Consider the following 288358-nt stretch of genomic DNA (forward strand, 5'->3'; position numbering starts at 1 on the left):
CGTCCTTCAGACTCCGCTCTCGGTCTGCGGTTACCCCTGTGACGCTCACGTCCTTCAGACTCCGCTCTCGGTCTGCGGTTACCCCTGTGACGCTCACGTCCGTCAGACTCCGCTCTCGGCCTGCGGTGACCCCTGTGACGCTCACGTCCTTCAGACTCCGCTCTCGGTCTGCTGTGACCCCTGTGACGCTCACGTCCTTCAGACTCCGCTCTCGGCCTGCTGTGACCCCTGTGACGCTCACGTCCTTCAGACTCCGCTCTCGGTCTGCGGTGACCCCTGTGACGCTCACGTCCTTCAGACTCCGCTCTCGGTCTGCGGTGACCCCTGTGACGCTCACGTCCTTCAGACTCCGCTCTCGGTCTGCGGTGACCCCTGTGACGCTCACGTCCTTCAGACTCCGCTCTTGGTCTGCGGTGACCCCTGTGACGCTCACATCCTTCAGTCTCCGCTCTCGCTCTGCGGCGGGAACACAGTCTGTGCTCTGTTATTGTAGATTGTATAGAAAGCAGCAGTATTTAGCAGGACAGACCACGTTCACCTCGCCCAGTGAACACACTTCATGCATGCTTGAGTTTCACGTTCTGGGCATTTTCCTTCTGTTTGTTTTGCATCACAAGTTTTTCTTCATTCTATCCACTCCCCTCGAGCTCAAACGCCTTCTCTGGAGTGATGAATAAACGCTCGGGCGAATGTGAACAGATTGTGTGCTGGACTTGGAGTCCAGTCTATGTATATATCTAGAGCACATGAAGATAGATGTCATCATATACGGTTTCTAAATGTGCTTCAGTCTCTCCTCCTCAGGCCACAGAGTGGAATTTGATAATGACTGGCTCTCTTAGCCTGTACTTTTTTATATATTACAATTTAGATACAATGTTGAATGTGCAATACATAAAAAATAATTAAATAAAAACAGGAAGATGAAGAGTATACTAAGCTGGAGTTTAGAACAATAAAATTAAGTGTTTTAAAAAACATCACGCTGTATTTGTTTCTCACCTCTGGCCTGTTGATTAACTAAAAGTTTGTAATAATTGAGACATTTTTTATGTTTTTGAAAGAAAAAAACAAACAAATAAAAAAACGGTAATATTGTGAAATATTACAATTTCAAAAAAAACTTTTCATTTGAAGATTTTTTAAAATGTAATTTATTTCAGTGATCAAAGCTGTATTTTCAGCATCATTACTCCAGTCTTCAGTGTCACATGATCCTTCAGAAATCACTCTAATATGATGATTTGCTGATATATACTATACTGTATATTATACTTTATTATATTGTCTTATTGTATTATACATATGTCTGTCTGTCTGTCTTTGCATTCATTACACAATTACAGTCTTCATTGAACTAGTAAATGTGTTTCCTCTCAGTGCTCTTCTTTTCTCAGATGAAATGATTGTGGTGCACAGACGTGTTTTGACCTGAGACGTGTAATGCTGTTGTCATCAGGGGAAATGTGCCGTAAAGAGGGATGTGTGCGGTACGGTATCTTTCTGCTGGAAGCCAGTAAAGCCTCAGTCTGACAGCTCGAGACACTTCTGCTGTAGTGGAAATGGCAACAAGTCAAACCCATTTAGATAGAGTTGGACACCGTGTTCTAGTTAAAGAACAAAGAAATCTCTCTCTCTCTCTCTCTCTCTCTCTCTCTCTCTCTCTCTCTCTCTCTCTCTCTCTCTCTCTCTCTCTCTCTCTCTCTCTCTCTCTCTCTCTCTCTCTCTCTCTCTCTCTCTCTCTCTCTCTCTCTCTCTCTCTCTCTCTCTCTCTCTCTCTCTCTCTCTCTCTCTCTCTCTCTCTCTCTCTCTCTCTCTCGCACGCTTCAAAACGTCAGTTTTAGCCGTCGTACCTGTTGCCCTCTGCACTCTCATGGCAGACTGTGAGACTGATTTCACTAGAAACATTTGATAAACTGCCAAGACAGAAAAGAACCGGCCAATTATTTCAGACCGACTGTTCTGCTGTATCCCAGAATGCATCTGTGTCCATCTGATATGTGTTTACTCCCGTTATATCTGAGGCTGTATTTAGGGTGTCTTCTCCCTGGAGTGGGCCGCTCTGCTCTCTCGGCTCTCACACACGCTGTGTGTGTGTGTGTGTGTGTGTGTGTGTGAATGTGAAGAGCTGTGCCGCCTCACTGCACTGCATCAATGGCTCTGTCGCATAGAGACTCGCTCGAGTCTCTCCCACAGTCTACGACCCCGGGGTCACACTGTTCACATCCTTATGTCCCCCTTGTATAATGGATAAAATATTAAACTTGTAATATGTAGGAATGTACAATATATTGTTGCCATATCTTATATCAGTTGATGTTGGATATTTACTTATATTCACATTGAAAACAGTTGGCATTAATTACAATGTCACATTGAAAACAGTTGGCAAAGGATCACTGGTTTTTAATAAGATGCATATTCGAAATGAAAATACTGAAATGTTTGCGAGCCGCTTTGGAGATTTTGTGTGGTAGGTTCACATATAGCAAGTCTTACATTTTAATAATGCAGAGCAGAATTAGAAAACAAACCACAGGCTTGCAAACAGCAACATTTCCGATAAAGATTGTGATGGCCGTTTTTTTCATGAATGTGTTTACTGTCAGAAACATGAATGTGGATTATGCTATAATAATCATTCATTTTGAGCTGGAACTCAATAAGCGCTGTGAACTCAGACATGATTGCATGTGAATGAGGAATTAAGGTTAAACAGCAGTAGATCCTGGAGTGGCCTACATTCTGTCAGGAAAACCACACACTTTCTCTCAGAGAGAGAGAGCCACACACTTTCTCTCAGAGAGAGAGAGAGAGAGAGAGAGAGAGAGAGAGAGAGAGAGAGAGAGAGAGAGAGAGAGAGATAGAGATGTGTGTGCGGCTGGTTCCTGCATAATGCAAGACTGTCCATACACAGTCAAATCCACTAAATATTTGTGTCTTCCTCCTTCATTGGTTTGCATGCTCTTGTTACACTGCTCTCATTGGGTGTAATATGAATTGCAGAAAGATCACTACACACATTTGCAATCAGCATTTTCAAAATAATAATAAATAATTATTTCAAAATAATTATAATAATGTTTGATGCCTGCAGAAAATCTGGATTCTGTAAAACAAAAAAGCCACATAGACAGAATGACTTGCTCTTGATAATATCCATGGCCATAACAGAAAAAAAAAAAAAAAAAAAAATATATATATATATATATATACACATACACAGTGGGGAGAACAAGTATTTGATACACTGCCGATTTTGCAGGTTTTCCCACTTACAAAGCATGTAGAAGTCTGTAATTTTTATCATAGGTACTCTTAGTGACGGAATCTAAAACAAAAATCATACAATGTGATTTTCTGGATTTTTAAGTAATTCATTTGCATTGTATTGCATGACATAAGTATTTGATCACCTACCAACCAGTAAGAATTCCGGCTCTCACAGACTTGTTAGTTTCTCTTTAAGAAGCCCTCCTGTTCTCCACTCATTACCTGTATTAACTGGACCTGTTTGAACCCGTTACCTGTATAAAAGACACCTGTCCACACACTCAATCAAACAGACTCCAACCTCTCCACAATGGCCAAGACCAGAGAGCTGTGTAAGGACATCAGATAAAATTGTAGACCTGCACAAGGCTGGGATGGGCTACAGGACAATAGGCAAGCAGCTTGGTGAGGAGGTAACAAGAGTTGGCGCAATCATTTGAAAATGGAAGAAGTTCAAGATGACGGTCAATCTCCCTCGGTCTGGGGCTCCATGCAAGATCTCACCTCGTGGGGCATCAATAATCATGAGGAAGGTGAGGGATCAGCCCAGAACTACATGGCAGGACCTGGTCAATGACCTGAAGAGAGCTGGGACCACAGTCTCAAAGAAAAACATTAGTAACACACTATGCTGTCAAGGATTGAAATCCTGCAGCGTCCCCCTGCTCAAGCCAGTGCATGCCCAGGCCCGTCTGAAGTTTGCCAATGACCATCTGGGTGATCCAGAGGAGGAATGGGAGAAGGTCATGTGGTCTGATGAGACAAAAATAGAGCTTTTTGGTCTAAATTCCACTTGCCGTGTTTGGAGGAAGAAGGATGAGTACAACCCCAAGAACACCATCCCAACCGTGAAGCATGGAGGTGGAAACATCATTCTTTGGGGATGCTTTTCTGCAAAGGGGACAGGATGACTGCACTGTTTTGAGGGAAGGATGGATGGGGCCATGTATCGCGAGATCTTGGCCAACAACCTCCTTCCCTCAGTAAAAGCATTGAAGATGGGTCATGGCTGGGTCTTTCAGCATGACAACGACACGAAACACACAGCCAGGGCAATTAAGGAGTGGCTCCGCAAGAAGCATCTCAAGGTCCTGGAGTGGTCTAGCCAGTCTCCAGACCTGAACCCAATAGAAAATCTTTGGAGGGAGCTGAAAGTCCATATTGCCCATCGACAGCCCCGAAACCTGAAGGATCTGGACAAGGTCTGTATGGAGGAGTGTCAGGGCTCTACAGTGCGACCATTTTGCTCTCATATGCCCCTAAAAATCGATACGTGCGAACGGGAAAAATGATTTACGAGCACAATGTGCGAGTAACTGCCAACCTACCATAATCGAAAACGAGACGATAACTAAATAAAAACTAGTTTTGAATCACAAAAACTATGATGAAAATCTATTGACATTTTCGTCAAGGAATAAAAACTAGACAAAAATGTTAGATACTGACGATTTGGGAAGCGATCCAGTCAGAACTTGTGTCCTAGGTGTGTGGTAGATGCGCACATTTGTACTGTAATGCGCTGATCTACCCAGCGGCACACGGGTTGACATGCGCTGCATCTCATAAAACGTTAAAAACATTTGTACTGTAATGCGCTGATCTACCCAGCGGCACACGGGTTGACATGCGCTGCATCTCATAAAACGTTAAAAAATGTAAACGTCTGGGAGAATTAGTAGAGCAGACATATAGATCTGAATAAGAGTGACGATGCAAATAAAGAGCTCTATTCGGTACGGTTTTCTGTGCGCACACACCCGACCCGAACCGTGCAGCCATGCACACGCGCGAGGACTGAATTAAGCTCTCTTTCGTGTCTGAATGGACAAATACACAACATTATGTCGAAATGTCAATTTTGGAGAGTATTCAGGGAAATTATGTTGGTTATGTCTTAAACAGTTTGGAGTGTATTGGATGTGCATCAGTGCAATTGGATCCGCATGTCATTGGACATGATCCGATGTCTTAAAGTGACCGTGGGTAATAAACCTAATGTGTTATCAAGCAACAAAAGAAAAAGAATAACATTCACTGCTCGTTAATAGCTTTAATAAGGATTCATTATATGTAATTCATACAAATAAAGATGTCTGCTGCTTGAAAGAATAAAGAATGATGTATGCAAGTAGTTATAAAGAATGCATATCATTCATTGAAAAGAAGACTATTCTACTTTAGGAAAAGTGGTTTTATTTAATTTTAAGATATTTTTTAAGATGTTTTCTCCGGGAGTATAATTATGGGTTTGGAAGTTTTTGAGAAATTCTATATTAATGCATTACATTACAATTGAACTAAACCCAATATATTTTAGTCATCTGAATTGTTTTAGTTTTAGTCGACTAAATCTACAGTAGATACTAATACTGGTAAATACTAATACACTCATTTAAACTAGTTTCTCCATGTTGTGGAAAGAGCCTCTGCAGTGGAAAGATGCAGATGTCCACTGCACAGGTGTGCCAATGTGCTCCTAGCCTCATCCTGAGAGTAACACGTTCCCCTATTTATAAAGTGATTGTAAAGTGTGATTTATACGTCTGCATCAAATCGACGGTTTCACACCATAGTTGAACACAAAGAGAAGGAGCACACACGTAGTGTATATATATAATAAATAGTTTGTTAAACTGTTACTTGAAAAATTTTCACTGCGCTCCAAAATTTCTTTGTGTGCTCTTACATTTTTCATTTAGGAGCACATGTGCTCCTTGGGAAAAACCTTAGCGCAGAACCCTGAGTGGGCCAAAATCCCTGCTGCAGTGTGTGCAAACCTGGTCAAGAACTACAGGAAACGTATGAACTCTGTAATTGCAAACAAAGGTTTCTGTACCAAATATTAAGGTCTGCTTTTCCGATGTATCAAATACTTATGTTGTGCAATAAAATGCTAATTAATTACTTAAAAATCATACAATGCGATTTTCTGGATTTTCGTTTTAGATTCCGTCACTTGTTTTAGATTCCGGTACTTGAAGAGTACCTATGATAACAATTACAGACTTCTACATGTTTTGTAAGTGGGAAAACCTGCAGTATCAAATACTTGTTCTTCCCACTGTAGGTATATATGTGTGTGTATATATACACTCACCGGCCACTTTATTAGGTACACCTGTCCAACTGCTCGTTAACACTTAATTTCTAAGCAGCCAATCACATGGCGGCAACTCAGTGCATTTAGGCATGTAGACATGGTCAAGACAATCTCCTGCAGTTCAAACCGAGCATCAGCATGGGGAAGAAAGGTGATTTGAGTGACTTTGAACGTGGCATGATTGTTGGTGCCAGAAGGGCTGGTCTGAGTATTTCAGAAACTGCTAATCTACTGGGATTTTCACGCACAACCATCTCTAGGGTTTACAGAGAATGGTCCGAAAAAGAAAAAACATCCAGTGAGCGGCAGTTCTGTGGGCGGAAATGCCTTGTTGATGCCAGAGGTCAGAGGAGAATGGCCAGACTGGTTCGAGCTGATAGAAGGGCAACAGTGACTGAAATAACCACTCGTTACAACCGAGGTATGCAGCAAAGCATTTGTGAAGCCACAACACGCACAACCTTGAGGCGGATGGGCTACAACAGCAGAAGACTCCACCGGGTACCACTCATCTCCACTACAAATAGGAAAAAGAGGCTACAATTTGCAAGAGCTCACCAAAATTGAACAGTTGAAGACTGGAAAAATGTTGCCTGGTCTGATGAGTCTCGATTTCTGTTGAGACATTCAGATGTTAGAGTCAGAATTTGGCGTAAACAGAATGAGAACATGGAACCATCATGCCTTGTTACCACTGTGCAGGCTGGTGGTGGTGGTGTAATGGTGTGGGGGATGTTTTCCTGGCACACTTTAGGCCCCTTAGTGCCAATTGGGCATCGTTTAAATGCCACGGCCTACCTGAGCATTGTTTCTGACCATGTCCATCCCTTTATGGCCACCATGTACCCATCCTCTGATGGCTACTTCCACCATGTCACAAAGCTCTAATCATTTCAAATTGGTTTCTTGAACATGACAATGAGTTCACTGTACTAAAATGGCCTCCACAGTCACCAGATCTCAACCCAATAGAGCATCTTTGGGATGTGGTGGAACGGGAGATTCGCATCATGGATGTGCAGCCGACAAATCTGCGGCAACTGTGTGATGCCATCATGTCAATATGGACCAAACTCCCTGAGGAATGCTTCCAGCACCTTGTTGAATCTATGCCACGAAGAATTGAGGCAGTTCTGAAGGCAAAAGGGGGTCCAACCCGTTACTAGCATGGGGTACCTAATAAAGTGGCCGGTGAGTGTATATATATATATATATATATATATATATATATATATATATATATATATATATATATATATATATATATATATATATATGTATATATATATATATATACATATATATTCTGTATATATATATATATATATGTATATATATATATATATATATATATATATATTCTGTATATATATATACTGTATATATATATATCATATTGGCCAAAAGCCCTACATTGGTGCTGTAATTTTAGTTTTTGTCCATTTGTGATTCATTTCATTATAAAGATATAGTTTAGAGTTTTGGAAAGGGAAAGATTAACCAAGTCCCCCATAAAATGCTACCGGCGGTAGTGAAAGTTTATGCTTTAATGATTTACAGGCTGTGTGAAGCTCCCTCAGGGACGTGAACATGACAGGTGGAGACTTGTCCTCAGACGTCTAATTTCAGGAGGGAAATGTGAACACTTAGTCTGTTCTCAGTGATTGCGGAATTAACAATGGAGGGTTTTAGCATCATATATATTTGTGTAATTATATTAGTCCGTTTTCATTTGTCACAGTTAAGTGAACATGGGGTGAATTTTCACTTTTTTGGTTGAAGCAGATGTTGCTATTTTAAGTTCTATCTTATCCCCCCCCCCCCCCTCCCTCCCTCCCCTTTCTTTAATTAAAATGTCACATTGTTGGAAACAATTTGCAAAGGATCATTTGAATTGCTGAAATTTTTGTTTGTTTGTTTGGTTAGTTAGATTTTTTTTTGTTTTCATTTATTTATTTTGCAATATCAACAGGTTGTTGTAAGGGAAAGTGTATAATTTAGGTCCTGTAATTGGTTACCTTTTCTTTCAAATTTGGTAAATGCTATAACTACACCATCTGGATGAAAAATATATTATTATATGACATACACTCACCTAAATGATTATTAGGAACACCTGTTCAATTTCTCATTAATGCAATTATCTAAACAACCAATCACATGGCAGTTGCTTCAATGCATTTAGGGGTGTGGTCCTGGTCAAGACAATCTCCTGAACTCCAAACTGATGGTCAGAATGGGAAAGAAAGGTGATTTAAGCAATTTTGAGCGTGGCATGGTTGTTGGTGCCAGACGGGCCAGTCTGAGTATTTCACAATCTGCTCAGTTACTGGGATTTTCACGCACAACCATTTCTAGGGTTTACAAAGAATGGTAAACCCTAACCCTAACCCTCTAACCCCCACAACCTTGATGCGGATGGGCTACAACAGCAGAAGACCCCACCGGGTACCACTCATCTCCACTACAAATAGGCAAGAGCTCACCAAAATTGGACAGTTGTAGACTAGAAAAATGTTGCCTGATCTGATGAGTCTCGATTTCTGTTGAGACATTCAGATGGTAGAGTCAGAATTTGGCATAAACAGAATGAGAACATGGATCCATCATGCCTTGTCACCACTGTTCAGGCTGGTGGTGGTGGTGTAATGGTGTGGGGGATGTTTTCTTGGCACACTTTAGGCCCCTTAGTGCCAATTGGGCATCGTTTAAATGCTACGGCCGACCTGAGCATTGTTTCTGACCATGTCCATCCCTTTATGGCCACCATGTACCCATCCTCTGATGGCTACTTCCAGCAGGATAATGCACCATGTCACAAAGCTCGAATCATTTCAAATTGGTTTCTTGAACATGACAATGAGTTCACTGTACTAAAATGGCCCCCACAGTCACCAGATCTCAACCCAATAGAACATCTTTGGGATGTGGTGGAACGGGAGCTTCGTGCCCTGGATGTGCATCCCACAAATCTCCATCAACTGCAAGATGCTATCCTATCAATATGGGCCAACATTTCTAAAGAATGCTTTCAGCACCTTGTTGAATCAATGCCACGTAGAATTAAGGCAGTTCTGAAGGCGAAAGGGGGTCAAACACAGTATTAGTATGGTGTTCCTAATAATCCTTTAGGTGAGTGTATTATACCATAATAAACAACCTTTCATTAAAATGTAAAACTTTGTTCTACTTGCATGTTGTCTTTACTATTTTGCTGATGTTAGGCTGTGCAAGTTATTGTTTTGTTAACCAATAGCCAAACAGCAATTTAGATTATTGTAGGTAATAAAGCTTTTCTACAATCTTGCCAGTAGTTAAAGCAGTTGAAGCAAAAGTGTAATGACTTCAAACATTTGTCTGTAAATGGACGTAAATATTTTTTATATTAATATTAGAAAGATAAACATTTTGAACAGTTAGAAAATGTTTTAAAACTATATAAAAAAGGAAAGAAAAATATTAAATCTGATTCATTAGTGATATTCATCAAAGTATCTTTTAACCTTTAAACTCTGGTCAGTAAGTGAGCATAAACCGATTTGTCACCTTGAGGTTGCTTATTTATTTATTTACATTGGTCGACATGGGATATGGAATACTTGCCAATATTGGACATTGAGTTGTATTGGATATTTATTATGCAATTACTTATGGAATTTCATTGTTTTTATTATTTCTGAATGATGCTTGTTAGTTTAGTCTCTGGTGTTATCCAGAGCATTTATGTTCATATTATATCTTACATCATCAGTAATGTGAAATGATAAAATTGTTTACAGGCTTGGGCCCAAGGGGCTCAGTCGGGCTTAGCACAAAACGAATAATACATTAATAATTATGTGGCGCCCTTCCTCTTGTGGGGACTAGTGCATTGAACAAAGGGTGGCAGACAAATAGGGGGCCGATGCAGACGGGTCCTTAGTTGTGGAAACATGGAAGGGGACCTCTGGTGGGGACGGACTCGGAGTTGGTGCAAGAGGTTGAGCGAAACCAACTAGATATAGGGTTGGACTCTCTCCTTCACTGCAGTTGCTCAGGGTGTGAAGTCCTTGACTCATCACCTTGGTTTTGAAGTTTAACCCGGTGGACAACAGGTTCTCCTCAAAGCGACTTCATGTTGCGGAGTGCCGGATTCTGACTGTGCTTTGCTCACGCGGCAAACGGGAGTTCAGAGTATCCAGCCTTCTTGAAGACCCTGCTTGTGGCTCTGGAAGGGGTACCACCTGGGGAATCTAGTACTTTTTGCAACTGTAAGTACCATGTTGGGGACAACGTAGAGACCTGGAAGAGAGCGATTGGTAGGAACGCCTGTGGACTGTGTTGTTGGACTTCTGTGCTCATCATGGAATAATCATATAACAAACACAATAGCCCCTTTCACACAGCAATCCCGGTAAATTACCGTAAAATTGCCATAACAACACTGCACATACACTGGTAATTTACTGGTAATGTTACAACTTCCTTTACTGGTTAATTGCCGGAACAAATTTACAGGTATATTTGAAAAGGTCCTGTTCACACATGATCTGTTACCTGTAATTTACCAGTAAAGACTGTATGTGTGAAAGAGGCTAATGTTTAAACATACAGTTATAACATAGTTATAGTTAACAGTTGTACCTGATTCCAGACTAATTTAGACAAAAGTTCAATGATTGACTTTGTTGTTGGATCTGTGGCCATATGTTTTTGAACACATGCTAAAGAGAGGAGCAAAGCTGTCAACTGATTGCCAATTGGTGGTGAGTTGGATAATCGTGAGGGTGAACTGGAAACATTTGGGAGAGAATCTTGCCTTGAAGATCTTTAACTCCTATTCCCAAATAAGCTATTCTGTCATCCTAAGGAGACATGGAATCCAAGTGAGATCTGTTCAAAGCCTCCATGACGGAAGAGGCTGCTTTGAGCTGTGGCTGAAAGGTTGTTTTTGGCAAACCATTAGATGGCTTATATTGGAGAAGCTTGGGTTGGTCCAGGCTGTTGTAAGCCAGGACGGGAACTTGCTGACCTTGCCTGGTGATATTGGAATGATTGAAATTTGGAATTCCACTTCCAAATCTGAAGCCATCGTTCACAGCTGGAAAACGGTTCTCCCACATCATATTGGGGGTGCTTCTGAATTCTTATTTGCACATCCTCGTTTCCTTTCCTCGCTTCTCAGCTCCACTCCCTGTAGGATGCGAGGGAAGGCTGCAAGGAAAGAAATGAGGACGGAGGTGTCGAAGGAAAGCTTATTTATATTTTGGAATATTCTTGATTACTCGAGCGTCACTTTGCTCGTTGTTTTTTTAAGCCCCCAACGGAGCCTTCGAGGCAGCGCTGCATGGAAGGCGCTCCCCGCCCCCTACCGCGTTTCAGCCAATCGCAACAATGGTGCTCGCATTCAACTTTGAGAACCAACGAGCGATCGATCTTGACTCCACTCAACTTGGTACGGTAAGTTGCATAGAGCAATATTCCAAGATCTGAATTCATATTGAAATGTTTTATTATTTTAAAAAAATTACCATGCTTTGAAATATAGCCAACACTAGCTGCTAGGGATTTTCTTTGCCGCTGGCCAGACACGCTTAGCTATCTAGCTAACTGTAAACAGAGTGCAATGGTAGATTTTTCAGTGATTGGCTGAAACGTGGCAGGGGGCGGGGAGCGCCTTCCATGCAGCGCTGCCTTGAAGGATCCATTGGGGGCTTAAAACACCAACGGGCCGTCACTTCACTGCGTCATCAGCTGCGCTCAAAGGATCTGCCCTTATCTTGTTAAAGTTTGGTTATTAAAGAAATTAATAAATAATAAAGATAAAGCAAGATGCCCTGTTGGTATATTTGTGATATGATTTATTTAAACTGCAAAGGTAAAGCATACATTAAAATTATTGTGACAGATGTGAAGGGGGAGGAGAATTTATACGTGCGTCAAGTTTCTCGACAAGAAAGACCTCCGCATAGGATACACCTGTGCATCCTCGCTCATGACTCCTCTGGAAGCATCCTCACTCGCCTCCTTACGGTGCAATTAGAGAATTGAGATGTCCTTCAAGATGGCTGAGCTCGATCGGTTTCCAGGTCATAGGATGGAGGACGGAGGAGCGAGGTAACGAGGAGGGATATTGAGAAGTACCCAGGGAGTGAGTTGCTTCTCCAAATGGAGTTCAAATGTCTTGGTGTCTTGTTCACAAGTGAAGGCAGTTCAAAGCTTGAGATTGATAGTCAGATAGATGCAGCAGTGGCAGTAATCCGGTTGTGGTACCGGACCTTCGTGGTGAAGCAAAGGTATTATAAGAGAGTGTAAGAGGACAAGTTGCATCAAAATGGGCTGTGATGGAGCCTTCTCCTTGTTCAACCTTTCCTGGAGGACTGCTAGTTGCCAGTTGCCAGTTGCTTACTAAACCTACCTCAGCATCCATCACGGGAGGTTCCAGTGGTGTTAAAGGAACACTCTGACTTTTTGGGACTTTAGCCTATTCACCTTATCCCCCAGAGTTAGATAAGTCCATACATACCTTTCTCATCTCCGTGCGTGCTATAAGTCTGTTTGACGCACCCACCGCTAGCCTAGCTTAGCACAAAGACTGGATGTAAATGGTTGCAGCTAGCATACTAATCCAAAGAAGTGACAAAATAACGCAAACATTTTCCTATTTACATGTTGTGATTTGTATAGTCACAGAGTGTACAAAAAACAAAGTCACATGAGACACAGACATATTTTAACCGTATAAATACTGGGAACTATATTCTCTGAAGGCGAAGCACTGCTACTTGGGTGGAGTGATAACCGCAGCACCTGAGACGCGCCGTGGTGAGGAGCAGAGAGCGCGTCTCGGGTGCTGCGGTTATCACTCCGCCCAAGTAGCAGTGCTTCGCCTTCAGAGAATATAGTTCCCAGTATTTATACGGTTAAAATATGTCTGTGTCTCATGTGACTTTGTTTTTTGTACACTCTGTGACTATACAAATCACAACATGTAAATAGGAAAATGTTTGCGTTATTTTGTCACTTCTTTGGATTAGTATGCTAGCTGCAACCATTTACATCCAGTCTTTGTGCTAAGCTAGGCTAGCGGTGGGTGCGTCAAACAGACTTATAGCACGCACGGAGATGAGAAAGGTATGTATGGACTTATCTAACTCTGGGGGATAAGGTGAATAGGCTAAAGTCCCAAAAAGTCGGAGTGTTCCTTTAAAGAACGAAACGGACCATGACATTATCATTCCGGCAAGAATGTGATTTGCGCGCTTACGCTCAAGTTTACTGGTTGATCTATTTTCTGCCCCCCCCCCCATCTATGGTCATGCACTTTGGGTAATGACAGAAAGAATGAGATTGCGGGTACAAGCAACTAAAATGAGTTTTATTAGGAGGGTGTCTGGGATAACTCTGAGAGATCGGGTGAGAAGCTAAAACATAGGAGACATTAAGGAGAGACTCCCCTTCAAAATTAGCCAGTTCAAGTGGTTTGGGCATCTGGTCAGGATTCCTCTGGGACACCTACCAGTGGAGGTGTTCCTGGCATGTCCGACTGGGAAGAGACCTAGGACACGCTGGAGGGATTATATCTCTCAGTTGGCCTGGGAACCCCTTGGGATCCTTCAGGAGGAGCTGGGGGAAGTTGCCAGGGCTAAGGATGTTTGGACTTACCGCTCTGCCACCATAACCTGGTCCTGGATAAACTGTTTTTTATGTTGTATGCCTCTCTTCTGTAGAACATGAAAGGTGTATTTTTTTGAAGAATGTCCTGTCCATTCTTTTCCATATACTGAATGGATCATTCAGACCTGCAAATATTCCCCCCCAAGCCTCAAATCAGACATTGCTACTTAGAACAGATGTAGAGATTAGTGTATGATGGCACACATTTCAGTCTGTTCGTTATTTATTATGTCACCCATTATAGAACTGTGAAATGAATTATGTGATGATGTTCTGGTTTGAAACACAAACAATACAGATCTTACAGACTTTCTCTAACCCATCCTCTGCTCTTGTGTCTATCACCCACATATCTCTCTGTCTCTCTCTCTCTCTCTCTCTTTCTGTCTCACTCTCTTGTGCAACACAGGATAGATCCAGTATCAAACACACACAATACTCTCTCTGTGCCTCTGTCAGTGAATTGTGCTCTGAACAAAAGCGTTCTCTCACAGTCAGAGCGAAGGCTCAGCCTCTGCTGTCAGGTGCACACACAGAAAATGACATCAGTGTCTCTTTTTAGTGGTGTTTTTTTAGAAACCAAGCATCACTTCTACTGCTGGTTGGTGATTTTAAACAAACCCATAAAGTATTAACTTAGTGTGCTACAGACATTAATGATACCTCAAATCGTGCCGCTTGTTAAAGGTTCGAAGTTACTTTTCTGAGTGATCAGACTGACACTCAGATGAATTTCTTTTAGGTGGTTTGTATTTTTTACTAATACAAAACTAGTTGAACAATACATTGAAGTACATGTAATGTTGAATATAATACTGTGTTTTTTCCATAGTAATGGGGTGAATATCAATACAGCCTAAAATTCAGATATTTTGCGTGAGGATATTGTATCAATACATCAAGTATATTTTCAGGGCCTGAATTTCGGTTTGCGATTGCCAGTATTGTGCATAATTTTACCGTAAGCTCCACATTTATAATGCAGGTAATAATAATAATTTGAAATATTTCTTTCAGACTGTAGTTTCACAAACAGCGCATCTCCTTCTCTCTTGCTCTTTCTCATGCGCACCAGTAAGCTGTGTGTTACGTATGGTCAGTGATACTGGTTACACCTACTCTTTTGAAATAATACTGTCTTGCGTTATTATACAGGCTATTTCACAGCGAAAATAAGTTGTACGCTGTTAATGGGAAATTTGAGCATTTTCCTATTACAGTGTATTTTCCATGGAACTGAACGCGTGTTTCACGTTTTGAAATCAATAAAATTGTGAAGCACGTGAAATCGACATTGTGTAGCTAGAAACAAGTGTGTATTGGATCTTCGTTTTCCTTTATCTTGCTGATTGTGAGGATGTTTAGGTCAAATTGACATTTAATTTTCATTTAATTTGTAGACATTTTATTCTGTGCAGTGACACCCAGTGATTATAGGCTTATTTTAGACGACTAATTTGCACTTAATCAGCACATCAGGAGGTTCTCATTGTTATTCAGCGTCTGAATGGGCATGTTATTTTTGTACATGTCTCTCTCTGTCACAGGATTCGTCCTCAGCTGGCTAAAGAAAAGATTGAAGGATGCCACATCTGTACGTTTGTGACCCCTGGCGAACCCCAGGTGGTTCTGGGAAAGGACAAGGCCTTCACGTACGACTATGTGTTTGACATGGACTCGACACAGGACACCATCTATGCCAACTGCACTGAGAAACTCATCGAAGGATGTTTTGAGGGTTATAATGCCACTATATTTGCCTATGGACAGGTTTGTGTTTCTTTCACTTAATCTTAGATTCTATATAATATAATCCCGTCTTTCTCAGGGAACCGAGGCTACTGACGCAACGTCGAGTGAACCATTATTTAAAGGGAATGTTTTAACTGAATGTTTAAAGGGGTCATGAACTGCATTTTTTTCATTATTTTATAATGTTACCTGAGGTGGACTCAGTCACGCGCTGTGTGATTGACAGCTCCAGTGATTATAAAAGGAGGGTTCTTTGATCGTTTTCTGTATATAGTTTAATCACAATTTAAATAACAGATACTTTTCATGCTACTAAGAGAAACAATGTGAAGTTTAGTTTAGTCACTGGTTTGATTTAGTCAAAGAACATCTGACTGTACATGAATCATTACATATCAGAAATCACTGATCACAGATCAGGCATTAGAGTTAACACGGTTATTTACATGTTGTGGCATTACTGTCGGGTCCATATCTTACAGTAAAAGACTGTTTGCAAAGCCTGCGCCGAAATTGCGACTGATTGACCAAATAATTCACAGTGAAATGGACCGAACAAACAAATAATGCTCAACTGAGACATTCACATAGTTGAAAATAAATAACCACATTCCTTTGAAATGTAAAGTTATTGGTAACACTTTACAATAAGGTTTGTTAGAATAATGCTGTATACATGCAGTTCATTATTAATTCATGTTAATTTCAACATTTACTAATACTTTATTACAAACATTAGTTAATGCAATGTGAACTAACATAATAAAAATACAGCTTATCATTGTTTGTTCAACTAACAATTAGGGGTCGACCGATATGTGATTTTCAGGGCCGATGCCGATACCGATTATTACAGGTCAAATAGACCGATTACCGATATTTTGAACCGATATATATGTATATATATATATATATTATAGCTATGTCTGGTGTAAAACTGTAAATTAATGTCAAAATTAAAGGGTCACTTCACCCATTTGCATTAAGGTTTGTATTGTTAGAAACCCAGTCATATATTATAATGATGGTGGAATTTTGCTTGTTTTTTTTCTGAGATGGGAGAAAAAAGGATTTAAGTGTTTTACTTCCGTCCTATCGTGACGTAAATATCGTCATTTTGCGTCACGATAGGACGGAAGATAAATTTCATTGCATATTAAGAAAACTACAGCCTTTAGCTCATTATTATTCAAGGGCGTGGGACCCACTCACCCCACCGGCCTATTACAGATCAGTGGGTGGGACTAAACCTGAAGAAACTAAACTATTAATCCGCCATCTTGCTTGGAAGACAGATTAGCTTAGATTTACCATAATGCCTGAATTTACGACACACGATATGGAAGACGAGGATTTTGAAAATCTTTTGCTCGAAACTGATGTTCGTGGCTATTTATACGAGCCACAATATAGTGAAGAGCAGCTGAGGCTGATGGAGGAACAGGAGGCAGACGAGGAGCCCGGACTGGCTCGAGCTGAGCGGACTGCTGGTGCCTGTGCTCTCGCTGTGCGCTACGGACACAGATAGAGTCCGTCTGCTGTAGAGAATTTCAACGATAGCAATTTCTCTCTGATTAGACGAGCACACGGACGTTTGTGTTGTGATGTGAACCATCCTCGTGTCGCACCGCATGTTCTGACTGAACCAGGTATCATGCAATAATTCACCATATAGAAAGAAATACAAACGAGGAGTAATTCGCTAATGAGTTTGCCAATGTAATGGGGTTCGTTGTTGTGGGAAGAATGAGGCGGGAACCGGCAAACATTTAAACATTTTAATAGTAAAATAAACAAATACAAAACAAAAGTATAAGCCAGCAGCCCCTCACTGTTGGCCACACACAACAGAAACAAAACACAACATAAAATCAGGCCTGTTCCTCTCTCGATCTGCCCTGTCGCTCCTCGTTTTATGCGTCCGCTCCTCGGTGAGAGACGCGAGAGAGACCGGTGCGTCTCACCGGTGTCGTTCATTATCACTCACGCCACCGGCCTCGCGCAGTCATCTCACGTGCCTCGGCTCGCCCTCGTCTTGCTCGCCACAGCCAACTAACTATAAATTTTGTGTGAAATGAATTTCTAACTCTGGTGGCAGCTAACGTTAGCCTTGTATACGGAAGAGTGATTTGTGATGTTTGCGCTGCTGTTCTGGATTAGTGGGAGTGGCTTGCGGAGCTGTGCAATGTGGGAGTTGTTGTCTTACATACAAATGCGCCCAAAAGTTATTTTCTGTCTTTTCTCGGTCAAGAGGGCACCAAATTCAAAATTTCTTTTACATTTCGACTACATATATGACCCACTTTCAATAAAGATTAATGTTGAAATGGGTGAAGTGCTCCTTTAAGAATAACAAAGGGTTTTGACAAATACTTTCTTTAAATGATTTTAAACATACCTTTGAATCTGAGAACTGTTATTAATAATAATAATAATAACTTGTAAAAAGTGCAGGGAGCACCCAGCAGCATTCTGTAAACATTTTGTAAAACTTAAAGACTCTATTTTAATTTTTAAATAAAATTGTAGTAATCAAAAAGCATTTCTAATTAATTAAAATCAAACTTATTCAATTTATTTACACTTTAACAAAAATGTAATTTTTAGGGCCTTGTGAAAAACCGAACTTTTATCTTGACGGGTTGCCGTGGAGATCTTTGAGTTTCTGTGTGTTTATGATATGTCGATAACTTTTCTCAGTTGAAGCATTAAAAAGCTCATGAAGTGACTAAGCGGCTCTGGATATGATGTGTATCCAATCATGTCCTCATATAATGATGCGGCTGAGGCTGAAAACAGCGCAAGCGTCACGCGTGCTCCAATGTGTGTGTGTGTGTGTGTGTGTGTGTGTGTGTGTGGTAACTGAAATCACGCGTCTCTGCGCCATTCATTTAACGTTAGACACACGCAGGATTCATATTTAAATAGTCTTTTTGCGGTTTGATTTGTACTGACCTGCTTTTCATTAATTCATCAAAAAGTTGACAAATTCGGTGATATTCCGCTTTATACAGTAAATTCCGTTTTTATGACTGGATTCCGCGACTCCGTCTGTTCTGCATCGCGGAAATCACAGGGCTCTATTATATTGAGGTATTTTGCAACTTCAGTGTAGTAATCTATTGCTTCTTCAGCAAATTCTGCTGCTGCCTTAACTTTGAGAGACAACTGAAGCGTGATGAAGCAGCTCTAGTCAGCGAGTGCTCTCTCGGTGTGAGAGTGCAACACTTTCAGTGCCTCAGCTTTCCGCGCTGATTGGCCGGACTCGTGACTCCCAACAAATCAGATGTGCGGGGACATTAGTCTAGTCTACAGAGTGGTGAGTTCCGACAAAGGTGGCTGCGTCAGAGCCAAATATAGCGCATTTCAAAATAAAATTATTTTATCGGCAAATCGGTTTTGAAAATGGCCGATACCGATAACCATAAAAATGCTTAATATTGGCCCGATAATCGGCCAGGCCGATAATCGGTCGACCCCTACTAACAATAACAAAGATTAACAAATACAGTAATAATTGGATTGCTCATGGTTAGTTCATGTTAGTTAATACATTAACAAATGTTAACTAATGAACCTTATTGTAAAGTGTTACCAAGTTATTTGTAGTCCATAATCCGAAATGCAGTAGTTGTCATTTAGGAATAAGATCACATGGGTGTTTGAATCAAGATCGCCATCTTTTAATGATTGAACGTGCAGCTTTAAGTCTAGGGCATTTTCACACCCGTGTCATTTGGATTTGTTCAGTTCATGTAGGCATGTATAAACATGGCAGTCGTGATCGGAATCATACAAAAACTATCTGTCTGAGATTGCCTGACCAAGGTGGTCTCAGTCTGATTGAAAACGAACTCTGCAGTTTAGCATTAACATGTAATGGCTTTGCCTTTGAAATGTCTCATCAAGACCTCTTATTTTTCCTCCAATCATGTGGAGAGACCATCCAATCAATCCCAGCCTTAAAGGAGTAGTTCACTTTTTAAAAAACTTTTGCTGATAATTTACTCACCCCCATGTCATCCAAGATGTCCATGTCTTTCTTTCTTCAGTCGAAAAGAAATTAATGTTTTTGATGAAAACATTCCAGGATTTTTCTCCATATAATGCACTTTACTGGGCACCAAACGGTTCAAGGTCCAAATGACCATTTCAGTTCAGCTTCAAAGGGCTTTAAACGATACCAGACGATGAATAAGGGTCTTATCTAGAGAAACGATCGCTCATTTAAAAAAATAAATAAAAAAGTTAAAGTGTTATAGGCACAAATGCTCGCCTTGCGAACTCTCCTGTTCGAACTCGTTCATCAAAATGAACTAATCTTTTTTCGAGTCATTGACTCGTTCATCAAAATGAACTAATCTTTTTTCGAGTCATTGACTCGAAAAGATTCATTCATTTTGATGAACGAGTTCGAACAGGAGAGTTCGCAAGGCGAGCATTTGTGCCTATAAAACTTTAACTTTCTTATTTATTTTTTTAAATGAGTGATCGTTTCTCTAGATAAGACCCTTATTCATCGTCTGGTATCGTTTAAAGCCCTTTGAAGCTGCACTGAAACGGTCATTTAGACCTTGAACCGTTTGGTGCCCAGTAAAGTGCATTATATGGAGAAAAATCCTGGAATGTTTTCATCAAAAACATTAATTTCTTTTCGACTGAAGAAAGAAAGACATGGACATCTTGGATGACATGGGGGTGAGTAAATTATCAGCAAAAGTTTTTTAAAAAGTGAACTAATCCTTTAAAGGAATAGTTCACCCTAAAATTAAATTTGTCATCATTTTCCAAAATTATTTATTTTATGTTTCACAGAATAAAGTAAGTATAGTTTTGGAATGACATGAGGAAGAGTAAATTTTATTTTTGGATGAACCTTCCCTTTCATTTGACCAATTTCATTTTGACTTTAAGATGCTTCTGGTAATTTATCGTCTCACAGATGAGGGATATTTATACACCCAGCATCATTTATGATTACAGGTTAAAGGAGTTTATTTGGCCTGGTATTTATTTGTACAAGCTCTGTATTTTCCATGTTCTCTCTATATGGCGAGCGTTGCCCGTGACCTGCATTTCATGGCTGACTTCCCCCAAACACCAGCACACAGCTCTGATGTCTGTCTCTCTCTCTGGCACTGTGTCAATCCAGATTTATCAACAGTCTCACTCATCTGCCAGACAGACACATCTCCAGTCATCCTGTAGACAAAAAACTAGATCAGTCTATGTGATGACTTATTATTTAAATACAATCACATAATTTTGCAACGCAACTTTAATAGGGTTCAACGTGCACAATTTGTATAATGGAAACTTATAAAAATGTATTTTAGAGTTGAATATGTTTTGATGTGAGATTTGATGTTGTATCTCAGACAGGGTCAGGGAAGACGTATACGATGGGAACGGGCTTTGACATGTCCATACTGGACGAGGAGCTGGGCATCATCCCGCGGGCGGTCGGTCACCTCTTTAAAGGCGTCGAGCAGAGACGCCAGGCGGCTGCAGATCAGGGCCGACCCGTCCCGGAGTTCAAGATCAGCGCACAGTTTCTGGAGGTACTGTGCTTTTGGATGATGCTCCACGGTTCATTTTAATGTTCCTTTTGTGTGACAGATACTCCTCACCAGCTGCCATTGGTCAGAAAAAAAGCCCAAACTCACGCCATTGGTTGAGCCAGAAGTGGGCGTGTTTGGCTGCTCAAACAAACAGAACAGTTTATGATTTCCACGAAGACATCTTCAATGCAATGTTGTTTTTGTTAACTAAGGGCCCTATCATACATCCGGTGCAATGCAGCGCCAGGCGAGTGTTTTCTGCTAGTTTCAGCCCGACGCAGTTTAATTTTCACGTCCTGCGCCACGTTGTTTAAATAGCTAATGCATTTGCACCCATGTGCACCCATGACACCCGCTCTGAAACCGAGGTGTGTTCAGGCGCATTGTTGGCGCGTTGCTATTTTGAGGAATTGGAATAGTCATTGACCAACTGAAACCTGGTCTAAAGTCAATGGTGCAAATTTTTTTTTGTTATTTAAAGAGCGTGTTAGTAATGTGCGCCTATAAGCAGGTCCACAACGTGCGTACACTCTGTCCCGTAGATGGTCTGCTTGAGCTTTAACCTCACACACACACACTCACAGCTTTAACCTCGCGCATGAGCAGATCCGATTCATCTCTAGAGAAGCGTTCAGTTTTTCCGCTTGTAAATCCCACCATGTGCGCAACTGGCTTTTAAAGGGAATGGGAGATGAGACTCTGATTGGTTTATTGCATGTTACGCCCAAAACACACCCATTACTCATTAAGAGAATAGGGACGACCCTTTTAGACCATGCGCCGGGAGCGCCGACCATTTTTCCCGTCGTTGAACTAGCAAAAGTGGATTTGGACGCCCTCAGTGCACTTGTGCTGTGCGCTTTAGACCATGAGCTTACATCGTTTAAACAGAGTCCTAAAACTACAACTATTAAAAATGGTTTTCGGTATTTGAAAAAAAAAAAGCTGTAAAAAGAAAATATAATAGTAAATATAATATTAGATAAAAATGTAAAGTAAAAAAATTATTAAAACTAAAACTGAAGTAAAAATAAATGTAAGCTAGATAGAAATAATAAAAAAACTAAAATTAATAAAAATGACAAATTTACTTAAAGTAAAAACAAAATATAAAAATAAAAGAATATCAATACTATTGTAGTATATAACAATACAAAAATAATAGACTGTTGGAAAAGCTGAGATTATGATAGTGATTGTTTATTTAAGGAAGATTACAAACAAAAAAAACAGTTTAATGATATAAATTGTATTATAAATATTGTATGGTCGGTCTTCTCTCTCCATGTGTATCTTCAGCTGTATAATGAGGAGGTGTTGGATCTTTTCGACACCACGCGTGACATGGAGATGAGAAAGCAGAAATCTCATATTAAAATCCACGAGGACGCCAGCGGCAGCATCTACACTGTAGGCGTGACGACGCGCAACGTCTCCTCAGAGGCAGAAGTGAGCCTCGTTGATTATTTTCTGAGATATTCTGTCCATATATTCTGCATAATATGAGTGTGATATCCTGCTTTACCCGCGTGCTGTAGATGATCCAGTGTCTGAAGCTGGGCGCTCTCTCCCGCACCACTGCCAGCACTCAGATGAATGTACAGAGCTCTCGATCTCACGCCATCTTCACCATTCACATCTGCCAAGTGCGTGTTTGTGCACCCGCGGAAAACGTAAGTACCACCTCGAGTGAAAAGGCCATTTTTTTATTTTATCAAATTTTCATAAAATGTGTATTTTGTGATATTTTTTTTTTTTTTTTTTTTTTTTTACTTTTTATTTATTTATATATATATATATATATATTTTGTTTTAAATAAAATAATATCATGCAAGTTATTGCTTCTATCACCCACGCTTAGAAAATAGATGGATTATATTTCAGGCTATTTATTTCCTTATTTACTAAATGATTAGCTAGTGCGTTTGTGGCATAAATGCAGAAGTTCCAGTCGTCTGACATCTGAATTTGGTGGAGTTTGTTTTTTGGATGAGCGAGGAGGATTTTTCTTAAAACCCTCTCAAACAACATGTGGTGATGTACGGGTTGTTAGATTAGTTTTTTTTGGCTTTCTGATCCCAAGACTCAACTAATCTCTGCAATTCTCCATCTGTGATCCTTGTAGAGTCTTTGGCCACTCCAACTCCTCCTCACCGTGCATTAAGACCATAGACACTCGTCCTCTTCCTGGCAGATTCGTGAAATATTTAGTTGATTGGAACTTGTTAATTATTGATCCCACCTGATGGTGGAAATGGGGATTTTCTTACAGACACTTTCTATTTTGTGAAGCTGAACACTCTTTTGCTGCACATCAGACTTATATTCTTTGGTTTAACTCATTGTGATGAATGATCAAGGAAGTTTGGCCTTTGTGTTTCCTCATATTTAAACTCATGTGAAACAGGAAGTTATGGCTGGACAATTTCATGATCCTGGTGTGCTAAAAGTCACGCTTCCAACTATCAGCCAATATATTGGTCTTGGCGATATATCAGACGAACACTACTCTACTTGAATAGGGGAAAACAAAATCCAGACTTTTTAGCAAAATGATGTTTCAATAACATGTCCAATCAACAATCAAATCTAGCATAAATGTAGCTTCTTCCGGAAAAAGATCAGGCTCTTTTATCTAAATGACGGCTTACATTCCCACAGCCGCCATATTGAGTAGAAAAATGCCGTTTTTGAATAAATTCCATCTATAGTCTATGTTGATGTCTTTATTCACTTTTGTTTTTCAGCCCCCAGAGCAGGACAATGAGACAGACAATCGACTGGCCAACAGCTCGTCTGAGATGGAGGAGTTTGAAACTCTCACAGCCAAGTTTCACTTCGTGGATCTGGCCGGGTCGGAGCGACTCAAGAGGACGGGGGCCACCGGGGACCGAGCCAAAGAGGGCATCTCCATTAACTGTGGATTGGTCAGAACGAGTAATATTATTCAATAATAAAAACAGATCTTCCACAGATATCTTCAGACTAGAAGTATTTAACATAAGGTGAGCTATAATATTTCTCTCTGCTCTTTCCTTGCTGTGATGTAGCTGGCGTTGGGGAACGTCATCAGTGCTTTAGGAGACCGAAGCAAACGATCGACGCATGTGCCTTACCGAGACTCCAAACTCACTCGCCTTCTGCAGGATTCACTGGGTGGAAACAGGTCGGTGTCAACATTTCTGGACTTAACACAAATTTTATTCAATTCTGTCATTTTTTTTCTCTCACCCTCATTTGGTTTCAAACCATAATGCCTTTTTTGTTTATTTTAAAGCACTAAGAGTAATTTTAAAGAAATTATTTTTTATACAGTGATCATTTGTAGTGAAAAGTAGTCCGTGTCCCCTGTAGGCACTGTAGTATTTTCTAAATCTACTGAAGTCATACAATAGCTTTGTGTGAGAAGCAGACTTAAAATTGAAAGGATAAATCACTGATAATCTTGCCTGTGGATGTCACTTTCAAATCAAAGATGTAGCCTTTCAACAGATTGGACATCAAGGACATCATCAAAATTTGTTCTTGCATGTCTAGAACCTAAACCATAGGTCGGCAACCCGCGGCTCTAGAGCCGCATGCGGTAAGCTGGTGTGTGGTGGGCGTTCTGGCGCACTATGGCTGCCGTCGCATCATCCAGGTGGATGCTGCACACTGGTGGTGGTTGAGGAGATTCCCCCTTCCATGTGAAGCGCTTTGAGTGCCTAGAAAAGCACTATATAAATGTAATGAATTATTATTATTATTATTAAGCGCCGCCCTAGTGGCTCCCTGGAGCTTTTTCAAAAATTTGAAAATTAAAAAAATATTTTTTGTTTTAATATAATTTCTGTAGGAGGAAATAGTTTTTCAACGTTGTAAAAATGTGTATAATAAATATTTAATTTCAACATTTCTGTCAACGAAGAATTTACGTCATATTTGTTGGCTGACAAACAAACAAACAAACAAACCGGCGGGTGTGTCATGGGTCGTGGATCCCAAGGGGAAAAAGAGAAAGATAGCTGAGCACTCCCAACGCAATAGAGTGCGGCGCGGGACTAGATTTGATGGCTGAGCGCGGGCGCGGGCGCATGTGGTAATGCACTCACTCTACTAAAACAAAATAGAAACGATTTACAGGCCAGAATTTCTATTCATAACATGGTTACAGCGTTGAGCGATATAGCCAATCACAGACATATGTGTTGATTTCTTGAACGCAATGGCCAATCAGAAGCATTTAAGATAGACTCCCCTCACCGCTCAAAAATTCAGTGCTAAATTCTGTATGCTGGCAAATCCTCTAATTATAACGAACAAAGTGTGGATATTATGAAAGATTCATTGTGCAGTCAGCTTCATTGATAATAACAGAGATGTGTGAGATCGCGATGAACTGTCAGCTTTTTAGGAATTATTAAGAGAGCGCACTTTGCGCGCATTCAGTCATGCCAAACCATGCACGCATAGTAAACTGCTTGCTTTTATGTTAAATTAACAGTGATTTGTGTTTTAATGCTTTAATAACAAATAATTTATCAGGAGGATGTATGGTGGCGACACGTAGGCCAACTTGAAAGTATTTGGAGGTACAGAAAAAAGTTTTATTTGCGGGCGGGAGCGGGACCAAACATAAATGTTGGGGGCGGGAGAGTTGAGAACGTCAGTTATAACGACCCACACATTAAAAAATGGTCGGGTTAAAATCGGGCTCGGTCTCATAATTACGTTTAATGTGTCGGGCCGGGCCGGGCTTGATTTTTTTGGGCCCGATCTGAGCTAATTTGTAGCCTACTTATCATTTTGATACTAATAAAGCTGATATAACACTTACAGCATGTGTTGCCTTCATTATAAGGCTTATATAAAGCTTTTAATTTTTTGCGGCTCCAGACAGATTTTTTTTTGGGGGGGGGGGGGGGGGGTCCAATATGGCTCTTTCAACATTTTGGGTTGCCGACCCCTGACCTAAACAAACTGGCACCATATTTGATTTCAGTGAATATTTCAATACATCACTGAATAACAACTTCAGTCAAAGGAATTCTATGACTTGAAATAAAGTACATTTTTATATTTTTTTGAAAAAATTCAGTTAAAATTCTTTAAACACTAGCCGCGTTTCCACTGTCGGGCCAGGGCTTTAAACGGGCCGTGCCGGGCTAATAGCCTCGGGCCAGTAGCACCTGGCCTGCGTTTCCACTGTCGGGCCAGAAGCTCCACAGCGCGTCACTAAAACACGCCCGCAACACGCCTCTCTGGAACAACGTCACACTAACCCATCATTTCACCAACAAATGGAAGTTTTATCAGAAAACTAATCAGAAAGAAATCACTGGAAACAGCGTGCATCGCAAAACAAACATGATAAAAGCGGCCGTTTGCTGGCATTTTTGTTGTTTACTTGAATATTTAAAACCCAAGCATCGATGTTTTACCACAGGTTTACAATAAAAAGTGATACATTGATCATAATGAATTAATTTATGTCAAAATTGCACATTAGTCACACAGAAATAAATGACCGTTAACGTTAGGTCTATTTCACAAAAGAAAGAGGACACACTTACATTATTCAGTCAAGGCTGTTTCTGTTTATTGGTAGTTACAGGACATATATCACATTTAGAAACAATGATAATTTCTACAAATAATGTTATATGCCACCAAAAATACGACCTGAGGAGCGCTACCACAGTCTCGACTCCCAGTAGCTACAGATATATTTTCAGTCAGAGAAATAGGAAGCTCCCGAAAAAAAAGTAGATAGTCCGGTATAAAGAGACTACTATGTAGTATATGTAGGCTACTGACAGATAAAATAAAAACATGATTGTGATAGCCTTTATGATTGGTCTGACTTCAAGCGTTCACCATGTTTTTTTACTATGCGTATTCAAGCGTTTACTATGGTAATGGTTAGCGCGCATAGTCTTTTGCATCGCGTATAAATATTTCTACCTTATACGGTGATCAGAATCCACAGCGGATCACAAACAGAAGGCATTAAAACATGAAAGTGAGTTAAATTATTTTAAAAGTCTTTAATGCTGACAGAATCATTCGGCGCTCCTGTCTCTCGACTCAGGTAATCCCCGCCTCTGTTCGTAACCACTCCTCTAGCCCGAGCTGGCCCGCTTTGGCCCAAGGTATTCGACGGGCCAGAAATCCTGGCCGTTGGCCCCGAGTAAGCCCCGATCTAGCCCCGGAAGTGACAGTGGAAACGCGACTGGCCCTGGCACGCACTAGCACGGCCCGGCCCTGGCCCGGCAGTGGAAACGCGGCTACTGATATGAAGCCCTTTGGTTTGCACTAATTCACAGTATTTCTCATGAACAGCATACAAATGTGTAGTAACAGCATAATAACTAGATAATAACATAAATATAACAGGATAATAGCAATATGTCAACAACAAAGCATTTACATTAGAATTGATCCATATCCAGATTGAAAGCTTTATTTGGCACTGTAGCGTTAGGCAGTGTGAGGAAATGAATAAAGATGAAGATTTTCTCTGGTCTCTCAGTCGAACGATGATGATCGCCTGCATCAGCCCATCGGATCAGGACTTCATGGAGACACTGAACACGCTGAAGTACGCCAATAGAGCTCGCAACATCAAGAACAGGGTGGTGGTGAACCAAGACAAGGCCAGCCAGCAGATCAGTGCTCTCAGGACGGAGATCGCCCGGCTGCAGATGGAGCTCATGGAGTACAGAACGGTGAGGCTGTTTCTCAATCAACACTGCTTCTGATAGGGGGAGATGTTAGGCCTGAGAAAGGTTTCCGTGAGTTGGACTTCAATTCTGGCGTGTTGTCTTCAGAGTATTCCCAAAATAAAGGTGGTTAAAGATCTGACCTACTAACACAGAGTTTTCATGTTCAGTTCAAAGTACGGGTGACCCAGATACTGTAGAGTTACTGAGATTGGACTATCAGAGGTATATCACACTCAAAAATGGAAATAAGTTTCCAAATTCACAAGCGATCTGATTGGCTGGCTTCAGGGTGATCAGGTTTATTTCAGTTCTTTGCAAAACAAATGTGTGTTTATAGGTTACCATACTACTGCAAACAGCACTTTTGAGGAATGACTAGTTACAGGAGCCCAACAAAATACCCCTGAAATAATTGGGATTTTTGATAGATGGATTTTTTTTTTTATCTTCAGATTTACTCACCACTTAATGTCACTTGAAGAGGCAACTCTTTGTTGTGTTATTGGCAAAAACATGTTTTTGCATTAATATGAGACATGAGCAATAGAATGAAAAACAATGCAAGGTCTTACATTATTTTTATATATGTCTTTTAAAAAAAAAATTTAAAGTCTCTTCTTCTCATCAAGGCTGCATTTATATTGAAAATACAGTAAAAAACTGTAATATTATGAAATATGTGAATATATTTTAAATTGTAATTTATTCCTGTCATCAAAGCTGAATTTTCAGCATCATTACTCCAGTCTTCAGTGTCACATGATCCTTCAGAAATCATTCTAATATGATGATTTGCTGCTCAGTTATTATTGGTACTCAGTTATTAATAATGTATATTAAGCAGCAAACGTATCGTTTGTGTGTATGTTTGGTAAATGAAGTAAAGCTGTGTCTGTTTCTCAGGGGAAGCGTATGGTTGGAGAGGATGGGCTGGAGAGCATCAATGACATGTTCCACGAGAACTCGATGTTGCAGATCGAGAACAATAATCTGCGCATGCGTGTGAAGGCCATGCAGGAGGCCATCGACGCTCAGGGCGCTCGACTCACGCAGATGCTCAGCGAACGGGCCAATCAGGTGCTCTCCAGAGCAGGTACATCACTGTATCAGTGCTGCTCATGTCAGGTTACATTAATCAATGGACCTTGGAAGATGATTGACAGAATATTGACTATTTATTTCAGGTGAAGGCAGTGAGGAGATTGGAAATATGATTCAGAATTACATCAAGGAGATAGAGGATCTGAGGTAAAACAACCTTTGATGAAATATTTGTCTGATACAGTAGCTACTAGCTAGTATTTTTATATTTTTGCTGATATCCTATATGAGACTGATTTTAAAAATCAATTTTTTTGCTTGTTTTTCACACTTAATAATGTAAAATAGTGCAAGAGTCTGGTTCCAGAAGTAAAAACTCCATTCATTTTCTCCAAATGGAAACTGATTTTTAATGATAATTTTTATAATTTAATGATAAATCTTTAAAAGCAGATCTACTGTGAGCTACGAGGTTGTTAATCGATGGTATTTGTTTCTGTTGAAGCCGTGACCCGCATTATTTTTTTAAAACAATCGTGTTTAACATTGGATTTTGTGTTTAAAAACAAAATTACCACCAATGATGCTGTACAGAAAATTACTCCAATCAGAGTCGAAAAAAGCAAAATAGCTCTTTAGATCAGGCCTCCTTTTCATTTTATCTTGGGAATGGCAGATACAAGTCCTTCACAGAAGCCAGAGGGATTTTGAGCTGTTCCTCTTCCAGAACAGTGGTCACTCTGTAATGCTGGTGTCTGCGCAGTAGTGAACTCGGGACCCGATTCTGCGCAGTAGTGAACGCGGCGGGACACGATTCTGCGCAGTAGTGAACGTGGCGGGACACGATTCTGCGCAGTAGTGAACGCGGCGGGACACGATTCTGCGCAGTAGTGAACGCGGGACCGATTCTGCGCAGTAGTAAACTTGGGACACGATTCTGCGCAGTAGTGAACGCGGCGGGACACGATTCTGCGCAGTAGTGAACGTGGCGGGACACGATTCTGCGCAGTAGTGAACGCGGCGGGACACGATTCTGCGCAGTAGTGAACGCGGGACCGATTCTGCGCAGTAGTGAACGCGGGACCCGAGTCTGCGCAGTAGTGAACGCGGCGGGACACGATTCTGCGCAGTAATGAACTCGGGACACGATTCTGCGCAGTAGTGAACGCGGCGGGACACGATTCTGCGCAGTAGTGAACGCAGGACCCGAGTCTGCGCAGTAGTGAACGCGGCGGGACACGATTCTGCGCAGTAGTGAACGCAGGACCCGAGTCTGTGCAGTAGTGAACGCGGCGGGACACGAGTCTGCGAAGTAGTGAACGCGGCGGGACCCGAGTCTGCGCAGTAGTGAACGCGGCGGGACCCGAGTCTGCGCAGTAGTGAACGCGGCGGGACCCGATTCTGCGCAGTAGTGAACGCGGCGGGACACGATTCTGCGCAGTAATGAATGCAGGATCCGATTCTGCGCAGTAGTGAACGCGGGACCCGAGTCTGCGCAGTAGTGAACGCAGCGGGACACGATTCTGCGCAGTAGTGAACGCGGGACCCGAGTCTGCGCAGTAGTGAACGCGGGACACGATTCTGCGCAGTAGTGAACGCGGCGGGACACGATTCTGCGCAGTAGTGAACGCGGCGGGACACGATTCTGCGCAGTAGTGAACGCAGCGGGACACGATTCTGCGCAGTAGTGAACGCGGCGGGACACGATTCTGCGCAGTAGTGAACGCGGGACCCGATTCTGCGCAGTAGTGAACGCGGGACCCGATTCTGCGCAGTAGTGAACGCGGCGGGACACGATTCTGTGCAGTAGTGAACACGGGACCCGATTCTGCGCAGTAATGAATGCAGGATCCGATTCTGCGCAGTAGTGAACGCGGCGGGACCCGATTCTGCGCAGTAGTGAACGCGGCGGGACACGATTCTGCGCAGTAATGAATGCTGGATCCGATTCTGCGCAGCAGTGAACGCGGCGGGACCCGAGTCTGCGCAGTAGTGAACGCGGCGGGACACGATTCTGTGCAGTAGTGAACACGGGACCCGATTCTGCGCAGTAATGAATGCAGGATCCGATTCTGCGCAGTAGTGAACGCGGCGGGACCCGATTCTGCGCAGTAGTGAACGCGGCGGGACACGATTCTGCGCAGTAATGAATGCTGGATCCGATTCTGCGCAGCAGTGAACGCGGCGGGACCCGAGTCTGCGCAGTAGTGAATGCAGGATCCAATTCTGAGCAGTAGTGAATGCGGCGGGACCCGAGTCTGCGCAGTAGTGAACCCAGGATCCGATTCTGCGCAGTAGTGAACCCAGGATCCGATTCTGCGCAGTAGTGAATGCAGGATCCGATTCTGCGCAGTAGTGAACGCGGCGGGACCCGAGTCTGAGCAGTAGTGAATGCAGGATCCGATTCTGCGCAGTAGTGAACACGGCGGGACCCGAGTCTGCGCAGTAGTGAACGCGGCGGGACCCGAGTCTGCGCAGTAGTGAACGCGGCGGGACCCGAGTCTGCGCAGTAGTGAATGCGGGACCCGAGTCTGCGCAGTAGTGAATGCGGGACCCGAGTCTGCGCAGTAGTGAACGCAGGACCTGATTCTGCGCAGTAGTGAATGCGGGACCCGAGTCTGCGCAGTAGTGAATGCGGGACCTGATTCTGCGCAGTAGTGAACGCGGCGGGACCCGAGTCTGCGCAATAGTGAACGCAGCGGGACCCGAGTCTGCGCAGTAGTGAACGCGGCGGGACCCGAGTCTGCGCAGTAGTGAACGCGGCGGGACCCGAGTCTGCGCAGTAGTGAACGCGGCGGGACCCGAGTCTGCGCAGTAGTGAACGCGGCGGGACCCGAGTCTGCGCAGTAGTGAACGCAGGACCTGATTCTGCGCAGTAGTGAATGCGGGACCCGAGTCTGCGCAGTAGTGAATGCGGGACCCGATTCTGCGCAGTAGTGAATGCGGCGGGACCCGAGTCAGCGCAGTAGTGAACGCGGCGGGACCCGAGTCTGAGCAGTAGTGAATGCGGCGGGACCCGAGTCTGCGCAGTAGTGAACGCGGCGGGACCCGAGTCTGAGCAGTAGTGAATGCAGGATCCGATTCTGCGCAGTAGTGAACGCGGCGGGACCCGAGTCTGAGCAGTAGTGAATGCAGGATCCGATTCTGCGCAGTAGTGAACGCGGCGGGACCCGAGTCTACGCAGTAGTGAAGGCAGGATCCGATTCTGCGCAGTAGTGAACGCGGCGGGACCCGAGTCTGCGCAGTAGTGAATGCGGCGGGACCCGAGTCTGCGCAGTAGTGAACGTGGCGGGACCCGAGTCTGCGCAGTAGTGAACGCGGCGGGACCCGATTCTGCGCAGTAGTGAATGCAGGACCCGAGTCTGCGCAGTAGTGAACGCGGGACCCGAGTCTGCGCAGTAGTGAACGCGGGACCCGAGTCTGCGCAGTAGTGAACGCGGCGGGACCCGATTCTGCGCAGTAGTGAATGCAGGACCCGAGTCTGCGCAGTAGTGAACGCGGGACCCGAGTCTGCGCAGTAGTGAACGCGGCGGGACACGATTCTGCGCCCTAGTGAACGCGGGACCCGATTCTGCACAGTAGTGAACGCGGCGGGACACGATTCTGTGCAGTAGTGAACACGGGACCCGATTCTGCGCAGTAGTGAACGCGGCGGGACCCGATTCTGCGCACTAGTGGACGCGGGACCCGATTCTGCGCAGTAGTGAATGCGGCGGGACCCGATTCTGCGCACTAGTGAACGCGGGACCCGATTCTGTAAAGTAAAGCCGCGATATCAAGGTCCCGCCCTCACTCCCGCAGAAACGGTTAGTACAAAGTTTACTGATTGAAATAAAGCGTTATGGACATGTAGAAATTAAAGCTGAAGCTTCAATCTCCTTCCCGTCACATTCCCGTTTTTATAGCATCAAAAAACGAACACTTAAACTTAAATTTTATTTGAAGTGTAATTTGATTTAGTTCATTTGACATTGGCACGAGTGACCAAAGGTTTGTCCATAGCAGCCCGACCATGAATGTTGATTCTGGAGCTCTTGACAAACGGTTTTGGTGGAAACAGGAGGATTCAGTTCTGCAGTGAGTTGGGCGGCTGTTTCACTGCATACAATCCGGGTTACATTCCTTTCAGTCAGCTTCCTCTTGCTTCGACAGTTTCTCCCGTTGGATGTGGTTTATGGTTGTACGCCAACATTACCATGGATACTGTAGCTCTCAATACACCACAAAGACTTGCTGTCCTGGTCACAGATGAGTCAGCGAGACGCGCACCAACAATTTGTCCTCCTTTGAACTCTGATATGTCTCCTATTATGTTGTGTGGATTGCAATATTTGATGTACAGCTGTGTTATTGCATTCACATTCACACTCTGCTCTTACTGATGGAATGTAAAATCAGTGAATATGCATATATCGCCGTGAAACCTCCAACACTATATTTGCCAGTCTTTCAGTTTCAGCGCCAACCCCTGCATATTGTTTTTTAAATATTTAATTAACATTTTTAAATTAGTGTTTAAAACAGGGATAAAAAGTACCCCATGCCCACGGTTAAACATCCTGCTGGATCTTTAATGTTGTGTGCCTATTTTTTAGCTGGACGTTCAGATATTCTTTTGCTTTTATATATAACTCTGTAATTTTATGATTCACCTCATAGCTGGTTGTTTTGTTTCATGGCTTATAGTGCTTTAACAAAAAGTTTTCACAAATCCCTATGGGAAAAATTAATTGCTAAAAACACCAACCAGAGCACCATTGCAATTGCATAGCAACGTCCTGGCTAGATAAAAAGAGAACTAGTTTTTCTATAAAATAAGTATTCTAAATGTTTGTGTGTATTTCAGAGCCAAACTTCTGGAGAGCGAAGCGGTGAATGAGAACCTGAGGCGTAACCTCACGCGAGTGTCCAGCCGTCCTCAGTTTTACGGACCTTCTGGATCATTCTCTCCCGCCCTGCTGGGGGCCGACCCGAGCCAGGAGACCACCGACATCATTGAGATCGCCAAGAAAGATCTGGAGAAACTCAAGAGGAAGGAGAAGAAGAAAAAAAAGAGGTAATAAAAGGGTGAGAGCGATCTTAGCGTGAGGTGGTATCTGGAGGGGCTGTTGCCGTGGTAACTGACGGAAAGGGAGTGTGTCATGAATAATTGCCCCTCGACTCTAGATGAGTGAAACAAAAACATTGTGGGATTTGTCTGGTTTCATGGTGAGCTGTATTGTTCTTTCAGCGGAGTAATTACTACGTCAGGCATTATCGTACAGACTGTAATCGGGGTTATTTTACCACACCTGCTAATGGCAGATAGAAATGGATGTTTCTGTTGTTGTTTTTTGCATGAGTTCCTTTCAAGACATATATAAATATATACACAGGGCTGGGTGAATTTTCAGCAGTGGCTTGTAAAGCAGTCACTACGACTTGCCATTTTGTCAGGTTGAATTTTATATATAATATATACATTTTTCAATTGTAGTCTTTTAAAAAGCCATCTGAAATAATAAACCAAAAAGTGCAATATACACTCACCGGCCACTTTATTAGGTACCCCATGCTAGTAACGGGTTGGACCCCCTTTTGCCTTCAGAACTGCCTCAATTCTTCGTGGCATAGATTCAACAAGGTGCTGGAAGCATTCCTCAGGGAGTTTGGTCCATATTGACATGATGGCATCACACAGTTGCCGCAGATTTGTCGGCTGCACATCCATGATGCGAATCTCCCGTTCCACCACATCCCAAAGATGCTCTATTGGGTTGAGATCTGGTGACTGTGGAGGCCATTTTAGTACAGTGAACTCATTGTCATGTTCAAGAAACCAATTTGAAATGATTAGAGCTTTGTGACATGGTGGAAGTAGCCATCAGAGGATGGGTACATGGTGGCCATAAAGGGATGGACATGGTCAGAAACAATGCTCAGGTAGGCCGTGGCATTTAAACGATGCCCAATTGGCACTAAGGGGCCTAAAGTGTGCCAGGAAAACATCCCCCACACCATTACACCACCACCACCAGCCTGCACAGTGGTAACAAGGCATGATGGTTCCATGTTCTCATTCTGTTTACGCCAAATTCTGACTCTAACATCTGAATGTCTCAACAGAAATCGAGACTCATCAGACCAGGCAACATTTTTCCAGTCTTCAACTGTTCAATTTTGGTGAGCTCTTGCAAATTGTAGCCTCTTTTTCCTATTTGTAGTGGAGATGAGTGGTACCCGGTGGAGTCTTCTGCTGTTGTAGCCCATCCGCCTCAAGGTTGTGCGTGTTGTGGCTTCACAAATGCTTTGCTGCATACCTCGGTTGTAACGAGTGGTTATTTCAGTCACTGTTGCCCTTCTATCAGCTCGAACCAGTCTGGCCATTCTCCTCTGACCTCTGGCATCAACAAGGCATTTCCGCCCACAGAACTGCCGCTCACTGGATGTTTTTTCTTTTTCGGACCATTCTCTGTAAACCCTAGAGATGGTTGTGCGTGAAAATCCCAGTAGATTAGCAGTTTCTGAAATACTCAGACCAGCCCTTCTGGCACCAACAATCATGCCACGTTCAAAGTCACTCAAATCACCTTTCTTCCCCATACTGATGCTCGGTTTGAACTGCAGGAGATTGTCTTGACCATGGCCGTTTCTCAATATGCGTTCTTGTCTGTACTTGTGTTCTTGTGGACTTGTGAAACGTCATCAGTCACTGCCCAAGTACTGTTCCAATTCAAAGTTCACATCTAGCCAAGTCCAGTTCAAATCCCCGGATGTGTTCTTGATCCGCCCCGTTTACCGAGGATGCACCGAGAGGTGACTTGTGCGGACTTGAGACAGCCAGGTATCCCAGAATGCATCTCGCACCAACCAGCAAGCGTCAATAGTAGAGGAGAAAACCCGCGTAATATCAAAATACTACTGTTAATGTGTCATGAAATGTAATTTTAAGAGTGTTTCAGGCGAGAATGTGGTTGTTTAAAACTCAAATCTGTGGTTTATTTATAAAGATAGCGCCTATTTGAAAAATGTCTCTGTTCAACGCTCATCAACCCCGACTGGAACAGCTTTTCCTCGGCTAGTGCGTCTGACGTTTGCCGCTGGCTCTGATGTCTCTAGTCTAGTGGATAAACTTGACGTATAATTCGTCTTGTGTATAAGTCGATCTTTGGTCTCATTAAACTATTGTTTGTTCCTTGGCAAAAAATCGTTTTAGCTGAGGGCAAAGTGAAGTTTCATAACTTTATATGTTTAGGCTATTTAACTTGATTTTTGTAGCCTATTAGAGAGCTTACTTATGTTTGAATTGTTTGCCTTATTTATCATTGTAGATATTATTGATCATTAAAACTGACATTTAACAAAAAGAGACAGGGTTGTGTAATTTTATTTTATATACTTTAAAATATATATATTTTTAGATTTATTTTAACATTCTCTTCACAATGTACAATAAAATAAAATGACACAACCTTGTCTCTGTTTGTTAAATGTCAATAAAAATAAATAATGTTTCACATTTTTAAAATGAAAACAAAAAGATCATGTTCATGTTGTTATAAATATATGCAGTGAAGATATTACGCGTTGCCTGAACCACATGGCCATTAGGCTACTATGTTTAAGATTTTTAAATGAAAAGAGGCAGGGTGGTGTTTTATAACATATTTCGTTTTATTGTTGACGAAAAGAGGCAGAGTTGTAGCATTTCGTTTTATTGTTGCCTAAAATATACATAAAGATAACCGGAGTAGCCAGAGCGTGCTGAGTGACGCGATCAAGAACGCACTGTTCCATTTGCAGAATAACTGGACTCGCGTCCTCTCGTCCTCGGGAGTTCGTTCTTCTGAGTCGAACTTGGCAAGTCCGAACTGCCAAGGACGCAAGTCCAAAGTTTGCGTACTTGGTATTGAGAAACGGCCCATGTCTACATGCCTAAATGCACTGAGTTGCCGCCATGTGATTGGCTGCTTAGAAATTAAGTGTTAACGAGCAGTTGGACAGGTGTACCTAATAAAGTGGCCGGTGAGTGTATATATGTCAAAATCTCATTTGATTCTTCAATTTATGACCCCTTAAAAGTGACATCAGCCTAATATACCTGCTGCCACATTATGAGATAATATTAATATTTGTGACAAGTATAAAAAATAATTGTGGCTAGTAACTTTAGAAAACCACTAGCCACAGTGACTGTTGAGCAAAAAGGTTAATGTCAAGCACTGTGTATATACATAATATTATTTTTCTATTTCAAATAAATGCTGTTCAAAGGTTTACAGAAGACTAAACTTAAAACTAGGGGGGAGGGGGACAGTGAACAAAATAAACCTAGAGAGATATTATATCAGTCATGATATCCTTGACATAGTGCGTTCTTATCCACAATGAACCAACAACGTCTTTACTAATGTCTGTACCGTACCCTCCTTATCTGTCTCTCTCTATGCTCCCCGTTTCTTCTCTTTAACCCTTCACCTCTGACCTCTGACCGCTGAAGACTCCAGCAGCTGCTGGGTGACAAGAGAGAGGAGGATGAGGAGGAAGAGGTGGAGGAAGACAGGTTTGTCCCTGTGTCTCTCTTTCCCCTCTAGAATTAACCATAACCCCCTGTGTTTCGTCTCTGCTTGCAACCTTTCAATTCTGATTGTCTTTCAGGCAGGTAGTTTCCAGTCGTGGAGAACAGCCCAGAAAATGTTTATACTTCATTCATGTACTTAAAACTGAATTTGGGTTAAAAAATAAAAATCATTCAAAGTAATGGGTGAATCTCACGAAACCTGTTAAGAGCATGTCCAGGTGACATTTCAACATTTCCATGACGTTTTCTTCATTCTTTCACCATAAACACTGAGAATTTAGTTTTTTTTAATCATTTTCCACCTTCTGTCTGAACCTTACAACAGACATTGTGCTGCTGTACCTGTATGTAAATGTCCTCTGTTTTGATTGACTGTTACTTTAGTATTATTTTTATAGTATAGTTTTTATTACTATTTTGAAGTGTTTTTTTTTATATATATATTTTTAAGTTTTGGTTTTAATTTTATTTTTAGTAATTTTGTTAAGATTTAATTTATTTTATATTAAAGGTGCTGTATGTAATTTTCTTGACTGTACTAAAGCATAAAAATACCTTAAAATATTCTCCAATATTTGGAAATTGGACCGCAGTACCAAATTCAACCTCTAGCTGTCAATATTACATACTGCACCTTTAAGTTTTAGTAATTTTAGAACTTCAATTTAAAGGGTTTGTTCACCCAAAAATTTAAATTCTGGGTAACACTTTACTTGAAGGGGTGTACATAAGACTGACATGACACCTTCATAACCATGAAATGACATATGTCATGAATATGAAGTAGGGTTTTATGCATGTTTGTGACAACTGTCATTAAGTGTCTTTCGCTCAATAATGACATTTTGAATGCAAATATGACATTGTTTGAGATGTCTTTGTTATGACACCTTGACATAAACCAATACATCATAACCTGTCAGTGTCTTTGTCATGACAACTTGTCATAAACATGACATAGCAGTTTAATTATCAAACTTAAGAAACCACCTAGCTTTATTGGTTAACATTACATTAAACTGTCATGTGGTTGGTTTTGACATTGGCTGTCATGAGGCCATTATAACTGTTTAATGACAAATTCAATTTGTACCACTGTAGTTGAGGTCACGAAAAATATTCATGACACAGTTATAATGGCCTTATGACAGCCAATGTCAAAACCAGCCACCTGACAGTTTAACTTAATTTAATGTCAAGTTGTCATGACAAACACACTGACAGGTTATTATGTTATGGTTTATGTCAAGGTGTCATAACAAAGACATCTTAAACAATGTCATATTTGCATTCAAAATGTCATTATTGAGCGAAAGACACTTAATGACAGTTGTCATAAACATGCATAAACCCTACTTCATATTCATGACATATGTCATGTCATGGTTATGAAGGTGTCATGTCAGTCTTATGTACACCCCTTCAAGTAAAGTGTTACCAAATTCGGTCATTATTGACTCGCCTTCATGTCGTTCCAAACCCATACGAATCTTCGGAATACAAATGATGTATTCGCATGTTCGCTTGACTTGCGAGAACCAATGAGGTTCATTTATGGCTGAGCCGGTCTCCAACAGTCGCAATTTTTTCAACCCTGTTTGATGTTATCGCCACATGATCTTGTAGTGTGTGCACTGCAATGACAAGGTGGAACTAACCCAGCCAATCACAGAGCAGACGCTATAAACGGAAAAACCTCATCACTTGCGTGAATTTCTCTCAAGCATTTATACGAGAAAACATTTATTTTGCTGTTGGTCGGGAGTCGGGACTGCCTCTATGAGCTGCAAGATGACGAGCATCACAGCGGTTCAGTCTTACAGTCCTGTAGTGTGAATTTGCCCTTAAGTTTTCATTTAATATCCTTATTATATTGTAGCTTTTATTTCAATAAGCAAAAGTGCTTTTTAATAGTTTTCACTAATAGTTCACAGTGTTGTTCATCAGGGCGGGTCAATTTTCTGAGTAAGTGTTGAAATGTGAATGTGGACGGGCATATGCAAATTAGCTCATGCTGTCAGTGTGACGTCATACCATGAAGATTTCTGAATCAGATGTTTTAATAGTCTGGGTGAACTAGAGAGGAAGTTATGAATTGCCAATGTTTTCAAAAGAGCAAATCCGCTTTCATAATATAGCAACCATTTAACTTTTCCGTTGCATCATCTCCATCATAATACCATGTTTTCTTTCCTTCCCCCCTAATTGTCTGTTTTCTGTTTTGTTTCAGATAATCTATGCTGCATATTTTGAAAAAAGGTGTTTTTACTAAATAGATTTTTAATTTCTAGTTTTGATTTCCCCCTGCAGTGCCAACAAAGATGAAACGCTTGACGGCGAACAGAAGATTAGCGAGAGAGAGCAGTTGGAATCGACCAATCAGGAGCCAGAGATGGTATGATTGACAGGCCACTATCAGAACATGTTTTACGGCTGGAGCTCATCGTTCAGTCTTTGATATGAAATTATTTCCCATAGGAGGCCAGTGACCGTGAGGAGGGGGATGGCGAGGAAGATGAGGAGGAAGTTGAGGAAGAGGAAATGGATGCTGAGGAAAGCTCTGATGAGTCTGACTCTGAACTGGATGAGAAGGGTACTGATGTTTACTGTAAAACAATTCACTGTTTTTAAAACAGCCTTAAAGCGTCATAATACCAATATTAGGACACAAACAGTATTTCAGTACGCCAATTCTATTCGTTTTAAAGTAATGACGTTCAAATAAAATATTGGTATTTTGTTTAAATAATATAATATAGCACATATATAATATTTCATGTAAAGATATTGTCTGTTTAATGATGACCTGTATGTAAACATATTACATTTTTGTATTCATTATTGTTGTGTTGACCAGAGGACTTCCAGGCGGATCTGGCCAACATCACCTGTGAGATCGCCATCAAGCAGAAGCTGATCGACGAGCTGGAGAACAGTCAGAGACGTCTGCACACACTCAAGCAACAGTACGAACAGAAACTCATGATGCTGCAGTGCAAAATCAGAGACACACAGGTGGAGCGAGACCGCGTGCTGCAGAACATGGGTACGCTGGAAAATACCTTTTCAGTTATTAAAGGGTTAGTTCACCCAAAAATGAAAATTCTGTCAATATTTACTCACCCTCATGTTGTTCCAACCCTGTAAGACCTTCGTTCATCTTCGGAACACGAATTAAGATATTTTTGATGAAATCTGAGAGCTGGATCACTCCTCCATAGGCTTCTTCAGGGATTGAACTTGCCAGCCTCGAAAAGTTATGAAAGACATCGTTAAAATAGTCCAAGTGACTACAGTGGCTCAATCTTAAGTTTATCAAGCGACGAGAATACTTTTTGTGCGCAAAAACAAACAAAAATAACGACTTTATTTCAACTATTCATGTCCATCTCTTTGGGCCTGGAGTCAGTTCACTAGTGTATCAGCGCAGCGCTTCTGTTGTTGTACGTCACACGCATCACGCACATGACCAGTGTCGGCCAATAGTGAGCCTACGTGTGACGTAGCTCTATGGAATCACACTACGTTAACTGACTCGAGGCCCAAAGAGAAGGAAATGAATAGTTGAAATAAAGTCGTTATTTTTGTTTGTTTTTGCGCACAAAAAGTATTCTCGTCGCTTGATAAACTTAAGATTGAGCCACTGTAGTCACTTGGACTATTTTAACGATGTCTTTAATAACTTTTCGAGGCCGACAAGTTCAATCCCTGAAGAAGCCTATGGACTAGTATGGAGGAGTGATCCAGCTGTCAGATTTCATCAAAAATATTTTACTTCGTGTTCCGAAGATGAACGAAGGTCTTACGGGGTTGGAACGACATGAGGGTGAGTAAATATTGACAGAATTTTCATTTTTGGGTGAACTAACCCTTTAAAGTTTAATCATGACAGATTATGAAACATGGAACCTGCATTGAGTCATTCACAATAAGGCCAGACACATGCATCTAAGGGGCTATATGTATAATTCAGAAACCCTTGATATTAGCGACACCGGTGGCCATTAAGTGAACTGCAGTCAGCAACTTATTGCTCGTAACGTACGAGAGACTGAGGTGATTCTCCGATATACTGACCGCGAAGTTCTTTTTCGTTCTTCGCTTAGAAGTAAAAATAAGTTGGAAATACCTTTGCTGCGATGTTCTGTTAAACCTCTCAAGTGTCGCGCCCCCTTTTTTGAATAAACATGAAAATGCACAATCCGAACTTAAATGGTTGTAATTCAAGAATGCTTTGGAATGTAGATGTATGATTGGTCTTGTTTTAAAGAAGACATTTGGCAGATTTTTGTTGAAGTTAAATAAATTAAGAAAGTGAAACAGAAAAAAAGTTATAGAAGTTTGAGTTTATGAAAATGTAAAAATTTAATTATTCATATTTTATATAAAATATACTTTTTTCAAAACCTGGTGGACTTTAAAACTGCAAGAAAATCAAAGCCAAAGCTCTGAACAAGTTGTTGCAAATTTTAGGTTGATATCTCAGTAAATGAGCTTTCAGTGAGTGTGTTTAGGCGCAGTACCGAACGCTTCCACTAGAGCACAACCAGACTCCATTACTGCCCATATAAGGGCGCCTCCATTTCCATATGTGTTTTGAGTGATCTGAACCATTATTTCCACAATTTTCATACAATTTATGAAGTAGGCCTCGTATTCAGAAGTAGTAATGGAAGTTTGGCATATTTTGATATGAATTCAACCTCAATAATCACATAAAAATAACACGCATGTGCGTTATAGCTCGCTGCCACATCACAAATGGTGAATCTATAATTACTTTCTTTATATTTAAAACATTTTCAGACCTTTTTTTCAAACAAAAATGTATGGATGTTATCTTTTAAACTATTGTCATGAAAACAAACTGAGGTTTCTACCATTCTTTCATGATTTTCATGTTCATCACCATTTCAAAATAAAGGTCTTAACACGCCTTAGGAGTATGAAAAAATTATTGTTGCAAATTGATAGATTACGGCTCTTCTGTAATTTATTGTGAAAATCAATCACCATATGTGAAAACTACAGATGGTAAGCTTTCAAATGATATATAGTTTGTCAATATTAGTTTAGGATATTACTGTTTTAAATACGTAACCGCTATGGTTTTGTTTGTTGGTCTTAGGCTCTGTGGAGTCGTGCTCTGAGGACAAGAGCAAACGGATCAAAGCAGAATACGAGAAGAAACTCGGTGTGATGAACAAAGAGCTGCAGAAACTACAGGCGGCTCAGAAAGAACACGCTCGTCTGCTGAAGAACCAGTCGCAGTATGAGAAACAACTGAAGAAACTGCAGCTGGATCTGGCTGAAATGAAGAAAACCAAAGTAAGTGTCACCATGGAGACCGCACAGACATATGCTGAATCACTGAGAAACGCTGAATCACCATTACAACTCAAAATATTGCATAATAAACAGCGCCTCCCAGTGGTCAACAGACCCTTCTGCAACATACTGCAAAAAATGAAGTTGTTTATAGATGACTATACAAATAAATATTGACATATTGAACTTATTGCATTTTTATATTAATTATGAGCAATTTCCATAGTCCAAATGAAATTACATTATTTTTGTAAAGGTTTTTCTACTGCTAAATACGATGGCAATTCTAGATGTAATGTCAGCTCCAAAATTATTACCACCCTTCATTAAAATGAGCAAATATGAATTTATCAAATATATGGTAACTTTATTTTGATGGTCCCCTTTAGACATTCTGATGACTATAAGTTACTTTGCAAGTGCATGTCAACTTATTCCACTAACCCTAACAGTCTACTAATACTAAAACTAATGAGAGTGAGTCAGTCTACTAATACTAAAACTAATGAGAGTGAGTCAGTCTACTAATACTAAAACTAAAGAGAGTTAGTCAGTCTACTAATACTAAAACTCTAATGAGAGTTAGTCAGTCTACTAATACTAAAACTAATGAGAGTTAGTCAGTCTACTAATACTAAAACTCTAATGAGAGTTAGTCAGTCTACTAATACTAAAACTCTAATGAGAGTGAGTCAGTCTACTAATACTAAAACTAATGAGAGTGAGTCAGTCTACTAATACTAAAACTAAAGAGAGTTAGTCAGTCTACTAATACTAAAACTCTAATGAGAGTGAGTCAGTCTACTAATACTAAAACTAATGAGAGTGAGTCAGTCTACTAATACTAAAACTCTAATGAGAGTTAGTCAGTCTACTAATACTAAAACTCTAATGAGAGTGAGTCAGTCTACTAATACTAAAACTAATGAGAGTTAGTCAGTCTACTAATACTAAAACTCTAATGAGAGTTAGTCAGCCTACTAATACTAAAACTCTAATGAGAGTGAGTCAGTCTACTAATACTAAAACTCTAATGAGAGTGAGTCAGTCTACTAATACTAAAACTCTAATGAGAGTGAGTCAGTCTACTAATACTAAAACTAATGAGAGTGAGTCAGTCTACTAATACTAAAACTCTAATGAGAGTTAGTCAGTCTACTAATACTAAAACTCTAATGAGAGTGAGTCAGTCTACTAATACTAAAACTAATGAGAGTGAGTCAGTCTACTAATACTAAAACTCTAATGAGAGTTAGTCAGTCTACTAATACTAAAACTAATGAGAGTGAGTCAGTCTACTAATACTAAAACTCTAATGAGAGTGAGTCAGTCTACTAATACTAAAACTCTAATGAGAGTTAGTCAGTCTACTAATACTAAAACTAATGAGAGTGAGTCAGTCTACTATTCTAAAACTCTAATGAGAGTTAGTCAGTCTACTAATACTAAAACTCTAATGAGAGTGAGTCAGTCTACTAATACTAAAACTCTAATGAGAGTGAGTCAGTCTACTAATACTAAAACTCTAATGAGAGTTAGTCAGTCTACTAATACTAAAACTAATGAGAGTTAGTCAGTCTACTAATACTAAAACTCTAATGAGAGTTAGTCAGTCTACTAATACTAAAACTAATGAGAGTGAGTCAGTCTACTAATACTAAAACTAATGAGAGTGAGTCAGTCTACTAATACTAAAACTCTAATGAGAGTGAGTCAGTCTACTAATACTAAAACTCTAATGAGAGTGAGTCAGTCTACTAATACTAAAACTCTAATGAGAGTGAGTCAGTCTACTAATACTAAAACTAATGAGAGTGAGTCAGTCTACTAATACTAAAACTCTAATGAGAGTTAGTCAGTCTACTAATACTAAAACTCTAATGAGAGTGAGTCAGTCTACTAATACTAAAACTAATGAGAGTGAGTCAGTCTACTAATACTAAAACTCTAATGAGAGTTAGTCAGTCTACTAATACTAAAACTAATGAGAGTGAGTCAGTCTACTAATACTAAAACTCTAATGAGAGTGAGTCAGTCTACTAATACTAAAACTCTAATGAGAGTGAGTCAGTCTACTAATACTAAAACTCTAATGAGAGTTAGTCAGTCTACTAATACTAAAACTAATGAGAGTTAGTCAGTCTACTAATACTAAAACTCTAATGAGAGTTAGTCAGTCTACTAATACTAAAACTAATGAGAGTGAGTCAGTCTACTAATACTAAAACTAATGAGAGTGAGTCAGTCTACTAATACTAAAACTCTAATGAGAGTGAGTCAGTCTACTAATACTAAAACTAATGAGAGTGAGTCAGTCTACTAATACTAAAACTCTAATGAGAGTGAGTCAGTCTACTAATACTAAAACTAATGAGAGTGAGTCAGTCTACTAATACTAAAACTAATGAGAGTGAGTCAGTCTACTAATACTAAAACTCTAATGAGAGTGAGTCAGTCTACTAATACTAAAACTAATGAGAGTGAGTCAGTCTACTAATACTAAAACTCTAATGAGAGTGAGTCAGTCTACTAATACTAAAACTCTAATGAGAGTGAGTCAGTCTACTAATACTAAAACTCTAATGAGAGTGAGTCAGTCTACTAATACTAAAACTCTAATGAGAGTGAGTCAGTCTACTAATACTAAAACTCTAATGAGAGTGAGTCAGTCTACTAATACTAAAACTAATGAGAGTTAGTCAGTCTACTAATACTAAAACTAATGAGAGTGAGTCAGTCTACTAATACTAAAACTCTAATGAGAGTTAGTCAGTCTACTAATACTAAAACTAATGAGAGTGAGTCAGTCTACTAATACTAAAACTCTAATGAGAGTGAGTCAGTCTACTAATACTAAAACTAATGAGAGTGAGTCAGTCTACTAATACTAAAACTCTAATGAGAGTGAGTCAGTCTACTAATACTAAAACTCTAATGAGAGTTAGTCAGTCTACTAATACTAAAACTCTAATGAGAGTGAGTCAGTCTACTAATACTAAAACTCTAATGAGAGTGAGTCAGTCTACTAATACTAAAACTCTAATGAGAGTGAGTCAGTCTACTAATACTAAAACTCTAATGAGAGTGAGTCAGTCTACTAATACTAAAACTCTAATGAGAGTGAGTCAGTCTACTAATACTAAAACTCTAATGAGAGTTAGTCAGTCTACTAATACTAAAACTCTGATGAGAGTGAGTCAGTCTACTAATACTAAAACTAATGAGAGTGAGTCAGTCTACTAATACTAAAACTCTAATGAGAGTTAGTCAGTCTACTAATACTAAAACTCTAATGAGAGTGAGTCAGTCTACTAATACTAAAACTAATGAGAGTGAGTCAGTCTACTAATACTAAAACTCTAATGAGAGTTAGTCAGTCTACTAATACTAAAACTAATGAGAGTGAGTCAGTCTACTAATACTAAAACTCTAATGAGAGTGAGTCAGTCTACTAATACTAAAACTCTAATGAGAGTGAGTCAGTCTACTAATACTAAAACTCTAATGAGAGTTAGTCAGTCTACTAATACTAAAACTAATGAGAGTTAGTCAGTCTACTAATACTAAAACTCTAATGAGAGTTAGTCAGTCTACTAATACTAAAACTAATGAGAGTGAGTCAGTCTACTAATACTAAAACTAATGAGAGTGAGTCAGTCTACTAATACTAAAACTCTAATGAGAGTGAGTCAGTCTACTAATACTAAAACTAATGAGAGTGAGTCAGTCTACTAATACTAAAACTCTAATGAGAGTGAGTCAGTCTACTAATACTAAAACTAATGAGAGTGAGTCAGTCTACTAATACTAAAACTAATGAGAGTGAGTCAGTCTACTAATACTAAAACTCTAATGAGAGTGAGTCAGTCTACTAATACTAAAACTAATGAGAGTGAGTCAGTCTACTAATACTAAAACTCTAATGAGAGTGAGTCAGTCTACTAATACTAAAACTCTAATGAGAGTGAGTCAGTCTACTAATACTAAAACTCTAATGAGAGTGAGTCAGTCTACTAATACTAAAACTCTAATGAGAGTGAGTCAGTCTACTAATACTAAAACTAATGAGAGTTAGTCAGTCTACTAATACTAAAACTAATGAGAGTGAGTCAGTCTACTAATACTAAAACTCTAATGAGAGTTAGTCAGTCTACTAATACTAAAACTAATGAGAGTGAGTCAGTCTACTAATACTAAAACTCTAATGAGAGTGAGTCAGTCTACTAATACTAAAACTAATGAGAGTGAGTCAGTCTACTAATACTAAAACTCTAATGAGAGTTAGTCAGTCTACTAATACTAAAACTCTAATGAGAGTGAGTCAGTCTACTAATACTAAAACTCTAATGAGAGTTAGTCAGTCTACTAATACTAAAACTCTAATGAGAGTGAGTCAGTCTACTAATACTAAAACTCTAATGAGAGTGAGTCAGTCTACTAATACTAAAACTCTAATGAGAGTGAGTCAGTCTACTAATACTAAAACTCTAATGAGAGTTAGTCAGTCTACTAATACTAAAACTCTGATGAGAGTGAGTCAGTCTACTAATACTAAAACTCTAATGAGAGTGAGTCAGTCTACTAATACTAAAACTAATGAGAGTGAGTCAGTCTACTAATACTAAAACTAATGAGAGTGAGTCAGTCTACTAATACTAAAACTAATGAGAGTGAGTCAGTCTACTAATACTAAAACTCTAATGAGAGTGAGTCAGTCTACTAATACTAAAACTCTAATGAGAGTGAGTCAGTCTACTAATACTAAAACTAATGAGAGTGAGTCAGTCTACTAATACTAAAACTAATGAGAGTGAGTCAGTCTACTAATACTAAAACTCTAATGAGAGTGAGTCAGTCTACTAATACTAAAACTAATGAGAGTGAGTCAGTCTACTAATACTAAAACTCTAATGAGAGTGAGTCAGTCTACTAATACTAAAACTAATGAGAGTTAGTCAGTCTACTAATACTAAAACTAATGAGAGTGAGTCAGTCTACTAATACTAAAACTCTAATGAGAGTTAGTCAGTCTACTAATACTAAAACTCTAATGAGAGTGAGTCAGTCTACTAATACTAAAACTCTAATGAGAGTGAGTCAGTCTACTAATACTAAAACTAATGAGAGTGAGTCAGTCTACTAATACTAAAACTAATGAGAGTGAGTCAGTCTACTAATACTAAAACTCTAATGAGAGTGAGTCAGTCTACTAATACTAAAACTAATGAGAGTGAGTCAGTCTACTAATACTAAAACTAATGAGAGTTAGTCAGTCTACTAATACTAAAACTCTAATGAGAGTGAGTCAGTCTACTAATACTAAAACTAATGAGAGTGAGTCAGTCTACTAATACTAAAACTCTAATGAGAGTTAGTCAGTCTACTAATACTAAAACTCTAATGAGAGTGAGTCAGTCTACTAATACTAAAACTCTAATGAGAGTGAGTCAGTCTACTAATACTAAAACTAATGAGAGTGAGTCAGTCTACTAATACTAAAACTCTAATGAGAGTGAGTCAGTCTACTAATACTAAAACTCTAATGAGAGTGAGTCAGTCTACTAATACTAAAACTAATGAGAGTGAGTCAGTCTACTAATACTAAAACTAATGAGAGTTAGTCAGTCTACTAATACTAAAACTCTAATGAGAGTGAGTCAGTCTACTAATACTAAAACTAATGAGAGTGAGTCAGTCTACTAATACTAAAACTCTAATGAGAGTTAGTCAGTCTACTAATACTAAAACTCTAATGAGAGTGAGTCAGTCTACTAATACTAAAACTAATGAGAGTGAGTCAGTCTACTAATACTAAAACTCTAATGAGAGTGAGTCAGTCTACTAATACTAAAACTCTAATGAGAGTGAGTCAGTCTACTAATACTAAAACTAATGAGAGTGAGTCAGTCTACTAATACTAAAACTCTAATGAGAGTGAGTCAGTCTACTAATACTAAAACTAATGAGAGTGAGTCAGTCTACTAATACTAAAACTAATGAGAGTGAGTCAGTCTACTAATACTAAAACTCTAATGAGAGTGAGTCAGTCTACTAATACTAAAACTCTAATGAGAGTGAGTCAGTCTACTAATACTAAAACTCTAATGAGAGTTAGTCAGTCTACTAATACTAAAACTAATGAGAGTGAGTCAGTCTACTAATACTAAAACTCTAATGAGAGTGAGTCAGTCTACTAATACTAAAACTCTAATGAGAGTGAGTCAGTCTACTAATACTAAAACTAATGAGAGTGAGTCAGTCTACTAATACTAAAACTCTAATGAGAGTGAGTCAGTCTACTAATACTAAAACTCTAATGAGAGTTAGTCAGTCTACTAATACTAAAACTCTAATGAGAGTGAGTCAGTCTACTAATACTAAAACTCTAATGAGAGTGAGTCAGTCTACTAATACTAAAACTCTAATGAGAGTGAGTCAGTCTACTAATACTAAAACTCTAATGAGAGTTAGTCAGTCTACTAATACTAAAACTCTAATGAGAGTGAGTCGACATGTAGGTTAGATTAACAGAATGTCTAAAGGGGACCATCAAAATAAAGTGTAACCAAATATATAAGCTAAAATTAGGACTGTCGGCCAAAATCAAATTAATAACATACAGTATGGCAGTTTATGTACTTGAATTCGTCATAGTTACTCAATTAGTTTTCTCTCATAATCAATGAGATAATTAAATGAGACAATTAAGATGAGAATGAAGATTTCTATTTTACGCTTAAATTCCGACTGTAATTCTGGATCTTGTTTCCTGCCTTAATTCAAATTGGAATTAATTTCTGAATGACACACAGCTGTTACTCACGTTACATTGTTGCATGAGTTTAATGTTACACTTAGAAGTTAACAGTCAAGGCGAATGCCAAGCGTTGTAGGAACAGCATCTCATGTAGTTTGCTATGTTCTTATGTATAGAGTAAATGTCCATCCTGTCCACAGTACACATATGAGCAGTATAGTAGCTATTCTAAACCGCTCCATACTCTTCACAGTGACAGGAGAAATCGCTCTAATTGTCACTATCCACTTTCTGTAGCACAAACCCTCCAGCTAAACTAGTGTTGTCTGTTGTCAGGTGCGTCTGATGAAGCAGATGAAGGAGCAGCAGGAGAAGAACCGAATGGCCGAATCCCGCAGGAACCGAGAGATCGCCACACTGAAGAAGGACCAGCGGAAACAGGAGGTGCATGATGGGAAAATAACACTGGCACAGCATGAAACTGACAGTGAAATATGTTCAATGTGATGTTCTTTCCTCTTGTACAGCACCAGATGAAACTGCTTGAAGCTCAAAAGAGACAACAGGAACTCATTCTGCGCAGGAAAACCGAGGAGGTACGGTTTCCAGATGAACTGTTTCTACAAAGTGTGACACTAATCGCACAATAAAATAATGTTTAAAATATTTATTGTTTAAACTTTTATTATTAGAATCCTAGTGTTTTACATTTTGTTTCCTTAAACATGCATTTACCCTGAAAATAAATAACTTTTTATAAATTCTTTGTTATGAAATGCATCAATCAATCAATCAATCAATCAATCAATCAAAATAAAGACCGGCTTGTCTAATGGGCAGAGGAAGATCACTCCACAGTTTAGGAGCTGACGCAGAAAAGCACGATCCCTCTGATCTTACGCGTATGCACTTCAGTGTTGTTATTGTTGATTAAACCTTTAAAAGGAATTATTGTTAATTAGAATACAAATTAGATGAAACTAGGGATGTCCGAGTAGATCTCAAGGATAGTTTTTTTTTCACTTATTGGTATCGGCTATACTTAGGTGTTTTCCAACCGTCATTAAAAGGTAAAGAAGTTTAAATGTGTGTGTGTGTGTGTGTGTGATGCACGAGAACCAATGAGTTCTGTTCTAGCGCGTCACACGCACACGTTCAAGCTTCTGTGTTTAGCATATTTGATGCACACTTTTGTAACGAATCATTTGAAAGTAAATTATTTACGGTTTATTTGAAGAGTTTGGTTCCAAAACGCAATAAATCCATTTAGATTAATTTGAGTAAAAATGTGTTTTCTTTACCAAGAAAGTGGAAAGATGAAAACCACTATTTTCTGTTTCAAACGTTCACATAGCATTTGTAGGTCATAATAACAAAACAAAATTAAAATCCAGGTTTTGATTTTCAAAGATGTATTATAAAAACAGATTATTTTTTTCCCCAAAATGCAATAAATCCATTTAAAAAAATAAATAAAAATGCAATTAATCCATTGAATCAATATAAAAGTTTGTTTTTTTCATATTGAAACTGTTGAAAATACACAACAACGTAAGTTTATTAGTATAATATTTTTATTAAGAACTGTAAAGAAGATTGAAAACATTTGTCCTCCTCCCGAGTGCCTCGTCTTCTTAATCTCCTCACGTAAATGATTCGATTTCGATGCCTTACGTTTCTTACCCAACCACAGGTTCATCAATGCCGTCAAAATTATTCATTTTTTTGTTTGTTTGTTGATCGAAAAGTACAAAATAGATGAGAAAAACTAGGAAGCCGGGTGTATTTGAGGCGCTGCCGTTACTGTTTACATTGCGTGGAATGGTGCGTTGTGATTGGTTGAGAGTGGAATGGTGCGTTGTGATTGGTTTAGAGCGGATATATCGCATTCTGCAGAGAAGGGAGACTGGCGTTTGTCGCGGTTTGGAAAGAAAGGGAGAAAACATGACAGAATAACACGGCGGATATCGCATTTTACTTAATTAAAACTGAAATTATAAAATTAATAGCTAATTCAAAATATTCAATTGATACAATATTAGTATATAAATAATAGTAAAATAGCAATGCTGAACTTGTATACTATAATACTTTTTAAGTGCCCAGATTCTTTTGGGGCCACTATGGTTTTATATTTATTATCTAAATACTTTTAGGTAATACATTTGAATATCATATAGATTTAATTTTAAGTGAGTGGAAAAGGATCATATAAATGTTCATGCTTTAATTTAGCCCTGCAGATAACAACTATTTTGATTGTCAATTCATCTGTTGATTATAATTTTTTTTTTATTTGCCTATTCATTTAGTCAATATCAGATTTTGAAAGGTTTCCAGTAGTGATTACTGCTGTGTCTCTCAGGTAACCGCTCTAAGGAGACAGGTACGGCCTATATCAGGAAAGGTCACACGAAAGGTCAATCTCGAGTCAAACCAGGACTTCTCTCACAGACCTCCCGCGGGTCGGACTTACTCGGGCTCAGGAGCACCTAACGGAACCAGGTGCATTATACAGGCCTCGTGCAAATGTGTTCATATGACTTTATTATGCCTGTGACTGACAATTGTTTGCTTTAGATTATACTATCGCAGGCCGGCTGGGATATACTCCACTCGAATGGCTCGTGGGAAATGGCAGAGTCTGGAACGCCGTATCTCCGATATTATCATGCAGCGCGTTACAATTTCCAACATGGAGACTGACATGAATCGTCTTCTAAAGGTACAAATCAACCCGTTATCCTGAGAAACACCTACTTTACAATGTCAAATCTGCCTTAATGCTAATACTGTAGATACAAACTGATCATATTTAGTAAAAAAACCTTTTATATGATACTTTTTTGAAATGTAACTGCATTTATATTCCTAAAATAAAAGCTCTGTACAAACTTGTTTAGCTTCTCATTGTTTGAAATCCCGCCCACAGCAACGTGAAGAGCTGACCCGCCGGCGGGATAAGATCAACCGGAAGAGAGAGAGACTGCTGGCGGAAGAACCGGAGGTAGAAAAAGATGTTCAGTCTCTGAACGAGGAGCTGGAGTCTCTGCTGGCCAACATCGACTACATCAACGACAGCATCTCTGACTGCCAGGCCAACATCATGCAGATGGAGGAAGCAAAGGTGAGGCAGCTCCCACTGCTCCCGAAGCCCTGAGTCTCTGTTCAAGTTCCTCTGACAAAATGCGTTACGCCCATGCAACTTTGTGTACATTAAAGGGATGGTTTAAAGGGATAGTTCACTTTGAAATTAATTTTTGGTATGTTTTAGCGTACCTCAAGGGCATCCAAGATGTAGGTGTCTTTGTTTCCGCAGTATTTTCAATTTTGATATTTTTAGGCCAAACCGTTCTTGTCTGTCAGTCATATAATGCAGGTCTATGGTCACCACCTCAAAGAGCATGCACAGAGAAGTCCAAATTAAACATGATTTAATGACTCGTAAATGTAAGTACACATTGATGGCCTACGACACGAAACGAGCGGTTTGTGTGAGAAAACGAACAGTATTTATATCGTTTTTACCTCTTGTAACTACAGCCACGTCCAAGTGATCTGAGGGCGCCGGCGCTTCGGTCTTTTCCGGAAAGCGCCGGAAGTGATCTCTCGCGCGTGTACGTCACTCATACAATTGTTTTATTTTTTTTATTGTTTTCTTTTACGACGGTTTAAACATCCCGGATAAGCGCAAATTAGTACCATTTTAATTAGCCGTCTTACCTACAATCTCTGTACTGTGTAAACAATGAGTGACGTACACGCGCGAGAGATCACTTCCGGCGCTTTCCGGAAAAGACCGAAGCGCCCGCGCCGTCAGATCACTTGGACGTGGCTGTGTTTATAAGAGGTAAAAACGATATAAATACTGTTCGTTTTCTCACACAAACCGCTCGTTTCGTGTCTTAGGCCATCAATGTGTACTTACATTTACGAGTCATTAAATCATGTTTAATTTGGACTTCTCTGTGCATGCTCTTTGAGGTGGTGACCATAGACCTGCATTATATGACTGACAGACAAGAACGGTTTGACCTAAAAATATCAAAATTGAAACTACTGCGGAAACAAAGACACCTACATCTTGGATGCCCTTGAGGTAAGCTAAAACATACCAAAAATTAATTTCAAAGTGAACTATCCCTTTAATGCCCTTTTCACAAGATGTAAAATAAGTCTCCGATGTCCCCAGAGTGTGTATGTGAATTTTTAGCTCAAAATGGCCCACAGATATTTTTATAAAACATGTTAAAATTGTCACTTTTTGAGGGAAAGCAAAAACGCACCGTTTTTTGTCTGTCCCTTTAAATGCAAATGAGCTACTGCTCTCGACGCAGGGGGCGGAGCTTCAACAGCTTGTGTCCTGAAAATTTCAAAACTTTTAGCCTTTTATGTTCAAACCGGAGTCAGACAATGATGGAGAGATTCAGTGAGAAAAAGTGACAACATGTAGACAACTTATGGTTAGTTGACGAATTTATGTACAGGGTTCCCGCGGATCCTTAAAAAGTCTTAAAAAGTCTTGAATTAGATTTTTTAAATTTAAGACCATAAAAAGTCTTATAAAGTCTTATTTTTACTTATGAAAGGTCTTAAATTTTAGATGACACTTTGACTTAGACATATCTAAAAGCTTTCCAAATTAAAACTATCTAATTAGCGTACGTATTTTTATTTATTTATTATTCTATCTTTGTGGAGTTGCTAGTTCACGTGACATTTCGCGTCACTCGCGAGTCGCGGCAGCATAACTGTCTCCTGCACGCGAGAGGAGAGGAGAGGAGAAGAAAGGTCGTAAATGTCAGTTCAGTTGTAAGTTCATTCTTTATGTGCGTATGGTGTGCGATGTGTATTGCCTATTATGATATTGTAATCATTGTTTTAACAATGTACGAGGCACTGCGAGCTGACATCGCATTTGTCTCGTGCTTTCACTGCGTGATGTGTGTAGTGTAACTGTTATGTCCCCAAATTAGTTTTTGTCTTATATTTATATCATATTATGTTATTATATTGGAATATCACATCAGAAAGAGTGCCGTTTTCCCGTGCACGATTCCAAGTGTGATATTTATGTTATACAACTGTTAAATTAACAATAAGTTAACATTGAAACTACTTTTTAGACACAATATTGTCAATATTGTTTGTTTTCCCTTTATTTCGCCGACTATAATTTCAAAATGAAACCGTAGCAGAGTCTCAATGCAACCGACAGCGATGATTTCTTGACTGAAATCCGCGTTTTGAACGAATCACTTGCTTCTTTCCCGAATGAATCAGCCGTTTGAACGAATCGGTTGAATGAATGACTCCCTCAACTCACTTATTAAGACAGTGATTTGCCGCTGTGGTTTCATATTTAAAGTACCCTTTAAATAAAATGTTAAAATTATAAATCATTTCATTTTTAAATATTGAATATTGATTTTAAAATATATATCTCATAGCTTTATTTATGCAGTTGTAAATGGAGTGTAAATATATTAATGCCACTTCTGATGCCGCTTCTGTGTCACCTCTGCACTGCAAAGATGGATTTTGATTGAATGATATAATTTGACTGGTAACAGTGGTACTGTATGATTATTATATAATTAAGTATTATTGTATAATAATTACTGTATAATTTAATTTGAATGATAGCATTTGACATTAAAGGTGATGCATAACTCTAAATAAATTTAGAAAAAATGTCCATATATAGGTGAAAATGCCCCTGAAAAAATCAATTTAAGGTGGCAAATATTGCCCCTTAATCAAAATATTAATTTCTGCCACTGCTGTGAACCGACCACTGCATAGAATATGAAAAATATGAATATCTTCGTGAGTCAGCAAGACACCAGCACAAAAACACAATCAGTAAAATATCATCTAATTATTATCAACAAAACGTTGAAAATATCAAGATATATTTTGTCAATACTGCACAGCCCTAATGTACGGTATTAATTTTGATTTCTTAAGGTCTTAAAAAGGTCTTAAAAAGCCTTAAATTTGACTTTCAAAAGTGTGCAGGAACCCTGTATGTAGCTTATGTGTAGTTATCTTCTAGTCATTGATTAGCATATTCCGTCATGATAATCTATAAATCTTGTTCCGGGGCGGGGTTTATGTAAATATTGGGGTTGGTGATGTCACTAACCCGGGAGGAATGTTGTGTAGTCCCTTCCAGACGTTTGTTGTAGTCCTTAAAATGCTGTTTCTTTATAAGAAAATGTCTTTCTTTGCTGTGAACTTTGAGTGTCGTGACTTTACTGATGTTGTTTATCCTCAAACAGCAACATTACACCCTAACTAAAGTTAGAAAAGTGAAAGCGCTAAGATGAGTGATAATTATCTGTTGCGATGTTTAATGTGAAAATAAACATCATTTGGTTAGATTAGATGTATATTTTATCTCATTCAAACGTAATCATGATCACTGTAACTGTGAACAACCCACAAACAACTGTATACAAACCACTCCTCAATAATAGCAGTGGAGCCTCAGCTACGTTTTACTGCCTTTATTTAATTCAGATTTCTGGAAGTGCAGGAGTGATGCGCAAGGGCTGGTGGGTAAAGTGATTCCTGTGAAGTGATGTATCGGTGTACTCTTATTCCCTTTGCCCTTTGAACTGAACATGTTCTCTTCTTTCGATTTGTAAATTCTCTTAAGATGGTGGAATACCCTGTGAACTACTCTTTGCAGGGCACTTGCAGTCGAATGAAACACTCCTTCTATGATCTGAATCAAAGGTGTAAACATTGGGCCTTCAAGCACCATCCAAACATTGAGAGCAATCCACTCAGATCTGTCAGTCTCTTCGTTGCATGGGAAAAGCCATTCGGCGTCGGTTACAGAAGTTCAAGACAAAATTCACTGCATTTAGACCTTCAAAGCAAACAGGGCCTTGCGATGTCACATGCTTCAGTGGATGCTTCAATACCACACAGCTTCATCATTACTCGTTCAGAGAGACAAACTTACCAATTTACAAAGTATACTTGGATGTTTCCAGTGTAGACAGCCTAGAACTGGAGCTGGGAGCGGTGAAAGGTAAAGAGCCCGTCACTCATGATGACTTTGCCAACAACCTCCAGCGGCTAAAACAATGTCGCCGGTAATCCAACCAAAAAACATGAGCTATGCTAGCCACTATATTTCTGTATCCTATTGTTACCTGCATTGTTGCTTGCGGCAGAAGCATGCTAATATATATGTCTTCTGTCTTGTTGTGTACCTGTTGTATGTGCCATCTGTGTACTGCATCGTACTGTGTAATGCTGGATATTTTCATCTTACAAAGACCTCTTATATGTCAAAAGATAAAGGAACATTTCTTATGTCATGACCCCTTTAAAGCTGCAGTCCATAACTTTTTTGGGTTAAAAATTATCCAAAATAAATTTGAGCAAGTACATAACCAGCCAGTGTTCAAAACTCTCTGCTTGCCTTCGCTCGATTCAAAGCAGTAAGCTTGTAATAATGTTTTTAATTCCAGTGGTACTGGTGGATTTCAGCGGGAGATTCGAGCATGTCTTTGCATCATTACGTCACATCTGTACACATAAAGAAGAGTCCCGGCTAGTAGGCTATATTGCGTGTGAGGATGTTAGAGGTGGAGATTTATAGCCTTTTCTCACAGCACTTCGAACAGAGATGGCGACAAAGAGGAAAAACTACGGACTGCAGCTTTAAATCAAACCACTGGAATATTGCTTTTAAACTCGAATGAATTCACTCAAATTACTCTAAATCAAACCACTAGTATTGAAAAAATTATATACCGTTTTTTTTTTCATGCGTAGGAAGAGGGTGATGTTATTGATGTCTCGTCTGTGATTGGTTCCTGCACTCTGGCTGAATCTCGATTCCTACTGGACCATTTCATGTCCATGGCCATCAACAAGGTATCCAATCACAAAACTGTTACTCTGCTTTGGTCTTCTCTGTTACATGCTATAATGTTAAAAGTTCAATTCTCATAAATAGATTCATTCATTTTTAAAACATTAGTACATTTGGTGTTCATCCTGGCCACATGCTTTCAGGGTCTACAGGCAGCTGTGAAGGAATCTCAGATAAAGGTGATGGAGGGGCGGCTCAAGCAAACTGAGATCAACAGTGCCACTCAAAACCAGCTGCTCTTCCACATGCTGAAAGAGAAGGCAGAGTTTAACCCGGAACTGGATGCGCTGTTGGGGAATGCTCTGCAAGGTAGGGACATCCCTCCTGAAACTTATCGGTTAGCTCTTTGACCCCAGGCCCTAAGACCCCAACAGTGACCTTAGCGGTACTGCTCAGCCCTGCTAGCGTGCCAGAATACCCATTATTGTTTTGTGATTCTGCAAATACTAGAATATTCACAAAATGTGGTCTAAAGGGGCCAGATGTCTGACAGACAGTTACTATTTTCCAAATCTGAGGTAAAGTGCAATTGTGGACTATGGAGAAGGGGTGGCCAAGCCTGCTTCTGGAGAGCTACTATCTTAGCTTAGCTTCAGTTCTAATCAAACATGCATGAACCAGCTAATCAAGGTCTTCAGGATCACTTGAAAATATCAAGCAGGTGTGTTGGAGCAGGTTTGGAAATGAAGTCTGCAGGAAGGTAGCCCTCTAGATCCACTTTTCCACTGGGGCTGGTGCTGGAGCCGGTGCCCAATCTGGAAGCAGGGTGTGCTTTTCCACACAAAAAACCCTGGATAGTGCCCAAATCTTGGGCAAGCGCCCGCTGGGCAAGCACTGGCTCCAGCAACTGCACCAGCCCCAGTGGAAAAGTGGTATAGTAGCAGTATTTGCTACTCCTGGTCTAGGGGTTGCACTAAGTAGTCGATTAATTCTGCCACTAGTTGATGTGCTGAGTTTTTGAGTTTTGAGTCACGGAGTAGCACAAGCCAAAATTCTTGAAACCCACCCTTAAACAATTCAAGTATTGCCCAGAACCTGACAGAAACTATAACTATGTGTAGTTTTTTATGCAGTATTTATGACGAAGTGATGAAGATATGCACTTTCATTTGTAGTGATGTAAGCCTGAATATTATATAAAACAGGCTAATGGCTGAAACACAGATCATGTTCAAAGTCCCGTGTGCTCATGGCTAACTGGAAGAGCAGGCCAGAGTGCCCTTTGCAGCTCTATGAGTATTGTTTGACACAAGTCTGTCTGGAGTCTGAGTCTTGTCATGGGTTTGGAAGCACTTGGACTTGGTCTTGACTCAAACTCGACCCTCTTCGGGTCTCGGTCTTGACTCTGACTCAACCCTCTTCAGGTCTCGGTCTTGACTCTGACTCGACCCTCCATGGGCCTCGGTCTTGACTCTGACTCAACCCTCTTCAGGTGTCGGTCTTGACTCTGACTCGACCCTCCATGGGCCTCGGTCTTGACTCTGACTCGACCCTCCATGGGCCTCGGTCTTGACTCTGACTCAACCCTCTTCAGGTGTCGGTCTTGACTCTGACTCGACCCTCCAAGGGCCTCGGTCTTGACTCTGACTCGACCCTCCATGGGTCTCGGTCTTGACTCTGACTCAACCCTCTTCAGGTCTCGGTCTTGACTCTGACTCGACCCTCCATGGGCCTCGGTCTTGACTCTGACTCGACCCTCTTCAGGTGTCGGTCTTGACTCTGACTCGACCCTCCATGGGCCTCGGTCTTGACTCTGACTCGACCCTCCATGGGCCTCGGTCTTGACTCTGACTCGACCCTCTTCAGGTCTCGGTCTTGACTCTGACCTTACCTTCTCAGGTCTCGGCCTGGACTTGGACTAACATGAGCTGGTGTCGACGACAGCACTAAACTCTGTTGTGTTGAGTTTGTGGTCTCAGCATCAGCATTAAGTGTGGTCCACATTGCAGCTTATTTTGCCCAAGAACCACCTTTTTTAGACAGGAAGAGATTGTCTAAATGACATGTCTGACCAGAATTTATTTTTTGATACCTTAAATTTTGTGTGTCTGGTCCTGCTTCTGGAGGGCCAACGTCCTGCGAAGTTTAGCTCCAACCTGTTCAAGCACACCTGCTTGAAGGTTTCTAGCAGATGACCTGCAGATCTTGATAGGCTGGTTCGGGTGTGTTTAAATATGGTTGGAGTTAAACTCTGCAGGAGATTGGCCCTTCAGGAGCCGGATTGGACACCTCTGATACCACATTAATGGACCTACATATAACAAAGTTGCACTTCATTCAAATAATCAATCAGTCCCCATGAAAGGTTGTACGGTGTCCCCATGTACAGGCTTTCCACAGTCGTTAAACACCTTAAAAATCAGGGAATTTTAAAATTGTGATACACAGGCCTGGAAAATCATGGGAAAGTCATAGAAATGGGTTGGTTAAAAAGTGTGGAAACCCTTGAAATATCTTTTCCATATTCACATTGTATTGTGGTATATCCATGAATACCATCATACCATATAACTTCATCTTTTCTGTTCCCCTGTTGCCTGATTTAAACAGAACTAGGTAACATGCCCTTGGGTGAGTACCAATAGCCACACTCTCTCTGTAATGAGCGCATGGGTCTACCTCCTTGGACTAACCACAGGCTAGCGGTCCCGTCCGCAGGTGCATGAGGCTTCTGTCCATCTGTCCACACCTCCTCTACTGGTTCTTACCATTTTAAACCATCAATCCCCAGCTAGCAACATACTACTTATCACCAATAGCATAGGCTACGTCGCAGTCCAGCAGCAGGAAAACAAGCAATTCTTCCAGACCATGTACAACTAATTTTTTTCCTTCCTTTTTGAATGATTTACCATTTGTGTTCCCTCATCCTTCTTCTCCACAACTTTTTTGCACTAACTTTGACGATAGCCTCTTTCTGGTCACAGCTGATATCAGAAAACGGTTTGGATCAGCGTTCACGGCAACTAAAGAAACTAGCATGGTAGCGCTGTGCATAATTTATCCTCATTTGCTTTGTATTACTACCACACTCTCGAAAGTCTTTTAAACATCACAGATAACAGTGTCGGCGTGTTTTTGCTTTAATTCAAGTATCTTGCAAGTTCTTCCAATTCTTCTGGTGCAAGTTAGACACCCATTTGTGGTTGCTTGAATATCCACTCTCATTTCTTTTTCCTCGTTAGAAAATGGAGACGACAGTAGTAGCGACGAGTCGACCCCAAGTCCTGCAGTGGAAGGAAAGTAAGTTAATCTGCCAATGGCATATATGTTTGTTTTCATTACTGTGCTTTTATGATTGAACAAACCGAAGTCAATATCTTTTCCCATAATTCAGCACCCTGGCCTCTGACCTCATGAAGTTATGTGGCGAGACTAAATCTAGGACTAAGGTATGGGACAAATTACCTGAATCTTACCTTACCGAAAGCTTGGTAACCAAGAGATTTTATGTGCAAACCATTCAAAAGTTGATCCATGAGCTATGATCACCTTAATCAAGGCACCTAATCTCAGTTGGACTGAACCTAATAAGTGACTCTGGATAACACCCATTTCCTTGCGTATTTGTTTTCGCAATAATTGTAAAGGCCCGAAGGAGGACAACTACTCAGATGGAGTTACTCTACGTAAACAACGGTGACTCTGGCCCGGACACACCGACAAGAGACTTCATCCCTTTACACCCAATGACTGAGACACCCGAGGGAGCGGGAGATCTGGAGTCGGCTGGAAACGCAGTCAGAGATCGGGACTACATGCTCCCCCCTGCCGGATTGTCCTCTAGAATGGGTAGCATGTAAGTGTAAAGTAACCTTGCTAACTAAAATCTTCACTTACTTACTGCTCCATCTCACATCATGCATGAACTAACTACTCCTGCTTTGTTTACTTTAAAATGTCCTTTTTTTCCGCCAAATGTTGTGCCTTGTTAAAGAAAGATGCTTTGATGTCACACTAATATTTTTTTCCCGCTATACTGTTAAGACTGATCTCATCTGGTTAATTTCAGCTTAGTCAAAAGTTTACAAAACTTCAAAAATGGTTTTCTCTTAACACTTTTATTCAATTGACTTGCATTACTGTTCCATGTGAGTGGCTAACAACACTAAACAACCAAGCTATAGTCTAGAGTCAGATTTGGCAATACTCAAAAGATTTCAGACCATTATAGTAAATAGTTATTTACAATGACTACTGATAGCTAGATAACAGCATGTGTGAGTTGTGGGGACTACTTTGTAGTGGGAAGAACTGTACACTTCTGGCAACTATTTGTGGTTTACCAGAAATTTACTTCAAGTTTGACCAGAAACAGTTTTTGCAAAGGATCGTGTTCAAGAATAACATCAACTGTGATGATCTACATCAAGAGGTTAAGACGGGTGTTATTCACAATAACACATGGTTTACGTTCATGTTCTTTTAACTAAATCACAATCTGACATCTGTTTGAACTCCTTTTTTCACAAACATTCCAATCTTATAAAGTTATTTGAAAGTTTTTAGTTTTTTTGTTCACAAGTTCAATAATCATTTCACTTCAGTGAAAAGTTTAACAGCTGTGAGGAATTTTTGTATAGTTGCCACAGGTTTGCCGCCAGCCTTGGCGAATATTTTCTAAATAACTGTTTGCCAGTAGAGGCAGATATTTCTGTGATTCGCCACAGAATTGGTTGCCAGTAGGTTTGCATTGTTGCCAATGTTTTTTTTTAAACCAGCAAATAAAGTTTTTGCTGTAGTAACTTGAGTTTAATTCGCTTTTTTAGCTTAAAAATACAGACAATGTTAAGTTTATTTGTGTGTTTTTTTTATGCATGCTGCCCACATTATGTTTGTGTTTCTTTTTTTTTTTCAGTCCTTGTGTTTTATTTTTATGTTTCTGTCTTTCACATTGCAAATGGATCTTAAAGTAGCAGCTCTGGCAACAGACTTCCAGCAGGTGGGCAAAAGAGATTACCGGAACCATCCCCTCTTTCTCGCAGGAAGACTTATGACAAGGGACAAGCCGTGGCTGACAAGGCCAAAGCCAAAGATATCACACAGTAAGAGCCAGCACCCCCCAGCGGCAGCAAGTTACTACTCCAATTTATGGAGGTTTCTGCCTTCTGCCTGTTTGTGTTGGATTTAAGACAGTATACTTTCACAATAGTAAATCCTGCAAACAATAAATCCTACGAATCCTGCAAACAGGATTTGTATGTAGAAAAATTGGCATATAAGATAAAAAAAAACAGTTTTGAAGAAGCATGCTCTCTGACTCTTACCCCAAAGTGTAAAACACTAGCTACTTTACATTGACTGCAATAATCATACTTCTCGCTTTATTAAAGAAGAATCCCTCTCATATCCTCGTTCACATGCACATTAACGAAATTCCAACTTAGATTTATGACATTAATCCAGAAAATGGTATTTACATGGCATTTTCAAATTCAGAATATGGGTTATAGTCCACATAAAAAGTGGCCACAAAATGCCGAATTGGCTTGGATTGGCTTAGTTCTAGATTTTGCCCTGCAGAACTCGCGTGTGGGAGTAAATAAACTCTAGCCTAAAACAAAAACTGTTCTTCAAAATGAAATGTCGCTAAGGGGTTGTCGGGGCCAATGTGTTTCCCGCCACACGACCGCAGCGAAAACCCTTCTGTTCTCCTCGGGCAGGAACATACCGGTGGCCGTGAGAAGTTCTTGCCTTACAAATGCTGACTACTCTGATTATTTGCATCTGAAGTGTTTTTGGTTTTTAATTTGAACTTAAATTTAGTTTTTCATAAGTTAATGGAAGAACACATTTCTGTGAGTGTTTGTGAATACGTGGATGTTCCTGCATTTATAGTGGTTTCAGTAGTTCTGGGAGGATGGGCCGGACCAGCATGACTGATTATCAGTAAATCAGACGGTTTTATTGTTAGTGTGCTTCAAGGCTCTCCACCCTATTTTACTTTCTGATTCCTTTTATTGTATTTATTTTGATTTTGCATCATGAGTGTTTGTTTCACTGCGTGTGGATGAATTTCTGGACCGCATTCATTGGCACACACATATTTTGCTTCACAAACTATTTTGGCAAAATCATACAGTGCCATGAAAAATGACTTGCATTCATGATCTCTGTCATTGTTAATGCCGAGAACTCAATGACAAACTTGGGTGTTTTTAGACAGTTTTTCTGGAATCTTTTCTGGAATCTTGACTCCAGTTTCCGGAGTCAACATTTGATTATATGAAACGTGGAGATAAATATGCAGTGAAAGGGAATCAGGAATGGGGAAAGTACTTTATGGCGCTGTATCTGCAGCAATGTGTGTATGGAAGACAATGATGAGTCGATACACGAGTTTTGACGGAGGAATCTCCTGATTGTTGGTTTGTTGATGTGCGTCAGAGGTGTGATCAACCCTGTTCCTGTGTCGAAGAGCGGTCGCGCCGGCTCTCTGCAGTGTGTTCATATAGCCGAGGGTCACAGTAAAGCTGTTCTGTGTGTCGACTCCACAGACGACCTCCTCTTCACCGGGTCAAAAGGTCAGAGCACATGATATGCTTTAGTCTTTCCCTGCATGTATGCTAGAAGGATTCAGTTGTGCTCACTCAACCCGTTTCACAAAAATACAATGATTTTGGATTTTTAGTTTGGAGAATAATACCATGTTATTTTATGAACGTTTATGTACCATTATAGTATTTAAAAATTTGAATTAGCTTTTATTTTTTACATTTTTAAGTTTTTTATTTTCATTTTAGTTTAAGTGATTATGTGCTTTCACATTTCTATTTAGCTTAAATTTTTATTTCATTTTTAAACAAACTTTTTTTATATCAGTTAGTTGCCAATGCAACATTTCTAATTTTCATTAAGTTTTTCAATAAATATTAATATTTGATTGTATTTCAGCTTTCATTTTTAGTAAAAAAAATAACCACGGATTGTAAAGAATTTAAAAATTCCAGTTCCTTCGTCTTTTTTTATTTTATTACTTACTAATAAGAATAATTGGTCCAACCAGTTTTGTATAACCTGGCCCTGTTTCCTTCTGCCAGACCGGACCTGTAAAGTGTGGAACCTGGTGACGGGACAGGAGATCATGTCTCTAGGAGGCCACCCCAACAATGTGGTGTCGGTGCGTTACAGCTCCAGTCTGGTGTTCACCGTCTCCACCTCCTACATCAAAGTCTGGGACATCCGAGACTCGGCCAAGTGCATCCGCACACTCACGTGAGTTCCTGTACATATCAGACATGCATTCAGAAACCACAAGCACAAACATTTCATTCTTCAAAATGAAGCCGCAAGCGACGACCTTTGGGGTCCAAGCATACATGGCCCGTGTGGATGATAGTTCGGGATGGATGAAGCAGGTTAGCCAGGTTAGCGATACATGCTGGTGTCAAAAGGGACAACTGACTTTCAGAGGAAATCACTTATTTCAGCCTGCAAAAATATTTTAATCATATAATGCAAGAGTTTTCGGGAAGGTCTCTTTACGCGCAAATCACTCGCATATTTACTCGTATATTTACGAATGTTTCATGAATGAGACCCATTGTCTTGTCATCCGTGTGTATGAAGTTATGTGAAATTTGGATTCAAACATCTAATCTGATTAGATTTCAGAAGAAAAAAAAGTCTTAATATGTGGACAACAGCACAGCGTGCTGAAGTCTGTCGGCCAGTTTGAGTTACAGAACGCTTCAATGACAGACAGAAATCTCCTAAACTACTTGACTGATTCACACAACATTTTCCATGCATCATCTATAGACAATAGTATATTTCAAATATATATATATATCCTGCTTCCTAAAGTCGATCACCAACTCCTTAGTTTTACTGTCATTAAGAGACAGGCTGTAGTTCTGACACCATCATCCCAAGAGCCTCAGCTTCACCTTCTCATCGTTGGTGATCAGACCCACAATGTTGGTTTGGTCAGCAAACTTAATAATGATATTAAAGCTGTGAACGGCCACACAATCATGTGTAAACCAGGAATACAGCACCGGGCTCAACACACACTGGGGACTGTCGGGGAGAAAACCCAAGATCTAACTGCACAATGTGGCTCTCAGTCCGGGATTTAGCAGCTTGTAGATCAGCTTGGTTGGGACGACGTATTAAACGCAGAGCTATAATCCACAAATAATAGCCTCACGTAGCAGTTTTTCTTGTCCAGCGGACTCTTGTGACGGTATAGTGATCTATAGTATCTGGGATGATGTTCTGTATGCGTTGCAGCACCAGCCTCTCAAAGCATTTCATTACAATATGAGTTAATGCCACAGAGCGATAGTCATTAAGACAGCTCACCTTTGGTACAGGAATAATAATGGCACTTCTAAAGCATGTTGGTACAGTTGAGATGTTAAAGAGTTCTGTAAACACAGCAGCTTTGCAAGTGTTGACACGGTTACAAGTGTCTCACTTCTGCCTCAGAGACGGTAAAACAGGAGTCATTCAATACTGGAAAATATATGTATTTTTTTCATTATTTTCCTGTTATCTCTGTAAAGCTGCTTTGAAACGCTCTGTATTGTAAAAAGCGCTATATAAATAAATGTGACTTGACTTGACTGTGGCACATTTGGGTCAGATGATCTTGAGTCCATGTTGGTAAAAATGTATTAAAGGTGCATTGCGCACCTCTCTGAGTTTTTGCAGAACTATGCCCCCCTCTGGCGACAAGCGAAACTGCCTTACTGTCTTTGTCTTGCGTGGAGTTTGCGTTGGGGTTCATGAACTACAAGTCGGTCTCTTTGAATCCATCTTCTACTTTTGTCGAAAGTTGACTGAAGTTTTGTCGCTCGAGTTGTCTTCGCTAATATGGAGAATGGCGGCGAATACACAAACCTGCCAGACATAGCCAGGGGAGCGTGAACGCGCATGACGTTACGCCCAGTCTCACGCTCCGGCCCGAATCCCTCTTATTTATTTCACTGTACAGGATTATAGAGGCAATCGCAGTGATCAGAGAAGGGCTCATTCAGCCCATCAGGCAATTGTTTAAGCATGTATGGGTTAGAAAAACGGGTATTTTAACATGAAATGTTGCGCAATGCACCTTTAAAAGCTTTCCGGTACCAGCCTGGACACTCCTGTATTGAAGTAATTGCAAATGTATTGAATGATCAAAATGGCCATTGAGTGTCCTGGTATTGAAAACCTCTCCCTCTGTGATTTGTGTGTTTCCACCTCCAGATCGTCAGGTCTGGTGAACGCTGGTGACCCGTGTGCAGCCAGTACGAACCGCACTGTGACCATCCCGGCCGGGGAAAACCAGATCAACCAGATCTTTCTGAACCCGTCCGGAACCGTCCTCTACGCTGCCGCGGGGAACTCTGTCCGCGTATGGGACCTGAGACGGTAGGCGTCCTTTACTTCACACACTCTGTCTGACAGCTATACATCATTTGCTGCATCAGATATCTGACAGTTTCAGTTGTTTTCCACCTGTTTTCGTCAGGTTTGTGTCTACAGGAAAATTAACCGGCCATCTCGGTCCAGTCATGTGCTTGACTGTTGATCAGACTGGCAACGGACAGGATCTGGTTATCACAGGCTCTAAGGATCACTACATCAAGGTTTGTATATCTATCTGTAATGGTGATTTGGTTGACGTTAGCTGGCGTTAGACCCTGACAAAATAGACCCTGACTATCTTTTTTTTTTTTTTTTTTTTTTTTTACATTAGTTAATGTATTAACTAACATGAACTAAACAAGAGCAATACATTTGTTACTGTATTTGTCAATCTTTGTTATAACGTTAGTTAATATAAATACAGCTGTTCATTGTTTGTTCATGTTAGTTTACAGTGCATTAACTAATGTTTACAAGATTTTAATAAAGTATTAGAAAATGTTGCAATTAACATTAACAAAGATTAATAAATGCTGTATATGTGCAGTTTATTATTAGTTCATGCTTACTAATGTTAACTAACAAACTTTATTGTAAAGTGTTACCAATAGCTTAGACACTGAAAAATAGTCTAGCATGTGTTTCTTAGTAATTAGTAGAGATTAGTATTAGTATTAGTATTAGTAGAGAGATGCTGCCAGGTAGAATTAATTCACAGGCTCTCTCTCTCTCTCTCTCTCTCTCTCTCTCTCTCTCTCTCTCTCTCTCTCTCTCTCTCTCTCTCTCTCTCTCTCTCTCTCTCTCTCTCTCTCTCTCTCTCTCTCTCTCTCTCTCTCTCTCTCTCTCTCTCTCTCTCTCTCTCTCTCTCACATTAATGCATTTATATAAATGTAATCTTCACTGTGGTGCTTATCTGTTTCTGATCTAGAACGAGCAGAAATCTGTGAGAAATATAACGACCCAAAGAAAAAAGAAGTGATAAAAATAAGCTGTTATGTAGGAGCCTATATCTGTAGGATATCTGTACACAAGGCAACCTGCGTTTGAGGCTCGGCTCGAGGTTCAGGCTTATCTGTTCATTAATGGCGTCATTAGCGACTAATCGATGTTAACTTGACTTTAATCACATAAATGTTGACTGAAAAGTCCTTTAACCCCTACCAAATACGATGTGATTTGTTTCTGCAGATGTTCGATGTGACCGAGGGTGCTGTGGGTAGCATCAGCCCCACTCATAACTTCGAGCCGCCCCACTATGACGGCATCGAGTCCCTGGTGGTTCAGGGGGATTGTTTGTTTAGCGGCTCCAGAGACAACGGCATTAAGAAATGGGACTTGACCCGCAAGGACCTACTCCAGGTATAACCAGCTATATTAACAACATTATACATGATTAAACTAAATATATATATATATTTATTAGGGCTGCGTATCGACCACAAAGCCACAGATACATTATTGACAGAGACTGCAGAAAGTCTATTAGGCTGCTGTCACTTTAAGACCGAATGCACTGATCTAATATACTGACACGGATGCAGTGCTTGCCAAGACAGGCATTTTGAGATGTTTGTGTGTGTAATCGACCGTTAAGGCACGCATCCGAAGTTCAAAGTAGCCTAGACTTTACTCGTTTGTGTTTTAGAAATCTGCCTGGGAAACAGCTTGAGATCTCTTTTAATAACTCTTTTGTAATATCAAGCACGTCCCGCAATAGACTTCATAGTACGACAGTCACATTACATGGTTTGACTAATTTGGATGTTAAGTTTGGGCTTTTAAAGAGGGGTGAAAGTGCACCGCTTTGAGGTAAAGGAACAGAATGTGGCACCATTATCGATTTTTCTCGACTATCATTTTCATGATCGTTGGAAGGCGAAATCGAAACTAAAATTCAATTAATCTCACAGCCCTATTATTTATATCCTGTTTATTAATTTCAGAATCCTTGCACTTTTCAATTCCTTTTGTTTTTCAAATGAATGATTATGTGATACACCGTTGTATCGATATTTTGAACACAGCCCTAAATTTCAATCATGGCAACTCTCTGAATAATTTAGCATGTTAATAGATATGATAATGTTAATGTATTCAGTTTTGGCGGAATAGATCTGCTACACACACTGTTGCTGCTGGACTCGCTACTGCCAATAGACACACAGACACACTTCTGTGAGCATGTAAGATATGCTGTTGCTGCATGAGTAGACATACATATATCCAGTAGCAGATCTAGGCAGGTGGAGCTGGGGGAGGTGGAGGGGTTCAGAGGAACAATGACCAGCTTGTAACGAACACTGAACCACATTATTCAAATGTTGAGAAAACAATCTCAGTGGCTGCAGAATTTCATGACTGATATATATATATATATATATATATATATATATATATATATATACACTCACCTAAAGGATTATTAGGAACACCTGTTCAATTTCTCATTAATGCAATTATCTAATCAACCAATCACATGGCAGTTGCTTCAATGCATTTAGGGGTGTGGTCCTGGTCAAGACAATCTCCTGAACTCCAAACTGAATGTCAGAATGGGAAAGAAAGGTGATTTAAGCAATTTTGAGCGTGGCATGGTTGTTGGTGCCAGACGGGCCGGTCTGAGTATTTCACAATCTGCTCAGTTACTGGGATTTTAACGCACAACCATTTCTAGGGTTTACAAAGAATGGTGTGAAAAGGGAAAAACATCCAGTATGCGGCAGTCCTGTGGGCGAAAATGCCTTGTTGATGCTAGAGGTCAGAGGAGAATGGGCCGACTGATTCAAGCTGATAGAAGAGCAACTTTGACTGAAATAACCACTCGTTACAACCGAGGTATGCAGCAAAGCATTTGTGAAGCCACAACACGCACAACCTTGAGGCGGATGGGCTACAACAGCAGAAGACTCCACCGGGTACCACTCATCTCCACTACAAATAGGAAAAAGAGGCTACAATTTGCAAGAGCTCACCAAAATTGGACAGTTGTAGACTAGAAAAATGTTGCCTGATCTGATGAGTCTCGATTTCTGTTGAGACATTCAGATGGTAGAGTCAGAATTTGGCGTAAACAGAATGAGAACATGGATCCATCATGCCTTGTTACCACTGTGCAGGCTGGTGGTGGTGGTGTAATGGTGTGGGGGATGTTTTCTTGGCACACTTTAGGCCCCTTAGTGCCAATTGGGCATCGTTTAAATGTCACGGCCTACCTGAGCCTTGTTTCTGACCATGTCCATCCCTTTATGGCCACCATGTACCCATCCTCTGATGGCTACTCCCAGCAGGGTAATGCACCATGTCACAAAGCTCGAATCATTTCAAATTGGTTTCTTGAACATGACAATGAGTTCACTGTACTAAAATGGCCCCCTCAGTCACCAGATCTCAACCCAATAGAGCATCTTTGGGATGTGGTGGAACGGGAGCTTCGTGCCCTGGATGTGCATCCCACAAATCTCCATCAACTGCAAGATGCTATCCTATCAATATGGGCTAACATTTCTAAAGAATGCTTTCAGCACCTTGTTGAATCAATGCCACGTAGAATTAAGGCAGTTCTGAAGGCGAAAGGGGGTCAAACACAGTATTAGTATGGTGTTCCTAATAATCCTTTAGGTGAGTGTATATATATAGATCACATTCATTCTAAAGTGTCACTTAAGTTTCGAAATACTTTTTGGCTTCACTCTGGCAACATTATAATGCAAGTTTAGTAGCTTCCACAAGGACAATTAGCCAATCAGTTGATTAATCCGTACTGAGGATGAAATCAGGAAGAGGCTAATTTCCTCATCAGGACGTGAATCAATCAGGGCTCAAACTGTGTTTGTCCTGGGTCTGATGAGTTGACATGTTGTTTGCCCTACAGCAGGTACCCAACGCTCATCGTGACTGGGTCTGTGCTCTGGGAGTCGTGCCGGCGTCTCCTATCCTGCTGAGCGGCTGTAGGGGAGGAGTGCTCAAACTCTGGCACACGGACACCCTGAGTCCGCTGGGAGAGCTCAGAGGCCATGACAGTCCCATCAACAGCATCTCGACCAACAGCAGTCTCCTGTTTACCGCCTCAGAGTGAGTATAACACACGCTGAACACTCGAGAACTGCTTCTCATTCAGAACCCAAGTGGAGTAAAACTGGGTCATTTGCTCTGAAATCAAAGGAGCCTAAATAAAAACCCTAGCCGTTGTTGCAGAGTAGATTCAAAGAAAGAAGTAGAATGCATTAAAAGTCGTCATTCATTGACCTTAAACATGGCTTATCTTTTGAAACAGTAGCCTAACATTAGGCAGTTTACGTGGCCGCTCGCTCTAACGTTAACCTAGATAAATGTGTGCTATTGTTAGGCGCATATCCAAGTGTTTGTGTGGAATTAGTAATGCTCTTATTACATGAAACTACTCTATTGGCGCATCCTCTTATCCTGCGGAGATGACGAGTCAAGACTGTCAACTTCATCTTTGCAGCCGACACTGACTCCTGAAAGTGTATTAATAAGTTATTAAAATGTTCAGACAGTCTCCTTTCTTTTTTTATGCATTTTTTAAGCTTTATGCATGTACTTTAGCACTTGACTCTTTCCCCCTGCCATTGGTGGAAATTTCCATAATTTATGAGACAACACTTTCCCGCCATTGACGGAAATTTCCTGCTTTCCGTGTTTTCACTGTTGTACGGTAGGGTGTAGAGATGCGCGGATGGGCTTTTATTTCATCCGCAACCGCATCACAAAACTCATCATCCGTCCGCAATCCATCCGCACCAACGTTTTTGACCAATTTTCAAAACCGCACCCGCCCGCCATCCGCTGATTGGGCGATTCAAGGCGCTGCTGATGACATCCGAGAGACTAGAAAGCTCTCAGAATATCAGCAGTGACCTCGTCTCCGATCGGCGCGCAGGGACAAAAATAAATAAATAGCCTAAATTAAACGCACTTCGGCAAACCTGACCTTATCTGATAGGCTACTGTACAATATGTTCATTGTAGCCTAATTGAAAACGCATTTTGGCACATAATTTCAACATGCTGATATTGTATGGGGCGCCAACAATGTTACGAGACAGTTCTCCATTACGGACGCGAACACTCAGAAAGCGGCACTAAAAGACTTTCAAACTTTCACAGAGGCCTCAAAAAAGCACAAAGCCTTTCTATAAAGCGAATTTCGTTTTGTATTAATTGTATCTTCATTTTAATCCATGTTTCATTAACCAATTCCTGGATTTAATAAATAGGCTAAAAAGTAAATAGTCTATCTTGATTGTAGGCTATTTTTCATTATAAAATATTAGGCTGTGTATACCGACATGGATCAATTATTAATATTAGATTGCATCTGTCTTTTGTTGGCATAGCTGATGGCGCACCAATGAAAAAGCCTAGGGTGTCACTTCGGCGTTTCTTTAATATCGAGGCTCTATAGTTTATTATATGATTGTTAGGCCTGTTGATGGTATAAAATGAATTGCACTGTGCCTGAAAAAGACGCGCTCTCCGCTCCCTTTCCGTGCATTCAAAATTAACGGGAGTCTTCAGAACAGGCTCGTCCAGCGTCAACAGCACCGAACTTAGCTCCAATGTCAATCAATGTCTGGGCCACTTGGTGGAATCCTTTACCAGAAACAATATCGAACGGGTGCATATCAAGAGAGCGCACAACTTATTCCAGGCAACACTTTTCTGACCTTCTATTTCCTTTGTTTTTAATTCTCCTTTTTTGAGTTTGTCACGTACCTCCTTCGCCGGCCGGCGTTGCCATCTCTGATAACAACAAGCAGTCTCTGCATAGACTCGAGCTGATGGAAGTGTGCTCGATTTTTTTTTTTTTTTTTGGATGTAGGTATAGTCAGATAACAATATTTAACAATGTATATTTTTCATTTGATTGGTTCAACCACCCGCCACCCGCCCGAATTTAATTAAAATATTTTTTTCCGTCCCGTCATCCGCCCGATCCGCGGTTTATCCTCGGAGTCCGCGGCTGTAACCGCCAACCGCGCATCTCTAGTAGGGGGCGCTGTTACGCATCTTCTGAATAAGTACTGAATCTCCTGATCATAACAGGCGAAGAAGCAGAAACAAGCGATAGCACATGTTAGCATACATATATAAAATAACGCGATCATCAACATTAAAGGATTAGTTCACGTTTAAAAAAACTTTTGCTGATAATTTACTCACCCCCATGTCATCCAAGATGTCCATGTCTTTCTTTCTTCAGTCGAAAAGAAATTAAGGTTTTTGATGAAAACATTCCAGGATTTTTCTCCATATAATGCACTTTACTGGGCAGCAAAATGAACAAATCTTTTTCCGAGTCAATTCGTTCATTTCGGTCGTTAAATGAATCAAATGACTCGAAAAAGATTTGTTCATTTTGATGAACGAGTTCGAACAGGAGAGTCACACAGAACAGAGCAAGGCGGGCATTTGAGCTTATAAAACTTAAACTTTGTTATTTATTTTTGAAATGAGCGATCGTTTCGCTTGATAAGACCCTTATTCATCGTCTGGTGTCGTTTAAAGCCCTTTGAACAGTTTGCACTGAAACTGTCTTTTGGACCTTGAACCGTTTGCTGCCCAGTAAAGTGCATTATATGGAGAAAAATCCTGGAATGTTTTCATCAAAAACCTTAATTTCTTTTCGACTGAAGAAAGAAAGACATGGACATCTTGGATGACATGGGGGTGAGTAAATTATCAGCAAAAGTTTTTTTAAAAGTGAACTACTCCTTTAAGTATAAATCATAACTGCCTAACATAATGACATGTCGACCCAGGACAGTGAAGCTCCGGGGTGTTGATGGACTCGATCTACTCCGTCTGTGTTTTGATCATCGTTCTGAATCCCATCCGGACGTAGTTTTTGACCAAAACTCAATTGTCTCAGCTTTTTGCTTAAAATGTTGCTTTTATTATGAAACTTATCCACAATCAAATGTTGATTAAAAAAAAAGAATGCATTAACGTACATTTTTTTTTTTTTTTTTTGTTATAACTGTGTCAGTTTTTTTCTTTTGATATATTGCATGTTCAGAAATTCATACAACAAAATATTTTGGGGGGCATGAAAATTTAGTGAAAATGGTCAAAAATGCTGGCGGTGGCTGGCAATTGTTTTTTAAAAAGCTGGCAGGTAAAGAGTTAATTAAAGGCTCATTATTATGATTTAGTATTCGTCTGTAATGTATAAATATCTTAGCAATGTTACATATAATCAGTTTCATACTCTTCAGACATGAAGGATAGCAAAACTAACTGATGATGGGAGATTCAGGAGGCAAATAAAAAGTGCACTAAAATCATTTTGAAATTCATAATGTTGCTTCGTTTTTTCTTAACAGGAAGCAAACTTGTATATCATCAATATTCAAAATATCAAAAACTGGTATATTATATTAGTATAATATTTTCACAAAGTTCCATTACTGGTTCTTGAACATCTATGGAATATTTCTCAAACAACAACCAAAATACAGCATGGCATTAAAGTGATTTTTACTTAAAGATATATAATGACTATATTTAGTTTAGTTGTAATAAATCGTGCTCAGTAATTAATAAATATAAGAAATATATATATATTTGGGCTTTTAAAGAGGGGCGAAAGTGCACCACTTTAAAGGAAAGGAACAGAATGTGACACAATAATCGTTTTTTCTCGACTATCATTTTCATGATCGTTGGCCCAATACAAAATACAAAGGTGTGTGTGTGTGAGAGTGTGATTAGCACCCATTATTTGAAGGGGGTTTCCTCCTCAGAAGTACTAGAACACATCGTTAGGATCCAGGATTATTACATAAAACTGTAATCAGACGCAGAATCATATTCCTTAAGTCCCCATCTCTACCCTTCCCTTCACCACCCCTCTCCTCTCGCCCGCAGTGACCGGACGGTGAAGATCTGGCGTGCGAGAGGAAGTCTGGAGGTCACAGATGTGGCCGACATGATAGACGAGGGCGTCAGTAACTGATGACTCCTTCCACGCCAGCGCCACTGCAGTGTTACTACGGTAACGCAGCTGCCAAAGACATTTGCACTTTGACCCCACCAATAACTCTTTGGCATCCGACACACACACACCCTGACAGAATCTACCCGAATCGGAATCTTCTCACTATGGTTCCTTTGGACGTTTCCCAGAGTTCATTGCGTCTTTAGTGATGCCCCACAATTAGGTCAACGTCACATGTTAAAAAAAGCTCTTTGTCCTGAAATGTCAGCTTGGTTAATTCTAACAATCATGAAGACGAGGAGTTCTGTTGGGCTTTGAGGAAGAGGAACCGGATCTTCTGTAGCTGGCTTCAGCGTTCCGGTTCTGGGAATCCAGCAGAACACGGAGGAGCGATGGAGAACTGGGGGAATCTCACTCCAACGGGAAAAAAGAAGTCATGTTTTGCATAAAGAAAATTAAGGCTGGTTTAAGTTCACTACGAATTTTGTGAAATTTATTTTGCATTATAGACAATTAGACACATTTCCCCATAATTATTATTACTATAATGGAAATAAATCGCATTCTCATTATCTCTCTCTCTCTCTCTCTCTCTCTCTCTCTCTCTCTCTCTCTCTCTCTCTCTCTCTCTCTCTCTCTCTCTCTCTCTCTCTCTCTCTCTCTCTCTCTCTCTATATATATATATATATATATATATATATATATATATATATATATATATATATATATATATATATATATATATATATATATATATATTAATGCTGATTGAATATAATCTAAATATACTGATTGTGTGTGTATATATATATATATATATATATATATATATATATATATATATATACACACACACACACACTTAATTGTATAATGATTGTATAATGATTCAATTATATAATTATATATTATGTATCATTAATAGTAATATATTTGCTATAATACTGTACAAGAACTAAATATTATGTATTGGTACTGTATAAGAATTACTATTAAGAATGAGAATTGCAAAAAAACTTGAAACGCTGAAACTTCCTGTCGCAAAAAAGAAAAAGTGAGCTTAAAAATTGCTTCGTTTTTGCATATAATTTCTTTTCTCTGAAGCTTTTCTCCTTTTTTATGGGTTGATTTATGACCCTGATTATTCTTTCTTTTCACCCAACTGGAATCACCATGACCTTAAATGAACTGGTGTGTTTGGTGTCAATGTGGCCACCTTTAAATCATTCAAAGTGTGAACCCATCTTTCTGCTAATATCACATATAATAATATTCTAGATCAGTGTAGAGCATAGAAACTGTCACATACCACTCTCCTCACTCTCAGCCTGTGTTGTCATCAGTCTATGAACCTCTTTCCTCTGCCGTCTACGCCTGTCGGGTCTGTGTAGCGCTCAGATAAACACACTAGATACTGTATATATACTGTATTCAGACGAGAGGAGGATTACTTGTGCCTGTGCCACTTCTCCAGAGCTTTACTCCCGGACTCGCACACTGCGCTTCACTAAGTGTAGTTTACATGTCAGACTGTCTCACTGCATTGTGCTAGATGAAATAAACATATGAAGACTTGACTTGAAAGCTTTTGTAACAATTGTTTAATGCTCTTAGTTTTCCAGCAGCCACGCTTTGGCTTTGTCCATGTATGACGTCTCAGATTTACTCTGGAGGTTTAGTTGTCAACACAAGGGGGCCGGTAGTGATCTGAATTGCAGATGTCAATTGAATTAAATGTCATCTGTCAAAAACTACTCTTGAAGTGCTGCTGTGTTCATTAAATGGGAAATTATTATCATTATATTCATAATTATAGCGGAGTCTGACAAGAGCTGTCCAACTCCAAAAAGTTTCATAAAAGTAGTCCATACAATTTCCTATATGAAAATGGACAACTGTGATGGTTATGTATATAAACATGCAAACTGGATGGCGACTATGGCTTAAAAAATTTAGATTTGTGTTTTATTGAAATAATATATATCACACACACATTAATTATGGACATACAATTTGGATTTGGACTGCAACTATGTAAGCAAATATGAATTTGTTATTTGATTTTATTAGCATGGCAACATTTTCATGCAGCCTGTATTTTATAAGGAATGCTAATATCATGCTTGTGTAGGTTTATATTAGGCGCTGTCACCATCCACTTTCATTGTATGAAAAAATAGCTTCAATATAACTCTTTGTGTTGTATAATCAGAGGAAATGTTAATTTAATGATTTATTTTTGAGTGTACTGTCTCTTTAAAGAAAAGCATCACTAAAACAGGCCACTAGGGCGCAGCATAAAGACGTTTTACAAAGCTAGCGTTCATCATAGACGCTGTAATTCTAGTAAGCAAAGTAAATAATTCTGTGCTTGTTTTTATGAAAATCATGATTAGGTAAAGTTAACGCTGGCTCAGTGTGTGTTTCTGAGATCCATCCTTTCTATTATTTAGGTTGACATGTTCTTTTGTCATCCATGATGTTTTAATCTGTGTAATCCATCAGTGTGTCCGTGTGCGCGCCTGTCCTACACACCACTGAATCTCATGAAGTTTCCACACCTGGCCTCTCAATGCCGGCACCGTCGACCAGAATAGCTGCAACAGAATGACTGCGGCTTCCTGTTTTCTGACACGGGCCTCTTAATAGAAGCATGACAACCTTAGTCAAATATTTATCATCTCTGGTCGTCTCTGTCAAATATTCTCTTTAAAAAGAAACTGTGTTTTATGTATGGCCGCAAATGCCAGAATACAGACAGAAACGCAACATCGTTCCATTGTCATCATTACTCAGAGGAACGCATCAATTATGAATGGCAAAAGTCTAAAACGCTTGACATATGAAATGCCACAGCGTGTGATCCTGCAGCGCGACACGCTCTTTTCCAAAACAGGTCTAAACAGAATTTATAAAAAAAATATCCATCATAATATTATTTTATTAAAATTACACAAAGTTTTTATTATCTCATATTGTTTAAGAGACTTGTTAGGAATTGTTTATTTCTGGCATAGAATATTTATAGGAATATATTAATAATTAAATTGTTTAAACGTATACTGTTTAAAAGTTTGGGATCGGTAAGATTTTTTTAAAGTCCCCCTGTGGTGAAGATCAAACTTTTAATGTTTATATGTGTATGTGGTGTTTTTAATATGCTTTAAGACAAACCATGTGTAAATTCATAAGTCGACAGCATTGCTGAGCATTTTCTGCTTAAAACTGCAGTGAACCAAAGACAGTCTCAAAAACACGGTGTGAAATCGCTGGTGTTTCTGACGTCACAAACGACCTTGTAACCAATCAGATCAACGTGTGATCGTCAACCAGTGGATCGCTGAGTGAGTGAGTGGAGGCGGGGCTCATTTGCATATTCATAGAACTGCATATACTAAATGAATCAAGGGTGTAGAGTTACATTCAAATTATTTTAAGGCATGAACACTCTAAAAAATGCTGGGTTGTTTTAGCCCAACTTTTGGTCAAATATGGACAAACCCAGCCGTTGGGTGAAATGTTTACATTACATTTTTAACCCAAACATTTGGGTTTGTCCATATTTGACCCAAAATTGGGTTAAACAACCCAGCATTTTTTAGAGTGAAGAATTTTTTTTTTCAAGATTTTTTTTCTTTAAATATTTTGGCGAGTGATCAAAGGTGAGTTTTTAGGGATACATTATTGACTAAGTCTCTTCTGCTTACCAAGGCTGCAGTTATTTTAGCAAACACTACGTTCAGAGTTTTCGTCCAGCGAGACCGTAACGACTACAGCACGTCCCGAGTCTCATGCCAGAGAGACGAGCGGATTGACCAAGAAGACAGAGACATTAGCAACAAAGTTAAGCTCAGGAGAGGAAACCTTCACTTCCAGGTACCTTCATCTGCGTGTTACAGATGTTAGGACCCTTTGGTGCTCCAGGAGATGTGCATCCCACAGATATTCGTGTTCAAGGCTGTCGAAACGGATTCCGGCTCCTTTCCCCACGGCATTGTCACGCAGCACAACGGAAGACATCACGGTCATCGGACTACTCACTCAACCACGTATAACGTACATATCACTTTACCAAACCTCTTTCCAGAGACCTTGGCATTGTATATTACCAGTATACGAGTTTCTAATTTACATTAGAGGTAGTTTATTTGTTTGATGCATAAGGTTCTTCGCCTTACTAGTTTCAGAGAAACAACAGTTTATCTTTCTATAAGATAACTTAACTCTTCCGGAGGCACACTCAACTTAATCACTTGTATTTTATGTGTCTTATGCACTTTATTCCTTTATCATTCATAGTATTCATTTAGTAGTAAAATTGTGTCTTTCTTGTGCTGATAATACAGCAGCGGCAGAAGTTAACGATATCCCACCAATCATTTAGATAAATCAGCTGACCAACTCCCTCCACTTTACATCAATCCTGAATGATTGAACAGCCTCCTGTTGGGAGTGTTCTCATACTGCCACGGTAAAAGACCTTGATGGGGTCCTGAAGTAAGAGGAAGGAAGTGGGCATATGATGTACTCACACCTTAAGTGACATGTGATCCAAAAATCACAAAATCAGTGCTGACGTGAGTACCAATCACTACAGGAGTGACACCGGAGAGAGTGAGGATCAAGGCAGAGCCGGAGGAAAGAGGAGCCTGGTGGAGCCGAAAGGATGGAGGGTAGAGGCGCAGCTGGAGTCCTGATTCTGTGGTGAAACCAGGACGACGAGACACAGAGGAGGAACCGGAGGGACGAGGGAGCCCGGTGGAGCCTGAGTGATGGCTGACCACAGCAGAGCCAAGGTGGAGCCGAAGGGCTGACAGGCTGAGGTGGAGCCAGGGTGAAGCCATCATACTGGTGGTGAAGTGGCCTAAGGCCTTGTAATGGTGCTTGCAATGTGAATCAATTCAGATCTTTATAACAATATAGCAAACTACTTCCATAAAATGCAATAATGTCTTAAGCCCTATTTGCACTGGATAAGTATTACCTGGTGACCTCTAGTCATTTGTATTAATTGTGAAGGTTGTCTGTGATCTTAATCACGTGCAAATTGGCTTTGTCTGTAATTTGTAAAGTAAAAATTTCCCTGCAAATGACCTACCATATTTTGGAGAACACCGAATCTTCATCTCTGTGATTTGGCCAGGATTTGGTGGGGTCACATATTATTTTTTCAAGGTTTTTGTTTCCTCTGCGCCTTTTTATCCATCTTTCGCAAAAAAATTGAGTGTTTTGATAGTATTTTGGGTGGGTGGTCATATCGCTATACACTATACAACTATACAATTTGCAGAAAGAGAAAGCTGAAAACCATCAGAAGAGTGAAAACAAAAAGAATGGAGATGGACATGTATAGCAGCATGCGGTAAGGAACATTCTTCTGTTTATGATATATCATACAGCTAGACCTATAACGACAAAACATTTCCAAGCAATAGCCTATCCAAAATAGTGCACAATCAAGCCAGGGGGTTCACATCATAATTCGAGGTTAATGTGTTACAAATAAATCAAGCGTAAAGCTTGAGCTGTTAGATTTTAACCTGGTGAAATGTAAATGACACAGGGCACGAAACTATATTTGTTTCTCTTTTTTTTAATCCATCTAACCGGACCATAGAACGGGACTCTCAATGTTACGCAAAGCCATGACATCCGGGAGATAAGTCAGTAAATTCGAGTAAAATCACAGGCTTTGCTTATCCTGAGCGAATGCGCCAAACGAAATTCAGATCTTAATCACACGAGGTCCCCAGATAATACTAATCCTCTGCGAATAGGGCTTTAGGAAGATGATATTTAAATGCTTACTTTTATGATCAAAGCTCTGTAGTTTTAAAACATAATGCAATGCAATACAATGATGATTGAGAGATTCAAAAAAACATTCCTCAAAAGCCTGATGGACATTTTAACATTTATGTTTTTTAGATATATATATATTACTAACAATATAACGGTTATACTTACATTTAGTAAATATGATACAGTTGGCTTTATAGGGTTAAAGCCAATAAACTTTTGTCAAATGTTTTGCTTTTGTGCATATCTTTTTTTTTAATGACACTTGTTTTAATGTAATGCAATGGCACTGTAAGTAATGTTCATGAAGTGTTTTTACAAACAGTAAGTATTAATGTTTTTCACAGAAGTACACTGATGGATTGCTCTGGTGAATGCTGTTGGTGGGAGTGTAAGAGGTTTAGTGCACTAGACTGTGCTCTGTGTGTCTCTGTTGGCAGTAAAGCACACTTGAGTGTGAACAGGTGCTCTGAGGTATGACACATATACCAAACACAGTTTAATGTCAGTCCAGGCAAGAATGAATCCACAGCATCTGTGTGACACCTGTGGTGATATCACCTGAACATGAGAGTGACTAATAATAGCTACAGTGGGAGTGGGACTCTGCCCTCACATTTCTGGTGTTATGTGAGAAAACATGACCTCATTTCAATTTAATCAGACAAATCAATATGTTTGTGTGCCGCAGCAACATTTAAAAAGTATTTGTGGGGTTCAAAATGCATCACAGTGATCAGAGAGGGAAGTTTGCAGTGGACACATAGAGTGTTATGTGAGGTTTATAAGATGACTCATCACATTCTCATTTTACACATGCACTATAGCTGGACGCACATTTTTCTTTTCTGGCATAGAGTTAGAACAGATCTAGTTATAGATATAGGGTTCAACTAACTTTTTGAAGGAACACCCTTAAAAGAATGATTCATCCAAAAATGAAAATTGTGTCGTCATTTCCGTTGTGACACTAGTATACTTTTAAAAAGAGTAAAGCCGTGGCCAAAAGTAACAAATTTTGTGTTTCGTATTTCAGTTTTTCTATATATATTATTTTCACGTTTCTATGGTATACTGGAATTTCATTTCATAAGTTTTAATGGTTTTAATTGGCAAAAACATCGAATATATGCAAATAGTCAATATTTATAGTGTTGACCATTTTTCATGACTTCTGTAATTCGCTCTGTCATGCTGGATAGCCACGTCTTGGCCAAATCCAGCCTGATGGCGATCCATTCTTGCTAATAAGTGCTTAGATTTGATCACAATTTGTGAACTTCGGTTTGTCCTCTCGCCTTTTGAGGATTGGCCACATGTTCTCTTTGTGATTAAGATCCAGGGAGTTGCCTGTCCACGGATCCAAAATGTCAATGTAATGATCTCCGAGCCACTTGATTATCACACTTGCCTTGTACCTTGGTGCTCCATCATGCTGGAAAATGCACAGATCATCACCAGATTGCTCTTGGATCGTTGGGAGAAGTTGCTCTTGCAGGATGTTTTGATACCATTCTTTATTCCTGGCAGTGTTTTTGTTGGCCAGAATTGTGAGAGAACCCACTTACTTGGACAAAAAGCAACCCCACACATGGATGGTCTCATGATGCTTCACTGTTGGTACGACACAGGACTCATGTCAGCGTTCAACTTTTCCTTCTTCGGACAATAGATTGTCCCAAACAGTCGGAGGGGGCTTCATCAGAGAAATCAACTTTGCACCAGTCTTCTGCTGTCCAATCCTTATACTGCAGAATTTCAGTCTGTCCCTGATGGTTTTCTTTGAGAGAAGTGGCTTCTTTGCTGCCCTTCTTGACACCAGGCTGTTGACACCCAGCTCTGCACTGATGAGACACGATTATGTAGCAGTGACTCAGGAGAAGACAGTCCTCTCTCCTTGAAGTTCTTGATGATCCGGTAAATTATATATTCTTTGCAGCAATTTCCTTGCATGTGAGGCCATTTTGATACAAAGCGATAATGGCTGCACATCTTTCTTTGGAGTTTACCATTGCGAACACAAAAACACAATGATTGGAAGCACTTCCCTCTTTTTATAGGAATCAGTCTGCTCTTATAATCCAATGAGAATGATTTCTCCACACTGAGGTGTCGAGATAGTGGAAAAAGCCATTCTCCTCCTGCATATCTAATCACATAGTCCATCATTATTCTTCGATTGTGGGGCTTAAGGAGAATGGCTATGGGATGATTCCAATGGTTGAAGAGACTTTGGCTGCTTATCTCTCCCCTGACGCTGCGTCGTTCCTGAAAGCCCTGACAGTGCTCACCAAGCCATGCCGTACTACTACTTCGCTGGTGGTGCTTCAGGGCAAAAACGATTTCCGACGAACCCAAACCTCATTGTCCCCCTGAAAACGCTGCGGTCATGGGGGGTTTATCCTCCTCAAAGAGGCCTGTAGAAACATCAGTTCGGGTTTTCCCTGCAGTACATTCGCTTGAAGGGAACTGAGTTTTAATTTCCTTAATTATTAAGGCTTATTCCTCTAGTAGACTTTATGGCAGCCTGGAGAGCTATACCAAATGTGTCTCAGTGGGTCCTACGTACACTACAGAAAGGATATAGAATCCAGTTTTGGCGTCAGCCACCCAGGTTCAATGGGGTACTGATCATGATAATAGGCTCAGAGCATGCTCTGGTTATGGAAAAGGAGGTGCTTTATCTTCTGGCAAAGGGGGCCATAGAACGTATCCCTTCACCAGAGAGGAATACCGGGTTCTACAGCCGGTACTTCATAGATTCTGAAAAAGATGGGGGATTGCGTCCCATTATAGATCTGAGGCATTTGAACCGGTCTCTGAGGAGATACAGGTTTAGGGTACAGGTTTACAGGTTTATTGTGTATCAAATCAGGTCACGATTTATCTGAAAGATGCATACTTCCTCATTTCCATCCTTCAACTACACTGGAAGTTCCTGAGGTTCACTTTCGGGGGCAAAGCATACCAATATCGTGATCTTCCGTTCGGCCTAGGGTTATCTCCTCACACATTCACGAAGTGTATGGACGCAACTCTGCCTCCTCTGAGACTCCAGGGCATCAGTTTAACTGTATAGACGACTGGTTAATATTAGCCCAGTCTTAGGAGATGTCGTGCTCGACCACATCAAACAATTGGGTCAGCTCTCCTAGACGGTCTCCCTTGGGAGATTCCAGTCAGGAGGGACCTTCTATCACAGGCCGGGGGCATAATATTTCACCCCCGGCAGGAGATGTGGAAACATTGGGTCTGGCCTCTGAAGGGGATCAGTTCCTAAAAGCAGGTTTCTCCATCAAATAGAGACCATTCTCAATTCTTGAGCTTCCTTCACAAGAAAACTTTATATTTTAAAGTGGAGAGTATTCACTTTATGGTCTAGTGGACAGTTTGGACCCAGTTAACTGCCCAGTGGCTTCAGTGCTGGAGTTTCTGCAAGAATGCTTTCTGCCGGTCATTCCCCGTCCACAGTTTTTGTGTGGCGGCCATTGCAGCCTTCCACGCACATGTGGGTGGTGGATCTTTGGGGAAGCACCATTTGGTGTCTCATTTCATTCGTGGTACATTGAGGATGAGACCGATGGCTCAGGTTAGAGTCCCATCCTGGGATCTAGCCATCACATTGGAAGGGTTGTCCTTGACACCCTTCGAGCCTTTGGAATTGGCAGCGAATATGTGCATTGATCTAAAGATGGCGTTTCTATTAGCAATTACATCACTTAAGAGGGTAGGAGATCTCCTCCTGCATTGAGTTTTGCCCTGTGTAGGGTGAAGATTATTCTCCACCCGAAGCCGGGTTAGGTACCTAACCCTCTGGGGTCTGAGGTGTTTTTGGGGCCATTTGGATGTTCTGTGATGCCCTTACATTTGTGCTTTTTTCAGTTATTTATAAACATGTTAATGGCAAAGGTGTAAATTCACTCTATATAGCACAAACAGGGCTACCATAATCTGTGAGCAACTTGTATGTACATTGTTTGTATTTTTAAGAGAATATTGTTTATGCGTGGTTATTGAAAAAAATTAAAATGAAAGCTGCTGAAATAAGACCACAAAACAAATACTAAATATGTGTCCACAAGACTTTTGACAAATGGATGTTGACGCTTCGAGTTCTGGCTTCAAAATGATCTGAAAATCATCCTTCCTAATCATTCACATAAACCAATAGATTGTTTTAAATTGTGAAAAACATTTTTTTGTTTGCCAAGGCAATATGCAGATGGGCGGAACGGCCCAACCCCTATCATGAATATTAAGTGGTTCTCAGACAGTGACCCTACATAATAATGAGCCTTTCATTCAGGGGTGTCACACAAGAAATAATGCAAGGACAATATATATATATATATATATATATTGTCATTGCATTCTTTCTTGTATATATATAGCCTAAATATATATATATATATATATATATATATATATATATATACACACACACACACACACATATATATATATATATATATATATATATATATATATACAAACAATCAAAATATAAATGAAAGCCAAAAGCACATTTTTAGTCATACCTGGAAACAAATTCTAGTCAAATGCTATATGGGCCATTCTACAGAATCTTGAAAAGAAAATAGTCTTTTTCCATAAATGTCTTATAAAGTATTATTTTTTAAAGTAGACCAATACAATAAAAATAAACCAGTCGCATTTCAAAGTCGTTCGCGAAATGACCGCCAGGTGGCGCAAAGGGACATTTATCAAAACGTAAGTGGGGCTAATGTCAATTAACAGTAAGGATGAAATTCTACAAGTTATGGTAATTTGCAAATAAGCCTACAACAAACATTTATTTTTAAACAAATATTTTTAAATATGCAACATGCACGTTTAAACAACAAACAATACAATCTGAACCAGCGCTTCTGCTCCTGTATTGAGACATGCAGCGCGTTGCAGTTACGATCCGGGTTCCAGTGGCCTTAATACATTCACGGCTTTTTAAAATGTCACAAAGCGTTTTGAGATGGTTTTGAATGAAATATTGAAGTTTATAATTAGGGTATTTTGGCACACCACGCCGAGTGGCTATGCATTATTCTAAAATCTGGCTTTATTCTGGCATGTTGAATTAGAGTTTGACAAACGCGGCGGCGCGTTCATTTGAATTTATTTTTCTCATAACAGCTAAAAGAACTTACTGCGTAATTGTTGGTCATACAGATAAGATATCATCTTTTAAAACTGTAAAAGGTCTACTTTTATTCATGTAGGCTAAAGTAGGCCTACACTCACAGGCTAACGACAAAACGTTTTCTCGCTCATGACAAACAAACGTTTGGGCATTTCTCAGTGAGAAAATTCATAGCAGAGCGGTAGAACTTACGGTTCGATCATCAAGATGACACGGGTTCAAATCCCGAACAAACATGGTCTATTGTAAATTTTATATTTATTAATGTAGAGAGATTTGTGTAGCTCTAAAACTCTGGTACACCATACAGTTTTTTGCTTATATTTATAAAATAAAATTACCATGCATTTCCATTTTACACTAAGGAACAATAGTATCCAACAGAACGACTTTGCATCTGTACCAATCGTATGAGGCCAATCGTAATTTCAAAAGCAGTTCTGTAAAAAAAGTAATTTTATATATATAGCCAATATATATATATATATATTTTATTAGGCCTATTATTATTATTTTTTTGATTCCCTACAACCTAGAGTTTTTAAAAACATGGTTTTAAGTAAAGTGTGATTTGCCAGGGGGACGGGGATTTCCTTCTGGTCTAAACATCCCTGCTTCTGCTGAATTATTTGAATCCCCACACCCCTCCCTCCACAGTAATCAATGCTATAGGCTACTTCACCAATAGACCATATCAAATATAAAATAGAGATATGCAACAGAACAAGCACGTTTAAACAACGATAAACAATAAAATCAAAACCAGCGTTTCAGTTGTCCATAGTTCAAGTGGCCTTAATGCATGCACGGCTTTTCAAAATTTCACAAAGCGTTTTGAGATTATTTTGAATGAAATATTGAAGTTTATAATTAAGTGTTTTGGCAGACCACGCCGAGTGACCCTATGCATTTTTCTAAAATCGGGTTTTATTCGAACTTTTGCTAACGACAAAAGTTTATCTGTCGTCTCTGTCTCCGGGAACTGCGCGTCACAAAAATGAACCGAAAGCCACTTCAGCTCAGTCACTATAAGAAATCGGCTCTGTCTAATGCCTTTAAATGTCTAAATATTCAGGCTAATAAATGTTATCTGATTATGTAATCCATATGAAAACGAGAGGTACAGAGGATCTACTCAAACATGTAGCCTATGTAAGCGCTTCCCAATGAGAAAATGACAAGGGTGAAAATCTCGCTCTAATGAAATGTAGCAGGCTAAATCGCCCTGAATTAAAATGTAAAAACAGATCAAATAATGTATTTGTCGAAATGTTGCGATATTGTTTCATTTAAGTTCATAATTATTCTATAGGCCTACATGTTATTTAATTTAGCAGCATTACCACGAAGCACCGTGGTTCGATATTTATTTGAATAATAAAAAAAATAATAAAAACTTAATTCACAAATTGCATGCCTGGTTGAAAGGATCCAAAGATCCCTGTAGAATTTAATATTAAGTTGAACATTTTGTTCATGACAACAAATGAACATGCGTTTTTTCAGATTATATTTAGTTTTGCTTGGAAAAAGCTGGCCCAAACCAGTTTTATTTCATCAATTATTGAAATAATGAAATATTTAGTAATAAACTTTTATGACAGAAAATTCACTAGGCTACATGTAACTTAAATCATTTAATTCCTTCATTATCAACACTGTCTAGAATAGCGATTTAAGTGTGAATTACGACTTCTCTTTGTGTTAAATCAGCCTCAGACTCCGATAGCCTGTGGGGGGTTGGGGGACAGTTCAGTGCTGTGCGCGCAGGACAATAGGCCTAGGTGTTAATGTTCCTCTTTCATATGGAGAGCGAGGGAGACTAAATAAACTTGTTAAAAAGAGATTCAGCGCGAGAGAGGCAAAGAAAAACGCATGTTTTAATTTAATTATGTTGCTTTGGACAATTTTCGTTTTGTAGGCCTACTGTTTTAATTGTTTAATGTCATTTATTTGGCAATACAAATTTAAAATGTCGCAAGAATAATATTAGCCTAGTGTTTCTTATTTTGCATCGCAAAAGAAATAAACTCTAAACCCGATGCAACCCTGTTTTAAATAAAAAAAAACACTTTATTTAAACCTTGAAATGTTCGAACTTGGTTTCAAACTTAAGTAATTTTAGTGTTCTTTTACATTACACAATAATTTAGCAGACTAAAGACGAGCTTCTTCATTTTCATTTTCTGATGCAATCGGCTGACAATCTTCCTTCATCAGTTTGTGTCCTTTGTGCAGCGGCTGCGGTTCTACTGGAATGTAGCAAATTTATGTTGTAATGATAATTAAACAAAACTCTTGACTTTAAATAAGTAAACAGTTATAAACAGTTAGCTATTTAAGCATCAAGAAGGTAAAATATAAACGCTGTTGGCCAACATCGGTTAACAACATGTATGCCACATTGAGATTCGATCTCGGGTCGATTGAAGCTCCCTGAAGCTCGTGTTGATGCGTTGATCACTGAGCCACCGTTTGTACGCTGTTAGAGTTAAAGTCTTATGCTTTTGTAAAGCTTCATTGATGTAGCCTAAATGTTTTTATTGCAATGTTTTATGTTTTCATTATTTATTCAATTTCATTTCAGTATTTCAGCCTAATTTCAGTATTGTGGTAATGAATTATTTTAACTACGTTTCACTTGTTGAATTCATCTGCTACCAGCTTTCAATCGCTCTGAATGAGCAGCAGATTACGCATTAGAGAGAATAAACGAACACTTTTCAGAGTCTATGATTGTAGCGCCTCTTAGCGGTAAAAGGTAGCAAATACACCCCACATTTTACCGCCGCGGTGGAACGGCTGATGTGGGCGTTGTCATGGCTTTCCTCTACATTTGCGTTTGAATAGCGCGCGTTCTCCGTGGGCGTGTCAGATTAACGCGTAATGAAGTGTAATGAGCTGGGGAAAAAAATTCTGACAGCACTCTCTTTTCATACAGATTACATAAACTGAGAATATTTGTTTTTTATATAAATTACTTCATTGAAAAGAAGAGAATTCAAGCTTCATAAAGAAAAATCTCTCGTGCCTGTGTGACAAGTATTTGCAGAGTTAGAGTTAATTTTTCGGACGCGTTTCAGAATGGACTGCACTGACAGAGAGAAGGCAAAACTCGCATCATGTTTATTTTTCTTCATTTGACAAAAAGCACAACACTTTGTTTTTATTGTGAGTATACAGAAAAATAATATACACTAAACAGGATCGACTGATGTATAACACTTACATGTAAGATTAAAATCAACAGAGTATTTTGAGTCTCTTTTGCACTGATAAGAAAAAAAGTCTGCCTATCGCGCCGGCGCGATAGCCGACCCCAGGGGGCTAAGGTACCCACCAATGATCAAAAACAGCAATTAAATGGCACTGTGACCGACACTGACCATACAACTTAAGGTTTCCCGGAACATACAATGACGTCACTAAATAGGGACGGCACAACTGTAAGAGAATCCTTCACAAGTTTCTGCAAGGCCTAACTACAGCCTTGTGTATTATTCTGTCACGTATATAGCTACGTTGAGACCAAAAATCTTTCAGTTAATCAGTGATATTCTCTCACAGACAATGTCATTGCCCTTTCCACTACATCGATTTCTGATTCTGACTGATCTAACTCCCGTTGCTCGTGTCTCCGGCTATCCTGATTATTATTAGCAGTTCCATCTTCGGGATCTCTTTTGATCAGAAACACTACCAGCTTTATTCGTGGATATGAAAAATTGAAAAATGCTTGACTGTCTTTTTGACATTTTGGCGATAAGATCTTCTAATAAATGTATATTAGAATAGTTCATCAGGTAGGCTACACTCTCTCTAAACATGATGCTACTCTCCAAATGTTTCGCTTTACTGCGTGCAAAACAATAAGCAGTAAGCACGAGTGATAGTGATTTTGAACTTAGGAAAGCTGATAAAAAATATATTTGCTGAGGGCCAATAGCAAAACATAACCTTCAAATAGATTTGCTTTAACCCGTGCTCGCTCTGTCTCTCACGATGCGTGTACCCTGGCGCCAAAGCGAGCGTTTTCAATTAATTCCTATGGAAGCTGAGCTTTACGCTCAAGCACGAGAACTGAACTGAAAACGTTTGCTTCATGCCAGTGTGCACACACCATCAACATGTAATACACTTGTTTATGCCGGATCGTTTAAAAACAATGCCGCAATGCAAAAATCCAATATTGGACATTTTCCAGAACAAATTAAGCACTGGTGCACGGCCACTAAACAGACAATCAGCAGGTAGATTGTGGAAGCTATTTTTATGGCTTATGAGGTGCGCGGTCTGCCTTCACCTCTTCAAGTCAGGGCACATTCCAGTATAAGCGTTGCTTCTACCAGAGCATTGTTGTCAGGGGCATCCTTGCAGGAAGTTTGTGATGTAGCGGGGTAGTCCTCCCCACACACATTTATAAGGTTTTATAGGCTGCACCTGGGTCCCAGGTTCTTTTGTCCTGACTTGTGCCTGGACAGCTTCAAACCAGGACAGGCATTTGTCAGCATGGTGATGTGGGTATTTCGTTCCCCAAAGCGTCAGCTGGTGCTTGTTCCCCTCTCAGGGAACCATGGTTCATGCGTAACCTGAGACATTCCCTTTCGAGGGAACCCGTTCTGCGTCCTCTTGCCATACTTCCTGCATGCCCGAGAGCTGCTTGCTTCAGCCTATCAAAAGCTGATGCTGTTATGTTACCGGCTTCCGCCTTACGCCGGCACACGTCACAAGGTGACGAAGCACCAATCAACATCGGACTAGTTGCACACATGCTTCAGTCGAAGTCACGCTGAGGGTGTTCCCCAAAGCATCCGATGGGACGCAGCGTCTCGTTCCCCTCTCAGGGAACCATGGTTACATTTGTAGGCTGAGACATTTCCCCTGTGTGTGGGGTAAACGGCCAACTTTGCCACCTCATACATTTATACGATTTTTAAACAAACATTTTAAACAAACATTTTTTTTTCACACAAAATCTGTTTCTCCATCAATGTTCCAAAAAAATGAAGTTTTTTCTGCAATCATACACTATGTGAGTAATGAAAAGCACTTTTTTTAAGGTGTGCCTTTAGCCCCGTTGTAACCATGTACACTACAGTAGCAAATACAGTTTAATAATGTATATGCTATGAATCCACAGTGCATAAAGTGTTATAGCCTACATGTATGATGCACATCAGACAGCTCTCTGTTCTTCAGTATTGCATAATGGCATCCATGAAGCGTTTTTCACAATTTTTTTTCTATTTCACTTCCTTTAGACCTCGGAATTTAAATCGGATCCTTTGTTCCAAGCACACAATAGACGTGGTGCATTGATATGTAAAAACACTATATAATAACTAGAGTAGGGCTATTCAGTCTGTTGACCTGTCATTATACAGTATAGGCTATATGTCATCACTATTTAACATCATTAAAATATGAATTTAGGCCAGGCGTAAATATTTAAAACTATGATAAGAAAAAAGAGTGCAATAATGAACCATTTCAATATTTATTGTGTGAAATGTAATGTTTATGTGCCAAACTAGAATGAGAAGTTTATTTTTTAACGTTCTAAAAGCCTATAGATGTGATAAAAATTGATATATCTATCGATAGTTCAGTGAATACACAGTATACGCGCTGATGATTGTACTATTTGAGCGGATGGTTCACGCATCTTGCTGGTGCGCGTGACTGGCAGGAATTCTCTCGCGCGTGGACTGACCGCGCGCCTGTGACGTCGCGTGTGAAGCGGTGTGACTCCCTTACACACGCACCCACTCCAGATCCACGGAGTGAAGGATGCTCGCAGTGTCTTTCCCTAGCACTCCCCCAGCAGCACCATGTCCACAGTGATGAGCGGGTTGGTGAATATGGCGAGTCTCGCGGATTTCGAGCCGCTCGCGGGAGTGATCCCCGCCACTAAAGTTGAGATCACCGTGTCGTGCAGGTGAGTGACGCGCGTGCCTCTGTCAGGAATGCACGCGATGCTTCTGGGAATCAAAAGACTCAAATGCGATGGCTGAAAATTTGAGGGCTGTATCAGCATTTTTTCATATTGCATATTGTCAATTAGTTGACAGTCTTTTTTAAATGTCCTCGTAGTAATGTGTTTGCAAGGCTCTGCGTTTATAAAGTTCATTATTTAGTGTTTTATTTGTTGTATGCGTGCATCGTTTGATTGCAAAATAATCAGCTCGTGCTTAGGCTATTATAACAAATCATAATTGTGCGTAAGTCCTGAAGGGTCATTGAGTGATGTTTCTATGAAGCATGTATACACAACACAATGCATTATAAAGGTATCTTATAGATATTATGATTATTCATAATACAATTTTTCAAGTGCACTGCATCACAATATTTAGCACTTGGTGTTGTCCATGTGTGGTAATGCATTACATTCTTCTAGAAGTATTATTACAGTATAAGTATGTGGCTCTTATGCACAATAACGTGCAGCTGACTATATAAAGTAAGTGTGCAATGAATCCACAGTGCATAACGTGTTTATAGATGTATGATGCACATCAGACACAGCTCTCTGTTCTTCAGTATTGCATAATAGTGGCATCCGTGAAGCGTTGATGTCTTGAGAAGCAGCGATTTCTTTTCTATTTAACTTCCTTTAGACCTCGGAATTTAAATCAGATGCTTTGTTCACAACACACAATGGACGTGCATTGATATGTAAAAACTCTATAATAACTAGAGTAATTCAGTCTATTCACCTTTTATTATTAAAATGCAACAGTATCCACACCTGAGATGAGAGAGCAGGGCTCTCTGTGTGTGTCGTTTTCAGGGAGGAGAAATGTAAATTTATATTTATCACATGAAAAATCAGCTTTTGCTCAAGGTTTATTAGTAGTCATTCAGGAAATGTATTAAGTTCTGATTTGCCTGACCTTCTTGAATTTTGTACCTTTGTAAACATCAAAAAATGTGAAATGTTTTAGTAAAAACCGTTACTGTTGCTGTTGTTGCCAGAATTTACTGTAAAATACAGTAATGATATTTCAGGCATTACATGATGGTATTTTGGTAACTGTATTTCTTCATATTTTTAAAAACATATTTTTTAATCTACATTTTACCATAAAAAAAGATGTCTTGTTAAAATATACATTTTCAACCAAAAAAAAAATTTAATAAAAATACGGTACTTCATTTTTTTTTCTCTATAAAGTTAATTTTTTACAATATTTTACAGTGAAATTATATAGAAAAAAAAAAGAATGTTTTTTTTTTTTTAATTACGAAATGGCAGTGTAACCCAGTAGGTTATAACTGTGTTGTTAATAAGTTACTTCAATTTATTAGCTTGTATTTGTTTAATTAAGAGAGAAAATGTGAATTAACCATTCATCTTTGTTTGTGATCATACGTGTATTTGTGCCTTTAAGAGCGCGCGTGCATGAGATACAAGTTTGATAGAGGTGTACTTGTGGAAAACGTGGCTTTAACCATCAAGTTAGGTGTTTGATTAGTTATTGGTTTATGTGAATTAAGTCCCGCCCTCACTGGTGTTTTGTGTAATGTGAGTGGTTGTTCGGGACATGAGAGTTTTTGTTGACAAGCGCGAGGGAGAGAGGGAGAGAGACGGAGATTGAGAGAGACGCATTTGCGGGTACAGAGTGATTTGATTGACGATTTTATAAGTTAAACAACCTTTAACTGTAATGTAGATCCAAGATGAATTGCTTGTGTGTGCGTCTTTGACTTTGTAGCCAGTGTTTTTATAGTTTTGTTTTGTGTGGCTAACCTGCCGTGTGGGAGCGAATCCGAGTGTTTTCGTTTAGTTATCACTGCGCATATCTGCGCATCTGAACTGATTACAGCGACAGTTAAACAACCGACTAAAGACTGTTTAACCTGGTTGTTGCCCTTCACAACGAGGGAGACCTTGAGGACCAGATAGCGCCCCAAATACCCGCGTTATTTGGGGTTCCTCTGGCGGCGTGGGAGGTGCATTTCGTCGGCTGACGAGGGAGAGAGAGGACGAGGAGCTGCGTGACGCCTGCTGCAGGATTCCGGAGTTGCGGTATCATTGCACGTGGAATTGAGGTATCTTTGTTTGAATTGTTTTGTGCTCAGGAGAGTGAAGGGGCCATTTGTCAGTTTCCCGGCCACCACGAACACGAGCCACGTTTCAGGCCTGCAACGGGGTGGGGTTGAGTCAATGACTGGTGTGTGTGTGTGTGTGGGCCCACCGCATTAAATATTGGTACATTCTAGTATTATTCAGTGCACTGAACATGTAATTGTTTATATTCAGAGTATATTTGGTATAATTTGTGAGTTATTGTATACATTTATCCCATTGAGGTCATTGGTTTAAGATATACTGATTCTATTGGACCTGTATACTAATTTCAGTAGGTCGGGCATCTGAGAAATTGTCCTTCGAGGATTAAATTGTGTCCCATTTAATGTGAATGTGATTGTGGGAACACTTCACATTCTGAAACTCATTGTTTGAGCCAGTTAACATTTGATCATTCTATTACAATTAAATCCTTTATTTGTTTTGTACTTTTACCAGTGTGTTATTCTTTCAGAAGTGTTTGTTGACTTCATCAGTTTGGGGGCGTAGAGATTTAATTCTGAGTAACTTCGTAAAAGGAAAGTATAGATTATTATTCTAATTTTCTAAAAGAGAATTAATTCATTTAGTGACACCAGAGGGGCCTAACTTCAACATCTGTAGGCATATAGTTAATGAATCTGGAGCGCTGTCCTACTTAATTACAAGAAAGACAGGTAGGGGGCGCTACATAAAGTGGGGGCTCGTCCGGGATCTCCCTCTGTGAGTCACACAATAGTTGATGCTGAAAGAAGAAAAAGAGGAATTAAGCTCAACACACCCCTGTAATTACATCATAATTAACTGAAAAGTGCATAAAGTGTCATCATGGCTCTATCAAAAGACCCCAGTCTCCAAGCAGAGTTGGCCAACTGGTGCAAAGATGCTAGCATTGAAGAGACTCATGCTTTAATGCTGTTAAACGTACCCGTTCACACCGAAGTGGCCGAAATTGAAGAGGCGATGGAAGCTGTAAAAGCTCTAGGGAGAGTTCGTGTAAGGGACACGAGAGAAGGACCCACTTCACATTACCTGCTGGTGTTGTGTGAGTGCAGACAAGCCATCGACCCAAAGCGCATACCTCCTGAAGTGTCACGGGGAGACAAGAAAGAGCCATGGCCAGTCATAGTAATCCAGACAAAGGCATCGGCTGCTGACACCGCTTCTGCAGGTTTTACAGAAAAGTTTGCGAAGTTCCTGATGGAAGAAGGAAAGTCTCTTAGCGATGTACATGCTTTGATTTCTCCACACAGTGCCACCGACAGTTCCCCTGAGTCAATTATACGCGCCATGGGTGAGGTCCTGGAAAAGACAGTAAAGCACTCGAGTGACAGCAACACCTACCGACGCCTGCGCACCTTTTCAGCCGTAGTTCCAACCCCCATGGGTGAGGAGAATATGGAAAATTGGATTGATCAAGCCAGGCTGCTGATAACTGAGTGTGACTGCTCCGAAAAAGAAAAACGACGCAGAATTGTGGAAAGCCTCAAGGGACCTGCAATGGACATTGTAAGAGCTGTTAGATTCTCTGATCCTGAAGCTAGTGCCTCACAGTATCTGGAAGCGTTGGAGAGCACCTTTGGATCATCTGAGTCTGGTGAGGATTTATACTTCAAGTTTCGTCTTATGCGCCAGGGAACAGGGGAGGCCTTGTCTGAATTCCTGAGACGGATGGAGAAGACCCTCAGCAAAGTAGTGGAAAGAGATGGACTGACTCACAGTCTGGTCGATAAAGTACGAGTGGAACAGCTGATTAGAGGGGCTGTGAATTCTGACATGATGTTGCTCCAACTGAGGCTGAGAGAAAGAAAAAATCACCCACCTTCTTTCCTGAGTCTGCTGAAGGAAATCCGTGAGGCGGAGGAGAGTGAATCGGCTCGCCACAGAATGTCTGCAAAAGCTAAGGCCATACATTTCCATGAAGAGGAAAGAGCCAGCACGTCTGTTATCCAGGAACTCAAGGCCGAGCTTCAAGAATTGAGAACCCAAATAAGGGGAGTTGAGCCAAAAGCCATGTCTACTTCATCATTAGTGATTGAAACTAAAGAAAAACCATTCAAGAAGACTGAAAAAACTGATGATTCAGAAGTACAAGAGTTAAAGAAACAGGTCCAACACTTACAGCAGCAGTTGGCAGTTCTGAGTGTCAGTTCTACTCAATACTCACCTCATGTTCCAGAGCAGCGGCCAAAACCATCCCAGTCTGTTTCCACGTCGTTAAGATACCAGTCAGCCCGAACAAGAGATGACTACTTCTGCTACAAGTGTGGAGAAGATGGCCATATTGCCACAAAGTGTCAAGCGCCACCAAATTCTGATCAAGTGATTCAGAAGCTGATTCGTTCTTTGAGGCAGGTAAAGGGTGGAAAGCCTGAGACGGCTGACAATAGAACTACTCAAAACCAAGCCTGTTTCTCCAAAAAGAGCCAGACCACCATCCATGAATCCAGCCGTCTTCCTAAAGGACTAGTAGGACCGGCATCCACTGTAAAAGTGAAGCTTAATGATCGTGTATGTCAAGCACTGTTAGACAGCGGATCACAAGTGACGATTGTGTTTGAAAGCTGGTATTCCAAGAATCTGCCTGATGTGCCCATTCACCCGTTGACTGGATTATCCATATGGGGCCTCAGTTCTTCCAGTTACCCGTACAAGGGATATATCATCGTGGATGTCACATTTCCTGCCTCTGTCACTGGTGTGGAGGAGCCGTTGTCCATCCTGGCTCTTGTATGTCCTGAACCCCAGGGTCCTTCCCAATTGCCAGTCATTATTGGTACCAATGCCAGTTTCTTCACCCGCCTTGCGACCCTTAGCCATGATACAGAAGGATCCAGTGTTGCACGTGCTTTGAGAATCCAGACTCGACACCCTGCAATCCATCTGTCACCGCCGAAAAAACCGGACCCTCTTCCTGATTCACCTGAAGGAGAAGTTCGATGGATAGGACCTGGCGATTGCGTAGTTCCCCCGAGGGGAGAAGTGTGTGCTGTCTGTAAACTGGAGACTGACAAGCCGTTAAGAAAAGAGATTTTTGTGGTGGACACGCCTGAGGACGCTAGTCTTCCAGCTGGAACATTCATAACCCCAGTGGTACTACCATCATCCGCCGTAGAAGGACAACGCATCCAGGTGATGATCCATAATGTAACATCAAAAAATATCTCCATTCCGGTGGGAACAGTAATTGCCAATGTATATCCAACTGACACACTCACTGCCAGGACTGAAGAACAGAGCTCCCAAGCAATAGACCCAAGTTTGTTTAAGTTTGGTGAGTCGTCCATTTCTGAGGCCTGGGAACGGAGACTGCGCCACAAGTTGGCCACCAGAGGTGATGTGTTTTCTGTTGAAGAATGGGATGTTGGATTAGCTCGTGGAGTGGAGCATCCCATCAGACTGAAAGACCCAAAACCGTTCCGCGAACGCTCCAGACGCATCGCTCCTGCAGACATCGAGGATGTACGACGTCACATCAAAGACTTGTTAGCAGCGGGAATAATTACAGAGTCAAGGAGTCCGTATGCATCGCCCATTGTGGTAGCACGGAAGAAGAGTGGGGCAATCAGAATGTGCATCGATTATCGCACTCTAAATGCTCGTACTATCCCTGATCAGTACACTACTCCCAGGATCGACGATGCCTTGGACAGTTTGGCTGGTAGTAAATGGTTTTCCGTGCTGGACCTCCGCAGTGGGTACTATCAGATAGCCATGGCGGAGGAAGATAAAGAAAAGACAGCGTTTATCTGTCCCCTGGGATTCTTCCAGTTTGAACGGATGCCTCAAGGGATCACTGGAGCTCCAGCCACCTTCCAGCGGCTCATGGAGAAAGCTGTTGGTGACATGCATCTCCTCCAAGTAATAGTATACCTGGATGACATCATTGTGTTCGGACGCACCCTTGAAGAACACGAAGAGAGGCTGTTAAAAGTCCTGGACCGTCTGAGAGAATGTGGCCTGAAAGTGTCAATAGATAAGTGCCAGTTCTGCCAGCCTCAAGTTCGGTATGTGGGCCACATTGTATCAGCTGCTGGAGTATCACCAGACCCAGCCAAGGTTGAAGCCGTAACACGCTGGAAAAGGCCCACTGACCTAAAGACATTGAGGTCGTTCCTGGGGTTTTGTGGATTTTACCGGAGGTTCATAAAGGATTACTCCGCCATTGTAAGGCCTTTAACAGAGCTCACTAAAGGTTACCCGCCAACATCTGGGCAAAAAAGCAAGTCAAGTGATGGGAAGATTTACTTCAGAGTATCGGAACCCTTTGGAGAGCGTTGGGACGACACTTGTACAGCAGCGTTCCATAAAATCATTTACTGTCTCACCCATGCCCCAGTACTTGCTTTCGCGGATCCTGCCAAGCCTTATGTACTGCATGTAGACGCTAGTCTGAGTGGACTGGGGGCCGTTTTGAATCAGGAGCATTCTGGAGGAATGAGGCCCGTGGCCTACGCAAGCCGGAAACTGAGTGCATCAGAACAACGGTACCCCATACATCAGCTAGAGTTCTTGGCACTCAAGTGGGCGGTAGTGGATAAGTTTCACGACTACCTATATGGAGCCCAGTTCGTGGTAAAGACCGACAACAATCCCCTGACCTATGTGTTGTCAAGTGCCAAGCTGAGTGCGACGGGTCATCGTTGGTTAGCTGCCTTAGCTACCTATAACTTCAGCTTGCAATACAAACCAGGAAGTGCCAACATCGATGCGGATGTATTGTCTCGCTACCCCTGTGAATCAACTGCTTGCTCTGAATGGAAGGAGATACCCAAGTCAGGAGTAAGAGCCATCTGTCAGTTAGCAGTGGTTGCTGAAAGTGGAAGCTCATCATCCAGACTGGTGGATCCGTTGGGTGTGTTACCTGAGGGTATTCCTGAAGCTTTCTCTTGTCCCACAGCTTTGGGGCTTAGTCAAATGGAACAGTTGAGCACTACTGAGTTGAGGAAAGCTCAAGAGGAAGACCAGGTAGTTGGTGTAGTAAAGCGAGAAGTGGAGTCAGGAAGGATTCTTACTGGTACTAGGAGTTCTGATGCTACCATTGCTCTGTTACAGCGGCAGGGAGACAAGTTAAAGATAAAGAGTCAACTTCTGTACAGAGTCACCAAAAGTTCCTGTGGTAGAGACAAGACACAACTCGTCTTACCCGAGAAGTACTGGGCTACTGTGTTACAATCATTGCACGACGACTCTGGTCACTTGGGAGTAGAAAAAACTACGGAACTTGTGAAAGACCGTTTCTATTGGCCTAGAATGTCTGCATACATAGAGCAGTATGTCAAGGATTGTGGCCGGTGTGTAATGAGAAAGACGTTACCCAAGAGAGTGGCCCCACTGAATCACATACACAGCAGTGGGCCATTCGACTTAGTGTGCATCGACTTTCTGTCAATTGAACCGGACTCAAAAGGTATTGGTAATGTTCTCGTCGTAACAGACCACTTCACACGCTACGCTCAAGCGTTCACCACCAAAGACCAGAAAGCTCTGACTGTGGCTAAGATACTGTGTGACAAATTCTTCGTTCACTATGGCTTACCCTCTCGCATCCATTCTGATCAGGGTCGAGATTTTGAGAGTGGTCTCATAAAAGAGCTTCTAAGCATGTTGGGAATCCGAAAGTCCAGAACGACTCCCTATCATCCTCAAGGAGACCCACAGCCAGAACGGTTCAACAGAACGCTCCTTTCCATGCTTGGTACCCTGAATCCAGCCGAAAAGAACCGATGGAGTCAGCACATTAACAGTTTAGTACACGCTTACAACTGTACTAAGAACGAAGCCACTGGGTTTTCCCCTTACTATCTTCTGTTCGGAAGAGAGGCTCGTTTGCCAGTGGATGTGTGTTTCGGGACTTCGCCTGATGGAAAGGGAGCAGGAAGCCATCGACAGTATGTGGAAAGAATGAAATTAGACTTACAGAGAGCATATCAGTTAGCCACCGAAACTGCCCAGAAAAGTCAGCGAAGGAACAAACAGTTGTACGACAAGCGAGTGAAACACCAGAGTCTGACTGTGGGAGATCGTGTGCTGATAAGAAATCTGGCATTGACTGGAAAGAACAAACTCTGCAACAAGTGGAATTCTGTTCCTTACCTGGTGGTGGAAAAGCTAGAGAACTTACCAGTGTATCGCCTGAAACCTGAGTCCGGAATGGGAAGTGTAAGAACATTACACCGAGACCATCTCTTGCCAGTTGGGGATCATGTGAGGTTGACAGATGCTGGAGAACCTACAAGAGTTGTTGCTCCGGCGGAGACCAGGACAAGATCTAGGGAGAGAAAACGGAGAAGAGGATTAGGAGAAAGAAATGTAGTGCCGACAGGGTGTGAGTTGAGAAACTCCTCTGAAAGTGAAGAGGATGACGTGTGTTATTACTACTCGGATAGAGTGGAGAGACAGCACAGTCCAGAGTGTGTTACACTGGAGGACTCTACAGTGGAGGATGAACCGGTTAACTGTGGATGGGAGGTGGATAGACCTTTTGACGACATGGCAGAGCCGATGATCATGGAAGAAGGCCCTGGAGAGTTTCCCGATCGAAGTTCAGAGACTAGGGGAGATCCTGGTTTAGAAGGGGGAGAGATGGAAAGAATTAACGCTACTAAAGAGGTAGTAGAGACAGTTCATTCCCGCCCAAAAAGGGAGATACGACCCGTAGTCAAGTTGAGCTATGATTCTCTGGGACAGCCCACTAACAGACCCTTAACTCTGATTCATAGAGGGATGGTCATAAATGTAGAGGGTGGGGAAGGTTCAGAAAGGAAACCCTGTAACACCATGTGGTGTCACCCTATGGCACAATGTGTTCGTTGTACTCAGTTAAACCCTTCTACTGAGCCTAAAGTCACCATTAAGGTGTTGAGAAGTAATCTCATGGGGTCATGAGATGTTTAGAAGGGGGAGCATGTAACCCAGTAGGTTATAACTGTGTTGTTAATAAGTTACTTCAATTTATTAGCTTGTATTTGTTTAATTAAGAGAGAAAATGTGAATTAACCATTCATCTTTGTTTGTGATCATACGTGTATTTGTGCCTTTAAGAGCGCGCGTGCATGAGATACAAGTTTGATAGAGGTGTACTTGTGGAAAACGTGGCTTTAACCATCAAGTTAGGTGTTTGATTAGTTATTGGTTTATGTGAATTAAGTCCCGCCCTCACTGGTGTTTTGTGTAATGTGAGTGGTTGTTCGGGACATGAGAGTTTTTGTTGACAAGCGCGAGGGAGAGAGGGAGAGAGACGGAGATTGAGAGAGACGCATTTGCGGGTACAGAGTGATTTGATTGACGATTTTATAAGTTAAACAACCTTTAACTGTAATGTAGATCCAAGATGAATTGCTTGTGTGTGCGTCTTTGACTTTGTAGCCAGTGTTTTTATAGTTTTGTTTTGTGTGGCTAACCTGCCGTGTGGGAGCGAATCCGAGTGTTTTCGTTTAGTTATCACTGCGCATATCTGCGCATCTGAACTGATTACAGCGACAGTTAAACAACCGACTAAAGACTGTTTAACCTGGTTGTTGCCCTTCACAACGAGGGAGACCTTGAGGACCAGATAGCGCCCCAAATACCCGCGTTATTTGGGGTTCCTCTGGCGGCGTGGGAGGTGCATTTCGTCGGCTGACGAGGGAGAGAGAGGACGAGGAGCTGCGTGACGCCTGCTGCAGGATTCCGGAGTTGCGGTATCATTGCACGTGGAATTGAGGTATCTTTGTTTGAATTGTTTTGTGCTCAGGAGAGTGAAGGGGCCATTTGTCAGTTTCCCGGCCACCACGAACACGAGCCACGTTTCAGGCCTGCAACGGGGTGGGGTTGAGTCAATGACTGGTGTGTGTGTGTGTGTGGGCCCACCGCATTAAATATTGGTACATTCTAGTATTATTCAGTGCACTGAACATGTAATTGTTTATATTCAGAGTATATTTGGTATAATTTGTGAGTTATTGTATACATTTATCCCATTGAGGTCATTGGTTTAAGATATACTGATTCTATTGGACCTGTATACTAATTTCAGTAGGTCGGGCATCTGAGAAATTGTCCTTCGAGGATTAAATTGTGTCCCATTTAATGTGAATGTGATTGTGGGAACACTTCACATTCTGAAACTCATTGTTTGAGCCAGTTAACATTTGATCATTCTATTACAATTAAATCCTTTATTTGTTTTGTACTTTTACCAGTGTGTTATTCTTTCAGAAGTGTTTGTTGACTTCATCAGTTTGGGGGCGTAGAGATTTAATTCTGAGTAACTTCGTAAAAGGAAAGTATAGATTATTATTCTAATTTTCTAAAAGAGAATTAATTCATTTAGTGACACCAGAGGGGCCTAACTTCAACATCTGTAGGCATATAGTTAATGAATCTGGAGCGCTGTCCTACTTAATTACAAGAAAGACAGGTAGGGGGCGCTACAGCAGTTTTATAAAGCATCATACTGTATTGTTTTGTTATTCTTATTAAGAACATTATTCATTTAAACAATACAATAAATAGCAAAACGTAATACAGGCTAAGCGTACAGTATATGCATTTTTAATAATGAAATATAACAGTATTATAAAAAATTATATTTTAACTTGCAGATTTTCACTTACGGTTAACCAATTGACAGTTTTTCTTTAACATTTTTTACATTCCTTTTCTGTTATGATGATTAACAGGTATTGTGTATGCAATGTGTCATCAATGTGTGTGAGGTGAGCTTTTTTTTCACCATTAACCATAAACATTTGATCTTTATTGTTCAATTTTCAAAGAAAAGAGAAAGTTTCAGTGTGCAGATGTATAGGATAGGCATCAATAGTTGTGAAGGAGAGAACAGAAGCTATTTTGGGGTTGAGTGAAGAGGGCTGGTATCGACTGATTGACCCGCTCCGTCTGAGCGTATTGAAGCGGGACCCTCCGTGTCGGAGGACGTGTCAATACAAAGAGGCGAAGGAGAACAAGCAGGACAAGACTCTTAAAAAGTACAGTTGTGATTGATTTCGGTTCATCCCACACACATGCAGTGTTAGCATCATCTTACGGCACTCATAAACCGTTCAAGACGTGTGTTTGTTTATTGAACATTAATCAGGCAGGATATGTGAACTGGACGTGTCCTGCCTCATTCAAACTCAATACATGATCATGAAAAATGCTAAATAGTAACTGTGTTTTCAGTAGAAAGCTACTGTAAAAACTGTTAGTTGCTCAACTGTAAATAAAAAATTATTAAAAAAGACGAAACTAGTTTTAGTCCAGTCTAAAACATTTTATATTTATTTCAAAATAACTAATTTTTACAATTTAATTTCTTTATTTGTTGAAAATCAATAGTTTTTTTTTTAAAGTTGTTCAAATTATAATGTAATTAAATTTAGTGGTTTCAATTGTTATTGTTGTTTAACACTGAACGACTGACAAAATATGTCATTTTCCTGTTATCTCTGTAAAGCTGCTTTGAAACAATCTGTACTGTATACAGCGCTATAGAAATAAAGGTGACTTGAAGAAAAAGTCAGCAAAAACTCATCCTCTAATGCCTAAAACATTATCGTTATAGAAATATGCCAAAATGCCTAAAACATTATCACAGATTTTTTTTTTAAAGATTTTTTTTACTACAAGAACTTTATTTATTGAAACTGTTTTGGAAATACATAATGAAATTGGTTATTAAACAACATAATTAAAAAAAACATAATATTAATTCTGTACGTATTTTTTTTTTTGATCAATGTAACTATTTTTGCTTCCCTAATGCAACATACAGTATCTTTTAATTATGTATTAAGTATCAGTATCATTATTATATAATTTCTAATAATGTCCATTAAGAACGTTTGGTCACTAGATTAGGGTCCAATTCTCACTATTAACTACGACTTTTGCCTCAATAAACTCCTAATTACTGCTTATTAATAGTTAATAAGGAAGTTAAGTTAAGGTATTGGGTAGGATTAGGGATGTAGAATAAAGTCATGCAGAATAAGGCAATAATATGTGATTTATAAGTAATAATAATAATCAGCCAGTATATGCTAGTAAAATGCATGCTAATGAGCGACTTAGTTATAATAAATAGTGAGAATTGGATCCTAAACTAAAGTCTTTCCGAATGTTTCCTCCACTCCTGACTTTATCAAACATATTTAAAAGCTATACTTTCACAATCCTGCAATTTGGGATCAATGTAGATGTCATGTGTTATTAATACTGTTATAATGTCAGTCTTGATGCGCTCGTCAATTCGGTGATCTTTACCGAGTGCGAGTTTTGACGGGGACTTTACATATTAAAGTCCCTCAGGATCCGCGTCCTCATTAGTGCCACTGCAATTACATTCCTCATGAATTATTCCTCGGTGTCGTGCCACCATGCTCTAAATATGAATGCGGAAGAGGACCAGGGATAAACATTGATTAAAGTCATAAGAGGAGCAGGAGTGTCAGTGGACGTGATTGGCAGCCGGTGTGTTTGTGATGGAGAGCGTTCGATGTGTGCTGGGATTTGAAATGGGAATGTGCTGTTTTGTGGGGGAACGGCCGTGTAAATGTTTGATGAGGATATTCTGGTTTTGGAGTGTTTCCTGTCCTCCAGCTACCGGTGATGGCTGGGTCTGCCTTCTTCAGGGGACACATCTATGGCGTAGAGAGGGGAGACTCGTGCTTAGTCTTCAAATATAAACCATAAATGCTCAAAGGGCCTTTCTGGGAGGCCAGCACACTGTCTCATAAAGTATATATACACAAAAGAGCAGTATATGGCGTATGTGCAGATCCTCTGAGTATTTCTGTGAGCTAGCTTTAAGTCGGTTGTCAGGGCGGTGGGAGTGAAGGGTGGTTGATGACATCAGCTGGACGGTGTCAGCTGCACAATAACTTAAACTCTTACCTAACATACATTCTGTGTACAGTGAGGCAAGGCAAGCGCTTCAGTTGTGTGAATAGTGTTGCTCGTGCGTAAGAGCTTCTGTCTGCGAGTGCCTGAACATCACTAAACGCTGAGCATAGAATCAGTTCATGTATTCAATTGCAAGAGGTTTTTATTTGTTAAGATTAGGTTTGTTTTCATTTGCGGAACGGGTAATATACATTTGGGGTAATGGGATATTTAGTTATGTATTCATTTGGGCAGTTAGAGTTATGGGTTATATATTCATTGGGGTTATGGGTGTGGACTCTTATTTTGACATTCTGTTCTGTTTCCTTTAGTTCCTGTTTCCCAGGGGCCGGTTTCACAAAGATCGACTTTGACTATGGCTTAGATATAGTAGATAGTCAGACTTCAGATAGACATCTAAATCAGGCCGTTGCACAAAGCACTTCAGACTCTGACTATCTTAAGTAGGACTACACTGCAATGCATTCTGGGTAAATAAGACACTTTTCAAAACAATAAACATGGCGGATCGAGTGAGCGCATTCAACCGCTCGGTGCAGTTTACCCCAGCGGGAGATATGTGTGTGTTGGAGGAGTGTAACAGAATGTAGTAACGAGAAGAGATGTTTAATTTGGACAAAGATTGCTACGACATACAGCGTTAATCCGACCGTTGAGCGGAGCGCTAAAGACGTACAGAAAAGATACAAAAACACGGTACAAGATGCCAAAAAAGAAATATTTAAGAGGAAATATCCAAAAACGGGAGGAGGACCCCAAGAGAAACTTAAAGACACTGAAATGGTGATGAATATATGGTGGACAGTCGCCTGTGTTTTCGTTTGGCTGTTTGTAATGTAACTGATTGTTACTGGTGGTTGCCAAGGTGACAGAGTCTTAGACCTGAGTTAGACTGGGGGAAAGGCCTCTAATTGTTTTGGTCTAAATTAAGTCAGTCTTTATTTTTGTGAAACAGTCTAACTTGCATTAGACTACCTATGAGCAAATCTTTGACTTGTCTAACACTATAGACCGGTCTAAAATAGCTTTGTGAAACCGGCCCCAGCTCTGTTTAGTTTCGGGTTGCTTGGTTACTGATTATTTGTTTCTACAGTTTCATATTAGTCTCAGCCGTGTCTTTATGGATTTAAGACTATGTCCATATGAGTTGTGCATGTTGGATTGCTGCCACATCTGAGGTCATGGGTTATATATTTAATTTTGGGTCATTGTTTATTGGTTATAATTCATTTGGACCTGCTATTGTTATAGGTTGTGATTTTGGGTGTTGGCTTATATATGGGCTCTTATATAATTGGTTAATTATTCAGTTGCAGTTTTACGCTGTTGATTATTCAGTTTAGCCCAAGGCTAATGGTTATATACTCATTTGTACCCTTTGGTCAATGGCTATATACTGTATGCAGTTGGAGTTAGGTGGTGTTATATATTGAGTTATATATTGAGTTGGGCTCCTGGTCGATTGGTTATACAGTATTCTGTTGGAGTTAAGGCTATTGGTTTTAAATCCAGTAGTGTCTATGGCTAACTGTATATATTCATTTGGGATAATAAGTATTTTGGATGCATTTGGGGTTATGGGTTATATTTAGTTAAAGTCCCCCTGTAGTCATTAATTGTATCCCTTAAAACTCATCTTTGATCACCAAAATGACATATTTAAGCATTTTTTCCTTGAAAAAAATGTCTCCATGCCTTAAAATAGGTTGAATGTAACTCTACACCCTTACCTCATTTAGAATACACTGTTCTATGAATATGCAAATGAGCCCCGCCTCCACTCACTCACTCAGCTCAGAGATCGGTTCCTCTGCCTGCGACGTCACTTGCACTCGACACAAATAAACCGGAAATGCGTTTCCAGCAGTTAATTCGCATTGTATTGACGCTTTAAAGTACTTGCGTGCTAAAACACCACCAAAAGTAATTTTTTTGCAGCTTGTGTTCATCGAAATATTATGTTTTATTTTTTATTTAGAATTCAAGTCAAAGATATATAATATAACAGCAAAGCTATGATCATCAATGATACAAGGTCTACACAATAAAAAAAAACCATTAAGCTGATGCAAGTTTTTTTAGTTTTTATTGTAAATATGTCAATAATCTATTAACAATTGTTATTACTGAGTAACATGTACAAATACACTATACGAATAGTACAATATACAAAGATAAACCGGTACCACTTTATTTTACAGTGACCTTGTTACATATGTAACATGTACTTACCATAGTAATAACAGTAAATTATGCATAATTACATGCAACTATACAACATTTAAGTTGTTATATAGTGTTTTTCTCAGCACAAATAGTTTCAGGGCAGTACTTTCTAATGTTTATTTGAAGGAAAAATATCTATGAATAATGAATGTGTTTGTGTCCATGGCTATTAGCCAGCTACAATTACTGTAAAATAGTGTAATGCACCTAGCTTGGAAAAACTCTACTTTTTTAAAATGACCTTCCCACTGTTGCTTTATTTATTTATTTATTACATGTTGTATTTTACAATGCGTTTCACAAGACGTATTTTGCTAATAACAATGTTTTCACCCCAAAAAATAAAACAGGGACGGTAAACTATACAGTGGTTTCAATGTGTACGCCATGGTAAGACAGTATAGGCCTATATAAGGCAGTTTACACTGTCAAATAGTTTAGTTTATGTGTTCAAGACAGTGAGTGGTTTCATGGCTATAGTTATAGCTAATGTTAAGCCGAATACAAAGAGTGAGCTGTGCATAAGTAACTTAGATAAACATCATTTCGTATATCATAGATTTACAAAAAACAAGGAACTCCTGCACACTATCCGTACTTGCAAATGAGTATCAACATTTTTATAAGCAACGTTTCGGTCTCACGACCTTCATCAGGCATTTACAAACATTCAAACTCTTTAAAATAATCACATGACCAATCAATGTAAAGATCCATTTGCAACCAATTAGGTTCAGTGATTGAATACATAACTAACGCCACATCATCATCGTAGACAGATACAGACAATTTTAAATATCAAAGTAAAAAAAAACATAGATTATCATATATTAAAATTCTTATAAATTAACGTATAACATCATATTGACAGATATATGATATATATATATTTCATGTAATGTATATAATTTACAGTCTTAAAGCATATTAAAAACACCACATGACACATAAACAACATTAAAAACTTGATTTTCACCACATGGATAATTGGTGATATATTCATTCAGGCGTATGGGTTAATGGTTATGTATTGTATGCAGTTGGGCTTATGTGATATATATTCAGTGTATGGGATGCCTTTGGGTTATTGGCTATATATTCTGTTGGGTTTATGGGTTATTAGTTATAATATATTCAGTTATTTATGAGTTAAATATTCAGTTGTTATTGATTATATTCATTTACGTTTATATACAGTGTATTCAGTTTGTGTATGTATTATGGGTTATACTATATTTAGTTAGGGTTATAGCCTAAAGAACGTAATTCGTTTACATTTACATATTTTTATATTGGTTACGTATATATAATTTGTGAGTTCAAATCATGTTATGAATAAATTTGGTGTGTATCATATAAAAATAAAGTGAGTGTGAGAGAACAGTTGACAAGTGAGAACACTATTGAGAAGTATATGTGTGTCCAGTGTTTTTGCCATGGCATCCTCAGACTTTTTTTTTTTTTTACTGTGAGAGATGTAATGATTCACTTTGCGCTGTCAGAAGAGATCAGTGTGTGTGTGTGTGTGTGTGTGTGTGCGCGTGAGATTTCCTTCAGTGATTCACTGCCTGATACTATGCTATATCACATTTCTTTCTCTCACAGTGTAGCATTGATACTTCATGTCCTGGATTGCTGTTTTGTATTTATTTATTTGTTGATTCATATAATTCCTGCAGTTAATGAAGAACTCATCTAAATTAGACAAACCTCTGAAAGCAAAATTTCTCCGCCAGAGCTGCTTCTCAGATCGAGAGTTATATCACAGATTCACTTTCTAGTCTCTCTTGTGCGTTTGGCACAGTTTCAATCACGACTCGATTATGACACGGTGAGGCATTGCCATGCATTGAATCACAATGATGTATTTTTCATCTTGGGATATTTGGCAAACCCTGCCTTACTTAATGGCTAAAGAGTTCAACACCACTGAACATAGGATGAAACCCACTGACATACTTCCACGACTTGATGCCGAGTATCAAAACTTTGTGTATAATTGTATTTAAATGAATTTTAGCATATGCTAATTAACATTATTCATTCAGGGCTCGTCGTGTTTAATGTTGTATTTCGAGTATGGAGAGCTTGATTTTCTTTAAAACCCTTTAAAGTGGACTTTATTAACTCCTGTTTCTTCCTTTCTTTCTTTCTACCACAGAAACCTCTTGGACAGAGACACCTTCTCAAAGTCGGATCCAAGTAAGCCTTCGGTTTCACACGTCACATTTTAAGAAGCTTGTCCGTTTATTCTAGTACGCAGTGAAACGTCGTGGGTACAGAGATCGGTTTATCTGAAAGCTCACGTACCACTAGCACAACCGACTGAAATCACATTACTAGACAAATGCAGTCAACACACTCATCAGCAGAGCTCTGATCCCCGTAGGGAGCGTGATTAGTGTGTGTGAAATCTCACCTGCCTGCCTTAATGTTTACGCTGTGTTATTAGAAAGCTTGAGCATGAAACAGAAGTACAAATGGGAATAATACTCTGCTGCGTATAAAAGAAGATGCACATGCAGCCATACAGCAGATACAGCAGTTTCTTTCACATGCAGGAGAGTATTATTCGCATTTGTATGTGTGTGTGTGGTTTTGTTTTGATTGCATATTCACGTGTTGTATGTTCATGTGGGTTGCAACTGTATTGTGTAATCCAGATGTTGTGTTCAGCTATTCACAGCTTTAATGAACATACAGATGCGTTTGACTGCAGGCTTGCATTGTTCATTCTGCTGTATGGCTGATTACACTGACTGTTTCTGACACACACACACACACACACACACACGCACACACACACACACACACACACACACACACACGTACGCTCACATGCACATTATATGCTCTAAAAGGTTTTGTTTCGATTTGTTTTTTCTGCTAAGAAAATTCTATTTTCATCTTGAAATTGGGCCAATTATTAGACTGTTTGCAAAGTACATAACTTTCCTTCCTTCCTTTAAAGGAGTCACACCTTTGCAACATTATACCTCTGGAAGTCAATATATAATATTATTTTTTTGTGTATTAACAACTGACTTAATTTTTTTTTTTCATGGCCATTTTCCATTCTCTCTCTGACTATTCATATTAAACAGACTGTGTTTTTTCTTCTGTGCCTTTAAGACTTCTATATTCAAATGAGCTCTCTTTTGATTGGCTAAGCCCCATGTGTGGATAAGCTCTAGGTGTACTGAGGTCTTTGAAGTTTTGGGAACATTAAGCACAAAGTATACTTTAAATTTGACGTGAAAGCCAAACACTTTGCCTTTCAAAGTTCATAAAGTGTGGTTTAACACATTGTCATGCGTTGGCTGTAATAATGAATCACACGACGATGGAGAATACACTGGAACAGACTTTAATGATAAATACTAGGAGATCACGGAGGAACACAACCAAACGCATTCATAAACGAAGGCGAACAGAGACCACGGGAGAACTCATAAATGCATAGATTAAACAAAGGGAACTACAGTAATGAGAATTAAAAAAAACACCAGGTGAACTGAATACAACAAGCAAATGAACAAACTAGAAACTGGGTCAAATGACAAGACAGACACACACATGCAATAGAAAGTTGGATTTTTCACTTTGCAGACGTTTTGACCAATACAAATGCCTTTGTAGTCGCAGGTAGGCCCTACTGTATGTATCTACTGTATCTACTGTATCTATAGTCTATTGTTGTTTTGGTCTCCAGTGGTTTTGTGTTGTTACTCTCTTCCGTTTCTTTTTCGAATGAGAAACAGTGGGCCAGGCCGGTGTGGCCACCTTGTGGTCTAACCAATTATTTAAGAAAAAATGGACCTCTGTCTACATTTTTGCATAACTCCAAAAACATACTGTAATATACATACATTTCAACTGCTGTTTCCAGCCTAAAATAACACCAGGAGTTACAACATCTTGGCTTTTCTGACTCGCTTGGCTCATCTGATACAGTATTGCACTTGAGGTGTGGGTTGATTGTTTTAAAAAGTGATATTTTTCCCTATTATTTACAACATGACCAAGTTTTCAAGTTTAAATGAAAGATTTTTGTTATAAGATACAATAAAAACAACTTTGTGCATCAAAACCACTCCTTTCCTGGTAAAGAAATGAACTTGACTTTCAAAAGTCAACGCATTTGCGACAGCTGAATATTACATTTTTGTGTTTCTGAGTACTAACATGTAATTTATTTAAGCCATGAAATAAACATTTCGAACGCCTTCAGCACGTTTTACAATGACCCAAAAATAAAACATAGTTCACCCCTTACGCATGTTTTCAAGTCCGTCAAAAACTTGTGCTGGCTGTCGGTTGGAATATTAGAAATGAAAACATTGACATAACTCACTCATGGGCATCCATCACTTCACTAAATACTTGCTGGCTAAGAAATAAACAATTATTAGCTTACGATCCATCCATCTGTTTTCAAAACTACTTCATTTGAATATCACAACATCGATGTCTGTCAAAAAATAACATGCTCAATACTGGGACACGCATTTCCTGGAAAACCCAAACTACTGGATGATTTTACTCCATCGTCGCTTTCCGAGAAGAGGGAGAAAATGGCGGCCTGATCAGCTTCAACATGCTGTCAGAGACGATAATGTACAAAATACATAACACACGTTGAGTATGCAGACATCCACCTCTCCCAAAAGGTCTGGGAGTCTCCCGCATATTGATAACGGCTCCCTGACGCCTGCAAATTATATTCAATTTCCCAGAAATCGAGCGAGTGAGAGAGAACCTGGAACCTGTTTACACCTGGTATAAGATGCGTTTTCAGTGAACCGATCACAAGTGGTCAGCCAAGATTGCATTACCATTACTAGGGCTGGACCGGTGGACCCACATATTTGAATATTCGTTCGGTGGGTTGGTTTTCGATTTTCAATTTTGGGATTCGAATATTAGTTTTTTTGTTGTTGTTTTTTTCGCACACCTGGCATCCCCCTCGAAACGGTTCTCACTCGCGCTTCAATATGTTTACACTATAAAATCTGGCGACAGACTTTTGATTTGAGCTCGGTGACTTCTAAGGGCCCCCGCCCTGCGACTTCTAAGGGCCCCGCCCCCCTTCCTCGGGCCCTGGGTATCCCTTTATCCCCCCAGTACCACGCCCCTGCCCACACCTGTGGTCTCAATGTTGAGATAAATAAAATAAGCTAATTTAATTACAATTTGACATTATTTCAAATGGAATTGTTTAATATACAGATTCATTTACAGCACCTTAAAATTCTTTGTATTATTTACTGATCATTTTTATGATTTTTTTTAACTAAATGTGCCTTTCCCACACTTTTGAGTCCTTACCGCAACAATAAAAAAAAAAGCTTTTATTATGAAGTTTTATCGAACCCAAACCAGTCTAGTTTCTATGGAAACAGAAATTATCACTTGAGCACATTGCTGACAGACTGGGCCACCACACTACCTCACTCACAAGATACCAAAAAAATAAGGTAAACATCATCTTTTCTGCTCTAGTATTTATTGTGCGTCCTTACCATTCAGCTTAATTTTTGAACTACATTTTTTTGAACTACATTTTAAAAATAAATGTATATTACTGTTGAATTCATGTTTATTAAGATGCTAAGAGTCAAAACTAATGTGGTAGGCCTTGCTAGCTGCCAATTAGCTAAAATATTAGCAAAAATGTCATTTCCGCAACATGTCTTTACCGCAGCAAATTTAGGTGTTGCGGTAAAGACCTTGTGTTGCGGTAGAGACAAATTTAAGGTTTACTGTATATTAAATTACTAATATTCAGTATATTATTAGTACTGAAGCATATATTAGTATATATATTAGTATATATATAAACATGAATCATCAACTTTAGGAGACAATATTTTTGAAGCAGTTAAAAGAGTAAGAGTTAATTAAAATAGTTATTTACTGCAAAACTGCTACTATCTTTTACACATGCAATACCTTTAGTTCTCTTACGAGAGGTTCTCTCGTATTGCGTAAGTTTAGCTTACGCTACGGGAAAGATTCATCTTCTCGAGATATTGAAGCCAAAAAATTATCCTTAATTTTGTATTCATTGTCAACGCAGTGCAGCAGCTAGCAGACCTAGAGCAGGCAGTCTTGCGTGCTCATTGGCTGCCCTGCGGGCATCTGCTTCAGCCTACCAGTGAGCCCCGCGTGACGTCACGCCCAATGAAGGGCGCTCGCGCCTTCATAGCGTCACAGCCTGCCAGAATGGGCGTGGCTTAGCGTATAAAAGAAGGGGCTGTAGGCTGACTTCCCTGATTTTTCGACTCTTCAGCGAGCTCTCCGCATCGCTGGATCAGAGAGAAGCCACCGCCGCCGTCGAACAGCGAACAGCCAGCTTAGGACAGCGCTGAGGAAGCCGGCCGTCTTCGCCACCTTCAGCCATCCGTGCGAGCTACGCTATCCGGCGACGTATCCTTTTTACTCTGTTGTATTCTCTTCTAGCTTACTCCTAAAAGAGCGCGAGTGTCTTTTTAAAGATGCCTCGCATTTCCTGCGGCTCGTGTAGGCCCCTGGAGACAGCCGGAACCTGTGGCCACAGCGACGCGCTCGCCGGAAAGCCTCCCTCGAGCCTCGCTTTTCACCTTCCCCGCCTCCCTTCACCGACGCGCAGCTGCCGCTCACGAGCCTCACTGCCGTCGCGTCTGAGGATGAGGTCGAGGGACACGCTATGGACTGCTGTTCTAACCGCGGCTAGCTTCCTTTACGTTACAAGGAAGCTGCCGCGCGCGCTCTTATCTGCTCGCGCTACTTAAGCTTTCGTAGTTTCCCCCATGGCTCAGTGGCTAAACTCAAAGCTTTCGCGCCAGAGACCCGTGTTCGATCCCGGCTCTCGCAGCAAAAAAAAAACAAAAAAAAAAAACAATTATGCAGCTACGTACAGAGAGCGAGCGCGCGCCCCCGAGCGCATGCGTCACCGGCGAAAGAAGGAGAGAGTGTGGTTTTTTGTCCCGCCGAGGCCTGACAAACCCCCTCTTTTTTCTCAAACATTTTCCAGCTCCTCCTAGTTCGAGCGGCTGGTAATGTCTATACTGCAGTAGAGAGCCTGTTATAACACGCACGCCTGCAGACAATGCCGACACGCACACGAAAACTGTGATGACGCTCTCTCTTTTATCTGATCGCGCCAACTAAAGCTTATGTTGTTTCCCCTGTGGCTCAGGGGCTAAACCTTAAGCTTTTGCCCCGGAGACCCATGTTCGATTCCGGCTCCCGCAGCAGATACAATTTATGCGGCTCTCCTCAGCGAGTCGCCGTATTCAAGTTTATTTCCCTGTCAGTCCCCTTCAATCAGGCTACTGCAGTGGTCCATTTAGCAGCCAACGAGCCGGCTCATTTGCCCTCTCGCCTGCACACATACGCCGTTTTCACGGCGACCCAGAGAAAATCTCAAAAGAGTATAATGTCTGGTCCGGCTCACGCCGTTGGTGTTTTAAGTGTCGTGAAAGTGCCCACGCCCCAGTGTTCACCCCTACACACAAGCACATCAAATTTTGTGTCACTCACAGAGCACACTCTCATAAAGCGCAGAAAGGCCGCTCGAGTGTTGAATATAAGGAATGTGTCCACAGGTCTGTGCCCACTATCTGCCCGCTCTGTTACACGGTCAATAAAACAGGTTATGAACGTAAGTCTCGTGCCCGCCGGAGAGCGTTCACGCTTACTGACACACACCTCCCCCCGGGCGCCGCCCGCGCGTTTAAATGTTATCACAAAACGCAGGGCATTGATAAGACGCTCCCCATCCGTTATGATCGGGGCGTCAAATACACTTGTAAGTCTCGTGCCCACGCACAGGCGCTCACGCTTACAGAAAGCTTTTCCACCCAAAGCGCTGCTTGCGCGTCAAAAAGTGAGAATAAAATGCTCCCATCCCTTATGATTGGGACACCTCACATAAATCAGACGTTCTTGGCTTTCAGCGAGAAGCCATTGCCCAGAACCGAGAGCGCGCGCGCCGCGCTTTCGGCTCCGGCTCAGTTTCACAAGCCCGCAAATGGCGGCGATCTGAACCCGGAGGCCATTCGCCCCCTAGCGGCTCACATAGCTGCGTGGGAAACTATCCCAGGGATTTCAGAATGGGTTCTGAGCACAATAAGCAGGGCTATACACTTCAATTCATTCGCCGTCCCCAGCGCTTTCGAGCCCGGACCGCGACGATAGTGAATGCGGAAGTAGCACACCTACTTCACGCAGAAATAGCAAAGCTGCTGTGCAAAGGGGCTATAGAAAAGGTGCCGCCTTCTCTGAGCGAGTCAGGCTTTTACAGCTGTTATTTTCTCGTACCCAAGAAGGACGGAGCCTTCAGACCTATCCTAGATCTGAGACATTTGAACAAAGTGCTTGTGAAAAGACTGTTCAAAATGCTTACGACCAGGAAAAACCTCGCGCACGTTCGCCCGAGGGACTGGTTTATTTCTCTAGATCTGAAGGATGCCTATTTTCAGATTCAGATAATACCCCGTCACAGGCAATTTTTGAGATTCGCCTTCGACGGTCAGGTATATCAATACACCGTCCTGCCGTTCGGCCTGTCTCTAGCACCCCGTGCATTTACGAAGTGCATGGACGCGGCGCTCGCCCCCCTGAGAAGTCAGGGGCTGCGAATAATGAACTATCTGGACGATTGGCACAGTCAGAGACAGAGCTGCTATCTCACAGAACAGTGCTTCTAAGTCACCTGGAAAGCTTGGGTCTCACGGTCAACTGGACCAAGAGCTCATTACTACCCAGCCAGTCAATTTCCTTTTTAGGAATAGAACTGGACTCGGTGACCATGTCGGCTCGTCTATCGGCACAGCGCGCGCTCCGTGTTCGCCACCTAGCCGCGTCTTTCCAGAAGGACAGCTTTCTCCCTTTGAAAACATTTTAAAGGATGCTGGGCTGTATGGCATCAGCTGCAGCGGTGCTCCAGCTGGGCCTACTGCGCATGCGCCCGCTCCAACGCTGGTTGAATGCTCGCCCGTCCCGCCGAGCTTGGGTTTCTGGCGGTCAGAAAATCAGAGTGACTCAGACCTGCATAGCGGCTCTGCAGCCCTGGTTAGTGGCCGACTGGTACCAGCTGGGAGTGATAATGGGAACCATCTCTTATCGGAAAGTCATTTCGACAGACGCGTCCAACTGGGGTTGGGGCGCGCTGTTCGAGGGCAGACCGGTCTTCGGCCAGTGGTCAGACAAAGAGAGGTGTTTTCACATAAACTGTCTGGAGATGATAGCGGTCGAGAATGCGCTGAAGCGCTTCCTCCCGTTCATACAGGACCAACATGTTCTTGTCCGCTCGGACAACATGTCTGTGGTATCCTATGTAAACCGTCAGGGATCCAGAAATCTCTGCAATCTGAGTGAACGCCTCCTTATTTGGTCTCAGATGCACCTGCGCTCGCTGAGGGCGGCGCATGTGCCTGGCCATTTGAACGAAGGCCCAGACAAACTGTCCAGGGACAACGTTCCCCCAGGGGAATGGTCCCTGGGCCCCCAAACGGTCCAGAAACTGTGGCGCCTATTCGGCAGGGCGGAAGTCGACCTATTTGCGTCAAAAGACAACGCTCAATGCCCGACGTTCTTCTCGAAGGACGAGGATGCGCTGGCCCAGGTTTGGCCCAGCCTCCGGCTATATGCTTTCCCTTCGGTCTCTCTGTTACCACAGGTGATCAAGAGAATCAGGGAAACGCGCCACTCGGTGCTCCTCATAGCCCCGCGTTGGGAGAATCAGATTTGGTTCCCGGAGCTAGCACGGCTGTCACATACAGCTCCGTGGCCGATTCCGGTGAGGGCAGATCTCCTCTCTCAGGCTCGCAGGATCAGGATCTGGCATCCCCATCCAGAGCGCTGGTCTCTGCACGCATGGTTGATCAACGGGTACTCGTTGCCCTGCCAGAAGGAGTAATGAACACGATCGCGCAGTCTAGAGCCCCTTCCACGAGAAGGCTCTACGCGTCTAAATGGTCGGTGTTCTCTGGATGGTGCACCGACAGAGGTCTGGACCCGCGGGCATGCGGGGTGGCGCATCTGCTCTCCTTCCTACAAGAGCTGTTGGATAAGGGAAGGTCCCCATCCACACTCAAAGTATACGTGGCGGCCGTGGCAGCGTTCGCAGAATCGACGCACGGCCAGTCATTAGGAAGACATGAGTTGGTCATCCGCTTCCTTAGAGGAGCTAGGAGGATGAACCCGCCGCGCCCCCCGTCGGTTCCCATGTGGGATCTTTCACTGGTCCTAGAGGCCCTGAAAGCTTTTCCCTTCGAACCACTAAAGTCCGTGGGGTTGAAATATCTATCACTGAAAACCGTCTTTCTGACTGCACTGTCGTCAGTGAAACGTGTGGGGGACCTGCATGCGCTGTCTGTCAGCGCATCGTGTCTTGAGTTCGGGCCGTATGACTCTAAAGTCATCCTCAGACCTAGACATGGCTACGTTCCTAAAGTGATGGGCACTCCGTTCAGAGCGCAAGTTATCTCGTTGTCAGCTCTGCCAGCATCTGACAGCGAAAGTGATGTGAACCTCCTCTGCCCTGTCAGAGTGCTGAGGTTTTACATTACACGCTCCGCCTTATTAAGGCGTTCGGAACAGCTGTTTTTTTCGTTCGGTGGGCGCACCAAGGGTCTCGCCTCCTCGAAACAGAGCCTGTCCAGATGGATAGTGGACGCTATAGCAGCCGCTTACGCGTCAAAAGGTCTGCAATGCCCTCTGGGCATCAGGGCTCATTCCACGAGAGGCGTGGCCTCTTCGTGGGCATGGTCCAGTGGAATTTCTATCCATGACATATGTGTAGCGGCGGGCTGGAGCTCCCCGTCTACCTCTCTCAGGTTTTATAACCTAGAAGTTCCTGCCTTGCAGGCTAAACTGTTGTCAGTTAAAAGAGAGGTGTATTCTGCCCAGACCTCCTGCTCAGATCACTCTCACATGACTCAGCTCTCCTGGTTGAGCTGCACTAAGTAGGGTATGTGCCATGTGCCTATACAGACCGGCGCGCTGCTCTGTATTCCCTATGTGTGCGTATGTACAAGTGATGGCCCGCGTGGCTGGCCACCTTATTCTCCACCTTACAGGGTTCCCCTGAAAGTTCGGGGTCTCATGGTGGATGCTTGGCGCGCAGGGCGTTGACAAAGTGTTCCCGTAGCGTATTAAGCTAAACTTACGCAATACGAGAGAACCGCTCGTAAGAGAACGATACTCGGTTACTAACGTAACCTCGGTTCTCTCTAGAGAGGGAACGAGTATTGCGTAACCGGCCGTGCTCGCGCCACGAGCGACTTCGCTTCAGTTGTCGAAAAACCAGGGAAGTCAGCCTACAGCCCCTTTTTTTATACGCTAAGCCACGCCCATTCTGGCGGGCTGTGACGCTATGAAGGCGCGAGCGCCCTTCATTGGGCGTGACGTCACGCGGGGCTCACTGGTAGGCTGCAGCAGATGCCCGCAGGGCAGCCAATGAGCACGCAAGACTGCCTGCTCTAGGTCTGCTAGCTGCTGCACTGCGTTGACAATGAATACAAAATTAAGGATAATTTTTTGGCTTCAATATCTCGAGAAGAAGAATCTTTCCCGTAGCGTAAGCTAAACTTACGCAATACTCGTACCCTCTCTAGAGAGAACCGAGGTTACGTTAGTAACCGAGTATCGTTTTCTGTAGCATGTTTCTTTTTTTTTTTTTTTTTTTTTTTTTTTTTTTACAGTAGCCTGTTTTTGATTTCGTGGCAGTTTAACATTGTGTCCTTACCGACACAAGATGTCATTACCGCAGCACTGCTCTATTTTCTTTCTATTTTTCACATTTTCATTTGCAAAAAATATTTTTACACTTAAGCTGAGATGATTAACACATTGAAATTGCAACATCTGTCATAAAAAGTGTGTACTTTTGTGTGTACGGAAACAATTGACATCTAAGGTTACTGTACATTTTTTACATGGTATAGATAAAAACATGAAATTCCCTATTTTGTATATTATTTTATTATATCAGTATTTACAAAACTGTATCAAATTTGAAAAAGCTATTTAAAATATAATTTTTTTATAGAAATTACTAAAGAAAAATGTATAAAATGAACGTTATTGTAAAGTTGCGGTAAGGACACTTTTTAAGAAGATGACCCGAAAAACATAAAAAATAAACATGACTACATTCTATTTTGTGTACATTTTTATGTCTATTACAGACTGTGATGGTTAAAATTGAAATTCATAGAGGTTGATTTTTTTTAAATTGGGATAGTCAAAAGTGCCCGTAGTTGCAGAAACACCCATATATATTTGCTTCTTCTTAGCCTACTAAAGTGTTCCCAGCAACTGGAGTGTCTCTGTCTGGAGCGCACAGAAGCGCATGCCTGATCTTGTGTTTTGGGTTAAGCATTGTTGAAACATTGTGGAAAATAGAATAATAGAAACAAAATTTATTTAGCCCTTTTATATTATCAATCTAAATCTATATCTATCAATCTAAGCTTGTTAAAACTCAAATGTGAGATTTTACTAGGACGTCACGTTTATTGAAATATGAGCTGCGCTAAATGTGCTAGCAAGCCTAACAATACCTTGTTCTATTTAGCCTATTATTTGTTTTATTCTATATAAGGAAATTCATTTTATTTTATTTTAACTTAAACCTCCATTTTGTAACAGACGCGGGTGTTTATTTTAGCACTTCCATCAGTGAAACACCACACTACAGCCTGTAAAACATTGAAATAAATATCAGTACATTTTGGTAACCTAAATAATATAACAAAGTTACATATTATTTAAAAAGCATTTGTTTTATATTTCCCGGTAAAGATGTGTCATGTGTTGAGAGGGATATCGGGACACGAGCAGGAAAGACAGTCATTCTCTTTTCTAATATCTTCATGTTTTCTCCTGATGTTTCAAGCAACTGACACTTATTATAAAAGGCCTGAAGAGCAAATGTTGTATTGACAGTGTCGAGACATTTAGGCTGTTTGATTTTTGTGCTGCCAGCGAAATCCCAAGCGTGTGTGAAATGCGCTATAAAAGATGGTATATTTTTACATGATTTGTTACATTTGATTCCCCCTTAGCAGATTTTGATAGTATCAGGGTTATATTTCATTGTGTTTTAGTTCAGTGTCAGTTTTCCCAGTGTGTCTGATTATTTATCCCATTCTCATGTTGTCTCATTAATAACCTCACTATCTCCTGTGTATTTACACTCCCTGTTCTGTTCTGTGTCTCGTCTCGTAAACGCTTTGTGGTTGTTTTTCCTGTGTTTCTTGTACCGTGAGTTCTGAATTAAAGACTTTAGTGATATATCTTCATCTTCATGCACTTCTATTGTGCAGCCGCTCATGACAGACAGAAGCTATAAAGCTCAGGTGCTTGTAGAAGTAAGCTTTAACGGCATGGTTGCTTCAGCAAATGTGTTTTTACTTCATGTTTGCTTTGTTAACACTATTGGTTAGGTTTACGGTAGAGTTTAGTTTAGGTGCTTTTTTCAAACACGAGCATTAAACTTTTAGCACCACTCACCAGACATTTCATTTCCAAAACATTCATCTGTTTAGGATAAAACCGAACAAGCTTTTAGTGTCACTCACTGGAAACAAGAAGCAACATGATGTAATTTTGGCACAGGCACGTTTTCCCAATAAGCCTGGATTGGAGGTGTCAGAAGTTCAGGGGAATTTTTGGTGACACTTTACTTGAGGGGGTGTGCATAAGACTGACATGACACCTTCATAATCATGACAGGACACATTGGTTTATTGGTATTGGTTTATGTCAAGTTGTCATAAAAAAGACATCTCAAACAATGTCATATTTGCATTAAAAATGTCATAATTGAGCGAATGACACTTAATGACAATTGTCATAAACATGCATGAACCCTCCTTCATATTCATGATGTGTCATGTCATGATTATGAAGGTGTCATGTCAGTCTTATGCACACCCCTTCAAGTAAAGTGTTACCGAATTTTTTAGATTGGAACATTAAGCTCAAAGTATATTTCACTCTTGACGCAAACTCTTAGCGTTTAGCGCTGTGTTTCTCTGGTGGGGATGAAGAAACAACAACAACATGTTTTTTGGGGGTTTTTTTTGGAATCTAGAAAGACTTTTATTTTGAAAGACATGCATGAAAGATATTGACTCTTTCTGTCAGACTTATGTTAAAGTCCCCATGAATTCAAAATTGACCTTACTTACTTTGTTTGCCTAAATTGATCGTTTTGTGGTGAACAATTCATCCATGCAAGTCAATCCACACAAACATTTTTTTTGGCTTCGTAATCTTTAATCAAAATCTGAAATTTCCCCTCCCCTCTGCGTTGGAGGACCTTCCCTGATGACGTAGGTTTAACGGTTTGGGCGTCTTCTTAACATCCGTAACCACGCCCCTCCAACTGACAGTAGACAGGCTGCATGAAAACACCTACTTTTCTAGATCCAATCAGGTGCTAGTTGGGAAAAAAGCCACGCCCACTATTTTGCCTCATTTGGTATTCCGTTTCTCTCGGAAGTACTTCACAATACTGGAGAAAAGTCGTTTGCAACTACTGGTTCACGGGGACTTTAATATCCCAGGTATTTCTTCTGCACAGCAGTGGCTGTGTTTGCATGTACATATTTCAATTAATATCCATATTTAACCCTTTAAGTGTCACCCCCCTTTTTTTGAATATACATGAAAATGCACATTTCGAACTTAAATGGTTGTAATTCAAGAACGCTTTGGAATATAGACGTAAGATTGGTCTTGTTTTAAAGAAGACATTTGGCAGATTTTTGTAGAAGTGAAATAAATTAACAAAGTGAAACAGAAAAAAAGTTATAGAAGTTTGAGTTTATGAAAATGTACAATGTAAAAAATTTAATTATTCATATTTTATATAAAATATATGTTTTTAAAACCTGGGCGACTCTAAAACTGCAAAAAAATCAAAGCCAAAAATCTGAACAAGTTGTGTTTCAAATTTTAGGTTGATATCTCAAAAAATGAGCTTTCAGTAAGATTTTGTTTGGGCGCAGTACCAAACTTTTTCACTAGATGACAATCAGACTCCATTACTGCCCATATAAGGGCGCCTCCATTTCCATATGTGCTTTGAGTGATATGAACCATTATTTCCACAATTTTCATACAATTTATGAAGTAGACATCCTATTCAGAAGTAATATGAGAAGTTTGGCAGATTTTGATATGATTTCAACCTCTAAGAAACATAAAAAGAACACGCATGTGCGTTTTAGCTTCCTGCCACATCATATAATTTTTTTCTTTATATAAAAAAAAAAATTCAGACCTTTTTTTTTAAATAATTGAATGGATGCTATCTTTTGAACTCTTGGCATGAAAACAAACTGAGGTTTCTACCCTTCTTTCATGATTTTTCATGTTCATCACTATTTCAAAATAAAGGTCTAAGAGTATGAAAATATTATTGTTGCAAATTGATAAATTACAGCTCCTCTGTAATTTATTTTGAAAATCAATCACCAAATATGGAAACTAGAGATTGTAAGCTTTCAAATGATATATAGTTTGTCAAGATTAGTTTAGGTTTAGTATAGGATATTACTGTTTTAAAAATGTAAAGGATTTGGGCCCACCGGTGGGCCCATGACACTCAAGGGGTTAAGCCTTTATTCTAAAAATGAGGTTATAGATATCCTAGAAGGTCCTCCAATGCAGAGGGGAGGGGCATTTTTAAATTTTGATTAAAGATTACGAAGCCAAAAAAAATTTTTGTGTGGATTGACTTGCATGGATGAATTGTTCACCACAAAACGATCAATTTAGGCAAACAAAGTAAGTATGGTCAATTTTTATTTCATGCATGGGGACTTTAAAGAGACCTTATTTGAGATCCTAATGCAAATGGGACTTATTATTATGAAAAGCATATGACACAAGTAAGCTTGAATTAAGACATCAATACAACAAGAAATGGTCCTTCCCCTAAACACACAAATTATACTGCCTGCAATATGACATCAAGCGCCATGGATGGCCACACACACACACACTGGCAGTGAGCAATGAGGCTATATTTAGCCGTCTGGAGTCCCGGATTCCAGTGTCTTTTGGCCGGTGTGTGTTGGGAGGAGTTGTAGCGCTGCGTGACTGGCCCCATCACGTCAGCACAGCTCAGACTCAGCACATATAAGACGGCTCTCCTACAGTTCTTCTGCTCATCATCATGATGGTGATGATGAAGGCCCTGTTCTTACCCCCAACAAATTCATCCATGTTGCTTGAAAAACTCATTATAATTTTGAGAGGGGATGGTGTTCCAGTTCAAGTTGGTTAGATTTTTTAGGAAAATGAAAGGGATTTCTATATTTGATTCTCTCAATAGTCTACGAAAGCGATCCGAGTTCAGTATATAATAAAAATGCAGCGGAGTAGTCTACGCTTGGTTGCGCAATATCGACTTTTGTGATTGGCCATAATAAATGCAGGTTGCAGCCAATGGACACGCTTCTCTATCTCTATCATTGCGGGACGTCCTGATTTTGTCGAGTTAGACACGTTCATGGGTCCACATATTTTGTTGATCCTGGAACAACATTCCTGTCCAAAAATCCCAACCCCTAAACCTAACCCAGAACTTATCCCTAAACTCAGACAGGTGAATAACACTGATGTAGAAGCACCCAAACCTGGGTTTAAGCCTAAACTTCACATAAACTGTAAACTTGTCCCTCACATCTGATTGGTTGATTGGAACGTTTTGCACTTGGTGGAATCAGGTTTGCATCAGCGCACGTCCTCTCACTGATCATCAGAGCAAACCACTTCAGGTAAATTGGGATGATCCGAGATTTCGGCCCAAAACCTGAACAGAAACTGTTAGTTTAATAGATGTGATAACAGAAAATTTGATGTGGATAAAACCGCGTTTACATATCTGAAATTGCCCATGTTTAACCGGATTTAATATAAACTCTGTCTAATGATGATGTCTAGCCTGAAAGGAGACGGTGTTTCTGTTAATGAGATATATATTGTATATTTTAGAGCTGCGAGATTAATTTCAGGACCGGCCCAGGCTCTATTGGTGCCCTAGGCAAGATTTTAAATAGTGCCCCGTACTGAAACTGCAATGCCTGCTATTCATGAATGCTTTTACATTCGGTCTGCGCTTGCGCAGACCGAAGCGCCGGCGCCGTCAGATCACTTGGACGTGGCTGTGGTTACAAGAGGTAAAAACGATATAAATACTGTTCGTTTTCTCACACAAACCGCTCGTTTCGTGTCTTAGGCCATCAATGTGTACTTACATTTACGAGTCATTAAATCATGTTTAATTTGGACTTCTCTGTGCATGCTCTTTGAGGTGGTGACCATAGACCTGCATTATATGACTGACAGACAAGAACGGTTTGACCTAAAAATATCAAAATTGAAACTACTGCGGAAACAAAGACACTACATCTTGATGCCCTTGAGGTAAGCTAAAACATACCAAAAATTAATTTCAAAGTGAACTATCCCTTTAAGTGCAAAGATTAACCATCATAGAGCAAAAGTTTACTCACAAGTGTAATTCACAGTTACATTTTCTTCCGTGTCTATTTGTGCTTAAATGGACACATTCTCACAAAATGATGTCATAATGCCCGTCTCGGTGAGTGTCCTAAACACAGTCGCTTACGTGAAGGGAAACATTTGAGAAAGAAAAGTCTCATTGTATTATGCGTGTCATTATATGGTTTTGTGCATTCGGTCTTAAAGTGACAGCAGCCTCCTAATGACTCCTGTCTGAGTCATTAGTGTTAATCAAACAACAACATACATGGAGAAAATCACTTTTGTAGCTTTAACAAAGATTCATTATATTTCATTTATACAGTGAAGACTATGCAGTGTTATTTTACATTTGATTATTCAATTTCTGTACCTGAATCTTGAAAACATAAATCACTGTTTATTTCATCTTAGTTTGTTCTATTGTATTTATCTATGCTTATAATGTGTTTATTATTTTCTATGCAGATGCACTCTCCTTCAAAATCACCCCAATCTTTCCAGAATGATTTATTCTTTCTAAATATTCAAGTCAGAATATATATCGCAATATATATTGCAGAAAAAATAAATATCGCAGTGTCAGTTTTTCCCAATATCGTACAGCCCCGCTTGAATGGTCTTGGGGCCAGAAATGACCCAGAGGCTGGATGTTCCCAACTTCTAATGCGAAGGAGGTTTCTATGACAACAAAGAATAGATCTATGACAGTGCTCTCATCTATAGTCCTATATGTAAATTTCAGTGCATGTGTGTGTATTTTTGGAAACGGTCCAGGTCGCCATATGTGTATAAACACCCAGCTGACAGAATGAAAGTTAGAAGAGTTCCTGAATGCATTTAGACAGCTGAGGCAGATTTCTCTCTCTCTTTCACACACACACACACACACACACACACACACACACACACACACACACACACACACACACACACACACACACACACACACACACACACACACACACACACACACACACACACACACACGCACGCGTGCTCACAAGTCTCGCCAACTCATTTCGCAAGCAACGGCAGGCGGCTGAAATAATTCTGTTTCTGAGCATCTGTTTGTCTGCCCGGGAGCCTTCCTCTAAACACGAGCCAATACCTGCCGTCAGACTGTCTAAAAATATGCCTAATTAAAAAAAGACCATCATCGTCTGCCGAGCGTGCATAATCTCCACCTTTGTATTGGGTTTGGACCCTAGAGCCTTGTAGAGTTTATAGAGTGTACCTTTATGACCACCTGTACTCATATCTCTCCTGGGAGACGGATGTGTGTGTGTGTGTGTGTGTATCTGGTATTCCCTATGTTATGGGGACCAAACAAAAAGGACAGCAAAAAAGCTTATAAATCATATGAAGTTTTTTGAAAATGCAAAAATGCAGAAAGTTTTCTGCGATGGGTAGATTTAGGGTTATGTGATATAATATACAGTTTGTACAGTATAAAAATCATTATGTCAATGGAAAGTTCCCATAAAACATCGAAACATCTCTCTCTCTCTCTCTGTGTGTGTGTGTGTGTGTGTGTGCTAATGACACCGCTCTATTGCATACATGACAAATGAGCCAATAATGTGTCAAGAGCTCCACACATCTTTTGTTGCCTTTTGTGCATATTGGCTGCTATTTGCACTCTTCTCTCTAACAAGGTTGGATTTTAATGCATCATGGCAATTTTCATATCTCTTTTCTTTGAACTTTGTTTCTGTGCAGTTTGCGTGCTGTACACTCAGACGGTGGCGAACAGGGAGTGGAGAGAGGTATCGTATTTTCAGACCTGTATTTTTTAACATGCATGACGTTTTATTCATGCTGGTCATGTGATGCTGTTTGCTGTTCTCTTGTTTAGTTTGGCAGGACAGAAGTCATCGATAACACACTGAATCCAGACTTTGTGCACAAGTTCATCCTAGATTACTTCTTCGAAGAGAGACAAAATTTACGCTTTGACCTGTGAGTATAATCAGCAATGCAAATGTGTTTGAGATTATATGTTTGGGTAAATTATGCATTTTTGACATGATTAATGTTCATTGCCCAAAATGATAAAGAGAATACATTTCTAGTTTAAGAACAATGTTCCAAATTCATTAAAATTAGATTTTTTTTGTTATCGCTGGGCTATATTTATAGATATTTATATATATATTTTTAAATATGTTAAAAAAAATGTATGTCTCTAAATGTCAAATGGTGTAACCTCCGACTTAAATGTAATAATTTTGTTCCTTACATCTTGATATGTAAATGTAAACGTCTTAATTATTATTATTTTTAAATTTGTTGTGAAAATAATGAAGATTAAACAAACCTTTCTCATTACAAAAAAAAAAAAAATCTGATACACTGACACAGTCATGAGGGACTACAGGAGTCTTTGATTTAATTCCCTGTTTTATGGGCACATGACAGCCAAAATGTATTTTAATTCAGAAATTGCAAATCTGTCCATGATAGAAGGGGTGTAAAAGACCATTGTGTTTTTATATTTTTTTTTTATATATTTTTTTATGAATCCATGCAGATTTAAAACACTGAGTAACACGTAATTGAGTCGTGTGTCAATATTTGAAACCATGAGCACACAGATTTGCATGTTTAATGATCTCCATGTTCACTGTAAACAATTAGACAGCCAGAGACATTTAAAAACCGTTGCTAGTAACATAGGAGACCTTTTAATTCAGTTTTGTATGATCACACACACACACACACACACACACACACACACACACACACTGCCTGCAGGGTTTTGGCTTGCTTCCGCTCAGTGAAGCACATTTTATACAGCCGTATCCCAGAAATTACATTTATGCATTATTCACCTCCCTCACACACACACACACACATGCACGTGGTCAAAACACTCCGCAGATCCTTCTTTAGAGCATCCACACAGAATTAAAACAGCCGTTCCATACGTACAGTACATTACCTTTACAAATCATCCAGAGACGCATGATGCCCATAATACATGATGCTGAATAGAACAGCAGTGACGTTTGTGTGTATATATACACACATAGAGCCCCAGATCTCAGAAGAGGGACCAGGTGTAAAACTGTCAGGTGTACACACACTCAAACACTGATGGATGTGACACATCCATTAAAATGTCACTTCCTGAATATGATAATATCAGGACAGGGGGATGGTTACATGACTGACCAACTACACACACACACACACACACAACTATATAGTTGAGGGAGCTCTGACAGCCAAAGGTGAAGGCTGACCAGAGACCTCATAGGCAAGAGAGATGGCCTCGACTATCCACTTGCTTAATGACTGCTTGGATGCTGGAATTTTCTTAGGCGATCCAAAGCAAACACACAGTTGACCAGTTTTCCTCCAGAGGGCAGCTCTGTGGACGTATGCATCCAGTTCTCTAACTGGACACAGCTTCTCCTGGTCCTGATCTCTGAAACGAGGAGGGCAAAAGGCTTGAAAGATTATAGGCCGTGGCACATTGGTAGGAACCTTATGGACAAAGGGTATAAGAATGCCTAATCCATCCCCAGTGCAAACTCAAGGCCCGTAGGGGATACCAACAGGGTCTGGAGGTCTCCTACTCTTATACAAGACGTGATGGCTAGAAGGAACACTGTTTTTAGAGTCAGAAACTTTTCTGGAACAGTCTCAATAGGCTCAAAGGGAGCCGTGAATAGACCTTCAAGCACAATGGCCAGGTCCCAGGCCGGTACTGTAGTGCGGCTTGCAGACCTCAGCCTCAAGGGACAATGGAGGAAACGTGGCATCAACAGGTTTCTCCCCAGGGATACACCTCCCAAAGGGACATGGTAGGCAGCTATGGCTGCCACGTACACCTTTAGTGTGGAAGTGGATAACCCTGCGAGAAAAAAACAACTTTAGAAACTCCAGCACTATACCAACCGGGTGGTTAACTGGGTCCCACTGTCGAATAAAAAAACCTCCACTTCAATGTGTACAATTTCCTTGTGGAGCTGTGGCAAATTATCTCAAAGGGGAAATATTAAGAATTGATCATAACTTGTTATAATTAATTGTGAATATTTGGATCAGTTAATAAGATTAACTTGATCTAGCTGAATTAATATTACAATCAATTAATCAGTTCATCCAGCAAACACTCAGTATTGATTATTTATTAATTTTAAGAAATGTTAATTTCCAGGGTACTGTACTGTACTCGGAGCATGTAGCAAGTTCAGGAATCGTTTAAGTGACATTAATCGTCAGTCAGAGTCAGAAACAGGGAACTCATGTGTATTGTACACAAAGTTTTATTAACTAAATCACAAACCCATAACTACTCTAACTAACACATACACACAAATCACGCATACACTGGAATTGGGAAAATTAAAGTGAATGAACAGAACAGAGGGGTGAAGCTATGAAAAGAGTCATTTAACCATCTGAAAAGAACCATCAGTTTCTTAGTTTAAAAACACCATTGTTAACAAAGGGGTTCACAGGCTACTAAACCTCTGTTTAGTCCGTTAACTGTACGATACTTGCATTGCCTTAGCCTTGGAACGAGCATCCGGATATGCAGTCTCAGGAAAAAAGTCTTGATGGTTCGGTCCGATGGTACTGAAGTTGCAATCGATTTCTTCCGCGTTGAAAGAAGAAAACTAGCCTGGGAAAACCCCGACAACTTCCGGCAAATTTAGATTTGCTCTGAAAGTTAGTCTGGCAAAGAGCTCATTCAAGCCCATTTCCAATCCGTCGAAATCGCGGCACCAATCAGAAACGTTGGGGCGGGCTTTACACGATGACGACAGCGCTGGGATTTTGAAGCAGATTTTGTAGCCTACATTACAAAGATGGATGCCGCCGTCGAACATCACTCGTTCGAATCAGCTATCGCGTCTGTTTTAAGCGATTTGAACGTTTCCTTTTTGTTAAAAACCGAGCAAAGAACAACACTCGGAGATGTGTCTCCGCCGCTCTGCATACGTCATCTCCTTCATCGCTCTGATTGGGTTTAGGTCTATCCGCGACGTCCGTTGGTGACGCCCCTCTGGAAATGATTTGTCTATGACGCTTTGCCAGACCATAACTCAGTTACAACTGAGAATGGTCTGGTGTTAACCAGGCTAGAAGAAAACATGACTTCCGCTGTTAGTTTGACTCTGTTATGGTCGAGGAAGTTGCATATGGCTTGATGTGTTGAGGCCTGCCGGCCCGCAACCTCGCTGTTGGACCGGGTTTCTGGTCCCGCACGCACAGGAGCCAGGAGAAGACCGAAAAGAGGGAAGGAACTTTGTGTTGGCTTTTAGGTTCCACAGAGGTCACACCTCTTGAGTTTTGGCTTGACCAATGGGAAAGGGGCAATTTCCAAATGGGAAAATTCCTCTGTTGGGAGGTTTTATGACCCTTTGACTGGAGCATGGTTAGAATGGGTCTGGTCATTTGTGTCCATTTATACTCTGATTAATACAATACAACAGACAATATACAAAACAGTAGTAATACACACAATGTCCTGGGGACATTATGCTGGTTTATGCTGGTTATTTCATATACCGGACCGTCTATGAATTAACAGAGAAAGTCCTTTTTATAGAAAATCTGCAGACATAAGGTCCCTCCTGATCAGAATCTCTAGGGGAGAGCCTTTGAGGAGGGACACAAGGTCCGAGAACCATACTCGGGCCGGCCAGAACAGCGCTACTAGTAGTAGACTTATCCCATCCCGGCGGACTCTCTCCAGAACTCCGGGGAGCAGAGCAATCAGGGGAAAAGCGTACAGACGTAGCCTCGGCCATGTCTGTACCATGGCATCCAACCATGAGGGACGACCAGAGTGTACAGTGTGTCGTATCCTGAGACGCAAACAAGTCCACTTCTGCCTCACTGAACACCCTCCATATGAGCTCCATCACCTCGGGGTGAAGTCTCCATTCCCCTGGCCTCAACCTCGACAGGATGCCTGCCCTCAAATGTTGGTACCCTGGAATGTTGCTTTCCCTGATCAACAGGAGGATCTGATGTGCCACCACCGATGTGTTGTCTGTCTGGATAAGCACATGATGGCTCCTTAGGTCTGGAAGGAAATGCTTCAACGCCAGGAAGACAGCCATCATTTCCAGGGTCTACCACTGTGAACAGAACCCTGTTGAACCGGGGATAGAAGTGCTAGGCTCAATTAACAACGCATAAATCGTGTGTATCCCCACCCATAACAAAGCGAGGGCAGGGCCATAATAACTTGTCTAGTGATTCTGTTACAATATCGGGACAGTCAACACTAAATAAGACTGACAGTTTTCAACACAGAGCGCTTGCTGAGGCATTCCAGTTGTCCACATGCCCGTGACGTCCAGTTTCGCCATTGGACTGATTTCACATACATGCTTCAGACACAATCACACAGAGGGGTTTCCAAAGTGTCAATACTATGACGCAGTGCGAGTTCCCTCGAAAGGGAAATGCCACGTCACAATATTGAAAATATTTCCATTTTAAACCATGAAGGCGAGCCAGTGGATATCACACAAGCAATGTGCAAACTCTGCGCTAGAGTTATGCTGGCAAAGAAATCTCAAACCCCAGGCAATTATTCACTACAGAAAGTTAAAGTAAAAACTGACCGAGCTTATGGCATCTTACACTGCATTAACGGTGCATATACTCTTAGAGACGATGAGAGATTAATCTAATTATATTTCTCTTGTGGCCCATAGTGAAAAAATTAGAAGAGAAGTATTTCGTGTTAAACAAGTTGTGTTTGAAATGAAGATCATGCTAATCTAATTTATCTTTTATTATCCTTGCAGACTGTCGGTTATGTGGTGATGCCATATACAATTATTGTGGGGCAAATGAAATGTAATATTAATTTAATAATAAAAGTAGTCTAATAATAATGTATTAGGCCCTGCGTGCCTGTCCGCTACGCCACAGTAAAGGGCTAAATCACGTCCACCAGGCACGGCATCAAAGCGAATAACTGTTTTATCCAAATCCACATGAATGGTCCTTTCAGTATTCAGTAGTCTACTGCAATGTCCGAGAGTCTCTCCTGTCTCATGGTGTTTCTCATGTATGTTTTCTGTCAGCGCTAGAAAGAAAAATGTATTTTTAGTTCATCGGCACTGTCAAGATTAACTTTAGACTGTGGACTAGCTTTGACTCTCTGAACAGTGAGTTTTTCTTGCTCGTGGCATAAATATGGGGGGCTCCCTTGGCCCCACCAATGTCGCCCATGTGTGTCTCTCAACCCCCCCCCCGAGCTTTTATATGGACCAATTATCAGCGCAATTTGACTGAAGTCCAGTTTATTGTGCATTCGTGGCGCGCGAATCACAGTACCGTGATTGTGTTAACCAGCGCGCTCCAAGTTTTGCGCGAGCTGTCCATTGTCCACTATGCCCTTGTTTAGTACACTTGTTGGTGACAAATCATTCAGTGTACTTGGCATTGATAATATCCATAGCAATAGCCAGCACAAGCCAAAAACTAAACTCCTGCAGACTGTGTTGAGTATGTGTGTGTGGTAGATTCTTGACATAAAGTTAGCACACATACAACATCACAGCACAGCTAAAGTAAAACACGTAGTATACCGACATGACAGGAGACAGGAGATTTAAACATGAATGTTTGGTCAGGTAAAAGCATGTCTCGATCTCAGTGGTCTCTCCTGGAAATATCCGCACATGTGCTGACGCTGCTCATTTAGCACAGCGGGAGGAAGAATAAGACAGACAGACAAAGAGAGAGACAGCCAAGAGTGTAGATTCACGCTGAGAGGAAAATAACATGTATCCCAACATGACAGGTTTTTCCTCAAACATGTAGGCTTGCCCCCCACTGAGGCTTCATTTAAGCTGCCGGTGAACAACAGGCTCGTGTTCATTCAGAATGTCACGAGAAAACAGAGGCAGTGTCATACAGAAAACAACCAGTAAAAAACATGACTTAAAGGTAAAGTGTGCAGTTCTTGGAATGAATACCAATGAGATTCTCCACCAATTCGACAAAGCATTGAATTGCCATGAGAGTGTGTTGGAATCACCCATATTATCCATATTTGAGGTGATGACATTTCTATGGACCAGTTTTCTTCCGAAAAAAATAATCTAGTTATTTTTGCAATATAGTGCTGCAGGGATGACATATTTTGTAGGCCAACTCACAAGTTAGCAGCAGCCTGGTTCCCTCAACAAAACATCCAATAGGATTTTACCACTGGCTTTGGTTTATTGCAGACAGGGCCGGATTAATGCATAGGCATTTTTTCCCATAAATCATTACTATTGGTCACCCTCTACATCAGTCTGACGGTTTTGCAAGTATTTAACGAATGAAACATATTAAAAAGAGCTTGTGACTAAATCTCGTAACTCCATTGGATCCTCAATCTGTCAATCAAACCTCATCTCCGCTCCGTCTCAATCGTGAAAGAAGTGCGGTTTGGAGTTGCACCGTCTCTGCTTGTTTGCAATGTAAGGGTAAATAAACAACTGGTTCTTTTATACAGCGTTTTCTTTACTCAAGAAACACTGTATAAAGGCTAATGTTTTATGTATTTGAGGAGCGGAGAAGCGTGTCTTAGTCTAGCTTTTGTCTTCGAGTCACAGCCAGTGCCGTCTTGCGTAGCACTTCATATTTAATAACATGAGATTTTGGCCAAATGACAGAAAAAATGGAGCGCCCATACAGCTACAGTAAACTTTATAATCTGTAAGTTCATGAAAGCGTAATGCAATGCACTTACTTCCTAAGATCCAACCGTTCTAATGACAGAAAAAACACAAAAACTTTGTAACTTCATTTGAACTTGGAAAAATGTTAATAATATAATGACACCTGCAAGTATATGATCATTTATAAAGGCACAATATCCATTTTGACAACACAGTGTTTAGTTATTTAAATGGTATTTATATTTCCGGAAAACTAGCCGTTTTGGTCATACATACAACTGCCAGAAGTTAAAGGTGCTGAATGTAAGTTTTTGACCGTAGTAAAGCATAAGAATGCCATAATATGTTTGCAGATATTTAGGAAACATTCTGAGTTCGCATACTCGTTTCTCTGAAAAACACTTCTAAAGCCAGTTATTTTACTTTTGAAATGTGCGTTCGGTGTCGGAATGTCTGTTTTTGTTTTGGTCTGTGCGATACCGCAAGTTGCCAATTTACCCAATAGTATTTCGCCGCCACAGGTTGCCAGCTGGCGGAAAACAGCATATTTTAGGCATGGAAGCCAGCAAACAAACTGGGTCAGAGGTCGCAGATTCTACCCGACCTAAAAATGCTTCGGTATCATCTAAAAATCTCTATGAACGAGAGCAAAAATACAATGCGAAATCAACTTATCATAAATTAAAGCTGCCGTCGGCAACATTTTTTTGATCATATTCAGTGAAATCGACACTATAATCCGACAGAATAACATAAATAAAGTGGTTTTAGAAAAAAACCCGAGCTTCTAACTCCACCTGGAGCGTGTTATTTGTTTTGCAAAAATCCACATCGGGTCCAATCAGCGCAGGGGTGTGTGAGATCTGACTGTCAATCACAGATCGGGCACACGCCACCCCTCGCGCACGTTACAATCACATGCACACGCCTGAAGTTTGCGCAGTAACGAAGAGTGATGGCGGATGTATCTCGCTTTCAAAACACTAACAAATCAAGTAAGCTCATTTAGAGTATAAATGACGTTAGCAATTGCAATCTATGGGTAGATTAGCCAGGGCAGCATACCTCCAAATACTCCACGGTGTTGATGGATGCTGATGAGACGGGCGCGTTCACTGATAACCTGGTGCACACGCACTGACGAGCACGAACTCGGTGGGAGGGTATCCGTTGATAGTGGGGGAGGGGCATGAGAATTGTAAACATTCAAAATTTTGCCAAAGTCCACTCAATCTGCCAGACTTGCCGACTGGAGCTTTAATAAATCAACTCATCAACTTCAGTTTCCTCGCATTCCATTTGCAATTGCGCTCGTTCCTGTTGTGTATCCTCAATCTGGCTAAACTACACCAGGGTCGCATGACTTCAACATCACCATCATTAAGCTTCCGACACTACGAGTTGGAAAATGTGAGTTAGAATAGTTTGCATGAGTATAATACAACGGAAAAGTATAAAGCAGACTAGTGAGTAGAGGAGTTTACCTGTTCTGCTGATGACGTGTAATGAAAGCAGAAAGATATGCTAAATATGGAAATATTTTGAAATTGTGTTAAACACAGACCTTATTTAAGGCATTTAACCAAAAATCCACAAAAAAAAAAAAAAAACCTTTGGCTTTGGGATGAAGGTACCGGAAGTGTAAAAATTCTAACTCATCTTTGGACTTAAGGACTCATTCCATCTGTTGAGTGCCACAGAAATGACACATTTAATCTCTACAAGTGTTTCATTCAGCGTTTTTCCTTTTTTTCTAGGTATGACCTTGACTCAAAGAGTGAAAACCTGTCCAAACATGTAAGTGTTTGCTTGTAGTTTGTTTGTGTGGCTGTTTGTGCGTTGGTTGAATTTAAAAACTTGTTATATTTTGTTCTTGTGTTACGTGTGTTTATGTGTGTGGTGGTCCTATAGACCGCTTGTTTGACCCTCATCATGGGGGTTTTATCGTGATTTATTCAAGCATTTTCTGGGGTCAGAACCACGGGTCACACTATATCCCAGAGTGCACCTGTGGGATTGATGTTCAGACATGCTGGGCACAGACATTCAAATCAGCTCTCAGGAGAACGTCTGCCTTTCCATCTGCAAAACCTTCCTGCCGCAACCTTTGCCCACACGCAGCCTGTCATGAGCTAATCTAAAAGAAGATCATATTTTCATCCATATACTTGGTTTTTAGGCACTTTTATGTTGATTAGTATTGAAACATATGTATTCTTTTTCTTTATGTCCCCACATTAGTCAAATTAAAACTGTCTCCGTATTTTTTTTTCTTGACATTTTTTCATTTACTTTTATTAATTTTAAAATGCCTTGCTTATGTACACACACACACACACACACACACACACACACACACACACACAAAAAAGTATAATGTAAAAATATATAGTGGTGTAATTTGCTTCGGGTCAAAATTTAGTACACAGGTAGTTATTGAAATGTGTGTAAACTTATGATGTTAACTAATATGCAAACAAAAAGTAAAGACTTTATTTAATTATGTCTATTTAGGATTGAATACATTGAAATATTATTTTTAAAATGTTCGCATGGTAAATCTGTATAGAGAGAAGGTACATAAAGGGCACCTTGGACTCAAATGGCCCAAAATCATGAAATGATCATTTAGCTCCCATTCCTACCGTGTGTGTGTTTGTGTGTGTTTGCAGGACTTCCTGGGCCAGATGTACTGTACTCTGGGAGAGATGGTGGGATCTCAGGGAAGTCGTATGGAAAGGCCACTCATGTAAGTCCTGCATTCGAGCTTCACACTTCTCTGAAACACAACATGTTCAAATATGATTTTAATTCTCACCTAACACTGCTATCTCAGTTCATTTTACCGTCCTCATTTTCATATTAATTGTTTCTGCATATATATTGTGTCTCCTGGCTAAACTGCAAAAAAAAAAAAATCTAATCTGAATCTGTTTTCAAAAATGTCCCGCTCTGAATTTACATATTAAACTAAACACATTGCACATCCAGTTGCTTTTCAATTATGTGAGGACGTTTTTAGAAAGGAGCTCCATTATATAGAATCAAATCACAAATTTGCTGAATTTACTACTGAATGTTGTTGGGGATCCTTTAAAATGTTTTTAATCAGGATTCCAGCTTGTATGCTTCGAGAAGAGAGAGTTTCCCCTGTTAATAAGAGCAGGAATGGTGCGGTTTATTATTAAACTTGTAACGCGTATGTGGATTTACTTCTGTGTTCATTCAATCAGTCCTGCGGTGTGACGCCTCCACAAAAGAAAGATTTTCAGCATTAATGAGCGTTAAATAAGCTTTGCTTATTTGACTGGAACTGATTGTGTCAAAATAGCTGAATAAATATCAAAATCTAAACAGCACATTTCAAATGACATACAAAATACCTTTTTTTCATGGACTCAGATTAATTGAGAGACGACACAGAGTGTTTTCCACAGCGTAATACTTTTTAAAATGAACTTGTGAAGGCAAAACTCACATCTAAAATATACTTTCCCATGTACACACATACTATGTATAAAAAAATTACATTAACATTCAAATCTTGATGTTGATGTCCAAGTCCATTTGTCCGTATGCAAATTGCCCTGAAGTATGTTTATTTTTCCCCGTATATAATGTGTGTGTGTGTGTGTGTGTGTGCTGTTTGGCGACAATATAAGATGATGTTGATCTGAGAGTATTATATAAGCAGAGCTGCCTGCACTATATATATAGTTATAGTGGAGTTGTAAATGCATTTAAATGTGTTTACAGTCATAAGCTACACTGAATTACTCATGCAACTCTGAATTCATTTCATTCTTGGTCATACATGTTAAAGGGTTAATTCACCAAAAAATGACATTCATTCATTCATTCATCTTCGGAACACAAATGAAGATCTTTTTAATGAAATCTGAGAGATTTCTGTCCCTCCATTGACAGATACGCAACTACCACTTTCAAGCCCCAGAAAGGCAGTACAGACATAATTAAAGTAATCCATGTGACTCCACTTTTCTGTAAAAATATACCTCAGATTTCTTGTCCCGTTTCACACTGAAATGCTGCCGCTCGTTCTCTTTGCCACTCGGAGGGCGTAACTTACATGATATAATTATTGATGATGTATTATTTGCTATACGTCTCTCCTGAAAGGAAATGTCTCGAAGCCATACATGAGCGATCAGGTTCATTAAAAAAGTTGCCTGATTGTAGTTTGAACTGGTTCTAAATCTGATTAGCTTGTGGCTAAAACAGCGCTATACACGGGTAGCTTTCTGTCTCTCTCTTTCTCTTTCAATATCATTGCAAGTAATTCCTGATACCGGCTGCACATTTCAGGTTAATTTAGGAGAGTGCCTCAGAGGACGTCTGTAGATTCAGAGCAGATTAAAGACATGTCTTCAGTTAGCGTGGATCTGCTTCTCTAACCTCTGTAACAGAACCCAGAACTACTTAGTGGAATTGAAACAAGCACTCAAGGCAACGCTGCCAACGCATAAGTAAGGGAGAAGTTTGTTCTCTCATCAAATTATCTTCAAAATCTTTCATCGTTCTTCTTTGTCAGGCACTTGTACAGGACGTTGAAGTGTAGGGTCCATACAATTTAAATTCAATTCCGGCTTGTGCTTCTTGAGTGTAGTCTTATATAAGAGCACAGAAAACACTCGCGCATTTGCCTGTCTGCTTCTACAAACACTCATTTATTTATGAAGCAGAGATACATGCGTTCATAACCGTAGACTGGCTTCGAGCTCTTATTAACGTTCACTCATTCACACAGCATGGGTTGTACATCCCCATTCGTTCAACACTCAGCATACAGTATTCACTAATTACTCCTTTATTACACACTAACATCCAAAGCAAGGTTTTGTGTTTTGGGATCAGTCCTCCTGGATTAAGCTGTAAGGTTGAGTGTCAACGTCCCTTTGTAGGATTTGAACCTTGTTCAGAATTGGTCAGTTGTGTGCTTGGATTGGTCAGTTGTCTGCTTGGATTGGTCAGTTGTGTGCTTGGATTGGTCAGTTGTGTGCTTGGATTGGTCAGTTGTGTGCTTGGATTGGTCAGTTGTCTGCTTGGATTGGTCAGTTGTGTGCTTGGATTGGTCTTTTGTCTGCTTGGATTGGTCAGTTGTCTGCTTGGATTGGTCAGTTGTGTGCTTGGATTGGTCAGTTGTGTGCTTGGATTGGTCAGTTTTGTGCTTGGATTGGTCTTTTGTCTGCTTGGATTGGTCAGTTGTGTGCTTGGATTGGTCAGTTGTCTGCTTGGATTGGTCAGTTGTGTGCTTGGATTGGTCAGTTGTGTGCTTGGATTGGTCAGTTGTGTGCTTGGATTGGTCAGTTGTGTGCTTGGATTGGTCAGTTGTGTGCTTGGATTGGTCTTTTGTCTGCTTGGATTGGTCAGTTGTGTGCTTGGATTGGTCAGTTGTGTGCTTGGATTGGTCAGTTGTGTGCTTGGATTGGTCAGTTTTGTGCTTGGATTGGTCAGTTGTGTGCTTGGATTGGTCAGTTGTGTGCTTGGATTGGTCAGTCGTGTGCTTGGATTGGTCAGTTGTGTGCTTGGATTATCAGTTGTGTGGTTGGATTGGTCAGTTGTGTGCTTGGATCGGTCAGTTGTCTGCTTGGATTGGTCAGTCGTGTGCTTGGATTGGTCAGTTGTCTGCTTGGATTGGTCAGTTGTGTGCTTGGATTGGTCAGTCGTGTGCTTGGATTGGTCAGTTGTGTGCTTGGATTATCAGTTGTGTGGTTGGATTGGTCAGTTGTGTGCTTGGATCGGTCAGTTGTCTGCTTGGATTGGTCAGTTGTGTGCTTGGATTATCAGTTGTGTGGTTGGATTGGTCAGTTGTGTGCTTGGATCGGTCAGTTGTCTGCTTGGATTGGTCTTTTGTCTGCTTGGATTGGTCAGTTGTCTGCTTGGATTGGTCAGTTGTGTGCTTGGATTATCAGTTGTGTGGTTGGATTGGTCAGTTGTGTGCTTGGATTGGTCAGTTGTGTGGTTGGATTGGTCAGTTGTGTGCTTGGATTGGTCAGTTGTCTGCTTGGATTGGTCAGTCGTGTGCTTGGATTGGTCAGTTGTCTGCTTGGATTGGTCAGTTGTGTGCTTGGATTGGTCAGTTGTCTGCTTGGATTGGTCAGTTGTGTGCTTGGATTGGTCAGTCGTGTGCTTGGATTGGTCAGTTGTCTGCTTGGATTGGTCAGTTGTGTGCTTGGATCGGTCAGTTGTCTGCTTGGATTGGTCAGTTGTGTGCTTGGATTGGTCAGTCGTGTGCTTGGATTATCAGTTGTGTGGTTGGATTGGTCAGTTGTGTGCTTGGATTGGTCAGTTGTGTGCTTGGATTGGTCAGTTGTCTGCTTGGATTGGTCAGTTGTGTGCTTGGATTATCAGTTGTGTGGTTGGATTGGTCAGTTGTGTGCTTGGATCGGTCAGTTGTCTGCTTGGATTGGTCAGTCGTGTGCTTGGATTGGTCAGTTGTGTGCTTGGATTGGTCAGTTTTGTGCTTGGATTGGTCTTTTGTCTGCTTGGATTGGTCAGTTGTGTGCTTGGATTGGTCAGTTGTCTGCTTGGATTGGTCAGTTGTGTGCTTGGATTGGTCAGTTGTGTGCTTGGATTGGTCAGTTGTGTGCTTGGATTGGTCAGTTGTGTGCTTGGATTGGTCAGTTGTGTGCTTGGATTGGTCTTTTGTCTGCTTGGATTGGTCAGTTGTGTGCTTGGATTGGTCAGTTGTGTGCTTGGATTGGTCAGTTGTGTGCTTGGATTGGTCAGTTTTGTGCTTGGATTGGTCAGTTGTGTGCTTGGATTGGTCAGTTGTGTGCTTGGATTGGTCAGTCGTGTGCTTGGATTGGTCAGTTGTGTGCTTGGATTATCAGTTGTGTGGTTGGATTGGTCAGTTGTGTGCTTGGATCGGTCAGTTGTCTGCTTGGATTGGTCAGTCGTGTGCTTGGATTGGTCAGTTGTCTGCTTGGATTGGTCAGTTGTGTGCTTGGATTGGTCAGTCGTGTGCTTGGATTGGTCAGTTGTGTGCTTGGATTATCAGTTGTGTGGTTGGATTGGTCAGTTGTGTGCTTGGATCGGTCAGTTGTCTGCTTGGATTGGTCAGTTGTGTGCTTGGATTATCAGTTGTGTGGTTGGATTGGTCAGTTGTGTGCTTGGATCGGTCAGTTGTCTGCTTGGATTGGTCTTTTGTCTGCTTGGATTGGTCAGTTGTCTGCTTGGATTGGTCAGTTGTGTGCTTGGATTATCAGTTGTGTGGTTGGATTGGTCAGTTGTGTGCTTGGATTGGTCAGTTGTGTGGTTGGATTGGTCAGTTGTGTGCTTGGATTGGTCAGTTGTCTGCTTGGATTGGTCAGTCGTGTGCTTGGATTGGTCAGTTGTCTGCTTGGATTGGTCAGTTGTGTGCTTGGATTGGTCAGTTGTCTGCTTGGATTGGTCAGTTGTGTGCTTGGATTGGTCAGTCGTGTGCTTGGATTGGTCAGTTGTCTGCTTGGATTGGTCAGTTGTGTGCTTGGATCGGTCAGTTGTCTGCTTGGATTGGTCAGTTGTGTGCTTGGATTGGTCAGTCGTGTGCTTGGATTATCAGTTGTGTGGTTGGATTGGTCAGTTGTGTGCTTGGATTGGTCAGTTGTGTGCTTGGATTGGTCAGTTGTCTGCTTGGATTGGTCAGTTGTGTGCTTGGATTATCAGTTGTGTGGTTGGATTGGTCAGTTGTGTGCTTGGATCGGTCAGTTGTCTGCTTGGATTGGTCAGTCGTGTGCTTGGATTGGTCAGTTGTCTGCTTGGATTGGTCAGTTGTCTGCTTGGATTGGTCAGTTGTCTGCTTGGATTGGTCAGTTGTGTGCTTGGATTGGTCAGTTGTGTGCTTGGATTGGTCAGTTGTCTGCTTGGATTGGTCAGTTGTGTGCTTGGATTATCAGTTGTCTGCTTGGATTGGTCAGTTGTCTGCTTGGATTGGTCAGTTGTCTGCTTGGATTGGTCAGTTGTCTGCTTGGATTGGTCAGTTGTGTGCTTGGATCGGTCAGTTGTCTGCTTGGATCGGTCAGTTGTGTGCTTGGATTGGTCAGTTGTCTGCTTGGTTTGGTCAGTTGTGTGCTTGGATTATCAGTTGTGTGGTTGGATTGGTCAGTTGTGTGCTTGGATCGGTCAGTTGTCTGCTTGGATTGGTCAGTCGTGTGCTTGGATTGGTCAGTTGTGTGCTTGGATTATCAGTTGTGTGGTTGGATTGGTCAGTTGTGTGCTTGGATTGGTCAGTTGTGTGCTTGGATTGGTCAGTTGTCTGCTTGGATTGGTCAGTTGTGTGCTTGCATTATCAGTTGTGTGGTTGGATTGGTCAGTTGTGTGCTTGGATCGGTCAGTTGTCTGCTTGGATTGGTCAGTCGTGTGCTTGGATTGGTCAGTTGTCTGCTTGGATTGGTCAGTTGTCTGCTTGGATTGGTCAGTTGTGTGCTTGGATTGGTCAGTTGTCTGCTTGGATTGGTCAGTTGTGTGCTTGGATTGGTCAGTTGTCTGCTTGGATTGGTCAGTTGTGTGCTTGGATTATCAGTTGTGTGGTTGGATTGGTCAGTTGTCTGCTTGGATTGGTCAGTTGTCTGCTTGGATTGGTCAGTTGTGTGCTTGGATTGGTCAGTTGTGTGCTTGGATTGGTCAGTTGTGTGCTTGGATTGGTCAGTTGTGTGCTTGGATTGGTCAGTTGTGTGCTTGGATTGGTCAGTTGTCTGCTTGGATTATCAGTTGTGTGCTTGGATTGGTCAGTTGTGTGCTTGGATTGGTCAGTTGTCTGCTTGGATTGGTCAGTTGTCTGCTTGGATTGGTCAGTTGTGTGCTTGGATTGGTCAGTTGTGTGCTTGGATTGGTCAGTTGTGTGCTTGGATTGGTCAGTTGTCTGCTTGGATTGGTCAGTTGTGTGCTTGGATTATCAGTTGTGTGGTTGGATTGGTCAGTTGTCTGCTTGGATTGGTCAGTTGTCTGCTTGGATTGGTCAGTTGTCTGCTTGGAATGGTCAGTTGTGTGCTTGGATCGGTCAGTTGTCTGCTTGGATTGGTCAGTTGTGTGCTTGGATTGGTCAGTTGTCTGCTTGGTTTGGTCAGTTGTGTGCTTGGATTATCAGTTGTGTGGTTGGATTGGTCAGTTGTGTGCTTGGATTGGTCAGTTGTGTGCTTGGATTGGTCAGTTGTGTGCTTGGATTGGTCAGTTGTGTGCTTGGATTGGTCAGTTGTGTGCTTGGATTGGTCAGTTGTGTGCTTCTTAAGTCGTAATTGTCAAGATCAATGTTGTCATTTTTCCTTCTGACTTTAGAGGCATTCCTGGGAAGAACTGTGGAAGTATTCTTGTGAAAGCTGAAGAACTTGGAAATTGTAGGGTACGTCATTCTGAGTTTGAATGTCTTTTCGTCTTATCTCGTCTTTTTCTCTTCTCTCCAATAGTCTCATCTCGTCTCTTTCTTGTCCCTTTTCATCTCATATCTTCTCTTTTCTCTTCTTGTCTCATTTGTTTGGTTTCCTCTCATATTGTTTCCTCTTTTCTCAATTTCTCATGTCTTCCTGTCTCGTTTTATCTCTTATAGTCTTTTTTGTCTCTTGTCTTTTTGTCTCTTGCCTTATTTCTTGTCTCATTTGTCTCGTTTCTTCTTGTCTCATTCATTCTCTCCTCTTCATGTCTTGCATTGTCTCATTTATTCTCATCAAGCCTTTTTGTCTTCTTTTCTTTCTCATTTTTCCGTGATCTATGTGTCTCTGCCTGTGCCGTTTGTCCTGATCTAGTCTTGCCTATTTTGAGTCTTTTCTTTTTTCCTTGATTTGTCTCATCTCTTATTATTTCATCTCATTGCTTCTTGTCTTGTTTCTTATCTGTTCTCATCCTCATTTCTTCTCAACTCTTTTCTCCTCTTTTTTCATTTGTCATATTCTCTTCTTTTCTTGTTTTCCTTTTTCAACTTGTCTCGTATCTTCTTGTCTGGTCACTTGTCTTCTTTTCTAATCTCTTTTTGCCTCTTCTCTTTGCAAATATTCACTGAACAGAGTCATGCAGTTTGTGCTTCTTTGTGGTTTTTGTTTTTTGAAAAGTTGCTCAATATTCTCAGTACATATCAGCTGTATGCCACCATTAGTTGCTAATGTGTTTTTTGTTGATCAGGAGTCAGTACTGATGCAGTTTTGTGGCAACAAACTGGACAAGAAAGATTTCTTTGGAAAGTCAGACCCTTTCCTGGTCTTTTACCGTAGCAATGGAGATGGAACGTAAGTTTTTCATTGTTCTCCTCATTTTCCCATTACACACAGTTCATAAAATACAGACAATCGAATGTGTTTATTTATATCAGCACTTACATCCAGTGCTTAATTAGTACATTCGGATGTCCCGGAACAAAGGGGGGCGGGGGGTAACATATCCGGCATGTCACTGGGTCAGTGAAAGGTACAGTAACTGAACAGTCGGGTTTCCATCCAACTATTTTGATATGCATTTTCAAAGTGCTGAATGAAACCGGTTGACATGGGAGTAAACTCTCAGAATTAACATAAAAATATATTGCACTAGACGCAGATTCTCTTGAGTTTTGTGTTAGTTAAGATGCACATTAAGCAGTTTACTCGCATACTGATGAACATTTGTGCATGTAAAACACCATGGCATTATGTATTAAGCCCAACAACAGGTCTGACCTCGGCACACAGTTCTTCCAACATGACCCTCGACATTCGTACAGTATTCGTAAGTTTAAACTCTAGCCATATCATTTTGTGCGCCGGCGCTTCCATGTCTTTACCGAAGCTGCCAGCGGATGGGCGTAGCACTGTTTAAGCCATACGAGATATTTCATAAATTCATTTAATAAACCGATGCCCAACCATACTAATATCTCTCCGAAACAATGGACTTTATCACGACAAGGCCGGTTCCCTCGAGATATAGAGCGCATCATGTAGTGGATCCATGCGCAATGACTCACCTTTTCTTCAGTGGATTATTCAGAAAAGAGCACATACAAAATGTAAAACATTTTATTCAGTCTCACATACTTTTTAATGCGCATCTTATATTCCTAATAAATTCACGAGACGTTTCTTCTGTAAATGTATTTCCATCACAGTTCATGCGCATTTCTTTTTGTCAAATAATAAAATGATCCACCTAAAGCGAGCTTTATCCACATTTTGGAGATTTTCTTCTGTTGTGGCAAAAATTCATCTCAAACAAACATCACTGCGTAAGAGACACTCAGAGTCAAATTATATAAAATAGAAGTATTTATTCTTGCAAGAATAGGAGCAGTCTAATACACAGTTGTTACCCTGTGCAGAAGAGTGACACCCCCCCAGACAGACTGAACTAGCTTTTATCTTAGTTTCAAGGCCTTCTTCCCCCCAGAGCCTTCCTCCCAGTAGTTTTCCATAGACTAGTTGGCCCAATAAGCCCCCCTGCACCAAAATGGCCTTCTGACATCTAGGTCAGAGTTCCTTGTTCGTCTGTTCTCTGGAGTGTCCCCCTCTTCTGCCTCCCCAGGTACATAAACAGAATCTTCTCTCACTACAAGTGAGAGACACACATGTGACATTCTTTGAATCATCTATATTTGTCTAAAGATCAATGAATATCATTAAAATTTCCACTACAACTCCTCACTTTTTATCATTCTGATTACCCATAATCACAATAATAAACAATAAAACAAATTTTAAGTCATATCATCCCACTTCTGACACCAAAACTGTTGTGGCAAAAATTCATCTCAAACAAACATCACTGCGTAAGAGACACTCAGAGTCAAATTATATAAAATAGAAGTATTTATTCTTGCAAGAATAGGGTCACTCTTCTGCACAGGGTAACAACTGTGTATTAGACTGCTCCTATTCTTGCAAGAATAAATACTTCTATTTTATATAATTTGACTCTGAGTGTCTCTTACGCAGTGATGTTTGTTTGAGATGAATTTTTGCCACAACACTTCACATCTTGCTCAGCTAGAACTTGAAAAGGACGGCTCTGCACGCAAAGATTTAAAGAGGAATAAAATGTATGAATGCAAATCGCTGTGGATATTTTCACATTTCAGTAAACCAGTGGCATCGAAGTTTATGTAGGCCTATATTCTCTATACGCTGCTTATCATCCGTTGGAAAGGCGAATAGCAGTCAAATCCAATAGATCGTCGCCAAACCGTGGCATGGCACACTTTGTAGCTGCATTTCTTCTACTTCTTAATAATTTTTTATACATTTCACATGGATATAGCAAGTTATTAACATGATTATCATTATTATAGTTAATCTTCCTGAACAAATGTACACAGTACAATGAAAATATCGTTCAGTGGTGTGTGAGATGGGGGATCGGACTTCAGAGGTTCCAGATCCAGCTTGTTCCAGAACAGATTAAGCCCTGCTTATATCAGATGTATTTCAATACTACATTCGATTTTTTTAAGTCTAATATTGTGGTTATGTTTGATGCCCCATTTAATATCTTGTCTTTGAACCTGGTCTCGGTCTTCTATGACACTTTTTGACTCGCAGTAAATGATGCATATGTGATATGACCCGTTTAAGAGCCCTATTCACACTGACAGTTTCTCATCCCCAATGTTGTGCTTCCTCCTCTTTGACGTGTTTGTTTGTCAGATTTACCATCTGTCATAAGACGGAGGTGGTGAAAAACACACTGGACCCTGTATGGCAGGCTTTCAAGATCCCAGTCAGAGCGCTGTGTAACGGGGATTATGACAGGTGGGTCCGATGGTTTACTTCTGAGCGTCAACTTGGTGGGAATGAGAGGACTCAGAAACACAGTTTCTTTCATTTCTTCACACTGTAGTAGCAAATGTGCACATTTTGATGAAAAACTAAAATAAATAAATGCACACCTGTATTATAGCCATTCAAAAAAACTGTAAAAGTGTAATGTAAATGTCTTTACTGTCACTTTTGATCAATTGAATGCACCCTCGCTCAATAAAAGTATTAAAGTCGGCATGAAACAGAAATAACACTTTATTTTGCTTTGTTTGCAGAGCAATAAAAATCGAGGTGTATGACTGGGACAGAGATGGAGGGTAAGAAAACAAACAACCATTCTATAAATACTGAAATAAGACGCATCTCGAGATATTGAAGGAGACTGTGTGTGTTTCAGTCATGACTACATTGGAGAGTTCAGCACCAGCTACAGGGAGCTCTCCAAAGGCCACTCTCAGTTTACTGTGTGGGAGGTGAGCCACTTTCATCTTCCCCATGTATTTTTCACACCCGTCTGCCTAAAATAGCATAAATGTCTTCTTGAACTATCCAAGACGTTAATGCAGACATTTACATTACTTCATGAGTGTGTGGTTGAGGCTTAAAGGGATAGTTCACTTTGAAATTAATTTTTGGTATGTTTAGAAGTCCAAATTAAACATGATTTAATGACTCGTAAATGTAAGTACACATTGATGGCCTAAGACACGAAATGAGCGGTTTGTGTGAGAAAACGAACAGTATTTATATCGTTTTTACCTCTTGTAAACACAGCCACGTCCAAGTGATCTGAGGGCGCCGGCGCTTCGGTCTTTTCCGGAAAGCGCCGGAAGTGATCTCTCGCGCGTGTACGTCACTCATTGTTTACACAGAACAGAGATTGTAGGTAAGACGGCTTATTAAAATGGTACTAATTTGCGCTTATCCGGGATGTTTAAACCGTCGTAAAAAAAAAAAACAATTACGTATGCACGCACGAACTCATCCGGGAGTGGTGAGTTTTCACTTCCGGCGCTTTCCGGCGCTTGCGCAGACCGAAGCGCCGGCGCCCTCAGATCACTTGGACGTGGCTGTAGTTACAAGAGATAAAAACGATATAAATACTGTTCGTTTTCTCACACAAACCGCTCGTTTCGTGTCTTAGGCCATCAATGTGTACTTACATTTACGAGTCATTAAATCATGTTTAATTTGGACTTCTCTGTGCATGCTCTTTGAGGTGGTGACCATAGACCTGCATTATATGACTGACAGACAAGAACGGTTTGACCTAAAAATATCAAAATTGAAACTACTGCGGACACAAAGACACCTACATCTTGGATGCCCTTGAGGTAAGCTAAAACATACCAAAAATTAATTTCAAAGTGAACTATCCCTTTAAGGAAGTAACTAAAAGTAGAGGCTACTTATTTCCTGTGTAGCATTGGAAAATCTGATTAAAAAGAAGCGATAAAAAAAAATATTCAAACCTTGTTTTTTTTTAACTGTTTACCTGTTTGGTAACACTTTATAATAACTACACGCTAATAATCATTAGTTAAGCATGAGTAAACAGTTAATTCATCATTCATAAAGCATTAATAGACATTAATAAGCAGTTTATAAATACAGCTATAAATACTTTCTTCTTGATTTACAAGCATATCTATAATTTATTTAATAATTGTATTTTCATCCTTCATTAATGATCAATTTATTATTTCTAAATGAATAATTGCATTTTTTTTATAAACCAGTTATGTAAGAGTTTTCAGTGGTTCATAAGATTACTTAGAACGTGTAAGTAAATGATTAATAAACTATTTAAATGTACATCCATACATCTTATTATTCAGACATATAGTGATGGTTACTTATTGTGTTAATAAATGCTTTATTAACATGTATTTAAGCTGTAATTCAGGGTTAATTCGGGTAGTTATAAAGCATTTAGTAGTGGTCAGTTAACTATGTTTGTGAGCTCATCTAAAGTGAGGACTATTCATGCCTTGTAAAGCATTTATAAAGGAGATTTAAAGGCTGTTAAATATTTCTATGTTCTGTATCACTGTGTTGTGTTTGTTACATTTTACTGTTTAGAAGATTGATGCGCCTTCAAATCTCCTTTATAAATGCTTTACAAGGCATGAATAGTCCTCACTTTAGATTAGCTCACAAAATAGTTAACTGACCACTACTAAATGCTTTATAACTACCTGTATTTACTACATTTACTTACACCTAAGTGATCTTATGAATGACTGACAACTCTTGTTTGTAAATAATGCTATACTTCATTTAGAAATTAATGAAAGTATGAAAATACAATTATTAAACGCATTATAGATATGCTTATAAATCAAGAAAAAAAGCATTTATAGCTGTATTTATAAACTGCTTATTAATGTCTATTAATGCTTTATAAATGATGAATTAACTGTTTACTCATGCTTGACAAATGATTAATAGCATGCAGTTATTATAAAGTGTTACCAAATGTTTTCGTAAGCTACCTGAATATACTGTATACATATACTGATTTGATATGATATTAAGGTCCAGATTTACTAACAGCTTGCACCAGCGCAAACACTCTTTTGGTGTTAAAAAACTGCTGTCAGGATTTACTAAAGACACGCAGTGAAGAATTAGCGCTGAAAAGTCGAGGACAGGGTTATTTATTATTTATAAGTATTTATATCTTATTGGATATGCATTTGTAGGAGTTTCCCTTTCAGAAGCAAAATTTATGGGAGGAGAATATTTAAATGAATCATGCAAGGTGATTTACTAAGGTTTATGCTAGTCAAGTACTGGTGTTTGCGCCACTATTTAACGCTCAAAAAATGTTTTAAACCACAGTCGCGCTGCTCTTGGTAGATCGTGTTGGTCATTATGGAAATGATCCGGCAGCGTTTGTGTTCTTTAATGTGTGTGTGTCGTCAGTAGATCATGTGCAGAACTTTACACTCCCATCGAAGCTTTTTTGGTATTGCGCTCTTACGCTAATTTGCCCTATTCAGTAAATCTGGCCCTAAATGCACTGATATACAGTGACTCTTTTGCCCTCTTGAGAACTGTGTCTGCGCTTACTTATTACCATCCCTTTGAAATCTCATCTTTTTTCGTCTTTTGTATGACCTCAACATCACTGAAGCATAAATCATGCCCATGACAAGAACACTTAAAGTGGCCACTGCACAAGAACCTTAGACAACAGCGAGAGGTCTAGCAAACGTCTCCAAACCTTCATCTCCACCAAGAGCTTCTGATGATCTAGTTTTTCACACAATCTTTATCCATCATCACTGTCCAGAAACTCCTCACAGTGCATGAATTTCTTTCCACGTAATTCTTGAATTCTTAGTGTGCCTATATTCACATATTGTGGCAAAAGTGAGAAAATGCTGGATATGCTTCAGAGATAAATATATTTTGTAATAATTTTACATAAATCTTACATTTTGGGTAACCATTTTTTGAGATTCAACAACATTTCAATAACTTTCTGTGTCTGATTTTGCTGCCTTTCTGTAGGTGCTGAACCCCAAGAAAAAGAAAAAGAAGAAGAAATATCTAAACTCAGGAACCGTGAGTGCATTTTTAACTCGATCTTCCCGTTTAATTAGCGAAGAAAAAAAAGTACTAAAAGTACTAAAAAACAGCAATACCTGTTTGTTCTAACAAACAAACATCCTTATTGGTAAGACTTCTTATAGAAGGTCCTACATTATATCTTCATAAGCAATGCACAATGCGTTCATAAGCTGTGCATATAAATATTCATAAATGTTGATGTAGCTCATCATTGGTCTCTGAGGCTGTGACTCTAGAGAGTTACATCATCACCCTGAGCATGAATATTGATATGACATTTATGATTAAAGTATGCATTGCTTATCGAAAGTGTGATGATGCCCTTTAGGACTCTACATAGGAAGTGTTACCAAACTTTCATGTCGACAGGTCACTCTGCTGTCCTGCTTCATTGATGTTGAGGTCACGTTCCTGGACTACATCAAAGGAGGGTGAGTATTTGTGTGTGTGTGTGTGTGTGTGTGTGTGTGTGTTCAGTACAACTATAAATACATTTTATACCATATGAAAGGTATAAATATGATATGTAAATATATAGGCATTTGAAAGATTTTATTCTGTGGTGAAAACTTCCATAATGCATATTTTACTGTTAATTATATATTTTTACAGTACAATACAGTTAATATATATATATATTTTTTTACTTTTTGTGTATATGAAATACTATGCAAAAATACATGTTTTAAACAGTAGTATGCATGTCCTTTTTACTCCAATGAGCAAATCAACGGAATTTTATTACCGTAAAACCATGTTTAATTTGAAAAGTTGCATCTAGTTATACAATTAATAGATACGTTGTTCTAGAAATTGTGGAATTCTGCATCTCACATATTTAGCAAATGTGACGTCATCCGGGTATTCCATGCATACAGAAGTATGGTACGAACATACTCAAGCTCATCTACTGAGACTGGAAACACATTGCTGTGCCTCACCATCCATTAATAATCCCCTCTTCCTTCCCTTCGCCTTTCTCCACGTCAAACACACACACACACACACACACATTCACAGGGAGTGCACTGCATTATGATGCTGTAATAAACTGAGCTATAAATAGTCCGCTCTATTCTGAGAGACACAGAGACCCCAGGCACATGACCTGGCCTTCAAACAGTTGAGCAAACACAGGAAATATCGGCTGAATAATTCGAAGGATCTGCAAAAAGACTACTGTGGAAAATTCTTACAGACACTTTGCGAATATCGCTGTATATGCATTCTGTTTAACAGACAGAAAAACCAGGAAGCGGCAGAGAGAATATTAGATAAACAAAAAGATGCTCTCAGGGAATAATTTCCTTCATTTCTGCCCACAGATTAAATTGAGCTGAGACATAGTTTCACACAGTCAGCTCACTGGAGATTTCACTGAGGAGCTTTATTATGCTATGATAAGCATCATATATTTTATGTTATAATACATATGTGCTCACTCTAGTGTTTTTGCTCTGTTCACTTGCAGCACGCAAATTAATTTCACGGTGGCGATTGATTTTACTGCGTCAAACGGTGAGCTTACATTACTGAAAAATTGCATTTCAAATAAAGAAAACATCATGTACATGTTTTGATAATGGCTTATTTTTATCTGTGTGTATGCAAATTTAATCTTTATGTATATATTTATTTATTTATGTGTACTTCTAAAAATGAAAGCTTTATTACTTCTGAACTTACAAGAGATCATTATTTTCCCACCCTAGACCAAAGTACCAATTATAAATTTGTAACCTTCCAAAGATCTAACAGTTGTGTTAAAAGTGCACAGAATTTGTACAGATACTGTGTCAAAAATGTCTCAATTAAAAGTCACAGATAGGATCCCATTTAATTATACTCAAGTATTCAAAAGTTCAAATTAAACACATCAAAAACAAGAGGTGGTAGAGAATGTCTCACAATTTTCTCATTGTTCTGACTATGTAAAACATTAGGACAGCGGATGTTAAACTGAAAGCAATATCTTCAAGTCTGTTACCTGAATATTTTTAATTACAAGTCACATTCAATTACCAGTCATATTTCTTTTTCAAGACATGTTATGAGTTGAATATTACAGTGTTAGAATGGCTAGCAAATATCATTTAATCATACATTATTATTAACAGTAAAACCAAAAATAATCACAGATTATTTACCCATAATGTTGAACTATTCAGCTTAAAAGAGCTAACTTAATGGCACACATAAAATGAATTACTGCTAAATACCCTTAGTTGTAAGTGGTCAAAATACACTCTTAAGATAATGGAAGATAGATCATTTATTTTTAAAAGGGGAAATTTCACTGCATAACAAGGTTGAAAAGAAACGTCTCAGGTTACACATGTAACCCAGTTCCCTGAGAGGGGAATGAGACGCTGTGTCAGGTTGTTGACGCTATGAGAACAACACTATAGTACATTACCGAAACCATAAATAGATACCTGAACAGTGTGTCGTCAGGTTCTAATTGTCTGAAGATGCACAGGCATAACCAGGGAGTGGCAACATGACAAGGCGTCTCGTTCTTCACTCAAGGAACCTGGTTACATATGAGACCTGAGATGTTCCCTTTCGAGTGGGACTCAATGCAGCATCATGGCGTTGACGCTATGGGATCTTCAATACCAACGCCGCCACGCAGTGGGATAGTGCCTGCCCAACAAGACTGTATATGTGCACAGACAGTTGTTGAGCGCAGGCTGAATCCAGATCTACCCATAAGGACTTGAGACCCTGGGGCTAAATCTGCATCCAGACTATAAAACCTGATGAATGTGTATGGAGAGGACCATCCTGCCGCAGCACAGACATCTTGTAAGGATGCACCCCTGGAAAGAGCTTTGGAACACTCCTAGTGGAGTGGGCCCTAACCCTTAAAGGCAAAGCCATATTGCATGCCTTGTTGGAGAGAGAGATTGCATCAGTGAACCTTTGCAAGATAAACTACTTGGTGACGCATTCCCTCTATTGTGGCCACCAAAGAAGACCAGAAGCTGAGAGTATTTACGCCACTGGCATGAGGGGTGAACATAGATCCTCAGAGCATGGACCGGATATAACAGGTGCAGACTTTCTTGCTTTTGCATCTCATGAACCAGAGGCAAGGAAGCCTGCAAGACCACTGGCTGACCAGCTAATATATAATGAACTTTTGGAATATAGTCTGGTCTCGGATGCAGTATATCTCTGACATCACCTGAAGCAAAGTCTAAGCAGGAGTTTCCAGATTTCCAGCTCTACAGCTTGGGGTGGTAGATCATCCCCTGCACTTGAGATTCTCCCATGGAATGCCCTCTAGTAGAGATATTAGGACCAAGAATCATACTTTGGCCATCCAGAACAGAGCCACTAGGAGAAGGTGGACTTGGTCCTGGCAAACCCTTGTTAGAACCCCCGGGACCAGAGCTGTCGAAGGAAAGGCGTACAGTCTCAGCCCACGTCTGTACCATGGCATCCAGCCCCAGAAGAGCTGGAGGTGTGAGGGCGTACCAGATGAGACAGTGGGTCATCTCCTCTGAGGCGAACAGTTTCACTTCAGCTTCACCATACCTCTGCCATATGGACTCCAGCACTTGATGGTGGAGTTGCCATGATGGAGTTGCAGATCCTGCTCTCCCCAGAGCAGGATCTGCTGCGCCTGCCTGAAAAAGGGACGCAACCGCAGCCCGTACTGGTGATTTATGTAAGAGACTACCAATGTGTCTGTGTGGACTAACACATGATAGCCCCTCAGGTGTGGGAGGAAGTGTTTCAATACTAGAAATACTGTCCTTATTTCAAGGCAATTTATGTGCCATTAAAGATGAGGGTCCCCCCAAAGTCCACTGGCCCAGCCAGTGAGGGAGGTGTCCGTCATCAAAGATTTGCGATGGCAACATGCTCCAAGAGCCTGGCCCTTGTTGAGGAACCAGGCACATAGCCTGTGGCATGTGATCCTTACGACCCTGGAGGGATGATTCAAAGCATGAAAACCTTTGCTTTTTTTGTGCCAGAACTGGAATGGTCTTGTGTGCAGTAAGCTTAGTGAAATGACGTTGGCCGCTACCACCATGAGACCACTAACAGTCTCTGAACCTGTAAGACTCAAAGCTCCTGGCCTATCCTGAAATCTTTCATAGCAGTTAGGATCGATTCTACACATGCAGGAGACAGATGTGCCTGCATCGTGGTTGAATCCCATACCACCCCCAGAAAAGTGGTTCTCTGACCTGGAGAAAGTACACTCTTCTTGGACTTCAATTTCAGCCCCAACTTCATGTGGGCGAGCACAACATCTCGATGCCACCAATTTCTTTGATTGAGCTAATATCCGCTAATCGTCTATGTAATTTAGTACACAGATGCCCTGGAGTCTCAAATGAGCCAGAGCAGCATGCACATGATGAATGTGAGTGGGGATAAGGCTACGCTGAACTTGATATTGGTACGCTTCGCCCTTGAATGCAAACCTGAGAATTGTCCTGTCCAGGGTCCATGGTTGTCAGGGCTTCTTCTTAGCCGCCCTAGAGGAAGTAACAACTAAGATCCTGTCTCCCCCTGGATGACTGTGCCTGTGAGCACTTCTCTGTCCCCTTGTCTTTTAAGGGGGAACACTGGCCACCACACTGTCCTTTTGTTCTTCTCTCCTACCACTGGGCCCTGGCCTGGAGCGGCTGGTGGATGGAGCTGGCTCCTGGAGTCTGCGGGGTATCAGTTCTCTGCATACCGGCAATTGTTTATTGGCCTCCTGGTACCTGTCGACAATGGTGTTGACTGCGTCTCGGATTAAGCCAGAAGGCGAAATCGGGGCATCCAGAAGGAAAGCCTTGTTTCTTTCTTTTTTCCCCCTTGAGGTTGAGCCACTGATGCCACTCCTTTACGACCACAACAGCCACTTAACGACCAATGGGTAACTAATATGATTAAATCCCTCACCATAATCCAACTCTTTAAGCAGATCACCCCTGTAGGCCTGCAAGAACTCCATGGTGTGCTAGAGAGACACGCCAGCCTGATGTGCTGCTGTGTATGCCTAACCCACAAGGGCAGATGTTGCCCTACAAATCTTTGTGGGTAAGGCATGTTTCCTCGGCGACGATGCGCTTGAGGTGGGGAGATAGCCTGCACGGCATTTTACACCGTCGGCATTGCCTCTTACCCGTGCTTGCACATACCGTTCACTGTGAAGTATGTTGAGGTGGCCTGATTATGCACTCGCACCGAGTAAGGATTCCTCCAAAACCTCAACACCTCATCAGACCAATCTAGATTTAATTTGGCCATGGCCCGAGGCACTACCTCAAGCAGTTATTCGAATGCGACAGATTGAGAGGACTGCTCTGCCAAAGCACCCACCTGTCTGTTTGCATCCAACTCTTTAGAGTCAGACACAGCCAGCATGAGTTCCTTGTCTGAAGCACCCATGCAAGTCACCCATTATAAAATGTGGGCACTGTATCACACATCTCCTAAATCTTAGACCTGACATTTTGAATCTAACACCTGGTCTAAAGACAGTACAATGCACACACAAACAGCAAACATGCTCAAACATATGGCTTCTGAAGACAAAGAAGTAGACAATGCATTGTTCAGGCATCTGTTTATGGTATTTACTTTTCTGTGCCATACTATGTTACATCACTACGTTATCCCAATCACCCAATCAGGAATTGCTGTGTGTAGACAAGTGCTTCAGACACCGGCGTCAACGCTATGATGCGGCGTTGAGTTCCACTCGAAAGTGAACTGCAGTGACATCAAATTATCAAATACTGTGTGTAGATCATCATTGGTACACAAGTTACAAAGATGGCACTATTATATTAGAATTGCCCAAACTTCTAAATCATTACTGGTACAGCATAAATTCTCACATTCCAGTTTACATTTATATTTAAATACTTTATTGATTCATGTATTTTTTGCTCTATTTATCACAGGCAACCCTTCCCAGCCTACCTCTCTACACTACATGAGCCCGTATCATCTGAATGCGTATGCACTGGCACTCAGAGCCGTGGGGGAGATTATTCAGGACTATGACAGTGATAAGCTGTTCCCTGCACTAGGGTTTGGTGCAAAACTACCACCCGATGGCCACGTGTCTCATGAATTTCCCCTGGTGAGGACAATTATTTTCCAATCTATTATTAAGATTATTAAGAAAGTACATGCTTGCATTTTATTTGTTCTCAAATGTACGCATGTTTTTGTTTGAGTATCTCAGGTGTCTATTTGTCAGTGGGAGTATAACCTGCCCAGTCTTGCTTTACATGCTGTCTGCTTGCAATCTGATCGTACTACATGGCACTTACTGATCGGCCTCTGCTGTATGTATAGTTAGTGACCTTCCTTGCTCAACATTGAAATATTCTGGTTCAGTGTTTGCATTCCTGCGGTGTGCTATCAGAGTTCCTCTGCTATGGAGGATATTATGTATGTCTATATATGCAGTAGCAGCAATGTGTCCAACATGCTCACAGCAGCATGTCTCTGTATGTCTTGGCAGTAGCAGTCCCTGTACTTTCTCTGCAGCAACAATAAGAAAAGGAGCAGTGGTAGCTGCAGTTACAGTGTGCGTAGCAGGTCTAGTCCACTAAGAACAAGTACATTAACATTGTCATACTCTTTAGCTGTAACGACTGAAATATTCTAAATGGTGTTTTTTTTATATTGGGGTAAGAATAATGTTATAAAAAAAATCAAATCAATTTACCCATTACCCATAGCTATGCTTTGTATGTAAATGATTTTAGAACCATTTTGTCAACATATTTATGCATGTGCATGTGTCCTGTGTGTGGCTTTTTATGCGTTCACACAACGACTTAAAAAAAAATGTTTTAAGTGCCATTTTAATAAGGTGAATCATTGTCAGCATTTCATTGCACATATAAACACACTTTGTCTGTTTTTGAGGGCCCCCTGAAGTCCTGAACATTTTAGGTGTCTCATTTACCTTACAAACCCAGTTGAATCAAGTGTGTGGAGAGATTTAAATTCTACAATCCTTGGGCCCAAAGAAGATACAATGAGAAACAGTGGGCTATGGCAGGGGTTGCACCATCGGTATGCTTTTAGTAGGGTATGGCACCTACCCAGGTCCCTGTCAAACACCAACCATAGACTATACACATCTAGCTGGGCTACCTGGTATTGGTGTACCCCTCTATCTACAGCTCTTTCAGATCCACTTCTGAACCTGTTCTCCAGCAGGACCCTTAGAGCCCGCACTTAACGACTAGGTGCAACTTTTATTCCTGTGTTGTTGACCTATTTCATATTGGTTAGGATGTATTGAGTGTGATTCTCTTTTATTCAATAGGCAGTTAACCCTGTCTTTTCAGTTACTGTACCTTGGACAAGCACAATAAAGTGCTAAATAAAGGGCAAAAATAATTTCCTTTCTAATCAATTGATGATTAGGGAAGGAATTAAAGTAGGAATATTAGCCGTAAAGAGACTGTCAATTTTAAATGCGATCATCTATTAATGTTATTTTTGTCAACTTTTTTGGAGTACATATAAGCATACAGATGAGCTAACAAACATGAACCGAAAGCCAAAAAGCTGAAATTTGGATTTCACACACCCCCTAGACAACCACACCACTGGTATCCAAATATGGGCTCTTGAGGGGTGACTAACTGATAAATATGGATGAGACAGTTTATAAAGGAGATTGAAAAGGACTGATAGACATTAGCAAATGGAGATTACCCACAGCTGTCTCACATTTCTAAAGAGGACAGAATTTATTTTCTTTTCTATTTTTCCCCCCGTTCCACACCCACGAAACCGTCACAGAGAATCTATCACATAATCCCATATACAGTGAGACACAGATCCTTTTTATTGGACCAAACAGATGCACTGCCTGCGGCCGCAGCTGCCCACACACGGCTAAAACACACACACTTTTCCTCAGGGCTGAGCACAGGAGACTCCATATGCACTCAGCAGAGCATTAAAGCTTTACTTGAATGAATAGCTGTAACGATCACCAGTGAGAGTGCCCGGGATAACCATCAGAGGGCACTCCAACCCGGACAATCACCACACATCCACAAACTACATTTCCCATAATCCTTTGCCCAGACTAATCAGCCATGATCACATTCACCTGTATGTCATTACCTTGTTTAGCTCACCCCATATAAGTCTGGTTTTCACATTCATTCCCTGCAAAGTCTTGTTTAGTGTTTGTACTGCAATTCTGAGACACGAAGGTTGAGGATCCAAATGCAGTTTTATTGAAAAGAGTATAATCCAAAAACGTAATCCAGAAAACAGGCAATAGGTCAAACACACTGGGTAATCAATCCAAACAATAACAGGGTTTTAACCTTTAACCTTTTAAAAGTATTGTCTTTAAAAAATGGTTGTAAAGTGTACTGCCAAATATACTGACAAGCATTTATGGTAATGGTAATGCAATTTAGTACATTTAAAATATAATAACTGTAAATGTAATATTGAGTAACACACTACAATTGAAAAATGTCAGTCAACACATCAAAAAAATTACTTTAAAGCACGACAAAAGATTATTAAAATGTAATGATTTAAAATGTACTTTACTAACTTTGGTAACACTTAATTTTACAGTGTCCTTGTTACACGTTACAATAGTAATAACTATAAATGATGCATAACTACATGCAACTAACCCTAAACCAAACTCCAATCCTGACCCTATAGTAAGTATGTGGTAACACTTTGAAACTATTGAAACACATATTTCAATAGTCCACTTTAGATATTCTACTAAAAATGAAATTAAATGAAATACACTTTTTTATCCTCAAGGGTAAATTTGTTTTGGACTCAAGGTGCATTTACATTGACAATTTGTTGGATCCATAAACAATAAATGCAACAATACATAATAACAATTAGGGGTGTAACGGTACACAAAAATCACGGTTCGGTACGTACCTCGGTTTTAAAGTCACGGTTCGGTACGTTTTCGATACAGCAAAAAGTAAGAAATGCCAGAGAATTTCCTATTTGTTAAAAGAAAAAATATTTTTTAAATAAGTGTGAGTTTTCCTACATCTTGAAACTTTCAGGTCTATAAATGGGGGTAATCTTTGAAGGATGAACAAATAATGTTTTGGTCATCACATTAAAAATAACATTTAAATATATGAAGAGTTCAGATGCAAAAGCCATTTGAAATTTTCTTCTAGAATGATCATTTTTTATCAAGCTTGTATATTTAAGTTCAGTAATTTCACTTAAATGGCAATGAAGATTACCTATTAATTGTCATTTGAGTGAAATTACTGAACTTAAATATACAAGCTTCATAAAAATGATCATTCTAGAAGAAAATTTCAAATGGCATTTAGAGGCTTTTGCATCTGAACTCTTCATATATTTATTTATATAATATTTGAGTTTTGAAGTGCTGGAAAAAGATGTGTGAAGTACTTGAAAGCATTTCACTATTCCAGCCACACTGGTTACCATTTAGTGTTACTATATTAAATCCATGGTGAATGTTGCTGGTCTGTGGACGTAAAGTATTACTAGTTCATTCACGGCACAATGTTTCTCCTGGTGTCCACGTCAGCGCTGTTTGATCTAATAGAGATCTACGGTTAATAACGGAGAAATGTGAATGCTTCTCACTAGATCTCGCAGTGATGTTATTACTTCAGTGGCGAATTCAAATGTTTTCTTCACTGGATCTCTGAGCGCTGTGTAGTAACAGTGTCGCTTGATCGAGATCGGCTCGCGCTGCACAGATGTTGCTGGTCCGAACTTATAAACGGTCCGTGAAGCACAATATAATGAGTAGCGCAGTTTCGTTCCGCTTTCATTCTTGCCATTTGATGTTGCGCAACGCTGTGGTGGTCGCGCCAGCGCGAATTTTGTCGGCAGGAAAAATGGTCCAAGGAATCGTTCGGTTTGTATGCGCACCGAACCGGAAGCCTCGAACCGAAACGGTTCAATACGAATACATGTACCGTTACACCCCTAATAACAATACATAATAATAAAAACACTTGATAATGTACTAACTATACGTAACTTTGCAAGTACATGTCATCTAACTCTCAATAGATTATCAGTTCACTGTCTGCTTAATATCTGCTCACTCTATTTTGATGGACCCTGAACATACATTCTACTGACTAGAAGTAACCTTGGAAGTACATGTCAAATTATTCTACTAACCCGAACCACAGTCCTACTCAACTCAACTCAACTTTATTTATATAGCACCACTAAAAACAACAGTAGTTGACCAAGGTGCTGTACACTATATCAGACATCAGTCCTAATCCAGGGGCACAACTTACACGTCTAACAGCTCTTGAACCATAGAACACCAACACGGGTTGCCAAAGGTGACAAAAGTGTTATCAATTGGGTGAACAACAGAAATCATACATCGATAGCTTTGCTAGTGAGAATGTTGAAAAGAGTTTTGAAGAACAAGCCTTTCCTAATGTGGAAATTTACATGCCCATGATCAATTTCAGTTGGCAGTAGGAAAGGCTAATATGAAGGAAGTTGAATGGACATATCAAGACACCCGGAAAGGAAATGTAGACCCTTTCTTTTGGCCAATTCCAGACAGAGGCAGCCCGGGTCTATTGGACCCAAGAAACAGGGGAAGTGATGTGGACACATTGTAATGGATGGGGATGGGGCAAGAAAAGTCTTAAGAGGAATTGGACCTCAACAATCTTAAAATGGTGGGTCTAATAGATAGTTTTAGTTGGAAACGCACACCTAGGACTGGCAGGCCGCCTTGGAAGAGGGCGTCTAATGTTTTATGAGCCTGAGGTAAATACCAAAGAGGTTTAATTAAAAAAAAAGTAAGATATCTCTCCCAAATGGAGTCTTATTTGGGATATTATACATAGCAATTGTTTTCGCCTAATTCGATAATAATCGTATACCTGAATATATACTGAATCCTAAAGCTTAACCTTAACTTAAGGGACATAACCCAGGGATGTGTGCTGGAACCAAACACTAAACCTATCCCATACAGGGCATTGCGGCTTAATTTAACCCCAGGCGGAGTAACCCTGTTCCACAACTGACCCTGTATCTGAACTGTGCCCTACCCTCTCATGGAGATTGAGACTCAATTAAACCCTAATAGGCTGGACCTTTTTTTTTTTTAAAGGGGGGAGGGGAGGTAAAATCAGTGGAGGTAGTGGATCAGCACCATCAAAAACACGCTCGGGTCAGTACAAGTTACTTATTGTTAGTAAAATATCTAAAGTGGACTATCAAAATAAAGTGGTACCATACAGGTAATTAATTAATGCTCAGTAAATGTATAGTTACACTGTAACAAGGACAGCTTAAAATGAAGTGTAACCAACATTTTAATTTGACATTATACAGTCATGAAAGTGTACTCTTCAAGAACACATTATTTCATTATTATTAAATCATATGCAAGTTTTATTAAAATATACTTAATAGATTTGAGGTATTAAGTGCACATTTAATATAATTAAGCAAACCTTTTCACAAGGCTCATACTCACTTGGCTTACATCCTTCACTGGGATGCTAGTATTATAAACTTATGCATATGTATACATGTGTATATTTATATGTGTACTTACAGAATGGGAACCCAGATAACCCATACTGCAGCGGGATAGAGGGCGTTCTAGAAGCGTATTACCAGAGTCTGAAGTTTGTTCGTCTCTATGGACCAACATACTTCTCCCCTGTCATTAATCATGTAGCAAGGTGAGGCCAATTTTATTTAAACATTCTTAAACACTATCACACTTGCTATTATTGTAAAGCATTGTTCATGGATGCGAAGGAGAGAATCTATGGGAGGCAAGAAGCTAAGAACCCATGTGCAGCTTTATTCCAAATGAACATGAACCAATAAACAAAGACTTGGCTTGGCTTGACAAGATACATAACCATAAACAGACATGACAGAATCGAAGCAAGAATCTATAAAATAAACTCCTAATTGAAACAACCAAGCATAAAACATGAATATAAAAAAACACAGGATAATGATCAACTAAACAAGAAACAGGTGAGCCCAATCTGTAACCAAGGAAAACAAACAGGAAAACAGATACTAAATAACAAAACTAACTCACAGAGTCCCAGCAACATAATATGTACTCTACACATTTGACAATTACAGCCATACACTGTAAAATATCCCATTAAAGTTACAGTAATTAAAACAGCAGCTATTGCCTGAAATTCATTGTAAAACTGGTAACGCTTCCTTCCTACAGTACAGTACTTACGTGTACTTACAGTGTACTTACCTAGAAAGTACTGGCTAATGTAAGGTAAGTACATGGGTTAGGGGTAGGTTCATGGTTAGTACCTAGTTATTACCCAGTAATTGTAATTACTATAATAAGTACCTAGTAAGTACATGGGTAACAGGACTGTAAAAGGAAGCGTTACCGTAAAACTATTGTGACAAAGTTTCAGGTTTAATGGGATGGAATTTTGGAGCTTTATATTTTACAACATATAACTTTATTTCATTAAGTGATATTTCAAAATATGCTTTGTATATACCAATATGTATTGACCATGATAATAAAGGTGGTACAATAGAAAACCAGATAATAAAGGTGGTACAATAGAAAACCAGATAATAAAGGTGGTACAATAGAAAACCAATCATGTTGACAGTAAAATAATGCAACAAACATTGACTTAGGAAATTCCCCTAATATATATTACTAATCATAAAACGAAGTAAACTATATGATGTGCCACACAGGGACATCTGGAAATGTACTTTTACTCATTGTAAATTATATGGTAATTTATTATTTTTGCCTTCAAAAAACATACATCTGACAGTGTTTTACATTAAAAGATTTCAGACACCTTTATTTTTTTCCACATTTTGATATACTGCAGTATTAGGCTACAAATCTTTACTAAAATGTTATGTTATTGCATCTCATTAGTTATTCTCATTAGAGAACCAATTGTAGACAAAAAGTGCATACTTGGAAAATTACCACAAATAGTATACCATCCAGGTACTTTTGACTTTTTTTTTATGTACTTTTCTTTGTGACACCAGGATGGATTAGATTTTAATGGTGATTCAGCCCTGTGTCTGTTACAGGGATATGAAGTAATCAGCTTTCTTTTTTGCAGATATGCATCATTAGTAAAGGATGGTTCAGAATACTTCATCCTCCTCATCATCTCTGATGGGGTCATCTCCGACATGGCGCAAACTAAAGAATCTATCGTAAACGTAAGTTCAAAAACACAGTTCTTGGAAACATTACACCATTCAGAAAAACAAATGAAAAGACAAGTGTGGCATATTTCTAAAAATGACAATGAACAGCTGACACCAACTTTTACGGTATTACTTTATTTTTCTAAACAGCAAGATTTGTACATAATGACCCAACGTGTCCCGAAGGCTACGTTCACATTGTCAGTCCAATTCCAATTATTTGTGTATCCAATTGGGATCTGATCTAAAAGTATTGACCGTCCACATTGTGTAACGCATCTGTTCAGATCCGACTTGTGTGTCCCGTAGCGCTCTGTTGTTTTTCGGAATATCTGCATTGCTATGGGAATTATGCTGCGTTTGGTAGCTATACACCAAAAACAACAACAACCGCAACATGGAGGGGTTTGCATTACAGACGTCATCTTGTCTTATTTACAACATGACACCGCCGCACTGGACTACTGTGTATTATGAGGCAGCGTCAGAAGCGTATGAGGCTGGTGTGTGTGGTGTCTCTGCTGGTCTCAAAACATGTCTCCGCTCTTCCGGCAATTTGCAACAAGTCAAGTCAAGTCATCTTCATTTATATAGCGCTTTTAACAATGTAGATTGTTTCAAAGCAGCTTTACAGAGACAAACATACAATTTACGGTAACAGAGATTGTTTTGGCTTTATAGCGATTTTGAATAATGTTATTTCTGGCTAAAGTTGGTTTTGATTGATTCACTTCCAGCAAAATTATCATTTGTTATTACATTAGGGGCCACTAAGACGACACCGTTCTCTCTAAACAGACTTTAAATGCGAACCTGTGACCTGATGGCGTTCACATGCGCATTAAAAATTGATTCTATAGTTATATTCGTTTGAATATGTGTGCGCAGGTTTGTAATTTCCCTACAAACCATGCCTAAACAAACTACTTGTCTTGCCTATAAATTTGATGCAGAATTTTATTTTATCACTTCGAGGTACGCAAACCGGATTTTCAACAACGCTTTATCTGTAGAGTGGGAAAGGGATCCTCCATAGGGAGAGGATTGACACTTCAGCACTGCATTGTCATCGGGTCCAGGCGACACAACACAAGCTTGTTTCTGCAATGACTTTCAGCATGTTTCCTAGAACAACATCTGATGTTTATGTTTTACTTGGCATGAGAAAGTCACATAAACCACGCAAAATCCGATCAGAGCAGTCAGACTGAAACTGGATCAAAGTTCAGGGAAGGAAGAGGCGGGAACCGGCGAACGTTTTACACACTTTAATCATAAAGTTTGAACGTAGCCTTGGTTATGCCTCAACCCTGCTACTGTCTCGTTTGATCTGTGTTTGTGTTTGTTGAGTTGGACTTTGAGTTAGTTTTGCTCTCCTCCCAGTTCAGTTTTCTTTGTCTCTGTTCATCTGTTGCCATAGTGTTTGATTTGCCCTCATGTGTCACACTTGTTTCTAGTTAATTATCTCGTGTATTCCCTCGTGTTTGCCTGTGTATGTGGACAGTGTCAGTTGTCCCTTGTCCATTATACTCAATGTATGCTTCTTGTTCTGTTCATGTTCTGAGATACCTGCGCATTTTGTTATTTTTATTTTGTTATTTATATAGACTTCTGCACATAGATCCTGCTTTTATTTTCATCCTTTGCCTTAACCACGCTCTGACAGTTACCATAAATCAACAAATCCATGGATGTATCATTAAGACATCCTACAGAATTGAATTATTTGTCCAAATTTAATTTTATGTTTGTAACTTAGTTATGATCTTAAAATGTCAACCCTGTTTCCATGATTTTGTAATAGACAACTGGTAATTGATTTTAAAAAGGAGCTTGTAGTTTTACTGCCTTGAGCACAAGATTTCAAATGGGGTTTATGTGCAACAAACTTATGTATTCTGTAAAAAGGGTTGCATCGCTGTGGGTTCAGGTCTTTTGAATGTGTTTCATTAAATATAGAGCTGTTTTACTAAAGATGCCTTTAAAGGAGCTACCAAAGATGAGCATAATCGATGTCCGTTGGAATGCAGATTGATTTCTAAAAGTTTTTTTATTTTCTTAACATCTCTTAACATTTATTTTTTTCTAGCTAGGTCAGCTGATTGCCTTAAAAGTCCATAGATATCGGCGTCAGTTAACACTTTCTCCGACAAACGGATGTGATAAGACCCAATGATGTTCGACACCAAGCCTATTAAACTGTAAAATGGTCAGCCCTGTTATTGTCCACCCTGTTTCCTTTCTGAATGCATAAATATGTCCCTAGCATATACAGTACGATACGCCTGATAGAATTTTTAAAAATGTACAAAAAATGTAAATAGAAAACTGAAAATAGCACAAAATGATCCTTAATAAAAAAAGTCCAAGTTTGTTTACTTTGACAACAACAGTTCTAACCATTCATCATTCTAATCACTACAAGAGATTATTGGATGAAGAATGAGACTATCATTGCACTGAATACAACAGAAGAATTTACGCCTACTTACAAAAGTTGTTGATTCCTCTTTGTGGATACTATTACAATAAGTACATAATTAGAAAAATGCCTTAAATTGAATCCATTTGTCTTTCCTTCAAAACACGTCAGCCGGGACACTGAAATGTGATATTGTACAGACTGTGATGGGCAGAGAGTCTTTTAACAGGGGCAAGAGTCGTTCATAATGTGTCAGTGTGCAGATGAGCAAAGAACATTACATGAGCTTTATGAATGTGCCTCATATTTCCATAATTACATCCCACTGGCTGCCGCCCCATGGCACTTTCCTCAAATATGGCATAAAGTTAGGATCAAACTTTAAATGAGCATAAAAGTTCAATCAGATTTATAAGATATAAACAATATACTGCAGAATACGTAACAGGGTTGCAAGTAACAGTTACATATTTGTATATTTTCAACTAAAATTGAGCCATAATTTAGAAGGGGCCTACCTCTTTGTAGTTATTGATACATATAAAACATTAATGTTTTTTTTTTTCTTTCTTAAAATAACTTGGTAACCGGGTTGAATAGTAGATTTTGACAAATTCAACAAATAATGTGTGTTAAAATTGAGTTATTTAAATTAAAATTAGTTAGTTACAAAAAAAATATATATAGTCATTTAAAGTGTTTAAAATTAGCCATTGCTTTAAAAAACCAGTTTGCACCTCAAATGTCTCTATGATAGATCTGAATGCAACATTGTAATACTATGACTACAAGTCTGTTTTGTGCATGTTTCATTATGCAAATGTTGAATTATATGAGGAGTGTGTTCTTGGGGGTCTTGTTTTAATGAACTATTTCCTTCTGTTCAAGGCCTCAAGTCTTCCCATGTCAATTATAATCGTTGGAGTCGGGCCGGCCGAATTTGACGGTAAGATGAGAGAGATGTGTGTGTCTTTGAGGATGTGTGAAGATATGATATCAGTCCAGTCCATCAGAGACTCAGAAGACCAGATCAGATCAAAAGAGAAACCTGTTTCACACATGTTCCAGTGAGACCAATCAGACATTTTCCAAAACGTCATTAGTAGTGTATGCACTGTAAAAGCTTTGATTTTTCCATTGGCTCATCAGTTCATTCCTTAACTAACCCTGCACCTCTCCTTTCATCTGGTAAATGTGTGATCCAGTTACTTTTGGTTAAACTTTTCTCACTGCCTATTGTGGAGTTGTATAATTTCATATTATTTGTATTGTAATAGCGCAATTTAATATGAATAATTTGCACTCACTGATATTGTTGTTTGTGTGTCATGATGACCACTAGAAAATGTACAAACATCCCTTTTAGCTTTAAATACCACCAACTTTTTGTGGACAATAACAGTGCAAATATAGCCTTAATGTATGATTACATTTTGGAATGTTCCCCAATATGGATGTAAACAAATCAACTGCAGTATCTCCATAAAAGTAAATAGAATATTATATGTTAGGACTCACAATCATTTTTTTTAAATGATTTATGAAATAATATTTTTTCACAAGTAAATTAATTTGACAACAGACTACGGTAATATAGTAGGCTATTTCTTACATTAACTGATTTGTTAAACACATTCGATGCTCTAGGCTTATATCTCTTGGCCTACACTCAATGAACAACATCTCAACACTAAATTAAAGGCCTGTCTCATATAGACGCCTGTCTCAAATACAAGCCAGTGCAGTTCGGCGATTTGGGAAAATAAAAGCCTGTCCTTGTGATTTTTCAGCCATTTCGCCTAAAATCCTCTTCAAATGTCTTTAATTGCTCCTTGCTCCAGTTGGTCTGACACCTTCAGCCATGTTGGCATGTCCTGTCATCTGCTTGCGCTTGGCTAGTTGCTGCTTGCAGCTATATGTTATTTTGAAATTGCTTTATGACTGTGATAAAAGGTAAAAGTACACTATGCAACTTTTGAAGCCCAAAAAGCACATCCATCCATCATAAAAGTAATCCATACGGCTCCAGGGGGTTAGTAAAGGCCTTCTGAAGCGAAGCCAAGCGTTTTTGTAAGAAAAATATCCATATTTATAACTTTATAAACTATAATCACTTGCTTCCGGTAACAACCTTACGCGTGTCTATTTTCAGCAGAAGAGTGACCTCTGACCCGACTTTTTGGGGCTTCAAATATCAGTTAATAACCACTCCCATTATAAAGCTTGGAAGAGCCAGGATATTATAAAATAACTTGGATTGTGTTTGGCTGAAAGAAGAAAGTCATATAGACCTAGGATGGCTTGAGGGTGAGATAATTAAAGGATAATTTAAAATTGTGGGTGAACTAATCCTTTAATTTGCCATCTGCACGTTTTTTCAATATCTCTGACTATTTTTTTATGTTCAATTAGATTAAATCACTGATCCACCCTCATTTGCATAGGAGGCATATTTGCACTTATATAAACAAAAACATTTTAAAAAAGTTTGTTTAATGAATATTTTCTCATGCTTGTCACAGTGTGTTCTTTTTAGTTTGTTTTCATTGGACTTGTCTGCCTGTCTTCATGTCACGTGTCGTCATCATCATTATCAGTTCATCTGTATCACCTGTGTTTATTTAATCATCATCATCATTTGTTTCACCTGTGATCTGCCAATCAATGTTCATCTGTGTTTGTATTTAGTTCCCTTCTATTAAGTCAGTCTTGGTCCGTTCTCCTTTGTATTTAGTGTGTGCATGCCTTCTGCCTGTCTGTACCAGTTTAAGTATTATTATAAGTAAAAGTTTGCATTGGAACTTTGGACTCTTCATCTTCTTCTGCCTGCACCACACCGTGACAGAAGAATGGACCAAGAAATTGAAAGGATGATCGTTCTCCGCATCCTCTTAAATCCCACTAATCGTCTGGTAACCTGTTTCCAGGATGACCGCCAGATTGAAGTGTATGTTGAGCAGTTCCTGGAGATCTCTCAAGAGGTAAACTGGGCAGATGATGTCCTAAAGTCTGTGTTCTGGTACGGACTGGAGGATCATCTGCACCAGCAAGCTCCAGCGGCTGCTCTCTCAGGCACCTTAGCTCAATACCTGGATCATGTGCTGTGGTTGAGTGGCTCACATGGACTGGATCCGTTCCAGAGTCCCGTCTATAGTCTTGTCCCACCGAGACCACCACCCCAGAGTCCCCTCTTCCTGTCCTCGTCCAGAAACTATAGAGGATGTAGATTTAATAGACTTCGACACCTGTCTTCCTCTATATGTTTTTTCTGTCTTCCCGGAACTATCCGTCAATGCTGTCGGGCCGGATCTTCACGTCATGCCTGTCAAGCCAGAGCTTCTTCACGTCATGCCCGCCGAGCCTGAGTCTTCTGTCCCCGAGCCCGAGTCTTCTGTCCCCGAGCCCGAGTCTTCTGTCCCCGAGCCCGAGTCTTCTGTCCCCGAGCCCGAGTCTTCTGTCCCCGAGCCTGAATCAATGTCTGAATTCCCACCCAGCCTCCCTCTCCCACCTCCTCCCTTCTACTACCTCTCAACCCTTCTTCCACCACTGCCTGTCAGCCCCTCGTCTCCTCAAGTCACCGTGGGTCTGCCAGCCTGCAGCTCCAGCCTGGTCAGTGGATCCCCACCGGTCTCCGTCTCGAACCTCCGCGACCAGGACTCTACCTTGGCCTGTCGATCCATCAGCTCCACCTTGGCTCCTACATCCCTCAGCTCCACCTTGGCCAATCAGTTCACCAGTTCCGCCAGGCTCCCTCGTCCCCCCGGATCCACCTTGGTCCTCGTCGACCTACCCTCACCTCTGGACTGCACTCCTCTGGCTACGCCTCGTCCCTTCATCCCCCCGGCTCTGTTGGACTCCTCACTCCCTTCTGTTCCTCCTTGGTCCTCACTCCCTGTGTCTCCACCGTGCCCTTCTGTGTCCCTGCCTGCACCTCAGTCGTCAGAGCCAGCGGCGTCGCCATGTCCCGCCGGATCCTCAGTGTCGCCTAGGCTTGTCGGCTCTCCGGCTCCACCCTGGTCTCCTCTCCCACCTGCTCCGCCCCCATCAGTCGGCCTCCTGGCGTCGTCAGACCTACCTCCACCATGGCTCCTCCCTCCGTCGTCTCCACCCTGGCCGCCTGCACAGCCTGCTCCGCCTGGCCGCCTGCCTTCTGTCTACCCTCACCTGCTCTTCATCCTCCTCCTGAGTCCCCTCCCTCTGCAGTTGGTCTATCTATGGCGTCGAGGACGTGCCTACAGGGAGCGGGGAGTAATGTCACAGTTGTGTTTTGTTAGGTTTGTTTTCATTGGACTTGTCTGCCTGTCTTCATGTCACGTATCATCATTAGCAGTTCATCTGTATCACCTGTGTTTAGTTAATCATCATCATCTGTGTTTGTATTTAGATCCCTTCTATTCAGTCAGTCTTGGTCCGTTCTCCGTTGTATTTAGTGTGTGTGTGTGTGTGTGTGCCTTCTGCCTGTCTGTACCAGTTTAAGTATTATTATTGTAAGTAAAAGTTTGCACTGGAACTTTGGACTCTTCATCTTCTTCTGCCTGCACCACACCGTGACAATGCTAAAGTGGCGCAATTGCCCCTCATCTTTTGCAGTTGGTTTTAGTTCATTTTTCTTTCTTTTCAAAACATAAACACAAACTCCAACGTTTCCAAACACAGTCATTATTTTGTATTGCCATGCTCTTTTTTTCCCCTCTCTGACCTGTGCAATTAAATAGTCTATTTTTGCTACTGTACCTTAAGACTTCTATATGTAAATAACTTTATGAACCTGGCGTATTGATAGTGTTGCAGTTAAATTGTAATAAATGTTCTGTACTGGGGTAGAAGTTTTGCATTCTGAAAGTTAGGGATCCCACACACTAAACAAAGCACTAATGAAGCTTTATTCAAGTGGGGATGCAGTGAATTGGAACAGTTTCTCTGCTTGTGGTCACATAACAGGGTGTTACTCTCACAAACCCTTGCATTCGTCCTCTGAGTTCGTCCTTGCTGTATTCGTCCTCACCATCCCCAATGAAATCAGAGGATTAGTGGTGTTCTAAACAGTAGTGAGAAAAAAATCAATTTTTCCATTAAATAGTGCCTTTACGCCAAAACTAAAAACCTTGGTCTTGGCTGGGCTCACAATTTGTATAATGTTTGATAATTGTTTTTCCTTTAATGGAGATAAAACCTCATTTATATGCAGCTCCCGGTGTTCTCGTTATCTCACCACAGTCATGGTTTGCTCTTTGAACTCATTTCATAGCTGCTGCAGCATTAAAGGATGTATTTGAACTCATATGGAATCCAATGATAGCACACTTCAATATAACAGCCTGAGCCGAGTGAAGCACCACATGATTGTTTTTCCTGTGGCATTTTCTTCCATTTGACAGAGATGATTGAACTAGATGGAGATGAGGTCAGGATATCATCCAGGGGTCGCTTTGCAGAGAGAGACATTGTGCAGGTGAGTTTTCCAGCCGTGGATCTCATGTATCTTTGGACCAAAATAGTAAAGCAGTATTCATGGTGATTTTAACCTAATATATCCAGCATTTGAAGCAATGACCACTGACTGTATTTTTGACTCATCTATTTGTGTGGCATCATATTTTTGAAGGGTATAACCATCATCCTTAAACATTACATGTATTAGCATGAGACTGCTGTGAGGTTAACCCGGTTACTTCTTTACTTGATGAAGAGTACCAGGAATTTTTCTAAGTTGCAAGTTCTAAGTTGACTTGAAATTACATTACAATCAATTCTCCTGCCATAATGTGATGTATTCTTTCAATGTTATGAGATGATAAAATGTGTGGGACTTGACTTTCATGGGCAATTCAGTGGATAGAAAATGGTCCTTACATGGTAAACGGATACGAGTGTAAGGGAACCCAGGCTGTCTGTGGGAATTTTCCCATTCATTTAAGTTGCCATTGTCATCGTAGGCACTCCGAAGTCCGCGTGCTCGAAAAGGACGCCAGATCCTGCTTATTCGGATGGTGAGTGGTACTCTTTCCGAAATCGCATATAAAGTAGCCAAAATCAGCATAAATTAACATAGGCTCTGTGTGGTAGCCTATAGGGGTGCCAGTGCACTACTGGGTGGTCCACCAAGTGCTTTTGGGGTCCGCCAACTACCTGCTCTTCACCATAGTCCTCCTCAGTGCCACGGAGGGCCTATTTCGACCCCTAACTACCTTTTCTCTCCTTCATCGCCACGAAGTGCCTGTGGGGTCCCCTAACCACCCAAACTTCACCATAGTCTTCCTCGTGGTCCACGAAGTGCCTGTTTCGACCCCTAACCGCCTGTCCTCTTCTTCATTGCTACGGAGTGCCTATGGGGTCCCCTAACCACCTGAACTTCACCACAGTCTTCCTCAGTGCCACGGGGAGCCTTTTTCGACCCCTAACCACCTGTCCTCTTCTTCATTGCCACGGAGTGCCTGGGGGGTCCCCTAACCACCTGAACTTCACCACAGTCTTCCTCAGTACCACGAGGAGCCTTTTTTGACCTCTAACAACCTATCCTCTTCTTCATTGCCACGGAGTGCCTGGGGGGTCCCCTGACCACCCGAACTTCACCATGGTCTTAGTCTCAGGCCACGTGCTCCTCGAAGGGTGGACAGAGAGGTCCGATCGGCCTGAAACTGACGTATGCGTCCCGTCACGGGCCCCTGGGACGGGTTCTAGAGTTCCGCGTCCCTCTGACCTTTTTTCGCGCTAATTGGCCACCAACAGCCCCATGGAACAAGTTGCACGTGGGCCGTCAAACAAACGGGGGCCAAAAGGGGTCGAAAGGTCGCAGCGGCCCCAAACTCGGCACGGCGGTAGTCCGGGGGCCCCCGGTTCTAGATCCTGGATTTGGTGGTTCTAGATCGGTTCTAAGTGTGGGTTCCAGCAAAGCGGCTTGTTGGAAAGGCCCGATCGGCCCGAAACTGACACACGCGTCTCGTCACGGGCCCCGGGGACGGGTTCTAAAGTTCCGCGTCCCTCGGACTTTTATTCGCGCTAATTGGCCACCAACAGCCCCATGGAACAAGTTGCACGTGGGCCGTCAAACAAACGGGGGCCAAAAGGGGTCGAAAGGTCGCAGCGGCCCCAAACTCGGCACGGCGGTAGTCCGGGGGCCCCCGGTTCTAGATCCTGGATTTGGTGGTTCTAGATCGGTTCTAAGTGTGGGTTCCAGCAAAGCGGCTTGTTGGAAAGGCCCGATCGGCCCGAAACTGACACACGCGTCTCGTCACGGGCCCCGGGGACGGGTTCTAAAGTTCCGCGTCCCTCGGACCTTTTTTCGCGCTAATTGGCCACCAACAGCCCCATGGAACAAGTTGCACGTGGGAAGTCACATAAACAGGGGCCAAAAGGGGTCGAAAGGTCGCAGCGGCCCCAAACTCGACACGGTGGTAGTCCGGGGGCCCCCGGTTCTAGATCCCGGGTCGCAGGGTTCTAGATCGGTTCCGAGTGTGTTTTCAGTTTGACCCTTCGAGAGGGAATGTCAGTCTATGAGCTCACTATGAGTGCAAGATGCTTTTGAGAGAAACTTGAACAAGGGAGGCAAAAAAATGAGCCCTGAGTTCTAGAGACTCGTCCCCCTGATATGTCGTTCGGGGGCCCGAGGGGGCCCGGCACGCAGCGTTTGGGGCCCGTGGGACCTCGGGGGGCCGAACAGGGGCCACTGACACGTGCGACTTATCCCATTCATTTTCACAGGTGTTTCGTGGAACGTGTGACAGAAAGGTCCGATCGGCCCGAAACTGACTTATGTGTCCCCTCACGGGCCCCTGGGACGGGTTCTAGAGTTCCGTGTCCCTCTGACCTTTTTTCGCGCTAATTGGCCACCAACAGCCCCATGGAACAAGTTGCACGTGGGCCGTCAAACAAAGGGGGGCCAAAAGGGGTCGAAAGGTCGCAGGGGCCCCAAACTCGGCACGGCGGTAGTCCGGGGGCCCCCGGTTCTAGATCACGGGTCGCGCGGTTCTAGATCGGTTCTAGGTATGTGTTTCGGCCAAACGGTTTGAAGGAAACGCCCGATTGTCCCGAAACTGACGTATGCGTCCCACCACGGGCCCCGGGGACGGGTTCTAGAGTTCCGCGTCCGAAACAGCTCGTTTGCCCGAAAAAAGACCCCCTTGACCGGGAAGCGCCTGTGAAGTTTGCATTGAACAAGTTGCACGTGGGCGGGCGGAAATGCAGGGGTCGAAAGGTCGCACCGCCTCCAAATTCCCCGCCCTGGTAGTCGAGGGGCCCCCGGTTCTAGATCCCGGGTCGCAGGGTTCTAGATCGGTTCCAAGTGTGTGTTTTTGCAGTGCAAAAATCTCCTCACTTTGGTTCACTCTGACTGCATGTATGTCTATGTGTGAGAGAGGGCGGCCATTAATCGGACCATGTGCTCGCTGAAGGGTGGACAGAAAGGTCCGATCGGCCCGAAACTGACGTATGCGTCCCGTCACGGGCCCCTGGGACGGGCCCTAGAGTTCCGCGTCCCTCTGACCTTTTTTGGCGCTAATTGGCCACCAACAGCCCCATGGAACAAGTTGCACGTGGGCCGTCAAACAAACGGGGGCAAAAAGGGGTCGAAAGGTCGCAGCGGCCCCAAACTCGGCACGGCGGTAGTCCGGGGGCCCCCGGTTCTAGATAATGGATTTGGTGGTTCTAGATCGGTTCTAAGTATGGGTTTCAGCAAAACGGCTTGTTGGAAAGGCCCGATCGGCCCGAAACTGATACATGCGTCTCGTCACGGGCCCCGGGGACGGGTTCTAGAGTTCCGCGTCCCTCTGACTTTTTTTCGCGCTAATTGGCCACCAACAGCCCCATGGAACAAGTTGCACGTGGGCCGTCAAACAAACGGGGGCCAAAAGGGGTCGAAAGGTCGCAGCGGCCCCAAACTCGACACGGTGGTAGTCCGGGGGCCCCCGGTTCTAGATCCCGGGTCGCCGGGTTCTAGATCGGTTCCGAGTGTGTTTTCAGTTTGACCCTTCGAGAGGGAATGTCAGTCTATGAGCTCACTATGAGTGCAAGATGCTTTTGAGAGAAACTTGAACAAGGGAGGGAAAAAAATGAGCCCTGAGTTCTGGAGACCCGTCCCCCTGATATGTCGTTCGGGGGCCCGAGGGGGCCCGGCACGCAGCGTTTGGGGCCCGTGGGACCTCGGGGGGCCGAACAGGGGCCACTGACACTTGCAACTTATCCCATTCATTTTCACAGGTGTTTCGTGGAACGTGTGACAGAAAGGTCCGATCGACCCGAAACTGACTTATGTGTCCCCTCACGGGCCCCTGGGACGGGTTCTAGAGTTCCGTGTCCCTCTGACCTTTTTTCGCGCTAATTGGCCACCAACAGCCCCATGGAACAAGTTGCACGTGGGCCGTCAAACAAAGGGGGGCCAAAAGGGGTCGAAAGGTCGCAGGGGCCCCAAATTCGGCACGGCGCTAGTCCGGGGGCCCCCGGTTCTAGATCACGGGTCGCGCGGTTCTAGATCGGTTCTAGGTATGTGTTTCGGCCAAACGGTTTGAAGGAAACGCCCGATTGTCCCGAAACTGACGTATGCGTCCCGCCACGGGCCCCGGGGACGGGTTCTAGAGTTCCGCGTCCCTCGGACTTTTTTTCGCGCTAATTGGCCACGAACAGCCCCATGGAACAAGTTGCACGTGGGCCGTCAAACAAACGGGGGCCAAAAGGGGTCGAAAGGTCGCAGCGGCCCCAAACTCGACACGGTGGTAGTCCGGGGGCCCCCGGTTCTAGATCCCGGGTCGCCGGGTTCTAGATCGGTTCCGAGTGTGTTTTCAGTTTGACCCTTCGAGAGGGAATGTCAGTCTATGAGCTCACTATGAGTGCAAGATGCTTTTGAGAGAAACTTGAACAAGTGTGGAAAAAAAATGAGCCCTGAGTTCTAGAGACCCGTCCTCCTGATATGTCGTTCGGGGGCCCGAGGGGGCCCGGCACGCAGTGTTTGGGGCCCGTTGGACCCCCGGGGGCCGAACAGGGGCCACTGACACTTGCAACTTATCCCATTCATTTTCACAGGTGTTTCGTGGAACGTGTGACAGAAAGGTCCGATCGACCCGAAACTGACTTATGTGTCCCCTCACGGGCCCCTGGGACGGGTTCTAGAGTTCCGTGTCCCTCTGACCTTTTTTCGCGCTAATTGGCCACCAACAGCCCCATGGAACAAGTTGCACGTGGGCCGTCAAACAAAGGGGGGCCAAAAGGGGTCGAAAGGTCGCAGGGGCCCCAAACTCGGCACGGCGCTAGTCCGGGGGCCCCCGGTTCTAGATCACGGGTCGCGCAGTTCTAGATCGGTTCTAGGTATGTGTTTCGGCCAAACGGTTTGAAGGAAACGCCCGATTGTCCCGAAACTGACGTATGCGTCCCACCACGGGCCCCGGGGACGGGTTCTAGAGTTCCGTGTCCAAAACAGCTCGTTTGCCCGAAAAAAGACCCCCTTGACCGGGAAGCGCCTGTGAAGTTTGCATTGAACAAGTTGCACGTGGGCGGGCGGAAATGCAGGGGTCGAAAGGTCGCACCGCCTCCAAATTCCCCGCCCTGGTAGTCGAGGGGCCCCCGGTTCTAGATCCCGGGTCGCAGGGTTCTAGATCGGTTCCAAGTGTGTGTTTTTGCAGTGCAAAAATCTCCTCACTTTGGTTCACTCTGACTGCATGTATGTCTATGTGTGAGAGAGGGCGGCCATTAATCGGACCATGTGCTCGCCGAAGGGTGGACAGAAAGGTCCGATCGGCCCGAAACTGACGTATGCGTCCCGTCACGGGCCCCTAGGACGGGCCCTAGAGTTCCGCGTCCCTCTGACCTTTTTTGGCGCTAATTGGCCACCAACAGCCCCATGGAACAAGTTGCACGTGGGCCGTCAAACAAACGGGGGCCAAAAGGGGTCGAAAGGTCGCAGCGGCCCCAAACTCGGCACGGCGGTAGTCCGGGGGCCCCCGGTTCTAGATCCTGGATTTGGTGGTTCTAGATCGGTTCCAAGTGTGGGTTCCAGCAAAGCGGCTTGTTGGAAAGGCCCGATCGGCCCGAAACTGACACACGCGTCTCGTCACGGGCCCCGGGGACGGGTTCTAAAGTTCCGTGTCCCTCTGACTTTTTTTCACGCTAATTGGCCACCAACAGCCCCATGGAACAAGTCGCACGTGGGACGTCAAACAAACAGCCGCTCAAGGGGGTCAAAAGGTCGCAGGACCTCGAGATTCGCCACGGACGACCGCCACGGGCCCCCGAATCGGGCCCCAGAGTTTCGTGGCTCTAGATGCTTCCTGAGCCTAATAGGCCCTCTGATTCTAACTGCTGAATTGACCCTAGCAGACATGTGCTCCTATAGAGATCAATGTGAGACAGAGAGGTGCATAAAAAATAGCTAAAAATAAACTTGGCGCGTCTCGACCTCGCCCGCTCGGTATGTCGCAGAGGGCCACGTGACGCAACTTTTTGACGAGTTTGGGGCCCCTCGGACCCCCGGGGGCCGCACGGGAGCCACTGACACGTGCAACTTATCCCATTCATTTTCATAGGCGTTTGGTGAACCTTCCACCTGTAACTTATTTGACAGGGCCCCTTTGTGCACTCCGTGGACATGTCATTTTATGGCTAATATTGCATAATTATAAACTGTAAAGTACCCCAACATGTTGGATTGTCTTCCCTGTGCACTGTACTGGCTGTTTAGAGAAATAAAACATGTATAATTATGAAATATGACCTATTAATGCATTGACCACGGAGTGCATTAAGGGGCCCTGTCAAACAAGTTACAAGTGGAACCTGACACCTGTAACTTATTCGACAGGGCCCCTTTGTGCACTCCGTGGACATGTCGTTTTAAGGCTAATAATGCATAATTGTGAACTCTAAAGTACCCCAACGTGTTTGAATGTCTTTCCTGTGCACTTTACTGGATATTGTAAGTAATAATATATATTCATATTTACGAAATATGACCTATTAATGCATTGACCACGGAGTGCATTAAGGGGCCCTGTCAAACAAGTTACAAGTGGAACCTGACACCTGTAACTTATTCGACAGGGCCCCTTTGTGCACTCCGTGGACATGCCCATTTAAGGCTAATAATGCATAATTGTGAACTCTAAAGTACCCCAACGTGTTGGATTGTATTCCCTGTGCACTGTACTCTATTTTTAAGTAATAAAAACATTAAAAATCACGAATTATGACCTATTAATGCATTGACCACGGAGTGCACAAAGGGGCCCTGTCAAATAAGTTACAGTTGGTATGTTTTTTTATATTTTGAGGTCAAGGTTGATAAAAATGAATAAAATTGATTAAATATCAATTTTAGGTTCATCTGTGGGCCCCCCTGAGCGATTTGCAGCCTTCAGAACCCAGAAATTCCACTGTCCATGAACAGCCTGAATTTTTGAATGGTATAAGTTGCAGGTGGAACGTCCAGATCTCAGCCTCTGGACAGAATTGGGAGATGAAACCTGCACTCCTGCCCTTGTCTGGACGTGCCCCGACAGTGCTGTGCATTTCAGGGAGTTTGGAGAAACTTGAAAATCTGACTGAAAAATTCTCCAAGGGATACCCCTTTGAGATTTTTTGGGTCGAATTTTCAAGTTTCTCCAATCTCTTTGAAATTCACACCAGGGACAGGGCGTGCCCAGATGAGCACAGGAGTGCAGGTTTCATCTCCAAATTCTGTCCAGAGGCTGAGATCTGGACGTTCCACCTGCAACTTATACCATTCAAAAATTCAGGCTGTTCATGGACAGTGGAATTTCTGGGTTCTGAAGGCTGCTAATTGCTCAGGGGGGCCCAAAGATGAACCTAAAATTGATATTTAATCAATTTTATTCATTTTTATCAACCATGACCTCAAAATATAAAAAAACATACCAACTGTAACTTATTTGACAGGGCCCCTTTGTGCACTCCGTGGACATGTCGTTTTAAGGCTTATAATGCATAATTATGAACTGTAAAGTACCCCAACATGTTGGATTGTCTTCCCTGTGCACTGTACTGGCTGTTTAGAGTAATAAAACATTTATAATTACGAAACATGACCTATTAATGCATTGACCACGGAGTGCACAAAGGGGCCCTGTCGAATAAGTTACAGGTGGGCAAAGTAAGGGCCCACCTGTGACTTGTTCGACAGGGCCCCTTTGTGCACTCCGTGGACATGTCCATTTAAGTCTAATAATGCATAATTGTGAACTGTAAAGTACCCCAACATGTTGGATTGTCTTCCCTGTGCACTGTACTGGCTGTTTAGAGTAATAAAACATGTATAATTATGAAATATGACCTTTTAATGCATTGACCACGGAGTGCACAAAGGGGCCCTGTCGAATAAGTTACAGGTGGGCAAAGTAAGGGCCCACCTGTGACTTGTTCGACAGGGCCCCTTTGTGCACTCCGTGGACATGTCCATTTAAGTCTAATAATGCATAATTGTGAACTGTAAAGTACCCCAACATGTTGGATTGTCTTCCCTGTGCACTGTACTGGCTGTTTAGAGTAATAAAACATGTATAATTATGAAATATGACCTATTAATGCATTGACCACGGAGTGCACAAAGGGACCCTGTCAAATCAGTTACAGGTGGGCCGTTACTTTGCCCACCTTCAACTTATTTGACAGAGGCCCTATAGGACAGTGGTTTTATGTGGTCAAACCTACTGTACACAACTCAGGGGACACACCACAACACACTCATGTACATTACAGCCAATAATTGTGCATAGTGTTAGACATTTTCAGCCGGTGAATCCCTGTAAGGAATTGGGGATTTCAGCATATGTGCTGAAGGCCAGTGTGTAACTTATCAAGCTACAGGTGGGATGCCGAATTTGACCGGATGTATCTCGGGAGCTAAGGGGCCCTGTCAAACAAGTTACAAGTGGGACCTGACACCTGTAACTTATTTGACAGGGCCCCTTTGTTTACTCCGTGGACATGCCCATTTAAGGCTAATAATGCATAATTGTGAACTCTAAAGTACCCCAATGTGTTGGATTGTATTCCCTGTGCACTGTACTCTATTTTTAAGTAATAAAAACATTAAAAATCACGAATTATGACCTATTAATGCATTGACCACGGAGTGCACAAAGGGGCCCTGTCAAATAAGTTACAGTTGGTATGTTTTTTTATATTTTGAGGTCATGGTTGATAAAAATGAATAAAATTGATTAAATATCAATTTTAGGTTCATCTGTGGGCCCCCCTGAGCGATTTGCAGCCTTCAGAACCCAGAAATTCCACTGTCCATGAACAGCCTGAATTTTTGAATGGTATAAGTTGCAGGTGGAACGTCCAGATCTCAGCCTCTGGACAGAATTGGGAGCTGAAACCTGCACTCCTGCCCTTGTCTGGACGTGCCCCGACAGTGCTGTGCATTTCAGGGAGTTTGGAGAAACTTGAAAATCTGACTGAAAAATTCTCCAAGGGATACATACCCCTTTGAGATTTTTTGGGTCGAATTTTCAAGTTTCTCCAATCTCTTTGAAATTCACACCAGGGACAGGGCGTGCCCAGATGAGCACAGGAGTGCAGGTTTCATCTCCAAATTCTGTCCAGAGGCTGAGATCTGGACGTTCCACCTGCAACTTATACCATTCAAAAATTCAGGCTGTTCATGGACAGTGGGATTTCTGGGTTCTGAAGGCTGCTAATTGCTCAGGGGGGCCCAAAGATGAACCTAAAATTGATATTTAATCAATTTTATTCATTTTTATCAACCATGACCTCAAAATATAAAAAAACATACCAACTGTAACTTATTTGACAGGGCCCCTTTGTGCACTCCGTGGACATGTCGTTTTAAGGCTTATAATGCATAATTATGAACTGTAAAGTACCCCAACATGTTGGATTGTCTTCCCTGTGCACTGTACTGGCTGTTTAGAGTAATAAAACATTTATAATTACGAAACATGACCTATTAATGCATTGACCACGGAGTGCACAAAGGGGCCCTGTCGAATAAGTTACAGGTGGGCAAAGTAAGGGCCCACCTGTAACTTGTTCGACAGGGCCCCTTTGTGCACTCCGTGGACATGTCCATTTAAGTCTAATAATGCATAATTGTGAACTGTAAAGTACCCCAACATGTTGGATTGTCTTCCCTGTGCACTGTACTGGCTGTTTAGAGTAATAAAACATGTATAATTATGAAATATGACCTATTAATGCATTGACCACGGAGTGCACAAAGGGACCCTGTCAAATCAGTTACAGGTGGGCCCTTACTTTGCCCACCTTCAACTTATTTGACAGAGGCCCTATAGGACAGTGGTTTTATGTGGTCAAACCTACTGTACACAACTCAGGGGACACACCACAACACACTCATGTACATTACAGCCAATAATTGTGCATAGTGTTAGACATTTTCAGCCGGTGAATCCCTGTAAGGAATTGGGGATTTCAGCATATGTGCTGAAGGCCAGTGTGTAACTTATCAAGCTACAGGTGGGATGCCGAATTTGACCGGATGTATCTCGGGAGCTAAGCCGACTTGGGGCTCCATACTCTGGCCCGGAGTTTGGAGCTCCAACTCGGCTTGGTTCCCGAGATACACCCGGTGGTGGTGGTGGTGGACGAACAGGCCGTTCGTTGTCACACAGGTGGTCAGGGGGACGAATGAGCTGTTCGTGTCAGTGGGTGGGGCCCCGGGCCGTCTCTTAGATTGCCCGTTGGCCAACAGGCCGTTCGCTGTCACACAGGAGGTCAGGGGGACGAATGAGCTGTTCGTGTCAGTGGGCTGGGCCCCGGGCCGTCTCTTAGATTGCCCGTGGGCGAACAGGCCGTTCGCTGTCACACAGGCGGTCAGGGGGACGAATAGGCTGTTTGTGTCAGTGGGCGGGGCCCCGGGCCGTCTCTTAGATTGCCCGTGGGCGAACAGGCCGTTCGTTGTCACACAGGCGGTCAGGGGGACGAATGAGCTGTTCGTGTCAGTGGGCGGGGCCCCGGGCCGTCTCTTAGATTGCCCGTGGGCGAACAGGCCGTTCGCTGTCACACAGGCGGTCAGGGGGACGAATGAGCTGTTTGTGTCAGTGGGCGGGGCCCCGGGCCGTCTCTTAGATTGCCCGTGGGCGAACAGGCCGTTCGTTGTCACACAGGTGGTCAGGGGGACGAATGAGCTGTTCGTGTCAGTGGGCGGGGCCCCGGGCCGTCTCTTAGATTGCCCGTGGGCGAACAGGCCGTTCGCTGTCACACAGGCGGTCAGGGGGACGAATGAGCTGTTCGTGTCAGTGGGCGGGGCCCCGGGCCGTCTCTTAGATTGCCCGTGGGCGAACAGGCCGTTTGCTGTCACAAAGGCGGTCAGGGGGACGAATAGGCTGTTTGTGTCAGTGGGCGTGGTCAGGGGGCGGTCACAGGCTGTCTTTGGGACGAAAGGGCGCTCAGTGGACGGTGGGTGTGGTCAGGGAATTTCCCGAAAAGGCGGTCAGGGGTAGGCGCGTGCGCTCCGTGGGCGCCCGCCTGCAACCTGTTCGGCGCGCGTCGAAACGACTGCAGGCGGTCGGCGAGTCGCCCCCCTGTGGCCGATGCCCGTATTGCGAGCGAGGGGGCCGAATTTCGTCGGGCTCCCGCGGGGCCCCCGAGGCCCCCCGGCCCGAGGCGACGCCTCCGGCCCGCCCCGTCGGTCCCCCCCTGCGGCCGGGCGCGGTCGGCCGGCCCCCGAAAAATCATCTAGGGGGCGGCGCGCAGCGTTCCGCTGACCTCCTATCACGGACTACCTTTTAAGCAGCTCGCGGACCGCTGGCCTAACGTGACGGCCTAAAGAGAGTAAGGGATTCAAAGATAAAAGAGCTTGGTAACATCAACTGTTGAGACAAGTTGTTTCAGAAGCAAAAGCCAGAACATTTTAATGAAAAGCTGAAGACAATTTTTTTATTATTATTATTATTTGGAAGGTGTGCTCATGAATTATGCACAATGAAAATGTGTATTTAAGATCTGCTTATCTTACATCCTTACATAACATCACTTGAAAAACTAAGGGGAAGTACATTTTATTTAGCATTTAAGGTAAAGATGATGACATCAGATAAATGATTCAGTTAAGTAAAGAGTTTAGGATCATGCCAGTCCTGTTCTCTTTATTGTAAGTCAGATGAGTCAGATTACTGAGATAGTTCATCATTTACTCACTATTGTTCTAATGCTGTATGTCCCTTTTTCTATTTTGGACCACAAAAGAAGAAATTAAAATAAAACGTCCCACTCCTGCTCGTCCATATAATGGCATTGAATAGCGACCAGTATCAAGCTTTAAAAAAGATGCCAAAGTATCATAAAATGTCAAATTTTTCTTAGTCTTGTCTTCTCACAACTTGTGTGTTTTTCCTGGGTGAGTCGGAGTGAACCGCAGCGCTAATGGAGTCTCCTGAACGCAGTCGAGCACAGAAGATCAAAGGCCAAGGGCAGGATAGTACATTCAATTTTGGTTTCTTCTCCACTAAACCCTATCGTATAACCCCAGAACACATTGATTATTAGACATGTGTCACACATGTTATCATTCTGCATTCTGATACTTCTGTGTCTTTTTTAAAAGTTTGATGCTGGTCGTTATTCACTGCCATTATATAGATGAACGCAAGTGGGACATTTTTAACAGATTCCCCTTTATGTTCATTACAACACCAGGGTGAGTAAATGATGAATTAATGATCAATTTAGGGTGAACTATCCTTTTGAGACATAAATGGGACGATTTTTGCTTAATTCTGACTTTATTGCAAAATTGGATTAAAAATATTTTAAAAAATTTAAATTTATTTTGGCAATTACTGGACAATATCTTTTGGATATTAGGTAATGTTACAACATAAAAGGGTAACACACATTTCTGCTTTTAAATGCTTACTGCCCACTTTTGCATACATTTAAAGAGAGAAATGATATACTTTAAAATAATTTACTTTGTGTGAAAACTAAATGTTATGTTTTTGGACACTTAACTGCATGTTAATTGCAATTAGATTAAAACATATTATAGTTTAAATGTATATTAGTTGCAACTTTAGAGTGCTTTTTGATCCAGTTAAGTAAGAACATCGTTATATGTAATTTCATAATTACACCTCTTCTGTTGTCTTTGAAACATTGTTAAAGGATTTGAGGTAAAATACGATATACTTTGTAATTTCTATTGAAACTTGTATGTGATGTATTTAAGTATATTTGTAATTACATTTCTAAATAACACACTACAGTTAAAATTGTAATCAAGCACTCTACATGTGCTTTAGACTTACAAACTACACTGTTTAAAAAAGTACTTAAGTGTGTCATGAAAGTGTACACTTAAGCGTTTTTTATATAATTAATATATAGTATACTACAATTGCATATTAAATACAATTCTTTTTTTGCGTTGGTGTTCACCTAGACTTCCATTAGATGTAATTTAAGCGTAGTTTTACAATATAAAGGATGTCAAAAGGATTTTCTGTAGTTATCAACAGCATATTCCTCCTAAATCTCAGTCTGATCTCTCCTCAGTTTGTTCCTTTCCGAGACTACATTGATCGCAGAGGGAATCACATTCTCAGCATGGCCCGTCTGGCCAAGGACGTTCTTGCGGAAATCCCAGACCAGTTCCTCCAGTACACGAGGAGCAGAGGCATCAAACCTCAGCACTCGACACACTCCACCTCGTCCAAACCCCCGTCGACACTCGTGCACCCGCTGCAGACGCAGATCTGAGTGATCGCACAAACATACGGTTCACTGTCACTCTCAGGATCACACACGGCCTGTCTGAGTGAGACGCTGCTCTTGCACATGCTGTCTTTCAGTATGTAGGGTGACGTTAGGGAACTTTACGCCCGGCACTGTCCTTTGTCGGGTGTACTGAGGTTTCGGAAGGTGTTTTAGACTGTTTTAAAGTATCGAGTGGCCTCTTCTGTCAGTCAAACATCAGATATGACTCCACAGTCTCTGTCTCTCACATATTATTTCCGGATCTTGTGTCTGACAAACTTCAACAGACGTTTACAATTGTACCGTTTTTTACAAATGGATGTTTTTTTGTACCTCATGAAAACTCTGAGCTGCTTAACAATGGAATTTACTCATTTTATTACATGACGTTGTAAATAGAGCGAGTGTGATTTTAGAAAAAGCATGAATCCACCCTTGGTACAAAACTTTCACCCACTTGTGCGAGGCCTTGGTTTTCATTTCATTGTACAGTATTCGCTTTAAATTATTTTACTATTTCGGTATTCCGTATTCTTGGTCATTTGACTGCCTCAAACTGTAAAGAATTTGTGCTTAGCTTTCACGGCACAAGCACAGCACAGAGATTTAACTGGAAAAGCCTTACTCTACGTTAAAGGAACCGTTCAGCCAAAATGAAAATTGTGTCATGATTTACTCAGCCCCAAAGCATTCCAAACATGTAAGATTTGGATTTATAACATAATTATTACACATTTTAATAGTGATATTTATTTAATTAAATGCTGTGTGGCAGTAATGTCAGTCATCGAGCAATTCCACAACATGTAGTTTATGGTCATGGAAAGAGAAATATTTAACTGAGAAGGTTAGTTTATGATTATACAATAACAAAAATAAGCATTAGAGTCCAAGAACAAAGTAAGAATCAGTCATAAACTTTTCCCTCTTTTCCTCATTTTAAAATAATTATCTAATAGCGAAAAACATAACGTCCACCCTGTTGTGCCAATTTATACTGGACTTGAAATTATATATCCACATTCTTCCTAAATGTAAATCTTCTGCTAGCATGTTGTCATGTCCTAGCTAAAAATGGGCTTTATTAGCTTAAAACATCCACCCTGTTAAACATTACACATAAAACTGGATAGACAGATTTCATAGAATTATAAAAAATTGAAATATTTGGTCGGAATTAGTAGGTGATACTGGCCTGAGCTTGACCCGTGTGTTTTTTATGATAGACAGACATTTTCACATTTTAACACATACCTGGTCACCCCAAAATCCACAAAACTGTAGGAATGACCCTTTTATTAGGTTGTCACAAAAAAACCTCTCTGCAATGTTCTTGAACTAAAAATAAAAACCTAAAATGAATGTTCTTAGAACGTAAGGAATAACGGGAACCATTCACCAACATTAGGGGAATGTTCTGTGTATGCTGAACATAGTGATTACACTGGGTCTGTTTCTCACACAAAGCTTCAGAAGCTTTGGATTGGACTGTTTAGGGAGCTTAACAGCTCTGGTCCCCACTTACTTCACTTGTATGGATAAGAACAGCATTAACATTGTACTAAATGTCTCTTTTTCCACTTACAAAAGAACATCAAATGTGTTTGGCATTATATGAGACTGAGTAAATGTCTAAATTTTCAGTTTTGGTTGAACTATTTCTGTAAAGACAGAACTGTAGCTACTCAATATCTGTATCCAAGCACAAACATGCAAGCACAGCCTCATTAAGAAGTAGCATATGCTTTGTTTGCATGCATTAGTCTTAATTGCATGCAGTTTTGAAGCACATCCTGTTGTACTGGGTTCAAAACAATGAGATTTGTTCATTGGGTCATTCTACAATTGTGTTGGCAGATGCTTTTGCTTTTGGACAACAAAATGTCAATCTGCTATATACACTGTTCCTATAGAAAACCATTTTAGAAAATTATAGATTTTTTTTTTTTTGATGGGGGGGGGGGGGGGGGAATAGAGAAATACCAGATTATTTTACATTTTAAATGGTTAAAGGTTTTTGCTGTCATGCTGATAAAATGTATAGTATAATTAATCATGAAATGTCAGTGGCATTACTGTCAATAATTTTAATGGTTCCTATTAGCTTTAAAATTAGTGTAAATCAACCTGAAAGAATGCATGGCATGTTTAAAGTAAGAACTTTAATGTATTAATCGCTTTTTTATTGCCAATGCGTGAACAGCTTATAAGGAAACTTTAAAAAACGTCTCAGCTAACACACGTAACCATGGTTCCCTGAGAAGGGGAACGAGACACTGCGTCCTCTAGAGGACACTATGGGGAACGCCTCCAGCATGACCGGTGTCTGAAGCATGTTTAAACGTGACAATATCATTGGACTACCGATGTGATCGTGAGTATTAAAGGGCATCTGTATTAGACGTTATCAACTTCTTGGGCATGCCTGTCTACGTCTCCTTTTGACAGATGCATGGGAATGAGAGGCAGTGTCTTGTTCACCTTCTCAGAGAACCATTGTTACATGCTTAACTTGCACTGCATCCTCTAGAGAATTATTTCTCAACCCTGCTCCAACACCGCATCTTTTATTTGCCTCCCTAATCAAACACACCTGATTAAACTCATCAGCTCATTAGAAGAAACTCCAGGACAAAATGTGCAGTGTTGGTCCTCCAGGACCAGGTTTGAGAAACACTGCTCTAGAGGACACTATACCCACTTCACAATGCTGAGGGAATAACTGCCTAATTGTCTGTGACGAGCACAAACAAGATATTTCGGAGTCAGATTCCTTCAGATACTCAGGTCCACAGAACTGTCAGTGACACTATTCCCTAAGGCCAGCACCTAAGCTCAAAGCCCTAAGACGGGTAGAGCTCAAAGTTCTGGTAATGCCAAACTTTATGCCAGACATTATCTTTAAGAGAATACTGGCACAGGGAAACAATTCCTTCGCCTGTCACTCACAACCTAAGGGAGCTGTCTTACTTAAAGGACCCGCTATCAGGGGGAAACAGCTTCAACCTTAGTATTGACTCATGAAGGGGCCGGCTGCTTAGAGACCCAACTTCTGAGGAGGCCACCACAGCTTCATTTAATATAAGGGACATGCCTACTTGTTGAACCTTCAATTGCTGTAGTGAGAGGCACCAACCTTATAGGGGGATCTGGTTCAACCCCTCAACACCACAGGGGAGCATTTTATGAGCAAAATGCTCAACCCCGTCTGACCTAGAGTCAGCTTCTCGTAAGGCCAGCACTCCGGAAGGGTGCTCAACCAATAAGAAGAGATGCAAAGCTAAGGTGAAACCACTTCTCACCAGAGCCCAGAGATGGGTTCTCTGGGGAGCTGAGGACTCAGCAGAACGACGCTCTGAGTGAGGGGAGTCCAATGCTCACCCAAGATTTTGATCCCCAATTTTGACTAGGCTAGACCCAGGGACAATAGACCCTAATGAAGAAACCCTTTAAGGGAAGAGTGAACTACGCTCACTAGAGGAAACTAGTAAACGGCTGCAGAGTGTTAGCCTTGCTATAGTCTCCAAAGTCTGCCTGAGCTGGAACAGAGTGTGGAGGACCCAAGAGAAGGTATCCCAGTAACAGGGAGGATTCACTCTACGATAACCCCTGCAGTCTGGGGATCATCTTGAGATCTCTTGTGGGAGCAGAGGACCCAGACCCTGAAGGGCAGCCCCAGGTTCAACCACATTATCAATCCCCAGCTTACACAAGGGAGCTGCCTTCTTAATAACCTGTTATAGGGAAGGCAGGTACGACCTTGCGAATATACTAAAGTTTGCATTCTGCATCTTAGGGTTGACTGCCTGTTGAAGAACCCTTAATAGGGAGGCAGTTTCATCTGGATACATGAAGGAGCCTCCTACTTCGGGGACCCCAATTCTGGGTGACTTCAGGAAGCCACGACTCAACCACAAGGGATCTGCCTGCTTATAAGACCCCAATCAGGGGGAGGCAGCTGCAACCCTGAAACTTCAGCGTAACACAAAAGGGAGCCACCAACGAAATCTTAAAGGAGGCGGTTCCCCCTAGGTTAACATAAGGGAGACTGTGAGTCCTCAAAAGCTGTGACAAGGACCCTGAGAGCCCATAATGGGGAAGGTAGAACTCGTTCTACCAGACTCAAGGGGAGCTTCCGGAAGCTTAAGCAATTTTGGGGAATCCCACATCTTGGTAACACCCAAGGGAGCTTCCTTCTTACTGAACCCAACACTAGGGGGAGGAGGCTACTGCCTTCTTGATATCAAGGAGCTTCCTACTTAAAAATGAACCCCTCAGGGGTGAGGATACTCCATTAAATACCTGTGAAGGAACTGCCTAATTAATGGAACCTAAGTGGTATATTGCTATGACTCGAGAACGGGCCGCCTGCTTAGGGACCCAACCTCTGGAAAGGCAGCTGCAACTTCACGAGACATAAGGGAGCTGCCTACTTAAGGAACCCACCATTAGCAATGAACGTCTCTTCCGTTCATTGACGTGAAAATTAATGCTTAACATGCTCAGGATAATGCTTTAAAGGCCATTATTGATTGTAATATTAATGTGTCTTGCAAAGAAAAGGGATAAATTCAAACAATAGTCTCACATAGCCAGATCTGTAGTATAGTCTGTAGTCTTAAATCAAGAGGAAAGTGTGCAGCACATATTTATCTAAACGTTGCTCTCAGCAGTGTGGTCAGGATGTTTACTAAACATATATCACTGCAAGGGTGTTCCTAACTTCTTTTTACTTCTAAGCGAAGAACGAAAAAGAGCTTCGCCGTGAGTTTATCGGGCCTTGATTTACGTTCAATCTCTTGTATGTTACGTGTGCATGAGTGTGAGCTGGAAATTAGATCACAATTCTAGAATGACCCAATTAAATGGCAGAAAATTCTCTTCAAAATATCACATGGATCATCGAGAGAAATTGTTTTATATAAAAATGTTCAGTTCTCAAACAAACAATGTTCAGTAACACCTGGTCAAACTGTCTTTAATGAAAACAAAAAAGCTACTTACAGCACTTAGCGTGACTCTCGAGATCAAGAGCACAGATGTGCTACTTCTGCTCTACCCTTTATATTTCTGGAAAAAAAAAATACACTAACCAACCTTTACCCCAGCAACCCCAGGAAAAAATAACTCAAACACAGGCACAGAGCTCCGACTTCATTTATTTAACATGACAGTAAGTCAACTTCAAACTCACACCCACGCACACTGCATCTATGCTGTGTTATCCATATAAATCATGCAGAAAACATGCATCAAATTTATGGGATGTATGGGATGGGAATGTTTTTCCATATGGTTAGGATCCAGACATTGTAACAGCACTCTTCCACATTTATGCTCAATTTCGATTTAAAAAAATATTACAAAATTTAACCACTTCGGTAGATTTTTTGGTACATTGACCATGTCTTACTGACGTTATAGTTTAAGCTTAATAATCATGAATGAGAAATTTACTAATTAGCTAAATGACTTGAGATGAACAATAGAAGAAATTCTTGTCCATTTCTTGGTTTTAAAAAGATCTTTGACTGCATGGCTAATGAATTGTTTACAAGTAACAGATATTGTGCGTTTAATCTCAGGTGTGACGAATCTTATTTGTAAAAGTGGCGATAGGTGCCAGTGTTGCTTAGTTAGGACCAGTTTACTTGCTCATGACGCACCCCAAAGGGTTAGACCTTGTGTTAGTTATTATTATTTTTCTTTGGTTTACAGCACTGGCTGGACAGCATGAATTTAGATGGGGTAATAGAAGTCTCCGAATCATATAAACACGGATATTGTTTACCTTTGTTAATTATGAATTCACAGTTTAGAATTGCCTGCATCATGTTTGCATGAGCAGTGTTTTAAAAAGAAATACACTTTTGTAGATTGTTTGTTTTAGAAATGAAGTTTGCCTTAATAGACCATTTATTTGTTATGCCAAATTAACTATATTCTATTGTTGTATTTTTCAATTTATTCCTCTCCTAGTGCAGTGATTCGAGGTTCAACGCGGTTTGTTTTGTGAATGAGACGCATGCAGGTGCTGTTAAACCAGTGTAGTTTGGCGTTAAATGCACTCACAAATAAATAAATTGTAGCACTTTTCAATGAAATAACTTAATTATTTAAAAATACTGTATTGTCAAAAGCTGGAAATGCAATATCCCAAACAAAAAAGCCTACATTTTGACCAAGTCCATATATATAATTGTTCCCATGATAGAACGTATGTGCATGGTTTGCTATATGACTAACCAGAGAAAGTTTGGGGAAACTGAATATCAACATGTTTTCATGTTAAATGAGGAAAGACATACTGTAATGACTATAATGACTATTAATGAATGATGCCCCTTTCTTATTTCATAAATAAACATTCAAATGAAACGCTTGATGATAATGGGTCCAATTCTTTAATCCACTCTTACTTTTCTTACTTTTTTGTATCTTGATTAGACAAATGTCAACATTTGCATTTTTAAACATGTAAGAGCAACATTACAGCTTGAAGAAACAAAGGCAGGTTTGACATATCTTGACACAAAGAATATGATAATAAAATGTGTTTACTCTATGCAGCAAGCCTCCTACAGATCCTGTGCTGCCCTCTACTGTTCATTCAGAGACTCATCATTATTCTTAGTTTCATTATTTTGTAAACTAAATACTGATAATGCTTCATTCTACAATGACTATTATTTGATGATATTAATATCAATAAATCAATGTGTGGCACAATGACAATTATTAATACAACTACAAAAGGAATGTATGTAAAGACAAACTTTGACGATGACTTGACAAACCCTAGTGAAAAAACAAGTGCCCTTAGAACAACACTAAGATAGATAGTGTTTACAACACTGTTTCCAATTAAAAATGGAAGAACTTTTTATGCGTTTTGGCCATTCATTTACAGGACAGCTGCTTTTTGGGGGCCTGCAAACCGCAAAATGGATTCAAAGTGCAAGTTTTTGAAAACGACACCATTAGATTAATAAATTCTGTAGAAGTATTGTTAATTCTTAGTACATGTTTACTTAAGCAGTTAACTTACGTTAACTAATGAAACCTCATTGTAAAGTTTTACCCAAATATATTTAAATACATGACTTGTTTCAATAGAAATTGCTTTGAAGTATAATTTACTATAACTGCTTTTCAGGCGATTGGGTGTGTGGCTGGTTGCTAGCTGGTTACCGGACGGACAGATGGATAAATAAATGATAGAGTAGAATTTTAGGATCTCAGAAGAGGTAGTAGTTTACAGTAAATATTGTATAAATATTCACATTTTGCCAAATCAACATATTTAGCAGCTGTCGCACTATAATAAGCAAAATTCTTGCTAGAATTTAAAATAAATTCTAAATTTTAACTAAAATAATTTATACTATAAAACTGACTATATATAACATATGTTCTACAAAATGTACAGTAATAATTAAAGCTGCCGTCGGCAACATTTTTTTGATCATATTCAGTGAAATCGACACTATAATCCGACAGAATAACATAAATAAAGTGGTTTTAGAAAAAAAACCGAGCTTCTAACTCCACCTGGAGCGTGTTATTTGTTTTGCAAAAATCCACAGCTCCCGGATCATCATGTCCAATCAGCGCAGGGGTGTGTGAGATCTGACTGTCAATCACAGATCGGGCACACGCCACCCCTCGAGCACGTTACAATCACATGCACACGCCTGAAGTTCGCGCAGTAACGAAGAGTGATGATGGATGTATCTCGCTTTCAAAACACTAACAAATCAAGTAAGCTCATTTAGAGTATAAATGATGTTAGCAATTGCAATCTATTGGTAGATTAGCCAGGGCAGCATACCTCCAAATACTCCACGGTGTTGATGGATGCTGATGAGACGGGCGCGTTCACAGATAACCTGGTGCACACGCACTGACGAGCACGAACTCGGTGGGAGGGTATCCGTTGATAGTGGGGGAGGGGCATGAGAATTGTAAACATTCAAAATTTTGCCTAAGTCCACTCAATCTGCCAGACCTGCCGACTGCAGCTTTAATACAAAAATGTGTTTGTTTGAAAGTCTTTAAGATGCAGCTGATGCAAACACCTGTCCTGCAGCTGACTTACTCATCAAACCTGCTAGTCCTCATAGTTTCCCTTGAACCTAATCGAACCATCTTATCTTGTTCCTGCTCAAAAACAGTGTCATTCAGTACCAGTGATGCCATATCACGCACATGGTGCATTTTCCATACCGATGGTCTATACTATTTTTCTATACGATTGTCCTTTCCTTGCTGGTTTGAATATTTCAGATAATGAATGACACTGAGACCTGGGGCCGGTTGCATAAACTGCTAAGACTAGTCTTACAAGTTAATCATCTTTTTTAAACTTTAATACTGTTCATTACTTTTAAAAATATTGATGGGTCTAATTTTATACTGAAAATTAAGACTGATTACCCCTAACTAACTGCTAGTTGGTATAGTTCTTAAGACAGTCTTAATATAATGGCTATGTTTATGCAACTGGCCCCAGATGTCACACTTACACCGACGATCTAACATATAGCTCTCTTTCAGGTCTGTTTGACTGGTTTGATGTAACACAGCTGAGCAAACTTGTCCAACTCACTCAAAGCACTAAATTATTATTTTTGTTGTGTTGATTTTGTTGGATCTACAAGGAGAACATCCTGTGTGTGAGGGACATTCATTGGCGTCTGAATTGTTGGTCCATCCATGAATCTGTGAGGTGGAGAGACAAAATCAGCATTTGTAACAGTTTATTTTTGCAATATGCCATTCTCATTATTGCAATGTAAATCATGAATATTATTTAAATTATAAAGTATTATACATAATGGTAAAATTTGTTGTGCAGGATTTTTATTTTTACATTTTTGTGATACTGGTATATGCAGACTAGATACAGTATTTCTAGATACACACATATAAATGTACACTTACATATTTAAAAAAGAAAAATACTACTTTTATTACTACTTTTGTCTTTTTGTTTTAGGGTGAATTGTGGCCTTATGATTCACCTGAATATTCTGGCAAACAACCAAAAGATACGTTAATCCAATCTTGTCTTATTATTTAAATAAATAAAAATTTGTATGTATAAATTATCATGGGATGTTTTATGGCAAAGCACAACTGTGTGTATGCTAAGTTTCAAACACTTACTCCAGTTTTTCTAGTTTACTGTGTGGATTCTCCTGCAGATCTGAGAGCGGTTTAACTCCTGAATCTGACAGTTTATTTCCTCTGAGATCCAGTGCTTTTAGCTGTGATTGGTTAGAGCTGAGAGCTGATGCCAGAACAGCACATCCCTGTGCCGTAAGCCCACAATATGTAACACTGCAAAGGGTTGTGCAATTATAACAATATTACTTTGAACCACATTTTCTGATCAAGTAAAAACAGACTAAAGTTGTGTGTAGACTATATATCCATCTACCTTTCAACACATTGTTCAATTTGAAAATTAGAGTAACAGTTCACTAACAACAACAAGGTGTAACCTATAATGCATTGTAAATGATCCACATGACACAAGTTACTGTTTATGGCTGTATTTTTGTTTTAAAAAAGCACAAAACAAAACAGATTGCTGCAGCATATTTTCACATCCTTCACTCTCCCTACGAACGCAGAGCTCAGAGAATCCCCAAACATGGGTCTTAAAGTAACATACAGCCAGACCATTACAAAGGGTGGGTAAATGATGGGAGAATCATTATTGGGTTAAAGACAACTTTATTACCTCAGTGACTGCAGTCCTGATAGAAGATGACACACTCCCACTGAAAGCTGCTTTAAACCTGAGTCAAGCAGGTCATTAGCACTGAGGTTCAGCTCTCTCAGACTCGAGTGTTTAGATGTGTCTACATAACCCAACATCTGACAGCTTTCATGAGTTAGATTGCAATTATTCAGCCTGAGAAAAGCATAAAAACAATGAAAAAGTTTTAGATATCCATAGTTTCATTTGTTAATTGTGAGGTGTTCACATGAATCTAGAGGCCTGTTACCATAATCTCTCTAGACGAACACGTGGGTCTTCAAACACAGGGAGCAGATCCCTTACTCCTGAGTCTGTGAGGTTATTAATGCTGAGATCCAGCTCTCTCAGGTGTGAGGGGTTTGACTTTAAAGCAGTTGACAATGCAGAACATCCTATGGCTGTAATTTGACAGTCTGATAGACTGCAAATAGTAAAGGCAAACAAACATGAACTAGTGTCATTTGATACACAGCATGTGACATTATTTCCTTAGAATCAGATTGTTAGCACCGTGTTATTTTTCTGTGGGCTGCGTGTCAATCTACTTGATTAGTCTACTTGATTAATTGTAATACCTCAGTTTCTCAAGCTTGCAGGAAAGGTTCTTTAGGCCAACACAGAGCAGTTCCACTCCTGAATCCTGAAGGTCGTTCAAACTTAAATATAAATGTTTCAGGCTTGTAGAGGATGACTGAAGTACTTGGGCCAGTGCAGCACAGCTTTTTCTCGTCAGTTCACAGCCTATCAACCTAAAAAAAAAACGTCCAGATTATATTTGTAGACTTTACGACATGACTGCTGTTTTTCATCTGCCTACTAGTAAGGGGCTGTTAAGAACTATGCACATAGTATGTGCTGCGTTCGGAAAGAAAAGGGGCTATAGCTATTGTGCCCAATTTCTCATCTGCTGCCCTTTTTAGTGTGGAGTTGATATTGATGTATTACAAAGATACAGACGAAGAGATTCACCACTCGTGTCCTGGTCTTCTCCTGTTGCCTCTTTGGTACTGGGAATACGGAGGTCAGAACAAAATGCTCTCTCCGTGTTTATAGGCAGGGCAATACAGCAACGTGCTGCCCGCTCCTCATCTATCATCCTCTTGGGTATTGGGAGTATGGATGTAATAGCAATGTGCTCCCTCTGTATTCACAATTAATGTATGGATGAAGGGAGTGTGCAATAGTCCCACTTCTTCTTCTATCGCTGTTCTGATTTTGGGAGTATGTAGCATACTATATATAGGCTGTTACAGAAGTGGAAAGCAGGTAGTGATGAATGGGCATGACTGCTAGCAGAGTCCCACTTTCCCATTGTTTAGCCCGTCCGATAAATGCGGAAGTTGCATTTTGTTTCCCCATGTAGTCATGTACGAATTAACTGTACAATAGAGGAGAATGGAGGAGGACTGACGCGCGAGCCTGTCGAGCGCATCCCCTTTTCACAGACGTCAGTGGAAAGTAACAAGCTGTTACAGATGAAGAAGGTGGGCAATCCCGCCACTTACATTTCACTTCATCATCTGTAGCTTTTTGGTTTGGAAATGCGCAAATGGCAGCTATATGAACATTTTACTGAAGACAAAGTTCCCCACACTTCCAAAGGCCAAAGAGAATGAATAAGAGGATCCAGCCTCAAACTAACTTAAGATACAGAAACACTAGTACTTATAGTTTTATGAATAATCAGTTGATGTCATTCCTACAGGTTCTGATAGGTTAACAATACAGATAATTCTAGCAGCATCATCCAAACATGGTATAGAGGGTATACATGGTACGGAGTGACTGCAGTCACGCCCACTGAGTGGCCATCTTGTCTGAAGACACCGTCGTAGACAGGCATAGAGGCGGCCATCTTGCCCAAAGACACAGGCATAGAGGCGGCCATCTTGTCCGAAGACACAGGCGTAGAGACTGCCATCTTGCCGAAGACAGGCGTGGAGGCGGCCATCTTGTCTGAGGACTCTAGAACGGCGGCGGCCACCTTTTCCAAGGATTCACGGGCTGGGGCCGATGTGGGGACTGCCCACACACTCAAAATCGCTGTGGCGACTATGATGAGTGCTCAGGCTCGGCAGGCATGAGGTGAAGAAGCTCATGCTCGGCAGACATGACGTGAAGAAGCTCTGGTGTAGAAACCTCAGGACGGGAAGGTACTGGAACCACAGGACTAGCGACCATTATGGGTAGAGATGCAGGTGACTGTGGTGGGCCAAGCTCCGTGGGCACTGGATCTTGGTGTGTGGTGCCCCTCCCCAAAAAACTTTTAGGGGACATGTCCTCCTTAACCTCACCAACCGTGAAAGAGGAACCACACAAAAGCATCCAAAAATTCAATGAGGGACCCTCGAGGACCATCACGGATGAGCTTAGTCTGGTATTAATCATTGAATCCATAACAAAAGAAGTCAACGAGAGCATAGTCAGGAAGGCCAGAGAAATTTGTAATGTTTAAGAAGTCCCCTCAACACTACCCTCAACATTACAGATGCTGATAGAATAGATAATACATCCTGATGTTAGTGGCATATGTTGATAGATCCAATGGGGATTATGGGGGAAGCATCACCACAGCTGGAGCAAGCAAGGACACATTGCAACAAGCGTATTGCTGTAGCCAATTTAACAGTGTATGGGATCTATTGGGGGAAGCTTACACCCCTAGCAACAGCAACATCTTTTGGCAGGGGAAGCATACACCCTAGAGCAATTATAAATCACCCTAGAGATTCATACATTAATTTCTTATTTAAACAAAATCCTGTCATCCAGCCCTTCCTCTTTCATCCTCATCACCAAAAATGTATTTTAGGTGGACAGATTAATACAGTACAAAGAACATAAAAAAATTAGGATGTTGGAAAATAATTTTGTATTTTCTGTTAACCAAATGCTTTATAATATTCACCAATGCTTCAATGCAAATGAACAAGCGCACCAGTATTTTTTGCGTAGTGACGTGTGTGTTCAACGAGTTGAACATTTGTGCTAAATCTGCGCAGATTTGGCTTAAAAGAACTTCCCCAGTAAAGTGAGTAAACATAATAAGTAAGCTGCCAAATTGGCTGCTTATTTGACAGCGTTATCCGCCACAGTTGATTTTTACCCGCATTTGACAGGTTGGCGGGTGTTCGTTTCAAACCCTGCCACCAAAGCCGAAGTTGTTCTGACTGGCTTGGTGGGCAATGTCAGGGCCTTTAGGGACGATGCTGACTGAGGTAAGAGATAGCTAGCTAGCATCTCCTCCACCTTAGGCATTGCCCCATAACCATGCTCTTTGTGGCCAACTATTGAGGAGGAGTGTGATGTTTGTGCACTGTGAACTCGATAGGGGACCGGTTTCTTCCACAATCTCGACACCTCAGTGTACGTAACCTAGACAGTTTTTAAAGTGAGTAAAACATTTGCCACTACTATTGTACCCAATAGGAAATAATAGTTATATATAAATTAGTGCCCCACCAATTACATAGTAGAACTTACCTTAATGTTTCCAGTTTACAGCTTGTATCTGTCAGCACATCAGAAAGCATTTTCACACTTGTATCGTGTGGATTGTTGTGTGTCAAATCAAGTTCAATTAAGTAAGACGGGTTTGATCTCAAAGCCGAGGCCAAAGAGGCACAGCCTTCTTTACCAATGCTACAATTGAAAAGTCTGCAACAGCAAGAAAAAAAAGAAAAAAATCACAAATGAAATATGTTAGTTGTTTCTCCTAGACAGCAATGTGATAAAATGGAGGACAAATGGAGACTTTTGATGTTCCTTCGGAGTAAAAACCCTTCAATGATAATTTTATTTACATACCACAGCACATCAACAGGTTTTGAGACTCAATGCAATGACGTATAGTTTGTAATCTAGCAATTAGCAAGCAGTTTGCAATTTATGCCATTGTAAATCTCTTCAACATCCTATACCATCAGTTTGAGTCTACTTCCTACCTCAGTCTGTCTAGTTTACACTGAAGATCCCCCAATCCAACAGCAAGTTGGTTTATTCCTGAATCCTGAAGATTGTTAGAACTCAAATCCAGCTGTCTTAGACATGAGAGACTTGAACTAAGAACAGAGGCCAGGCCGGCACAGCTTTTCTCTGTCAAATTACAACACCTCAATCTGAAGGGAAAAGATTCAAAAGATTCACCAACTATATTTGAAATTACATTACAATAAACCCTTAACTGTTTATCTCATCTAAGTCCTAAAACTTGATATGCAAAGGTATGTGAATGTATCAAGTTACATGAGTACTTTCACATGCTACTGCATTCTGAAATGTGTCCAAATACAATTCATAACAATGCAAATATGCACTGTATTCTCAGATTTGCTGCAAGGGTTGCTAGAGTTTTCTTTTGGAAGTCAACTATCATGGCAAAGGAATAATTTGAAGAGAATCTTCCTATGCAAGTTAATTAAAATTAGTTGACATATTTACAATTAGCTATATGAATAATAGTACATCCAGTTTACGTATGTACAACCGGACTGCATGTTTGTAATATGCTAGACAAGAGTACACATCTGTGTTTGCGTACTTGAGTAGAGTGAGATACCTACAGAACTGATCGAGATGCTTTGATTACTGGCAACAGTCTCAACAGTCCCTCATTCGAGGTCATGCTCGGATGAATGAACTTTGCCAAGTCAAAAACATCCAGTTCTTCAGCAGATGTCAGCAATATGTAAGCCAAAGCAGAAAAACGTGAAGGAGACAGCTTTCCACTACAAAAACCCTGTGAATTTATGAATTCCTGCACTTCCTCAACCAGAGAATCATCTTTCAGTTCACTTAGGCAATGGAAAAGACTTATTGCCTTCTCTGCTGAAGGGTGGTCCCTGATTTTTTCCTTGATGTATTGACGTGTTTTCATGTTGCTTTCAGCATCGCTCAGCACCTCAGTCAGCAGCTCCTGAAGAAGGGTCTGATTGGACTCAAGTGACAGTCCCAACAAGAAGCGAAGAAAAAGGTCCAAATGTCCATTGTCACTTGCTAAAGCCTTATCCACAGCACACTTCAGAAATTCATGCATTGATAGTTTTTTTAAAGTACTCATGATTTTAGCATTTGTCGTCTGACTGAAGACATTTCGCTGCTTGTTGACAAACACGAGGAAGGCATACAATGCTGCCAAAAACTCCTGCATACTTGCGTGTACGAAGCTGAAGACCCTCTCCTGAAGCAGTCCTGCCTCTTCTCTAAAAACTTGGGTGCAAACTCCTGAATACACAGATGCAACATTGAGTTCAATGCCACATTCCTTCAAATCTTCCTCATAGAACAATAAGTTACCATTGTCAAGTTGTTTAAAAGCCAGCTTTCCAAGCAACAATGTGGTCTGGTTATCCGACTTAAAACCTTCTTCGGAAATCCCATCGTATTTGTGACTCCCTTGCTTGATCTGGAAAATTAGGAAGTATGCGTACATTTGTGTCAGGGTCCTGGGAATTTCACTACCATCAGAATCCCGAAACATCTTTTCAAGAACTGTAGCTGATATCCAACAGAACACTGGGATGTGGCACATGATGTGAAGGATCTTTGAAGACTTCAAGTGTGAGATTATTCTGGAGGACAGGTCTGGATCACCTATTTTTTTCATGAAGTACTCTTCTTTATGGGAGTCATTGAAACCTCGTACCTCGGTTACTCGGTCAATGAAGTCAGGAGGTATTTGACCTGTTGCAGCTGGTCGTGAAGTTATCCAGACCAAAGCAGAAGGAAGCAAGTTCTTGCAGATGAGGTTTGTCAGTAGGACACCGATTGAGACTGATTCTGTCACACTGGAGCAACTCCTGTTGTTTTGAAAATCCAGAGGAAACCGACATTCATCAAGTCCATCAAAGATGAAGACTATCTTGTATTTGTCTGAATGTAACACTTCTGCGTCTATTTTTAGATTGAAGAAGCGCTGAAGAATGTGTATCAGACTAATTTTCCTTTCTTTAAATCCATTCATTTCACGAAAAGGAAGTGGAAATATCATCTGGACATCCTGGTTGGCTCTCTCCTCAACCCAGTCCAGGGTGAACTTTTTCACGGACACTGTTTTTCCAATGCCAGCAATTCCTTTGGTTAGCACGGTTAGGATTTGTTTAGTAGATCCGGGAAAAGCTTTAAAGATGTCGTTAGCCTTGATTGGTGCATCTATTGTGGCTGGATGTTTAGATGCCAGCTCGATCTGTCTGATTTCATGTTCCCTGCTGTGCTCACTGCTTCCAACATCAGTGATATAGAGCTCTGTATAGAAGTTGTCAAGCAGAGAGGGGCTGCTGTGCTCTTCATTCCCCTCCAAAATGCACTGACACCTGTTCCTCAACATCCTCTTAAGCTTACATGTCCAGATCAGGTCCTCTGTGAAGTTTGACGTAAGATGTAGTTATAATTAAAAAAAATACTAGATCATTTAAAGATTTAAAGATCCACATGAAACCACTGAGATGAATACCATTTAGAACATTTGACCTTAATTCCTTCTGAGTTCTGAAAGAAAAAACAGGTATGTAAACGCAATTAAAAAAAATCATCATGATGTTTAATGTTGCCATGTTTTATTTGTTGATAATGTTAAATAACTTTATATTAAATGTGAAGTGTGTAATTCTTCTAATGTTGCTCATATTCCAGCTTAACTTTGCACAGTAAGTGTTTTTTGTTAATGTTGCACTGGCAGACATCTTGGAATTATACTGACACCTAACAGCATAAATTACACAAAACTAAACATTTCTAGTTCACAATAACATTGAAAAGGAGCTTTATTCACAAGCCATAAATTACACACTCTACCTCTAAATAAATAATACACACCAAAAAACTAATATTTTGCATCATCTGCTGTATACCTGTATGTTATTTCAAATTAGTCCAATCAATACCATTGCTTCCTGCACATTAGAAATTCTGGTGAAGGTTTTTCAGTGAAAAACAACTTAAATATGTGTCTGTTCTACACAAGACTGTACTTACTATATAATAGAGCATAAGAGTCTTATCGACCAACAGAAGGTGTGTAACTAATTTTAATTTTGGGTGAACAATCCCTTTAAACTGATGTCAAACCTTGAGGCACAACGCTTCTCTTTTGCCATGTGAGTGAAGCAGACACACTTTTCTGAAGACTAATATAAATATATGCTTTAAAATGCACCAAAATAATTTGTGTTTACAAACACACTAAATAGTTTATAATTGTTTAACACATTGCTTCACATTAACACATACTTCAGTTCTGTGCGTATTGGTTCTCTTCTGAAGTTGTTAGGATCGTCCATTGACTGCGTTTGATGAATCGGCCTACAGTGAAGAAATTATTTAATGGAGGCAAAATCTTATAACATAATTCATGTTTGAGGCAGTATTCCCATGTTTATTGGGTCTCACCTGTGTTCAGGGATTTCCTTTAACGGGGAAGATTGATTCCCGAGAGACACTTGACTCGGTTCAGCATGTTCGTTTGGTTTGTTCAAACTACAAAAATGAATGAATGAATGAATGAATGAATGTAGTTCAGTGCTAACACTTTAGGTTGGCTGTTGGATGAATGCAGTGCATATATTAAATTAAAAAACAACTCAAACCTTAAAATACCCAAGGCCAGGTCCAGTAAAAAGGTCAGTTAAAGGTCATTGTCACGTTAGTGTAGTTTTTATGGACTTTTAGTTTGTCATGTGTCAGTTGTTCAAGTGTCCCGCCACTCATCAGTTTCCATGGACACTAATCAATCATCACTGCTGTTTGTCATTATGTTCATTACCATTGTGTATTTAAGTTCCTCACCTCATCTCCCTCATTGGTTTTGTTTGTGTGTTTTGCACACATTACGCTGGTGTTTCATCTCTTGGATTAATAAAAAACATTTATATTGTTATTCCTCATCTACCTTCTTCTTCCCTTGGACTAAGCGTGAGAATAATTAAGCAAAACAACCACATTATCATTTTATCCATTAGCCTTCAGTCGCTACACGTGCAAAAACGATTGACAATGTTTGGGCCACTTATTCCACATTTGCTGATGTCTGTTTACACATACTTAAGTTCTGTGCGTATTGGTTCTCTGCTGAAGTTGTGAGGATCATCCATTGGCTGCCCACTTTTCATTGATAAACCGCTTGGCAAAGAGAAGTCAGAGGCCGTGCGATGAATCTGCCTATAATGAAGAAATGATTTGGTCAGAAGCAAAAGCATCCCGTAACCGGGTTTGCAATGATAGAGTAATTAGTACTGAGCTCAACAATGATCTAAGCCTGACTCCATGCATGAGGCGGCCCACTCCATGTAAAATAAACAGCTTTAATTAGGCTACTGAAATGACTTGATCTTATGTAGTATTAACATATTTTTTCATGTAAGCATTGAGTATTGTGTACACAAGCACAATCTTACACTGAATATGCTTTATAGCCCCATTACATTAAAGGTTGTTTAAGGGGATAGTTCACCCAAAAATGAAAATTAGCCCATGATTTACTCACCCTCAAGTCATCATTGACTTGCCATTCACTCTCATTATAAAGCTTGGAAGATCCAGGGCATTTATTAATATAACTCTGATTGTATTCGTCAGAAGGAAGAATATCATACACACCTATGACTTCAGGGTGAGTAAATCATGGGCTAATTTTCATTTTTGGGTGAACTAAAGTGAGATTGAGATTAAGGTGAGTGAGATCGTATTAGTTCGTACGAATTACTTACCAATTCGCCAAAACGCACTACCAAAATGAACTGCCATGAAATTGTGTTGTCCTCTCACAGTCATTATGGCTTCTGAAGATATTTATGGTAGATTTATGGTGCTCAACACTTTCATGCCAATTCATATTTTTTTAAATTGTTGTATGAATTCATATGATCTCGTTCGTGCATTTCTTTGCGATCTGCTTACGTCCTACTGCTGAGAGTTAGGTGCATGCGTGGAAATCATACCAAAACAAATTGGTGCCAATCTAATCACATACAGAGTCGGCAACTTCCTGTCTACTTTTGTAGTATTGACCAGAGCAAACATTCCTCAAAATGTCTCATTTGGTGTTTTACGGAAGAAAATAATTCGAATGGGTTTGGGATGACATGATGGCAAGTGAATGATTATTGATATATAATGAAATTATACTCCTGTATTCCTTTAATTATGCAACATTATTCATATTTGTTGATAATTATAATTATTTAACACATTGCTAACATACTTCAGGTCTGTACGGATTGGTTCTCTACTGAAGTTGATAGGATAACTCATCGATTTCTCAATTTTCATTGACAAACCGCTGAGCAAAGAGAAGTCAGAGTCCTCACGATTAATCAACCTAAAATGAAAAAATGTTTTAAAGGAAACAAAATTGTACTACTTGTTTGAGTCAGTTTCCACAAGCGTATCAGAGATGGGGTCTATGAGCTCACCGGTGTTGAGCGGTTTTCTTCTTCAGTGTTAACAGACCAGACGAAGGCTCGTTTCCCAGTGACACATGACTTGGTCCCGGTGAAGCAGGTTTATTTGGCTTTTTCAAGCTTTAAAAATAAATCCAGAGCTGGCACTTAATGATATGTTTTATGATGTGTTGAATCAAGTGCATATATAAATAGGTGAATAAACATGAAACAGCTCAAACCTTAAAACATCCAGTTCAACCTCAGGCCCTCCGTCTCCACTCATTTCACTGTTGGACTGACTAGTCATGTCTAGTCTAGATTAGCATACAGGTTTCATTTAAACATCCTTTAACCTGCGACAACAGATCTTGGCAGACAAACACGGATGTAGATCACCACTGAAAGAGAAACCAGAGACAGAATCCTTTCACAAAAAGGCTTTTTGCGTGACAACAAATAACATTAAGACTTTGAGAACTGATTGTTGTTTTCATGACACAGATTTGTTCCCACAATGAAATGAGTTTTGGGTTTAGCATTTGTAAAATCAGACATTGTTTAGAAAATGTATTTATGTTTCATTATATATATATATATATATATATATATATATTAGTGCTGGGCAACGATTAAAAAATTAAATCGCGATTAATCGCATGATGTATCGCATTGTTACGCGCAAAATTGAATAATGAATTCTAAAGTAGTGTATTGCGCACTTTTGATTTAAATGTACTGCTACAAAAGTGCAATAACATGTGGTTTGCAAAAACTTTAAACAAATAAGGTGCTTTTATACCAGCAGTAGGCTATTCCCTTTACACAGTATCAATAAAATATTTCTTGTAAATCTCAACTTAAACATTAATGTAATCAAATCAAATATTTAAACAAAGCTATTTGCCACTGCCAGGGCTTTACCTTTTATCTAGCTTGTTAAAAGAGTCCAGTTTTCTTTTTCTTTTTTTTTCTCAACAGGTATCTTGTCGAGTCGATGCTTGTTTGTGTGGGTTATTTGCTGGCTGACCAACATCCCACCCCTCCTGTGATCATGGTTTGACTGTAGCCCTATGTGTATTCAGAGCCAGCGAGCAACGGACTTTCAAAATAATAATAATTAAAAACTGCGTTAACGCGCGATAAAAAAATTGTCGGCATTAATTAATAAATGCGTTAACGCGATAATAAGCACTAATATATATATATATATATATAGTTTTCAACACCTAAAACTAATATATTTTAATGTTTACCTTAGTTGAACATGTGAAAGACATAATTTAACAGTGTTAAAGTATCGTTGATTGTATAAAAATATGTAAAAAAAAAAAAAAAAAATGCATATTATAGTATATAGGTAATCATTATTACCCCGAACACACACAGGTCTGTCTGAGTTTTAAGAGCCATGATACTTTTAAATGTATGTTGTTACAGTATGTTATATAAACTGCATAAATGTATACAAAAATTATAATCATATTGTATACTCACCTCACAATACGGATTTCTGCTTATGAAAATACACACATTTTAGCTCCTGTCGGTTCCCGTTTCTCTGCTCTCCAACTGTTAGTGAGTATGATTTTTCTTGTCACCTTTTTCTTGTTATATAAAATGGAATGCAGCTCTACTACATTTTACCTCATGAACCACGATGAACAAAAGCTTATCTTAAAGGCACAGCCCACAATTAAAGCATTAGCAATGAAAGATCAACTCGCCTTCATGCCTCTTTTGAACTTGTGTGAACTTCCTCCTACAACACTGATATGCCTAATACTATAAATGATGAAGTGTATGTGCCAAAATGTGCAATGTAACACAAAACATCCTGCAATTGTCTCTATTAAATTGGACTGTCAAAATGTAAGAAACTTTTATGTAAACTTCATTTAAAAATACAAAATAAAAATAAAAACATTAGAAAAATGTTTCAAATCATGTACACACACATGAAATGAAGGCTCCAGTCATCAGCAGCAGTGTTGTTACTAACTAAAACTGAAACTATTAAAAAAATAGTTTTCAGTGATTGAAGTTATGCTGAAATAAAATATAAATATTAGATGAAAATCTTAAACTTAAAACTAGAAATGTTGCCTTGGCAGCTAATTGAAATAAGTTGAAGTACTACAATTATTAACACTAACAACTGAAATAAAAATATTTTAATAAAAATAATGAAAACATAACAAAACTGTGATGATGCAGCAAGGAAGAAGCGGAGAGAGAATCCAAATGCAAGCACTTTAATCAAACAAACAGGTAATCCAAAGGAACTCAGGACAGGGACAAGAACAGCAAACAACTTCAACAACCGACAGCCAACAACTGAAACACAGGGGTTTAAATACACAGACAAACAAGCTAAACAAGATAACAAGGGGGCGTGGTTAATTAGAAACACATGGGGAGACTAATCAAAACGGGGAACAGCTGAACATGAAACAAGACACATGGCAGGATAACATGACAAACAGGGAATCACATGACAGACAAGAACAAGGAACAAAACACAAAACCCACACCGTGACATAGCCCCTCCCCTATGGGCGGCTCCCGACGCCCCTTAGTACAAAAAAAACAAAACAAAAAAACCCAAAATAAAATAGTTCAGGAGGGTGGTGAAGCGGAGGTGGTCTTGGGGGAGGGAAGGAGGGTCAAGTCTGTGCAGGGGGCAAGGCAGTTCAGGCGGCCAGGGCGGTGACAGTCCATCGGGCGGCCAGGGCGGAGACGACTCCTCGGGCGGCCAGGGCGGTGAAGACCCCTCGGGCGGCCACGGCGGTGAAGACCCCTCGGGCGGCCACGGCGGAGAAGACCCCTCGGGCGGCCACGGCGGTGAAGACCCCTCGGGCGGCCACGGCGGAGAAGACCCCTCGGGCGGCCACGGCGGAGAAGAACCCTCGGGCGGCCACGGCGGTGAAGACCCTTCGGGCGGCCACGGCGGTGAAGACCCCTCGGGCGGCCATGGTGGAGAGGACCCTTCGGCTGGCCATGGCGGTGCGGCCTTCACAGTCCCATCCAGGGTCCTACTGCAAACATTCACTCTTCACTGCATAAATTATTAAATTAGAGCAGTGAGTGATTTTCTCTTTTTCTTTTGTTCTTTGATTACCATTATTGACAGTTATTAGGCTGCTGTCACTTTAAGACCTGCCGCTCATAATGTAGGTCTGACATGCATCCCATTTTTTCGGACCTCTTTTAAGACTGTGCTTCAACCTAAACTGGCATTTTGGCATACTTTTGTGTGTTTCTGTCCGTTCAAAAGAGTAGAGAACTCAATGCGGTTCTCGTGCGCAGTCTGAAGCAGCTTTCACAGATTCAGATTCATTCTTTATTGTCCTCGATAGAAGAAATTTGTTTTCACAGACTGTACCAGGAGCAACATTCAGCACGCATAATATGCACATACTGCAAAAAATACACATATTGTACACATAAATACACATATTTCTTATGGGGGTAGCTGTCTGTATCTGCGGCCTGAGGGAAGAAGGGTGAAACATGAGTTGAGAGGGTGGCTGGGGTTTTGTATTATGGTGTTCGCTCTACGAATGGTAGCAGTGTCAATGAGAGCCGACATGTTGGGAGTGGGAAGACCAATTATTTTTGAGAAAATGTTAGTGATTTTAAGGAGCTTGTTTCGATTGGTGAGAGAAAGCATGAAAAAGCAGATGGAACAGTACAGGAGGATGGGTTCAATGACACTACGGTACAAGAGAAGCAGGAGGTGTGGTTTGACTGAAAGAACCTTGAGTTTACATATGACAAATAGTCTTTGTTGGCAGCGTCTATGGATGGCTGTGATGTGATAATCAATTTATTATGCCAAATAATGGCAAAGTACCTGCAACTGTCGACAATTTGAACTGACTGGCCATTGATGGGACATGGAGAGTTTTTGGCATGTGTGCAGGATGAGATCCTGACATCAAAATTGTTCAGGTGAACGAGTTGGGGACGGGGTCAGTAGGTGGAGGAGTGCTGGCTTTCGAAATGATTCCAGTGCGTGTTTGCGATTAAATGCATGTTATATTTCTTCTTGAGTTTGAGGTTTAGTTGGTGGGTCATCCGTCGTCTGGAGTTTTGACTAGGATAGCGGTTGTCATACAAAACTTGATGTTTCACTTATTGTCTCAGTTTTTATATCTAGATCGCCATCAAAAAACTCCAGTCTGTGCATGCAAATGACCCCTGGAGTTGTGCAGTTGCGTCCTCTGACCACTGGGGGATGCTGTGAGTGGGTGTTTTTCCCTCTTCAGCATTTGTCTAGATTGCGGAAGCAACAAGGTGATGTTGTGGTCCGCGGAGCCTAATAGGGGATGCACACGAGTGGTATAATCATTGGGTGCTTCTCAATATCCCTCCTCGTCTCCTCGCTCCTCCGTCCTCCATCCTATGACCCGGAAACCAATCGAGCTCAGCCATCTTGAAGGACATCTCAATTCTCTAATTGCACCGCGAGGAGGCGAGGATCGAGGAGCGAGGAGGCTTCCAGAGGAGCTATGAGCGAGGATACACAGGTGTACCCTTTGCGGAAGAGTTTTATCGACTAAACATGACGCACGTATCAATTCTCCTCCCCCTTCACATCTGTCACAATCATTTGAATTTATACTTTACTTTTGTAGTTTACATAAACCACACAACTCACATAACAAGGTCTTGCTTTATTATTATTTATTATGGATTTCTTAAATAAACAAACTTTAACAACATAAGGGCAGATCCTTTGAGCACTGCTGATGACGCTGTGAAGTGACGCTCGAGTGATCAAGTATTCCAATGTATAAAAAAACTTTCATTCGATTCCTCTGTCCTCATTTTCTTTCCTTGCAGCCTTCCCTCGCGTCCTACAGGGGGTGGAGCTGAGACACGAGGAAAGGAAGCGAGGAAAGGAAACGAGGATGCACAAATAAGAAATGAGAAGCGGCGTATGTATGACACGCCAATTCGTATTTCCATTTTTGGCGTGCTATCAACACGCATAATCGCTTTTCAGCGTGTTTATCAACGCCTTGACTTAACGTTACATTACTGTATATATATAAATATATGACCTACCCCAACCCCGTCCCTAAACCTACCCGTCACTGGGGTTAATACCATTTATGAGTCTTCCCCTACCATCCTAGGAAAAAAAATATTGCTCCACAGATGTAGATATTAATTTTGCTTCGTTTCGCTCGGACATTTAACGGCGTACACATACACGCGGAATCACTCGGACGTTTAACGGCGTAGACATACACGCAAAAGATGACGGTTCGTTTCGGCGTGGACATACACGCGGATAGCTCAAAATGCGTATAGATAACACGCCACTTGACTTGAAAGTGGCGTGTATGTTTACGCAAAGTCATGATGTCATGTTGGTTTATATGCTCCCATAACACAAATCCAACACAGTTTCCCTGTGGGGGAATCTACATACTGTTTAAAGGATGGGAGGACACTGTCCCACCTGCAGCTATTAAAATCCCCTAAAATAAACACTGGAGTATCAGGATATTTGCTCAACATAGCATGAACACTCTGGGCTGCTAGCTCAGGTGCCGTGTTGGTATTAGCGCCAGGCAGTAAATAAACACAGCTGGACCTGGAACACGTCCTACCTTCCCCAGCCCCCCTATAGGTTCTCTGTGCACAAGTCATCTGTGTGTCGTTAGACAGCAGATTCACAGATGCGTGCCAGTACCGCACTTAGTTCTCTTTTGTGGCTTGAATGGTTTAAAAGAATTTGCATGAATGAGAGTGCGATCATATAATGCGTTAGTTATGACAGCCCTAGTAAAAAGTAGGGGTTGCACAGTCAACTTTAAAGCACCTCTATTATGCTATTTTAAAGGTTCCTAATTTTGTTTTGGATGTCTCCTACAGCAGGTTTACATGCATCAAATGTCAAAAAACACTTTAACTTTCTCATAATATACATTGCACATCACCACATTTTCGACGGAAACAAAACACCCATTGCCATAACTGAACTTCAGCTCTGGAGGCTTCCTAAAGCTCAGCTATTGCACACACTCTAAAGACAGCAACGATGGCATGATTGATTTTACCATATCAATCAACTAATCGTTCAACCCGAACCTCCATCGCAAGGACGACTTGAGAAGGACATTTCTCGGTGAAACACTACTCAGTTTAAGGAACATTATGAGATGTTGCGTCGGCGTCGTCACGCGCACACACACGCACACACCACCCGCTCGCTGCCAGTGAGTGCAAGCACAAAAAGTAGTCCCGGCCCGCGCGTGTAGCCTACCTGTCAGATACCCCGCCGCCAATCAAATTACGGCGTATCTTGTACTGTCGTCGTCCTGGCCGTTGGAATCGATCCAAATAGCAGCGCAAAGATCCAAATGCAGCGCAAATATCAAAATAGCAGTTCAAATGAGCTTGCTAAATATTGGTGGGGACAAATTTGTCATCTCAAAATATTGATTGGGACTAGTACCTATAGCGTCCCCCCCCTAAACCTACGCCCTTGATACACATCAATAATTAATCATACTTACAGGTTGTGATTCTGAGGAGCATGTTGGTCCAAATTAAGTGGGTACTGCCCATCTTTAATGGATAAGCATTTTGTAAATCCCATTTGAGAAGCAATCGTCAAAAGGTTATACTGCTGTTGTATCGCTGTGGTAATTTTAACCACTGACTCTTCACATCCTCATCCTTTGGAAGTGAAAGAATTTGCTTTTGCAGAGCAGAAAACCGCATCTTCTCGACATGTACACAACACAAACCAGCAGCTAGCTACAGCGTATGAGTTTTCTTGTTGAAAAGGAAGGTGCAAGCCAGTCCAACAGAGGGTGCTAAAAGACTGTATTATTATATGACTGCCTGAAATACCATTATGTTCTTACGCGGAAGTCATTTTAGTTTGTAGTGAAGCGACAGGCAGAAGGAAACCAGGACTTTGAGTGGGGATTACTGTGGATGAAGACGGCTCGTGCTCCATCAGACAGGGACTTCAGACAAGATGATGTTAATTCACGCTGCCAAAGGACTCCTCCTGTCCATCCCACACCATATGGTGATTCGCAATGAGAAAAACAGAATTGTGTTCAACTGTTCCTTTACCCATCAAGGAAACAAATTGAAACTGCTCCTGTCTGGTTCCAATTTGAGCTCTTCCCTGCTAGGCATCCTGCTGCGATTCAGAGAACATTCCACAGCTGTCAGCAGTGACATTAAAGGTATGAATGGGGACAAACCACTCTTACGGTTCCTGTGGCGTGATATGCCGAGAGACAACCCTCCTAGTGTGTACGAATGGCAAGTCCTGCCATTTGGGACAACTTGCTCCCCATGCTGTGCAACATATGCACTTCAGAGGCACATCACTGATGACAGTCAAGAAGGAGATGATGTGCGTGATGCTGTCAAAAGACACTGCAATGTGGACTATTGGCTCCAGAGCTGCTCTTCCCCTGAAGCAGCCAAAGCATCAGTCAGCAAGTTGAGAGCCAGCTATTGGCTAGTGGAGGCTTTGAATTAAGGCAATGGACAAGTAATGTCCCAGACGTCATAAGAAACCTTCCCCCATAAATACTGTTGCAAGATATTGACCAGTGCCTCAACCAAAGTCAAATGGACACGCAGGAAACTGCTCTGGGACTACGCTGGAGGTGTGGATCAGACACACTGACATATAAGTCCCATTTGTTGGAAGCAAGCCCTACAACCATGAGATATCCCTCATGGTTGTAGGGCTTGCTTTACAGGGTGCTGGCCAGCCAGTATGACCCACTTAGGTTCATCACCCCTTTCACAACAAGGGCCAAGAATCTTGCTCAGCTGTAGTGAAATAATAAGAGAGAATGGGATGACCCACTGTCCCCTTGTGATATCCTTGAAGCTTGGAAAGAATGGGAGAACTCCAACATCTGGAAAAACTTAGCTTGCCTCGCTGTTATGTAAGCCTTAAACTAGACCACCCCAGCTGCACCAACAAAGTCCACTTCTTCTGTGAAGCTTCAGAGCGGGCCTACGGGTGTGTCAGATATCTGTGTGCTGAGGATCTACACGGCCAAGTTGAGTTGGCATTCATTACTGCCCAATTGCGAGTAGCTCCCAAGAAACAACTTTCAATGCCCAGGCTGGAGCTATGTGCCGCTCTCACTGGCACTCAACATGCCCAAGTTTTGCAAAGGGAACTAACAGTGAACATCGCCCGAGTTATCCTGTGGACAGACTCAACGACTGTTCTTAACTGGCTCCAGTCTGGTTCCTACCACTTCAAGGTATTCATAGGGACATGAGTTGCTGAGATCTGGGAGCTGACTAAAAACAGAGACTGACATTATGTTGACTCCTTAAACAACCCAGCTGATGACATCGCAAGGGGAAAGACCCTACTGGAGCTGGAAGGTGAAAATCAATGGACCGAAGAACCTTCCTTTCTGTGGCTCTCACCTAAACATTGGCCAAATAGCCCAACGGTTCCCAGAAAAGAGGATTCAGAAGACCTACAAAAGCCTATTTCTTGCCTCAACACTGTCACAGACACCTGCCCCTCCCCTCCTGACCCCAAAGAGTTTGAATGTTTTGCAGACCTAATGAAGGCCACTGCAGAGTATCCGCACAAGGCAACTCCATCTGATTAAAATGGGCCTACAGCTGAAACACATCAGAAAGCAGAATTGGAGATCCTAAGAGATGCTCAAAGAGAGAGTTTCCCAGAAGAGACCCAGTGCCTTTCTGCTGGTAAACCAGAACCATGATAAAGAAGTGCACATCATTTGTGTTGGTGGAAGACCACATAGATGTATCCAGCTGGAACCAGAAATGGTTCATCCAATTTTGCTGGATCCAAAGCACCCAGGATGCTCATTTGGCATTTTGACAAAGCACACTGGTTCTGAAAGACTCCTTTCTAATAGCCCTGAGGAGGTTCATTTCTCACAGGGGCAAGCCTGCTGAATTACTCCGACCAAGGGAATAATTTAAAAGGAGGTGAAACGAAAAAACCCTTCATTGCAAAGTAAACTCACCTGGCTGAACACCAGATCTAGTTCATCTTCAACCCCCCTAATGCACCGCACTTTGGAGGTACCTGGGAAAGGGACAGTTCCATAAAGACAGCCATGAATGCCACCCTACATGCCCAAACTGTGACTGAGGAAATGCTCAACACCATCCTCATTAAAATCGATGGAATCCTGAATTCCAAGCCCCTAGGTTACGTCTCAACTGATGTGGCTGACCCAGACCCAATTACCCCAATCTTCTTTTGATGGGGTGGCTAGATCCATCATTGCCACAAACCATTTACCATGATTCCAATCTACTCAGTCGGCGGTGCTGGAGGGCCTTTTAAGTACTTGCTGACAGATTCTGGTCACAGTTCTTGCAAATCCGGGAGAAAACAAACGCAAACAGACACATATCCCCTCCAACCAAACACAGTGGTGCTCATATACCCAGAGCACTATGGCCAATTGGACGGATAAGCAAGGTGTTTACAGGAGCTGATGCGTACAGCAGAAGTTAAAATGAATGACCGTCCGGACCTTTGTCAGACCTGTCACCCATCTGATCTGCCTCCCTGCTATCTCAGATGATGAGGAAAAGAATCCCCAATAACTGCAAATTTGGGGGCGGCTGTTGAAAAGTAAGGTGCAAGCCAGTCCAGCAGACTGTATTATTATGACTGCCTGAAATACTATTGCGATCTTACGCATCATTTTAGTTTGTAGTGAATAGACAAGCAGAACGAAACCAGGACTTTCAGTGTTGTTTACATAAGCCGTGTTTCCACTGAAATTACCCGTAACAATTTGTCCCAGGAACTTTTTTCCCAGGAACTTTTTTTTGCCCCAGACCGGTTGCTTTCTAAATTTACACCACGGCCTAAAGTACCGGGAAGATTATGCAAATTAGTCTGGTGACGTAGAACTGCACACTCCCAGTCTGCACGGACAGTAATCATTTTTGAGCAACACGTTAATAACAAGTATGGAGGAGATTCAAGCTGTGCTGCTTTTGTTTGTGATGTATTGGTTTACTAACGAGGTAATTAACAAAACGGCAGAAAAGAGACCAGCACTGATACAAAAGCATATTCAGAAAGCTCGTAATGCTTGATATAAAGTTAGACAACGTATGTTATCAGCTATTGTTGACCGTGTTGTTGACCAACGTATGTTATCAGCTATTGCGGACATTGACCGTGAGATGGCTGGGACAAATGCGTACCATCGGTCAGAAAGAACAAGATTGGTAAGAAATGAATCCATCAAAATAAACCAGAGTTGTGAATAATGTTATTATCTAACTTATTTTTTTGCCACTTTTGTGTGTTTTAGATATGCGATTACTATCAAATGCGTCGTGTTTCTTGATCGGTTTGGATACACAATAGAACAACGGGATGGTGGGACAGCATTTCCGGATGTCTAAGGATACTTTTCTGTACCTCTGTCGTCGATTGCAACCCCAACTGGAGAGACATGACACAAACTACCGACATTGTGTACCCATTCAAAAAAGAATCGCCATTGCACTGTGGAAACTTGCGACCAACTCAGAATATAGAAGCATCTCTCATTTATTTGGAGTCGGAGTTACTGTGTGTCACTGTGTTCACGATTTCTGCTCATCTGTTGAGATAAGGTACTCATGCAAGAAGTTATCCAGTTACCAAACAGTGAAAAGTTAAAAGAAATGGCGGCGTATTTTGAGCACAGATGGGGTTTGCCACAGTGTGTTGGTGCAATTGATGGATCACACATCCCCATTCTTGGACCAGAGGAGTAGCACACAGAGTACTTCAACCGAAAGGGCTGGCATTGGATCACAGGCTTTTGTGGATGGAAGGGGGAATGTTTTTTTAGGAGCGCCAGGGAGCCTGCATGATGCCAGAGTGTTGCGTTTGTCAGGATTGTGGGACCTAGTGGATAGGGGTTTGTTACTACCTGATGTAACAAAGAATATTTGTGGACATGATGAGGGGTACTATGTCCTTGGTGATGCAGCCTATCCTTTGAAGAGCTGGCCGATGAAACCTTTCACAGACAACGGACGACTGACACCCCAACAACTTGTGTACAACCAGAAAACAAGCAGAGCCAGAGTGGTGGTTGATAATGGTTTCGGCAGACTAAAGGGCAGATGGAGGTCTTTGCTAAAACGATCAAATCCTTGGTGATAGCATGTTGTGTTCTGCATAACCTCTGTGAAATGTGATGAGTACAGAGAAGAATGGGTTACGGGTACATTCAACCAGCCTGACGGGGCACTGCCATCCACTGTAGAGGCCGAGGGTCTAGATGCACGTACAGGTCTAATGACGTTTTTGACTACAATGTAGTAAACTGCAGTATCACTGGTTACAGACCAGAAACTTTTTTTTTTTTTTTGTTTAAGGGAAAAACAACAAAAAATGCTTTTTTTAATGCTGTATGTGTTGTACATTGTTTTTGCTGCGTAACACTTTCTTTTTGTAAATAAAAATTATTACTTCTGAATCATGCTTTGGTTTTCTTTTATTCTGTTATCACCCCCAATTTGTACAGAGAGAGCATAAATGATATGCCTGAAATAAAATGATTTCTGCTCATTTGTCCTTGTTAACCAAATTATCTTCATAAAGCTGACACTTGAGTCAGTGAATATAGAAACATAATGCAACAATTTTTTTTTTTTTTTTTTTTTTTTTTTTTTTTTTGGGTCTGTAATAATAAATATAAAATGTAATTTCATAAGTGACTGTTATCAGGTTGTTAAACAAATTACCTACACTCTGCTTATTTTAACCTGTGCACTTTCAACCTGGTTTAAATACTGAGCTTAGTGATGTATAATGGATACATACTTCCTCAGAGCATTGTGAATATTATTACAATGTGGAATGTGTCTTTTTACATTGTAATATTGTAGTATATACTTAGCGATATAGTTTGAGTGAAATGTTTTAACATCTAACCAGCACTTCAAACCTTACCGTATGAGCTTTATCATGGAAATGAAAAGGCACTTGATAACAAGAAAGTGACATTTTACAAACTTTATTTAACACAAAGGTAGCAATAAATTATGAGAACAGTAAAATATTACTGTGCAAAGAAAAACAAATACAAATGTATTTTTGAACAACTGGACAAACTCAAAGAGAGAGAGAGAGAGAGAGAGAGAGAGAGAGAGAGAGAGAGAGAGAGAGAGAGAGAGAGAGAGATGCACCACTGGATCTAACACATTTAAAAACTATGAGATTTATTATAGACCAAAACTGGTAAGTAGGTTGGTAAGTAGGCCTAAGTAAAAAAAAAAAAAAAGATAAACGAAAATAGATGCATACAAATAAATAAAGATACATACAAATAAATAATAAAAAATGAATAAAGATACATAAAAAAATAAAGATTAATACAAAAAGTAAGTAAATAAATAAAGATAATTAAAAATATAAATAAAGATAAACAACTAAATAAATAATAGTGAAAAAATAATAATAATAAAAATAAATAATAATAATTTAAAAAAGTAAAGAAACAAACTCGTCCAGTATAACTATAGAACATTTATCACTAATAAACTCAGTCGACCCAATAATAAACAGAATGCCTTATATACACCTTTCTTGAATATTTTAATTTAATGAATTTAAGTTAACTGTTTGGGTCCGCAAACTTTTTTTTTATTATTAAATGCTTGGAGAAAAGAAGAGAGAGAGAGAGAGAGAGAGAGAGAGAGAGAGAGAGAGAGAGAGAGAGAGAGAGAGAGAGAGAGAGAGAGAGAGAGAGAGAGAGAGAGAGAGAGAGAGAGAGAGAGAGAGAGAGAGAAAAAAACATTCCCAACATTTAAAGTTGGGAAACCCTGACGTAGACGATATTGCAGGCGGTTCAACGTCATTTCCGCCTGATGGCCTGAAAATGCAGGCGGCCATATTATATTAGCAAACACACTCACGCAGTAGCAGCAGTTTGTTTATGCTTGTGAATTGCAGATAAATATTTACCAAAACTCTCTCAGTTTAGTTGAAGTGATCGTGTGACGATGAGCGGCGGCACGCCGTATATCGGCAGTAAGATCAGTTTGATCAGTAAGGCGGAGATCCGTTATGAGGGCATTCTCTACACCATCGACACCGAGAACTCAACCGTCGCGCTCGCCAAAGGTCAGGAAACACTCTTTACACACAAAAAGACTCTTCAGTTCGTGTTACGCGTAGTATTGCGAGGGTACGCGTTGTATTTAGCATCGAGGCTGCGTCTCAAAATGTAGTGCGCTCCCTAAACAGACAGCAGTGTTGAGCACTGGAGCCTCGTGCGGCAGTGTAGGGCTTCATAAGCGTGTTTCAGTTTACTTTGCATCATATTAACCTGCCGTAGTTTTGGGCATCATAACGGCAAAGTTAACGCGTCTGTCGTGTTCAAAACACGCAATCTGGCTGTTCGCTAAGATTTTAGCATGTGTTAGTGTGTTTAATGTAGGATTAACTCCCTCTGGATAGATGTTAACATTACATCGAAGTGATGCATTCTCTTACAAATGTGCCATGTTAACCAGAGTTTATGCCAAAATACCACAGTTACTGTTGCTACTGTAACATCTTTCCCCATTTAAACAGTGTAAGCGGTGTAATCAGAGTTGTTTTCTCATGCTAGTGGTTGCTAATACAAAGTTACCACAGTTTTATGATAATAAGTATAGTCACTGATATTTTGGATGAAATGATAAATGCTCAACCTTTATACCTTGCATGCATAGATAACTACTGCATTAAGGGATCTCTAATGTTTTATTGCCACTCTTTTCTGTGATTCAAATCATAATACTATCTCAACGTCCTTTTATTGATGCTATTAATATAGCACACATTTAAGCTCCCCTTTAAAAACTCCCAGACACTATTTTAACAATTTCAAAATGGTGATTCGCTGTCTGGCCAACTTTGATATGAAGATGAATGTTAGGATTGTGATTTTTGGTAGTACTAAAGCAAACTGTGAGCGTATATTATTAGCACCATTTTGTTGTTTTAAAGCTGTGATGTCAAACTTAACAACCGGATTACTTGCCAAGCAAAAGCTCTCCAATTTTAAGAAGATTAGAGTCAAACCTCCGAGAAGACTAATTTATTACGAATTACTTGGATGAAAGCTCATTAAAAACTCATGTTTGGCTCTCTTAATTCTCGTTGCAGTGCGCTCCTTCGGCACGGAGGACCGGCCCACGGACCGTCCCATCGCACCCAGAGATGAGACGTTTGAGTACATCATATTCAGAGGAAGTGACATCAAAGACCTGACAGTGTGTGAACCTCCCAAACCGACATGCTCTCTGCCTCAGGACCCCGCCATTGTTCAGGTACACACAAGAATGCACTCAGTAGCTGATTCCTGTACAAATGAAGGTTTATAATATGCTTGACTCACAAATAATGTGTTTTTGGTGCATATGGGCCAAAGTCTAGAGAGCTTTTATCTGAGTCTACTGTTAGATCCTTCCAATACTTCTGGAAAGCCAAGAATGTGGATCCAGTCTTTTTTACCAGATCCGGTCCTGAACCAATTTACAGATTTTCTCTGGTACCCAAACCTGTCATTAACTGTCTTCTTTCAGCCAAAGAAGCAGGAGGGAGTTGTGATTGTAAAAATGAGCTTAAAAACATCATCCTGTGATGTTAAAAACCTAAAAATGGAGGCTTCCTCTTATCTCTATCCTGTGAAGAGAAATATATCCCATGAAACCACATAAGATTAAACAAGAAGCAGCACTACAAGTGTGAGGAAAAATAAGTATTCAAATATAATTAAATCGTTCTAAATAAATAAGAGAAACCGTAAAGAAAAGAAAATGCAACACACACACGTGATTAATCTCTTCAGCTCATTAATACAGGTTGCGATTAATAATTCCTTTGATTTCCTGCCTGACGTACTAATTACCACATGTCCGCCGTGGACTCATGACTTCACCACTCCCTGTGGAGCTTTTTTCTGACACTATCCGACTAATTCATATTTGGTCAACTAAGGGCACATTTACACACAGCCGGGTGTTTAGAGAAACGAATATCCCCCCCGCCTCCGTTTTCAATAATAACATCGTGGGCATAACATCGTTCTCAAAAAAGTTGTCATTTACATCAACCCGCATAAATACGCCGTCGAGCGCCATCATATCTCTGGCGCATAATGTGACGCTTGAGAACCTAAAACCCCGTTTCTCCCAGTCGACACGGCCACACATAACCGGCGTTATCAGAAATCTCCACTTTGGCCGGAGTTTTTAGAAATTCTGTGATAAAAACGGAAGTATCTGCGTCTTCCCTTCGTGTAAACGGGGCGTAAGCCTCTTCTCGGCGACTAACGTTTGCTCTACTATTGTGGGGCAACCCTAGATTTCTGTAATACCTAGTAAATCAGTTGTCTGGATGTGGGCGTTACAGTAGGCCATGTGGATACACATGGGTGTATTAATTGCATAAAATTATTTCAACTGAATATGTTAATTTTAGGGCCGGGACTCGATTAAAAAAACTAATCTAATTAATTAGAGGCTTTGTAATTAATTAATCGCATTTTAATCGCATAAATATTTGACCTGAGAACTGTGAGAAGTCATTTTTTTCACATGGATTTTTAGTATACCATTGAATAATGACTGCATACATAAGCTTAAGCAACAAAATATTGTTTATTTTTGTTCAACCAAGTCCAGCAGACCAGTGCAATTTTTGCCATTAAGTGTAGCAATAGCATATTGCAACAAAATAGCATATTGCTACACTACACTAATAGCAATAGCGAATTCCTTGTTGCATAGCTTGCACACAACCATGCTCTTATCGACGCGTCCATCCGTTCGTTTTTTGTAACAACATTTCCCAGCCACCGGCCAACCAAAGCGATCTCGTCAGCTTCTTTCTTTTACTGTCTATGCTTCTTCGTCATGAACGCTAGTTGGTGCGCCAGTATAATCGGTCCGCCGAAACTCATCCAGTGAGAAACGTTCCGCGGTGCAAAAATAAGTGCGATTAAAAAAAAAAATTCTGTGTAATTAATTAACGCGTTAAAGTGTGTAATTAATTAATCTTAATTAACGCGTTAAAGTCCCGGCCCTAGTTAATTTGTTTAAATAGATTTTCTTTTAACATTGGATTGGATGCCTGTTATTTTTGCAAAAGGTTTACCAAAAAATGTCTGACTCCATACGTCCAGAGACGAGGATTTGGATGTCATTTTGCTCTGTAGTGAGCACCACTTGTACTCCACGAAGCACAACAAAAGTCAAAACTAATGAGAAACATGACAATACAATATTTACAGTTAAAAGCATTCATGTCAGGAAGAGTTTTTTTTTTTTTTTTTTTAGAAGATGACAGACTTGCTGAGAAAGTAAATTTGTGAGGTTGTGTGAGGGGGAAAAACAGAATTGTTTAAGTTACATACGCATGGAACACAATTTAAATGTGTATGAAACCCAATATTATATTTAAATAGCCAATATAGGTATTTAACCCAACCCCCCAAAGCTAGTTCCATCTGTAAAGATCTTACGATACCGAAAGTTTCTGTCTAGTTAGGCAGCTCAGCTTTCATATGCCGAAACGAGCGAGAACCTGTACTAAGAATTTAAATATGTGAGATTTTTTTCATTATACGTAATTCTTAGATTGAGTGGTGTTGGTTTTCAGTTTGTCAGTGGCTCTCATTCATGAAACATTCGTAAATATACGTGATTTGCGCGTAAAGAGACCTTCCCGAAAACTCTTCTCCTGATTCACAAATACTTCGTAAACGTCAGATGTGATAGTGAAATGTGTGTGTGTGTTAATGAATTCCAATCAGTCGTAAATGGGATGCGCGTGCACGTTCATTCTCAATTACCATAAATCCCGCCCATTAAATCCGACTGACAACTATATATGGGCATCATATTATGACATGATGCGAATGAATTTTTTTTTCTCAGATGCAGAAATTGAAGTTTTATTATCAGAAGTTCATTCAAAACGCCACATTTTATTTTCAAGCGTACATAGTGGCGTATCGGGTCCTAAAAAAAAGGAAGCTTGGCAGCATATTACAGATGCAGTTAATGGAGTTTCATCTGTTAATCAAACATTCCCAGAAGTGAGAAGAAAATGGTTCGACATTAAGCTTGAGAGCAAAAAACGAATTAGTTCACTTCGGAAAAATAGTATTCAAACTGGAGAAGGACCACCATCGCAGATGCTATTACTGGCTCTCATAATAAGAAAAACCGTATGTAATTACTATATATAATATTTTTTCAAAATGCTGTGCAAATATGTACCCGATTAAGGTGAATTAAAATGCAGCCTTAGTTATTAATGAGCAAAACGTTCGGGTGTTAAGCGCACTATTTACGCGTGGCCGGGAGCAGGTGTAGATTTCTTGTGTACCAACTAACATTTGGAAAATACGAACATTTTAATGAATCCGAAAATTTACGCCAGAACCACTTTACACACGATTTACACACAAATCCGTTCTGCTCGTGTTTCATGAATGAGACCCATTGCTCGTAGTGTAAAGGCTCTTGCACACTGAGTCCGAAATTTTCGTATGCGTTTTTTCGTATTCGTGATTTGGTGGCTCTGAAATGTCAAAACACCATTCAAACTGCTTTCTACGGATGTGAAAAATCGATCCCGATCCGAATTTCGGACTCAGTGTGCAAGGACCTTAATTCTTGACCAGTTGACCTCATTATGCTTTCTCCTTTTCTCATCTGTTAGTCCTCTCTGGGATCTTCTGCCCCACCATCATCTTTCCAGTCAGGAAACTCCTACGGGCTGTTCAGTCGTCCACAGGTCACGGCATACCCTCAGTTCAACCCTGCCCCGCTGGTCTCGCCACAGTTCGGGACGGTCGGTGTCGGTAAGTGTCCTCTCACAGCTCTGCTGGGGATGTTTCAGTTCAAACTGAACACAGGAGGGGTGTAACAAAACCCTCATGTCACTCTTCGATGCATCTCACGATACGATATTATTGCGATACTCCAAGACCTTTGATAAAAGGTTAAAAAGTTTTTTACTGTTGATTAAAATGGTCAATTTGGTATAACATTGTGAGTGTGAAAATGAATAGACTTTGACTTAGTGCTGGAAACCCAATGCACAGGATAATAGTGACACCAGAATAAAAATATTCATGATTCTGGCCCTGAAAATACAGAATTATTTTAGACGCTTTTTACTGGTAACAGAAGATATTTGGCATCATCAGGACCCACAAATATTCCCCTATTGCATTATTAGGCTATACATTATATTCAACATTATAATAGCAGTTTAATGTAGTACTGACACTAAAACTCTCACAATTTTAATATTGTGAAATACTATTACAATTTAAAATAACTGTTTTCTATTTTAGTATATTTTAAAATGTAATTTATTCCTGTGATGCTGAATTTTCAGAATCACTACTCCAGTCTTCAGTGTCACAAAAACCAGTTGTGCTGCTTAATACATTTTGGGTGAAATATACACAATATTGTCACTATAAACTGTACACATTGTTACATTTTTGTATTCCGATATAATGTTACACTCCTAATGAGAGGCATATTTTTATAACTTAGCCTACAGCTGGAGAATACTTCAAGACATCCAATAATTTTTTACAAGGCGCTGTCGAGCAGAAGTGACAGAACAGGGTATTGGATGATCCTGTGGCACTGCTGATGTGTGTGCCTGCTTTTCCTTTCCTCACAGGAAGGTCTTTGGGATTTTTTGTTAGTGACACTGGCATGACTGCGCCACTGCCTCAGAGCAATGCTATTGCCTCTGCTTTCAACAGTGACACTCTGTGTGCTTTCGTAGCAGAAGGTAAACCATTCCCTGGGGACCGAAAACAAACTATTTAAGGTTTATAAACCAAATGATTTGGGTTTATCTAACCGTCAAATGAAATCAAAATGTTACTAACAATTGGTCAATGTAAAATAAAGCCTTGTGTTCAGAACTCAGCAAGATCCCACCCGTTTGGTGGTCTTTGTGTCTGTTGTCTCTTTTGTCTTTTGAAAGTTTCGTATGTAAGAGTTTCGTTTCTCACTCAGAGGCAGTTTTAAGGCACCTGCATGTAGAGGACAAATTAAGAGGTCTAGTGGTTTTCTGACTACCATAACTCATGGGCAACAAACACGCTGCAAACCTTTGGGAATAATAATCACATTTAAATGGGGGAGTGAATTATGTGAGCAGAATACAGGAGTTGATGTCAAAATGGCTGAGAACCAAAATCCAATTTTCCGAAATATTGGCAAAATTCTAATTGTATTCGAATTCTTAAGGCAATACTTAATGTTAGAGGGAAAAAGTACTGTGTTGTCTCCTGTGCCCACAAGAGGGCGCAAGCGAGCGCAATAAGCAAATAAACCAAATCAAGCATCGCATCTTTTGTTGAAATGAAGTGACGTTCACTTTTTAAAGTGCATTAACTTTTGAAACGATTGTTCTTAAATAAAATATAATTGACTTAATGTACATGCAAGGAATATAAGGTTATAATAGTGCATAAAACTAAGTGTATCAATAACATGAGAAAACGCGTCTCAACAGACAGCATATTAATGTACTATATAAACACAATACAGCAAACCTGCCATTCAGAAACAATCCACTTCTGCTCACTACACATCTACATAATGTTCGTCCAAAACACCAGACGGTGATCTTGATCTGCCGTAGGGCTGAACGATTAATCGAATCGCGATTTGAAGCGTTGCGATTAGCTTATCGCAGAAGGCTTCGATGTGGGTGCGATATAAAAAATGTCCCAGAGCAAAAGCATGACTGACCTCTTTGTGTGGCCGTCTTACTAACCAACTGAGTGAGCGCACCTCCGTTATACCCCAAAGAAGCTACTATTGGATAGAATGTAGTATTAATTTCGTTAAACGAAATCTGATGATTGTTTTTTTTTTTTGTCGACCTTTTTTTTTTCCAGGACTAAGACGAGACAACACCAACATCATTAAATGATATCTGTGACTAAATAAACATGCAATATCCTTGATGAAAGACAAGACTAAATGTAGTTACAATTTTTTTTTTTTTTTTTACCAAAATCACTCTTTTGTTTTTGTCAGGGAAAAAGAGACTGCAGTGTGATTGCAGTGTGTTCCAGCCCAATATATCCATGCAAAAATTTCCTCTGTTTCTCTGAGGAAGGCGTTTTCCTTGGTTGCTGCCCAGACCTTGAGTGATTCGACCTCAGCTACGACTCAACTCTACTGGGTCAGCAGTTGCTGCAATTCACTGCGCATCTTCTGGCTCCTAGCTCACTTCTTTCCAGTTCCATAACAGTAGATTTTTCCCGGTGATTCCCCAAACCATGTGCTGCCACACACTTCTCAACCATGTGCTGCCCCACACTTCTCAACCCCCCCACCCACCACCGCTAGGCTCCACATTGATTGGATGGGGAACTCCCTACCAGTCATCCAGCTCCTTGTACTTGCGTTCCTCTCTGATGCCTCCTGCTTACCCTTTCCCCAGGGTTCTGCCAGCTCCATCAGAACAAATTTATTCTCCTCTGGGTTACAAATATATGTCTGGTTCCAGGGTTGAACTGAAACCTTCAACCTAGGTCCATGTCCACTCCCTTGGCAATAGTGCAACACATTTGACCTTGGTGTGAAATTAGGATGAGTTTGTCTTATTCTTTAAAGAAATTGCATATGCCTGCTCTATACCCTGACTGGATGTTTGGTCCTCCTTTCCTGTTCCAAGATGCCTGTGAGCACGGAGTACTTTATCATGGCAACACCTGTTCTTTCCCTGGGTCCCTGATGTCTTGAAGCCCGACAGGATGTGTGTCGTCGAGGTCACTCGACCAAGATCTTACACAGTAGGACCTTTCGCAATCTCCTGTGTAAAAGATTCAAAATGAGATCCAGCATCATGGAGTCATTTTTATCTTCCTTTTAAAGCTGATGTAGGTAACTTTTGTAAAAAAAATATATATATTTTTTACATATGTTAAAACTCATTATGTCCTGACAGTAGAATATGAGACGGATAATCTGTGAAAAAATCAAGCTCCTCCCAGTGGTCCTATTGCCATTTGCAGAAATACACGCTCCCGGTCAGAAACCACTAATCAGAGCCAGGAGGAATGTCTTAGCAGTGTCAATCACGCTCGTGTACACGCTGATCACACCCCTCTCTTGCACAGCGTGTACCAGTCGTTCAAACCAAACTCAAGATTGCCGGTGTGCCGCAGCTGTGCTAATGGCGGAGAAACAACCTAAACTGGAAATTTCTGGAGTGGCACCTACTCATAAAACAAAGACGGGTAAAAGGAAGAAGACCGATGGCGAAAAACAAGCGAAAAAGAATTAGAGCCCATTGACTCGGTGTCAAAACTCTAGCCGCGTAACATGTAGATAAAATGTCACGCACTGTGCAAAGCAACAATTGAAACCTAATTCACTGGCTTGTCATGTTGCTGAAATAATGTTGCGGCGAGCAGGACGAGGCCGAGGGACATGAGAGCGGCGCGAGGCCGGTGGCGTGAGTGATAATGAACGACACCTGTGAGACGCACCGGTCTCGTATCTCTCACGGAGGAGCGGAAGCGTAAAGGAGGAGCGACGACAGTGAAGATCGAGAGAGGAACAGGCCTGATTTTACGTTGTGATTTTATGTTGTGATTTTATGTTCTGTTTTGTGCGCCAGCAGTCGTACGTGAGGGGCTACTGGCTTATACTTTCATTTTGTATTTGTTTATTTATTATTAAACTTGTTGAACCTTCGCCGGTTCCTGCCTCCTTCTTCCCATAACAACTGAACCCTGTTACAACTGTACTAGCTAGTGCTGTAGCGGCGCGTCTACGTCATTTTTTTGCGTTGACACTTATTTATTTTTTGCGTTGTTCCCGGCGGTACAGCTCGCCACACACACGTGGGAGACCGAAACATTGCAGAATGGAGGACAAAAAGTGAATGTGCTTTTTTTTTTAAATTAATCGCACACAGTAAACAAAACCTTAACAAAAAAAACGTTGCAATTTAGAAGCGCAAACTGCGTGCCGGTGCGGTGAGACGGACACGCTCGGGCAGATTCGGCTTGAAGTCGTTCATCCTCGGATGCGGCGCCGCGCGCTGTTACAAAAAAAGCCGTGCACACAGCCAAGCGAAATGGGGTCTTGCGCACCCAACGCACACGACCGCCCAGTGCCCACACCGCACGCACCTCCGCGTGCGGACACGCCGAGTATAAACAAGACCTCCGTGTCAGCGCGCACTCTGGTCGGTAAAGGGGCACAGACTCTCCCGAATCATCTCCAGCAGTAGCAGCCTCCGAAGCACCACTAACTCCGCCTCCATTTCCCTCGTAAGCTGATATTAGTATTTAAACATTCTCTATAATAAAAAATGTTTGTAAAAAATATTTTAATAACACGGTTTTGGTGGTTATAGAGTTCTAATGACGGTGTTCTACTATAACCGTCGGACTCACGGTTATATAATAACCGTCACACCCCTATTTTGTAGCTTGAGCTCTGCACACTTTAGTGGTTCTAGCTGACCATCTTAGCTCTCCGTGCAGTTTGTTCATGCTTTCAGTGATTCAGTACGCCAGTTCGTATTTTCTTGAGATACATTATGGTTTTTTATTAATCGAGCTGCAGAAAAATAATCATTATATTTAGGGATGGGAAACGAGAACCGGTTCTTCTTCAGAACCAGTTCCCAGTGAACCAATTCCCTGGAACCGTTAGTATGCCTGCTTAACGATTCCGCTTATCGGTTCCGCTCGTTGCAAATGTGTCATGACGTCACACACGCGCTGATGAGTTATTGATTCAGAACGCAGCAAACATGGCATCGAGACAGAAGCGCTCGTTTGGTTATATTTCACGCGAAAAGACGACAATATATGAGGTGCCGTCTAGGGCTTAAATCAATCTTCATTCACCCACACATATATGAAACACTTGCATATACACGTATACGAAGTAGTCAAACATACATGTATACTGCTGAATGCTCAAACAAATACATATGAAATGCACAACGACACACCTAAAGTCGCTCACGCATGCACACAAACTCTACACACACGAGATGCGCGAAACTCTCCAGGCACATACTTATAGACGCGCGCACACACAAACTCAAATGAGACGCGCGCACACACAAACTCTTCACGCACATACTCATGAGACGCGAGCGCACACACACTCAATGAGAGTATGACGGCGCCTCATAACAATATGGTCACTTGCAACACCTGTAAAATTTCCATTTCGTCAAAGGGGGGGACCTCCAGCCTAGAAATCTAGACGCACCCTAGCGGCAGCGAAAATTATTTCGCAGCCAGTGTGGTCTAGCAACTCTCCATAGGCTTTTGAGCTGTAAAAACCAAAAACTGGTCAGGCCAATCACATCGTGTATAGAGTCGGCGGGCGGGCTTAACACAATGACGGCACAGTTCATGACGTTCCGCGTGATTTCCATAGGTGATTTTCCTGCTACTTGAAAACAATGAAGATGCAGCGGTCTTTCGAATCGGCTTTGGCCGCGACTCTGGAGGACTTGGAGTTAAGAGAACGTCACTTAAGTCATTCTTAAAAAAGGAAGATGTGTTCGGAGTTTTACCGACCTGATACGGCAAAAGTTGAATATATCAATTAGCTCCGCTGGTGGAAAAACGCATGGGACTCACTCATCCACAACCGTTCGTTGCTCTGGTTGGTTGTAGCGCTATCCTATTGCGTGCAGAGGGATTTTGAAAGGTAACCGTTTATCCCGCCCCTCGGATTGAGGCATGTCAATGGAGAGTTCCCAGACCTAACATCTTGATGTAGGTCTGGCATGCCAGGCTAGGGGACCTCCAATATGCAGAAACATTTGGCCACACAGCATGAACAGACTTTAGTCCCATGAAACTTAAACTGGAATGTCATTATGTCACTGTTTCTGTCACTGCGACTTCACGAACAGGTGAACACGCGCACGCACGCACACATCACTTTTGAAGTAAAATTGAGGATGCAGTGCATGTAATGCATCGAGATATCGAATTGAACTGAATCGATGACATGATAATCGTAATCGAACCGTGATACCAGTGTAGGTTCACACCCCTAATACTCTGTGCTGTGTCAGCGAGTTAATAATAATTAACAAACAAATAAGTTATAAGTTCAATAAGTTAATACAAACGAACAAATTTGTACTTATTCCCTCACCCAATGAGAATCGATAAGGAATCGAATCAATAAGCAATATCGATAATGGAATCGGAATCGTTAAATTCTCATCAATTCCCATCCCTAGTTATATTAATCGTCCAATTAGTCGTTAGATTAGTCGACTAATCAATAAAATAATCGCCCGACTAATCGCTTAAATTAATAATCGTTTACCCCAGCCCTAGTACTAGCAAACCTTATCTAGCATTAGGCCTACATATCGCTAGAATAATTACTTGAATTATATTATATATGTTAGTTACCGTTATATTATCTTACTAGCTATTTATAACTTATAGAAAGGGTGCAACGTTATAAAGTTACATTACATGTATTGCAAAATACGTAATGATTTGAGGACCAAGTTTGTAGTCAAAGTATGGGCAGGCCTTAGTCAATGTAAAGCATATTGTTGATGTTTCGTCCCTATTAGTGAATGTGCCGTAACTGTTTATCCACCGTCATCGGTGGCCCTGTTTACTAGGCTGCGCGTTCACGACGGGCTCCGCTGTGGAGGACGAGCTGTGGAGGGAGGGCTGTAGCGCAGCAGAGAGCAAGGGGGTGGGACCTGGAAGTTGTGCTTGTTCAAATTTTCAGGCTAAGTCAACGTTTTCTCAAAACTCCCTACTGGAGCTTTAAGGAGGGCCCACCTTGCCCAGCAACCTTGAAGAGGAACCTTGAACCTCCTACTTTCCACCATGCTTTCCCAGTTTCTCACTTCTGCTTAGACTGTCTTGCATCGTTGAGCTAGATTAGAGATGGGCAACTGTGGTCCTCTAGGTCCACTGTCCTGCAGATTGTATCTCCACCCCTAATCAAACATACCTGAAGAGTCTAACTAAAGACTTCTGGATTACTTTAAAATGAGGGTTTTTGATTAGGGTTGGAGTTAAACTCTGCAGGAGAGTGGACCTTGGGGTCTAGAGCTGGCCACCATTGGGCTAGATTGTCCCTTCTGCTAGAAGTGTAATATGCTAAGACTCTGCCTTCCAGTGCTTGGGCTTCCTGTGATGTTCCCTGGCCTGAGTGGCCACTCCATCTGAGCTACCGGTGCACTAGGAAGCCCCTTGCACCATGTTTCTGTGGAAATGTTAACCTATATGTCTCAATGGTCTTTGTAGTTCCTGTAGGTCAAAAGCCAAATTTAAAAACGTGGGGGTGACTCAACTGCAATAACTATTTCTTCAGTTCGATTCTGTGCAGAGACTACACACACAATATAAGTGTGGTTATCACCTGACACTTTCTGTTGTCGCTCCTGAACTGTGTGTACCAAACTGGATTAAGCTCTCTGCAATAACTTTATTTAGCTGCTGTGTGTGGGTGTCTCTTGAAATGCTGATTTAAGATTTCTCCAATTAATATTTATAATTGAGTGTGTGTGACTGGATTATGATCTGTTTTTAATCAAATTATTCCATTAACACAATTCACCAGATTTTGTCTTCTAACCAGCACTGATTTCCTGGTCAGGGTGGCTGCGGTTCTTAACATTTTTGGCTGTGAACTGTCAGATTTTGTCACTTTATCGTATGTCTCTTAACTTTTGCCATTTCTGTAATGCAGGTCACACCAGTCCGGCTCTGGACGCTCTCCGAAAAAGCCCCCTAGTGGAGCCTTCTGCCCCATCAGCACCTGCGGTCACCACTGCCCTCACGGCATTGGGCCGCAAGAGCCCCGTGTCAACTCGTGCAGCCTCCACCAATACCCAGATGCCTGTGGACCTCGCGGAGCAGATGAGGGGTGAGGAGATATTTTGACGGTTGCAGTTCAGCGTTACTACATTTCCAAATGGAAACATTTCCTTTCTTTCAACAAAGAATTCGTGCCCATTGGTTTCTGAACTGCCCTACAGAACATGAAATGAGTCATGGCGCCCTCTTGTGGTCTGTACACATGACCGTAACGTGTGATTGACCAACACAATCAGATCGAAAGTGGGAAGTGTCGACTTGGGGATTCCCACCCCAGACTTCATCTGCCATGTGGCAGTAGTGAAGCTTGTATTTGAGTCTCAAGGCCCGTTCACACCAAGGACGATAAAGATGTGTGACGAAAAGACGAAAATCGTTCTCAATATTAAAGAATAGCAGAGTTCACACCACAGATATAACGATATAGAGAAACGATATCTTGGATCACTTGAAAAAACTAAAGTTTTTGAAAGATAAAACACTGACAGCCAATCAGAAGCCATTCTAATTTAAGGGCTTGCGCATTTAAAAAGGCAGGCGACATTGCGGAGCAGTTAATCTCCGAGGTCCACCACTGTTTGACAAGTCAAGCCCCTTTTCAAGAAAATGGATGTGGAAAACAATCGTTCATACCCTCTGAATAAGCAGAAGTATTACCTCAGGTATCCAGCACTCGTTTCCACAACATTGTCTTGCTTTCTTTGAAGTTGCAGTGAAAAAAAGACTAGGTGTTGTTTTTTAGTCCACTATATTGACTACGTCAGCTAAATTCACCGTTAGATTATTAGCTCGATTACACTAGCTTCACTCGAAGCATAGCATGCTGAGGACATCTGCTGGTTAAAGCCGTGTAAATGCAACAAGAACAGCAAAAACATGCTCAATGACGTTCTACACACTTTGCAACCGCACCAAACAGACCGTTGTCGTTCGTTGGTGCGGACGCAAATATAGTTGTCATTATAGTTATTGTTCTTGGTGTGAACGGCCCTTAACTCCTAGTGTGGAGAACATGTTTTAACATCCAAGGTAATTTAAATGTGTCATGCCAGTCTAGCCAAACTGTTGTTGTTGTTTTAACATTAAGAACGTTAGGCCCTTCAGGTCCGTTCACACACACCGAGAACAATAACTATAAAGATAACGATAGATCCAGTTCTAAAAATAATTCAAGATATAAAAGAGTCCATACTACAGCAATGGCACGGAGAAATGATATTGTTGGAATCACTTTCATGATATATGATATAAACCAATCAGAATCCACTCAACTTGAAAGGGCTTTTGAAGCGGCAGACGACAAAACTGAACGATATTGTTGTTCTCGTTATAGATATCTTTATTGTTATCGTTCTTGGTGTGAACGGGCCTGTAGTAGTTCTGCAATAACGTTTGGGCCTCTGATGCCCCAAAATGCTGTTCAGGTAGGTAGTTTAGTTAAGACACAGCCTTTGACTCAGGCTGTTAGTTACTTGACAAACTTGATGGATTCTGGATAGCCTATAATTTTAAAGCCCTTTTATTAGTGCTTCAATAGAATCAATAGAATAGAGATGTATGACACCGTTTGAGCAATGCCAGTGTTAAAACAGGTTCTGCTACGCGCATTTGGTAAAGCTTAATGTGTCATAGTCCTGAAGAGCTATACTCTCCCAGGTACTGATGTCCCGAAACCAAGCGAACCAGAGTCCAGTCAGTCCAGAGGAGGCAACGGAGACGCGACTAAGCGGCTCGCAGGTTATAACACCTCTGCTGAAAGCCCCTCACTGCATCGATGCTAAAACTGCATGATTCCTATAAGAGCTTCGCCCGTCTGTATTTCACATCTGTCCATAGACTTTCTTCATTTATCGGAACTTGAAAGGGTGAATCTCATGCATCCTGATGAGAACATGCTTCACCCCAAACTCAAAAGGGAGAAAAAAATGCATTAAGCAGATAATGCATTATTTACTTGCTTTGCTGGCCTGAGTGTTTTCATGCGATTCACTCAAAACGCTGTTTTTACCTGTCATTATACCTTTAAATGTTTTAAGCAGACGGCTTAAACAGCTGTTTTGAGGGGTTTCTACACCCTAGACACAGTAGAAAATGTGTTTGCACTGCTCTGTGTGGAAAGGGCTTTGTGTCCTTGCGATACTTGGGTAGCTGTGTTCACCCAAGCTGTATTTGTTGACTTTCATAGTGATCGGCTTGATTTACCTCCTCTTCAGTAGACAACTGCTGCATTTTTCGACTACACCAACAACTAAATGTAGCTAATGTCTTTGAAGGCCTCTATGAGGTGCTAATAGACTTTTTTATATTTCTAGCAACTGAACGTCATAAAGCAAGCTTAGAATGGATCCTTTTTTTGCAATCTTTGATTTATTTTTATATATGGCCCACTGTAAAAGTATGTATTAATGTCGACATGTGTTTTGTAGAGCGATGACCCAGTGTTTGTGTGTTTTCAGCTGCTGGCCATCCTGCTGCTCGCCGCGGGCGCGCTGGAGGTCATCGCGGTCGAGGTCGGTTCCCTGTGCGCAGAGAAGGACCTATGAAGTTTGAGAAAGACTTTGACTTTGAGAGCGCCAATGCTCAGTTCAACAAAGATGAGATTGACAAGGAGTTCCAGAGCAAACTCAAGCTGAAAGGTACAAACTGACTACCAAATGTGCCAGATCAGCTTTATTTATTATAGAAATGATATGCTTTTAAAAGTATGTTAACTGTAAACAGTGTAATGTTTTTGGACACTTAAATGCTTGTTAATTGCAAGGAAAGTGTATTAGTTTAAATTAGGGCTGTCAGTTAAATACGTTAACGCAATCCCATTTTACCGGCGTTAGTTTTCTCGCGCGATTAACTGTCTTTTTGGCCAAGCAAACTTTGTCGTTTTTTCACATGCTTTTGCAACAGGACGCGGCATGCGCGATGAAACCCATTCATTTCTATGGCTTGCGCCACATGAGGACGTTTTGTTGCTTCGTCGACCAAAGCGCAAGCAGATCTTATGTCTAGACCGGAAACAAAACAACAGGCACGACGCCGGCGCCGCACACACTTGTTTGGGCTTGCGAGCCGGCCAAATAGTTGGTTAACGTTACGTTTTGAGTGGATGACGAGCGCGAGACGCCGAAATGGATGCCAATAAGATTCTGAATGGAAAGTTTACTTTTAAAAAGTTGCCAAATGGTTCCATTGACAAGACCAAAGTGATCTGTGTGTTTTGTCGTTGTGAACACACACACACACACACACACACACACAGCTGATGCGAATTCTCCGCCCCCTCGTCAATATCAGGACCTCGTCAGTATTTCTTTCACCCTTTTATTGAAGGACAGTGTTACACTGTGTGAGAGATTATTTGCTCCAAGTGAGAATGTTAGTGTGAAATTGAACACAGTATTGTCAATGTTGTTTTCAATAATAAAAAAACATTTGCACAAAGCAAGCCGATCCACTTTTCCATGTTGAAAAGAGCATTAAAATGAGAAAAAAGAATGGGTCAAAAAGAAATCAAGAGACATTTAGAATAGATAAAAATGTGCGATTAATTGCGAGTTAACTATGACATTAATGCGATTAATCACGATTAAATATTTTAATCGTTTGACAGCACTAGTTTAAATTTGTTAGTTGAACTTTATAGTGCTTTTCTTGACCTTTTTAGGGCTTAAGTACTTTATTTGTTATTTATTTTTTCCCCCACAGTGTTAAATATAGTTCAAGTGTACTAACATTTATGCCAAACTAAATATACTTAAGTGTAATTTTTGTTGAAGCTTGTGTGTCATGTATTTAAATAATTACATTTATAATGATCATGCAATTTAGTACATATTAATATATTTACTTTAAACGTAGTATCGAATAACACTACAGTTAAAATTATAATCAAGCGCTTGTGCTGTAGTATGTTAGTCAATGCATCAAAATAAGTGTACTTTAAAGCACAACAAAATATTTAGAAGAAAATAGTCTAATTTGACATTACAAAGGGCACTTTTTTTGTGAAACATAAAAGTGTCTCTTTAAGTGGCCTTTTATTTCATTAATGTCATATTAGTACAAGTACAGTGCTTTTTCATAGTTTTCAGATCTGACGTACACTGCAAGTGCACATACAGTTAAGCACACCTTTTTACAAAGGAGAGTAAAGGAAAGGGCCTCCTCGTGTTGTAGTCCAACACACATGCAGGTATAGATCTGTGTTATTGTGTGTGTTTGTTCAGATGAGAAGCCCGAGAAAGCTTTGAATGGCGAGGATAAGGCTGATTCGGGAGTCGACACTCAGAACAGTGAAGGAAACGCCGATGAGGAAGTTCCTCTCGGATCAAACTGCTACTACGACAAAACCAAGTCCTTTTTCGACAACATCTCCTGTGATGATACAAGGTCAGATGAGCCTCCATGTGGAAACTCTCACTGTTGGTACATGATGCAGCAACCATGATCTGACTGTGAAATGATTGTGCGTGATTTTAAACAGGAAGGCAGCCGAGAGGTCTGGAGGATCCGGTTTCCCCCGGTGAGTCCAACAGGAGGCCAGCGGCTGTATGGCAGAGGAAGCAAGCCGCAGTTTGCATGGAAACTTTGTGAAATGTATTTGAGCTTGTTTTAATTTCAGGAGGAATACCTGGGCGGAGGAGCGGAGGATGAACGCGGAGACGTTTGGCATCCCGTTGCGACGGGGCCGCGGAGGGTTCAGAGGTCGCGGAGGCATGGGCTTCAGGGGGGGCCGGGGCCGTGGGTTCAGTCGGGGCTCGTTCGGGTCGTACCCGGGTGGAAGTGGCTTCAGAGGAGCGTTCAGAGGCAGTCAAGGAGGAAGAGAGTTCGCTGATTTTGAGTACCGGGTAATGAATGATTCTTGTGATAAAGATCAATACACTTCTAAAATATTTGGCACTTTCCTCTAGTAGGGCATAAAATATATATCTAACATAAAATAGCAGGTAGGAATGGGCACCGACACTGAACTATGAAAGGCTGCTGTATCGATGAGCTCTGACGATCATATTAAACCATTTGTCTGATGCAGTTTTGCTATTCGCTGTCCAGAAGAGAGAGATCGCACGACACCACAGCCCCGGCTTAACTAGTGACGGTGGCCGAGAGAAATAACATTCAAACGCTCACACTTAAGACCTGTGATGTATGCTGATTTCACGCAGCCGCCATTTTTAAATAGAAAGCGAGGCTCCGGTAAGAAAGAAAACCGGAAGTGTCGCCTTTAATCAGGAGTGTCGCGAATACGATGGTGTATTGTTGTGTTTAATGTAGAAATTAGTTATTCTAAAAATGTACATACATTTCTTTCATTCTTTAGACTGTATACAGTGAAATTAATTTACAAATAAAATTATTTTTTATATATAATTCAGAACGTAAAAAAAGAAGCAGGAACGAACTATAGACATATCCTGTATTATATATTGGATATTAACATCCAATAGTGTAAATGGCGGCAGCAGCTTCAGGTTGGGAGTCCAAGGCATTGTTGTCTATCTGTACTTCCGGTTTTCTTCCCACCGGAGCCTCGCTTTCGATTTCAAAATGGCGGCTGCGTGAAATCAGCGTATTGATCTAATTTTATTTTTGATTTCGGCTTTCAAGGATTAAAAAAATAATAATATATTTGAGGTAAAACTATTACAAGCTAGCCGCGATTTGTCTAGTGCAACTTCCTCCCCTTCACAGCGGTGCGCTGTCATTTCTCCCTAAAACCCGAACTACACGTCAGAATCAGCACAACCAGGGATTGCTGTAGAATGCCATCCATCCATCCATCCATCCATCCATCCATCCATCCATCCATCCATCCATCCATCCATCCATCCATCCATCCATCCATCCATCCATCCATCCATCCATCCATCCATCCATCCATCCATCCATCCATCCATCCATCCATCCATCCATCCATCCATCCATCCATCCATCCATCCATCCATCCATCCATCCATCCATCCATCCATCCATCCATCCATCCATCCATCCATCCATCTTCTCTCCGTTTTGGCCTTTCATCCACACCGAGACAGTGATTTTTATTAATAAAAACAAAGCTTTTCGAAAACACTATTTTCTCGTTCTAGTGTGGACTTTGAAAACGATGACGCATGTCTAGTCATGTGACATCAATAGATTCTTAAATGTATGGGAAATATGAGTGCTATTAGCCAACAGTAGATTAGCTAGCCTGAAGAGTGTACAACCCTGTGTTAGGTTTTTATTTGTGATATTTAATGTTAAAGGGATACTTCAGGATTTAGCATTAAGCTTTGTATTAGTAGGAAACCTGTAGTATTTTCAAATTACCGTGCTTTCCACCCTCATATCCCCCTGAGACGAGAGACGATTTAGCTTTTTTTGGAAGCTAAGCTAGCAGGCTCTTGTTCTGTGGAGAAAGCTGAGTAGTAGGGGTTACCATCCTCTTTTTCCCGGACATGTGCGGCCGTCGAGATCGTACAAAATGTCCGGGATTCAGCTTTTGCTTTCTGCAGTCGCCATTCATTGTTTACATGCACACCTTTTGTTTCAATCTAACTGAATTCATTCCGATTGGTGAATCTGTATGTAGTGTTTACATGAACGCCAAACATGTGATCGGTTGATGTGCGTTTTAACATTGCTAAGAAAATTCCCGCTCCTCCGTGAGAGATACGAGACCGGTGCGTCTCACAGGTGTCGCTCATCGGTAATCACACCACCGGCCTCGTGCCGTTCTCCCGCGGCCCTCACTCGTCCTGCTCGCCACAGTAAACATGATGAATGGCGACTGTAGAAAGCAAAAGCCGAATCCCGGACATTTGGGGCGATTTCGAAACACATTTTCGGGCAGACTCATCACGGAGACTCACTAGTAGCCTAGACTTGTTGTTTAACTACTGCGCGCTGTTACCGGTAGGCATGGCCTCCTAGGGCAGCGAAGCAAGTGCATTCTGGGAGCCATCACATAAGCCAAAAATACATTTTCTGGCTTTTCTCAGTCTAGAATATAGAATAATTATAGAAATAATTTCACATTTCTTCTACATAAATGACCCATTTTAAATACACATTCATCTTTCCAGAGGTGAAGTATCCCTTTAATTGTTAGAATCAGGTGTTAAATATAGAAAAAAACAAACACAAAATTTGTACTTTTATGACTGTTGGTTTGTAGTTTTAACTGAAGTATGAATAACTTGATGTTTTTCTCTCTTCATTTGCTCCTCCAGAAGGACAACAAAATGGCCGCGTAGTGACGCGAGGAGAGGGATCCGGGCCGGCTGTGTGCGGGAACTGTGCGTCTCGGGTCCGAACGAGGAGATGATGTGCGTGTTGTAAATCTGTCACCAGCACTGGGGTTCGACTGCTTGAAACCTGGACATTAATGAAACATCTACTCCGTTTCTTCCTGAGGAGTGGAACAAATGCAATTTTTCCGAATTGTTAATTTGACAATAATATTTCCAGATGGATTCAAATATATTACGTCTTCTGAGGGACTTTTTGTTGTTGTGTTGACCACGCTCAACCTGAATCTGACACACCGCTGCTTACAGCTATACGGATCATCGATAATAACGCGTCGATGATTTTGATCACTGAATGAGCTTTATTTTTGACTTGTTTTGCTATAAAGTGTCCTCAGAATAGACCGCCTGGAACTAAGTTATATATATTACCATATTTTTCTAATGTAATTGCATCCCTAACCCGCAACGTCACTGTTCCTGTAGCAAGTAGGGTTTTTTTTCTTTTCTTTTTTAGATATTTACAAACGTGGTACAATTTGGTCTATAGTTGGTGATATTCCTCGAGCCGTTCGGGATTTGCGCTTCGAGGCGAGTGTCAGTATTGATAGAATTTCACTAAAAAAACAAAAACATTTTAGATAAAAAGAAAAAAAAGAAGAAAAAAAAAAACACGGAAATGCTGCCTTTGAGGGAAACAATTACTTTTCGAGTATGAAATGCCACCATTGAAACTAAAACGACACGATATGTTCAAGCGATGCGAAGTGACTCAGCGATATGTTTATATGTGATATGGATTTATATTTGAGGTTCACTTTGCAGTTTGTAGCAGACGTTTCCGGATGAGTGAATGTCCCATCTTCACTGAGAAAATAATGCTACTCTGAATCTACGCTGCGGTTACTTTGACCATGCGTTGGTCACTTTATACGCCTGTCGCTCCGCATCGGGATCCTATATCCCTCGCATCATATCCACCCTGAGCCTAGAGCTCGCTGGGACGCGGGTCTTTACGAGGATTGGAGGAGTGTGTTTAAAGTGACCGCTGAAAGCCAGAATGTTGTGTAGTATTAATGCGTTTCCCATCTCTCCTTGTGTGTTTTATAATCACTGACTGCACTAGCATGATGTCAGAGTGACACGTAACTCATGCTTTCCCTGATGTCATATCCACACCTGTAGAGCACTCAAGATGTCACTATATTTCTTTTTCTAGTCAACTTTGTTTGGCCTCTGACATCTTTACGTCGTCCTCGCAGTTTTATGGATGTGTGTCACTGAAGTTGGAAGATTTGATATTTTAACTGGCCCGTTTTGATTATCCGTTCACTTCAGATCGTATGGTCGTGACATCACTGCTAAAATGTTTAGTCTTGTTTAATGTTTGTTTAAATTGTTGGGATATTTGGGCAAGTTGATAATGAAATAAACTTTGTTTTCAGATTATATATTAAAGTATAAGTCTGTAAGGCCCAAAACACTTTGAATTGAAATATCATCTTGCACTTTTCAAGCGCTTAAATTCAGAGAATAGGCGCTTTGCTCCAGTAATACACTTTTGATTTGAATTTGACACTAGTAAATCATCTAAAGCACATGGACATGATGGAGGGTTTAGTAATGGAGCCAAGCATATTTAATTGGTCAATATGAACAGATAAAGAAGGGTTACCCCAGGAACAATAAATGTCCATGCCCTAAAATTTCACTGTTTTATATATAATTAGGAACGTTAAAGGATCCGCTAGTATTATTAGTCAGCTCATTTAATTCTGTTCCCGCCCCTTTTAGAGACTGCATTAGTTTTACACTCGTAAACCCCAGTTGTGTGTGTGTGTTCAGTGTCGGGACAGTAACGCTCGCGTGTAAACGGGGGATTGCTGCATGAAGGTCTCGTCACAAGCCGCCCGTCTTAGGCAATGCTTGTGAGGCAAATACTGTTCTGGAAATGTCTTGATCAACACAATCCTTCCATCAGGCGCGACACACTTTCCTTTTGAACCTCAGCATGGCGTCTGTTCACATCTACATGTAAAGAGGTTTTTACTAGATGCAAGAATAAACTGTTTAATATCTGTGGTGTGTTTGTTTGCTGCTTTGGGTCGAGCGGGCTTTACGCTCCATACTTTTGCTTATTTTAAAATGGCCACTTATTATGGGTTTGAAGTATACTGACTGACATTAACAACACCATAGTTTGTTACTTGTATGTCATGTGTTATGTCTGTGATTATATTTGTGATGAAGTTGCAATGAATTTAGTACATTTAAAATGTTAACTTTAAATGTAATCTCAAATAACACACTACAGTTAATTATAATGAAGTACTTCACATGTGCTCTAGTGTGTTGGTAACATAAGTGTAGTTTAAAGCATGACAGAATATGATTAAAACTGTTTAAAATGTACTTTAAAACTGATTTTAGTAGCATAGACTCTTTTGGTCTTTAATATTTTGAATTTAAAAAAAAAACATTTTCATTTTACTTTTTGTTAAAGTTTTTATGAATATTTTAGTTTTAGTTATTTTAGTTCAAGATAATCTAAACCAAATAAGAAATCGTGCCTTGACAACGAGCTAAATAAAGTGTGTGTATAAATATATATATATATATTTCAGATAACAATTATTTAAAGCAACAATTTTGTATTGCTTTAACGTTTCAGTTGTTAACCCTTCTATAAAACTGTTAATTTGACACTACAAATTCCACTTTTTAATAGTACTTTAGTGTGTGAAAGTAATGGAAATATTCCCTCTTAACAGTTACATTGCCTTTTATTTAATACATTTTATCTTCAAGTAAAGTTGTTTTTTTTAATATACCTTTAATATTTGAAGTGCACGTTAAATAAAACTAAGTGCACTTTTCACATTGGCTAGTCTGTCAAAATGCTGTGCACTCACAGAATAATAATGTTAAACAAGCTGGCCTTCTTACAAATCCAGTTACACAACACAGCTTTAATTTTGTGATTGCTTCCATCGAGTAGTGACAAACCAGCAAATGTACACTAATGTAATAATAAAAAAGAAATTAATTTTTAAAAACACTTCAACTTAGTGGAAAACGTTGCTATAGTTTAATGACACCCTTTAGTGCCCTTTGTAGCATAAAACCTGCAAAAACGTGTGCGCGGATTAATGAATTCACATATTCCTGCATAAATACATGTATAAATAAATAAATGTGCAAGAAGATAAACAATTAAACATTATTGGGGGAGAATAGGGAAGACGATTACAACTGAAGGTATTTGCTAAATATACCCGACATGTTAAGGACTAGCTAACACAATACAATTATGGTTTTAGTTAAACATCTTAATTGATTTTTCTTTTTTTTTTAAAGAGACAGACACACTATTTGCCTATATTTGACTTCAGTCCCATAAAAATATCAAAATTATCATGAATGTTACATTTATTAAATTATCATGCACGAGCAGTATGTTAGTTTTATAGCAAGTTACGTGTAAAATCCTTTTTAACTATTTACAATGTGTCCGTTACGGGGCTGAGAATAAAAGCTTTAATCCTAAAATAAAACCTGAAAATAATTAAATGTATTTTAATGCCAGAGGTGGGAAAATATGATTTGATGGAACTTTGATATGTCTAATGATGTGGGGTATTGTGAAAAATAATTAAATGTAGTAAAAAAAAACAAGTTGAAGTATTACCGAATCCCAGGAATGACCCTACTACCTTCACACACACAGTAACAAAAGTGTCTAATTAAATATATACTGTCTGTGTGTGTGCATTACATAACCATCTCACCACCGCAGCCAGTGTCACAGTGGGCGGGGCTACGCAGGATTCGCTGAGGTCACAGTGGGCGGGGCTACGCAGGATTCGCTGAGGTCACAATGGGCGTGTCAGAGTCGTGGTGGGCGTCGCTCTCGGCATTTGTCACTGGACTTCCTCCTCACGCTTCTGTACACTGAACGAGTGTTTGAACGGTTGTAATTCACTTTTGCATCTTTGGACCGAAAGAACAGCGGGATCTTTTCATCATGGGGCTCAACAGCGATCCGATCTACCGCAAACTGGAACAATGGTACAAAACCAACGCAGGAAACCTCAACATGAGGCAGATGTTCGAGGACGATCCTGACAGATTCAACAAGTTCAGGTGAAACGCACATCAAGCGCGTCTCGAGACGTGCGCGAGCTCTGCTAGACCTCATACTGATGATGTTTCCTCTCATCTGGCGTGTCTGTCAGCATCATGTGTCGTGCAGCATCTCGGTCAAAGGCCTAAATGAGCAAATCTCTCGTGTAACACAGTTTACGTACTATTTTAGTAAGATATATCATCTTAATGTTCTCGCGATGTAATATCAGGGGATGTATTAGAGTATATATGCACATATCACGAGAGTTCGCTACATGTTACCCTTGATTTCCACGTTGATGTTGCAAGGTTATTATTGCCACATCAGGCCAATAGTCCTGAGCTCCAGGTTCCGCCCTCTGCACTGTTGCACCTGCTCTATTTCCTTCATTTACTCTCATATTAATACTTTTACAGCATGCTTAACTATCTACCTGTGCTTTAAATCAGTATAAACCTAGCCATGTTAGCAGCTACACACTAACAAGGTCATGGATCTTCGGTCATATGTGTTTCTGCTGTACATGCACTATTACACGGCTCTATGTGGAAGCAAGTAGTACTAGTTTCTAGTTTGACTATTTCATGAAACACACATGATCAGGCATTTCTCAAGTGCTTTCACTGCTTATGCAATCTCTTAAAGTAGCATCACGTCCTCTACTGCGATACTTCTGGTGCATGTTCACAATACTCTTTTCCTATAAGACTTTATGAGCTGTTCTGGATTCAATTCAGACGTATTGAGTGTCCATAAAGATCTATATTAGTATTCATTAATTCTCAGGGTAGTGTTTTATAGTTGATCAACAGAGGGCGCTAAAGCAGCATGTAGTACGTGACTCTCTGCACACACTCTCTCTCGCACAAACACACACACTCACAGTCACACACTGCATGGCTGAGTCAGTGCGTGTAGCGATTGAATATTAAATATATTTGATATTTATTACTGATATTAATCCCTGTACTGAACTAAGACCGTACTGAGGATGAAGACGAGCACGAATTTGAGCGTCACGCTTTGGTGACGTAATAAGGTCAAAGTGTGGCGTACTAGTATCTGTCTTTCATTTCCTCACAAATTATATAACCTTTTTCATGTCAATACACTATATATACGTTTATAAACCGTAAATAAAAAGTATAATTAAAATAAAAAATCTCCTTATTGAAAAATCACCATAGGCATAGTCTCTGCTATGCAATATCATTGTTACTCCAATAAAAAATTATTTGTAGGGAAGCACCGATATGAACATTTTGACTTAAAAGATAATTCTTTATATTTGGAAGCCGATAACCGAAAACCAAATTTAATAATTTTTTTGAGAGCCTGATTACACAAACAAAAATCTCATTAAAAGAGATTGAGCCAAACACTTCAACATAAATCAAACGTATAGCTAGAGTATAGTAAGTAACCTATAGTGAACCAGTGTAAGATTCCTTAACTTTTAAAATGTATTTTACACTCCGATGGCCAAGTTTCTTTATCAAAAAAATAACTAAATACATTATATAGCCCTACAAAGAAATACAATTATAATCAAAATTATTCAATCCCCATTGGAAATCAGTTTTATTGGCAACATTTTAAGACTTTCAACTGTTTGCAATGAACAAATCAAACAAAAGTAACTGAAATAGCTCAACAACAAATGTTTCAAGCGGTTTCCCCCAAATTCAACTGAAAATTCAACTTTTAATGACTTCTGCAGTTTCCAAATTATTCAACCCCATTCATGGCAGGAATCTTTAGTACTCAGTCGAACAGCCTTTTGCTGTTACGACCTGCTGCAAACGAGGTGTATAACCAGACGCCAGCTTCTGGCAGCGTTTCTGAGGAATCTGAGCCAAACCTCAATGGCCTCCAGTTCAGTCATATTGCAACCGCCGCCTTCAAATCTCACCAGAGGTTGTATGTGGGGTTCAAGTCGGGTCACTGTGAGGCCACTGTAGGCACTTCCAGGACGACTTCTGCAACCAAGCCGTGGTGAAACATGAGGTGTTTCCGTTGGAAGGTCCAATGACGCCCAGGCTTCAGCTTCCTCACTCACGGCATATCCTAGGATTTCCTAATACTTCAATGAATCCATCTTGCCTTCCACACGCTGCAGGTTTCCAGTGCCAGAGGATGCAGAGCATCACAAGCCTCACCATGCTGAACTGTAGACAGTCTTTTCAGCATATGCTGTGAAGATAGTTTGCAGTTTCATCAGTAGAAGTCAGCTTCAAGACTCACACAGGAGTTCGTAGGCCGCCCCGCTTACAGTTACAAAGATCACAGCAGTTATACCATTTCCAAGGTCTAAGCTACGTCATTGTTTACAGGTTGAATGATTCTCATTGGCTAAGAAATAGATAAACACAGTAATTTTCCACACATATACAGATAGACGGAAGCACATCTCCATCGATTATGCAGCTGACCCTCGGACCCTGAAGTTAGGCATGTCGTGACCTTCCAGGTCGCAGATTGCTGGGCGACAACATGTCCAGAACAACAACTCCGTCCATCTCCAATAATCCCAGTGGTTCTTTAACCTGCAACCAAGAAGACTAACACACACCCCGACACACAGCTTATCCAAGGTTGGATTTGGCCAGACTCTAACGGTAAACAGTAGAGTCGTCTCAAAACATCAAGATAATGCATTCTTTCTCTCAACTTTAGTCTAACTGGAAAGTAAGGCTTTGACAAAGAAATGATCCCTTAAACTATTGGCTTCAATGACCCTTATATGTTTTAACACGTTGAAGACCTTTTTCAAACACGAAATAAGTCCCTATTCAGTTCTGGAAGCCGGGCTAAATAAGCAAGCATTGTTACTGCATTCACATATCAAATACAGACATATGAAAAGAACATTTCAGTAATCACACTGGTAACTTATAACAAAGTAAAATCTCACAAGCCTAGAGAAGTCATTCAACTCATTTAATCTTTAGAAGGAAAAATATTGATTAATACCTTGCTTATAATTACTCATCATTACATATACATTGAAGCAGCAGTGGATTCCAATCCACCCCCTTCAGCTGCAATCCACTCGTCCCCCAGACATACCGCTGATCCAGAGGGCCGAAAAGTTCCAGCTTAGTTTCATCACTCCACAGAACAGAGTCCCAAATCTTCTGTGGCTTATTTAAATGATTTTGAGCAAATTGGAACTGACTTTTCTTGTGCTTTTGGGTCAGTTTTAGTGCATGTCTTGTAGTTCTGGCATGGGTTGAGAGCGTGCCCTACTGTGCATCTCAGTGCCTGTGGCCACCAAGTCTTGCTTCAGGTCTTTTGCAGTCACTCGAGGGTTTTTCTGAACCTGCCTTCTCAGAAATCTGGTTTCAGCCGTTGATGGCTTCCTTTTTCTGCCCCGTCCAGGTAGTGTAACCACTGTTCCTTTAACTTTGAACTTGCTAATAGTGTTGTCAAAAGTACCAACTTTGGCTCTTTGAGCGCCGTTGAGCGGAATCGTAAACGCCTCTGATTGGCCATTGTGCTCGCGCGCTTATCTGATATGTCTGTGAATAGCCGCGTTTCCACTGCCGGGCTAGGGCTAACGCCGAGCAAGTGGTTTCCACTACCGGGCCAGTAGCCCCGCAGCAGCGCTGCCCTAAACCCGCCCCTAACACGTCTTTCTGGATCAAACGTCATACAACCCAACCCATTTCAGCGGGTATTATGAATTTATTTATTTTTTGAGTTAGGAAGATCGCATGTATATTAACTCAGCAACATGACATCATGACTTTGCGTAAACATACACGCCACTTTCAAGTCAAGTGGCGTGTTATCTATACGCATTTTGAGCTATCCGCGTGTATGTCCACGCCGAAATCTTTTGCGTGTATGTCTACGCCATTAAATGTTCGAGTGATTCCGCGTGTATGTGTACGCCGTTAAATGTCCGAGCGAAACGAAGCAAGATCTATATCTAGATCTGTGGAGCGATATTTCTTTTCCTAGGATGGTAGGAGAAGACTCATAAATGGTATTAACCCCAGTGACGGGTAGGTTTAGGGACGGGGTTGGGGTAGGTCATAACGTTATATTACTGTATTATGTATATATAAATATATACATAATACAGTAATATAACGTTAAGTCAAAGGCGTTGATAAACACGCTGAAAAGCGATTATGCGTGTTGATAGCACGCCAAAAATGGAAATACGAATTGGCGTGTCATACATACGCCATTTCATGAGATCAGTCTGAACTCAGAGGCCGTGGCTGCAGCCTGCAATAGTGTCCAGATTGTCTCGCGAGTCGCCACTAACAGCGGGACGGTGACCCAGCACACCGTCCATCAAGTCGAACCATGGAATTTGGAAAGTTCCTTCTCTGAGCTCCGCTTTGTTCATTGTGCGTTTGAATCGCCTTGTACAATACTGCGCCCGCAACTTTATTTTTTCCTGAACTTGAAGCGTTGCTCGCTGAATGCTTAGCTTAGAAAGTTCAGCATCGATGTATTTTTTATAACGTCTTCGTTTCTTCACACGCCGTCAAATTGACGTTGAACCCTTTCTTCTGCCCAAATGCTCAGAAGAGCTTTGGTATCTTCGACACACCAGTACAGGCGATTCACCATTTCGAGCAGCGATTATTTTGCGCGATATAAAAAAGTGAAATGTGCATCTTGCTTCAGATCATAACGTTCCATAACACCGATAAACTCCGCCTTTTACCTTGAGCACGCCTCTAGCCCGAGCTGGCCCGCTTTGGCTCAAGGTATTAGACGGGCCAGAAATCCTGGCCGTTGGCCCCGAGTAAGCCCCGATCAAGCCCCGGACAGTGGCAACGCGACTGGCTCTGGCACGCACTAGCACGGCTCGGCCCTGGCCCGGCAGTGGAAACGCGGCTATTGTCTACAATGATCAATGCACGGGAGCGTTTGAGAGCACATAGAAGTGTTTGAAAGTGTTTTGAAAAACGTGAGCGGGAGCTTTTGAACGCACAAGCAGGCGTCGATCAGCAGACCGGTCCGCCGATATACGCCTGCTTTCAAACGCTCTCGTCTGTATCTGTGCAAGCGCTCGGTGAAGAGCGTCATTGATGTATATTTACAACATGTTTTTGAAGCGCTGATCATTGTAGCCAATCACAGATATATTTGATAAGCACAGTGGCCAATCAGAGGTGTTTACGATTCCGCTCAAAGCGTCACAATTTTTAAAATTCTAGTACTGACTTGGTACCGAAGTCGGTACCTTTGACAACACTACTTGCGAACTATGCTTCCAACGGTGTCTCTAACATTTAGCGCCGTCGCTATCTTTCTGTATCCCGCTCCTTGTTTGTGAAGGGCGATTGATATCTTCCCCTAACTTTTTGGACCATTCTTTTGACTTTGCCATATTTCTAACATGCAGTCAAACGTGACACTCAACAAACCTAGTCAGTTCAGATGTCTCATGTGTTCTAGCTCTAGTACACCTGGTGCAACTAATGAAGCCCTTGATTATTTGCATCAGGTGTGCTTGAGACAACAGCTGTTTTGCATTGCATTTGCATGATTTGTGCCGTTGTGAGGGATTCTATTCAGGGGGTTGAATAACTTTCAGTTGAATTTGGGGAAACCACTTGAAACATTTGTTGTTGAGCTATTTCAATTATTTTTGTTTGATTCGTTCATTGCAAACGGCTGAAAGTCGTTATTTGGCCAATAAACCTGATTTGCAATGGGGGTTGAATATTTAGATTGCATTATTATACAGTTGTAAACAAGTCATTGGACAACACCAAAACAAAAAAAAAGCATTGCTGTTTGAACTGCGTGTGCTGAATGAACACTTTGAAAAGTTTCTATGGTATTTTGGACAAAACTATGTTTGCCATAATTCAGTTTTGTTAAGAGATGGATCAGGAATATATATTGTGGGGGTTGGGAAAAAATGATGATATTTTTTGTTTTGTGTAATTAGGCTACATATCTAGAGTCATGTGGTATGCTGCAATTTGAGAGTCCCTGTTTAATATAAGAGTGCTGTGTGGCCGCCGGGACGAATACATTTTCTCAAATGGCTCATTTAGCTTTCCCAGTCTAAACACCACTACGATCCTGCCAGCCGAATGTAAACCAGGCTTGAATGATGTTTCTGGATTATCCATGTTGTGCGTGAAGCAAAATTAAACAAATAATAATCCATCTTTTGTATATCCTAACTGTGTGTGTGATCTGGTCTTGTGCGCAGTCTGGAGCTGACAACAGATGATGGAGACGTCCTGCTGGATTACTCCAAGAACCTCATCAGTGAAGAAGTCCTGAAAATGCTCTTCGACATGGTACAGTTTGCAATCTTCACATCACATTCAACTCGAAAACCCTCTTCACACTGCATTTACTCAAAGTCATAGCAGAGGGTGTTGCTAATAAAAAGCCGTGTAGTAGCGAAGCTGTTACTGTAATCTCTCTTTAGACTTAGTCCAGCTAAGCATCTTTAAAGCCCTCGTGTGTGTCCATCTCCAGATGTTAAGTGGCTTAATGCATGTGTCCAAAAAGCTGCTGAAAATAGATCGTGTATGAGGTGAACTGTGTCACTGGGACACACGTGTGTGTGGTGTAATGTTTACAAAGTGCATGTCAATTCTGTTTGTTATTTACAGTGAAATGCATAACCTTTCCAAGTATACTTCATTTGATAAAACTGAAGTATACTGTGTGCTGTACGTGCAAAAGTGGAAGTATACTTTAACCTGATTCTGTATTTCCTGTCTTCAGCCAATCAGAGTAGCAACTGCGAAATCACTCTGATACAGCAGATTTCTCGTAGCAATCACAGCAGGACAAAATACACAATTGGTGTTTTTATGGTTCTTTGTGTGCAAGTTTGCACAAGTCATGAGTCACATCAACCCTTTTCTTTCCCTGTCTCATCATGATTAGGCACGATCAGTGGGCGTTGAAGCCGCCAGAGAGAGGATGTTTGCAGGAGAAAAGATCAACTTCACTGAGGTGATAATATCTCAATAAAAAAGATTTAACTGAGAATTCACATAATCTGAGCAGTTTGGGTTTGGAATGACCAGTTGTGATGCACTTCTATGATTTTCTTCTGTATGTTGATTTGTAATTTCTATTGACACACGGCAGAAAGTTGTTAAAACCCTAATTTTCCTCTTTATCTCACGGGCTGTTCTGAAACTGCAGCATGTTGTGTCTCTTTTGTGGCTTATGGTAAATAAATGATATATCGATTAACACATCAGAAAGGCATAACTGACAAGAAACGGTAACAAATGAAACAAATGTCAATTTACAAAGGGAGCATAGTGGCTATTCTGTGTGTTTGTTAAAGCTGAGTTGTGTGTGTGTGTGTGTGTGTGTAGGGTCGTGCTGTTCTCCACACCGCGCTGAGGAACCGTTCCAACACTCCCATCATGGTGGACGGTAAAGACGTGATGCCGGAGGTGAACCGAGTCCTGGAGCAGATGAAGCGCTTCTGCCATGTGAGTGAACATGCATGGAAACAACAACCCACTTGTTTTATATATATATTTATTACATAGCTTGGTTGAATTCTAATGTCGAATGTGATCTGTTTTTCATGGCAACGGTATGTTATACTTAAAGACCCACTCCGATGAAAATAATGTTTTTCTATGTGTTAACATGTTCTTGTGGCATTTTTCTGATGTTAGAGGACATATCTTGAGAAAAATAAGCTCAAAGTTGTATTTCTAAGTATTTCTACATTCAAATGGCTGTGAATCAGTAGCAGACGCTAAAATGCCGGCTAAAATAGACTGGAGTTGTGACGTAGTAACTCCACTGGGCGTCTCCACACGCGACGTCTTGGAGTGAAATAATGATCGGTGATAACTTTGATTAACTTCGGAAAATAATAATTAACGTGTATATAATACTGTTGCCCCACCGGTATTGGGGGTGTAAGCTAGCGGGAGAGACAGAGCTCTCAGCAACGGGCAGGGGGAGGGTCGTCTCCGTGCCAACGGCTCCGCCCACAACGCAGAGGCGAATTGCTAATGAGCTACCGCCGCTCTGCTGAAGCGAAGTCCCAGAAAACGGCACAGGTTTTGTGATTTTGGCTAAAAATTGCATAATCATAATTTAAAGACCATTGGGAATGTTTAAAAATAGCTCAAAATATGATCGGAGTGGGACTTTAAGCTGTGTCCGAAACCGCTCACTCGTTCACTCATTCACTAATCTCTATATAGTGTATGGCATTTGAGTGCACTATATCTGCAAGGAGGGAATGAAATGAAGTGAGTGAATTCGACACTGTGCGTCGGAGAGCTGGAGCGGTCGCAGAAACGGCTTCGTCACACGTACTGATAAAACTCCTTTTATCTTACGTTACTTACTTTATAAAATAATATTAACAACAATAACAATTATAATGACTTTATTTTGTAATTATATATACCTCCGTGCCAGCTTTGTAGTTTCATCGATTGAAATTGTTAGAAACTCGCGCTCACAGATGACGTGGTCGTCGAGCGCCTCAGGTGACCGTAATGATGATTACATTCGAATGAACAGATGATTAACGAATATTTTTAAATCATCCACCAAATTATCATCCCTTCCTTACAGTTTAACGAATTAACAACAATGCCACAATTTATTAAAACACCTGGCTTATAGTAAAACACATTAAATTGAGTTAATGCCTAAATAATATATTTTAATTAAAAAATATATATACCTATATAATTTACCCCATTAATATCAGTTCATTTTAATTTCAACATTCATCTATATAATATTTTCTCAATATTTTAATATGTTTTATTCAAGTAATGATTTAAAAAAAGGTAGAAAAAAAAGCTGTTAGGTAATTTCTGGTTTAAACTCGCTCGCTCCCGCACTTTCAGCACGCTCCGTACTCTACGCATTGGATTCTGGGAAATAGTGCTTCAGCAAGTGTACATCGGATGTACACTCAAAATCAGAGAGGATTCTGGGTAAAAGTAGTGAACGAATGTAGGGAATGATGTCGTTCACTCAGAATTCGGACACCACTACAAAATGGCCGACACCCTATGTAGTGCGCTATATAGTGGATAGGGAGTGATTTCAGACACAGCTTTAGTTAGCATGACATTATTTCTTGATAACAGAGCGTTGCCATGGACACAGGATTCTAACCGTAGAGACGGAATGGACTATTTTCTTTAGTGGAAGCAATACAATCGTTAATAAACTCAAATTATTTGTCAAATTATTGATTTATTTGGTAGTTAGCCATGTAATAAGCGGGATAATGTAGAGCGAGGCGGTTGTTATAGCGAATACAACCCCTTCAGGCTGATTCAAGACCTGATCAACCTGTCAGGGTTGTATTCGCTATAACAACCGCCTCGCTCTACATTATCCCATATATACGTGTGTGTGTAAAGGAAGACGCATCATGGCCATATTCCAGGATGACAATGTCAAGATTCATCAGGCTCAAATTATAAAAGGATAATTTTCATGAATTGGCTCCTCTGAGTCCAGATCTCGGCTTCATTGAGAGTCTTTGAGTTGTGCTGGAGGAGACTTTACAGAGTGCTGGACTCTTGCAGTGTCAACACAAGATCTTGACCTAAAATGAATGCACCTCTTGATGGAAATAATGTCCGAGTCTGATGAATCTTGATATTGTCATCCTGGAATGTGGCCATGATGCCGGCCAGTGTAGAACGGTGATTAAACTGACTGGAACTGTTTGTGCATTAAACAGTTTTAATGCACACCTTCCAGCCAATCAGAATCAAGTATTCAGACAGACCATGGTATAAATAATATTAAATACCAGTATCATATACAGTACTCATACTTAAAGCTGCAGTCCGTATCTTTTCCTCTTTGTCGCCATCTCTCTGTTCGAAATCTGTAACTGCAGTGATTCGCGGAATTATCATCTTTACGTGGGTTGTAAATCGGCATGAAACAGCGCGGATGAACACAGTGCTTTGAGGCGAGTGCTGCTGTCAGTCACCGCGCTGTGTGGATAGCCTACTGTCATTCAGAATCACAGATTCACTTTCTGAAAGTTTGACCAACATAAGAATTTTCATAAGAAAATGTCTTCTGAACAAGTAAGTAACATCCATTTTTGTTCTGACCAACTAAGGGGGAAAAAGCATTCGACATGATAAGCTTCGTTAGATTTAATCAGCGCGATTTACAGCAACCGTGCAAATTATAGCCTACTTTGTCCTCAAATTGTTCATGTTAACAACATCAGCATTGCGTGACTAATGTTAAATTTAATGTGTTTTATGGTTACCTGTGTAGTTCAGAATTCATATTCTCCATAATAGCAAAACGAGAAAGGCACAACAAAGGAAACTCCATAACTGTGTGAATTAAGAAAACGTACTGTTACACGATTGAACTATTGAAATGTCTTACTTGTTCAGCAGAAAAAAGCCGTCTCTTCTTCCGTTTTGAACCCCTTCAAAACACGGAGTTCACGCACTTTTCAAAAGCCCCGCCGATGTTTAAATCCTTGTGTTCGCATGAGACGGTTTCTTTCTCTTTCTCTAGCCACCTTAAATCCGAAGTACGAAGTCTTTTGGGTTTTATAACTGCTGAATCTCCAGTTGACACTGATGATTGTTGTTTGGATCTTTCTGGATGCCATAAGTTTAATTATGGAAAGTGCTGCGAGAAAAGCCTATACATCTAAACATCTCGTCACGCGCAGTATAGCCGAAGGAGCCGAAACTCCTTCTTTATGTGTACGGGTGTGACGTCATGACGCAAAGACATGCTCGAATCTCCCGCGGAAACCCACCAGTACCACTGGAATTAAAATCATTATTACAAGCTAACCGTTTTGAATCTAGCTATGGCAAGCAGAGAGTTTTGAACACTGGCAGAATAAGTTTTTTTTAATATAATTATTTTGGATTATTTTTAACTTAAAAAAATTACGGACTGCAGCTTTAAGTATGTTTAATGAAATTATAGTGTAAAACGTGGGCTAAGTGCACTTGATATTTAGAGTTCACCTTATGCGTTTTAAAGCAATATATTTAACAATTATTTGATTTAATTGATTATTTTTTCCAAAGACAGCCGACTGAGAATTCCTGAATATTGTTATTGCATATGTGTGCATTATTTTGCAGAAAGTGCGCAGTGGCGAGTGGAAAGGCTTCAGTGGTAAAGCCATCACTGATGTAGTGAACATCGGCATTGGCGGCTCTGACTTGGTGAGTTTACCACGAGTTTCCCGAGAGCCAATGGATGTTTACACGCATCGTAATTGACCGATGCTGGAGATTCGGTTATCTCTTAGATGGGCAGCTCCAATAGAAACTAGAGTTTAATAAATCTGTCTATAATAGTTAAGTTATGCTTATCATATTGAGTGTTGAGTGCAGACATGTTTGTTAGATATTCTCTCTTTTAAACCAATGGCTAGTCATATCTGGTAATCATAAACAATATAACGTGTGTTTGTTCAGGGTCCTCTGATGGTGACTGAAGCTCTGAAGCCGTACTCTAAAGGAGGACCCAATGTGTGGTTCGTCTCTAATATTGACGGGACGCACATGGCCAAGACCCTCGCGCAGCTGAACGCTGAGACCACCCTCTTCATCATCGCTTCCAAGGTCACAACCTGAACAAACTATAGTCTGAAATACCAGTAAATGATACAGTCTTGTACATCACTGTACTGTTCATTTACATTCATGTTCAACAGTATTGGTGATACAAAGTGAACAAGTTGAAGTAGTTAATCTCTTAATGTGTTTTTCTCTTTAGACATTCACCACCCAGGAGACCATCACTAACGCTGAGACGGCCAGAGAATGGTTCCTCCAGAGCGCTAAAGATGTTCGTTCCTTCTCAAACCCCTGGAACGGTCCTAAATGGAAAGTTTCCATTGGTCTAATTCTGTGTTTGTATATTTTCAGAAATCTGCTGTGGCCAAACACTTTGTGGCTCTTTCCACAAATGCAGTAAGTGCAGCGTTATGTCACCGGTGTGTCAATGTTAAGAATAAAGTTGATTTATCTGTAAGAAACTTGCATGCGTTTCCTGTTTCCTCGCCAGCCGAAAGTCAAGGACTTTGGTATCGACACCAACAACATGTTTGAGTTTTGGGATGTGAGTATTAATTTGTTGACCAGCATATTACTGCATGAGAATGTGATGACTGGATGCATGATTGCTAGTAATGTTTAAATACTCTGCCATATTTTTGAATTGGCATATTGACTGTTTTTCTGATGCTGAATGCTCATGTTTTAGTGGGTCGGCGGACGCTACTCGCTGTGGTCGGCTATCGGTTTGTCCATTGCACTGCACATAGGTACGTCTGCTGTGTGAACAGTCCCATAAGCCCCGAAACATGCTGTATGCAAGTATATGAACACAAAAACACTTATAGCTATGCTAGTTGGATTTGGTGTGTTGTACACAAAATAAAAAATTCAATTCAAGTATGTGTTGCATTTTCTGCATCACCAGAGGGGGCGCTATAATATTAGCATAACCAGTCTTATATGGTCAGTATGTTCTTTCAGATCAACCACTGTCATAGTTTAACTGGTTTAAAGTCAACGTTAAATCATAATTGACACTGTCTACTTTCTTAATCCATGTGCCTGGCTCTATTGAGAGAGATTCATAAAAAAGCTGGTTTGTTAATATCTAGTTCCAACCTTGAAACTTTTCTTTTAACCGGCATTACTAATTACTCCATTCTGGTGTTCACAATGAGGAAAATTGTCACCAAATATTTAGATTTTCTCAGAATTAATTTGTTCCAATAATAAAATGTGTTTTGCGATCCATGTCACATTTCCTTTTAATGGCACAGATATTTGAAGGCAAATACTCCCTTTGAGTACTGAGGTTTCGTCTGAAGTATGAATGCTCCAGAAGTGTATATACGTGCAGCACGCTTTTGTGTTTTGGTCAAACATTCATGCTTAGTGTAGAGTATGTCTCTGGCCTAACTTCTGCCGGAAGCAAATTTGAAAGACCACTAGTGCAGCATCTTGCACTAATAGATTGTTTACATTTTCTGTCTGTAAATGTTCCAGTAACTTTATTTATTGTCATCTTGTAGGTTTCGACAATTTTGAGCAACTTCTAGCTGGTGCTCACTGGATGGTAAGCACAATGATTGCATGCCAGTATATAAGAAGACACTAACTCTACACTGCGCATCCACACGGTGTACCTCAGAGTTAAAGTGCCCCTTTTGTGCTTTTCTAAAGGTTCTTGATTTAGTTTTGAAGGTCTACTATAGACCTTATGTAGCCCCGCCCCTTTTCAGCGCTGCGCTCGTTGTCTTTTGTCTTCCGTTTTGCATTTCCTCAGCGATCGTACGCATTTATGAGTGAACTGCCCGTTTTAAAATCTTCCCGGTCTACTGACATTTGTTAAGACATAGATCTGCTTTAAACATTACAATGAATGCAGTCTGTTGTGGTTGGTCTACTCTGCTCTGATTGGTCGGGTGGCCCAGTCTGTTGTGGTTGGTCTACTCTGCTCTGATTGGTCGGGTGGCCCAGTCTGTTGTGGTTGGTCTACTCTGCTCTGATTGGTCGGGTGGCCCAGTCTGTTGTGGTTGGTCTACTCTGCTCTGATTGGTCGGGTGGCCCAGTCTGTTGTGGTTGGTCTAGTGTTTACAGATCGTGTCGTAAACCAAACGGCCATTATCATATCTGAATATCGGCTCCGTATCTTCGTCAGCGCTTGTTTTCACAGTGATAGGAACAGTAATAATTCCGTCAGTTTACCCATAGACTAAAAAAATATGGATGTAGTGTCCGTGATGTCACTCGTAGGTTTCTAAAGAGCATTTTTGAAGCCTAAAGTAGACGGAGCCGGCCGTCACCATCTTGGTAGTCTGTCTGTGTGCATCAATCTCGGATAAACGAAAATGGGCAAAAGGACGGGATTAGCTGAGGTGACGTGACTCTAACAGACAGCAGACAAACGGCTAGTGGTGACAGCAGCCGCAATCCACCTGTCACTCAAGTGGCCACGCCCTTAATTATGCACAACTTTAAGGCTTAATATAATTTAAACCGATGAGTTATAATAAAATCCACCCCCCTCACAGTTGTCATGAAGGGCAAAATTAGCTATATAGACCAAAACCCCTTTTTGCACCAGGCTGTAAAAAAAAAAAAATACTGCTGTAAAGTTGGGCATTTTAACATGGGGGTCTATGGGATTGACTCTCTTCTGGAGCCTGTCTCTAGAGGCCAGTCGATGAATTGCAGATTAAGTCACTTCCGTGTTGGATTCAAGAGAGAGACTGGAAGGTTGCTGCTTGGTTTTACTATAGTCATTCAAGTTTTTTTTTTTTAGTTTTTATTTAAAGATTTCAAGAAATATCTTGGTAAAGGACTGCAGTTGAAAATTAGCCAGCACATTTACAGAAATGTTGATTAATGAGTGTTGTCCTTATAAAATGAAGAAAGTTGTGAAGTTCGTGACAAGTGGATTTGCTTTGGCGCCACAGAAAATTGCATCTACTCGACTTTATGATAACACGAAGCAAACTTTTCCAGTCACAGCTACAACTCCAGTTATTGAGGGTCAAGTAGATGTTCACGGGCAGCCAATGAAGACCATAGGCATAATGCAAATTTGTTTGAAAACTGCAGGAAGTGAGACTGGAATTGCTGACAAACTCGTTTCAGGCAGTTCAGAATCATCCCTTTCTTTTGGGAGACTAACTCCATTTATCTGCACTTTCATCTTTAAAACTTTACAGACCTTTTACATTCAAAAACAGTTATATTACACACTAAATGAAATGTAATATCTGAAAAATTATAATCGGGGCAACTTTAAGTGTTTCTAGGAGTAACCTCTCTGTGCTCTTTATCTTCTAGGATAACCACTTCCGCTCGGCCCCTCTGGAGCAGAACGCTCCAGTCTTGCTTGCCCTGCTCGGCGTCTGGTACGTCAACTTCTTCCAGGCCGAAACACATGCTCTGCTGCCCTATGACCAGTACATGCACCGCTTCGCTGCTTACTTCCAACAGGTCGGTCTGATGGTGCTTCAGGAAATGATCATGTCATAAATGGCATTGTTTCTGATAGTAGGACACTTTGTTGAGTTGTTGATACTCTTTCAGGGAGACATGGAGTCCAACGGGAAGTACATCACCAAGTCTGGCACTCGTGTGAATTACCACACTGGACCCATCGTGTGGGGAGAACCGGGAACCAACGGACAGCACGCCTTCTACCAGCTCATTCACCAGGGTCTGTGACCCTAAACCTCCCCTGTAACCTAGTTCCTGCTTTAATTGACATGTTAATGTCCAGTTGTGATGCGTTTATCATGATAGATTATTCTCTCCGCAGGGACTCGCTTGATTCCTGCTGACTTCCTCATTCCTGCTCAGAGTCAACATCCTATCAGAGATAATCTGCATCATAAGGTGTGCGGACCGTCTACGTGTTTCTGAACACAACTTTGTTTTCTGGTTCTCTGGGGCATCTGATGATTGAGAATCCTGTTATTTCATGTTGTTTGTCCAAGCGGCACATTACACTCTTTCATTTTATGAACCCGGTAGATCCTGATGGCAAACTTCCTGGCGCAGACGGAGGCTCTGATGAGGGGAAAGACCACCGATGAGGCCAAGAGCGAGCTCCAGGCTGCCGGGATGTCTGGGGATCCACTGGAGAATCTCTTGCCCCATAAAGTGAGTGATTCTTTACTTGAAAACCATGTGTCGATACATAACTCTTTGGATGGTATCTAAAGAGTATGTTTAGAGCAGAGGTCTTCAACCTTTCTCCTGGTGACCCATTGTCCTGCAAAGTTAATCTCCAACCTACTAGAGGAGCAGGGTTGGAGCTGCGGCCCACTGTTACAGATGTGCTTCCAACGGTGTGTTTTGGTCCAAAGGTCATACAGTAGATTTTCATTTGAATAAACAATGCTTGCCAAGACTGTTTTAATTTGCATTTCCCAACCATGTTCCTGGAGGCACTCCAGCAATACACACTTTTGAACTCTTCCTGTTCAAACACACCTAATATAACTTTTCAGACAGTTAACAGCAGTGTGGCTCCATACTGTCCTGGCCACTAAGGCTGTATCCAAAATTGTAGGTACTTCTTTTGAACAAGTACTTACTTTACGGTCATGTGACCAATAACGTGAGTTGCATTGCTTACCCAACATTTACGAATCCTCTCCCATGGCCTTATGGGACAGTAAAGTATACTTTGTATGTGCACTTCAGTACTTTTTGCCTACTGTTTTGAGAAATTGTGACATCAGGCATACTACTCTTTTTATATATATTTTTTCGCCTACGATATAGTCGGGAATTAGGCATGTTTGGAGCCTAACTCTTTGAAGCCTTGTTGTATTTGGCATTTTATTCTGACTGAAATGGAAAGTAAAATTTGATTTTACTCCAGTACATGCGATTTTGTTTTTGTATAATAATACATAGTTTTTTGTAGGTTTTCCAAGGAAACAAGCCAAGCAACTCTATCATCTTTAAGAAACTTTCACCCTTCATGCTTGGTGCGCTGGTTGGTGAGTATCAAACATGTTATACCAGTACTTCCTTTTGTAAACGTGCATGTTTTGTTGACCCTGCACTCATGGGTGATATGATGTATTTGTTCATGTGTTTTCAGCCATGTATGAACACAAGATCTTTGTGCAAGGTGTGATGTGGGATATCAACAGCTATGATCAGTGGGGGTGAGTCCAATTCAGAGTGTTTTGTAACTTCAATTTGGGTTGATTAACAAATTAGCCAATCAGGGCTTTGACAAAATGTCAAGAAAAAAAAAAAGTCTACATGAAAGGGCGATTGCAACCAAATTTACTTCCACAATGTGATTGTACGGCATGTTCAACCATGTAAAATGTAGTATTGGACTTTGTCCTTCAGGAAAAAATCCATTGGTTTGTGAAATTTTGCTGCTCTCCTAGAATGGAGCCAAACAAATAAGTGGGCTTGGAAAGTCATTTCAGAGGCGGATTAGTTTACAACATTATGCCATGAATTATTTAAAAATACTTCTTGTGTGAAATTGTTTGAGTTGTTAAGAGTTTCATTCATCTGTACATTTATAAAGAATGTCACATTTTCATCTGTCCCATCAGTGTGGAGCTCGGCAAGCAACTGGCCAAGAAGATCGAGCCTGAGCTGCAAGACAAAGCAGAGGTTCATTCCCACGACTCCTCCACCAATGGACTCATCAGCTTCTTCAAGAAGAACCGCTCTTAGATGTGTCCTGACTCCTCTGCTTTAACCCCACCTCTGCTGGCCCCCTCATCCAATGAGATTAGTGAATTATGACACTTGGCATAGTTCAGACGGCAAGCCTAGACTATGAGGATGAGCACTTTATGTCTGTCATCTATAAGCCATGAGATTCTTGTGTGTTGTGTAAGATTTGACTGTATTCATGTATCCGTGGACCAGTATGAGACTACTGTATCTGTATGCACTGCACATGCTAGATGGATTCATGTTCTCCTTTGGACCAACAAACCACAATAAATGTATTATTTGACACTTTGCCTGGAAGTTTGTTCTCTTTGTTCAGCATAATGTATTCGATGAGGATCAATTAAGTGTCCACTACATGGACCTGCACGTTTCAGATCCGGCACCTACAGAATTGCTTTCAAAAGCGGTTTTAGTGAATCCATCTACTCACTCTTCTTTCTCTTTAGTTGCAAGAAATTTCAGCTACATTTCATGAAAGTCAGTTAACTTGCCACCATTATTTGGTAATGTTACACCAACACAATGTGTAAAATGCCTTTTGTTTTTAGCCTCCTCTGCCAATCTGGCCCAATTTGACATCAGCCCTTGTTCTGGAACCTTATCACTTATGAAATATTACTTAAAGGGATACTCCACCCAAAAAATGAAAATTCTGTCATCATTTACTCACCCTTAAGTTGTTGCAAACCTGTATGAGTTTCTTTGTTCTGCTGAACACAAAGGAAGATATTTTGAAGAACGATTGGAACCAAACAGTTGTTTGGCACCATTGACTTCCATAGTAGAAAAAAAAAATACAATGGTGCCAAAGTTCCAATTGTTCTTCAAAATTTCTTCCTTTGTGTTCAGCAGAAGAAAGAAACTCATACAGGTTTGGAACAACTTGAGGGCGAGTAAATGACAGATTTTTCATTTTTGGGTGGAGTATCCCTTTAAAAAGCTCAATGTCTTGAATTGAAGAGAGAAATTTCTCCTTGAGTTAGCAAGCCTGTTAACATTGTACTGTATACAAACTCACTCTAAAACATGCTTGCATTCTTAGGTTTTAGGAGTGTGTTTTTCCTTTTTTCATACCTTGGCACGTGTTGTCAAGTAGGATGGTTTGACTTTATTTTTTTTACTCCTGGTGTCTTATTTATAAAATGTTGTGTTTAAACATTCCTTCATTTGATCTTATGGTCATTTCTCAAATGTGCGTACGTGTGATTAAAAAACTAACGTACCCACGTTCCCTTTCGAAAGGGATGACGCTATTGGGGAACGCCCTCCACGTGAACCGGTGTCTGAAAAACTATCCAACCACGGCAATCGGAGACAGGCGACAGCCTATGACGTCACTACTAGTGCGACCCGGAAGTATAAAAGGGGCGCCTAGAGAACATGTCATCCTCTTTTCGTCTGCAGGGACTGTTTTGTCTGGTTTACAATCACCTGAACAAGGTAAGATCGATTATGGCAACTGACAAGCGCTTCAAGAAGTGTGTGGATCCGTGTCTGAGGTTTCTGACACCAGGTGACACACAACTTGTGCGTTTACTGTTTGGCACGCACGATCAGCTCTTGAGGGAAGAGGGACAGGAATCTGGGCCCAGTGGTTCGGATCCCACTCGTGCGGAGACTCGGATCATAGAGCTCGCTGATGAGTTTGAGAGAGGTGTTTCTCTCTCACGCCCGTCAGAGGCTCGTGAGGGTGAGCTGCAGGATGAGGATGTGTTATCTCTTACATCCCTCTAATCCAGCAGCAAGTGCTCTGCTGGTACCTAGCCCGAGAGAGCAGGAGATGACTGAGGAGGGTGAAGAAGAGGTACAACCTGAACCCTCACAGCCTCCCTGCCCCACGTATGATTAGCTGTTTGGTGTTATGGAGCTCGCTTCGGCTGCCGTGGGAGCACGTTAAGGAAGGACCCGTTCGCAGTAGGCTCGATGAACGGTTCCTTTCTGGCCATAATTCACCAGCTCCCGTGAGCCTTCTATTCCTTCCTGATCTGGAATAGAAGGGGGCATCGACACATACCCATGTTCACACATTCCCTCGACATCAGCGTAGATTGCACGCATCCATCGTCAGCAGCGTGCAATCTACGCTGATGTCGAGGGAATGTGTGAACATGGGTATGTGTCGATGCCCCCAATTGACAAGACGTTCGCGAACTATCTCGCTGCTGGAAAGGCAACGGCACTAAAAGCATCGGCCCTGCCTTCCAAGCCACTCAAAATGACATCTCGCTTGAATGGCAGGGCATACGTGGCAGCAGGTCAGGCTGGGGCTGCCTTATACACAATGTGTTACAGGCATACCAAGCCGATCTGCTGAAGGATTTGGATCAGGAACAGGGTCTCTCCCCTGACGCAGTGGACGAGCTGCGCCGCACCACAGATCTGGCTCTTCGGGCCACCAGACAAACCGCTACCTCGATTAGAAGGTCGATGGCAGCGATGATGGCCACGGAGAGACATCTGTGGCTGAACCTGGCTGACATCGAGGAGAAAGAAAAGGAATTTCTCCTCGATGCCCGGGTTTCGCCATCTGAACTTTTCGGCACCTCCTTTGAGACGGTGGTGGAAAAGTTCATAGAGGCGAAGGCGCGCTCGGCAGCATTTAAATCATGCATTCTGCTGCGATCCGAATCCACACCCAGACAGCCAGGGGGGCCTGACCCATTCCGGTTCGAGGATCGGATACAGGGCCAGAGGTTCAGTGTCGCCTCTCGCGCTTCTACTCCTCCAACAAGGAGTAGGTCGCAGAGAAGGCGCGACTCAAGGAAGAAGAGGGATCTGAGGGAGGTGATCCAACACAGGCGCTTCCAGCATCAGTGGGGGATCCCCTTCCTCTGAGGGTGAATAACATCCACCCTCTCCTCTCTCTCTCCCCCTATTTTCTGTGCCCCAGGCGCTTCTTACACCAGGCCCAAGGCCTGGACCAATGATGACATTTTCCCATTAAACGGAATGCCTCTGAAGGTCTGGAGTTGGTAGTGAGCGCGCCCTTTCTAGCTTTGGGTGGTAGCCCTTCATTCGATGAATAGAATTTAGGCCGCCGCTCTATGAGCAGCAGGATGATCTTGGTAGGTCTTTGTATAAGGTTGTTTCACTTTAGACATCGGTTTCCTGTTTAGAATTTTTTTTGGGGAAAATATTACAATTAGGGAATTAGGGCCCTGTAGTTCCCTTTTTCATAGGTAGGCTTGCATACCTTATCATAGGCCTCCTCTTGTGTTAAGAGTCGTCAGGTTATGTAGTAGGTGGTGCCAATCTTGGTCAAGCAATGATGTACAGATTGGCTTCATCTCATAGAGAAATCTCTAGTGAGGCCACCTTGCATGAGAGCTTTAACAGATTATGTTTTAGCGTGAGTTGGCTTCATCCGATTTGGGGGGTTTCTCCTGAGGCCACCACTTTGTATAAGCTCCAGATTGACCAACCAAGCGTTTGGTTGATTTCTTCGTCTGTTTCAAAGATGAAATCATGACCTTATGATGATAGTAACCGTAACTGACACATGGAGCAACATCATTTAAATGTTTTCAATTCCACCTTGGGGCTCTGAAGAACTGCTTGTGAATAAATGGTTGATATTGTAAATTTACATCTGAATACATCAAATATGTGTTTTAGAATGGATAGTGTATACTTTGTTTTCAACCCGACTGTAATTGAACTGTAAAGTGAAAATCTTGTACATGATTTATTTAGTGTTTTCAGTTTTCAGTGTTTTTGCTTTTATTTATAGGATACAGAGAGCGGACAATAAGTGAAGAGTGAGCCAATTTTATAAAACTTTATTAAATGTGTTTGTAATTAAGCCATTGCTGCCAGTCATTTGACAGTTAACAATTTTTTACTGTTCAGTATGTACAGTTAATCAATAATTCAGTCAGCATTGTCATGACTCATGTTCCAACTGCAAACTAGGTTGTAATTGAACAGTTGTATTCTCCCATGTTGAAAGGTAAGACAGTGAATCAACGTCACAATATCAACATTGATTCAATTTCCAAAACCAAAGCATAATTCAACGTTACATTGACATACAATCGACACACAACCTTTATTCACCCATATTGAAAGAAGAGACGGCGAAACAATATTGCGATATCAACGTTTATTTAATTTGCAAAATCGAAATATAATTCAATGTTGATTCAACCTTGAATCAACATTGAAATGCCAGCTGGGTGGGTTAGGGCTGGAATTTGTGATTGAACAATGCTAGCAACTAATAATTTACCACATAATTTTATGTGCAGTAACTGACTAAAGATCATGAATAGAGTTATGACTATTTTCGCAGGAATGTTGCTCCAGACAATAGATACTGAAGTATAAACAAAGTCTCAGGTTACTTCAATGGAGTAGTAATGCATTACCAAGTCTGTTAGTCTGTTACCTGTAAAAATGTATTTGTTTGCAAAATTCATCTAGAATTACATGAACAGGACACTAAAGCCTGATGGTTGTTTCTTTAAATTGTCTGGCCAGAAGACCTTTGAGCCAAGTACAGTTTCGCAATTCATCGGTAAATGCATCCAATTATGCTATTAAAAGCACTTATTATTTTTTATTTTAAAGTTTCTGTTTGTTTCCATCTAAGTATCTTAAGATGAAGCACGTTTAGACATGCCTAAATATCCAACACATGCTATGCACTGGTTAAGGGGCGTGATTAATTTCTGTGTGGTATAAAGCATAAACCTGAAGATTTACAAGATTCTCACACTCATCAAACCAGGCAGCTCAGCACAATAGACAGGTTGTAATCTCACAGGCGCCTTTCTAGATCTCCTGATAGCATTGGCTGTGTGTTGTGTAGAAATGGAGGGTATTGTAGAAGACTGCCTGGGCTTTCTATATGATCTACTCATGGTAATATGCGTTGGACTGCTTCTGCGCGTGGCTGTAGGCCGGTCTGGGAGGTGGGTGGTGTTGCTTGTGGTTTCCGGTGTGATGTTGAGCTGTTTGGTCCATTCAAGTGTTCTTAAAGTGGGGCTTATGAGTGTGCTGTGTAGTGTGGTCCACTATGTAGGGAGAGAAGAGGTCATGTTGTCTACCCTGGACAAGGCGGTACTGATCACAGGTAAGACACCATATCCAGTTTGCTCCTAAATTATGTTTATTTGTATATATTCTAAAGGTCAGCATATATAATAATGTATTCACAGCATAGTGAAGTAGTGTATATCTTATGAAGCCTTTCAAGAACAAGGTCATGTTTCACCATCAAATCATTAAACTTTAAAACTCCTGTGTGTAATTATCAAGTGCTCCTGGAGATCTTCATTAACTGCTTTTAGATGTGTTTGATCAGGGTTGGAGCTGAACTTTTTACTGAACGGTAGATCTCCAGGAACTGGATTGGGCAGCCCTGGTCTAAACCAATTAAAGGTGTCAAAACGCCCAATAAGCTTTGAAATCAATCATATCATTGGTTTCCTTCAGGCGAAGTTCCACTTCCTGGGTTTGCAGGCTACGGGGCGTCTAAGGCAGCGATGATCGTGTACAATGGAGCGATTAGACAAGAACTCTACCGCTGGGGAGTCAGAGTCATCATCATTCAACCTGGAGCTTTCAAAACAAGTGAGAATTAAGGCCCGTTCACACCAGGAACCATAACTACAAAGTCTATAACGAAAACTATATTAACGTCCACATTCACGATCAATCATATTCTGTTCATTATGAGTGATATTTATGTCATCTGTTGCTTTAAATGCTTGAGCTGGAGTCGACTTGATTCCGATTGGCTGGCAGTGTTGTTTATCGTTCATCAGAATTCCAACCATATTGTTACACTGTGTCAGTATACGCTGATTTAACGCAGCCGCCATTTTGAAATGGCTCCGGTGGGAAGAAAACCGGAAGTGTCGCCTTTAATCATAGGAGAGTCGCGAATGCGATGGCGTATTGTTGTGTTTAATGTAGAAATTTGTTATTCTAAAAATGTACATACATTTCTTTCATACTTTAGACTATATACAGTGAAATTCATTTATAAATAATTTTTTTTTATATATATATAATTCAGAACGTAAAAAAAAAAAAAAAGCAGGAACAAACTATATACATATCCTATATTGGATATTAACATCCAATAGTGTAAATCGCGGCAGCAGCTTCAGGTTGGGAGTCCAAGGCATTGTTGTCTATCTGTACTTCCGGGATTCTTCCTGATGGTTGTTTCTTTAAATTGTCTGGCCAGAAGACCTTTGAGCCAAGTACAGTTTCGCAATTCATCGGTAAATGCATCCAATTATGCTATTAAAAGCACTTATTATTTTTTATTTTAAAGTTTCTGTTTGTTTCCATCTAAGTATCTTAAGATGAAGCACGTTTAGACATGCCTAAATATCCAACACATGCTATGCACTGGTTAAGGGGCGTGATTAATTTCTGTGTGGTATAAAGCATAAACCTGAAGATTTACAAGATTCTCACACTCATCAAACCAGGCAGCTCAGCACAATAGACAGGTTGTAATCTCACAGGCGCCTTTCTAGATCTCCTGATAGCATTGGCTGTGTGTTGTGTAGAAATGGAGGGTATTGTAGAAGACTGCCTGGGCTTTCTATATGATCTACTCATGGTAATATGCGTTGGACTGCTTCTGCGCGTGGCTGTAGGCCGGTCTGGGAGGTGGGTGGTGTTGCTTGTGGTTTCCGGTGTGATGTTGAGCTGTTTGGTCCATTCAAGTGTTCTTAAAGTGGGGCTTATGAGTGTGCTGTGTAGTGTGGTCCACTATGTAGGGAGAGAAGAGGTCATGTTGTCTACCCTGGACAAGGCGGTACTGATCACAGGTAAGACACCATATCCAGTTTGCTCCTAAATTATGTTTATTTGTATATATTCTAAAGGTCAGCATATATAATAATGTATTCACAGCATAGTGAAGTAGTGTATATCTTATGAAGCCTTTCAAGAACAAGGTCATGTTTCACCATCAAATCATTAAACTTTAAAACTTGAGGCCTATTTTTAGATCCAGTAAGTTTTTTTCTTTTTTTTTTCTTTGCATTGTGACATTGGTTTTATGACAATTAAGCACATTTCCTCCAAAATTCCCAATGCACAATGCAGTAAAATAAAATAAATAAATCTCATTCTCACATTGGATCTAGATTTACTTTTGGATATTTTAAAATCATCATCATTATTCATTATATAGATTCTGATTATATAATTAACATACTGTATATTTATATATATATACTGTTACTATTAATGCTGTAATAGAACAAGTAAAATATTGCAGTACCGTAATGTGTTGTTTTATTAAAAACAGCTCATTTTCATTACTGTAATCTGAAAATTGAATCAGGTTTATTTTTAAAAACATCTATACATGATGGTAGTATTTGTTGTACTCCCTTTAGGCTAATAAAACAATTATAGGGGGGAATTCAGGTTGATTGGGACACATTTTACCATTAAGATGACTGGGGAAATGTGTCCCAATCAACCTGAATTCATCCACTGTAATACAGTAAAAGAAAAAAAAGTTATAATACAGTTATGAGAATGTGATTTTTGCCATACATTAATGGGGGTAATTTTGGGGTAAATGTTCCTAATTGTCATGAAAATAAGTCTTAAGGGTCCTGAAATGTTAAAAGGGATTTGGGATGATATGTGTACATCTCACCCAGTAGAAAACAGTGTTTCTCTATAGTCCTATATAGTGAACTTTGCACTTTGAACTTAACTCAGTATGGTTAACTTCACTGGTTCCCATAAGACCATAAATCACTGCTGCATTCTTGTGATGTAATGTATCACAGATTGGTTGGCGTATAGATTAGAAAAATAAACAAACATGAATTGCCTATGTGGCAGCTAACCACTATTAACCATAATGCAATGTAATATTGGGATATGTGGAGGTGTGATTGAGTAACCAATTGAGATTGTGTATGTCACACAGGTTGTGACTCGGGTTTTGGTCATGATCTGGCCAGGTTTTTGGACGGGGCAGGGATGAGGGTGTTTGCAGGGGTTCTGAATGAACTCAGTCCTGGAGCTTTGAAGCTAAAGAAAGCTGCATCTCCAAACCTTACCATCCTACAGTTAGACATCACCAACAGCAGCCAGATCACACAGGCATATCAGGACATCAAGAGCCAAACAGGAAAAGCAGGTAAGAACAGAACTGGTAAGTGTGGTGTTGACATCTGATCGTATTGGTGGTATTTTATAATGATATCTTTAATCATTATTAATACTCATAGTCACTTGTGTCCAGTAAGCAAACACCTAGAACAATGGCCTGGTTCTCAACTCTGGCCCTCAACGTCCACTTTCCTCCAAGGTTTAGCTCCAACCCTGAAACACACCTGACCAAAGACTGTAAAAAAGATGGACAGCGCTACTACACGTCCTTCCAATGTAGAAAAATTAAAGTGAGACAATTTTTGTTATTCTGATTGAAACTCTCTTCACATCCTGATAGCAATCAATAACAGAAGTGGACTAAATATTAAAGTGCTGGCATATATTGTCTGTGGAAGTCTTAGGACCAACAAAATGTGTGTCCAATCATTGCTTTCGGTCCGAATGTAATGATTGGATGTCTTACCTGCCTGTCAACACATGTATTTCCATCCCTCCGCACACATGCTCACACAGACTTCACACACGTCACCAGCGCGTTCAGTAAGACTATGCAGAGTTAAACAGACGTCAGTCACAGAGCGTCACAAACAAACAGCAGCCGCGTTTCACAGTTCCTCCTGAACCAAAACAATGAGCTTATGCTGCTTACACACATCTCATAACTGTAATTTAGAGACGCAACCCATGACCTTCTACTCTGAGCTGTTCAGACTAGGATTTATGCGTTTCAGTGGCAACACTATCAATGCCGAAATGAATCTGCAGCAGTCAGGTGGCACAAGTAAGAGCTCTTTAAGTTGTTTACCTTCATTATTATTGTAATGTTTTGTGCTTTGAGACATGAGGTAATTTAACGCCGTCTCTTCTTACGCTTTGCTGAATCTGCTCTGGCTGTGTGTGTTCGTGTGTTTTGGAGGAGGCATGGCTTTGGAGATGCTCTGAAGGGAGGGTGGGATCTTATGCTTTAAAAGCTTCCTATTGATAATCGCTCCGATGTTGCCTAACGGTTGTTGCCGATTAAGCCGTTCAGAGGCCGAGTGTGTGCAGTAGTGGAGCCGCGGTGTCAAGGTCCCGCAGACTCAATCCCAGCTGACAATCATAATGTAATGATTTTTTAGTTTGGCTCGTGTGTCCCATTCGACTACACGGAGAGGGTGGCATCACGCACATTTGAGTTTCCGAAACAGCCTGAATATATGGATTACTTTTATGTCTTTCAATAAATAGACAGAAATGATGAGCGAATATTAAAAATATCTTTATTTGTTTCTAAAGATGAATGAAAGTCTTATGGGTTTAGACCGACATGAGGGTGAGTTGAGTATGATGACAGAATTTAATTTCGAATAAACTATCAATTTGAGTTTCTGTCACGTCTGGTCCTTCTCTTTCATATTCTCTTTAATAGTCTCATACTTAAGGGAAAAACTTTAGGTGCTTTATGCAACCGGGCACTGGCCCTCAAGATCCATTTTCCTGAGTTTATAGAGCGTTCCATTTGTCCTCGGATGTGGGAAAGTCCTAGCCTGGTCCTGCCGGTCTATCTGGGGTCACGAAACCATTCAGTCTGAGAGTCAGCATGACGAGTACCACTGTGTGTACACAGAGACCTATCATAAATTATAACACTTAACACTTTCTGACTGTTAAAATGAGATTCTCATTCAACTTGCCTCGGTCGGACTCGGCACTGAAGAGTGACGGATCACGTGCGCTCCACTGACTTCACTCCTATTGTTTGTTGCTCCCGAAAGTCACTCATCATTTGCATAAAGTTGAACAGATCTCAACTTTGTCGCATCGCTGGACACACCCACCCGGTCACCAACGGTCACTGTCGCTCGTGTCGCCGGAAATCGCCCGCTCTCCATATCTGCATAGCAACAGGCTACAAACCACTCAAGTTAGCAACCACATAGCAATGCCCTGGCAACCTCTGACATCACCCTAGCATAGTAGCAAATAGTTTTCAACTGTTGTTACTGTTTAAAGTTTAGTATACAGTATGTATAGAGACAAGTGCATTATTATTTTGTATTACTCGTTTCTTGTGGGCAGGACTCTGGGCACTAGTGAACAACGCAGGAGTGCTGGGATACGTGTGCGATGGAGAAATTCAGCCTATTAAAATGTATAAAAGACACGTAGATGTGAATTTTATTGGTAGTGTGGAGATAACGCAAGTCTTTCTGCCACTGATACGACAATCAAAAGGAAGAATAATCAGCATATCCAGTTTGGCAGGTAAATGGTTTCATAAGCATGCAAGGTTTTTGCAATACTGACTAACTCAAGCTATTTAACATTTTTTTGACAAAACATTTATCCTAAACCAGGGCTGCCGAATCCTGCTCCTGGAGATCTACCAACTGCAGAGCCCAGATCCAACCCTGATCCATCACTCCTGTGTGTAATTATCAAGTGCTCCTGGAGATCTTCATTAACTGCTTTTAGATGTGTTTGATCAGGGTTGGAGCTGAACTTTTTACTGAACGGTAGATCTCCAGGAACTGGATTGGGCAGCCCTGGTCTAAACCAATTAAAGGTGTCAAAACGCCCAATAAGCTTTGAAATCAATCATATCATTGGTTTCCTTCAGGCGAAGTTCCACTTCCTGGGTTTGCAGGCTACGGGGCGTCTAAGGCAGCGATGATCGTGTACAATGGAGCGATTAGACAAGAACTCTACCGCTGGGGAGTCAGAGTCATCATCATTCAACCTGGAGCTTTCAAAACAAGTGAGAATTAAGGCCCGTTCACACCAGGAACCATAACTACAAAGTCTATAACGAAAACTATATTAACGTCCACATTCACGATCAATCATATTCTGTTCATTATGAGTGATATTTATGTCATCTGTTGCTTTAAATGCTTGAGCTGGAGTCGACTTGATTCCGATTGGCTGGCAGTGTTGTTTATCGTTCATCAGAATTCCAACCATATTGTTACACTGTGTCAGTATACGCTGATTTAACGCAGCCGCCATTTTGAAATGGCTCCGGTGGGAAGAAAACCGGAAGTGTCGCCTTTAATCATAGGAGAGTCGCGAATGCGATGGCGTATTGTTGTGTTTAATGTAGAAATTTGTTATTCTAAAAATGTACATACATTTCTTTCATACTTTAGACTATATACAGTGAAATTCATTTATAAATAATTTTTTTTTATATATATATAATTCAGAACGTAAAAAAAAAAAAAAAGCAGGAACAAACTATATACATATCCTATATTGGATATTAACATCCAATAGTGTAAATCGCGGCAGCAGCTTCAGGTTGGGAGTCCAAGGCATTGTTGTCTATCTGTACTTCCGGGATTCTTCCCACCGGAGCCTCACTTTCTATTTCAAACTGGCGGCTGCGTGAAATCAGCGTATTGTTATAGCCGTGGTGGACTTCACTATTCTTGAAGAATTATAGCTAATGTTAAAGTTATTGTTCGTGGTGTGAACAGCCCTCAAAGGCCCATTCACACCATGAACAATAACTATAAAGATAACTATATTAGCAAAATAATGTTTCACACAAAATGAAGTGAAGATGATGAATGAACAAAAAGGAAGATCAAAAAATGAACATAAGAGCATCTACAAGAAAGAGTTTGTTGTAAGTCACCAGCATCACAGCCAAACAATGACACTCAAAACTGTCCTGTTTCTAGAGCTAATATCACAACAACAGCATATCTTGGTTCTGTGAAACAGCAAAACCAATGTTACTCACATATGGAGCAGAAACAAAGCAACCTCTGCGTCTGTTTTTAAGCCTTCCCTCTTAGATCTCTCCTGCGCTGGAAAGCTTTGCTAATAATAATGTGGGTCCTAAAGCTCTTTCCTGATCATAACCCTTCTTCTTCCAGTCATATTCCTCTGAGCTTTTCTCTTTTGTAATGTCTCTCAGCCATCTCTTTCTACAGTCTTTCTTCAAATCTCCCTCTTGCTCACTCTCTCTCCTCCCCCATCATGAGTGGACACGCCCCTACTGCTGATTGGCTCATTCTCTCCCCTCCCCATCATGAGTGGACACGCCCCTACTGCTGATTGGCTCATTCTCCCCCCTCCCCATCATGAGTGGACACACCCCCTACTGCTGATTGGCTCACAGTCTCTCCTCCCCCATCATGAGTGGACACGCCCCTACTGCTGATTGGCTCATTCTCTCCCCTCCCCATCATGAGTGGATACGCCCCCTACTGCTGATTGGCTCATTCTCTCCCCTCCCCATCATGAGTGGACACGCCCCTACTGCTGATTGGCTCACTCTCTCTCCTCCCCCATCATGAGTGGACACTCCCCCTACTGCTGATTGGCTTACTCTCTCCTCTCCCATCATGAGAGACACGCCCATTACTCCTGATTGGCTCAATCTCTCTCCTCCTCAATCATGAGTGACACCCCCCCTACTGCTGATTGGCTCACTCTCTCCTCCCCCATCATGAGTGGACACGCCCTCTACTGCTGATTGGCTCATTCTCTCCCCTCCCCATCATGAGTGGACACGCCCCCTACTGCTAATTGGCTCACCCTCTCTCCTCCCCATCATGAGTGGACACGCCCACTACTGCTGATTGACTCACCCTCTCTCCTCCCCCACCATGATTGGATACGCCCACTACTGCTGATTAGCTTACCCTCTCTCCTCCCCCATGATGAGTGGCACGCCCCCTACTGCTGATCGGCTCACTGTAGGCTTGTTCGAGTTGAACTGGCGCTGCACAGACCGATTGCTGAATGACATCAAAGTACCGCAAGACCGATTAGAGAGCAGACGGCTCTGTATGCTTTTGAATTGCTCTCGCTGTATTTTGATATCATAAACCGATCGGTCTGTGCTCGAACCGACCGAACTCGAACAAGCCTTGTCTCTCCTCTCCCAGCATGAGTGACACGCCCCCTACTGCTGATTGGCTCATTCTCTCCCCTCCCCATCATGAGTGACACACACCCCCTACTGCAAAAATTAATTCCGATATTAAGGCTGTGACATATAAACAAGCCGATCAACCTGATCACTTTATTTAGCGTTCATGTAAAAACTACGTTTGGATGAATTCATTCAAACAAAATGTGTCCATATAAACTGAGTGTTTCTCAGAAATCGCTTACTGCACCTTTAAATGGTCATGCTCTATAAAATTGGCTGTAAAAATGTTTTTATTGTTCATCAATTGGAACAAACAAATCATTACAAAAGTTATTCCAACAATATCGTTCCCGTGTGTCGTTATTGTTATAGCTGTGGTGTGGACTTCCTTATTATCGTAGAATCAGAACGACTATTACAAATGTAGTTATAGTTATCTTCCTTGCAAAAAATAAATATCTCATTTAAGTGTACACCACTCAGAGGACTTAAGGGACTTCCCCTAGTTCACCCATTAATTCAACTTCTGTCATTATTTATTCACATTCAATGCAACTCTTTTTTCCTGGAGAATTTTAATGAATATAACAATTGATAGTTCTTTTCATTTTGGGGTGAAATTTGACCCACTAACATTGACAGGCTTTGTAAGCAGTTTTAAAGGATTAGTTCACTTCAGAATGAAAATTTCCTGATAATTTACTCTCCCCACGTCATCCAAGATGTTCATGTCTTTCTTCCTTCATTCGAAAATAAATGAAGGTTTTTGAGGAAAACATTCCAGGATGTTTCTCCATATAGTGACTTCAATGGAAGGTCCAAATTGCAGTTTCAGTGCAGCTTCAAAGTCTCGACACCAGCCGAGGAATACGAGTCTTATCTAGTGAAACCATCGTTCATTTAAAAAAAAAAAAAGAAACATACTTTTTAACCACAAATGCTTGTCCTGCACGTCCACGACTTCACGCATTACGTAATCATGTTGGAAAGGTCACCTGACGTAGGAGGGAGATGTAGGGTTAGGGCGAAAAACATCTCATTCTCTCCAACAACTTCAAAATCGTCCAACATCGTTGTTTTACCTTTAATTTATTTTTGTTGTAAATGGCGTTTGACTTATTTGCAAGTTCCCTTTGTAAACACTAGGTTGGTACTTCCGCCTACGTCACGCGTGACCTTTCAACGCGATTATGTAATGTGTGGTGCATCACAGAGCTAGTGCAAGATGAACATTTGTGGTTAAAGTATAATTATCATGAAAATTTGAAGGGAACTAATCCTTTAATAACTACTTTCGTCAACTCATTTCCCAGATATTTTCGGCAGCAGGGAGCAGTGGAATAGTGTTCAGGAGGACATCCTCAGTGGTTTGTCTCAGGAAGTGATGACGTCTTACGGAGAAGAATACATCCGCTCAATGCAGCAGCGGCTGGCCAACATGTCTTCAGCATCAAGATCCGACACAGGCCCGTTTCTGGAGGATTTGAAGCATGCAATACTGTCCCCGAGACCAAAACACTTCTATTACCCAGGGGCCGCAGCGTGGGCTCTTCCCTTACTCTACAGACACTGTCCCACCTCACTGTCCGACAGGATCCTCTCCCCAATCTTTATGACTGGTGATGCCCAGCCAGCACAGCTTGGGGGTTCTTGAACTGTGATTCTGTTTGGTGATACAAGTGAATTTCCCACTTCACATTTACATACAGTACCTTATGGTAAGGTAAGGACTTAGGCAAGCAAATAGGGGTGTAACAATATATCGCAATACAACAATATGTATCGTGGATAGTGATAATATGTACTGGTGATAGTTCACCCAAAATGAAAATTACTGTGTGTGAAAGTTTTCAGCATTTTAGTGTCAGTAGTACTACATTAAACTACTATAATGTTGAATATAATGCAATAGGAGAATATTTGTGGAATATCCTGATCATGCTAAATGTCCAATGTTACCAGTAAAAAGTGGCAACATTATTTTAAATATATCTAGTCAGTGACAGTGCATAATCGTCTAAAATAATTCTGGATTTTCAGCTTCAGAATCATGAATATGTTTTTTCTGGTGTCTCTATTGTCCTGTTCATTGGGTTTCCAGCACCAAATACAAGCCTGTTCATTTACACACCAATGTAAATATAAATATCAAATTTAGCATTTTAATCAACAGTACATTTTGTTCATTTTTTATCATGTGTCTTCGCACTAATATCATGAGTTTGGTATCGTGATATGTATTGAATCGTGACATGAGGGAATCGTTACACCCCTAAAGGCAAATACCACACCATCAGTGGTCGAAGTCTAGTGTGGAGTGGTCACATTTACTGTTGCATGGTGAATTTTAGAAATCCAGTCATTCCAATAGGGATCCAAACACCTGAGGGCGAAAGATTTTCCCACACAGATTGCACAACGGGTCCAATGTGCTCCAAAAAAAAAGGTAACTAGATTGCAACACTATTGTGTAGAGGAGAACTGAGCGACTGAGCCTGGTTTCTCTCAAGGGGTTTTCTCCATTCTGTCCCCTGATGGAGTTTGGGTTCCTTGCCAGTGTTGGGGACATTCACTTTAATATTCAACAATATTATTGATGTGCCTCCATTGACAGCATTATATGGGAACTGAACTGAGCTGGATGATGACGTCACCGTTTCCCCCAGAGCGGCTATATATATAAATGAACTAAATTAATAACTTTTTTTACAACAAAAATGAACCATCATTGAACTTACTTAACTTGACTATGACACTATTTTCTTCTAGATCTGCTGTACAGCAGAAACACACTTTGTTGCATTATATTTTCCTGTTATCTCTGTAAAGCTGCTTTGAAACAATCTGTGTTGTTTCAAAATTTCACAAATGTGACTGCAGCTTGATGGTTATTTTCTACTATTAAGGGCAGCACCACAGATCTCAGCAATGTTTAAAGAATTGGGTGATGAATTCATCACATCCAGGTCAGGCTTTTACAACTTTTAGGACGGTACATTTAATTGTGAAAAAAAAATGTATAAATCACATCTTCTGTACACTTGTACCTTTCCATAAAAAGATGATCTTTTAACAATGCATTTGTTGTCACTAAATAGGTATTTTTTTTAAAAGAAAAACTTAAAAAAAAATGTCCATTGAATAAAAAACTAAACATTTACAAAGCGTCTCAGTCCTGAGGCTTCATGAAGGCCCGTTTAGGTGGATAATCAGCAATATTGCAATTGACGTCTTCTTCTGTCCTAGTAATAGCGGAGCGATCTCGTTTCTTGGCAAACTTTTTTCTCATGCTCCCAACCAAACTCTCATATCTGAAAGAAAAAATAAACAAGTCAATGTCTTTCACTCACAAAATCTGCTGTGAACATCATGACATCACGGTGAGCTGATTTCCTCTCGCACCTTCTAGCCATCTCTTCGTCTGTGATATCGGTTTCCATTCTGCTCAGAGTCTCGTCCTCCTCTTCATCCTCCTCCTCCTCTTTGTGTGCGTTCATCAGCAACATTAACTTCTACAAAAAAAAAAAATCAGTTTCGTGGTGAATAAACAAACTTAGATAAGATATTATATTATCACACACAATGAATAAATAATAAATATTTCAGATTTCAGGACGCTAATCAAATCCCAAGTTTGAGACATTAATTGGTTAAAAAAGAAAGAAATTCCATTTTTTGCATACAACATGAAATAAATGAGTTTATAATCAACCATTTGGAAAGATGCTAAATGAAAGCAAACTTATGGTCTCACACTTGACACTTAAAACAAAAAAAAAAGGTTTACGAAGCTTGTACCTGAACATCAGGATTGAAGCCTTTGAATGACATCCTGCCGTAAACCAGATCCTCGCAGGGAACGAAGCTTCTCTCCTCGACGATGTGGTTTCTGGTCAGAATTAAAGTGGCTAGTTATTTTTTATTCTGATACAGAGCTTGATTATATGATTCGTTCAATTTCAGAGGCAGAGTTTAATAAACCACGCATGACACTACGCCATTACACATCAAATTATGTAGGACAAGGTATGTGGTCTCATTTAACAATGTCATTCTGCATTACAAAAGAAAATCTCAAAGTTCTTCTCAACATTAACTATCAACATATTCCACGAACACACAAATAGCCTTTATTCTGAACAGAGACACTTCGCTAACTTCATTTTGGCTTGGTCTATGGAAGCCCATTTCCACCACACAAGAAAAAAAATCGTTAAAAAGTTACAATTATGAGATACTAATTCACAATTATGACAGTCAAAATTATGATAAAAATGAGTAATAATAATGACAATTCAACTTGTGATAATCATGGCTTTTTACATCATAATTATAACCTTGTGTCACTTTTTAACTCGTAACTAAGACTTAGTATCTCTTAATATTGACTTTTACTCTCATAATTAGGACTTTCCAAAGCATGGTGGGTTTTTTCCTTATGTGGCAGAAATGGGCTTCCATAGATATTTGTTATGTAACACAGTGACATCCATGTGACTTAAGGGATAGTTCACCCAACAATCATTTACTCACCCTCATGTTGTTCTGAACCTGTATGAGTTTCTTTCTTCTGCTGAACACAAAGGAAGATATTGAAGAATGTTTGGTATTCCGACAGTTGACGGTAGCCATTAAAAATAATAATACTATGGAAGTCATTGGTGCCACACAACAGTTTGGTTACTGACTTCCTTCAAAATAAAATATTTTGTGTTCAGCAGAAGAAATAAAATGCAGGTTTGGAACAACTTGATGGTGGGTAAGTGATGACAAAATGTTCATTTTTGGAGTGAACGGTCTCTTTAAGAGTGTATGAGTGAGATGTCGTCAGTGTGTATGAGTGAGATGATGTCAGTGTGTATGAGTGAGATGTCGTCAGTGTGTATGAGTGAGATGTCAGTGTGTATGAGTGAGATGATGTCAGTGTGTATGAGTGAGATGATGTCAGTGTGTATGAGTGAGATGATGTCAGTGTGTATGAGTGAGATGTCAGTGTGTGTGAGTGAGATGATGTCAGTGTGTATGAGTGAGATGATGTCAGTGTGTATGAGTGAGATGTCGTCAGTGTGTGTGAGTGAGATGTCGTCAGTGTGTGTGAGTGAGATGTCGTCAGTGTGTATGAGTGAGATGATGTCAGTGTGTATGAGTGAGATGATGTCAGTGTGTATGAGTGAGATGATGTCAGTGTGTATGAGTGAGATGATGTCAGTGTGTATGAGTGAGATGTCGTCAGTGTGTATGAGTGAGATGTCGTCAGTGTGTATGAGTGAGATGATGTCAGTGTGTATGAGTGAGATGTCGTCAGTGTGTATGAGTGAGATTTTTGTCAGTGTGTATGAGTGAGATGATGTCAGTGTGTGTGAGTGAGATGTCAGTGTGTATGAGTGAGATGATGTCAGTGTGTATGAGTGAGATGTCAGTGTGTGTGAGTGAGATGATGTCAGTGTGTATGAGTGAGATGATGTCAGTGTGTATGAGTGAGATGTCGTCAGTGTGTGTGAGTGAGATGATGTCAGTGTGTATGAGTGAGATGTCGTCAGTGTGTGTGAGTGAGATGTCGTCAGTGTGTGTGAGTGAGATGTCGTCAGTGTGTGTGAGTGAGATGTCGTCAGTGTGTGTGAGTGAGATGTCGTCAGTGTGTATGAGTGAGATGTCGTCAGTGTGTGTGAGTGAGATGTCGTCAGTGTGTATGAGTGAGATGTCAGTGTGTGTGAGTGAGATGTCGTCAGTGTGTATGAGTGAGATGATGTCAGTGTGTGTGAGTGAGATGTCGTCAGTGTGTATGAGTGAGATGTCGTCAGTGTGTATGAGTGAGATGTCGTCAGTGTGTATGAGTGAGATGTCGTCAGTGTGTATGAGTGAGATGTCGTCAGTGTGTATGAGTGAGATGATGTCAGTGTGTATGAGTGAGATGTCGTCAGTGTGTATGAGTGAGATTTTTGTCAGTGTGTATGAGTGAGATGATGTCAGTGTGTGTGAGTGAGATGATGTCAGTGTGTATGAGTGAGATGATGTCAGTGTGTATGAGTGAGATGATGTCAGTGTGTATGAGTGAGATGATGTCAGTGTGTATGAGTGAGATGTCGTCAGTGTGTGTGAGTGAGATGATGTCAGTGTGTATGAGTGAGATGATGTCAGTGTGTATGAGTGAGATGTCGTCAGTGTGTGTGAGTGAGATGATGTCAGTGTATGAGTGAGATGATGTCAGTGTGTATGAGTGAGATGTCGTCAGTGTGTATGAGTGAGATGTCGTCAGTGTGTATGAGTGAGATGTCGTCGTCAGTGTGTATGAGTGAGATGATGTCAGTGTGTATGAGTGAGATGTCGTCAGTGTGTATGAGTGAGATGTCGTCGTCAGTGTGTATGAGTGAGATGTCGTCAGTGTGTATGAGTGAGATGTCGTCAGTGTGTATGAGTGAGATGTCAGTGTGTGTGAGTGAGATGTCGTCAGTGTGTATGAGTGAGATGACGTCAGTGTGTATGAGTGAGATGTCGTCAGTGTGTGTGAGTGAGATGTCGTCAGTGTGTATGAGTGAGATGTCAGTGTGTGTGAGTGAGATGTCGTCAGTGTGTATGAGTGAGATGATGTCAGTGTGTATGAGTGAGATGTCGTCAGTGTGTGTGAGTGAGATGTCGTCAGTGTGTATGAGTGAGATGTCGTCAGTGTGTGTGAGTGAGATGTCGTCAGTGTGTATGAGTGAGATGTCAGTGTGTGTGAGTGAGATGTCGTCAGTGTGTATGAGTGAGATGACGTCAGTGTGTATGAGTGAGATGATGTCAGTGTGTATGAGTGAGATGTCGTCAGTGTGTATGAGTGAGATGATGTCAGTGTGTATGAGTGAGATGATGTCAGTGTGTATGAGTGAGATGTCAGTGTGTGTGAGTGAGATGTCGTCAGTGTGTATGAGTGAGATGACGTCAGTGTGTATGAGTGAGATGATGTCAGTGTGTATGAGTGAGATGTCGTCAGTGTGTATGAGTGAGATGATGTCAGTGTGTGTGAGTGAGATGTCGTCAGTGTGTGTGAGTGAGATGATGTCAGTGTGTGTGAGTGAGATGATGTCAGTGTGTATGAGTGAGATGATGTCAGTGTGTATGAGTGAGATGATGTCAGTGTGTATGAGTGAGATGATGTCAGTGTGTATGAGTGAGATGATGTCAGTGTGTGTGAGTGAGATGTCGTCAGTGTGTATGAGTGAGATGATGTCAGTGTGTGTGAGTGAGATGATGTCAGTGTGTATGAGTGAGATGATGTCAGTGTGTATGAGTGAGATGATGTCAGTGTGTATGAGTGAGATGTCAGTGTGTGTGAGTGAGATGTCGTCAGTGTGTGTGAGTGAGATGTCGTCAGTGTGTGTGAGTGAGATGTCGTCAGTGTGTATGAGTGAGATGATGTCAGTGTGTATGAGTGAGATGTCGTCAGTGTGTGTGAGTGAGATGTCGTCAGTGTGTATGAGTGAGATGTCGTCAGTGTGTGTGAGTGAGATGATGTCAGTGTGTATGAGTGAGATGATGTCAGTGTGTATGAGTGAGATGATGTCAGTGTGTATGAGTGAGATGATGTCAGTGTGTATGAGTGAGATGATGTCAGTGTGTATGAGTGAGATGATGTCAGTGTGTATGAGTGAGATGATGTCAGTGTGTATGAGTGAGATGATGTCAGTGTGTATGAGTGAGATGATGTCAGTGTGTATGAGTGAGATGATGTCAGTGTGTATGAGTGAGATGATGTCAGTGTGTGTGAGTGAGATGTCGTCAGTGTGTATGAGTGAGATGACGTCAGTGTGTATGAGTGAGATGATGTCAGTGTGTATGAGTGAGATGTCGTCAGTGTGTATGAGTGAGATGATGTCAGTGTGTGTGAGTGAGATGTCGTCAGTGTGTGTGAGTGAGATGATGTCAGTGTGTGTGAGTGAGATGATGTCAGTGTGTATGAGTGAGATGATGTCAGTGTGTATGAGTGAGATGATGTCAGTGTGTGTGAGTGAGATGTCGTCAGTGTGTATGAGTGAGATGTCGTCAGTGTGTATGAGTGAGATGTCGTCAGTGTGTATGAGTGAGATGTCGTCAGTGTGTATGAGTGAGATGTCGTCAGTGTGTATGAGTGAGATGATGTCAGTGTGTATGAGTGAGATGTCGTCAGTGTGTATGAGTGAGATTTTTGTCAGTGTGTATGAGTGAGATGATGTCAGTGTGTGTGAGTGAGATGATGTCAGTGTGTATGAGTGAGATGATGTCAGTGTGTATGAGTGAGATGATGTCAGTGTGTATGAGTGAGATGATGTCAGTGTGTATGAGTGAGATGTCGTCAGTGTGTGTGAGTGAGATGATGTCAGTGTGTATGAGTGAGATGATGTCAGTGTGTATGAGTGAGATGTCGTCAGTGTGTGTGAGTGAGATGATGTCAGTGTATGAGTGAGATGATGTCAGTGTGTATGAGTGAGATGTCGTCAGTGTGTATGAGTGAGATGTCGTCAGTGTGTATGAGTGAGATGTCGTCGTCAGTGTGTGTGAGTGAGATGTCGTCAGTGTGTATGAGTGAGATGATGTCAGTGTGTATGAGTGAGATGATGTCAGTGTGTATGAGTGAGATTTTTGTCAGTGTGTATGAGTGAGATGATGTCAGTGTGTATGAGTGAGATGTCGTCAGTGTGTATGAGTGAGATGTCGTCAGTGTGTATGAGTGAGATGTCGTCGTCAGTGTGTGTGAGTGAGATGTCGTCAGTGTGTGTGAGTGAGATGATGTCAGTGTGTATGAGTGAGATGTCGTCAGTGTGTATGAGTGAGATGTCGTCAGTGTGTATGAGTGAGATGTCGTCAGTGTGTATGAGTGAGATGATGTCAGTGTGTGTGAGTGAGATGATGTCAGTGTGTATGAGTGAGATGATGTCAGTGTGTATGAGTGAGATGTCGTCAGTGTGTATGAGTGAGATGATGTCAGTGTGTATGAGTGAGATGATGTCAGTGTGTATGAGTGAGATGATGTCAGTGTGTATGAGTGAGATGTCGTCAGTGTGTATGAGTGAGATGATGTCAGTGTGTATGAGTGAGATGATGTCAGTGTGTATGAGTGAGATGATGTCAGTGTGTATGAGTGAGATGATGTCAGTGTGTATGAGTGAGATGATGTCAGTGTGTGTGAGTGAGATGATGTCAGTGTGTATGAGTGAGATGATGTCAGTGTGTATGAGTGAGATGATGTCAGTGTGTATGAGTGAGATGATGTCAGTGTGTATGAGTGAGATGATGTCAGTGTGTATGAGTGAGATGATGTCAGTGTGTATGAGTGAGATGATGTCAGTGTGTATGAGTGAGATGATGTCAGTGTGTATGAGTGAGATGATGTCAGTGTGTATGAGTGAGATGTCGTCAGTGTGTGTGAGTGAGATGATGTCAGTGTATGAGTGAGATGATGTCAGTGTGTATGAGTGAGATGTCGTCAGTGTGTATGAGTGAGATGTCGTCAGTGTGTATGAGTGAGATGATGTCAGTGTGTATGAGTGAGATGTCGTCAGTGTGTGTGAGTGAGATGTCGTCAGTGTGTATGAGTGAGATGTCGTCAGTGTGTGTGAGTGAGATGTCGTCAGTGTGTATGAGTGAGATGATGTCAGTGTGTATGAGTGAGATGATGTCAGTGTGTATGAGTGAGATTTTTGTCAGTGTGTATGAGTGAGATGATGTCAGTGTGTATGAGTGAGATGATGTCAGTGTGTATGAGTGAGATGATGTCAGTGTGTATGAGTGAGATTTTTGTCAGTGTGTATGAGTGAGATGATGTCAGTGTGTATGAGTGAGATGTCGTCAGTGTGTATGAGTGAGATGTCGTCAGTGTGTATGAGTGAGATGTCGTCGTCAGTGTGTGTGAGTGAGATGTCGTCAGTGTGTGTGAGTGAGATGATGTCAGTGTGTATGAGTGAGATGTCGTCAGTGTGTATGAGTGAGATGATGTCAGTGTGTGTGAGTGAGATGATGTCAGTGTGTATGAGTGAGATGATGTCAGTGTGTATGAGTGAGATGTCGTCAGTGTGTATGAGTGAGATGATGTCAGTGTGTATGAGTGAGATGATGTCAGTGTGTATGAGTGAGATGATGTCAGTGTGTATGAGTGAGATGATGTCAGTGTGTGTGAGTGAGATGATGTCAGTGTGTGTGAGTGAGATGATGTCAGTGTGTATGAGTGAGATGATGTCAGTGTGTATGAGTGAGATGATGTCAGTGTGTATGAGTGAGATGATGTCAGTGTGTATGAGTGAGATGATGTCAGTGTGTATGAGTGAGATGATGTCAGTGTGTATGAGTGAGATGATGTCAGTGTGTATGAGTGAGATGATGTCAGTGTGTATGAGTGAGATGATGTCAGTGTGTATGAGTGAGATGATGTCAGTGTGTATGAGTGAGATGATGTCAGTGTGTATGAGTGAGATGATGTCAGTGTGTGTGAGTGAGATGTCGTCAGTGTGTGTGAGTGAGATGATGTCAGTGTGTATGAGTGAGATGATGTCAGTGTGTATGAGTGAGATGATGTCAGTGTGTGTGAGTGAGATGATGTCAGTGTGTATGAGTGAGATGTCAGTGAGGTCTCACTCTTTGGCCTTGAGCTCAGGAAGGTCCAGGAACCAGTGATCATCACTGATGATCCTCTTCTCCTCCTCATCCAGCTGCTTCTTCACCTCTGCATCTAAGCCTCTCTGCATGAACTACACACACACACACACATACAGTTCACAGTGGACCACGTGACTGCGTTCAACAACGCCACGAGACTCAAAACAAAACCGAACTTTAACATGAAACCTTCTTATTACAAGTTCAATCAAAGGCTCATCCCTGAATACCTCTGTTTTGTGAATATCATACATTAGAGCTGATGCTGATGTCTGCAACAGTCACGGCTTCTTACCTTCATTCGCAGGAGATTTTTAGACAGTTTCGCTGCACCATCGTTCGCCATTTCAGGTAAGAGTTAAACTGCACGTTTTAATGTGAATGAATTGATGTAAAGTGTTTTTCTTTGATAGATGTATTACATGGGCACCATGACTGTATCCGGCACAAGACGCTAAAATAAATACTAGTCCGCATGAAGTCTGCGCACGCGCTGTCGCAAAACGTGCAAGGCTCGATTAGTCGCACAGCAGCACAGATCGACCGACAGCATTTGTTGTTAAATGATTTGTAATACAGATCTAATAGTACAATAATGTTCTTAATTCAATGATAGATAATTTATTTGTAATATGATTTAGTTAAAAAAAATATTTACTATACATCATTTTGATGAATGTATCGATTACTCATGTCTGAGGAGCTCTATACCCAGTAATGCCGCAAGTTGCCAACACATGATTTACTTTTCAAAATGTATCACTAAAAACGTTCTTGTATATTTCACCACAGTGAGGATTTATTGATGCGGTTTTGGTAAGTTAAACAGACGTTTTTGCCTACAAATCGCCTTTGTGTAACACAGCTGTTCAGTTAAATGTTGACATATGAAAGCTCTGTACAACAATAGTGGCCATGTATTTTCTTATTGGGGGTTTCCATAAAGAGAGGCATCAATTATATTATTTCAGTTATTATTTTTGTATTAATAGTAATATAAGTGTATTTTTTTGCGTAACTAACATTGACTGCTATCAAAATATATCAAAATATGAATACTGAAATAAAAATGGCTGTTTAAGGACGTTTTTCTCATTAACACTTTTACCACACGGCTGTTTTATTTATTTACCTCACTATAAAAAAAATACCATATAGTGCCACCATGTACTGTAGTAATACCATGGTGTTCTTTAAAGTACCTTTGAGTACCAAGTTGTAAATACCTTGGTACATGTGTTAATTTATATGGTGTGTATTCAAGCCTTATTAATATTCAGTTTGTTATAGGAAAACCTCCATCACAGAGTGACAGAAGCCCTGGAGGAGAAGGGAAATGGGACCAGCGGACTCCAGGGTGTCTCATGAGGTGCACTTGGACAGATCGGAGGGAGGTGCAAATATCCCCACTGTAAAGGGATCGCTCCAATCCTGTGACATGCACATGCATCAGAAAGAAACTGCTTTCTGGAGTTTAATGAGATGATGAAATAAGTAAGATGGTCACATAATATTTGTTGTTCTGGGACAGTATGAAGTATTTAATTTAAGTTATTAAAGTGAAAGTCACAAAATTATGTCACAATGAGAAATATTGTTTGCACACCTGTACTTTTTATATATATATTCTAAGTTTGTTTGACTCTTCTCAAAGCGTTATGACAATTACGGTAAGTAGTAGACAAGACTAGTTATTGTGCCCGAGCTGATGCTTCCATGAAAGACTGTTACACCAGGACTTCTTCTCCCAAAGCAGGAATCATACACCGAGTGAATCACTCAGTGTGAGTTTTTGTTAGTGTATAAATATATCAAATACAAAAACAAATGAATTTATTTAAAAAGTAATGTTTTTTAAGAATTATCCCATTGTGGTGTTTCTGACAGGTCAAAAAACAGCTTGAAACAGTGTAATTTTATTGTTATTTATATACTATTATAGTATTTAATAATATTTTGAATGAGTTATTTTATATTTTCAGTTTTCATTTAAATTTTAATTATCATTTTTGCAATAATTTATTTCATTTCAGTTTTATTTTTTTAGTTAGTTTTTTTCCTAGTAATTAAAGGTACAATATGTACAATAAGTTTTGTAATAAAATATTCAAAAAACACTTTCACAGTGTGATATATTTCATGGAGTTGTGTACTTACATTATCCCAAAAGTTCCCAAGGATTTGGAAATCCAGAGAAATTCTAGTTTTAAATAACCGTCCCTTGTCATTGTCGTCTATCAATGTAATCGATGTAATATCTGCGCTATCCTCGGTTTCCGCTTGTAGAAACCATATATATATATATACACTCACCGGCCACTTTATTAGGTACACCTGTCCAACTGCTCGTTAACACTTAATTTCTAAGCAGCCAATCACATGGCGGCAACTCAGTGCATTTAGGCATGTAGACATGGTCAAGACAATCTCCTGCAGTTCAAACCGAGCATCAGTATGGGGAAGAAAGGTGATTTGAGTGACTTTGAACGTGGCATGATTGTTGGTGCCAGAAGGGCTGGTCTGAGTATTTCAGAAACTGCTAATCTACTGGGATTTTCACGCACAACCATCTCTAGGGTTTACAGAGAATGGTCCGAAAAAGAAAAAACATCCAGTGAGCGGCAGTTCTGTGGGCGGAAATGCCTTGTTGATGCCAGAGGTCAGAGGAGAATGGCCAGACTGGTTCGAGCTGATAGAAGGGCAACAGTGACTGAAATAACCACTCGTTACAACCGAGGTATGCAGCAAAGCATTTGTGAAGCCACAACACGCACAACCTTGAGGCGGATGGGCTACAACAGCAGAAGACTCCACCGGGTACCACTCATCTCCACTACGGAAAAAGAGGCTACAATTTGCAAGAGCTCACCAAAATTGAACAGTTGAAGACTGGAAAAATGTTGCCTGGTCTGATGAGTCTCGATTTCTGTTGAGACATTCAGATGTTAGAGTCAGAATTTGGCGTAAACAGAATGAGAACATGGAACCATCATGCCTTGTTACCACTGTGCAGGCTGGTGGTGGTGGTGTAATGGTGTGGGGGATGTTTTCCTGGCACACTTTAGGCCCCTTAGTGCCAATTGGGCATCGTTTAAATGCCACGGCCTACCTGAGCATTGTTTCTGACCATGTCCATCCCTTTATGGCCACCATGTACCCATCCTCTGATGGCTACTTCCACCATGTCACAAAGCTCTAATCATTTCAAATTGGTTTCTTGAACATGACAATGAGTTCACTGTACTAAAATGGCCTCCACAGTCACCAGATCTCAACCCAATAGAGCATCTTTGGGATGTGGTGGAACGGGAGATTCGCATCATGGATGTGCAGCCGACAAATCTGCAGCAACTGTGTGATGCCATCATGTCAATATGGACCAAACTCCCTGAGGAATGCTTCCAGCACCTTGTTGAATCTATGCCACGAAGAATTGAGGCAGTTCTGAAGGCAAAAGGGGGTCCAACCCGTTACTAGCATGGGGTACCTAATAAAGTGGCCGGTGAGTGTATATATATAGCTATACATAGATTCCTCATTAGGGGCCGTTTCAATGGGCTGCTGTAAGCCGCTAATGAGGATCTGTCTATGATAGTGTCTCGCACGCAGAGCCGGACAGTAACGGAGTACATTTACTTGAGTACAATTTTGAGGGATCTGTACTTTACTCGAGTATCATTTTTGGGGAGTACTCATGACTTTACTCAAGTACATTTGAGAGGCAAATATTGTACTCTTTACTCCACTACATTTCTATCCATAACCGTGAGTACCCGTTACTACTTCTAAAAAAAAAAAAAAAATATGGAAAAAAGAAAAATCTCGGAAACCCTCAATTTGTTGTTTCCCTCTCAAACGTGATTGGATTGTGCAGGCGCCACTGATTGGGACAGCCTATCAGCAATCACCTTCTGCTTTCCGCCAAAGTCAACTCCATGGTCCGATTTAGATAAGAGACGAAACAATGGATGAAGACGCAGCAGGTCCATCCCGTGAATGTGCCAACCCGTGGCCCCACCTCGCCAGACTATTTCAATTTTCTGAAATTTTCTTAAATGTTAAATAAAGCAACATGGTAAAAAGATGAAAATGACTTGATTTTACTTTTTACTTTCATACTTTATTTTTGAATTTATGCAAAAGAACATCTGACAAGAAAATAAAATCAAGCAAACAAATCAAAATGATTCCAATAACACAATAAAACAAATTAATTAACAATAGTTGCAGTCAAAGACTTTTTTTTTTCTTACTCCTGTCAAATATTCGAAAAGGAGTGGGAAGAAAAAAAAAAACGTATTTAATCCCACCCCCTATCCACAATTCAAAAGCTTACAATAAGTCGACCCACGTTCCATGTATTCATAAATCTACTTTGTTATATATATACATTCTCCAAGGTATTAACATTTTTCATAACTCCATGTAGGACGTTTCAGTACATAAATGTAAGCACTGTGGCAATAGTAATGCAATATTTAGAAAATGGACTCTTGATACTCAAGTACTTTTAAAAACAAGACGAAACTTGTACTTGAGTAAAATTTAGCAAGGTGTATCAGTACTTTTACTCAAGTAATGAAGCTGTGTACTCTGTCCGCCTCTGCCCGCACGTCGCTGTTGTGTCGTTCAATCATGACTGATTCGAGTATCAGTTGAATAGTCAGTTCACGATTATTGATTGAGAGTACAGAAAATGCAAAAGAAAAAAACTTGAACGTAGATAAAGTGAGGCAAGCAGGCTTTGGGAAAAACAGAGAAATAAAATAAGGATCAATATCGGTGTGGCGTTTTCAGGATGGAGAGAGCTTCACGTCAAACTTGGACATGACAGACTCTGCTCTCGCATGTGTTTTATAGACAGGTAAGCAGAGCCGGATTATCCATAAGGGCACTTGGGCCAGTGCCCAGGGGCACCAACCATTCACAACCACTAGGGGGGCACCACATGAGTCAAGCTTTAAAAATATTTTTCGTAAATTGTTATATTATTAACTTGAAATTCTTGACAGACCATAAATAAATCGTTTATGAACACTAATTTAACAATAATAATAACAATTAAAGCTGCTAGCAGCATTTAGCGGTGTTCAAGCAGTTAAGGCCGTTAAGCACAAAAGCATCAAAAGACATTAAGTTTTATGTAGCAAGCATTTAACCATTGACATCATAGATGGAATAGACCATGTTTTAGCATGATTTACCATGATATACCAAATTTAGTGTGATTTTTCATGATCTGCCATGTTCCAGTATGATTTACCATGAATCTAGCATGATTTACCACAGTTTACCATCATTTACCATGTTATAGGATGATTTACCATGATATACCACATTCTAGAATGATTTACCAGGATTGTAGCATGATTTACCATGATTCATCACATTGCTAGCATGATTTGCCATGATCCACCATGTAATAGTATTTTTTACTATGATTTACCATGTTTCTATCGTGATTTACCATGATTTACCACATTGCTGCATTGATGTGAAGGGCCAATAAAAATGAAGTGATAAACTCTGACAAAAAATGATTGTGTTATAATAGTTAACATGGAAAAACTGGTTTGCTTTAGTGCTGTGATTTACTGGTGAAAATCAAGTGTGTCAAAATGAAAGTGAGCCAATAAGTGGTCTTCTACTGCCCTCTGCTGGCCACTGTACTTATTAATAAAGTGTTTTCACAAGTGCTTTTGCATTCATATGTAGACATATGCTTACACACACACACACACACACACACACATGGGATATGTTATTGTGAAAATCTCTTTTAATGGTGTATAAGCATGCATTTCACATATTTCTTTGTGATGTAATAATATAAAACTATATTAAAACTAATAAAAAAATTGCTTTAAGTGTTTGTTTGTTAGCCAATGCTGAAAGCTGATAAAAAAGATTAAAAATGTCGGTAACACTTTACAATAAGGTTCATTTATTAAACATTAGTTAATGTATTAATTAACATGAACTAACCATGAGCAATACATTTGTTACTGTTTTTGTTCATCTTTGTTAACACTAGAATGGCCACGACGGTCATTTTGACCGTTTTGAATTTTATATCTGCAATAACTTTGTTGAAAAAAAAAAAAAATCCTGCTGGTACCTGACTTTTCCTAAAAGTGTCTGTATTTTCATTTAAAATGTTTTTAATATAAATTACACATAAGGCAAACAAACAAATGAACATATTTACCTATTTCGGCCATAGACGGTCATATTGACCGCACTGAATTTCGCGGTATTCTTTTGTTACATTTCTCGCGATTGACCTTTGTCTATTGGGAAAAAATCAGAAGATTCAATTGCAAAATGACAGATATGTTTATTGAGAGTTTATTGTTTAAACTCATGTTTATTGTTTATTCATGCAAATGTCCGGTATGAAGCCCTTGGCAGCACAGGGACGCTGGAGTGAGTGCTGAACCAGGAGTGCTGAACACGGGATGACACGGAAAACGTATACAGGCAGGGAACAAACACGCAGGAAAAATCCACAACGATCTGACAAAGGGCCTTTCTCAATCTGTGTTCTTGTCTGTACTTGTGTCCTTGTGTTCTTGTGAAACGTCATCTTTTGTGGCCCAAGTACTGTCCCAATACACAAGTTTGCATTTTGGCAAGAACAGTTAAAAATCCCGGATGTGTTCTTGACACGCCCATTTTACCAAGGATGCATCGGTTGGTAACTTGTGTTGACTTGACGGCAGAAATATCCAAATAGAGGTCTCTGCGGAACAACAAGAAGGTGTTTCCCAATTAATGGGCGTTTTCAAACCGGTCTAGGCATTTTCCAACCATCCAATCATAACCGTACGGATTCGGAAGCCCTTTCAGAAGCGGAAATTTTATTATAGCACTTTCAGAAGCGGAAATGCGTTATTATTATTTCTCGGGTTTTTTCTTGATTTTTACTATTATGTCTATATCGCGACAACATTTGATTTATGTAAAAAATAAAATACAGGCTACAACTACCTATTTTCTTTAAAAAGGAATTCTTTCATAAGATATAAAAAGGAATTCTTTCATAAGATAGTTATACAAGATCTGTATCTTATAACATAACGGGAAATTTGGTTTATGAAAGAATTCCTTTTTAAAGAAAATAGGTAGCTGGATTTTATTTTGACATAAATGTTGTGGCAATGTATATGTAAATGTTGTTATAGCCTGTGAGTGTGTATTATATTTTATAATATTCTCTCCTACCTACATGCAATTTTCCTCTAAATGTAAACCTTAAAAGGTAAAAGTATTAAAAATTACTTTATTACTCAACTATTTATAATTACATTAGTTTTATTTTCGTTTTGT

The 288358-nt window shown here is 40.9% G+C and overlaps 7 protein-coding genes and 2 long non-coding RNA genes across 12 annotated transcripts; 5 read left to right on the top strand and 4 right to left on the bottom strand.

Moving 5' to 3' along the window:
• The first annotated feature begins 11749 nt into the window (after positions 1 to 11749).
• kif21a (kinesin family member 21A) lies at positions 11750 to 75370 on the top strand. Its single transcript, XM_056245754.1, has 35 exons — positions 11750 to 11815; positions 15533 to 15802; positions 21163 to 21345; positions 22645 to 22794; positions 22884 to 23018; positions 24094 to 24273; positions 24397 to 24512; positions 27858 to 28053; positions 28954 to 29143; positions 29235 to 29298; positions 33938 to 34147; positions 37571 to 37633; positions 39962 to 40046; positions 40130 to 40244; positions 40509 to 40697; positions 42780 to 42979; positions 50073 to 50180; positions 50264 to 50332; positions 52102 to 52241; positions 52317 to 52461; positions 52669 to 52863; positions 57534 to 57635; positions 57777 to 57942; positions 60184 to 60204; positions 60819 to 60876; positions 60971 to 61025; positions 61224 to 61432; positions 62547 to 62678; positions 64021 to 64157; positions 64674 to 64848; positions 66829 to 66993; positions 67094 to 67211; positions 68179 to 68349; positions 70862 to 71061; positions 74881 to 75370. The coding sequence occupies exons 1-35, from the start codon at positions 11750 to 11752 to the stop codon at positions 74966 to 74968; spliced, it is 4866 nt and encodes a 1621-aa protein (XP_056101729.1). The 3' UTR covers positions 74969 to 75370.
• Positions 75371 to 91620: 16250 nt separating this feature from the next.
• On the top strand, positions 91621 to 184277 carry cpne8 (copine VIII). Its single transcript, XM_056245725.1, has 20 exons — positions 91621 to 91845; positions 109256 to 109296; positions 126325 to 126371; positions 126461 to 126564; positions 135011 to 135050; positions 135926 to 136002; positions 142530 to 142593; positions 143367 to 143470; positions 145856 to 145960; positions 146245 to 146286; positions 146367 to 146442; positions 149489 to 149542; positions 149918 to 149979; positions 151020 to 151066; positions 155464 to 155645; positions 161126 to 161253; positions 162664 to 162766; positions 166065 to 166122; positions 170555 to 170628; positions 183660 to 184277. The coding sequence occupies exons 1-20, from the start codon at positions 91739 to 91741 to the stop codon at positions 183861 to 183863; spliced, it is 1719 nt and encodes a 572-aa protein (XP_056101700.1). The 5' UTR covers positions 91621 to 91738; the 3' UTR covers positions 183864 to 184277.
• An 8746-nt stretch (positions 184278 to 193023) lies between these two features.
• LOC130080371 (NACHT, LRR and PYD domains-containing protein 3-like) lies at positions 193024 to 200302 on the bottom strand. Its single transcript, XM_056245724.1, has 8 exons — positions 200081 to 200302; positions 198192 to 199986; positions 197574 to 197747; positions 197113 to 197286; positions 194205 to 194378; positions 193877 to 194050; positions 193609 to 193782; positions 193024 to 193202 (listed from the first exon to the last, which is right to left on the bottom strand). The coding sequence occupies exons 1-8, from the start codon at positions 200178 to 200180 to the stop codon at positions 193025 to 193027; spliced, it is 2943 nt and encodes a 980-aa protein (XP_056101699.1). The 5' UTR covers positions 200181 to 200302; the 3' UTR covers position 193024.
• Positions 200303 to 200824: 522 nt separating this feature from the next.
• Positions 200825 to 201878, bottom strand: LOC130080375 (uncharacterized). Its single transcript, XR_008806671.1, has 3 exons — positions 201667 to 201878; positions 201016 to 201102; positions 200825 to 200928 (listed from the first exon to the last, which is right to left on the bottom strand). It is a non-coding gene; the product is annotated as an uncharacterized LOC130080375 (long non-coding RNA).
• A 997-nt stretch (positions 201879 to 202875) lies between these two features.
• Positions 202876 to 204558, bottom strand: LOC130080376 (uncharacterized). The gene is made up of 4 exons (XR_008806672.1): positions 204501 to 204558; positions 203246 to 203359; positions 203037 to 203144; positions 202876 to 202942 (listed from the first exon to the last, which is right to left on the bottom strand). It is a non-coding gene; the product is annotated as an uncharacterized LOC130080376 (long non-coding RNA).
• Positions 204559 to 215876: 11318 nt separating this feature from the next.
• Positions 215877 to 236148, top strand: lsm14aa (LSM14A mRNA processing body assembly factor a). Of its 3 annotated transcripts, XM_056245729.1 has the most exons (11): positions 215877 to 216144; positions 217174 to 217337; positions 220738 to 220879; positions 221719 to 221832; positions 228774 to 228950; positions 230558 to 230638; positions 231358 to 231537; positions 233122 to 233284; positions 233379 to 233417; positions 233517 to 233742; positions 236110 to 236148. In XM_056245729.1, the coding sequence occupies exons 1-11, from the start codon at positions 216024 to 216026 to the stop codon at positions 236131 to 236133; spliced, it is 1431 nt and encodes a 476-aa protein (XP_056101704.1). In that variant the 5' UTR covers positions 215877 to 216023; the 3' UTR covers positions 236134 to 236148. The 3 variants fall into 3 exon arrangements, with proteins under 3 accessions (XP_056101704.1, XP_056101702.1, XP_056101703.1); XM_056245727.1 differs by lacking the exon at positions 230558 to 230638; XM_056245728.1 differs by lacking the exons at positions 221719 to 221832; positions 230558 to 230638 and having other exon boundaries at positions 215879 to 216144.
• A 3886-nt stretch (positions 236149 to 240034) lies between these two features.
• On the top strand, positions 240035 to 257742 carry gpia (glucose-6-phosphate isomerase a). Its single transcript, XM_056245726.1, has 18 exons — positions 240035 to 240270; positions 246447 to 246537; positions 247139 to 247207; positions 247582 to 247701; positions 251341 to 251424; positions 251680 to 251826; positions 251981 to 252052; positions 252133 to 252177; positions 252272 to 252325; positions 252470 to 252530; positions 253293 to 253336; positions 255076 to 255228; positions 255322 to 255451; positions 255554 to 255630; positions 255769 to 255897; positions 256670 to 256745; positions 256850 to 256916; positions 257325 to 257742. Exons 1-18 carry the CDS (start codon positions 240152 to 240154, stop codon positions 257446 to 257448), a joined length of 1662 nt encoding a protein of 553 aa, XP_056101701.1. The 5' UTR covers positions 240035 to 240151; the 3' UTR covers positions 257449 to 257742.
• A 6099-nt stretch (positions 257743 to 263841) lies between these two features.
• On the top strand, positions 263842 to 272249 carry hsd17b2 (hydroxysteroid (17-beta) dehydrogenase 2). Of its 2 annotated transcripts, XM_056245730.1 has the most exons (5): positions 263844 to 264245; positions 265370 to 265582; positions 267616 to 267801; positions 268157 to 268294; positions 271738 to 272249. In XM_056245730.1, exons 1-5 carry the CDS (start codon positions 263984 to 263986, stop codon positions 272076 to 272078), a joined length of 1140 nt encoding a protein of 379 aa, XP_056101705.1. In that variant the 5' UTR covers positions 263844 to 263983; the 3' UTR covers positions 272079 to 272249. The 2 variants fall into 2 exon arrangements, with proteins under 2 accessions (XP_056101706.1, XP_056101705.1); XM_056245731.1 differs by lacking the exon at positions 267616 to 267801 and having other exon boundaries at positions 263842 to 264245.
• A 1304-nt stretch (positions 272250 to 273553) lies between these two features.
• mphosph6 (M-phase phosphoprotein 6) lies at positions 273554 to 281488 on the bottom strand. The gene is made up of 5 exons (XM_056245747.1): positions 281325 to 281488; positions 281009 to 281121; positions 274223 to 274313; positions 273827 to 273936; positions 273554 to 273735 (listed from the first exon to the last, which is right to left on the bottom strand). Exons 1-5 carry the CDS (start codon positions 281373 to 281375, stop codon positions 273594 to 273596), a joined length of 507 nt encoding a protein of 168 aa, XP_056101722.1. The 5' UTR covers positions 281376 to 281488; the 3' UTR covers positions 273554 to 273593.
• Between the last annotated feature and the right edge of the window lie 6870 nt (positions 281489 to 288358).

Source organism: Rhinichthys klamathensis, unplaced genomic scaffold, assembly GCF_029890125.1.
Source record: "Rhinichthys klamathensis goyatoka isolate OS25496 unplaced genomic scaffold, OSU_Roscu_1.1 h1tg000033l_1, whole genome shotgun sequence".
Lineage (NCBI taxonomy): Eukaryota > Metazoa > Chordata > Actinopteri > Cypriniformes > Leuciscidae > Rhinichthys > Rhinichthys klamathensis.

Bases quoted from the DNA above. Each gene is read 5' to 3' on its own strand.
- kif21a (XM_056245754.1), top strand. From the start codon at position 11,750: ATGGTGCTCGCATTCAACTTTGAGAACCAACGAGCGATCGATCTTGAC. The intron at 40,698-42,779 runs GTACGCTGGAAA...TGTTGGTCTTAG, and splicing joins CCGCGTGCTGCAGAACATGG to GCTCTGTGGAGTCGTGCTCT. The intron at 67,212-68,178 runs GTTTGTATATCT...TTGTTTCTGCAG, and splicing joins CTAAGGATCACTACATCAAG to ATGTTCGATGTGACCGAGGG.
- cpne8 (XM_056245725.1), top strand. From the start codon at position 91,739: ATGTCCACAGTGATGAGCGGGTTGGTGAATATGGCGAGTCTCGCGGAT. The intron at 151,067-155,463 runs GTGAGCTTACAT...TATTTATCACAG, and splicing joins TGATTTTACTGCGTCAAACG to GCAACCCTTCCCAGCCTACC. The intron at 162,767-166,064 runs GTAAGTTCAAAA...CTTCTGTTCAAG, and splicing joins CTAAAGAATCTATCGTAAAC to GCCTCAAGTCTTCCCATGTC.
- LOC130080371 (XM_056245724.1), bottom strand. From the start codon at position 200,180: ATGGCAACATTAAACATCATGATGATTTTTTTTAATTGCGTTTACATA. The intron at 199,987-200,080 runs GTATTCATCTCA...CAAACTTCACAG, and splicing joins AAGGTCAAATGTTCTAAATG to AGGACCTGATCTGGACATGT. The intron at 194,379-197,112 runs GTAAGTTCTACT...TTTTTTTTTTAG, and splicing joins TGTAAACTGGAAACATTAAG to GTTGATAGGCTGTGAACTGA.
- lsm14aa (XM_056245729.1), top strand. From the start codon at position 216,024: ATGAGCGGCGGCACGCCGTATATCGGCAGTAAGATCAGTTTGATCAGT. The intron at 220,880-221,718 runs GTAAGTGTCCTC...CTTTCCTCACAG, and splicing joins GTTCGGGACGGTCGGTGTCG to GAAGGTCTTTGGGATTTTTT. The intron at 233,285-233,378 runs GTCAGATGAGCC...GATTTTAAACAG, and splicing joins ATCTCCTGTGATGATACAAG to GAAGGCAGCCGAGAGGTCTG.
- gpia (XM_056245726.1), top strand. From the start codon at position 240,152: ATGGGGCTCAACAGCGATCCGATCTACCGCAAACTGGAACAATGGTAC. The intron at 251,425-251,679 runs GTGAGTTTACCA...GTGTTTGTTCAG, and splicing joins GCATTGGCGGCTCTGACTTG to GGTCCTCTGATGGTGACTGA. The intron at 255,898-256,669 runs GTGAGTGATTCT...AGTTTTTTGTAG, and splicing joins AGAATCTCTTGCCCCATAAA to GTTTTCCAAGGAAACAAGCC.
- hsd17b2 (XM_056245730.1), top strand. From the start codon at position 263,984: ATGGAGGGTATTGTAGAAGACTGCCTGGGCTTTCTATATGATCTACTC. The intron at 264,246-265,369 runs GTAAGACACCAT...TATGTCACACAG, and splicing joins CAAGGCGGTACTGATCACAG to GTTGTGACTCGGGTTTTGGT. The intron at 265,583-267,615 runs GTAAGAACAGAA...TCTTGTGGGCAG, and splicing joins GAGCCAAACAGGAAAAGCAG to GACTCTGGGCACTAGTGAAC.
- mphosph6 (XM_056245747.1), bottom strand. From the start codon at position 281,375: ATGGCGAACGATGGTGCAGCGAAACTGTCTAAAAATCTCCTGCGAATG. The intron at 274,314-281,008 runs GTGAGACCTCAC...AATTCTGACCAG, and splicing joins CCTGAGCTCAAGGCCAAAGA to AAACCACATCGTCGAGGAGA. The intron at 273,937-274,222 runs GTACAAGCTTCG...TTTTTTTTGTAG, and splicing joins GCTTCAATCCTGATGTTCAG to AAGTTAATGTTGCTGATGAA.